General features: G+C 41.5%; 8 protein-coding genes, 1 long non-coding RNA gene and 2 other non-coding genes across 15 annotated transcripts; 8 read left to right on the top strand and 3 right to left on the bottom strand.

Moving 5' to 3' along the window:
- Window positions 1-18,873: 18,873 nt before the first annotated feature.
- Window positions 18,874-30,693, bottom strand: OOSP3 (oocyte secreted protein family member 3). Its single transcript, XM_060754939.2, has 9 exons — window positions 30,440-30,693; window positions 26,916-27,094; window positions 26,162-26,274; window positions 25,354-25,457; window positions 23,862-24,033; window positions 22,530-22,641; window positions 21,957-22,149; window positions 20,502-20,711; window positions 18,874-19,177 (listed from the first exon to the last, which is right to left on the bottom strand). Exons 1-9 carry the CDS (start codon window positions 30,507-30,509, stop codon window positions 18,921-18,923), a joined length of 1,410 nt encoding a protein of 469 aa, XP_060610922.2. The 5' UTR covers window positions 30,510-30,693; the 3' UTR covers window positions 18,874-18,920.
- Window positions 30,694-33,147: 2,454 nt separating this feature from the next.
- TCN1 (transcobalamin 1) lies at window positions 33,148-47,269 on the top strand. Its single transcript, XM_060754940.2, has 9 exons — window positions 33,148-33,329; window positions 35,673-35,864; window positions 38,566-38,715; window positions 39,431-39,583; window positions 41,227-41,408; window positions 42,968-43,154; window positions 45,041-45,233; window positions 46,050-46,168; window positions 47,018-47,269. The coding sequence occupies exons 1-9, from the start codon at window positions 33,272-33,274 to the stop codon at window positions 47,077-47,079; spliced, it is 1,296 nt and encodes a 431-aa protein (XP_060610923.2). The 5' UTR covers window positions 33,148-33,271; the 3' UTR covers window positions 47,080-47,269.
- A 3,564-nt stretch (window positions 47,270-50,833) lies between these two features.
- CBLIF (cobalamin binding intrinsic factor) lies at window positions 50,834-59,689 on the top strand. Its single transcript, XM_060754941.2, has 9 exons — window positions 50,834-50,912; window positions 52,364-52,540; window positions 53,388-53,531; window positions 54,739-54,894; window positions 55,572-55,753; window positions 55,869-56,055; window positions 57,094-57,238; window positions 57,572-57,690; window positions 59,616-59,689. Exons 1-9 carry the CDS (start codon window positions 50,834-50,836, stop codon window positions 59,675-59,677), a joined length of 1,251 nt encoding a protein of 416 aa, XP_060610924.2. The 3' UTR covers window positions 59,678-59,689.
- Window positions 59,690-61,945: 2,256 nt separating this feature from the next.
- On the top strand, window positions 61,946-66,505 carry MRPL16 (mitochondrial ribosomal protein L16). Its single transcript, XM_060771500.2, has 4 exons — window positions 61,946-62,132; window positions 64,103-64,168; window positions 65,487-65,635; window positions 65,816-66,505. Exons 1-4 carry the CDS (start codon window positions 62,081-62,083, stop codon window positions 66,299-66,301), a joined length of 753 nt encoding a protein of 250 aa, XP_060627483.2. The 5' UTR covers window positions 61,946-62,080; the 3' UTR covers window positions 66,302-66,505.
- Window positions 66,506-67,109: 604 nt separating this feature from the next.
- Window positions 67,110-118,580, bottom strand: STX3 (syntaxin 3). Of its 4 annotated transcripts, none has more exons than XM_060771483.2 (11): window positions 118,210-118,577; window positions 85,450-85,530; window positions 84,984-85,083; window positions 83,960-84,034; window positions 82,853-82,920; window positions 81,950-82,058; window positions 81,286-81,359; window positions 80,432-80,566; window positions 77,300-77,410; window positions 68,699-68,810; window positions 67,110-68,304 (listed from the first exon to the last, which is right to left on the bottom strand). In XM_060771483.2, exons 1-10 carry the CDS (start codon window positions 118,237-118,239, stop codon window positions 68,733-68,735), a joined length of 861 nt encoding a protein of 286 aa, XP_060627466.2. In that variant the 5' UTR covers window positions 118,240-118,577; the 3' UTR covers window positions 67,110-68,304; window positions 68,699-68,732. The 4 variants fall into 4 exon arrangements, with proteins under 4 accessions (XP_060627466.2, XP_060627452.2, XP_060627458.2 ...); XM_060771475.2 differs by lacking the exons at window positions 67,110-68,304; window positions 68,699-68,810; window positions 77,300-77,410 and adding exons at window positions 72,197-72,285; window positions 75,245-75,334; window positions 77,514-77,624 and having other exon boundaries at window positions 118,210-118,580; XM_060771469.2 differs by lacking the exons at window positions 67,110-68,304; window positions 68,699-68,810; window positions 77,300-77,410 and adding exons at window positions 71,115-72,285; window positions 77,514-77,624 and having other exon boundaries at window positions 118,210-118,570.
- Window positions 118,581-134,703: 16,123 nt separating this feature from the next.
- On the top strand, window positions 134,704-142,867 carry LOC137095380 (uncharacterized). The gene is made up of 2 exons (XR_010908832.1): window positions 134,704-135,615; window positions 140,192-142,867. It is a non-coding gene; the product is annotated as an uncharacterized lncRNA (long non-coding RNA).
- An 11,174-nt stretch (window positions 142,868-154,041) lies between these two features.
- PATL1 (PAT1 homolog 1, processing body mRNA decay factor) lies at window positions 154,042-178,923 on the top strand. Of its 2 annotated transcripts, XM_060771504.2 has the most exons (19): window positions 154,042-154,130; window positions 161,572-161,683; window positions 161,975-162,189; window positions 162,303-162,380; window positions 163,540-163,734; window positions 164,645-164,746; window positions 165,555-165,644; window positions 165,840-166,042; window positions 166,152-166,241; window positions 166,824-167,007; window positions 167,233-167,356; window positions 168,550-168,647; window positions 169,302-169,361; window positions 170,044-170,192; window positions 171,257-171,419; window positions 174,060-174,215; window positions 174,561-174,652; window positions 176,874-177,023; window positions 177,756-178,923. In XM_060771504.2, the coding sequence occupies exons 1-19, from the start codon at window positions 154,116-154,118 to the stop codon at window positions 177,775-177,777; spliced, it is 2,298 nt and encodes a 765-aa protein (XP_060627487.2). In that variant the 5' UTR covers window positions 154,042-154,115; the 3' UTR covers window positions 177,778-178,923. The 2 variants fall into 2 exon arrangements, with proteins under 2 accessions (XP_060627487.2, XP_060627492.2); XM_060771509.2 differs by lacking the exon at window positions 165,555-165,644.
- A 4,821-nt stretch (window positions 178,924-183,744) lies between these two features.
- OSBP (oxysterol binding protein) lies at window positions 183,745-220,262 on the top strand. Its single transcript, XM_060771517.2, has 14 exons — window positions 183,745-184,218; window positions 194,603-194,811; window positions 200,912-201,162; window positions 205,043-205,241; window positions 206,283-206,385; window positions 211,505-211,559; window positions 213,457-213,588; window positions 213,793-214,038; window positions 214,313-214,433; window positions 215,684-215,787; window positions 215,982-216,077; window positions 216,460-216,638; window positions 217,614-217,834; window positions 218,186-220,262. Exons 1-14 carry the CDS (start codon window positions 183,875-183,877, stop codon window positions 218,326-218,328), a joined length of 2,403 nt encoding a protein of 800 aa, XP_060627500.2. The 5' UTR covers window positions 183,745-183,874; the 3' UTR covers window positions 218,329-220,262.
- A 6,829-nt stretch (window positions 220,263-227,091) lies between these two features.
- Window positions 227,092-227,177, top strand: TRNAR-UCU (transfer RNA arginine (anticodon UCU)). The gene is given in 2 exon segments: window positions 227,092-227,128; window positions 227,142-227,177. It is a non-coding gene; the product is annotated as a tRNA-Arg (tRNA).
- Window positions 227,178-231,399: 4,222 nt separating this feature from the next.
- TRNAL-UAA (transfer RNA leucine (anticodon UAA)) lies at window positions 231,400-231,482 on the top strand. Its single transcript has one exon. It is a non-coding gene; the product is annotated as a tRNA-Leu (tRNA).
- Window positions 231,483-234,182: 2,700 nt separating this feature from the next.
- LOC132761898 (C-type lectin LmsL-like) lies at window positions 234,183-242,237 on the bottom strand. The gene is made up of 6 exons (XM_060754942.2): window positions 242,104-242,237; window positions 240,039-240,154; window positions 238,408-238,554; window positions 237,165-237,279; window positions 236,072-236,144; window positions 234,183-234,673 (listed from the first exon to the last, which is right to left on the bottom strand). Exons 1-6 carry the CDS (start codon window positions 242,150-242,152, stop codon window positions 234,649-234,651), a joined length of 525 nt encoding a protein of 174 aa, XP_060610925.1. The 5' UTR covers window positions 242,153-242,237; the 3' UTR covers window positions 234,183-234,648.
- Window positions 242,238-245,947: the final 3,710 nt, after the last annotated feature.

Raw genomic sequence — 245,947 nt, 5'->3', positions numbered from 1 at the left:
GAATGAATCCACTTTAAATCCGGTTGCTGTTAAAGGCTCCTTCCTAAACTACAAACCCCAGAATTCTGTAGGAGGCAGAAACCAGATTTAAAGGGGATTCATTCTCTCATGTGATGAAGTAGTAGGGTAATGTGTGGATTGTTTCTAAGAAGGGATTCTGAGAGTGAAGACAGATGTAATTAACAAGAGGATGAAGTTCTTGGCCTAATCTCAGTTAATGTCTTTGCTTTCTGAAAATACTGCTCAGTCTGAATTTTAGGAGGATAAGGAAATACCCTCCTAAAGTGGAGGGTATTGGCACAGCAGGTTCAGCCACTGAGCTGCTGAACTTGCTGATGAAAAGTTCAGTGGTTTGAATCTGGAGAGCAGAGTGAGCTCCTGCTGTTAGGCCCAGCTTCTGCCAACCTAGCAGTTCGAAAACATGCAAATGTGAGTAGATCAATAAGTACGGCTCCAGCGGGAAGGTAACGGCACTCCATGCAGACATGCTGGCCACATGGCCTTGGAGGCATCTACAGACAACGCCAACTTTTCAGTTTAGGAATGGAGATGAGCATAACCCTTAGAGTTGGACACAACTAGACTTAATGTCAAGGAGAAACCTTTACCTTTAAGGAAGTGAAAGGGAGAGGCAGAAAAGAGATTTTGTTCTAGGTAGAATTTCATTTCTAGTACAGGTTAATGTAATAGAAATGCAAAAGCTGGATAAAAATAAACATGATGATGATGATGATGATGATACAAACAATGACCACCTTTCCCCCTTTATTTGTAAGTCTGATAAGGATTACTTTCTAGCAACAGAAAACAAACACTGAAAAGTTGAGGTCAATATACCTTAATTCATAAAGAAAACCCACAATCTCATGAAAAGTTTGATTTTTGCATTTATTAAGGTGGGATTTGATTGCTTATTAAGACTTGAATGATGGGTCAGTCTTTCCCCAACTTTAAAATGCTCTAACAATTTTTCTGATTTCTTGGCCACGTTACCTATGGCTACCAGAGCTATGTAATGGAAGTTAATTCAACAGCCAAGCGCAAACATTGTCAAGCAAACAAAAGAAATCCCCAAGTGCTGGCATGCTACCAGATTTCCACTAGGTTCAAGGAAGGCCCCCTTACACACAGTAGCTATTGCCAAGGAGATGCTCAACCACTGCCAACCCACTCCCTGGTAATATATAGTTGGGAAATAAATGTGCTGTCAGTAGCATAGTAATATTTCACCTTCTCTGCTTTTTGTTCTCATGGAGTAGTAGATACTATTGCAGTGACATCCTATTTTGTGGTTCTTTCAGCTTTATATCTGCAGAAAAAAAATGACTTGTGACAAGCACCTCTATTTCCAGAACATGTTGAAACTGGATTGAATAGGTCAATCGCGTAACACATAGATTAAGGAAATCAATGCTCATGCTGTCTGATATGCACCATATTTATACCCATTGGCTACAATTATTTCTGTCTCCATAACTTGCCATGGACCATAACTTTGAATAGTACCAATGAAAATAGTGGTTGAGATTCTACATCAGGATATAAAGCTTTACTTGGAAAGTACTATGCTGTAATGCCTGCCTCTCTCACCTCCCTCAAAATCCTATTCTCTTATGACCATTTTCTGACGGATGGAGAGCTGGAAGTAATAGTGAAGTATCCAGTTTCTCTAGCTTAATGCATAATGACAATATCATATTGTTTTATCATTTTTAAAGGAACTGTTTTAAATGCATTTATTAAAGGGCATTTTATCTTTCTAAGTGCATTTTACCTTTTTCAAGATAGAGTTAAATTGTTTTAATATTGTGAATACAGTGAAATCCTCATATCTACAGGATATCTACAGGTGATACTTTCCTGGCCAGATCACAGTTAATGTGAAACCACTAGTACAACTTAAATTACCCCACTTCCAGTCTAATAATAATAATAATAATAATAATAATATACATAACAAGATTAGTACACAGCAAACAAGATCACTATGCTGGCTTTTGTATTCAATCACACGTCGGACACTTCCCAAGTGTGTAGGACTATGCAATGTATTGGCGAGTAATGTGTGCAGATCCCAGTAGGGTGGCCTTTTGCAGCTGACAGATGGTAATTTTGTCAGTGCCAATCAAAGGAACTCATGTCACTCAACTGATGTACAGAGACAGAGATTTTATTTTTATCGTGTCAGGAGCGACTTGAGAAACTGCAAGTCACTTCTGGGGTGAGAGAATTGTCCATCTGCAAGTATGTAGCCCAGGAGGACGCCCAGATGTTCAATCATCCTGTGGGAGGCTTCTCTCATGTCCCTGCATGAGAAGCTAGAGCTGACAAAAGGAGCTCAACCTGCTCTCCCCAGATTCGAATCGCTTCATCCTGAATACAGTTAAATCCCCATATTTACAGATGATACTTTCCTGGCCAGATTACAGCTACTCAAAACTCACAGAAACCCAGTGATTCCAGCCATGAAAGCCTTCGACAACACAATTAGATGGATGTCCCCATCCTACAATTATTTCCCCACCACTATTTCAACTTTTTCCATCCTCTACAAATCAAAGGAGCCCATGTCACTCAACTGATATACAGAGACAGAGATTTTATTTTTCCCGTGTCAGGAGTGACTTGAGAAACTGCAAGTCACTTCTGGGGTGAGAGAATTGGCCGTCTGCAAGGATGTAGCTCAGAGGACACCCAGATTTTCAACCATCCTGTGGGAGGCTTCTCTCATGTCCCTAAATGAGAAGCTGGAGCTGTCAGAAGGAACTCAACCCGCTCTCCCCAGATTTGAACCGCTGAGCTGTCGGTCTTCAGTCCTGCTGGCACAAGGATTTAACCCATTGTGCCACCAGGGATTCCTCGAAACAGAGATGAGTTTGCAATAAATTATATATTAAGGTTGGAAGACACAGGCTCACCTTCCACAGCATAGTTTAAGCATTAACTTTAACTGTAAAGTCATGATAGCTGCAATGACTCGGCTTGTAACTAAAATCCATAATTCTGATACCTAGAGGTACTAGGAAGAAATACCCTTCAGATCAGCCATGGTAGCATTAGGTACAGCTCAGATAAGCACTTCACAGTGTGCAGAAATAACGTTGAGCAAGTTGCTCATTTGTCTTGCCTCATAGCATTTTAAAGAGCTCTTGGGACACTTTACAATACTATCATATAAAAACAAGGCTTGTACTACACTGCCACAATTCAGTCGTTAATTAAAAGCCCATTTAAAACTAAAATGATACAGCAGTATGATAAAACTGGTTTGTAACATAATTAAAAACCCATTTATTCATCCCCATGAGGCTGCAAAACACATTCTGAGCACCTTTCAGAAATTAAGAGCGTAATACTCCTGTCAAGAATCCTTGCCGAGGGAATGCCAAACACAGGACCGGGCATCCCCAGAGAAGGGCTATGAGGTATATCTAGCATTTGCAAGACATCCCAACTGTTGTATATAACTGCACTCTGTGGAAACAAGTCACAGTTGGGCACCTAATAAGCTCAATGATCCTGATGTATCACAGTCCTAAGGCACAGATTGCTTTTCATTGCTTCTGGGGGTCAAATAGCAAACAGGTGAAAGCAGGCTCCAAACAAAACATCTTTGGTCTGTTGATCTCAGCACACCAAGAAGGCAGGAGAGAAACCTAACAGATATTTTAAAACTCACATGTGACCATATACAACTGTCTTTGCACTTCATCTTAAGTTGCTGGTGGGTTGTATGGAAGTGTTCCCTCTGAGCTGCTGTAACTTTTCATTCTGACAGACATGCCACCCCATGGGGTTCATCAAACATTTGACATGAATTCCTGAGCTTGGTGAGCTTTCTTGCTTTGCACGTCATTAATGGTACAGGACAAAACCGCAGCACAAAATCATAACTTCTTAAGAGTTGGAAGGGATCACAAGTGTCATCTAGTCCAGCCCTCTGCATTGCAAAAATATACAACTAAAACAATATACAACTTTTGTGCAACAAGGGGACTTGCTGAACCTTAAAGACTAATAGGAACATGGAAAGCTACCTTCTATTGGTCCATGCAAAAAGGTAAAAGTTTCCCCTGACACTAAGTCTAGTTGTGTCTGACTCTGTGGAGTGGTGCTCATCTCCATTTCTAAACTGAAAAGCAGGTGTTGTCCGTAGACACCTCCAAGTTCATGTGGCCAGCATGACTGCATGGAGTGCTGTTACCTTCCTGAAGAAGCAGTACCTCTTGATCTACTCACACTTGCATGTTTTCGAATGGCTAGGTTGGCAGAAGCTGGGCCTAACAGTGGGAGCTCATCTCACTCCCTGGAATCGAACCGCCAACCTTTCAATCATTAAGTTCAGCAGCTCAGTGGTTTAACCAGCTACGACACCAGGGGTCCATGCAAACAAGCTAGAAAAATGTGGGCTAGACACTACAACCTTTGGATGGATTTATAACGGGTTGAGTGACCAAACCTAAAGGATGCTCACCAATGAATCTTCTTCATCCTGGAGAGAAGTGATTTGGGGAATGCCACAGGGGACTGTCCTAGGCCCAGTTGTGTTCAATGATTTGGATGAAGGTTTAGAGGCCATGCTTATCTAGTTTGCAGATGACACAAAAATAGGAGGGATCGCTAATACTCCAGAGGACAGGATCAGAATCCAAAATGACCTTAACAGATTAGAGAGCTGAGCCAAGACTAACACAATGAATTTCAACAAAGACAAATGTAGGATACTACACTTAGACAGGAAAAAATGAAATGCAAAGATACCGAATTACCGGATGAGTGATGCCTGGATTGACAACAGTCCATGTGAGAAAGATCTTGGAGTCTTCATGGACAGCAAGTTGAACATGAGCCAACAGTGTGATGCAGCAGCTGAAAAAGCCAATGAGATTTTGAGCTACATCAAAAGCAGGATAGTGTCTAGGGAAGTAATGGTGCCCCTTATTCTGCTTTGGTCAGACATCTTCTCCTGGAATCACACTGTGTCCAATTGTGGGCACCACAATGTAAGAAGAATATTGACAAGCTGGAAGGTGTCCAGAAGAGGACAACTAAAATGATCAAAGGCCTGGAGATCATGCCCTATGAGGAGCAGCTTAAAGAGCTGGGCATGTTTAGCCTGCAGAAGAAAAGAGTGAGAGGAGACATGATAGCCATGTATAATATTTGAAAGGATGCCATAAGGAAGAGGGGGAAGGCTTTTTTTCTGCAATCCTGGAGACTAGGACCTGGAGCAAATTACAGAAAGGAGATCCACCTGAACTTTTGGAAGAACTTCCTGACTGTAAGAGCTGTTCAGCAGGGGAACTCTCTGTCTTGGAGTGTGATGGAAGCTCCTTTCTTGTAGGCTTTTAAACAGAGGCTGGATGGCCATCTGTCAGGGGTACTTTGATGGTGCTTTTTTGTATAGCAGGGGATTGGACTGGGTGACTTCTGTAGTCTCTTCCAACTCTAGGATTCTACGTATATAGCCTGGTTCTGGTAGCAATGACCTTCTGAAGTTCCATCCAGGATTCCTTCCTGGTTTTACTTGGAGATGTCTGGCATGACTTGGAGTCCATTCATATCATACAATTACATTGTTTCATTCCTATAGAATATTGGGATTTATAGTTTACTGAATCACCAAAGGAGCTCCCTAGCTAAGTATTCTAAATGTTCTCACCCCAAACAGACAATTGATGGAGTACTTAAGGCTACATGCATGTATTTCCTCATTTGCAAAAAGGACATATTCAATGCATCCTTCTTCATCGGCACATCCTGAGTGGTTCTCCAGCCAGGAGGAAAGAAGAGGCACCGCAATCGTGCTTCTCCAGTAAATTGCTTTATATAATACCCCTTATTTCCCTCCCTAATCTCTAACAAGATGTTTTGTATCAGTCAGTTACCAGGCCTTAATAGAGATACCAAATATTCTCATAATCATCCTCTGCAAGGTAGAAGGTGGCTTCCAATTTAAGATGCAAACAAATATATTAATGATGGTTAAGAACAACCGTCAGGCTTCAAATTCTCTGTTTGTGGAGTGAAACAAACATGCGGTTTCTATGGTGACCCATTCTAGACATACAGCCACTACTTTTGCTTACTATTTATCATATGGATTTGGCGGCTCCAGGAAAAGTGCCAAAGGGTTCTGCATGCGTAAACAATTCAGGAAAGGATGAAGGCGCTCAAAAATAGAAGGCAAACGCCTGGCTATGACACAGATAACAGAGCGAGGACTCCTCAGAAGAGAGAGAGAGAGAGAGAGAAGGTTCAAGGAATTAACCTCTGAGCCCTGTTATGTAACACATAACTATAAAAGTCAAGCAGCTCAGTGCTCCGGAGCCAGAGTATGTTGTCCTCTGCATCTAAGAGACTGCCTAAGATTTCTGTATTAAGAGAAGGCTGAATATCTTATAATTAAACCCAGGGAATAGGGTAAGCTACATGCTTAACTATTCCAGCACACTTATAGAATCTTTAAAATCAAACTAAAATTGGATTGCTGTGAATTTTCCAGGCTGTACGGCCATGTTCCAGAAGTATTCTCTTCTGACGTTTTGCCTGCATCTATGGCAGGCATCATCAGAGGTTGTGAATACTGTTGGAAACTAGGCAATCTGTGGATACAGGCATGTAGCCGTGGGGGGGGGGGGGCTTTAGGAGCTTCAGCCCCCCCCCCCCCCCCCCCAAATTCTGATGGTGGTCCACAAGAAGGCCTTACTGGTGCATTATTTAAATTCTTATGTTTATTCATATCGTGATCTGATCACCATGCTCAATATATCCCATATGCATGGGGGTATTGGGGTAACGATACAAAAGGTTTGCTAGGGTAGACCCTCTTTCACTCAAATTCAGTCCCCCCCCCCCAAAAAAAATCCTGGCTACGGGCCTGTGTGGATATACAAACCATATGGGAGAAAGAACTCTTGTCTGTTGGAGGCAGGTGTGAATGTTGCAATTGGCCACCTTGATTAGCATTTAATGGCCTTGCAGCCTCAAAGACTGTCTGATCGCTGCCTGGGGGGAATCCTTTGTAGGGAGGTGTTAGCTGGCCCGGATCGATTCTTGTCTGGAATTCCCATGCTTTTTGAGTGTTGCTCTTTATTTACTGTCCTAATTTTAGAGGTTTTTTAAAATATCGGTAGCCAGATTTTGTTCATTTTCATGGTTTCCTCCTTTCTGTTGAAATTGTCCACATGCTTGTGGATTTTGGTGGCTTCTCTGTGTAGTCTGACATATTAGTTGTTAGAGTAGCCCAGCATTTCTGTGTTCTCAAATAATATGCTGTGTCCAGGCTGGCTCATCAGGTGCTCTGCTATGGCTGACTTCTCTGGCTGAAGTAGTCTGCAGTGCCTTTCATGTTCCTTGATTTGTGTTTGGGCGCTGCGTTTGGTGGTCCCTATGTAGACTTGTCCACAGCTGCATGGTATACGGTAGACTCCTGCAGAGGTGAGAGGATCCCTCTTGTCCTTTGCTGAACATAGCATTTGTTGGATTTTATTAGTGGGTCTATAGATAGTTTGTATGTTGTTTCCTCATCAGCTTCCCTATGTGGACAGTGGTTCCCTTGATGTACGGCAAGAACACTTTTCCTCTGGGTGGATCTTTGTCTTGACTCTCGGGGCTTGTTCTCGGTCTTGCAACTCTTCTGATGTCTGAGGTGGAGTATCCATTGGCCTGAAGAGCCCAGTTGAGGTGGTTCAGTTCACCTTGGAGGAGGTGGGCTTCACAGATTCTTTTCGCATGATCTGCCAAGGCTTTCATTGGGTGTAAACAATTTTATTTTGGCAAGCAATTTGTTCGTAAAATGTTGCAAAATTATTTTTCCTGCAACAGATTGCTTGACATGTATAAATAAACTTGGGTTTTAATGGAACTCAGGCTTATTTAATAAATCAGCATGTATTAGTAAACAGCTCAAGCATAACATGAAGTGTTACTTCAGGTCCCATCTACACTGCCATTTACTGTAGATTGAAACTGCGTAATACCTCTTCACACTACCTCCCCCCATTTTGTTCTGTTTCAGATGGGGAAAGGGCGTCAACACACATTGCCATGTTGGACTTTTCCCCATCAGATGGGGGGGGGGGGGAAATGCACCAAAATGCGAGTACCTCTGTTGGAACTACTGAAAACACACTTACTTCACCATTGTAGGCAAGGAAGCATGTTACAATGCTTCCTCACCACTTTTAGATAAATAGAGGCATTGCCAATCCAGCGTTATCCGATGGCACTCGGCAGGCTCCGGCCCCAAAGTGGAGCCAGGGGCCCAAAACCCCCAGTGTGATGAGGTGGTAGGCTCATATAATGCAGTTTAAATGCACCAAACTGCAGGATATGGTTGTGTAGATAAGGCCTCAGTGTGGTAGATTTGCATACCCATGGCTGATGGGAGATGGGAGTGGGTATCACAGGATCAGAGGAAAATGAAATGCAGAAAGTACAGCCAGCGATAATTATTTTATTAATGGTGGACATCCAGAAAACAATTGTTGTATGACAAATACAAATGTCTTGGGATTAAGTGCTGATGAAAAAAAAAGTTTATTTATTTACTTATTGTATTTGTATGTTCACTCTTCTTCCCGAGTGAGAGAGTCCCAGGGTGGCCCCCAAAGACAATTAAAATGCTCAGAATACAGTTTTAAACAATTAAAACTACAGAAAACAGTGTAAAAACATTTAAAAATAAACATATATTTTAAAGGATGAATAAAATTCCCCATAAAAAGCTCCCCTGAGATAGCTTGAACAAAAGCGTTCTCAGGGGTGATGGAACTGAAAGTGTTGGTTTATTTTAATTCAGCAGTTCTGCCTTGCCACCTCCAATTGAAGTTGTTTTTAAAAAAGGTACAGGATATTTAAGCTTTCTGTTTAATGTCTCACAACCTCTCTTATATATGTAAGAGTGTAAGTGACACTCAGAGTAGTGGCTTCTGTTGTTACTGTCGTTTTGCTTCAGACATTTTCATTTCACAAACCTTTGAGCAAACAAGATGAGATAACAACAGACCCTAGCTTTGTTGGGGAAGAGTTATGTTTTGTTGGCCCCAATTTTAGGAGGCAGCTCCTGGTAGTGAGACCAGAAAGAAGCCTGTTGGCAGAAACCCAGACAAGTGATAAGTCTGAGCTGCCCAATTCTAGTGAGTCCCTCCTGTAAGCGAGTATTCAGATCAGCCCCAGTTAAAATCATCCAGCAAGGAGAGAAGGCGATTTTTCAGCCAAGGAAGATCTTTATTATCTGTAGATAAGATCCTAGCTTGTGATACATTCACAAAGAAGCTAGAATAACAAATATAGAAATGCAGTCTCGTTTCATACATTTTACAACCAGGAGCCCAGCCGTGCCTCTGCCCCTCGACCAATCACGGAGAGGGGGCTTGGCTAGGCAGCCGGCTTGCGGGGAGACAAAAGAGTTCAAGTGACAGATAATGAGTTTCTTATCAACAAGAAAAAATTAAAGAGGTGATTCAGGGCCATTACGCCTTTCCGGGAGAAGTCTTGTATGCAGATGTGGAAATGTCCTTGCTTCCTTGCCAGAAGCGACCCACCTGTCCCGAGTCCCAATAGTTTCGGTCAGCACAATATGACATGATTATGCAAAATGGCAGGGGAGAGGGCTTTGAGATAGGAAATTCTGAGTCCTTCCAATGTGGGTTCACCTTGGCTCATCAAAGGTGCGGTGTGGTGAGTCAAAACTTCCCCAAGGGCAAGGAGAGGCAGTTCTCCTTGCATGATCAATTTATTGTGTTACAAATGTTCAGATGTATTCCATGATATGGGTGAGGCTGGGCGAAATCCAGCACAATGATTCTATGTATCTTCCAATGGCCATCAGTTCAAGGGGATGCAGGACTTTAAACAGCAACACATTTTTGGGGAAGGGAAACATGGGGCTCCAAAAACATAGGGTTACTTACAGTATCATGGGGACACGGGAAGCATGCAGGAGAGACAACATGGGGAACCTTGAGAAGTATGATACACATTTAGGAGATGTGTATCCCAAGCACGTACAGATATCCAAGCCAGGCTCCCTTGTATGTTGATCGAGGCGTGAGGAACTGGTTGCTGAATCTCGCCAAAACATATTTTTATGAAACATAACTACAAAGACACGTTAATAATACACAAACACAAGGGAGAACATATACATCCCAAGTTCCAATAGTTATGAGGAAGGGAAAATACATAGAAATAATACAATTCTATGCTGGGGAAAGAGAAGCATGCAAAATGGTTTTTTGGGGGGACTTTGGAAGAGAAAGGCAGGAAGGTTACACAATGCAAGGATGGGAACAAATAAGGAAAACAACTTTGGAAGATATGATTATTCAGCAGGTAAATGTCATAAATAAATAAATAAAGAGTACTTTTTAACAGCAGTCCTGGGAGACATAGTTTCTCAGGCTTGGAAAACATAGTCTTCAGAATCCCTGGGTTGAGTTAGGTCCCAAAAGAGGCCAGAGTGTGTGCTCTGAGACAGGGAGGGTGGCAGGAGAGAAATATAATGAGCAGAGAGAGCTTAAGCTATCAAAGGCTTTTTAATGGGGGAACCAGCTATCTGGAAAGAGAAGAAAAGAGGAAAGGCTGAATTGCAGTGAGTCAAGATACCTGATGGCTGGGAAAGATACATTACAGCAAGGATGGGGCAAGAGGAGCACAGAGTTCAGGGTAACCAATTTATTAAAGGATCATAGGGAGTCTGTAGCTAGCTTCCTGGTTATCTGAGTGACACATTATTATACTGAAGGGTATATTTTGGTTCAGAAACTGTGGTAAAGCTTCTGTTTATTTACATTTACAACCTCCAACACATTGGACTAACCTGAGTTAGATTATTAAGATCATCATGGACCCATTACCTGGTATTGCACCACATTCCTTTCAGATTGTGCCTCTTGTCAAGGTTTATTCAGAGGGAATTTCCTTGTCTTCTTCTGGGGCTAAGAGTATGTGACCTGCCAAAGGTCACCCCGTGGGTTTCCATGGCTTAGCGGGGATTTGAACTCTGGTCGCCAGAATCATACTTCAATGTTTAGACCATTAATCCAAAGTCTAAATGCTGTGCTTAAACTGGAAATACCACATCTGATGATGTCATGGCTGTTAAACTGAATCACAGCACAATTAATGTGAAATGTGAAAAGGTCCCTTGTTTATCATGTGTCATCTGAGACATACCTTGGAATCAACCACTCACAGAGTTTGGTGAAATTAGGGGCTTGGTGTTCACAGCCAAGTTAATCTATTTCTAGATTGCTGTCTCTACTCCTGTCCATTTCCATCTCATTACTTCCAGATCTTGCTTTTTCCTTCATCTCTTGCCAATCCCTCCCTCTCAGAGAAAATATGAGGAAATTACCACCACATCATTGTCTGTACTTCAGTGACATATATCTTCACATCTAAAGGCCATAGAAATCCCAAGAATCCTAAAGAAGTTAAAACTAGGACAATGCCACATATGGCTGTACAACAGGTCTGAAAAACAGAATACTAGACAGAGTGAAATATGTTTTATATCACTCAGAAGAGACAAGATGCTCACCAATGACAAAATATATATACTCCACACCTCCAAGAATGTCAGCAGTGATACATAGAAGTAAAATTGTTGATGTTGTTGTTGTGCGCCTTTAAGTCATTTCCAACTACTGCAGTCCCAAGGCGATCCTATCAGGGGTTTTCCTTGTCAGAGAGGGTTGCCTTTGCTTGCCTTTGAGAAGGGGAGTGTGTGCCTTGCTCAAGGCCACCCAAAAGGTTTCCATGATCAAGCAGGAATTTGAACTCTGTCTCTATGGCTTTAGTCCAACACACAAGCCATTATACCACTGTCTCAAGAGAAATAAGTACTCATTGCAATTTGATGTGCCATTTGACAGAAATAATCGCTCCAAGAACATCCGATGTCCTAGTTTTGGAGACAGTATTGTATGTCCATCAGGTAAGAAAATGTTGCTCATAGCCACTACTGCTGTACTGACAATATTGATGGCAAATCAGGTTTTCACATGTAGGAAGACAAACACTGATGATATTACCATCATTTTATAATAATGATAATGATAATTTTAAAAAAATGTCCTTGGCTGCTGCAAGGAAATCGCACAGACATACTACAAACAGAGGTACAACTCTGTGGCCCTAATGATTCATTGGAATTTATGCCACAAGTATCACCTGCCAGTAGTAAAAAAAACAGGTGAGATCATAAACCTGCAAAGATAATGGAAAATGAACACTCAAAAAATACTGTGGGATTTTCGAATCCAGACTGACAGAATACACCAGACATCACAATTGTGGAAATGAAAAAAGTTTGGATTATTGATGTCACCATACCAGTCACAGCCACATTGAGGAAGAATAACAGGAAAAACTCAGGCGTTATCAGGACCTCAAAATTGAACTGCAAAGGCTCTGCCATAAACCAGTATAGGTGGTTCCAGTGGTAATTGGCTCACTGGGTGCCGTGACAAAAGATCTGTCGGCATTTGGAAACAATAAACATTGACAAAATCACCATCTGTCAACTGCAAAAAGCCACCTTACTTGGATCTGTGCGCATCATTCAAAAATACATCACACTGTCCTAGACATTTGAGAAGTGTTTGACTTGTGATTTTGTGATACAAAATCCAGCATATATATCTTGTTTACTGTGACATGTTGTGAGTTTGTGTCAGTAAAATTACAATACTTTATTTATATTCCACTGTATCTTGCCAAGGAGATATTTTTAATATATTTATTTTAATATGGGAGAGATCATCCGGAGTTTTGGAGTGCGATGTCATCTGTACATGGATGATGTCACTCCTTTCCACCTACTACTAAGGAGGCTGTCGAGGTCCTGAACTGGTGCTTGGCCGCTGTGACGGTCTGGATGAGGGCGAACAAATTGAAATTGAATCCAGACAAGACAGAGGTACTCCTGGTTAGTCGTAAGGCCGAACAGGGTATAGGGTTACAGCCTGTGTTGGATGGGGTCGCACTCCCCCTGAAGACGCAGGTTCGCAGTTTGCGTGTGATCCTGGACTCATCGCTGAGCCTGGAACCTCAGGTTTCGGCGGTGACCAGGGGAGCATTTGCACAGTTAAAACTTGTGCGCCAACTGCGCCCGTACCTTGGGAAGTCTGACTTGGCCACAGTAGTCCACACTCTGGTTACATCCCGTCTAGACTACTGCAACGCTCTCTACGTGGGGTTGCCTTTGAAGACAGCTCGGAAGCTCCAGCTAGTCCAACGCTCGGCAGCCATGATACTAACAGGAGCGGAGTGCAGGGAGCATACAACTCCTCTGCTGCACCAGCTCCACTGGCTGCCGATTTGCTACCGGGCTCAATTCAAAGTGCTGGCGTTGGCCTATAAAGCCCTAAACGGTTCTGGCCCAAGTTACCTATCCGAACGTATCTCTGCCTATCAGCCCGCCAGGACCCTAAGATCTTCTGGGGAGGCCCTGCTCTCTATCCTGCCTGCTTCACAGGTGCGGCTGGCGGGGACGAGAGACAGGGCCTTTTCTGTGGTGGCCCCCCGGCTGTGGAACGCCCTTCCTATGGAGGTAAGATCAGCCCCCTCGCTAATGGTGTTCCGAACAAGATTAAAAACTTGGATGTTTGAACGGGCATTCGGTTAAACAGTGCAATGAATGTGATGATTACAGGAATGGAAATTTGGACGACGGATTGGATCACGACTCTAGTTATGAGATGCTTTGTGTTGTCTATTGTTGTGTCAATATTGTATATTATGCTTTTATGGTTTTAAATTGTATATCGTTGATTGATTCTTATCCTTGTTGTAAACCGCGTTGAGTCACCTGTTGGGCTGAGAAACTGCGGTATACAAGTAAAGTAAATAAATAAATAAATAAATAATTCAGCAGACATGCATATCAGAGAGGTAAAGCATGCAATTATTGCCATGCTGTGCTGCTAAGTTCAAGGTCCAATGGCTGATTATACATTTCACCCATGTGTGTCTGATACGAGTTGTCTGAAAAAGATTTGTGTCTGTTGTTAAGATATCTCTCTTAAGTAAACGTTGTCCAAAAATATAATTTGGTCTGTTTACTTCTTGATGTTCATAAAATGACTGTGCCACTGACATTTAGTTACGGACGCGTGCAATGATTGATATCTGGTGGGAGTCCCCAATATTGTACATGATTGATATGTTTTGATACCTGTGACTGCAGAACATGAGTGAGGCACTACTGCCTCATAGTGGTCATGGTTGGATACAAAGAATGAATTCAAAACCAAAGGATGGGTGAGGAGTGCATTTGGTTCATTTTTTTAACCAAAATGTATAAATATCAGGATAAATGTAAGAGAAACAATTTAAAAATGAATGTATAAGAAAATGAAACTGACAAATTCATCTACACCCTTGAAAGCCTTAAATGGATAAAGTAAAAGTTGCCAAATTGGTCATAAATGGGTCGTTTTAATCATACAATACAATTCCTTTAATCATACAATACAATTCCTTTGAAGTCAAGAGAACTCCTTAAAGTGAAAAAACACCCAGAATACATTTGCTAAATTGAAAATTCAGCTTTCGCAGTACTAGCATAGCAAGTTTTCAATGAGTTGATATAATTTTAGGCACTTTACTTAAATTGGAATCTACATATAAAGACCAAACCATCTATGTTTACATCTTGCAAGGCTAATAAGAGAAAATATGGTGCTGAGGAAAGATGTGAGAATTTTTGCCATGCATGAAGAGGGTAAAATTTGATGGCAAAAGATGTTTGCTCATCATAGAATGTGCTTTTCCTCACATCTGCATCTTGCACATAGCATTGCTTTGTTTTGCGATGGACCACTGGGAAAGTAAACGCAGGTTTCTTTTTCAAGAGAAAGTTTCTGCGGGTTGTGAAGTTTGCTTCTAGCACTCTGCTATATTTTTGGTGGAATCACTCCAAGTGAGTGTTATTTTTGAGCCTAGCAGCTCTGATTCCCAACAACGACATACTGTTTGGACTAATGCAGTGCATTCTGCATAGGGTTAACTTTGGGAATAGTTTTAAAACTTCAGCAGGTCCAAAATGCTACAGTCGGAATGCAGACTGAGTCAGGTTATAAGAAGCATCTAACTTCCTTGTTGAAATAGCTCCACTGGCTGCCGAATCATTTCCAGGCACAGATCAAACTGCTGCTTATGGACTTTGTTGTTGTTCATTCGTTCAGTCGTTTCCGACTCTTTGTGATTCATGAACCAGTCCACGCCAGAGCTCCCTGTCAGTCATAACCACCCCCAGCTACCTATTTATCTACTCACATTTGCATGTTTTTGAACTGCTAAGTTGGCATAAGTTGGGACTAACAGCGGGAGCTCACCCTGCTTTCTGGATTTGAACCACCAACCTTTCAGTCAGCAAGTTCAGCAGCTCAGCAGTTTGAACCACTGCCCCACCAGATAAATTATATAAGAAAAAGCCCTTAATTTCCTGCTGTACAGTAAGCTAACCCAAGATTTACTGTATTATAGTAGGTGTACAGTTGCTTGGAAAATCCATCACCCAGCAGCTACTTTTAAAGAGAACAGAGAAATCTGAAGGGACTGGCACATTATGTAATAACTCTTGCCAACTAAAAATTCCAAGAACTACAAATGCTCAAGTCTCAATTCCACTGCACCTCCATTCATGACTTGAACTTGCAATATTTCCATATGTCTAGGCACTTGCATAGAGTTATATACGTAGCAGCACATGGAATATGAACCTCCATGTTTCTTTTATTATGTTAATAAACAGTGTATACTGAAATAGTCTGGGCCTTGAACAAATAATTTTCTATTGGGTTCACCACAAACCATTCGACCAGATTTTATGTCTTTAAAATAGTAGTAGTAGTAACCCACCTCAGAGGACTATTGCAAGGAAGGATGAACTGCGTTTTGAAGGTGTTTTACAAACAGATGTGCCACAGAAGTCTAGGCTGTTTGGATTCGTAAGAGAAAAAACAAAGCATTCTTATGCAAGGCCAAAGAGAAGCAAAGCAAAGATGAAGCAACGCAAGCGGAGACTTGCATTGGTTAAGTCAGGAAGGGGTTACTCAAGAGGTAAGATGTAGCTGAGTTATTTTCCATGCAACATTTTAAAATTTTGCATAGATGATAAGACATACAGATGAACAAATGGAACAAATACAGATTTATGTTTCTTCATGGGGGCACACAGATCTTAAGTCTTCCAAAGTTATTGAGTCTATTGAGCAGTTTCAATCTCCCTCAACATGGCACGCATATGTGTGGTACAATGGAGATAAACTAAATAAAGATTTTAATAAACATATAATTAGAGGGGGACTATTGGATATTTGGAAAAAATACAGTAAAGGTATGGAACCAAAAACCCCCCTTTGGCTGAGGCCACTAGAAGCAGTCTCAAGACCAACCTTAAGGGTAGAAACAAGAACATATAAAGAATACCTTATTAGAGAAAATGAAAAATGGAAATTAAAAGGTCGGGAAGAATTGGAGATTAATGATTGGTTTCGATATCACCAACTGCATGAAAGATACAAAAAAGATTTGAGGATTGGATTTGCAACCAAAGAATCAGAATTGGAAAGAATTTGGAAAAGGGGGGATAAAGGGTTAATCTCTAGATTATATAAATACATACTAAGTTATAACATGGAGGACAACAGAGTCAAGACAGTAATGATATCCTGGGCCAAGGACCTAGGCAGACCAATAGAATTGGACAAATGGGAATACCTATGGAATAAAGAATTTAAATTTACTTTATCGGGTTCAATCAGGGAGAATCAATACAAAATGTTTTACAGATGTTATATCACTCCAGCTACATTGGCTAAAATAGACAAATCACAACAAGGTATTTGCTGGAGGTGCAGGAAACAGAAAGGGACATTTCTCCACATGTGGTGGACCTGTGTGACCATACAGGAATTTTGGGATAAGGTAATTAAGGAGACAAATAAAATGTTACATAACAAGATTAAAAAAAGCCCAGGACTGTGTCTGCTAGGTCTACAGAGAGAAAATAATAATCAAAAGGACCAAGAAATATATCAATATAGCTTTGCAGCGGCAAGATTGACCATAGCCAAAGATTGGAAAGGGGAAAAAGGTCTAACCAAAAAGGATTGGAGGGAAAGAATGCGAGAATATATGCTAATGGCCAGATTAACTTATAACAGGAGGAATAAGAGTAATGAGGACTTTCTAGAAAAATGGAAGTTGGCCTTAGCATATCTGAATAGAGAGTCAGTAACATAGAGGTGCTCCATTAGGAATTTAGGTTTACCATGAATAAGGATAGATAAATAGGCTTAAAGGCTTCATAGTGTTTCGGTGCGGGAAGTCATGGTGAAGGGTGCACGGGTGTGGGGACGAGGGTTTAGTTCGTTCAGGATAGGGATTTGGGGTTGAGTGTAAGGTCTGGGGTATGTGTGTAAAATGCCATGTGCTGATTTCCTGTATGTTATGAAAAAAATTAATATTAAGCTCTGACTGTAAGCAGTGGAAAACAGCCAGAAATAGCAAGTTTATGTGTATTAAGATATGTAAATGATAATAATTTGTACATAACGTCAAAATTAACTGATTGATTGAATAAGGTAGATAGGCATGTACACGTCAAAAATATTGGTACCTGATTATATCTGTTTTGCCATGGTTTGCTTTTCTGTTATGTACCATAATCAAAATAAACAGTTTTAACAAAAAAAAAACAAAAAAAAAACATAACAACACTTTAGAACTAGAGCTTGTATCAGCCATCAAGCTACATCAGCCTGTGGGTCCCCAGATGTTTTGGCCTTTAACTCCCAGAAATCCCAATAGCTGGTAAACTGGCTGGGATTTCTGGGAGCTGTAGGTCAAAACACCTGGGGAGCCACAGGTTGAGAGCCATTGAGCAACATCTTCCCAAGTACCAGGATGAATAGATGAAGACTCAGTGTTTTCCCACACTTCCATTTCCATTTAAGGGGTTTCCACTGAGTTACCAAATCTCTTCTATGCACTGCACAGTGTAATGGGAGGGAATGTTCAAAATAAGTGTCGCAAAATCTCTTCCCGCTCTTTCCCTATAAAGTTCTAGATGGCTCCCTAGAGACCTATTAGGGAAGATAGCACATGATAGGTAGGTGTTAGTTGCTGTTGTATGCCTTCAGTTTGTTTCTGACTCATCCTTAACCTATCCCAGAGTTTTCTTGGCAAGATTTAATCTCAAACTAAGAGTGCGACTTGCTCAAACCCTGATCTCCAGAGATGTAGTCCAATGCTCAAACCACTACACTAATGTTGGAAGCCTTGATTTATGCTCAACTTTTGTTATTGTGTGCCTTCATTGTCTTTCTGATGTATGGCAATCCTAAAGTGAGCCTATTGAATATATGCAAATTAGGGGTCAGAATCCTTTGGGATCCTGTGCAACCCACACACCCCAGCACAACACCCCCTAGCACCCCATTACTTCTTTTTTTGTGTAAAAATGGTTCAGAGTATCATAAAATAGCAAAATATGTGGTCTTCTGGAACTCTAGCATTGGAAAACAGCACGTCAACCCCTTGTGCAAATTGCTATAAGCCCTTAGGGACCTTATTCCTAGGAAACAAAACCTGGTGCTATCTTTTGTCAGTGCATTTGGTGGAGCAGTTTTCCAGGTTTGAAAAAACTTTTGGGGGTTACAATGCCCAGAATCCTTCAAGCTGCTCTGGAGCTTCTGGGAGTTATACCCCTGAGTCTCCTTCAGGGTTGAGAAGGGTGGCATACAAATATTGCAAATAAATAAATAAATACACATTTCTCTGTTGTAATAACTTAGAAAACTAGTGTTCAAAAACATGATGATATACTATGGACACACCTTTTGTTTCTTGCACAGCTAAATCTTTATTTGCGTTAGTTGCAGTTTAGGCGGCAGGTTGTCCGCTCACTGCAAGGATGCCCCATCGGGTTTCTTGGAAGCAGTACTGGATTCCCCAGAAACTGCAGACCCAGAAGAGCCAACAGCTGCTGGTGCCATTGGAACAGCACCTGGCTGCCCCAGGGGGCCACGGGCAGCACCCATGTGGTATCCTCTGTGGGAGCGCTTGGTGGAGCAGTAACAGCCCAAGACAGAGACCAGGACAATGACCAAAGAGGCAACAATTATCACCAGGGTGGCAGTGGAAAAAGGCAGATGGATACCTGTTAGGGAAAGAAGACAAAGGATGAAGAGTGAACAGCTTATGCATAGGAAAGATCCAGGACTGTTGATTTATGCGTCAAAGCTGGAAGCACTTTTAGGCTATTGTCTGAGGTTTCTGGGGAACGTGGAGGATAATAACATCCAGAATTCCCCAACTAGCATGACTACTGGAACTCTGGAAATTGCAGTCTTTTTATTTTTATATATTTAGTTTCCCCAAGTTCTAACTTTTGCTGAAAAAGTGTACTTCAAGTAGTTTCATATTTTAAGATCAAAATAAAAAGCCACCTTTATTGTTCAATACCAGTCTCTATTGTTGCTGCCCAACAAGCACAAATGCTTGAAATTTAGTTTATTGGCACCTTAACAAAAACAGAGAGCCCCCGGTGGTGCAGTGGGTTAAACCGCTGAGCTGCTGAACTTATTGACCGAAAGGTCGCAGGTTCAAATCCGGGGAGCGGTGTGAGCTTCCGCTGTCAGCCCAAGCTTCTGCCAACCTAGCAGTTCGAAACCATGCAAATGTGAGTAGATCAATAAGTACCGCTCCGGTAGGAAGGTAATGCGCTCGATGCAGTCATGCCAGCTACATAACCTTGGAGGTATCTACGGACAAATACGCCTCTTTGGCTTAGAAAGGGAGATGAGCACCACACCCCAGAGTCGGACACAACTACACATAATGTCAGGGGAAAACCTTTACTTTTAGAATCATAGAATTGGAATAAACCTCATGGGCCATCCAGTCTAACCCCCTGCCAAGAAGCAGGAAGAAACAGTTCTATAAACAAGAAACAGTTTTGTCTACACTGAAGACTTTATTGGCTGCTCATAAAGGTAGAAGCTTGCAGCGCTAGCTTCAGTTTGTTTTCATGTATATCTGTGTGCTTAGGGCACCCCACATCACCATATTTTCCTATTAAGTTTCAGGAAACCAGCCATTACTTTTATGGTCTTTCACAGAGGAAAGAATACAGGGAACTACTGAGTAGTTTATAATTTCAGCTCTAGATATAAAGTCTCATTTGCATCACTTATTCCCAGACACAGAAGTATGGAGACGACCTAGAACTTTGTCCCTGGAGTTTCAAATTGGTTTAACCGCAAAGCAATAACCTGATTAAGGAAGTCTGTCACCTAGTAACTGAAGATAGCCCAGTAGACTTCATGGGCGCATTGGCTAAAATGCTGCACTTACTAGCACAGCATAGTAGGTGCAGACATACATTTTCTTACACTGTTATAGAAGATTATTTGAAACCACCTCGGAATGTTTTTGATCTTATAAATATTTTAGATAAACATAATGGATTCTGGGTTTCTCACCAGATGAGTCTTCCTTCACTCCTTCCCTCATGATAATATTCACTATTTGGTTAGCTGATATCCTGGCGTCACGAGGTGTCTTGGATGTCGCAGAAGTAACCACAACAGATGCAAGTTCAAAGTTACTGGAGGCATTCAGCATGGAGGAGTTCACCTGTTCTGATTTCAGTTCAATGGGACCAAGCTTGACATCCATTTCTCCAAACAGCCCTGCAAAAAGGCAGCACAGTGTCAAGCCAGAGTTGGCCCAGAACCGATGGCAGCTTGAAGTAAGAACAAGACGACGCAGTGTTTCCAACCCTTTCCCATTCCAGGTATACAGTTCAAGTAGACTCATAACTGAATATTTATTCAAGATTGGTGCTGTGATAGTCATCAGCCATACAAAATGTCCTATCAGCATTTCTGCCCTACACTTTTAAGCCAAACATCTGCGGTGCAGTGAAGAATTGAAAGGCATGGCTGTATTAGTGTGGAATACCAGTATGCCAAGATATTTTGTAGAGACCGATAGAATGAAGAAGGTAGTAAAAGCTTTCATATATTAAGTCTGAGGAAGTCTGTCACCTTAGTCTATGAAAGCTTATTCTATGAACTTCACACTTTAACCTCATCATATGTGCCACCAGAATTTCCACAGATTATGGTGAATTTGGTGGTGCCCGGCGTGGGGAACCCATCATCCCATGCTCTGCATCACCTGACTTACCCAAGGACCCATCCCACAGGGGGAGATGTCCGCTGGCCAGCTTCCCCCCACTGATCCCAATGCAACATGGGGAAGCTAAGGTAAGAGGAGCTAGCAATGCCAAGTAGGCTACAATTTAGTAGCTGCTTCTCTATGATTTTAAAATGAGGACCGTGCTGATGAATTGCATTATGTAACAAAATTTGAAAAGCATTCTGCCCCGGGTTTGAAAGTTCCTGTTTAATTGTGTGGTACTTACTTTGAAAGTAGTTGTTATACTCCAGAAACTTTATTTTTGGGGCTGCCACAAATCACTGTATTGAATTAGTTGAAACTCTATGAGATATTCACTGAAAAGCTTTAGCAAAATGTGCTGCAGAATATCCCTCAGAAACTAAATTTTTACAGTTCAATAAACTTTTTCATGTTTTTATGAGCAAATCAATTAGAAAATGACATTTATATCACAGGAACAAAAATCGTGTTACATAGTGTTATTTTCCTGAATCAGGAATGAAGTAAAATAGATGAGCGGAGGCAGCTCAATCTAACTGTTGTTCCTCCATAAGTCTGATAATTTCACCATGGGTATCATGATTAAATTATAGAAATTCCATTCTTATTAGCCTTCAAGGGAGAGGTACTTTAGGAGAGGAACCTGGCTGTAGACACTTGCAAGTCAGCAATTCTATCGTCCTGTGTTAACAGGCAAGTACCAAAGCCAAAGAATTATTCTGTCAGGTCCACTGTACGGAGAGCAAGTTCACCTTTCTTCTGGTGGTGCCCCCTTTTTCTCCTCCTCCTCCTTCTGCCATTACAGCCACTATGGGATGCACAACAGGAACAATCTGCTCCTTCATGAGAGCTCCAAGTTGCGGTTGCTTGATCGTAGGAACATGCCTTGTTGAGATGGTTTGTAGAGCTGGTGGACACAGCCTTCAAGTGACATATGAGGTAAATCTAAAGAATCCAAGTACATGTCACATTAGGCTGGCTGCCCAGAGTTTAAGTATTCAGAGCAGGACAGAAGTGCCAACAATCCACTGGCCAAGCACAGAGACCAACATCCAACCAAGACCAAAGCCATTTGCTATTGCTGCTGTATCATTAAAAGCCTTTTAGAGATGGATGTGAGGAAAAGAAATCCAATTTAAGTGAGCCCTAAACAAGCAACTTGAAAGCCTTAAACTCTTCAGGTGAGGTGCCACTACCTATTTGAATACTATTAAATTTTCCAACAGTTTACCATCACCAAACTGTAATTATCTGTAAATCAAGTTCATATAACTTTAGACCCATTTGTTTTGATTAGTTTAGCTTCCATTTCTGTCTTTTGTCACCTGGTTATTGGAGGCCCCAATGAAAGTGAAGGTGTCTAGCTGAAAGCGGAGGATCCCATCTACTCGTGTGGCAAGGAAGCGGGAATTACTTTGCTGTCCATCCACAAGGCACCTGCAGGATGGATAGAGGCAGACAGGAAGGACTTTTTGAATTAGGTATGTGGTTTAAGTCTCTTGTCCAGTTATGGTGAAGGCATGAATTTCATAGGGTTTTCTTAGGCAAGGAATATTCAAGCGGTAGTTTTGCCAGTTCCTTCCTCAGATATATAACCTATAGCACCTGGTATTCACTGGTGGCCCCTCTGTGTACTAACCGCAACTGATTCTGCTTCACTTCCAAGAGAAAACTTGTGCCTTTAGGGAGTTTAGGCAGGATCAAGGACATAGTTGCTACCCATCACTCTGCCTGGCATCTGGACAAGGGAGAGGAGTATGTAACATCCTAAATGTCATTAAACTTCGACTTGCAGCGTTCTTCACCACTGGTGATGCTAGGAATTGCAGCCCAACAATATCCAGAGGGCCACGAGATTTTCACTCTTGATTTGGACACCATTTATTTTATCAATTTGTTCCACTATCAAACAGCTGTTACCAAGTTCTTCCTATTGTTTAGGTGGAAAAGAACTCATGTGGGGAAAAGCACTAGCTCTCACTCTCACCTACTCAGTCCCTTTCCCAGAATGTCAGTTCATTGCCTCCTTTTCTCAGCAGGACCTTTTTTGGTTTGAACATATCTGGCAGGAAAATAACTCAGAGAAAGAGAGAGTTCATTCCAATCCTGCTCCATATCATCCTTCCTTACTCAGCCACCATTTCTCACAATAAATTCAGCACTTAGGACATCATTTTTTAAATTTAAATTAAAATGAAATGGGTTGTTGTAGGTTTTTCGGGCTGTATGGCCATGTTTTAGAAGCATTCTCTCCTGACATTTCACCTGCATCTGTGGTAAGCATCCTCACAACCTCTGAGGATGCTTACCACAGATACAGACAAAATATCAGGAGATAATGCTTCTAGCACATGGCTATACAGCCTGAAAAACTCACAACAACCCAGTGATTGCAGCCATGAAAGCCTTCAACAATATATTAAAATGAAATGGATACACCACATATTGATACGGAAGCCATCAACTGCCACTGAACTAGTTGTCATTTACCTCAACGGAAACAGGTTCATAAGCCCTTCACTCAAGTTTCCATTTTAATGATCTCACTTCTATGTAAACAGCTCTGGCTCTGTTCCTCAAGTTCTAGAGGTAAGCCTGCATCTCCAGGTTTCCTTCCCCATGACACCTACAGTTCTCTACCAGCCCAAGGGCCTCACCCATGGTTTGTGATGACTTCGTATTTCACAGAGGACTCTGAACTGGGACGAGCCACACATTCGTCTACATAGACTTTCAAAGGCACATGGCTCCCTTTTTTAACAGATGCTTGGATGTTGATTTGATCCCCAAGATAGTAAACAGGGTCAGGCAGGGGCAGTGACCAGGAACCTAAGAGGTAGAATAAAAAAAAGAATAGTATATACATATGTTAATGAGTAGAAACGATACAACATAGCAGTCACAAGGTTTTATTACTGTTTCTCAAGAACCCAAGATGGCTTTCTTGCCATTTTTTTGGAAGGGGTCAGGGAGGAAAGCTTAATAATGTTATCTTTAGTGATTGACTCTGGATAAAGCAATTTCCCCTTGCTTCTGTCTTTGTTGCCCTTTTAGTTAAGCAGCCCCTTTTGGCTCAATCCACCTGTCTAGAGGAAAAGAGGGCTGCCGTTTGCTGGTCCTCAGGAAGCTTACTTTCTTAGAAGAGACCCATAAATAGAAAAAAAGACAGCAAGGTTAGGTTGCTTCAGGCTTGTCAGTGGAACCCCAACTAGAATGTGGATCTTGCCAAGCACTCTATGTTGCCAGCCCCCATGGCCACCCTGTTTTCATCTATGATTAGGATTCAAACGAGAAGTTTAAAACTAGATTAGCTAGAACTAGATCACCCAAGCAATCACAGGATAAATAGCTTCTGACAGATTGTGTTCCCATAAATATGTGGACAGCATCATGGTATTTATACACTCTGACTCCCATTATGGACTTCTTTTTAAGGCGCTAGCCATTTATTTTCTTCATAGCCATTTTGATGCCCTCCTTACTTTTTGAGGCAGTAATGGGGAAACAGACAAGTCTGAAAGTAATTCCAGAACAGCATGTCTTCTTATGTCATCCACATATTTATGGGAACACAATCAGTTCCCACTAGTCTAATGCAGCAATTCCCAAGTTTTGCTTTTCCAAACCTTTTGGACTTCAACTTCTGAAATCCCCCGTCTGCTTGATCAACACTCAGGAATTCAGGGAGCTGAAGTCCAAAACATTTGGAAAAGCAAAATTTGAGAAACACTAGATTTAACAGTTTTTTTAAAAAAATGGATAGAATCTAATACCTTGATTGTGATTGTGCCTATTATAATTCTATATTGCTATGTTATCACATGTTTTATGTAATTATGTTTTTGTTATTATTATTTGCATTTTCCGTTTTAATTTATTGTAATTTGCTGTTTGGGCTTGGCCTCATGTAAGCCGCTCTGAGTCCCCTTCAGGGAGATGGTGGCAGGGTATAGATAAAGTTTATTTATTTATATATTTATATACCTAATAATGTGGATAAAATAATTAAATATTACAAGCAGATAATCACCTTTCAAAGCTAAAAATCATTTACTATCTACATAGACAAAGCTTCTTCAGGTTAGTCATCCCTGAAATGTATTTATTATAGCTTTCTATAAATGGGTTTCTACAGCTTATTAAACTCACTGTCATAGACTTCAAGGGCAAAGTCCAAACGTTGTCTGTCCACCACCGTGGAAGTGAAGGGGACCCAAGTGGGCTTAAGTCCAAGTGAAGAGACATTCCATAACCTAGAATAAAGACCAAAACACGCCTTTGATTTCCTCCCACACGAGAATCTCGTGGGATTGTATTATATGGTTACCATCATGAACTCATAGGATTACATTACATTTTATGCAATTGTCTAGTGTAATGAAAACCAGTTGTGCCAGCCTGTGAATGGGGCAACACATTTCATGACATATTTCATGACGAGTCGCCTTCGGGCTTGAGAGTGGCGGTTAACAAGTGCAAATAATAAATAAATAAATAAATAAATAAAATATTCCGCAGCAGAAAAAAATGAATTTTAATGGCAGAAATTGCAACAGTAGCAGGTGGGGAAGGGAAGCCCTTCATTCCCAGCAATTGCTAACCTACTATCCTGTCCCAGAAGACAGGCTTTTGGATTCTAAGCCAACACACTTTCTTTATCAGCTATTAATATTATCGATCTATTATAAGTCACATTACAGAGTTGGGAGTACTTCTAGAATAAAAGAGGCATTTGTGTGAAAGTAGTTTTTAAACTCCTGGACATCTGTGACCATTAATTCCATATTCAGCTCAGGAGAACACATTCATAGCTATAGTTTACTGGTTTAGCTAGTTCAGAAAGTTAATTGAATATTCCATATGTAAGGTTAGATTGCAAACAGTATTTATTTCCTTATGGAAACTGAAATTGTTCTCTCATGAGCAGGATTCTTCTCTTTTCAGAGTCAGGACTTACCTGGAGTAGAAACAGTCTATAGGTTGAGAGAAGCCACTGGACCGGATCACCCCATTTGCAGCTGAAGGTACATAGTGGAGAATATTTCTATAGTGAATGCTAGCTGGCAGAATCTAAGAACCAGATAAAAGTTCATTTCAGACTAGATTTAATGACTTTTGCTTTTGAAAATTGTTTCAATGGAAGAGTTATACGTATGTGCTTCTAGTATTTTGGCTCCAGGTGCTCAAAGTACACTTCAGAGATCAGTGAATCCTCCCCCTACCCTTTAATAGCAAACTTCTATAACTATTAGCCTTTCCATCGTTTACTCTATAGCTAGTCTATTGAGATGGTGATCTTTTGAAAAAAGCTTTACAACACGGTGAGGTGGGGTAACCAGAAATCAAAAGGGTTTTAGGATATATCTGCACTGTAGAAATAATGCAGCTTGTCACCACTTTAACTGCCATGCCTAGATGCTGTAGTTTGGCGAGTCACCAGCATTTAGCTTTTCTTTGACAGAAAAGCTAAATGCCTTCCCACAACCCCAGAGCATTGAGCCATGACACTTAAAGTGGTGTCAAACTGCATTATTTCTACAGTGTCGATGCACCCACAGACTTCCCCTCAATTTGCCATGTCCATAACTAGAGAAAAAGTTGTTTTCCCACTCTAGTTTCCAGTAGTTTTTGTACCTAGATTCAAACTCTCTTCTCAGCTACTACTCAGATGGTTCACAAAGAATGCTTTTAAGTACTGTTCATTTTCTTACTTTTCTTGTGGCCCCGCAGGCAAAGAGGGGGTATTCCAGCAGTAGTACATTTGTGTGCACAGCAGTCACCGCACAACCGGTTCCCAGGGTCAGTTCATGGGCATCAATCACCACACCAGAGCCAAAGAGAGCCACTGGCACAGCAATTGTTAGGTGTGAACTTCCACATGACACAGACACTGCAGGGGACACAAGAATGATTCAGCCAGGAATAGTATGTCAACATTTATAATCAACATTTGTTGTTTAGGGTGCCTTGAAGTCATTTCTGATTTATGGCACCCCAAGGGCAAACCTATAATGGGGCTGACTCAATCAAGCTCCCCCCCCCCCCCCAAATGGGTTTCCATGGTCAAGTGGGGAATCAGACCTGGACTTCAGAGTTATTGTCCAACACTCAAACCACTACACCATGCTGGCTCTAAGATCAGCATACATCTCTGCACTGCAGAGATAGTTCTTCACAATGTTACTGGAAATGTATAAGGATTAACAACAGTCCTGTTTCATGAGACTAATGAGGTCTAGTTGTTCCAGGATCCTATTTTTCACACTAGACCAGAACTTGCTGTTCAGAAGCAAACATGAAAACCACATACCTCTTTCTGACTCTTACCCCACTAGTGTACATTCGGACAGGTAAGCTGGACTGGAACCTTAAACAGTTCTGGTCCAGCTTACCTGTCCAAACATATTTCCTTTTATGATCCGGTGTGACTGCTAAGATCTTCCGGGGGGGGGGGGGGGGGCTTTCAGTCCCGCCCTCATTGTGGGTGCAGTTGGCAGGGACAAGAGACAGGGCCTTCTCGTTGGTGGTCCCACAGCTGTGGAACTCCCTCCCCAGTGACATCAGAACAGCCCCCTTGCTCTTAAGCTTCAGGAAGAATCTTAAGACCTGGCTATTTAAGCAAGCCTTTGGGGATTAATATGACCCATAATTATGACAGAAGAATGGTAAAGCATTGGTTCAGTTGGTGCTAGACTTTTGATATGTTTGATACGTTTTAGTTGTTTGAAAGACACACACACACACACACACACACATATATATATATAACCGTTTTATAATATTGTATATTACTGATATTATTATTGTCCGAATCAGACACTGAATTATTGCTATATTTTGTGAGCTACCCTGAGTCCCCCTCCAAAGGTTAGAAGGGCAGAGTGTAAGTACAGTAAATAATTAAATATATAGTGGGCAATAATGATTCAGAGTCATGTTTGTAATGATCTGAGTTGAATCAGGGTGGGGGACAACATGTCCTCCAGATGTTTTAGAACTAAACTATCAATTCCATTTCACATGATCAGTGATGAAATTTTGTAGGAATTACCATCCAAAACATTTGGCAGGTAAAGATTAACACAGCCCTGTCTTAATTCATAGCAGTAACTGTAAAACTCTGCTCAGATGGTTGTCTAGAATATCAAATTGGTGGGGGAATTGTGTGTGTGTGTGTACACACTGCTAAATACAGGGGGCATTGGGACACAAGAAGGGTGTGTGTGTGTGTGTGTGTGTGTGTGTGTATGTATGTTTACACACACTCCTCCTGTATCCCAATGTCCCCTGCATTTAGCAGTCCAGAAACCTTTGCACATTAAGGATAATAGTCTAACTGGAATCTCATAATCCTACCGCAACATTACATGTTTTTTAACCTTTCAAAATCATTTTTATTATCTACATTGCTTAAATTGTTCAGACTGATTATATTATACGCCATCTTTAAATATTTGAGCAATAGGGAAGGATATTAATATCATAACAAAAATAAAATCAAATAGTAAATATAGTAGTTGATCCCGGCGAGAAATTATTGCTTCATAGTGCCTTTTCTCCTGATTAATAGCTACCTAAAATGTGCGTCTTGCTTTGAAAAATACATGCTAGGCAGCAGAATAAAAAGGTAGTATAGTTTCCTACTAACTGAAGATGGGATTTGGAACAGCTGAAAATCATTTGCCCTCCAACTATTAGCAGTACTGTCCAATCTTACTCCAATGGCACCATCTATGGGAGAAACTTTGATAATACAGTACAGGGAATACAACATTTCTTGATTTCTGCCTCACAAGGGGTCCAGGAATTCAGCTTCATGTTGGAGCCACAGTCAAATAAAGGGCTGGCAGGAACCAGAATTATCATTGTTTGTCACGGGTACCTTTAGTCCTTGGAACAATTATCTGTCTTGCATTTAGTACAATCTAATTTCCCCAACTTGCCCTCTCCCCCAAAGTACTGAACTGCAACCTACATTGTCTGAGGGAGTTTTAATCCAAGATATCATGAGTATTCTGACATATTGCCTGGAGACTGTGGAAGTTGCAGTTCTACATATCTGGAGAGTGTTAAGACTGGGGAAAGAAGGATATACTCTAATTAATCCTATTTAATTTATTTGACATGTTTGGGTTGTCATGAGTTCTCCAAGCTGAATGGCCATGTTCCAGAAGCATTCTCTCCTTACGTTTCGCCTGCATCTGTGACAGGCATCCTCAGAGGTTGTGAGGTCTCACAACAACCCAGTGATTACAGCCATGAAAGCCTTCGACAATACATTTTTCATGTTTGTTTGACTTTGAGGTTTATTTATTTATTTGAGGTTTATTTATTTATTTATTTATTTATTATATTCTACCCTTCTCACCCCTCCTGTTTTCAGAGCTGTGAGAACAGTATTTTTGGACTACATCTTCCAGAATCTTGCAGTAGAAAGTAACCTTCCCAAATTCTGTCTCTTTTTTCTATTTTTACAATTGCACTCCCAGAAAGGGAGACAATTCATGTATTGCAAAAAAGGTGCTCCCTGCTTTCACATTTTATTTATTTCTAATTATTCTATGGCAGGTTCCCTCGATTATCTTTTTCCCAATGGACAAATCCAACTTCCCACATGAGGGAGATAAATTTAAAGAAGGAACTGACATATGACCCTGGATGTAAGTTAGGAAGTCAGAAGTAATTGCAAAGGTTTCCATTAATAAGTGCCTAAAATAGTTTGGTGGTGCAGTGGGTTAAACTGCTGAACTTGTTGACCGAAAGGTTGGAGGTTCAAATCCAGAGAGTGCGGTGAGCTCCCACTGTTAGCCCCGGCTTCTGCCAACCTAGCAGTTCAAAAACATGCAAATGTGAGTAGATGAATAGGTACCACTTTTGAGAGAAGGCAACAGTGCTCCATGCAGTCATTCTGGCCACATGACCTTGGAGGTGTCTAGAGACAACGCCTGCTCTTTAGCTTAGAAATGGAGATGAGCACCACCTCCAGCGTTGGACTCGACTACTTACTGTCAGGGGAAGCCTTAACTTAAAATAGTTTTGCAATAACCTTGTGCTTTGAATGGTTTCTTAACAGGGAGCATTTTCTTTCAAAACAGGAAACAACTGACAAAAAATTTAAAGTCAAAGCACATTATTAGGTTAGTACACCCACAAATTCTCAGAATTATTTAATAATTGCCAGCTAATCTTTCCACAACAGGGAAGTTTTGCTGAGCCTCTTCCTGCCTTTGCTTACCTGAGGTGTTTTGAGTAGAAACACCAGCGATGAGGAGGAATAAAGCCCATATCCTTGGATCTCTCTTCATCACTTGAAGCTCCTACTCAGTGATTTCATCAGGTGGGAACCAGCTCCCAAGGCTCCCATAGGCTTTATTTATAGCTCATTCATGCTGTGGCCAGGTGGCTCTGCTTTCTTCAATGAAAGAAACTCATTTCTGACTCCACTTCCATTCCTCAAGTGGGTAGACATTTCCTTAGCTATTTGTTGAGTACCTGTGGAAACTGAGCAGGGAACACTGAATTAATAAGTTATGTATCTAAAACTAGTGACTTCTCTATTGGGTTGTTGTAGGTTTTTCGGGCTGAATGGCCATATTCTAGAAGCATTCTCTCCTGATATTTCACCTGCATATATGGCAGGCATCCTCAGAGGTTGTGAGGTCTTCTCTATTGTCAGATTGAAGGGTGGAATACAAGCAGTTGCTTGTTACAACGCAATCACTGTATTCTTAGGTATTTTCCATTGGACTTACTCCTCTAGTAATAGCACAGCATAATATGTCTACTAAGAAATAAAACCCTACTTACTAAGTCAGCCAGGTAAATATGGGGTTGCCAGCTTAAATATCTCCCTACTTAGAAGTAAGCTTCACTTATGTTCAGGGTAGTTTAGTCCAGGTGAGCATGGAATGGCAAGGTTTGATCTGGAACACCTGTTGTGAGAACTCCAAACTATTGGCAAAATAACTGAGTTGCTTCTGATCTCTCGCTCTCAAATATTTAATCACCTTTGTTTTTTTAGTTTTCAAATATAGAATGTGGACAAATCACATGCTTTTTTCTGAATATATTCCCACTGCTTTGCTGAAATTACCTTATGTTCAAGACTTGTCTTTCTCTTAAACAATATGTGAAAATGCCGTCTCTCCGGTGCCTTATTTGTCCTAAATACTGTATAAAACAGATCTTCATTCTAATGGTTTTGCAGAGTTCTAGTCCAACACTCAACAACTGTGTTACATTGGCTCTCACTGAAACCAGAGAGAAGCAATTAGTTCTCAGTAACAAAGAAACACATTTTTTTTAGGACTACAGTTCTCGTAATTTCCTATACACCAGTGGTTTCCAGCCTGTGGTCTGTGGACCACCAGTGGTCCCCAAGAACTAAAATATAGTCCACATCCTCACCGTTACTACACTGTTGCAACAAGAGTGCCGAGGAAATGGGGATGTCAGGAGGAGCGGCTGACTACCCACGAAAACTGCGACAACAAGCCTCCTGACTGCTGCTTCTCCTCCTCCCTCCCCTTCAGCAGATCCATTCCATGTGGCGCCTGGAAGCAGGGGCCTGTTCCTGAACTTATTTGGGCTGCTGATTCAGAAAATTGCATTGGATAGACCACATCAGCTCTAGATTACTAAATATGGTTTTCTATGGGTGAGTAGATGGCATATGTTCTGTCTTAGAAACTAGAGCTGATGTGGTCTATCCAACTCAATTGTCTGAATCAGCACCCCTAATACCCAAACCGAATCTAAAGTTGACCAAAATCTGATTCGTAACCCTTTTGGTACTAATGTTGGAGAGTGGTCTCTGGTCAAAATGGTCCCTGGTCAAAACAAGGTTGGGAACCACTGCTATACACTATGGCTAGTGGTAAAGCTATATATGTGGAATTCTGGCAGTCACAGGTTGTTGTTTTGTCAAAGGTATGATAGCTGGGACCCTACGCTGGTTGTGCAACGTGGGTCTGAATTAATGAGGGGAACACGTGTGCAAGACAGTGCAGTGAGTGAGAGATGCAGCTACATCAGAGTCGTGGGAACATTGTTCGCCAGAAAGAGGGAGAGGAAACATTTCTATCCATCTTCGTAAGCCATTGTTATCATTTAACAGTAAATAACTCTAACATTGCTTCACTAGCCTTAAGCACTATGCTTGGCAGTTTCTTATCCCCCCCTTTCTGCCCCCCCCCACTTTCTGACCTGTCTTGCGCATGTCTTCCCTTCATTTATTCTGACCCGCATTGCGCAAGTAGCGTAGTGTAGAGTCCCAGCTATCATACTTTTGCTGTTGTTTTTCTATGTTCTGAATTTTTCCTTTTCTATAAGCCATGTTTTGTTGGCAACAGGAAGGGTGATTATTTGACTCAGCCAGTGCTATATTGATGCTTTGTTTATTTTAAGAACCGGATTTTCAAATTCTTTGAAACTGAACATGCAGAGAAAAATCAACATAAGATTTGGACAAATCTTTCAAAGGTGCTACACACCTGTCTTCAAGCCTCTCTTACAGACTGAAGGCTGGCCTCGTGAGGTTCAAAGAGGAACTCCTGCCCATTCCTCAAATCCCCATGCTTTACTCACAGACAGGCATGTAGCCTTGGGGGGCTTCAGCCCCCCCCCCCCCGAAATTCTCATGGTGGTCCGCGAGAAGGCCTTACTGGTACATTATTTAAACTGTTATGTTTATTCATATCATGATCTGATCACCATGCTCAATATATCCCATATGCATGGGGGTATTGGGGTAACGATACAATAGGTTTGATAGGGTAGACCCTCTTTCACTCAGACTCAGTCCCCCCCCCCCCCCCCCCGAAACAAAATCCTGGCTACAGGCCTGCTCACAGCCACTAGTTGAGTCAGTCTGTACTTTCCTGTAGGGTGGAGATGCAAACCCATGCCGTGGCATTGCTCAACTACTTGTAGCAACTATGAGGAAGAAACAGAGCGAGGGAGGAGTCGCTACCCTTTCTAACCTTGCCAAGAGCTTGGCACAGCTGCTCACATCCTCCTTGGACAGCGCCAGAGCTACTAAGGAGGCAAGAACAGCATCTGAGCAGCAATGAGGTCTCCCTTGGGATTCATATTCCTGCTTCTCATCCAAGGTTGTCTTCAGTGTGGTGAGTAGAAAAAGGCTGAAGTGGACTCACCAATTTCAGCCCTGTGAGTTTCATAATAAAAAGACACCTTTTCAAATGTCCTTTCTTTTAAGGGGTCCTCTTAGCTGTGCATTCCTTATTGGCTGGGAGTTGGACTAGATGGTTCTTGGGGTCTATTCTCAGTCTAAGAGTCCCATAATATCAGAAATCTACTGCGTGTTGACTTCACTGCTGTTTGTCTCCTTTGTGAGCTCCGTATCATGATTCACACCTGCTTCATCGCTCTTCTAATGCCTTCTTTCAATGTCCTTCTCTCTTCCTTTGTTTTGTACAGATTCATCTCCTGTTTGATCTGGTTGCCATCTTTTGAGCCTATCCTTTCATTGTATCTTTTAGTACCTGCAGTAACTGACAGGGAAAAACATTTATCTCCATGCCCTAAAAAGCTCTAGTTGTGAATATTTGCTGCAGATGAAGAATTATGAATGGCATCAGTTGCTTTCTAGCCTGCTTGTCAATCCCAGCTCTAACCTTTTAGTATCTTCATGGGCCCTTCCACACAGCCTTATGTCCCAGAATATCAAAGCAGAAAATCCTACATTATCTGAGTGTGGACTCAGATAACCCAGTTCAAAGCAGATATTGTGGGATTTTCTGCCTTGATATTCTGGGGTATAGGGCTGTGTGGAAGGACCTCATGTTTCCTACTCAGAGTTCCTCTTGCCTTTCCTTAAGCTGTCTCATAAAGAAGACATTCACAAATATTGAGGGTGGTTTTTTTAAAAAAAACAAAAAACTATAAGCCTACAGGACCACTAGAGTTCTTGTGAATTATACTCCAAAATAGTAACAAAACAAAGTTTTGATGTGTCCCAGTGCAGTGCTCTTTCATGCCTTCTTTCTGTCTGTATGGGGTGGATAGTTACTCTCTTCTGTTTCTGCCAGAGGCAAGGGCAGGTGAGCAGGCTTGCCAGAGGAAGAGAGACTAACTGAAGTAGCAACAGTCCTCTGGTGAGAGTGTGATTGATGGGTGGACAGCCTCTATTGTTATTAATCTTTTTGTGGCAGAAGCAACTTGAGAAACTGAAAGTCACTTCTGTGTGAGATAATTGGCTGTCTGCAGGGACGTTGCCCAGGAGACACCTGGATTTTTTACCATCCTGTGGGATGTCCCTGCATGGGAAGCTGGATCTGACTCACCCCATCTTGCAGATTTGAACTGCCAACCTTCATGTCAGTAGTTCAGCCATCACAAGGGCTTAACCCATTGTGCCACCGTGACCCCTATTATTATTAATTGCCCACAGAGAAATGCAAAAAAACACAGTAACATTGCTCTGGGTGGGTGCCACTGATGTCTCCTGGGATATAGTATGGTCCCCATATCAGCGGGTGATGCGCTCCTATACTTTGTATGAATACGTGAAATGGGGGACAATAGTGAAATTATTTCCAATGGGACAAATATGGAGGTATCCAGAAGAAGGTGTAGCTTGTACAGGAGGTCCTATGTGAATAAGTGAAGCTGAATAAATAAAACTGCATATATCTGTTCCCTAGATACTGGAATCATACTGTGATAACTGGTCTGGTGGCCTTTAGCATGCCAAAAATGGAGATTTATGCTACTGATGTTGTTACACTACAGTCCAGAAATGTTGAAATAAATTTTAGGTGAATTTAATTTAATAAATCAACATTATCTAATTTATCATGAAAAAAATGGATTAGAAAAAAACCAGCGTTTTTCTCCTGCAAGATGAAATGCTAGGTAGTTGGGATACTGTCCAAATCACGGGATGTTTCCATTTTGCCAGGACAAAATCTCGACTTTTGGGATGAAAACATGCCATTCAACTTTACATTTCTTTCTTAGTCTAGTATTTTTGTCAACAATTATAGTGGGCCCTTGGTATTCCCTAAAGGTGGTTTCAAGACCACTCATAGATACAAAATCCTAGATGCTCAAGTTCCATTATATTCACTTGGAGAGCAAAATTGTGTCCTTTATAGAAAAAGGCAAAATCAAGGTTTTCTTTGGGTTTTTTTTTTTTGGTAGGATAACTTTATATTTACAAAGTAATCCAATTATAGAATCATAGAGATGGAAGAGATCACAATGGACATTCAGTCCAACCTCCTGTGTCTCTTTGTGTGTACACATACACCCCCACATACATATACAAACATACACTTGGCAGAAAAAAGAAAAGGCTTGTATACTTAAAGTATAATTGACCAAGAGCAAAAGGAAATATGCATGTTTGGCTGATCTAATTGTAGGTGATGATGAGTCATAGATTTTCTCTCTAAATTGACAATATTCATAAAATCTCAGGGTGAATGTTGTTCTTTTTCATTTAGCTATAAATGAAGACCAGAAGCCACTGGAGACCTACCTCCTGAATAAAATGGCCCAATCTGCCATGGCTCCAGAAGCTCTCCCCAACCCCAATGTTTTGCTGGCTCTCCGTCTTGCTCAAGATCACAGCCTGAACATTGAGCGCAAGTTACTGAAGAGGCTATCTGATGATGCAATAGATAGGATGAAGAATGGTAAGAGTTAGGATCCTCTTGGAAAATTTGATATTTCATGTATTGAAAATGCATAGGGCAGGAGGACATAAAATATCTGTGTTTAGTCTGCAGAGTCATTAAAGATTGTGGGGATTATCATGGGGGCTACTGGGGGCTGTGTGTAAAATGTAACAGTTCTGTTGATATTTAAGACTGGTTTAGTCTTGACTTTTAATATTGTATTATTGTATTCTATTCTTTTGTAAGCTGTCTAGAATCCCAACTTAGGAGAAAGCAAGGATATCAATAAAAAAAACAAGTGGATAGATGGGTTATTGCTTTTATGACAGCATGCTATAAATGTTTACTGACAATATCCATCAACATATAGTTTGTTCATTATATTTGTCAATACCAAATTACTCTGTGTATTTTGGTTTAGGAAGAGTGTGGATAAAACCCTTGCAAATAAGATCATGGCAGCACATAGATAACACGTGGAAGAGTAAATGCTGTTGGCTAATCATCATTATCATCATCATCCTTATTTATATCCCGCCTTGGGGCAGCTTACAGAAAATATATGCAATATCAAAGCATGAATAAAAACATAATACATAATGTCAAAATCAAAAAACATAGCAAACTAAAAATAGCAATATCATAGTAAAATACACAGATTAAATTTTGCGGATTTGCCATGGAGTAGGTCCTAAGAGAGGCTCTAGCCCGTGCTCGGTCAGATTCGTCCTGAGTCTTCTGCCAGTGGGACTCTAGTCTCCACCTCATTTGCTTTATCACCATTAGGTCCCTGGTAAACGAGAGAGCCAATTTTATTTATTTATTTATTTATATCCCACCTTATCCCTACCCCAAGGGGGACTCAAGGCAGCTTATAATTAAGCGAGAGAGGATGTTCAGGGTGATCATGTCAACTGCTGTGGTTGTCTCCCTTTTCCAGAGGTCCGCCAGAGCATTGACAGGATTGTCTGCTACCATGACAGGAAAATCCCCAGGAGCCATCAGGAATCCATTAGAATCCTTAAGTCTCTTGGGGTGGAACATCTTAATGGGTCCCCCACCCCTGCAGAGGTTGGAAGTTGCAGTTAGTCTAAACCTGATCGGGTAGTGATTGGTCCATGACAACGGAACTAAAGAAAGTTCTTCCATATCCACACCATCATCCCATCCTGCATTGAAAACCAGATACAATGTGTGTCCAGCTACATGGTTGGGTCTAGATATAATTTGGGACAGCTCCAGGGTTGTCGTGGCAGCCATGAAGTCCTGACCCACTCCTGAAAGGGCAGTCTCAGTGTGGATGTTGAAGTCTCCCAGCACAATTAGCCATTGAGACTCCAACGCCAGGCTCAAGACCACCCCAGCTACCTAAGGTATGGAGACTTGTACAGCGGAGCTGGCAGTACACAAGCAGAATATCTAATCTGTTCTGGTTACCCTCTCTGAGATAGACACACTCGAACGTCGGAAATTGTGTGATGGGACACCAGATCAGGAGGATGGAATCTCAATAGACTATTGGGATTCCGCCTCCTCTCCCCCAAGGCCTAGTTTGTTGGTGCATTCCAAAACCTGGAGGACAGAGCTGGGTGAGGTTGACCCTCTTGGTTTGTCCAACCAGGTTTCAGTAATTGAAGCCAGATCTGCACACTCATCCAGGATCAAATCCAGGATGGCTGCAGTTTTACTATTCACGGATCTGGAGTTCAACAGCAAGACTTTAAGCCCAGGGGGCTATCATGTTGACTATCCAGACTATTTGTTATCGGTAGGTGCTTTGGGGTCACAAGGAGTCTCTCGCAATATTATAGTCCCACCCAGATTATTTTAAGAAATGGCAGATATATTGCAGTTAAAAAAGAGAGAGAGAAAAGAAGGGAAAGGAAAGGAGGATTGGTATGTTTTGATACTTAAAATTCCTATCAGGTTCTTAGGCCTTTTGTCTTCCTCCCTGCTGGGTGGGAGAACGAAAGCAAAGGTGATTCCTTATATCAAGTTAATAAGAACACTTATTATATGCCCCCAAGTCACTTGCAATATACAGCAGCTCCAATGTGATGTTATCACAAGGCTTTCTTCGCCTTTCTCAGACTGAGTGTGATTTGCTCAAGGTCACCCAATGAGTTTTAATGGCTGAGTTTAATTTGAACCCTAGTCTCTAGAGCAGTGGTTGTCAACCTGGGGTCCCCGGATGTTTTTGGCCTACAACACCCAGAAATCCCAGCCAGTTTACCAGCTGTTAGGATTTCTGGGAGTTGAAGACCAAAAACATCTGGGGACCCCAGGTTGACAACCACTGCTCTAGAGTCATAGTTTAATGCATGAACCATAACACAACGCTGGCTCATTCCTTTACAAGGCTTTAAAAACAAAGGCATTCTCATGTAGGTCTCATGACATCTGGAGCCAATAGTGAACAAAAGTACTGAAGAGATCTGAATCATGACTTGCCAAAATTCCCTTGGCCTAGTGTGATTTGTCCAAGGTCAGCCAGTGTCATGAGATCTGATGTCATACAGCTTCCTCTATCCTTCCATGGAGACTGAAGTATCCCAAGTGGATGCAAAAGCAAGCTCGAGATCCTCTGTTGTGAAAGCTCTCACTAATTTGCAGTAGTTTGGAAGAGCCCATAGACAACAAAGCCATGAGATCTTCCCTGGATTCAAATGAATAGGATCTTGCATAACTCATTCTTTTCCCTTCTTCCTTATTTTTACAGGGAAAGACTTCTCTTCAGGCCAAGTGGCCCTCTATGCCTTGGCTCACCAGGCTTCCTGCTCAAATCCTCGAAGAGTTTCGGATGAGTATTTCGTGCTTGATCTAGTGAGGCTCTTAGAACAGAAATTTGACATGGAGATGACAAACATCAGTGAGGATCATGACTTCAACAGTATTGGGAGAGGACTCATTATCCTTTCCCATGGTCATCTTTTTGCACATCCCTACTTGCTTCCCCTTCATTCCTCTAAGACTAAGGGCCCTGTCTCATATTTTATAGCACTATTGTTCCACTTTGAGCCTTCAGTGCTGCAGTGGGGTAAACTGCTGAGCTGTTGAACTTGCCAACTGAAATGTCGGCGATTTGAATCCAGGGAGGAGGGTGAGCTCCCACTGTTAGCCCCGGCTTCTGCCAACCTAGCAGTTCAAAAAATGCAAATGTGAGTAGATTAATAGATACCACTCCAGTGGGAAGGTAACAGTGCTTCATGCAGTTATGCTGGCCACACAACCTTGGAGGTATCTACGGACAATGATGGCTTAGAAATGGAGATGAGCACCATCACCCAGAGTTGGACATGACTAGACTTAATGTCAAGGGGAAACCTTTATCTTATTATTCCACTTTAATAGCTATGTCCCTATTTTTCTCTCTTATGATTCTATTTTTTCTCATGTTTCCTCTCTTGTATAACATTTTCCATATCTGTCCCTTGATCTTCCATATATCTTTATCCCTCAATTGTATTCAGAGTTCCCTCATTACATCCTTGTTCTATTTCCTCCCAAACAGTGTTTCTTTTTGACTTTCTTGTGCCTCATTCTACCCATTTTGATGGCTTTTCCATCTGTTTGTTTCTTCTCAGACAATAACAATAATCCTCTGACCAATTATTACCAGCTTGGCTTAAGTGTCCTTGCCCTCTGCCAGCTTCAAGGCACATTTTCACCCACACAGATAGCAGATCTGTTCAGCCCAGATGAGAAGAAATATTACCTTTCTGGCCAGTTCTCTGTAGGTGAGTTAAGATGAATTTGGAGCTTCCATTTTTATAAACAATTAGCCATCCCCTGGCAGGCGTTGCTGTGGCCCAGTCTGGTGATCTGGAAAATAAAGTAATGAGAAAGTGATGGTTTCTAATATATGTAATTTTTTATGCTAGTGGGTAAATAGTATTTCTTGTTTCTTTGTCAGTGTTGATGTGGAGATTGTCTACTCTGGGATATGCAACATATAACATATAAGGGGTCTTTTTCAAATCTATGATACAACATCTGTGTGTGCCTATATCTATATCTATGGCTGGATGGCTCTTTGTCAGGAGGGCTTTGATTACGTTTTCTTGCCCTGGTGAAGGGAGTTGGACTGGATGGCCTTAAGTATTTTCTATTGACCATAGGGGTTCTGTTTGGGAAGTTTGCTCCAATTCTGTCGTTCGTGGGGTTCAGAGTTCTCTTTGATTGTAGATGAACTATAAATTCCAGTAACTACAACTCCCAAATGTCAAGATCTATTTCCCCCAAGCTCCATCTGTGTTCCTAGTTGAGCATATGGAATATTTGTGCCACGTTTGGTCCAGATCCATCATTGTTTGAGTCCACAGTGCTCTCTGGATGTGGGTGTATTACAACTCCCAAACTCAACATCAATGCCCACCAAACCCTTCTAGTGTTTTCTGTTGGTCATGGGAGTCCTGTGTGCCACGTTTGGTTCAATTCCATTGTTGGTGGAGTTCAGAATGCTCTTTGATTGTACGTGAACTATAAATCCCAGCAATTATGACTCCCAAATGACAAAATAATTTTTTTTTAGTGATGGACACTCCTTGCGTTAGTAGGTGTCTTGTGGCCAAATTTGGTGTCTTTTCATCCAGTGGTTTTTGAGTTATGTTAATCCCACAAACAAACATTACATTTTTATTTATATATACAGGGTTAGTCAAAATGAATAGGCCAATTCGGGTACAATTAATTTTCTTATTGGCCTATTCATTTTGACTAACCCTGTATAACATTTTGTTTTTATGGGATTTATAGCAGGATAGAATAGTGCCATCCCACCTTGCTTGTGATACTGTCTGAAGTATTATTGTCATTCATAAACCAGAATGTGTTTTCTGTTTACCGTATATGGGATTTGGACTGTATATTTGTTGTTGGTGCTCCTTTAATTCATTTCAAATTACAGTAACTTCATGGGATTCCCTGAGGTGAAGTATATGAGTTGCCCAAGGTCACCCAGGCATTCATGGGTTTTCATGGCTGGGTGGAGATTTGAAACCTGTTCTCCAGAGTCACCTTACATACTAAATAAATTCCCAGACCCCCTCCCCCCCAAGCTAGTATAACCAACTGAAATCTCTGAAAGAGACTCCCATACACTAGAGTGTAGTTACCTTCAAATTGCATACCATTCTGAATTTTTGTCTACACTCTACAGCTTTAAAAATGCATGCAGATGCATACTTTAAGAGGGAATTCATAAGGTTAATAAATTCATGTTTTCTTTGATGGTAGAAATCAAGTGGGGATAAACTGGCATGGACTGGGAATTGATTGAGATATCTATTGAATTCTTCTGTTACTATCTTTATTCTGTGAGCATTGGATTGTATTTGAGAAAGCTGAGAACTTCACTTCCATTTTCTACTTTCCTACATAGACACCGCAGCATTAGCAATCTTGGCTCAGATCTGTGTACAGAACACCATGGATGATGCTACACTGGTAAAGGAGAACAGGACAATCTCAGCAAATGTACAGTGGCTGCTGAAGAAAATGTTGGAACACAAAAGTAACAGCGGCATAATTGGGAACATGTACAGCACTGGAGAGGCCATGCAGGTGAGTGCAAGGATCTGCCTAGAATGTATCATTTAAGCACATAAAATCATAGATTTGAAAGAGGCCTTATTGGTCATCATTGTGGCACAATGTAAAATAAACCACGTGTAGTTCATGTTTGATCAGCCCACCACTACCTTTTCAGAGAAATAAAATATGCTACTCAAGTGAACAATAAAGAACACATAGTTTACTCTTCTTAATTCAGAACAACATATGTACAATGTGATCAGTTGTATCAACTCACATAATGTCCTTATACGAGAGATTTAAAATGGCCTTTCTCTGCCCACGTGAATAACCTCTGTCAGCAGCTCATGAAGCAAGAGCACACTCCAAACTCTGTCTCTCTCTGCTTCTTTCTTCTTCTCTCTGAACATGCATAGCTCAAACCTGAACAAAATATTACAGTAACCAAAAGTCCCAGGCTCAGCCTGCTCCCCAGGCATTGCCTGACCAATCAGCTTCATGCATTTTATTTTACAGTTCACACACACACACACACACACACACACTCGCTGATTCCTTGCATGCTCCAACAATCATGTCCACTCAGTGCAGGAATTTCACATCCGATAGCTGCCCTGTCTCTTTCTGAAGACATACAGAGAAAGAGACCCCACCACCTTTCTAACTACTTGGTTTCATAGCCAAACCACTCTAAGCACCTAGAAGTTCCTTATAATTTTTAGTTGAAATCTGCTCTCTTGTAACCTTAAACTATGAAATCAAATTCTAGCCTTTGGAGTAGCAGAGAACAAACCTGCAATCTCATCTTTATGTCATCTCTTTAGAGAGCAATCATGTCACCTCCATATCTTCTTCTTCACCAGGCTGAACATGCCCTGCTCCTTCAACCTTTCCAAATATGTGTTCTTCATACCTCTTACCATCCTTTTGCCCTTTTCTGAACCTGCTCCAATTGGTTTATGTACTTTCTTGAAATGAGATAACCGAATCGAATGCAGTGCTCACATTGTGGTTCTATGGACCCATCTTCCTGTTTTATTTTATCAGAATAACAAAAATATATTAATGCTTTCAGGGAAATAGCCGATTTCCTATAAGTGCATCTTTCATAACTGGGGGTGATGGGAATTTTAGTCCAGCATATGGAAGGCAACTGGGGAAAGGGAGCCTATTCTTTCAGTGCTGACTCTTCTTAATTGACACCATTCAGCTTTCTTGAAAAAGCACAGTAAGGAATCTGTCTTACTGTTACGTATTTTCCAGTAAAAGCTGGCTGATTTTGAGGGCTGTGGTAAAAAAAAAAGGTAGCATCTCTATATTCTGAGTAAGAATACGTATTCTCCAAGAAGACATGTGGATTTTTCTGTATATTGGTATATAATTGCTGAAAGAACCCAGGTGGTATATAGCCTTCACCTATTGGGTCCCCAAATGTCTTTGACATTAACACTCAGCAGTTAATTTAATGGCTCTACAGTGTTACCCTTGTATTTGCAGGGGTTAGGTCTTAGCATTAACAGTGAACACTAACCCTTAGCCAACCAAGTTTGGGATTTTTCTTGCACAATGACATTTCTTTCTGTTTCCAGGCTTTAGTTGTAGCTGACAAATATCTTGCACCTGGATCCTGGAACTGTACCCAGACTTTGGCAACAGTCCTTAGCGAGATTCCCAAAGGCACTTTTGACAATCCTATGGCTGCTGCCCAACTTCTCCCATCTCTGGGGGGCCGGACTTATTTTGATATAAATAGTTTTAACTGCTCCAAAGATGAAGGTAAGCACTGCAGGGCATTCCAAGTGAAGCTTCAAGAAATGGATAGATTCAAAGAACTAATCCTTCACTGGGAGCATCAGAGGACTACCATCAGGAATTTGTGGTGGAATGAAAATCACGTGTAGTTCACATCTTTACCAATCCACACACTGACTTGCTAGAGAAAAGATATACCACACAGATTATCAGTAAAGAATAATGTGTTTACTTTTTGTTATGCAGAGCAACATATATACAGTCATGAGAACAGTTGCTTTGAGTCATGCAATGTCCTTTGAGAGAGATTCAAATGGCCCTTTGGTGTCCGTGTGAAGCATCTCCCTCCAGCAGCCAAGAAACAATAATAATAATAATACTGTATTGATAAACTCCTGCACAGGAAACTTAAACATGTAACTGTTGCCAAAACTCCCAGGCTCAGTTAGCTTCTGGGCATGGCCCAACCAGTCAGCTTTGTGCTTTGCATTTTTCAGTTAATACACTCACCAACTGATTTTTACATGCTCCAACAGGATTGTTCATTCTGAAACCTAAATGTGATATGTTTACACCACTTATATTCTCATCTGAACATGGAAAATGCAATCACTTTGGATGTAAGAGAGTGTTTTATGATGAAAGCTTTTCACATGCCAATCCCAGGGCCACCCAGTTGTATCTGATGTCTTCCATTCCAGTGGAACACTGAATCTGCTCTTGGTGTTACTCTAGTTTTTCAAGGAGCTACTCAGTGTTGAATTGTGGATTGTCCCTTTAAAAGTTCAGGTTAAAACAGTGGATTTGCCAGTCCACAGGTATAGATCCACCAGCTGTCACTGGTAGCAGCACTACAGCTTCTATTAGGTGCATGGGCAGGAAAGCTTTCAAGCTGTCTTGAAAAAGGCTTATGTAATCCTAAACATGTCAGTAACTTCATTCAAGCTCTGCTCATACACACACACACACACACAATGCCCTTTCTACCAGCAATAATTCTATGCCCTTTAGCTCTTTATGCATGTCAGATTACTATTTGGGCATCTGAACTGGCCCTTGTTTTTTCTCTAAGTACCTCCTTGAGAAAAGATGATCATATACAGTACACCTTCTAGTCAGGGGACAGAACCATTTATCTCGAGTCTTCTGTCATTTACCTGTATGATCTTGCTGTCAGTCTTTACTATACAACTAGAAACAAAAAGTAAATCCAAAAGAACACAAGTATTTCTGGTGTCGTGAAAATGAGGCATGTCTCCAAAGAGAAAAATTCAAGCTGATATATGAATAAATTTGGAAGACCTGGCAGCAGTTGGCTCCTCCACTTTCTCCATATCTGCATACATTCCTTGTTTAAAGGCAGGCAGTTCTCATATAGGTTGAGCATCCCATATATAGAATTCAAAAATCCCCCCAAAACCAAAATTCTCCACTTTCGCTTTTTGATGGTTCAATGTACACAGTTTGTTTCATCCTCAAAATTATTTAAAATGTTGTATAAAATTATTTTCATGCCATGTGTCTAAGGTGTATATGAAACATAAATGAATTTCATGTTTAGTCTTGGGTCCTATCTGATTGAAATGTTGTTAAAGTTTTAAATCCCAAACACTTTTGGTCCCAAGCATTTCAGATAAGGAAGACTCAGCATGTGATGTAAAGGCAGGGACTATTGATACTTTGCAAATGGGTAAAAAAAACAACAATCCCACAGCCATTAGCAAACACTGCATATAAAAATGTGCACATTGAGGAAACATGTATATAATAAATAAATTTTAGTGCATTTCAAAATACTGATGTGCAAATTGGATGGAAAGGACATGTGACTGATTGCATGTGCACTTAGAAGATCAGAAATAGACTGATGCATCCAACCCTAACTGCTTCTGTTCTGTCTTATTTCCAAGATGATCACTATATCCACTTTGCTTTCCAACAAACCACGCCACTTGTCTCTCAGCATTCAATTACGGTTATGTATATGGTCACCGACAGTTACAGCAACAGGTTCTCTGAATCTACCACAGTTACTGTCCCAGAGGGCTCAGTATTCTTCAGAGTCATGGAGGCTGCCCAGGAAAAAGACCCTAAGAGGTTCAGGTAACCAGCTTGTGCACCAAGGCCGGCACTCATTTATGATTTGACAGCAAACGCAGTTTAGTCCCCATCATCCACAGAGCCAGCCAGCTTGGATCACCCAACATCATGCTGGCTCCATGAGTGAAGGAGGACAGAACCATGAGTGAAGGAGGGCTGCTCTAGCATCCAAAGTGGTTGCTACTGAGAGCCACTGCCGAAAGTATGGTGTGGTTAATCATCCATTTATAAGAGGTACTACAATTGGTCTGAATAACAAATCTGCATAGGATTTGTGCCTTTTTGTAAGCCGCCCTGAGTCCCCCCTCGGGGGTTGAGAAGGGGGGGGGGTAAAAGTACCCGAAATAAATAATAAAATAAATTTAATCTTAGGGTTAAAGGGGAGGCTGTTGATGATCATTAGTAAAATATACTTTACTCAGTGTCTGCCCCGAGGAGGATAACCTGGTCCTCTAGAGCTAGACTTTTGCTCATTCAGCTTAATAGTGTCTTCTCAATATCTTGAAGAGTGATATGGATTCATATCTCATCCAGTGTTGGCATTCAGTCAACTCCGTGTTTTATGTTAGAAGTGAGAACTGGATGCCCCTCTTGCTCTACCTGGGCTGAATCCCCAGTTATCCCTCACCATTTCCTCCCTTCATCATCTATTCTTCCTTAGTAATAACTTTTGCCATTTTGACTACATTCTAATGTTATCTGAACACATATGTCCCAGTTTTCATCACCAATATGTTGGAAAACATGGGTAACGGGAGTTGTCCCTATTATTCAGGAGTAAAGTAATGGTGTTTCTCTTGAAAATCTCTTCTGCATCAGGTTCACCTATAAGCAGAGTAATTGGGGACCTTACATCACTTCTGTGCAAGACCTAAGAGAGGACAGCAACAAGCGTACCTACTGGCAGCTCCTCAGTGGGAAAATTCCCTTGAGCAAAGGTATGGACAAGTCAGGGCAAATGTGGATAAAAATGAGAAGATCTATAGGTAGTACTAGAGAACAGAGGAAGGAAAATTGAAAAACAAGGGGCATTATCCCACCATACTGTTATACCATCATAACAATTAATGAGTCCTGCATTTGCCTCAGCTTTATTGTATCACATCTCCAGGTATTGCCATGCAGGAACAGGTTTTTCCCTACACTGGAAATAATCTGTTAATGACTCCCTTTTCCAGAATCAATTCAGTAACAATTTCTGATGTAATTTTCTTTAAGCTCTTTTTTCCATTAACAATTTATTAGTGGTCATGGTTTGGGTGTGGTTGGCTAATTCCACCCTCATGGATTCCCAAAGAAATTTTTGGCAAGAGCCCCAGGCCACTTCTGGTGCTCAAATTGGTTAGATGACTTTTCTATTATGTTGAAACCCTCTCTTCTGATTTCTGATATTTACTTCTGGCGGTTCTTCATTTGTTTGCTGTTAAATTATCATATGCCATAGCCCTGTTTTGGCTACAATTTCTAAAAAGTAAATTAGACTCTTATGAAGCTAGGGGCAGGATACAGGAGTTGCCTTTGATGTAGACAAAAATATGCAACAGACAATCTGCTACCCTCACAAGACTGACTGGAGCAGATTTCATCTAAAATTAGTGTGGCATAAAGGAGTGGTGTGACAGGGCGCTTGACAGAACGTGGCAATGGGAATATGCCCCACCAGGCTCCAGGAACGGTATTTAGAGTACAGACTGGCCAGCATGCAAGATAAGCTTAGAGTATAGAAAAGGATTAAGTTGGAACTGTTACTTTTCAAGTTTGAAATCATTGTGTCTCTTTTCTCCTAGGTGCTGGGGAATATGTTGTGTCTGATGGAGAGAACTTGATGGTTAAATTCACAACTTACTGATCTTCGGGATTTAAGCAAGGACCACTGTTGTTGAGCCACAAGGATCTCCCTGGGAAAATCTATCTTCACCAAGGGCTCTATAATAAATATATTATTTTTAATTATTTTAAAAATATTTTTTGAACTTTTGTGAGTTTGAAGCATCGAAAATTGGGACCAGACTGGTGGCAGTTTCACCCCCCACAAAGACTTCATCATTTCTAATCCTTTAATAAATTGTTTCTGATTTCTTTGACTTTCTGTGTAACTTGTATCTTTCCATGTACTGTATCTAGTTATTATATCATAGAATCATAGAATCAAAGAGTTGGAAGAGACCTCATGGGCCATCCAGTCCAAACCCCTGCCAAGAAGCAGGAATATTGCTTTCAAATCACCCCTGACAGATAGCCATCCAACCTCTGTTTAAAAGCTTCCAAAGAAGGAGCCTCCACCATACTCCGGGGCAGAGAGTTCCACTGCTGAACGGCTCTCACAGTCAGAAAGTTCTTCCTCATGTTCAGATGGAATCTCCTTTCTTGTAGTTTGAAGCCATTGTTTCAGTTCCTAGTCTCCAGGGAAGCAGAAAACAAGCTTGCTCCCTCCTCCCTGTGGCTTCCTCTCACATATTTATACATGGCTATCATATCCCCTCTCAGCCTTCTCTTCTTCAGGCTAAACATGCCCAGCTCCTTAAGCCGCTCCTCATAGGGCTTGTTCTCCAGACCCTTGATCATTTTAGTCGCCCTCTTCTGGACACATTAGAGCTTGTCAATATCTCTCTTGAATTGTGGTGCCCAGAATTGGACACAATATTCCAGGTGTGGTCTAACTAAATCAGAATAGAGGGTTAGCATGACTTCCCTAGATCTAGACACTATGCTCCTATTGATGGAGGCCAGAATCTCATTGGCTTTTTTTGCCGCCACATCACATTGTTGGCTCATGTATAACTTGTTGTCCACGAGGACTCCAAGATCTTTTTCACACGTACTGCTCTTGAGCCAGGCATTGTCCCCCATTCTGTATCTTTGCATTTCGTTTTTCCTGCCAAAGTCACTGTTGAACTTCATTTTGTTAGTTTTGGCCCATCTCTCTAATCTGTCAAGATCGTTTTGAATCCTGCTCCTGTCCTCTGGAGTATTGGCTATCCCTCCCAATTTGGTGTCGTCTGCAAACTTGATGTTCCTGCCTTCTAGCCCTTCATCTAAGTCATTAATAAAGATGTTGAACAGGACCGGGCCCAAGACGGAACCCTGCGGCACTCCGCTCGTCACTTCTTTCCAGGATGAAGAGGAAGCATTAGTGAGCACTCTCTGTGTTCGTCCATTTAACCAATTACAGATCCACCTCACCGTAGTTTTGCCTAGCCCACATTGGACTAGTTTCCTTGCCAGAAGGTCATGGGGGACCTTGTCGAAGGCCTTACTGAAATCCAGGTACGCTACATCCACGGCATTCCCCGCATCTACCCAGCTTGTAGCTCTATTGAAAAAAGAGATCAGATTAGTCTGGCATGACTTGTTTTTGATAAATCCATGTTGACTATATATAAAATTCTTTATAAAATGCAACAAGATGTAGCCCAGAGATAGTCACCTTTGCATAACCTTGCTGAGGCAATTCTGTGAGAACCAATAGGTGGGCAAAAACCTCTGGCTGTTTCCCAAGCCAGGTAATCATCAAAATTCATTGTTCATATATATGCAGGTATAGTAAGTAGTTTCCTGTGTCAGGCCAGATGAGCCCAGAATTGTTTGTCTACTTTAATGGTCCACTTGAGGCTGAGAGATTGCTGACCATGGAAACAGAAGCTCAGAGTATGTACATCTGTTAAACCTCCTGATTGACAGCCCAGCAACTGACTGCCCAAGAGCATAACCTTTTGCTTTAGGAGCTGCACACCTTTGTATTCGGAAGCTCCTATCTTTGTCAAACATGGAACTGGACAGTTGAGTGAATCAGAAGCTCATTATCATTTCTTTAACAGTGTCTTTGTGGATTACATCTCCTCCCAGGAGGACATCCCACCAGCTGATTGGTTCCTCAGCTGACCAATCCCTCTTTCAGCCAATCAGGGGAGGGAGCAGGAGCTTTGTATAAGATGTTGTGCTTTCTCTATATGTGTATGCTTGTACAAATTGCTGTACTTGCATCATTTTTGGCCAAATCGTAATACACCTATGTGGCTTGTTTTCAACTTGGTGATTTGGTTCCTCTGTCCTGGCATACACTTGTCGGGCACGGATTCTCTTATCTGTGGTCCTAGCTAACCACTACACCATGAACCATACTTCTTCCCAGAATGAAAACCTTGTCCTGCATGAACCCTGGATTCAGAGCCTGATTCTATACCCTCCAAACTGGCAGCGGTAGTCCTATGTAATCTTCTGTTGTTCCAGTTTTTCAGCTGATTTTATAATGTTTCAGTTTCTATTTTCCCGCTTCTCCTTTTTGCTTCAAACTTACTTCAATTGCTGCAAACTGAATTCAACGTACAAATCTAATTTTCATCCATGTAAGTCAGCAGTGGGGAGAGGTGGAGGTAGAATCCTTTCCTTAAGGCTCAGGAAAAAGCAAATTTCTGCAGCCTCTCCTGGTTTCTCTGTTTCTTCATTAATAACATGACCACAGTCTGGTGCTGCTCAACCACATGTGTCTGGTCTTCATCTGTGAAATACTGGAGGGTGCGTCATTCTTAGAAACATCACTACAGTTAATTTGCTGTTTGAGTTAATTGTCTTCCTACTTCCAGAAAGTCTGGTTTATGAACATATGCTTTTAAAAGTTTGTTGTATTTATTTAGTATGTATTATACTGTTTGGCATGTATAACCTAATTTAATCAATATTAGAATCTCTATAGCAATACAGACAAACCTCAGTTAACAAGCTATAACAAAGAAGCTCCTCCTTACAAAGTCTTTTATGATCACTCAGCCACAATCACTTCTTTCTTCTCCTTTATCTAGCTGAAAGGTTTTTTTAGCAGCATTGTCCCAAAGAGGATGGTGAGGGAAAGCTGGAGAAACAGACTTTTGATGTCAGGTTGTATGTAGTAGCATATATGCAATACAGATGCTGTCTGGTGCTTCCGTATCAAGCATTTGGGGTGAAACTGCTGTACTTGATACAATCTTTTCATGGGGCGTCTGGTACCTTCATGACATTATTCAGTTGTAATCCCAATGTGCGGACCCCAACAATGCTCAGATTTTATTTCCATGAGCAGACAACCCATTTCCTTACAAAAGTATTTGGCAGTGGTATCATCTCTGCAAATATTATTCTTTATACCGTAATTTATTCTCGTTTTAGAAGCATGGTTTGCTATGTTCACCTATGTGCTTAATTGAAGTCACCTCTAAGATGTTTGCTTCCATTGAATGCCTGCTGCTAAAGCATGTCATGTTTACACAGCAAATACATTATTAGCAATGGGCTATTTTCCCACAGACTCTGCACAACTCTTACTTGAACCTCCCTCCCTTTCAGTAACGCTCACCCATCACCTTTACTGGAACTATTTGTCCCCTGGCATCACCTTGTAAAAACCTTTGAGGGCTAATGTTGTGGAAACTAAGATAAGTAAATTAAAGTCAATACTATCAATTGGCAACCTTGATTTTAAAAGTTGATAGGGAGGAAACCAGGGCTGTACTAATAGGTTATATAAAAGGAAGTCCAATCAGGCATTCTGGCCTCTGTAGACTGATATTCTCTGAGGTATCAAGGAAAGGCTTTCCCAACAAGAGAAAAAGGAACTGGAATTCAAAATGTTCCTCTCAACTCTTACTATTCTTTGCCTGTTCTGCACATGGACCAGTGCTGCTTCCATCTCCTCTGGGACTTGCGGTGAGTATTATAAAATCTTCCCTCGTAGTTATCTAGATATCTCCCCTGCTAGAACGGCCAGAAACTGATTAAATATGGATGGGATTTAGGAGCTAGGCCCACAATATTTACAGCAAAGGGTAGGGAACATGATATTCAACTGGCAAAGGCATTACCCCTGTGCCCCCTGCTATCACCTACCTTCTACCCCTGCCTTTTCAGATAAAATGGTGATCATAGTAGGATTGGAAAGAGGTCATTTTTATTTCTTGCTCCTGAGCAATAATAGTAGGGAACATTCACATTACAAGGTGTTGATGAACTATTACTCCCATTTTGCTTAACCGCTGGCCAGACTAATGAGGGCTAATGGAAACTGGGCTTCCATGATATTCAGAGGGCCACACATTTCCTAGCTCTGTCTTATGGTGATGTATAGTTATGTTCTGTTGAGCAGGGCAAAAATAATGAAATAACAACCACTCTGTTCTCACAGCCATCATGTGTAGAACAAAGAAATTTGGTTGCTGTTATTAACAGTAGTGCGATGGTGGCTTTTTAACCTTGTATATATGTGCTGTGCATGTGCATCAGAACTACACCCTGTTGAAATGCTTGAGTGTTGCAGGATATGGTGAACTCTCCTGTATGAAGAAAAATTTCTACAGAATATCAGCAGCTCACTTTGTGCCTTCCAACAGCGGTTCATCAACATTTGACACCATGATTTCTTTGTGTTTCTAAGGAGTCCCCGTCTTAAAATGCAGTTTTAAAAGACAATCACTCTAAGGACTGTCTCATGCATAGTGCACCTTTTTATTCACCTGAATATTTTAAAAAAATATATAGGTCATTAATAAATACAAAATTTACATTACGAGTGACTGGGATACACAAGAGTATCTGGGTCTTTTCCTCTGTTTCCTGATATGATCTGATTCAATCCTGGGAATGTTTCCTTCTCTGTCATCAAATTGGATTTCTACCTTGAGCTCCCATTGAATTCACCAACACCTTGAGCACCCTTTTTGTTTGGAGGTACTGTGAATTCCATTTTATGTTTGGTAATATAGTGATCTGAGTGTTGGGCTATGACTCTGGAGACCAGGGTTTGATTTCTTGCTCAGGCACTGAATCCCATTCAGTGATGCTAGGCAAGTCATATAAACCCCAGAAACTCCCATTATATGTTAGGATCACCTACTTTTAAATTAGAAACAACTTGAAGGCACACAGCAACATTTTATTGTATTGTTTTGGTACTATGAACAACTTCCTGGCCACTGGATTCTAGAACTCAAAGTGTTCTTCATTTACACCAGGCTCTGCAGATGTTGGTAATAAAACAGATCATGCATGTCTGAAAGTTACTACCCGCTACCTGATTTGAACGGAAGACCTACAAAAATTCCTGGGAAGAGATCCAGGTCTAATACTGCTGCTTGACAAACTTCTGCTTTCCTCCATTCCAGTTGTTCCTGAGAGCCAACAATCATTGGTCACAGGCCTTGAGAAGCAATTGGTGGACTATGCCAACCTGCTATGTTTCCCTGAGCCCAGTGTCCTGATTGCTTTGAACCTGGCAGAAAACCAGGACATCACTGCAAGAAAGTTACTCCTACAGCAGCTCAAGGACACAGCTGCAAAAGGTAGAACATCTAAAAGGAGATATGTCCTTCTTGGTATGCTGACTTGTTACAAATGACATGTGTATTAAAATAAATGGGTATTCAAGAGCCAGTCCTCTTCGTTTCCATTATTTATTTATTGGTGTGTGGAGGGGGGGGGGACCCTTGTAGGAATTAAAGCCTTTCTAAAGCCTGATCTTAAAGCTAAGCTAACCATGAGGGGTTTCTGTTTTTTCTGTTTGTTTCTTCTTTTCCTCAATATTCCCTCCCCACTCCCACTCCAACAAACAAATAGCAATTTGTTTCATACAGGTAGTCCCCGAGTTACAATCATCTACCTTACAAACGACTCCTAGTTAAAAATGGGGTGAGACAACAGGAAGTGAGAGAAAGCAACCCCTAGGAAGGGAAATTAGCTCCTGGAAGAGTTAACGAGGGGGGAAAGTGTCTTCACTTAAGCTTTCTCACCAACCCTTGTTTCTACAACAAGCCAATATTTTTTTAAAAATCCAATTATCATAGGGACAGTAAATGAAATGAAATATTCCACACAGGGACAAAGATAGCAAAACACAAGCCACAAGGGTGGTAACCCTTCCCTATGCTATCCAAAGATAGATAGATAGATAGATAGATAGATAGATAGATAGATAGATAGATGATTGATAGATAGGCTGGAGTTACACTTAGAAGATGTACTTGTTCCAACTTACATTCAAATTCAACTTAAAAACAAACCCATAGAACCTATCTTGTTCATAACTTGGGGCTGCCTGTATACAACTATTCCGTAATTTCTAATTATTCAAAATGTGCTCACTAGGGCCTTTTTTAATGTCTGTCCCCTCCATTTCATCTATTTCTGCAGAGATGACATCTGGTAAAGTAGCCCTTTATGTCCTGGCTCTCCGATCATCCTGTGAAAACCCTGCTGATGTCACCACACCAGAAAAGACAGTTAACTTGGTTCATGTCCTTGAGGAGAAAACAAAGGAAGAGATTGACTACTATTGTAAGTAGACATACAGGCATTGTATTCCTTCTCATAATTCAGTTAGAAGAGTCAAAGTTGACTCTTGACAGCTAACCACAAGTGGCTTGGTGACTCTATCCAGTGGATGTGGATTTTTTTTAATTCAGCTTTAAAGGAGCTATCCAATGTGCTGAACATATTGAAGGCACCCTAGTTCAGAACCTTAGTGAGTCTTTACAGTTCATATTGAAACTCAAAGCAGAATCACTGAATGACAGAAATAGAAGTCACTGGAGCAGCTAACACTACAACCAAGTGCTCGGTCTTCTGGTCCCATCCCTTGTGTTATGACTCCCATCTGTTTGGCTGCGAAATGTCTACATCCTTTGGGAATGCCTTCTACAGGATACATTAAACGTTTTCCCAACATTCTTGTTGCTCACAGAATGAGGCTGGCATCCATGTTGCCAGTTCAAAATATTTTAGGTGCAATACACCAACTGCTTTTAGTTTTCTGCTAATTCTTCAGCCATAATCATCGTCTGAATCAAAGTTGAATGTAGACATTCCTGTGGTTTTCAACCACTGTGGTTTGCAAAAGATGCCCCTTTGAACACATTCTGTCCTAATTTTCATTTGTGAAATATTAGGTTCTAAACAAAAACATCCTGCAAATTTGATAAATGGCACTTCAAGCTCTGTCTTTTAGAGATCAAACCTATCACATCATTCAGGAGGCCTCATGAAATAGTCACATGTGTGGGGGTGGGGGCTTCACATGTTGGTCCCACCCCCTTTTGTCCCACTCCCTTTTGGTCCCACCCCCTTTTTTTGCATCCGTGCTATGCAGATCTGTTGCCAACTATGCACTGAAGGAGTGTAAGGACTGAAGCAGTACCTGCTCTATATGTTTCCTCCCCATGTAATCAACCTAGAGTCTACACACTCCCTGCACCAGATCCCTGGCACTCACTTCCAAATGTCTGAATGGGGCTCATGATGTGTTTTTCTTTGTGTTCTGTTTGAGAATCATCCTTTGGTCTTCCAGGTATTTTTGGACTTCAGCTCCCAGAATTCTTGATTATTGACTAAGCTGGCTGGGGCTTTTGCGAACTGAAGCCCCAAACTCCTGGAGGACTAAAGCTTGAGAACCATTGCTCCAGGACTTGGCATTAGGTTGGAAATAGAAGCTCTGTGTTGATTATAAGAAGAAGCAAGGACCCAATAACTCCTGGTTGCTTTGCAGATAGCCATGATGCCCCCAAGACAACTTACTACCAGCTGGCACTGGATTGTCTGGCCCTGTGTGTAGAAAACAGCCCGGATGTCGAAATGGCAGCTATCATCCTTGCCAAGGCAGGACTGTCTAATGGCTTCCAGAGTTCAGGCCATTTCTCTGTCGGTAAGAGAATGGCACTTGAATTATACACCTTATTTTAAATTACAATTTAATTTCACCCTTCTTCCAAAGCACTAAAGACTGCATGCAGAGTTTACAAACACCTCCACACATCTATATCCTTGATACCATTTTGGGAGTGAAGGAGGATGTTCACTATCACTTTTTCATCTGCTTTTCAAATGTCCCAGTTTTGTTCTCCTACTTTCCCTCCTCAGGTTACTTCCATTGCTGCAAAGTGAGCTCAAAGTGCAAAAATAGTTGCACTCAATTAATACAGTAAGCTGATGAGAAGGGGACAGGCTTTTGCCCTTTCTGATAAACTCAGGCAAAAGCAAACTGCTGTAGCCTCTCCTAGCTTGATTGTACTTCTTCATTAATAAATTTTGCCATCTTGACTACACTCTTGTATAGCATAGCAACTTGTGTTCCAGTTCACACCTGGGAAATGTGGGGTACTATGGTGTGATTTCCCACATGCAGCACCAGATAGTGGCACTCTTCTTGCACTCCCTACCTATCTGGTGGTGGCTAAGGATTCAGTAAAGGGGGACAATTGTGACTCTCCCAAAGTTTTTTGGCATACAAATCCCATCGGATTATGGAAGCTGCTGTCCAAAAACCCTCTGAAGAGTATACTTGCCTATCTTTGAACTATGAAATGATGTTGCAATATGCAGATACTGCAGCCGTAGCAAGTTTGGCACTGGACTGTGTGTATGATGGAATGATCGCAACTCAGCAGAACAAGCTTGTGGGAACCATTCAGGATGCCTTGGCCCACCTCACAAAGCAAATCCTTGGTGAACAGAAGAGCAGTGGCATCATTGGTAACATCTATAGCACTGGCCTAGCAATGCAGGTATGTGCCTCCTTACACTGATCACTGAAGGGGACAACCCCAAGAGTCTCCTCCACCCTCTGCATCTTGTTCTCAATCTATATCATGCAAGTTTGCTTCCATTACTGCTTTATAGGCCCTCAGTGTTACTTCTGAGTTCTATCCCAGCGGAGCATGGAGCTGTAGTAAGACGCTAGACAAAATGTTGGACGAGGTCTACCTGGGAACCTTTAATACCCCTGGAGCTGCTTCTCAGATCCTACCTTCTCTGGTGGGCAAAACATACTTGGATGTAAAGGGCTTTGTTTGCTCCCCAGAAGATGGTAAGTCTTCATCCTCATGAGGTTCTCTCTTTCAAGGTGTATGGCATCGGGCAATTTCTCTGTTCTTTCAAGAAATACTAGAACAAGAAGTTTCTTGGTAAAGGTTCATCTTGCGGGAAACAGCCAGACCAAAAATCTGTATTCTGTCTTTCAACAGAGTTGCTGAAGCTGACATTAAAAGTTAAGCAGGGTTGTCATCTTTTTTACTTCCACCCGATTGATTTCCTACACTATGAGTGGGAAATCCTGCAGCCCACCAGATATTGTTTGACTACACTTCTCATCAGCCCTAGTTAACTTAGCCAATGGCAAAGAATGTTTGGAGTTGCAGCGCAACAATATCTGGAAGGCCACATAATAGCTACCTTTGTTCTACATTTTAGCTGATGCCTGACATATTTATCTCTTTCCACCAATGTCTCAGTTCAATGCCATGAAGGAAAACCGATCCTTCCCATAAACCTCATGAATTAGTCAACCAAATGTAAAAGGTAGCACTTTCTTGCTGGGGTTGAGCATGTGATAAACAATTTCCTAATGATATTTCTTCCACATGAATGTCTTTGGAGTTATTTCTAAGGAGACCCACAAGATTTAAAAAAACACCAAGAACTGGTCAGGAACAAGTGCTGTGCTGTATTTAGATCCATGGCAATGACTTGGGAATGCGATGGGATGATCACAATTCAGTGGAGTTTGAAAACGTTACTGTTTGAACTATAATACACAGAATCCGCCCCCACCCCCAGCTAGCACAGCCACTGTCTCCTATTGAAAGCATCATTCTCTGTGGAAGAAAGGGTGGGTGCAACGTACATGAAATGCAGTTAGAGACCATCTGTGGATATTCGTTGTGTAAGAAAAGCCAATGAAATTAATAGGGACAGTATAAATTGAGAGGCAACTAGAAAGTGCATACACAGACAACCATGTCAGTCTGTCTCAACATAGAGAGATGGGGCAAATACTGGATAGCCCTTAAAATATGAAGGGGAGGCATAATATGTCACATCACCTGGATTTTTTTCTTTTGCACAGTTTCCACCATTTCGGTTCAGTACACCATTAGCAATGACCGAGTAGGAACCTACTTCACATTTTCCATAACGGTGGAGGTGCCAAAGGGCTCCGTACTACTTGCTGTCTTGGAAGCGGCTCAAAGTGCAGAACCAAGTAAATTCAGGTAAATGAGGGAAGTTTAAAGCTTGGAATGCAAATTGTGATAATTTATTTATAGATTTTTTTTACAAAAAGCAAATAAAGAACCACTGAAATGTCCCTTCGCAAGTTGCATTAAACTTATATAGTTTAGAGAAACCTGGATATTCTATTTCAATTCTGCTAAGTTATTTTCACCTTTCTCTGTCACTTTTTCAATGTTGCATTTTTCTTTTTCCTTTTAGATTTTTGAGTGAGTCTTGCTGTATCTGTGTTTACATATCTTCTCCTTCATGGTCTATCTATATATTTTTTTTACCATCATTCTTACACATTTTGCATTCTTTGAATCTCACAGCTTTCAAACTGAGCAGACTTCCTGGGGTCCCATGGTTGTCTCTATCAATGGTGTTGAAGCCAACAACAATGAGAAGACCTACTGGGAGTTCTTCAGTGGCAAAACACCTCTTGATCAAGGTATAAAACCTTCAGATATGGAGTATTTGTAATCTAGGGAAGATGAACAATGGCTATTGGGAATTACAGAGGACTAAATTCACCAGAAAATATAGTTTCTTCTCTATTTATTGTGTTTGATTTGTTAAAAAAGGTATATCACAAGCGAATAAGAAGAGCAAAACAGTAGGGCTGTGTCTGCACATTCAGATACACCATTCCAAAACTGCAATTAAAGACATTATATATTTTTATCTATTAAACTGAGAGGTGAATAAGGAATAAGATAAGAAGTTCCAAAGAACTGCTTTTGACTGGTGGATTTAGGCCTTACTGAGAGTTTCCAAAAAACATGATTATCCAAAAGAAAGCAAGAGCCCAGCATTATGGTCAGATAGGAAATTCAAGATGATGTTATGGGTAAAACAGTGAGGCAAGAAATGAACATCAAATGCTGTGTAGCCAAAGTGGGATAATAAAATGTTCATCTAAGTGTAATGTAGTGGTAAGCTTTCTGTTTCTGATTTCAGTGAAATAAATCTGACACAGGACTTCCTCACACTAGAGCATCTATCCACTTTAAATTCGGTTGCTGCCTCTTGCAGAATTCTGGGATTTGTAGTTTAGGGAGGTGCAGGACGGAGCAGCTTAACGGTCCCTCCTTAAACTACAAATCCCAGAATTCTGCAGGAGGCGGCAACCAGATTTAAAGTGGATAGATGCTCTAGTACAGTGGTTCTCAACCCTCCTAATGCCACAACCCCTTAATACAGTTCCTCATGTTGTGGTCATCCCCAACTATAGAATGATTTTTGTTGCTACTTCATAACTGTAATTTTGCTACTGTTATGAATTGTAATGTAAATATCTGACATGCAGGATGTATCTTCATTCACTGGACCAAATTTGGCACAAATACCCAATACACTCAAATCTGAATACTGGTAGGGTTCGGGCGGGGGGGGGGGGGGTTGATTTTGAAGTTGTAGTTGCTGGGATTTGAAGTTCACCTACAATCAAAGAGCATTCTGAACTCCACCAATGATGGAAAACTGAACCAAACTTGACACACAGAATTCCCATGACAACAGAAAATACTGGAAGGGTTTGGTGGGCATTGACCTTGAGTTTCTGGAGTTGTAGTTCACATACATCCAGAGAGCATTGTGGACTCAAATAATGATGGATCTGGACCAAACTTGGCACACAGACCCAACGTGGCTAACTTTGAATACTGGCAGGCTTAGGGGAGGACTAACCCACGATTTTGGGAGTTGTAGTTCACCCACATCCTTATGCATTTTCTAATGAGAGCATTAATAAAAAATACAAAAGGAAAGATGGATTTACCTAAGCTGCTTCTGCTGCTGCTACTCCTCCTCCTGATGCTGTAGGGTTACTCTCAGTCTCACATGGTGCTTGAAGGGACTTGACCGCTGGCGCATGCTCTCCCTCACCCGTGCATGTGCACCACACTGCCATATGTAAAGCACGCCTGCTCTACCCTATCTACTTAAGAGTCTCAGAAACAGCCCTCCCCTTGGCTAAAAGGCCTGTTGAGAGCCCGGCAAATCACAGTGGAGGAGGGCTTTTGGTGGAAGGATTCTCCCCCAAAAATGAAGAGAAGAACAGACAAAGAGATCTTCAGCCTTCTCTGGCAAAGCAGTTCCTGTGTTTTCTGATGGTCTTAGGCCATTCAAACCCTCCAGGTGTAGCAACCACCAGGTTGAGAAATGCTGCTCTAGTGTGATGAGGTCGTAAGTCAATTGAGCAGTGGCACTCATTTAATATAAAAATGTTCCTCTCCTCTTGAGTCTATTTGGGGAGATTGGGTGGTCTACAAATAAAGTTTTGTTATTATAATTATTCACTTAGGTTGAGCTAAGATGAAATAATCATTCTGTGACATATCATTCAATTTCCAACATATATCTCATTTTTTCCAGGTGTTGGCAGCTACAAGCCTACAGATAATGAGCACATTCTGGCCATATTCAACACATACTGATAAACCAGTTCTCTAGAGGACAAAGGACAAATGTTCAAAGATGTATCTAGAAAATATACCAAAGTATATCTCCACTGTGTGTTACCTTGAAGATCCAGAAAGTTAATAATAAATGATTAATTGGAGTGATGTGTCAATTAGTGTCACTGTCAACAAAGTACTGCTTGTCTTTATATTCACACAATGGGGATGCTCCTCATTTTATACATGAGACAAGTGGACATCATGATGCCTTCCAGATGTTGTTACATTACAACTTCCATTAACCTCAGCCAATATTGCCATGAATAAAGAATGATGTAACAAGCATTCCAACAATGTCTGAAGGGCTACAAGATCTCCACCCCGATATATAGCAAAACAGTATAAAGCAATATTCCACATACCTCCGCCTCCACCTCTCATTTACACTAGCTCCTACTTGAGAGTAATTCCAAGATCTCTAGGGGCACTTCCATACAGCCCTATATCCCAGATTATCAAGGAGGGAAATCCCACATTATCTGAGTGTGGACTCAGATAACTCAATTCAAAGTTGATATTGTGGGATTTTCTGCCTTGATATTCTGGGATATAGGGCTGTGTAGATGGGCCTTAGGTTAATCTTTCACTTGGATTAGCAGGAAACTAGCATCTAACTCTACAGTTGCTGCTATGCAAGTTCAGCCTGTTTTCCCCTTACGTTCCTTTAATCCAGGGATGAGCAAAGTGTGGCCCTAAACATGCATCCGCTCCTCCAAAGCTGCTTCCACAGCCCCTGAGACCAAAGCATCAGATTGCCTTTGGGGGTGGGGGTGGGGTGCAGAGGAGGGTGGATGGACAGAAGGACGGAAGGAAGGGGTAAAAGAGTGAAAGGGAGGACGGAAGGGTGAACAAAAAATTTCTGAAAGATCTTAGAAATGGTGGTTCAATTTTGTTAACCTTTTAAAAATACTTGTTTTTCAAAACTGAATCAGACCTCCTGTCATGTCCATATTGTTTTTGGCCATCTGTGAAGCTCCCACACTTCCTGAAGTAAATACATAATCACACCAAATTTTGAATTGAGATGATTTAGGGATTGTGATATAAGGGAAAGCAGATAAATAACATGGATTTTTTTTTTTTGCAACGTGCACTCTGATACCATGTTTTTTGCCTGTCCAAATTTGACAAGGATAGCTCCATTTAATACTCTTATCATCTCTTTTTTTGAAATCCCTTTAAAATGTCTCAGCTTCACTCACCTCCTTCCCCTTCCCTGTAGGTTCAAGGAAAAGCAAACTTCTGCAACAGTTTGTCTCTATTTCCTTATTACTAACTTTCCCTGCCTTCACCATACTCTGATGCTGATTGACCTTACGTGTCCTGGGTTTAATCTGTGAACTGTTGATGGGCATGCAATACACATTGACCTAGAATTAAGACCTATTGAGTTCACATAATTATTGTGCAAAAACCTCATCTGCACCCACACACACCCTGATTATTTATTTATTTGTGACATTTATATGACACCTGTCGCAAATAAATAAATAATAAATAAATAAATGTCGCAAATAAATAAATAATCTCAGGGGACCCAGAGCGGCTTACAATATATAAATATATATTATCTTACAATATTTACAATATTATATATATATATACACACACACACATATACACATTATACCATTAGCACAGTACAATATCAGCGCTATACTTCACTATATTGTTTGTTGTTCATTCGTTCAGTCGTCTCCGACTCTTCGTGACCTCATGGACCAGCCCACGCCAGAGCTCCCTGTCGGCCGTCACCACCCCCAGCTCCTTCAAGGTCAGTCCAGTCACTTCAAGGATGCCATCCATCCATCTTGCCCTTGGTCGGCCCCTCTTCCTTTTACCTTCCACTTTCCCCAGCATAATTGTCTTCTCTAGGCTTTGCTGTCTCCTCATGATGTGGCCAAAGTACTTCAACTTTGTCTCTAGTATCCTTCCCTCCAGTGAGCAGTCGGGCTTTATTTCCTGGAGGATGGACTGGTTGGATCTTCTCGCAGTCCAAGACACCCTCACTATATTGTACTATTCCATTATATTGTAATATTATTAGTAATATTACATGTAATATAAAATATATAATTATAATATCATATTATTATTATATTGTATTACATTATAATATTATACATTATTGGCGTTCCTTTACTTCGTGGTGGTGGGGAGGGGGGTCATTTATTCTCCGGAACCAATCGTCCTGGCTATTGTTTCCTTGCACTCGCACACTCCCTCCTTCCCGGAAGTGCTGCCACCCGGGCGGAGGAAGGCGGTGCACCTCGCTGGGAAGGGCGCTCCAGGGCCTTCCGCTCTTCGGCCGCCTGTTCCACGCCTGGTGGGGCCTGCTGATCCCGGGGCCGACCGGGCATTGCCTGGCCCAGCTTCGCCATGTGGAGGCGGCTCGGTCTCCCTCGGCTCGCCTTCGCCGGGGCTCCAGCAGGTCGGTGAGGGGAGGGGGCATTTAAAGTGCCAGCGTACCATTTTAGGGCACCCCCTCTCTTTGCTTTCAAGCTTTTCTCTTTCTCCTGGAATAGGGTGAGTGTCCCTTACGCGAAATGCCTGGGACTATTTTGGAATTCCGTATAAGGGACGCCCAGCATTGCACCGCTTTGCTTCCTACTTCCCTCTCTGGAGCCTTCCTGGCTCGGGGTTTCAGGGAAGGCAGGCAGTCCCCGAGTTACATATACCCGACTTACATCCAATTTATACTTAAGAATGAGGGTGAGACAACAGGAAACGAGAGAAATCTACCCCTCAGGAGGAAAATCCACTCCTGGAAGAGTCATCATGGGGAAAAGGAGCCTCCACCGAAGCATTATCACCAATCCTTGTTTCCACAACAAACCTTTTTTTCAAAATCCAATTATTCTAGAGATAGAAAGTGCTGTGAAATCTTCTGAACAGGGGCACAGACAGCAAAACAAACACCACGGGAGTGTTCACCCCTATGTTCACCCCTATGCTATCCAACACACACATATGGAATGGAGTTACACTTAAAATGCATCACTTCCCACTTACATACAAATTCAACTTTAAGAACAAACCTACAGAACCTTTTTTGTCTGTAACCTGGGGACTGCCTGTAGTTATGTGCTAAAACAGGGGTCCTCAAACTACGGATACTGCCCTCCAAGGTCATTTATCCAGCCCTTGCTCAGGGTCAAACTAAGTCTGAAACGACTTGAAAGTACACAACAACAATCCTGTCTCATCAGCCAAAAGCAGGCCCACGCTTCCCATTGAAATACGAATAAGTTTATATTTGTTAACATTGTTCTTCATTTTAATTATTGGATTGTTTTTAAGTGTTTTTTTTTTTTGCACTGCAAATAAGATATGTGCAGTGTGCACAGGAATTCATTCATGCATTTTTCAAATTATAATCCGGCCCTCCAACTGTTTGAGGGACTGTGACCTGGCCCTCTGTTTAAAAGGTTTGAGGAACCCTGTGCTAAAGAGTGAGAAACATCATCTAATTCCATGCTTGATGTAAAGCATGCTTAAAGGTAAAGGTTTCCACTGACATTAAGTCTAGTCGTGTTTGACTCTGGGGGGTGGTGTTCATCTCCATTTCTTTTCCACCCCTGCCCCTCAATATGGCACTTAAGGAACCAAGTTGAAACACTGCACTTTGACCATAGGTAAAGGTTTTCCCCTGACATGAAATCCAATTGTGTCCGACTCTGGGGTGTGGTGCTCATCTCCATTTCTAAGCCGAAGAGCCGGCGCTGTCCGTAGACACCTCCAAGGTCACATGGCCAGCATGACTGCATTGAGCGCCATTACCTTCCCGCTGAAGCGGTACCCATTGATCTACTCACATTTGCATGTTTTCGAACTGCTAGGTTAGCAGAAGCTGGGCCTGACAGTGGGAGCTCACTCTGCTCCCCGGATTCAAACTGTCAATCTTTTGGTCAGTAAGTTCAGCAGCTCACCGGTTTAACCCACTACGCCACCAGGGGGCCTTACAACATGTTATTTCTACATATTAACAGCAGTGATGCAGAAATCCTTTATCTTCAGCAAGTTCCCCTGTGTAATTGGGCTGCAACAGTAAAATAGGTAATCTTCGTATCAATTCTTAATTTCTGTTAATTGCTGAAGCTAAACTTTCTTTGTTTTTGGAAAGAAAAGTTATTTTTTTATCCTGTGAGTACCCTTTTCCTTATCCTTTAGCTATTTCTTGGTAGTCTGCATTTCTCAGCATCTTTTTAGAGCAAAAATTGCCAAAGATATAAAAGCAGTATTCCTTCTTGCAGGCAGCTCCTCTTCCAAATGTAGAAAGCTATGATTTTATCATAAATTGGTACATTAGAGAGACAGTGTCCTTGTCAGTGATTTTGTGGTGGTTCACTTTTTGCTTAGCATCAACTTCAAGTATTTTATCTTCCTTATATTTCTCTTTAGATTCCAGTGGCAGCAAAATTCTCACTGCTGGTTTGAAGAAATTTGTCCTTCCTCCAGATTACAGTGGTATGTTGAGAAACAATGTTTATGTGGGCATAAAATGAGTTTTCTTTTAAAAAAAATGAGGATGGGGTGAATTATACAAGTTTTAACAGTATTCAGCTATAAGTTATATATATTGGAATTGTATGTTGCTCTGAGGCAGGGGTCCTCAAACTAAGGCCCGAGGGATGGATACAGCCCTCCAAGATCATTTACTCAGCCCTCACTCAGGGTCAATCTAAGTCTGAAACGACTTGAAAGCACAAAACAACAACAATCATATCTCATCAGCTAAAAGCAGGCCTGCAATTCCCATTGAAAGACTAATAAGTTTATATTTGTTAAAATTGTTCATCATTTTAATTATTGTATTGTTTTTAAAGAGTGCTAGATGTTTCAGTTCTATAAGATCTGGAGGGCTTCATAATCCCTTCTGCTAGGTTAAGAAGTGATGATTCATTGAAGTCTGAGAAATAAGCTTTCAAATTAGGGTCAGTTTATATTGCCTTAATCAGACGTGTAGACTTGTACATAGATGCACAAATCCTTAGTCTTTTTAGTTGCTCTAAGAAGGAAGCAAGGTCAAATATACATTTCTTGAACATACTTCAAGAGCTCTTTTCTCTGTGACATACTGGAAGAAGCTGTTTTTACCACTTGCTCTTAGATTCTAGTACCCTTTGCCATCAGCCTCTAGATCAGTGGTTCTCAACCTGTGGGTCCCCAGATGTTTTGGCCTTGCAACTCCCAAAAATCCTAACAGCTGGTTAACTGGCTGAGATTTCTGGGAGATGCAGGCCAAAACACCTAGGGACCCACAGGTTGAGAATCACAGCTCTAGATCATAAATAGGCAAGTTTGGCCTTGCAATATTTTTGTACTGCAACTCCTATGATCCCTCACTATTGGCTACATTAGCCAGGGTCATGGCTGCAGCCTGCAACCTCTGGAGAGCCACTTATTGAAATTAACATATTGATGATATCTGCTCCCTTCTCTAAAAGTTTTCTTCAGATAAGAAATCTCTACACAGAAACTGTGAAAGGATAGACACAAGATTCAAACAGGAACAAATCAGTGAAATATTCTGTAGCTAGAAATGTGATATTTTAAGTCATCCAGAGTTTTCCTTAAGTATTAAGCCAAATGTAAGTATTGAGTTGTCATAACCTAAGAAAATGATATGAAATTTATGGGTTCGCCAAAAGTCAACAGACAACTTGGAGGCACATACATACAACTTGAAGTGGTTTCAGAGCCAGTTCCTCCAGTAATGCTTCTCTATGTTTGCTATTAGACTTGCTATTCTGGGAAGAAGACTGTATGATTCTATTCCTCCTAGGTATCACCATTCCTGAGAAACCCAAACTGAAATTTGTTGATAAAGCCCCAGCTGTGCCCAAAGTCAGGCGAGAGCGCAAGAATTTAAATGATATCCGTGGTCCATCAACAGAAGCCACAGAATTCACTGAAGGGCAATATGGTATCCTGGTGAGTGTAAAGATCCATCTTGTAGCTTTTCAGTGATGTGGAATAAAATTATACTGTGGTGTTAGAAAAGGGTGTGGACAGATTAAAAGGTGTTTCCTTGTGGCTTCGGCAGGTTTGTTCAAGTGTAACATCTTTCCTTATGTTGACTACAAATAATATGTTTTCCTCTCCTGTCTGCAGGCTATGGGTGGTGGATACCTCCGTTGGGGTCACTTTGAAATGATGCGCCTGACTATCAACCGGCACCTAAATCCCAAGACAATGTTTGCTGTGTGGAGAGTCCCACCTCCTTATAAGCCCATCACCCGGAAAGGGCTAGGACAGAGGATGGGTGGTGGCAAAGGTGCAATAGATCACTATGTGACAGCAGTGAGAGCGGGCCGTCTCATAGTGGAAGTCGGAGGGCACTGCGAATTTGATGAGGTGAAGCGCTTTCTAACTCAGGTGGCGCAGAAATTGCCCTTCCCAGCCCAAGCTGTCAGCAAGCAATCCATACAAGAGATGCATGAGAAAGAGGAGGAGAGGCGACGCAACAACCAGAATCCATGGACTTTTGAACGCATTGCCATGGCCAACATGCTGGGGATAAGGAAATACCTCAGCCCCTATGACTTGCAGCAGAAGGGCCGTTACTGGGGGAAATTCTTTCTTCCTGATAGAGTATAAATGGGGTTGTGTGAACCTCACTTAATATACCACTGCAGAATGTTACTTTTTGCTTGGAAACTTTTTACATGTTCTGTATCTTCTCTCCCTGGTTCCTGTCAATAATGAGTGGCCTATAACACGGAGCTTGCAGATTTTGCCAATATGGAGTTGAAATTACATGGATCTGGGTTAAATAAACCGGGTGTACTTTTTAGTACTGCACTTGTGCATTCCAGTGATTGCCATTTAGATTGCTGTGCCTTAGATCAGAGCTGTGATTTTGTAGTGAATCAAGAATCTGGAAAACACAGAATTTAGTTGACAAGTTTAATGCCTAGATCCTATGATGTTGGCCTTTTTGGTTTTCTTTTTCTGTACTTTACTTTAAAGTATCAGTATTTAGAGTGGTTATTGCACAAAGTATACTATCTCACAAGGTATATGTAGCATTGATTTGTCTGCAGTGCTTAACTTCAGTGCATTAGTACTGAAATTCAATTATGTGCTTCTGGGCTAGCACAGAAGCAGAATGTAGAAAGAGTGGACCTACATTGGGGAGTAGTACAGATTTGCATCTGTTCTTGTAAAACTGCCTTGGGTGCCATCTTTTGGAAGAAGGCAGCAGTGTATATAATTATGTATCCTGATAGAAAAGGAGTAAGAAGGCTGTAACTAGAAAGGAGCTTAATTCATTTTTTTGTGCAGCACTGAGAACAAACCCTGAGCATCATGTGAATTCCTGCTAGAAATAAGGATTCATCATGTACTACAGTATTAGAACAGTTTCTTACTTACTTCTTACTTAATCTAACACTACGGATACCAATTCAATCAAGTGTATTCTTTATTCAGGAAAATTCCTTTAACACCCATGCCTTCTCGATACTAACAAAGTAGCTTACATGAGCCACAATTTAAAGCTTTGAATAAGCTCTTCTTCAACACAAAATACCATGTTCCCATTTCACACACTAGTGGCTGGGACTTTTGAATTTTTACAAGGAATGACAGGTCATCATGCAGTTGCAGAGATCTCCCTTCCTCTGCCAGGTGATAATTATTTTTACAGGGAAAACAACATGAGGGTTTTCCCAAGCTGGAGAAGGAGCTAATGGAAATACCACGGGGCAGGAAACACATACGCTTGAGTAAATACAGCTTAGGTTGTTAAAATAAGTGACAAGTTCCCTTGCCCAGAACACTGGTTATATACATAAAAATATATTGTGGGGCCTATATAATAAGTTATACATATTAATACAACTGTGAGAAATGGACAAAAAATATTGGTAGAATAGGCCCATGGATCCACTAGAGGTGCCTGCAGATAGAGCCTGAAGAATTCTTTGTAATAGATTGAAAAAAATAGATTTGGCATATATGTGTGTGTGTATGTATATGTATACACACAGAGAGAGACCAGAAGAGTGATGGGGCTTATGTAGCAACATTAGTCAACTGCTGAGGAAACTCTGTCTCTCCATACACAACTCCACACATAAACCTTTGGAGATATTAAGAAGAGCTATTAATTTTTTTCCTTTGACTTTTTTTGAGCAAGAAGAGAAAGCATGGCTAGGGAAAACACCTTAAAATCGTGGGAGAGCAAGTGATCCGTGATCTAACTATCTTTAGAGGAGTTACACAAAAAACTGTTAAGACCTCTCCCCAAATGTTTCCATTTCACTGCAGAGGTTACCACTGGGCAGAAGGATCCAGCACAATTGAAAGCCAAGGCCAATTGGATATTTCTAAAGAACCAATAAAAACTGAGTTTGGCTAAAGGAAGAAGCTAGGAACAAGGCCCCGGTGCTCCAGTAATCTTCACACTTGCTCTTGTATACTCCATGCCAGTATTCTAAGCTTGGGCCTTGTTCTGGCTTTTGCTTTTGATACCCCAGGTGCCAGGTATTTAGCTAAAACATTCTGAAAGGTGATGATATGTCCATAAAAAGAGGAAGCACTGCAGACTGTAGGACCTGGGGAGGCATGAAAGAAAAAAGCCATCTTGCAGATCCATTCTGAAAAGAAAAAGTAAATTAGTGAGAAGGTAACAGAAAAGGAAAGCAATAAACAATAGCAGACAACATTGATGAAACGTTGTCTTTAAACAATTGTTAATCTCTCAACTCATTCTCATCTTAATTTTCTGTAAATTTCAACTAGTGCTTCTTCTGTTCTCACCCCACTGGATTGCAAAGGCTTATTGCTAGGTTGACATCTTTTTTCCATTTAATGCTTTCCAGATCTGATGGCAGCATGATGTGTTTTTGTGTGGTCTGGTGAGACATTCTGCAGCAGCACTGTTAGATCTGTGCTAGTCCAGTTGGAAAATTGTACAACAAACGGCAATGTGCTGATAGATTGAAAATTACTCCAATTAACAATGAGATCCTGTTTCTATTGGCAACTCACCTGAGGCAAGTGGCGAGGGGCAAGGGATGGGTGCTCAGGTAAAGAAGCTCCCAATAGTAGAGGCCAGGATGATGACAAGAATGATGCAGCATATCATGATCATGATCTTCTTCTGCTCAGTGAAAGTAAAAATTAAAAGCAAATATACCCAGACTTATTCAAGCAAAATGAGGCTAGTGCAAAGAGGGAGGGAAAAGGGGGCAGGGCTTTTGCAGGTAATAGGAACACGTTGTGGACTAGAAGGCTGGGATCTCATCTACAAGAACGAGAGGAAATTATGGGTTCTTCTTTCACAGATGTAGATGACACCAGAATATTCTAGAAGGTACCTGTCTCCTCAGTTCTTTAGTTTCACATAGCAGCAAAGTACTATTTTGGTTCCTGAAGAGTTCTTGACAATTTATGAAGAAAGCATGCCAGAGATACTAGTATCAGAACAATGACATGTGCAGCTTGTTTCGAAAAGGTTGAAAATGTTTAGGTAGCAGCACATTGTTGGCTAGGAGTAGAATATGATGGACAGATCAAAACTATCAGAATGTATCAAATCACTTAAGGACAGGGCTTGAGAAATTGCATTTTCCAACAAAAGTATACACATGCTCAGTACATTTTTTTCGATTCTTGTAAAATTTCTTCAGATGAATTAGGTAGATTTTCAAAACAATCTCCACATATACAAGCCCCCATTAAAATAGAACCTTATCCAAAGAGCTGTGGGAGAAAGGATTCCAGTGCTGTTTGGTGCTCTAAATGTGCTTACACAGAACTCAATCCATTTAAGTTTGTACCAGTAATGTTCCCCTCCCCTCCACCACATAGGCTGCAAGGATATCACAAAAGTATACACAGAAGCATTATGTTTGGACTACAATGCTCTCAATTCTGAGTGTTGGACATCACCCAGAACTTGGGCATTGTCCAAAAATAATGTTTATCACACCAAGGAAATAAAGGAGCCCAAACAATAGAGGCACAGTTGCTTGTACTGCCAACACCCAGTCCAGAGGTTCACCATGCATGCCACATGTTTTATGTTTAAATAAATTCATTTATTTTTACATTTTAAAAATTAAAAAGCATTGACAGAACCTAATTTGCTGCTGTCCAGATAAATCAGATGGCTATTAAGGCTGGTCATTCCAAGCATTGCTTCAACCACCACCCTGCAAGTTTCAGACATCAAAGCCTAGAGGAAATGACATCCTCCTCCTAGCTCCGTCTGTGCGCTCACTTTTGGGGGCGATCCAAATGCTTCTTACAAAGGAACACATGAGGAATATTTAGAAAACGGCACAACAAGGGTGTGAATGGTGTATTGTGTGAAATAGGTGCTCCAAGAAGGATGTGCTAGTGACTAAGAAGGGGGTCATATTTCCCAGAAAATAAACCCTTAAATTCCACTCAAAGTGCTGTTACCTCACATAGATGAGATCAACTAAGGTTATCTTTCCAACCAATAATCTGAGTAAATCTAAAATAATTTTGAGTGCACCTGCCCTTAAAAATATCGGTATAAATATTACTACTACTAAGCCCTGAGTTAGACTTCCATGCAGTGAATTTACTGGACCCTCTTAACACTATACAATTATAAAGCTATGCTTCCACTTTAATTACCACGTTTGCATGCTGTGGAGTCATAGAATTTGTAGCTTGAGGAGGCATACCTTCTCCATCTGATAATTCTAAATAATCCTCCCTAAACTCCAAAGCTCAGCATGGAACCATGGCAGTCAAAGTGGAGTCATCATGCTATCATTGTATATATGACAAGACTGAAGAGAAAAATCTGGCACTTGCTCTTACACTACAGCTTGGCTTGGTCAAACTTGTTTCTTCACGCATGATATACTCCTAGCCAATTTTACATATCACAAATATGCAAACCAGCCCTCTAGCTATCATGAACAATGCCTGTGTAGGACAAGGTCCAGCTGAAAGCAAAGCAGCAACAGGACCAAAGCGTTTACAAGCTGTAGTAATAATAACTAAGTTACTCATAGAAATAAATTTAAAACTCATTATTTGGAAACAAAGCTCAAATGGAATTTTTTTATCATGTGAATAAAAAAATTGCAACTCTTAACATAGATAAAATTATTTTTCAACAAAACTTTTATCCAACAGGAGGGCTTGGAACTGAGATGTCAGGAAGGCATATTTCTTAGCTGTCCTTCCTTATCAAGTAGCTCCATGTTTTTCTCCAAACCAGCTTTTCCCTGTTCTGTAACCAAGTTGCCAGATTGCAAACAGCTATTATGGGCAGGGTGCATTCAACACTTCTTTTCATAGGAGGTAGAAACCCACAGTAAAAAACCAAAAAAAAAAAAAAACCAACATCTCAAAGCAAACAATGCCTTTGATTAATCACAATCCTTATGTCATCAGACAAACTCAAACAAATGTAATTACATAAGGAGGGAAAACATGGCATCATGTTTTTACTCACTCAAGTAAAATTAAATGTTCAATTAGGAAATAATTGCATCCACACAGAAATTGAATTGCATTCAAAACAAGTGAAGTGAGCTATCAAATTTACAGGCAACACATCACTCTAAAGAGTGTCTTCAGCTATGGGCATCTTGTGACAGCTTTCCCTTTCCTCACAGACCAGTTCTAAGTGCCCAAAGTATGGAAACTTTATTGTGAAGCACAAAGCTGAAACAAAAAAAAGGAACATAAAGAGCTCAGATCTGGAGGATTTTAATGCTAATGCTACATCCCTTCAGCAAAATGCAACTGTGACCATGATCTAGAAATCCTGGATATATTGGCATTTTCACATTGGGAGTGTATTAGATCCTAAAATAATCACTCTCCTTGAGATGGCGCGATTCAAACTTTGTGTAAAAATCTTGCTGTATTAGGTATTCAACATAGTTCTTTGCCCTAACCTCTTTTTAGGCACTTCGTGAGCAAAGTGTGCTGAAGGACTGCCAATGAGATAAGAGCTGCAACTTGCAAGCAATGTAGGGCTTGAAAAATCTGCTCCATCCTTCAAAGACTAGCCAAAGTATACAGCTGGATAGCTGTTTGGAATTATATGGTAGGAACCACTTTGACTCCTACCCAATAATATTAAACATTTTTATAAGTAACAATGTCTGGCATTTCTTAGACATCATGGTTCAAAATGAAAAAGGCACCACTGAAAACAAGGCAGTGAGGTAGGTTTGTAACTCCACAGTTCCCTTTAAGGTTCATTCAACTGTACAGTAGAACGTTTCAGAAGGCTGTAGACTTCAAACAGGAAATGCTTCATTTGGAGGCACCAAGTATAGTGGGAAAGATGGAAGGGATGGATAGGGAACAGATTTGATAGGAGATTCCTCTCTGGAGTGCTATGCCATCCCTAGACTTGGGGGATTCATCAAGGTAGATGGGATGTTCCAGCTACAGAGCTTTATCCAAGGAGTGAGCTTTCACAGGAAGCACTGGTGAAAGTAAACTCATTCTGCAGGGAACCATTCATACTTAATCCAAGAGGCCAGGCTGGAGGGTAGGCAAGGGAAGGTCACACCACGGTGGAGAGGATCAGGAGGGGAAGTCTTGCTATCAACGCAGGAGCAGCTTGGGAACATCTGGAGGAAAAGGAAAGCAACAAAGTGGGAAAGGTTATTTTTCACACACAAGGACGTACTAAATTACTATAGAATGATGGAGAACAAAGGGAATGTGTTTTGAGGGAAGACAATAAACTCACATTCTACTTTCTCTATTAAACTGAGTGTAGGCAAACTGTGCAGAGGCCAGATATAGAGAACCTGATGACATTCAAACTTTTTGAATCATTCTTATAGGCTAATAAAAGTTATGACCAGACGATGAGAGAACTATGGTCCAAGACATCTTAGTGGTGACCAGATTTTCTACCTCAACATAAGACAATAAAAGAGAGTAAAGGTAGGTGTTTGAGGTGCAGCAATGATTCACAATCTGAGGATGATGTTTAGAGCCAGAAGCCAAGAATACAAATATTTTACAGAGGGATGTTCAAAATCAACTGCCATTAACCTGTTCCAAGAGTGAGATTAAAGGAAAGGTTGGCACAATGGTTATTCTCAGTTGATAGCACTGTTCCTTTCTTATCTTCACAGATGGCCTTGTAGCACCACTAGAACTCAGATGGGATGTTAAGGCAATAAAGCCGTGCTGTTAGCATTACTCTACAAACACAGGGCAGACTTGTTTGTGCACTACAGATGGGGATGGAATAATGTGGTCCTTCAGAGGTTTTTGGACCAACTGAACTTGCCATCCAAAATCTGGAGGGGAACATAATTCTTATCCTTGTTATAGACACAGAATGGCAAGTGTGTGGAGAACTGACAAGCTGTATATGTGTATGTTTGAGGAAGGTGTCAACTCTTGGGACACTGCCAGCATTAGAGTTGTCTCTCTTTTTTAAAGGCACTGCCAGCAAAGTTGTTCTTGAAACTTCATAAACCACACCCCGAAGCCCTTGGCAAAACGTGGCCTCTTTCCAATTGGTCAAAAATGCTTTCCCACTCTAACCCAAATGCTACGAAATATTTAGAAGCAAAAACGAAAGAAGAAGAAAAATCCAGAAGGACAGGTTAATAGATCAGAAACCAAAAGAAGAATTTTAGCTTTCCACCCTCCCAAGTACAGACTGACTTATTCTTATTACTGTTGCTTTAAAAAAACAGAGTTGCCGACAGGCTGAGAAAAGCAGTATACAAGTACAGTAAATAAATAAATAAATAAGTCAATCTGGTTACATCTTTAGAGTTGCAGGAACCTTGGTTGCTTATATAATGTTATTAATCTCTGCATTGGCTAATTTTTCAGAGATATTTGAAGAAGAAAGAACAGAAGGTTAAAGAGTGACGTAAGAGCCAAGTTTAAATATTTGAAATGATATTACATTGAAAATGGAGCAAGCTTGTTTCCTCCTGCTCCAGAGACTAAGACATGGGACAATCGATTCAAATTACAGGGGGAAAAAAGATTCCATCTAAACATTAGGAAGAAAATCCGGATGGTAAGAGCTGTTTGATAGTGGAATATGCTGCTGCCTGGGAGTGTGGTGAAGTCTCCTTCTCTAGAGGCTTTTAAGCAGAGGCTGGATGGCCATCTGTTGGGAGTGCTTTGTGTATTCCTGCATGGCAGAATGGGGTTTGGATTGGATGGCCCTTGCTGTCTCTTCCAACTCTATAGTTTGATGTCCCTTTCTTCTTTTATTGGAAACAGCAACCTTCTATACTAGTTGTTATGTATATAATTGTGATTGCTTACTATATTGTATCCATGTAGTTTACTATGCAGTTTTCCTTTAAACTCTATGTTGTTTGAGGTTGTGGGGGGGACTGCAGACCATGTGACCAGATCTGGGACTATTCAGACTGAGACTCCATTTTAGAAGCCAGTTTGCATCAGAAGCAGTACACTTTACGAAGTCAGAAGTTAGTATGCCGTTGGTAATGTCAGTATGATGCAGTGCATAGTCAGTCTTTATTGAGTCAATGTTCAGTAATGTATTAGACTGAAAGGAGTATTAGTCTGTATGCAACAGAGAAGAGACTAAAACAGAATGCTTTAGAGAACAGATTGTTTTAACTACCAACCAATAAGAAATGTATTTGTATGCTGAATACATAAAATTTGTAAGTAAATCAACTATGTTACTTTTAATGAAGACTATTTTGGTCTCTTGAGAACATGACTTAAAAGCAATATATTTTAGGGGAGAGTAGATTTTTTTGGGCAACTGAAATAACACTTCTGAAGATCTGCTATATATTTTGTACATTGACCTATCTTTGTTCCTAACAGTTCAGAGAGATAACCAGGAATATCAGTCTGACAACTGAGAAACCTAGTTTGCCTTGAATGTATTCTAGTGGATATTTACCACTAAGGTAAAGATTCACTCAGATGAGAATTTAACTCTTCTCGGGGAGATCATACTTGACAAAAGGTTATGATTATTCCAAATAGTGTGAATGCCAATTAATCTCTAAAAGGGCCACACTTCCAAAAGGCTATGGAGATTCCTGGTTTTTCAAAAGGTTATGATCTCTAAAAGGTCATGCCTTTCCAAAATATTTCCCATTATTTGGCCCTCAACCAAGAGAGAGAAAAGTGGAGAGAGAATGAGAATAGATTTTTAATAATAATAATAATAATAATAATAATAATAATAGAACTTCAAAAATCCATTACATGGGGCTAATATGGATATGAAGCAGGTTACCTTAGAGTCCTTTTCTCTGAGTTATAATCTTTAAGAGGTTTAATAGAGATCTCTATCTGCCCCTATCATATCATTACTTTATCTGTGGATACTATGCAGTTTGGCTTAAAGGGGGGAAAAGTGAAGGATTAGGCAGATCCAGACTTTGCAAACAGACAGTTAACCCTGTTCCTGAAGTAGTAATATTTACCTGACAAAGACCGAAATATGCAGAAACCCTTCTGATAGATAAGTAGCAAAGGAGTCAGTGAGAGTGGAAAAGAGTCAGCAAAGAACCAGAAAGAGCCCTCCTGCTCCCTCACGTGACACCTCAGGCTACTTACGGTTCACTGTTTCAGACCTACTGAAAGTCCAATAATGAGAGCTACAATTCCCAGCAAGACAACCACTATCACAATGATAATTATTGTTTTCTAGAAGAGTAAAAGAAAAGGGAAGGTTTAGCATTATGTCATGGAGTAACAACAACTGACAGAAATCCAGGAAGGGTGGGGGACAGAAACAGGGGGCCCCTGATTATGCAAAAACACTCTGAATTATGCTGTTTAAAGGAAAATCAACACCTGCAAGTTCACCACTCAGTGTGTCTGCTATGCCAAGTGATGGCCTGTATATGTGAGCTACCTGAAGATGAACACCAGGTAACATAGCCACTTATACAACATTTAACTATGGCACACGGATCCTAGATGGGATTCCCAATCCAATTCTATGGACATGTACTGAGAAGCAAGTCTCATAGTATTTAGTAAGGCTTAGTTGAGGATCACATGAGGTGGGAATCCTATGGCCATCCAAATACTGTTTGACTGCAGCTCCCAGCATTCTTTCACATGTTGCTGGGCTGCAGCACAGATTATACTGCTTAGAGCTGCTGGGAGATTCAGCTCAACAGCATCTGGAAGGCTGCATCTTCCTTCACTTGCCCAAGCTAAATATTACTGTCATCTCAGATTCTTAAAAGTAAAACAATCATTTTTCAATACGCAAGTTGAAAAGATATGAAATTCAGTTTAAACATTTTATTCTAATTTGCCATAAAAGGCAGCAGTCAGAAGAATTATTTAAAAAGGTAAAGGTAAAGGTTTTCTTTGACATTAAGTCTAGTCATGTCTGACTCTGGAGGGTGGTCTTTATCTTCATTTCTATGCCGAAGAACTGGTGTTGTCCGTAGACACCTCCAAGATCATGTGCCTGGCATGATTGCATGGAGTGTAGTTACCTTCCCACAGAAGGGGTATCTATTGATCTACTCACATTTGGATGTTTTTGAACTGCTAGGTTGACAGAAGCTGGGCCTAACAGCGGGAGCTCACCCCACTCCCTGGATTTGAACCGCCGACTGTTCGGTCAGCAAGTTCAGCAGCTCAGCAGTTTAACCCGCTGTGCCACCAGGAGGGCCTAGAATGATTTAATTTCAGTCTTATTCAGGAATAACAATTCATTTATCAAAAACACCTCATTTCCCAATCGTATTGCCCGCATTGCTAGATAGAAATTTCCACCCTTTTTGAGCATTGGCTGCACTGGTTAGGACAGAGAAAAATTGCAGTCCCACAATATTTGGATGAATACAAGTTGCTTCCCACCATGTCTCCTGCAATATGAAAACAAATAATGCAAATGTATTGGGGATGAAGAAGGCTCTTGGTCTTGGCCACTCTTGGCATGAGGTGAACACAGGGAGTACTGGGAAGATACCCTCTTCCACCACTGAGTCACCTTTTTCTCCTTGCGGAACTCCTAAGACATTAAGCAGCTAAAGGAAATTCAACAGTGGAAACTTTCCGGCTTCCAGATCACTTTGCTGTTTAAATTTTTCTCTGTCAAACTGCGGTAAAACCAGTGGCAGGGAATCCCATGAGTGGATCAGAGCAGCATGAAAGGTCCCCACCCCCAACCAGAAGACCTTCCCCCTCCCCAAATCCCCTCCTGAAACAGAGATGAAAACACAATAATAAAATAAGGCAGCTCAAAGCAGAAGTAGTAGAGTTGCAGTCTAATACATTAAAAAAAGATATATCCTCAAGGCTCTAATGTGAGAACAAAACTGCTGTGAAAGAAGAGAACTTCCTCATGCTACAAAAAAAAGGGAAATAGGGTGCCTGAATGCTACTGGGAAAGAACAGGTAGGCGTATCTTTATTTGACAAGTGGGCTGGGTTTTGCACAGGTCACAGGGATGGCTCAAAATACTGCAAGTGGGTAGGATGGAAAAACATCTAAAAATAATCCACAGGGATGAAGGTGGTAGGAGTAGTGAGGGGCAAGAGGTGTTGGTTTGCAGAAAACATTTTGAGGGCTGCAACTCAGAAGACACGGGGACAAGGGGTGTGGAAGAGGGTGGGAGAAGGGTAGGCTCCAATGAGTTCTTCTCACCCTTCGGGCTTCACTCTGAAACTTTACAGCCTTTTTGGTGTCAGCAACGGCTCTTTCCACAAAGCCTACAGATTGGTCCATGTTGTTCTCTATGCGGTCAATCATGGCTCCCTTGCAGAGGGAAGAGGAGGAAAGCCAGGAGCAAAACAGAGAGGCAGAAGCAGAAAGTGTAAGCCAGATGACGAAGAGCTGGTAGTCAATGGGAGAGGCTCACCTTGCGCGCACTACTCTTATATTTCAAGGCCTTTTTGGTCTCTTCGCGAGCTTTCTCTACATGCTCTACAGTGTGGATCACATTGAGTTCTATGTTATCTATAATTTCTCCCTGTGAAAGTTTGGAGAAAGGAGAAGAGACACACAGAGAAAAATGCATGTTAGAAAATAGTTACTAGATATGGAGAAAGGTCACTGAGGAAATATCTTCAGCTTTCCTAATTCTGTAAAGCTCTTTCGTTCTGTTCAAAAGACACCCAATCATATATCTGATCTCTTTTATTAGTTTGCCTCCTCTCAAGTAAGCAAGAAGTTTGTGATGTAACCACCACCTATAGCATCCCCACTTTAGGCATTTCCTCGTCCCATCCCATGGCCTTCTCTTAGGGCAGTGGTTTTCAACCTGTGGGCTCCCAGTTGTTTTGGCCTTCAACTCCCAGAAATCCTAACAGCTGTTAAACTGGCTGGGTTTTTTGGGAGTTGTAGGCCAAAACACCTGGGGACTCACAGTTTGAGAACGACTGTCTTAAGAGCATTTCTGTCACCAGGATCCTAACAGATCCTCTTCCAGCTTGCTCTCTGTATAAAGCTGTTCTTCTACGATCTCAAATTGTATTTTATTATACTTCCAGATATAGTGACTGCACAAGAGATAAATAACAGATACTTTTATTTAATACAACTTAAAATATTACAGCACGACCTCCCACATCTGCTGGGGATATACAGTATTTTCATGCTTGCTGTGGATAATAGTAAACCTTATCGAATTAACAACTGCCAGAAGTCATGTAATGCTAGAAAAATTCCTTTGTTAACTTCCTATGGAAGTATACTATAGAATCACGATAAAGAGACACAAACCATTTGCATTATTTATATAAGATCAAAGTATTTATCCTTGCTGCCCTTGCTTTCTTTCTGAAGAATGACTCCTTTTCCAAAAATAGTTATTTCATCTCCACAGCCTTCCCCAACTCAAACTTTTCTGGATGTATTGGACTTTGGCTTCTACCATCCTCCAACCAAAATTCACATTAACCTACCAATGTACCCCACATTCCCGCCCTTCTTTAAATTCTCAAAAGAAGCACTCACCGTAATTTGACCTGTATGTCGCCTCCTCGGCATTGCATTGTGAGCAGAAAACAAGAAATGGGGCCTTAGAGACCAGTTTCAAAGCCTAAACACTATTAGACAGTTTGTTTCTGCCTCATAACTGAACGAGTCAAGTCGGGAAAATATTAGGGTTATCTTTCTTTCTTTTTAAGCTCAATAGTATAACAGCAATTATTGGAGAACATGGCAAATGACACAGCCCCTGAAATCTAAGAGACAGGAATCTATCTGGAGACAGAAACAGGCTATAAGCCACCCTCAGACTCATCAGCCATGAATCCAGTTCTCAAAAAATAGTGAGATCTCTACTTTGGGATGCAAGTCGGCTTAGTAATTGCCCATTTCTGTCTATAGCAGTCCACCATTATATTAAGTTGCTTGATGATGGGCCATTTCTGTCTACATTAGTCCTAATTAAATAGCTGCAGTCAGCTATGTTCCTCTACTATGCAACCAACCCAGTAAAATCAAAATTAGGCTGGATCCATGTTAACATCAGTTAAAAAAAGGGGGGGGGGATCATTTATATTAGTGGTTCTCAACCTGTAGGTCCCCAGGGGTTTTGGCCTACAAATCCCAGAAATGCCAGCCAGTTTACCAGATGTTAGGATTTCTGGGAGTTGAATACCAAAACATCTGGGGACTCACAGGTTGAGAACCACTGTTTTATATTTTCAGAATGTATTTGACAACTCCTTTTCTCTGCAATCAGCACCCTCTCTCTCAGCCAAACCCCACCTCTTCTCCCTTTGTTTCTGCACCCCACAGCACTCTCTGCATAATATCTAAACCCATGAACAAAAGAACTGCCTTATTTGGTCAGACAGAGAAGTCCATCCCAAGCACTTTTTTAGCAATGGTGCAGCAGCCCTTTTATCCCTTGGCAACCACAGCTATTTCAGGGCCTATCATTGCCAACATGCAGTGATGATTATTTTTTTCCAAAGCCATCCACAGTACAGTTACTTCCACTGAAGCTGATCCAATATTTTGTCACCAGAAGATCTTTCTGGGTTCTTAACTGCCTGTTCTGGAGCTCGCCATCCTAAAAGTGAGGGCCCCTTTCTAAAGTCTCCCTCCCACAGGGCAGAGGTAATGCAAGGAAGCACTGGCCACATCAGAGGCTCTGCTGCTGCTCTGTGTTACTTCATTTGGAAACCACTCTGGAAAAGCCACCTTTCTGAATACAATTTCTAGAATCCCACCCAAAAGTAATATTTCCAAGCTCCAGTAGAAACATGTGCAAAACATGTGCAGAGTGCAGTTGATGGATAGGCACTTCCTTTCAACAGCAGCACAGAATGAAATGGGCTGCTTTTTTCTGCCAGTGTACTATGGAAAAGAGGCCCATGTGAGGGCACAATGGTGACACAATAGAAAAGGAACTCAAATAAATTTATCAGTAAACATAGATTCCACCCTCTTAATCTTGGGAAATTTAGGTTGAACTCCTTACTTAGTGATGAAAGTTCAGTGCATAATGTTTGGCCAATTGCTCTCGCTCTCTCTCAGCTTGACCACCTCACAGGATTTGCGCAAGGACAAAGCAGGGAGGAAGAGTGCTTGAGTGTTTCCTTGAGCTTATGGGAGAAAAGGCAGGATATAGATGTAATATATAAGTAGGCTTTATAGGCTGGGATAGTCTCCATCAGTGCGGCTGTACTTCCAGATTATTAAATCTCTTCATGTAGTTTCAACAAAAAAAAAAGAGTTTGTGTGTGTGTGTTAAAAAAACCCTGTTTATCTCAGCCAGCAACTTCTCTCTCCACATTTCATCCCCACTTCACGCAGCTCTGTTACCTGGTTTTCCACCAGCATGGCAATGTCCACAAACATATCGTGAAGCTCCTTGATGCTACTTTCAAGCCGCACAATATCCTTATGCCGTCCCTCAATCTCACTCAGTGCTTGCTTTGAAATCTGAGAATCCATGATCTAAAAGAAGCACAGGGTTATTACTTATAAGCAAACTAGAGTGATCACATCTTCACCTAAGAAAACCATGAGAGGTATCCTGAAACTGTTCTCAGTATGCTCCATCTCTTCCTTTTCCACCACCAACACTTTGCCACAATCCTGCTTCCTTTCCCCTATACATGCCTTTTCATTTATCTTCCTAGACAAACTCTGCTGCCATTTTGTTGGTAATGACACCTGACATGCCAAAGAATAACTCCATAGATATAGCCTCATCTATTGGAAACATGCAGCCCTCGGGGCTCTCTTTTCATAGAATCATAGAGTTGGAAGAGACCTTGTGGGCTATCCAGTCCAACCTCCTGCCAAGAAGCAAGAAAACTGCATTCAAAGCACCCCTGACAGATTTTGAAATCTCTGAAGCCCCCAATCTCCAAAAAATATTTATTTATTTACTATATTTATATATCCCACCCTTATCAACCCCAAAGGGGACTCAAGGCAGTTTACCAGGATTGCCCCCACAACCTCTCAATCCCCTGATATACCATCAACCATATTGTCAAAAAATCATCTGAAAATGAAATGTGTTCACGTCAGGTGCAACTGACCAAGGTGGATGTTGGGTCAGCAAAAGGCCCCAGACTCCTTCCATCAATATTACCTTATGATTAGGATTTACTGCTTCTCCTCTCCCCTTTCTCTGAGGATTTAAATCAGTTGCTTGAGATACTCACCCCAGATGTGAATATTGAAGGATTCCCACTCTCTAACATTTCTTCCAGCTCCTCATCTGTTGTATTCTTCCCAGCTATAGATTGGTTGAAAAAAGAGGAGTGGGCATCAAACATGACAACAAGCACCTCCATCCCAGCCACAGGGAATCACTAAGATATGACTATTGCCTCCACGTCCCAATAATGTTCACTTTAGCACCTCCCTATTCTCCACAGGGTTTCATGTACTTTCTCGTCACAACATTTAAAAGCAGAAATTTTACTCTTTGTTTTCTTTATGAAATTCATATCTAGGCATTTCTGGAAAAACATGTCCAAGGCAGCTAATAACAAATAGCTACAAAAAGGCAACAATATAAAAGTGTTTGAAATCTTAGAAAGATGGTTGGAACAGTGACAGGTTTTGGAGGAAACTAAATGGCACTATTTTGGTTACGACTGGTACATTTATTTATTTTATTTACTCTATTACATTCAATCAAGGTGGCTCTTCTGAGTGTGACACATGCCTGAGGCACTCAAAATGATTTTCAGTTTAGCACAGGAAGTCACAAAAGCTATCTCCCAGATAGATACTATTCTAGAAGACTAAGAAAAACAAGTATCTCCTGTTTTCTCTATCTTGCCTGGAAAGCCAAGGCTACTCAGAAAATAGTATACATACTGATCTCAAGCTGCCGCTGGATTCTCCCTTTGCTCCGTTCCCGGAAGTCCACCTGTGCCTCATTGTATTTCGTCATCACATCGACAAATTTTCGGGAAAGGACTGAATGCTGACCACAAGAAAGGAAAAAAAACTTTCAGGATTGGTTTTTTTGAACTGTCTGTTCTACAGTTCTACTAGCTTTAGATGAAACCCATTTGCCTTTGATCACTTGGAAAGAAGGTTTTAAAAGCTCAAAATCAAGTTTATAAGAAACAAGACACAGTATGTTCAGTGGCATCTTGGGTGGAACCAAATCTCTAACCAAGCTGAAAAGCTAACAACAACAACAACTTATTTATTTATTTCCCCTCCCTCTCCCCACAGGGACTTGGAATGGATCACAATATAAAACTACAGAATACATAATAAAACAAATATATATTTCAAATTAAATATAGAACCAACAGTATGCAATTACAAAAATTAAACAAACCATGATAGACAAAAAGGATATAATACATAAATATACTCATCCCTGCCTCCATCTGCTCCACCTTCCTTAAGTGTCTTTCAGGGCTTAATCGAGGCAAAGAATTCAACCTGAAACCCGTTTTAAGTACTGGAGCTCAAAAGCATGTCAAAGAATTAAGTGCTTTTGAACATGTGCTTAGAGTTTCAGTATTAAGAATCCCTGCTAATTCTCACATATTTGGGATTAAGATGCAAACTTGAAGATATGGCTTCAAAGCGGACAAGAATTGCAGCATCCCTTTTCTTCTTCTCAAGATAAGGCACAAATATATTGAGGCTCCCATAAATATACTTGTGGATTATCCATTTTTTATTGTGTCACTCATTCATTATGGCTAGAAGGAGATAAAGGCACAGTACAATATGCTAGTGCAAAAGCGCTCCGCTTACCTGGGACTTCCGTATCCGCAGATCTGCTGATGATCGGACCTCATCCTGCTCAATGTTGCATTCCATACCTGTGAAAGCAAGGAAAAGAGTTGCACATCAGAGACGGAAGGCTGCTTTGCCTCTCTGTCTTCCTCCATTAAGAGACCTTAGCCCCTTATTTGGAAGATACGGAAGTCACAGCATTCCTAACTGTGTTCATATGTGCTGTTTGTGTCCCCCTCCACATATGTAAATGCATACCTAAAAATTTACTTCACTCAATTTGGAAATAGAAGGTTCCTGTGTTATGTTAACAGTGAATTTTCATTTTTGTGACACTTCTTTTTGGGAAAAAGGGAAAGCAAAGACAGGTTTTGCATTAAACTATCAGCCATACTTAGTTTAAGATATTCTGGGGATCTTTTGGGGAGGTCCTGCTCTCGGCCCCGCCTCTGGCGCAAACACACTTGGCAGGGACGAGGGACTGGGCCTTCTCAGTGGTGGCCCCCCGCCTGTGGAATTCACTCCCCAGTGAAATTAGATTATCGATGTCCCTCCTTTCCCTTAGAAAGAAGTTAAAAACGTGGATTTGGGACCAGGCCTTAGAGTAAGCTTGATGGAGTCTCTAACTACAGAATTCAGCTCAGATAAGGCCACCAGGCTGTTATTGAAACAGAAACCAATTTAAATTAATTAATGTGATCTAATGTTTTAAATGTATGTAATTATTGGATTTTATTATGTACTTTATTATGTGTACATTGGAGGCATCAATTTGTTGCCGGCTGGAAGCCACGCTGAGCCCTCGGGCATCAAATGTTTGCCTTTTATGTTTGGAATCTGACTTGAATTCCTCCAGGGAGATAGAGCGGAATATAAATAAAGTTGGTTCATCATCATCATCATCATTATTATTATTATTATTATTATTATTATTGTGTGCCACCACACACACCGGCATTTAAACTCAACAGTATGACACCTATAGTTCATGTATTTCTTACTGGTTACACCACAAGTGCCACAGAATTGTACCAGCTGTTCAAAATGCAGGCCTGCCCTAATTAAAAGACAAGCTACACAAATATGAACTCCCAAGACAAGTTAACCCAATGGACACTGTCTTACTCTTAAGTTTGTTTCGGACACTGTTAGCCATTTTTTTGATATCTGCCGTGAGCTGTTCCAGATCGTCCTTTGTCTCTGTAAAACACAAACAAGTATATTAGCACTGGATGCCATGTAAACAGCAATAAATTTGCCGCTTTGTGTCTCAAACATCCGTTTTGTGTCTTGATTAAGAGATAAAAGTGGAAGAATAATAATACAGACAGTCTCCAGACTATGGACAAGATAGATTCTATAGCTTTGTTAACTTGAATTTGTATGTAAGTTGGAACATATACATTTTAAGTGTTACTCCAGCCAAAAGAGAGAGACAGAGAGAGAATGAGTGAGTTTTGGATAGCATAGGGAAAAGTGAACACGCCTGTAATTTCTGTTTTGCAGTCTGTGCCCTGTTCAGAAGATGTCACCTCACTTTCTGTCCCTGTGACAATAGGATTTTGAAAATGTTGACTTGTGGTGGAAACAAGGATTGGTTAGGAAACTTCAGTGGAGGTATCTTTTCCCCATGATAACTCTTCCAGGAGTGAATTTCCTTTCCTAAGAGCAGATTTCCTCTAATTTTCTGTTGTCTCACCCTCATTATTAAGTATGAATTGGATGTAAGCTGGATGTCAATAACTTGGGGACTGCCTGTAATAATAATAATTTCCTTTTCCTTACTCTCACTAGTAAGTAAGAAAGACACCACTCTGGTACAAGAAGGAAAGATATGAAAAAAGCCTCAAAAAGCTCTCATTTTGAGGCTGTAAGAGAGCAGAGGCTACTTCTTGGGATCTAACCTCTTCAGGAAACTTACTCCATCCCTTCTTGAACCTCAGAGATACAAAGCTATCACACTCCCTTAACTTTCTGTTTGAGTGGCAATGAGATCCATATGTGTGGCAATGATACATCAAACGCAGCATGGTCCATTTTTATGCATTACCATCATCATTCCTTTGTCTTGGTAAGGCAAAGTCCGATCTAGAACCTCACAGAAAGAAGAGTTGGCAGATTTTCTAACCAAGGTTTGTATCCTACTCACTTTGTTCAGGGATGGGGGCAGACAGGATAATGCTGTACAGCTTTTTTGCCTCTTCTACATTCTCTGAGATTTTGTCGATATTCTGCCGGGTCTCCTCAATCTGCAAAGTTAAGGGAAGGAAGTTAAGAAATCCAATGAAGGGGGAAAAGAAATTATTTCCCTGACACTGATGCCAAGCTTCTTTGCTCATGACCCACTCTATGAAACAGGTATAATATTTCTTGCCTAGACTCCCAAGCATGGGCAGAAAGGGATTTCAACGTTTGCACAAAAACTGTGCAAGAGTGTAGCAACCTGGGGGGGGGGGGAGCTATATTTTTACAGATGCCTCTAAAAACAACAACTTTAATAATCCCACCTCTCATCAAACTTCATGAAAATCCAGCATATCTCTGTTCTTTGGCTCTATATTTTGAATTTAGGGCTACTATTTCAACCACCACCACCCCTTCCTAACATTCCTCACCTCTGCAAAGAATTCATCCATAAAGGCAGTGTTATCAATGGCAATTTCCAAGTCATCATCAGCATCATCTTGATCTTGTTTCTGTAAAGTGACAAGAAAACATCAATTAAAGAAGAACCACATGGGGGGAATCTTCTCGCAAGTTGAGTCAAATGCTATAGGCAATAATAGAGTGGCGTTGCAGAGAGGGGTGGCCATCAGAAACCTCAGACCTTGCACTAAACTGCCAGTCTGCCACATCTGATAGCCTGAGGAGCCCCAATCCATTCCATTACAGAGGGAGAGAGAAAGAGAAAAAGCAAGAGGAAGTGAAGGGGAGGGGGGGTCCGGACACAATTTGGACAGAAGCTCTGATGGTATACTTCCACCTGAGCCCCCTTCTACACTGCCATATAATCCAGATTATCTGCTTTGAACTGGATTATATGAGTCTATCCTGCTATATAATCCAGTTGAAATCAGATAATCTGGATTTTATATGGAAGTGGCAGTGTAGTGGTAGTGTCGTTTTCTTCAGGTCCATTGCCCAAAGGGACAGTCAGACTTAGCATGTTTCCCAAACGAACTTCCCCCTTCCTCCACCATCCTGTGTTCTTCGTATTTTGCATTCCAGATGCCCTTTTGGACTATGCATCATGATTCCACTGTAACTGCCATGGCAGCATCCTATGGAATCCTGGGATTTGTAGTTTGGTCAGAGGCACCAGAGGACCTCTAGCTAAGAACTCAAAATGGCCCTCCCCAGACGGCCAATCCCATAGGATGTCGCCATGGCAGTTAAAGTGGAATCACTGTACTATAACTATGTAGTGTGAATGGGTCCCCCCCAAAAAAGGGGTGGAAGGAGAGAACACAATGTTTGGCAAGGATGAAAGCTGGAGTGAGTACGTATGACAGCCGTTCCATTACTGGAAATGTTAGCACAATGTTAGATCGTCCCTTATCTGAAATTCTGAAATCCAAAATACTCTAAGATTGAAAATTGTCCACAGGCGTGGCTGAGATAGTGATACCTTTGCTTTCTAATGTTTCAGGTCCTCAAAAAACAACCCACATTTTTTTTTTTTACAAAAAGAGCCGCCGGTGGTGCAGTGGGCTAAACCTCTGAGCTGTTGGACTTGTTGACCGAAAGGTCACCAGTTTGAATCCAGGGAGCGGGGTGAGCTCCAGCTGTTAGCCCCAGCTTCTGCCAACCTAGCAGTTCAAAAACATGCAAATGTGAGTAGATCAACAGGTACCAATTGGCAGGAAAGTAACGGTGCTCCATGCAGTCATGCTGGCCACATGACCTTGGAGGTGCCTATGGACATGTTGACTCTTCGGCTTAGAAATGGAGATGAGCACCAACCTCCAGAGTCGGACTCGACTGGACTTAATGTCAGGGGAAAACCTTTACCTTTACTATTGTGGATAAAATTACCTTTGGGCTGTGTGTACAAGGTGTGTATGAAACTTCAATGAATTTCATGTTCAGACTTGGGTACCATCTCCATGATATCTCATTGTGTATGTGCGTGCGTGTATCCATACATATGCAAATTCAACAAAAAATCAATATCTCAAACACTTCTGGCCCCAAGCATTTCAGACAAACTTGTATTCCAGTCTCACAATAAATTGTATCTTCGTCTACTTTCTTAGTAATGTAACCACTAATGTAAGTTGTTCATCAGGAATGACTGGTGGGGGGGGGGGGGGAGTTACAGAGGCATGGCAGTATGTAAGGTGACACTAACCAGAAAGGGAATAGAGTAAGCTATTATAGATAGAAGAGGAACATGATATAACTCCCTGCTAGGCTTAATACCAAGAAAAGAACTGGCAACATTTTGTGAAGCCATAAAATTGCAGATGGGAAAAGAGACAAAAGCCCTTTGTCTCCTTCCCAAGAAGTTACTGTTTTCTCTATTTCCCAGTCTGCTTCATTTTTCCTGCAATACACCTAATGGTATGTGATTTTGCAGCTCTGGAGCACTGACTGGTTTTACTTAGTGTGTCATTTGTAGAGCAATGGCCGTAGAGGAACTCCTCCTGCCTTTGGTGGACAAGTGACAAAGGACAACAAGGCCCCAAGGTCAACAAACCAAGTACTAGAAAGTTGAGTGGTAAATGGCATTGCTTAGTCAGAGCCAAGACCTTCTAAGGACATTTCTTTTCCACTGATGTAGAATGACTCCAGTCTCACAGTTGGTTATTGAAGGAACAAAAGAAGGACAGAGGAGAATAAAAGGGCCATAAGAAAGGTGAGGAATCCTCTAGATCACGTGTCAAACTCAAGGCCTGTTGTGTCATTTTATGTGGCTTTCCAGATGTTGGGACTACAACCCTGGTATTCCTAATCATTAGACATGATTAGAGCTGATGGGAGTTGTGATACAGTAACATCTGGAGGACAACAGTTTGTTCTGTTCAGTCAGGACAGTGGGGTTTGGATTAAGATACAAGGCTTTTGGGTACAATGTCAAATTTTAAAACATCCTTTATTTTTTCTCCAATATCAGAACCACAAGTGTTTTTGGATTCCAATTTCCATCATCCCCAGTCCACATGCTGAATTATCAAAAGTTATGAGAGTTGTTGTTCAAAAACATCTAGGGACCCAAACTGGGCAAAGACTAAATAGCACTGATCACTATGTAAAAAAAAAAGATAGTTGGTCCTTTGTATCCACAAATTCTCTGACCCTTTGAAGGAAAGCCTAAGGCTGATGTAGGTAAAGGTAAAGGTTTTCCCCTGACATTAAGTTCAGTTGTGTCTGACTCTGGGGGTTGGTGCTCATCTCCACTTCTAAGCTGAAGAGCCGGCATTGCCCGTAGATACCTCGAAGGTCATGTGGCAGGCATGACTGCATGGAGCACCGTTACCTTCTGGCCAGAGCGGTACCTATTCATCTACTCACATTTGCATGTTTTTGAACTGCTAGGTTGACAGAAGCTGGGCCTAACAGCAGGAGCTTACCTTACTCCCTGGATTTGAACCGCCGGCCTTTCAGTCAGCAAGTTCAGCAGCTCAGCAGTTTAACCCGCTGCGCCACCAGGAAGGCCTAGAATGATTTAATTTCAGTCTTATTCGGGAATAACAATTCATTTATCAAAAACACCTCATTTCCCAATCGTATTGTCCACATTGCTAGACAGAAAGTTCTACCCTTTTTGAGCATTGGCTGCACTGGTTAGGACAGAGAAAAATGGCAGTCCCACAATATTTGGATGAATACAAGTTATTTCCCATCAAGTCTCCTGCAATATAAAAACAAATAATGCAAATGTATTGGGCATGAAGGATGCTCTTGGTCTTGGCCACTCTTGGCATGAGGTGAACACAGGGAGTACTGGGAAGATACCTTCTTCCACTACTGAGTTACCTTTTCCTCCTTGCGGAAAAATGGCAGCGGGAGCTCACACTGCTCCCTGGATTTGAACCTGCGACCATTTGGTTAGCCAGTTCAGCAGCTCAGCGCTTTAACCCACTGCGCCACCAGTTGATGTGGCCCTTGCTAAACGTGAGTTTGCTATCCCTGCTCTAGACATCCTATAAGCCCCAGCCAGAATAGGCAATGAATGGAATTTCAGACCAACATTTTGATAGCAACACTTTCCCAACTCCTGGACTACAAAAAGGAAAGAGAAAAGATGAACCAATAGATTTCTCCATTGTGAGTACACAGGTCACCACAAAGGCAGCCCTAGCTGACACAACCCTTCCTTGAAGATGTCAGAAAGATATGCATCTTCTTATTATGACATTACACTGGGATTTATTTATTTTTCAATTTCAGGAAGGCGGAAAAGACAACATGCCCTTTTCTGAGAGCGAGGTGAACGTTTCCTTTGTCACAACTTTTTGGCTGCTTCCCAAAATCATGGGGTGAGACTGAAAATAAATCATTCAAGGAAACAGAAGGTGAAGAAGCTGATACTGTTAAAAAAAAGAATCAGCATTGCACTGTAGAACTCAGAGTCAAAAGTACATCAAGACAAAACTGTTGTGGAACTTGGCAATCAGAAAGGACTCTACAGCATTGAAGAATCTGACAACTGATTACTGGTTTCTAACTGGTTGACCAGTTCTGTTATTAGCACTAGCAGCAGTCTATGGTCTGTTTGGAGCATGTGATACTATGCAAGCCAACTCTTCCAGGAATATCTGGTAGACCTGAAATCGATTAGACGTCACAAAAGGAACAAGGAGAGTGTTTATTTAGAATTGGAAGGAAATGCACAATAAAGCCTCAGAATGATTTATTAAAGAAGCTGTAGGACATCCTTCCTCTTAAGCAACAGGACACACGGGTCAGTTCTTATGCTAAAAATGTACCATGCTTGGTTTTTAAGGCCCTTTATATCTAGTTACTGAGGAGTCCCCGTGGCGCAATGGATCAAACCTTGTGCCGGCAGAACTAAAGACCGACAGGTCAAAGGTTCGAACCTGGGGAAGGCGCGGATGAGCTCACTCTGTCAGCTCCAACTCCCCATGCGGGGACATGAGAGAAGCCTCTTACAAGAATGTAAAACGTCAAAACATCTGGGCACCCCCTGGGCAATGTTCTTGCAGATGGCCAATTCTCTCACACCAGAAGTAACTTGCAGTTTCTCAAGTTGCTCCTGACACAGAAAAAAAAAATCCCTGGCCACTGCACTGCGACAGTTGGGCTGGTGAAAACTGGATTCCATCTAAAAGATACAGGTTGATATCAAAGGAGCACATCATGGTTCTTAGACAAAACCCATCATACTGTGAGTAATCAGATTCCATAACAATTGTGCTATGGAGATCAAAACAGAGTTAGCTTATTCATCTTTCAGTCCTGACTAGAAATCAGAGTTGGAGTAGCAAGGAAGAGGATCTCAGAACTAACCAAGAAATCCACATCTGCTTTAAAAGATTACCCAGAAGATACATCAGTCTAATTTGGGGCAATGCCTGCCCTTGTACTGCTGCCCCAAGACACAGTGTTCCATAGTTCAGAAGGGTTCCTTTGAACAGAGGACGATTTCAGGGACTCGGGAGGCTGCAGCAAGGAGGAGGCGAGAAAGATGAGCAGGCCAAGCTACTTTCTGCTATCTTCAATTGGATATGACTAATAGACAAAGAACATGTGCAAAGGCTATTAAGCGGAGTATTCCAAGTAGTAAGTAGTGGAAACAATATTAATGTGAGAGATGAAAAATTCTTCCTATCTCCTAAAAAACACAAAAAATCAATAGTTATCAATGACTACCCTCATTTGCATAGTTTTCCAATCAGTGGAAAATAGGCTGCACGTGGCCATGTTTTCTAACCAACCCTTCCACGGAGCCCAGAGCAATCTTTTTGCAATATTGCTCTTTGGAGGGGTTTTTCTGCATATCACTTTCCCAACAAACAATGCAGCTTCCTAAATACATTTGCAAAAGAGAGAGAGAGATGCATTCTTAATATATGATGATGGTGCAGATAGTTTCTTGCCTCTAATCGGAAAGTGTGTTACGCAGGAAGCAGCTTGAGCTCAGAGGTGTACAGAAGGTCCAAGCCCTGCAGAAAGGGACTGCTGTGAGTTAAGGATGAGAGGAAGCATTTCCCAGCTGTAATTTCATTTGATGCAAGCAATTTCTATTTGGAATCTGACACTGGATGGGAGCCAGTGACCTAGAATTAAAAGATTTCATCTTCTGTCTCGCCCCCCTCCCTGCATCACCCACTGCACCTGCTAGAACAAGATTTAAAGTAATAGTGTGCCTGGAGTTGCCAGCAAATAGCACTTCCTTGCTAAAGAGGAAAGGTCTTGATCAGGCAAATCATCAATAAGATTTCAGGGATGTTAGAAGTGCTTTGGTTTGAGTATAAGATTTTCCATGGGGTTTTTGATCTCCAGCCAGAAACACCATTATTACCACAGAATGATCACTGGTTGGGTGGCCAGAGGGAAAATTGTAGAGGGCTCCTATAGATGAGGGATTGGTCACAGATGTTGCTTGCTGGTTGTGTGACAAGCAGCTCCTGCTGAATTTCCCTCTTCTACACAGCCATTAGATGTAGAAACGATTCCCCACAGCTTCTACTGTCAACCATTATCAGTGCTGCAGTATTTAACAGAAAATAGAAATGGGGATAGGGAAAAGGTAAAGCAGCAATGACCTAAACTATTAGGGTTGCCCTTGCTATTAGGTAAATTACAGAGGCATATGATCTAGGGCAGTGGTTCTAATGCCGGTGACCCCCAACCATAAAATTATTTTTCTTACTACTTCATAACTGTAACTTTGCTACTGTTATTAATCATAAAGTAAATATCTGATATGCAGGATGTATTTTCATTCACTAGACCAAATTTGGCACAAATACCCCATTGAGTTGGGGGGGGGGGGATTGATTTTGTCTTTTGGAGTTGTAGTTGCTGAAATTTATAGTTCACCTACAATCATTCAGAACTCCATCAATGTTGGAATTTAACCAAACTTGGCACACAGAACTCCCATGATAAACAGAAAATACTGGAAGGGTTTGGTGGGTATTGACCTTGAGTTTTGGAGCTGTAGTTCACCTACATACAGAGAGCACTATGGACTCAAAACAATGATATATATGGACCAAACTTGACACGAATACTCAATATACCCAAATGTGAGCACTCGTGGAGTTTGGGAAAAAAAGAGCTTGACATTTGGGAGTTGCAGTTGCTGGGATTTACAGTTCATCTACAATCAAAGAACACTCTGAACTCCACCAACGATAGAATCTGGCCAAATTTCCCACACAGAACACCCATCCCAACAGAAAATACTGTGTTTTCTGATGGTTTTTGTGACCCCTCTGACACCCCCTTGCAACACCCCCAGGGGATTCACAAAAGGGCAGGACTTCATTGGCTAGTTGTTGTTGTAGCATGTTTCAACACACAGAAAAGGAGTGAGGTAGTTGTGGGATCTTCAGACTCATGAGACCAAATAACATGCCCAGCTTTGGGTCCTATGTATATGCACATGAGTATGAACGAGGAGGGGGGAATGACATCTATCACTCTATCTCCATCAGCAAAACATCTTGGTCTCACTCTGCTGAAGTGCAAATAAGGAAAGATAAGCACGCATTCCCTTTCTATAGCTTCTCTGATAAAGAAAAAGAAAAAAAGAGAAAGTGCAAGAGCCCAGAGACAAAAAGGAAAAAAAACATTTCAAGTTCCAAGCGTTAGAAAAGCTCCTTGCAGATGGAGTTTGTTGGCTTGGTAGTCAATGCTCCTGTTTCAGGAAAGCATTCTGGAGTTGATCAAAATGGAGGTCAGAGGTTATGTCAGTTGAAAGGTCACTGAGCCATCTGCATTCATAAGGAGAACAGCTAATCTCACATCTAGTCCTACACACACAGAGAGCAAGGAGTATTAAGGGATTGCTAGGACCAAGAGGGAGGGGGTTAGCCTACTCTCACACAAGGAGACAGGCACCATGCGCATATACACGTCCTACTGCTACAGACATTCCCTACTCAAGCCTTTATTACAATAACTCAATTGCTCCCTCAACAATACAAAATGGTGGAGACTTTTTCTGTTCCCTCCAGCTCTTTCATCCCAACATGTGGCTACAGAGGAACACTTGGTATCTGCTGGGGTTTGGTTCCAAGATCCCCTGTGGACAACAAAATCCATAGACCGGCTGTACTATGCTAAGCTTCCTGAGCAGAAAGATTTTCTGAATTCCTCGACATTTTCTCCTGCCATGCCTCCCTCCTTCTCACCCCAATTCACCTTCTCATAAATTAGATGCTAGCATGCTCTTTTTCTGTTCTAGATGTTGGCATTTTGTCTTGCCAAAGTACGGAGGGGAAGAGATGACTGCCTTCACTGGAGCAAACGATTCCTTCCTCCGCCTGATGAAAACTAGGACAGATGGCATGGCTAGTATCCTTGTTTAATTGCATTACACCCTCACAGTATGTTCTGCAAAAAGTCCTCTGTCCTTTCGTCCACTGCAATATGTTCTGAGGGGGCGTGGAAAGATGCAAACTGGGGGGCGCACTTTGAAAGAGGGGCAGCAAGAAGGGTAACTCTTAGGATGGGTGTCTATTGGGATTTTCAAAGGGGTAGCTGTCTTAAGTCTATTGCAGCAAAACCCATGAACAGCCACAAGGAATCTTTCAAGACAAACATATGATTCTGCTCTTTTATCTCACCCTGAGTTTTAAAATCATTTTATGTACATGCGGCCCACTCACTGTCATTATGTTTGGTTTACTGCTTTTTTTTTTAGATGTTCTGTGTTTTACTGCGATGTTGTTTATTTTATTGTAACTTGTATCTTTTTATTGTAATTTGTTGTTTGGGCTTGGCCTCATATAAGCTGCCCCGAGTCCCCGTTGAGGAGATGGTGGCAGGGTATAAATAAAATTATTATTATTATTATTATTATTATTATTATTATTAGTCTGAACTATGACGAACTATAATCCATTTCATCATGTGTGTGACATGCTATCCAGATTTTCAGGTATAAATACTGTATAATTGGTCTTTCATATCCACTGATTCCATTACCCCTGGTTTGAAAATATTTTTTTAAAAAATACAAAATGGAAACCTTAATGTTGTCATTTTATGCACCATAATTTACTATTTCATTGTATATAATGGTACTCAAGCCTCCACGGATTTGAGTGTCCATGTGGAGTCCTGGAATCAAACCCCAGCAGATACCAAGAGGCCATTGTACCTGCTGTTGGAGGTACAGGATTATTGACTGTGAACTCAGGGATAACTTAAAGGCAGAAAGCACTGACATTGACAAACAACGGGATGAATTTGAGTATTCAATGCCCCTCTTAAAAGTAAAGAGTTTCATAAGGGGAACAAAGGATTTTACAGTCCTGCGAAAATATCCAACAAATATAAACATGAACTAGACACAAGAATTCAGAGCACACTGCGTACACATATTTTCATAATGTCACCATTTCCATCTGCTGATTATTTACATCTTATTGTCAAATATGTATCTTAAGTCAAATTAGATTTGTTTAAATTTATACTGTTTACAGTTATACAGTCAAATTAGATTTGTTTACATTTATAATGTTTACAGTTATACAGTATTTGCAAAAACAACTGCACTACAGGCTGAGATCTACTAACAAATTCTCAGAACAAACATCTTTACTTTCTAGTGATGGGGGGCAGTTACTATTGTGCGAGGGTTGAATAAAAAGTAATGCCTCCACCTTCATAACTCCTCAACAGATGGCAGTACTAGTATGCGGCAGGTACTGACTTGTTCAGGAGACTCTTCTCTACAGTTCCATTTTGGAGGGAAGCCTTACCATTGAACGGTTGTGTTGTTAAAGTGCCAAGTATGGAACCCTGTGCATACGGTCAGGGGATGTGACTGCATGTAAGCAACATGCAGTCATTGAATTCTTGACAGGAGAAGGTGTCACCTCAACATCTTTAAACTTACTCACCCAACGACACACGGTACTCACATTAACACAATTACCATAAACAGCTTGCATTCTCTGATGAATCTCCTTTGGGGTGACACCTTCTGCTGTCAAGAATTCAATGACTGCATGTTGCTTAAGTCGCATCAACCGACCGTCAGCGCAGGGTTCCATACTTCGCACTTTAACAACACAACCATTCAATGCTAAGGCTTCCCACCAAAATGGAGCTGCAGAGGAGAGTCTACTGAATAAGCCAGTACCTGCCGCATGCCAGTACTGCCATCTGTTGAGGCGTTACGAAGGTGAAGGCATTACTTTTCATTCATCCCTCGTATATTTGAAAAAAAAATGGCTGCATTGAGACTTGTTTAGTGTTACATTAGCCATAATGCTGAAGTCAGAGCCCTAGGTTGTTCCCTTATCACACAATTGAAGCCCTACTCAGGATTACTAGGCTTTCGGCTTCCATAGCTGAAATCACTGGAATTGCTCTTTTTATCTGAGAGAAAACACCTCTAGGAATTTCTAGGTCTTCCAGCATGACACTATGGTAAATATCCACTGGAAGCTGCCCACAGAACTTCACTGGAAGGCCTAAGGATTCCTAGAGAGATGTTATCTCCAGAAATCTCTAGGTGCTCCAGCATGGCTGGAGGAAATAAACCTAGGAATTTCTAGAGCGAACGCTTTTAATCAAAGCTGTGAATAATCAAATCCACAAAAGCCAAAATCGCAAATGTGGAGAAATGACTGTACTTTGTTCTTTTACTTGTTTACAGCTTTGGTAACACCCAATGAAGTCAGTGGAACTACTTTGAATAAACATTTACTTCTTAAGATCAAGATCAATTATTCCTTCACTGTGACTTATCCTGAATGTTTTAAGCAGCCGTCCACACAGTGGTCACAACCTAAGAAAGGTCTATGTAATGACCGTTTGCAGAAACAGCCACAACGGAGGAAAACTGATCAAAGCAAACACTTTTCTGGTATTAAGGAAAGAATTAATTTAGCTTCAGCAAAATAGACTGGTTTTTAAAAAATCTCTTTCCCTATTTTTGATTAGGAAGGCACTATATTGTAAATTAGCTCTGAACAACTTCTATAAATTAATATGTAACAGAAGACTTAGACCTTTTTTTACACTGCCATATAAAATCCAGGATTATGGTAGTGTAGACTGATATAATCCATGGTAACAACCTCCTGTTTGTACTGATAGCTGAAGTGCCGCTTGTATGTGTGTGTGTATGTGAACATATGCCTTTGACTCACCTTTCTACCTATTATTATTATTATTATTATTATTATTATTATGTTTATTTATATCCTACTATTCTCTCCATAAGGAGACTCAAAATGGCTTTCTACCTATGGCAACCCCATGGACACTAAGGGGTTTTCTTAGGCAAGGAATATGCAGGGGGTTCTGCCTGTAACTTTCTCTGAAATATAGCACAGGAACTTCCTTGGGTTCCATCCATGTACTAACCTGGACTGACTACTTAGCTTCCAAGATCAGAAAGAATCTGGTGCCTTTAGAGCATTTAAACAGATGTATAGATTACCTGATTTTTAATGGCTAGCAAAGGAAATCAATGCTAAACCTTTGAGCAGTGTTAACAAAGAATTCTTAATTTATAGCAGATTATTGCCCTTACTGTTTGTTCAGTAATCCAGATGGAGAGCCATAGCACTGCACAAAACTAAGTGGGCACCTCCTTCTTTATTTATTATTTACTGTATTTATTTCATTTAAACACCACCTTTCTCACAAAAGAGAATCAATTACATATTTCTTTGATTCTAAGATGTCATCGGTTTTTAAGATGCACACCACAAACGAAAAGAGACTTGATTCTAAGAAAAAATAAATTTCTTAGAATATGTTTTAGAATTTCTTAGAAATGTATTAGACAAACTCACTCATATCAAAATGTCAGTTTCCAGCTCTATTTCCATGTTCTTACACAATAATTTTCAGTTTCAATGCAGCTTCGTAGTGCAATCTAGTAAACGTTTTGATGTGCCACAAGGGATCAAAATGAATAAAATACAGTAACTCAACTTTTTATGTAGGTGGTTTCAAAGATACAACTGAAACTTCCTAGGTTTTGCTGAGTAAGCCCCACTGTAATGAAATGATGATGCCTCCACACTTGCAAAGTGTGCCACTTTATTTGACAATGGAATAGCCAGAGCCAGGCAGAGCGACAACTTAAAAAATTGGAAGTGGGGTTTCTATGTAAAAACAAAATGTGTGGTGCTGTCTGCAAAGCTTAGAAAAATCTGGGGGGGGGGGGACCCTGCGATTCTAAGATGCCCCATATTTTTAGATATGTTTGCATGGGGAAAGTGCATCTTAGAACAAAAGAAATATGGTAATTAAATTTTAAAAACACTTTCAAAAACTTTTGAGACAGTATACAATCATTCAAAAGGCATGAAAAATAACAATAAGAATATAATGCACCATTGCAGTAAAAACTTCCCTGTGATAAATTACACATTAAAAGCTCATTTAAGCAAAACGGTCTGCCTGCTGAGCAAAGGAGTTCAGGGAAGGGGCCAGCCTAGCCTTCTCAAGGGAAGGGAGCAGCCACCTAGACCAAATTATCAAATATAAACTGCAAAGGAGTCAGCATGAGCACAACATAGTATGGATAGCTTTACTTTTCCCCAATTCATCCTCACAACAACCCAGAGAGGCAGGGCAGGTTTGAAAAACTGGACTCACCCTAGTTCACTGAATGAGTTCAATGGCCCAGCAGACACTAGAACTCAAACCTCCCAAATCCTAGTCCATCACTCAAGCCAGTCTTGTTTTACCTCTGAAAGATTAATTTTTCAAAACATGGATGTTATTTTACAAGATGACAACCATGTTGCAAGCAACTATCAATAGGAACAGAATATTCTCACACATTCATTCCCACCACAGGAAAATATGTTCTGCTGCATTGTTTCTTGATACTAGAGTGCAGAAGTTTTTGGCATCTCTCACTCCTACTCCTGGATCAGAAAGTGAGCAATTATCTCCAAGAATATCTGCCTAAAATAAAATCTGTGCTACTTTGTTACAGTGTATTATTATTTATATAGTCAATGTACATAACAACACAGCTCATGGATATTAGGTCAGTTTGTAAGTCCTTGTATTTCGTGATCTTTTCCCGCTCTTTCTCCTCTATTCTACCGTCTTCTGATGCTGTAATGTCTATAACAAAAACATGTTTCTTCTCCACAACCATTATTTCCAGTGTGTTATGTGGCAGGTGTTGTTATTGTTGTTGTTGTTATTATTATTAGAAACACAACAAGATTAGTACACAGCAAACAAGATCACTATGCTGGCAGTTGTATTGGATCACACGTTGGACACTTCCCAAGAGTCTTTGACTGTGTGATTTATTGGCGAATAATGCATGCAGATCCGAGTAGGGTGGCCTTTTGCAGCTAACCAATGGTAATTTTGTCAGTGCCAATCGTTTTTAAGTGCAGGACAAGGTCTTTAGGCACTGTACTCCATGTGCTGATCAACACTGGGACCACCTTGACTGGCTTGTGCCAGAGTCTTTGCAGTTCGATCTTTAAATCCACTTTAAATTATTATTATTTGAAATACAACAAGATTAGTACACAGCAAACAAGTTATTATTATATCATCACCATCACTACATTGCTTTTCAAAATGTGCAAAATCAATAGGCACTGTACAAAACCTGAAGAGAAAAAAAAATGAACAGAAAAAATTCAACAGTGTGTTCTACCAAATTGAGACCTTTCACTCAAGAATGCTCTTGAAGAAACATCTATTCCAAAACATGCTGGGCCCTAGTGTCTTTTAGATTTTGTTCTAGGAGATTTCTCGCCCTGCTTTTACAAAGCACAAGGAAAATTTGAAACAGCTGTTGCCTCCAGGCTTGCAATCATAGGGATGTTGTGGTCTTGTCAGATGTTCCTCAATTGCCTAGCTAGAACAACCAGAGAAGAGATTATGGAAATTGCAGTCCAAAAACATTTAGGTCACCTGTTCACCCCTGGTTTGGTTCAGTCTGTTGCAACAAAACATCAAGGGCAACTTCAACAGATTCAGAGAAGAACGTGGATAAATAATAACAATGCTATGTGTGACTAATGACTTAGCACTGGGGGGAGGGAGTCCTGGGCTCAATAAAAGTCAATGGTGGGGTATAAAAAGATGACCTTTTCACAGTGAAAAGTGGTTATAGTTGGCCTTCCTTATCCATGTGTTCTGAATCCATTTACTATGCCATTGTATTTGATGGGACTTGAGCATCAATTGATTTTTATTTCCACAGGGGAGCCTGGAACCAAATCCTGGTGGATACCAAGAGCCCCCTGTAGTTGGGTTCCATGACATTACTCAAAAGACCTCACCAGGGAGATAGACTGCCTGGAAGCTGCTTTGGATTCATTTTGTGCTTTGAGGCTTCTAGGTAACAACATGTTGAGTAGGGCTGAAATATTGGCCACCCTGTACTTTCCAAGTGGAACAGAGTTGGATCAGTGCTGTGAGTAAGCTGGACTGAAAGAAGTGCAAGTGATTGGCAGATCCTTTTGCCCAAGTTATTGTTTGTTGTCTATTTGCCTTCCTGCTCAGTTTCATTTTCCAGCTATAGTGCTCTAACCTATGTCGCCATTACGGAAGATCTCTGTCCTTCAATCTTGATCACAGTTTGTCTCTGTAAATGATCCACACATGACTATGTATCATCCCCAGCTTCCTGTAATGTGTTTAACACATTCTTAGCTATCTCTAGAATTTGACATTAGACTCCAGCTCTCACATTATACAAATTCTTCACCCATTCCATCACCATTGCCTCCTCTTTCCATCTTAGTGATTTTACTGTGAGATTCTATAGTTGATGTGGAGATCCATGGGTTGCCTAAGGGCTCAATTTATCCCCAGGAAATATTTCCAAGAAGGGCCGGATGGCCCCTTGAATGCAACATCCAGAGCTATCGAGATGTTTTTCTCTATGATATGACATCACATAGAGTTCAATGGCAAAGCCAGAGTTTCCTGTTCCTTAAGGCTCAGGGAGAGGTGAAGACTTTTCTGAGGTATGTGGATCAAATGTAGCTTGTGGAGCAGAAGTCCTCTATTGCTTTTTCTTGAAAACTAGCACATTTGGCTGCTGTGGAGTTTACTTTCCTATGTTTCCAATTCAATCTCATTACTAAATACTTCACCACTGCAACACTTTTTTCAGCCTTGCCTTAAACTTTAATAGATTTCTCAGATCCTAAAGATCTTCTGACAGCAAATATATAAATTTGTGCTTTTACACAAAGACTCCACAAAGTGGATAGTGGAATGATCAGGAGTATCAAATCAACTGTTATTTAAGAATAAGCTCTTCTCGCACTTGAGGTAGAAAACAAAGACTATCCCCGCTCCTCTCACATCAGCCACAGCAGCATTGTTTTGCCCCAGATGGAAAAAGACACCATGCTAGCAATGGCAATCACTGTGAAGCGCCTTTGCTTGGCCCTTAAGGGTATGTATTAAGTCACTCATGTGTGCAAAGCTCACAGTCATTAGTCAGATTTGAACTACATACACATAGAGCTAGCGTGGCCACCAAGAGCACATTCCATATGACATACAGCTCTGCTTTTCAAGGAGAAAGTCTGGGTAAATTAATCTCTAATTAGAAGCTTCTTTACAATTCTTCTTCCAGGACTTGTGACATTATTGATCTGGAAGGCAAGAGAGAGATTGATCCTAACTAATTCATCTTCAATGATATTTATATTAATACCTTCAAACAGATAATTTTGGAAAAAGCTTTCGGGTTACATTTCCCAGAATCATCTAGTCCAGTGGTTCTCAACTTGTGGGTCCCCAGATGTTTTGGCCTACAACTCCCAGAAATCCCAGCTAGTTTATTAGCTGTTAGGATTTCTGGGAGTTGAAGGCCAAAACATCCGGGGACCCACAGGTTGAGAACCACTGAAGTCACTATCCTTGCCTGCTGAGAATTCGGAGAGCTGTAGTCCAAAAACGTAATTTTGGCAGGCTCCACAACCAAGGCCCAAATAAGGTCTGCTCTAGTTGAAAGTGATGTCAACAGGAAGCAAAAATGCCCTAGAAAGGCAAAAGGTCAACAATGACCAGCAACAAACACACTGCTTCTCCTTGTGAATTTATGAATACCTTGACAACATAAATGGTTTCCCGCACGCCCTGCCCACAAGCACAGGGTCTAAGTGCTCTGGCCACATTTTTACAATGGCATTCTGTCCTCACAAGCAGTCAGCTGACCTTTGCTCTCCCTGCACTCTGCCAACCCTTACTGCAGAAGCAGCTGCCTCCCTTCTCCTCCCTTGAAGTACAAGGGTGGTGTGATCATGCATGCATGCGTCACTCCCTTCCTCCATTTCATACACATACACACACAGAGAGAGCAATAGATTTCATTCAAATACTGAACCTCATGTGCTTAGAAATCCAATTCAGCCTTTTATCTTTTTAGGGAAGTGCATTTTCAGTTTTTACTCAGGAAACCACTGAGAACAGGATGCCTGTTGGTCATCTGGTAGGAGCAGATGAGCCAAGCAAATAGGCCTATCTCCCACTCTTTCAACATTATGAATTATACACTCAAACTTACATCTTGGCAGAAGAGGCCCATGAACTTTGCATTCTATGTGGTTATATTTTAGCCTGTGTAGAATACTCAATAGGTTTTCTATGTTTGGATTTCTGACTGAAATACTGCAACTCATCAGATGGCTGGGACAAAAGTTTTTGAATGAGAGCTTGGGAAAAGTTACAACTCCAATTATCTCACAACACCCAGTAGATCAGTGGTTCTCAATCCCGGCCAGTTTACCAGCTGTTGGGATTTTTGGGAGTTGAAAGACCAAAACATCTGGAGGCCCACAGGTTGCAAACCACTGCAGTAGATCAAGCAGGCTGAGAATTACTATCGGGGGGGAAATAACTTTTCCGAACTACAATTATAATCTGGTTAAATCCAAAGCATCTCAAATATAAACCACCACCCTAATTTATTTACTTATTTTTTTTACTACATTTGTATACTGCCCTTCTCAACCCCATAAAAACATACATACAGTAAAATACAGTAAAATAACATATACATTAAAACGAGAGTTAAAAACATTAAAACACGTTATTTACAATATGCAAACACTCATACACAGAGAAAGAAAAAGCAGGATGTTCAGGAAATAAAGAACTGAGATACAGGGGAACTTTTCACACTGCACAATTATAGCAGTTTAATTGTCGTAGCAACATCCTATGGAATCCAAGGGTTTGTAGTTTGGCCAGAGGCATCAGAGAAGCTCTCTGGATTGAATGATCTTCTCTATAAACTACAGATTCCTGGATTCCATAGGGTAGACTATGGCAATTAAAGTAAAATCGAAGTACTATAATTGGGCAATATGAAAGGGCCCAGGAACATATTGCAGAATCATAGAATTATACATTTGGAAGAGGCCACATGGGGTATTTAGTCCAACCTCATGCCTTGCAGGAAAAGCACAATGTACATCTGACAGATGACTATCCAGCCTGTGTTTAAAAGCCTCTAAAGAAGGAGCCTCCACGATACTCGGAGGCAGAGAGTTCCACTGTTGAAAAGCTCTTATGGCCAGGAAGTTCAGGTGGAAACTCCTTTCCTGTAATTTGAACCCAATGCCCTGAATCCTCGTCTCCAGGGCAGCAGAAAACAAGCTTGCTCCCACTTCCTTATGACAGCCTTTCAAATTTATACACACCTATCATATCTCCTCTCAACCTTCTCTTATGCGGGCTAAAGAGACCCAGTTCTTTAAGCTGCTCCTCAAAGAGAAGCATGGGCAAACTTCAGCCCTCCAGGTGTTTTGGACTATAATTCCCACAATTCTTAACAGCCAGTAGGTCTCCAGACCTGTGATCATTTTAGTCATCCTTCTCTGGATACCTTACAGCTTAACAATATTTCTCTAAATTGGTGTGCCCAGAATTGGACACAGTATTCCAGGTGAGGTACGACCAAAGCAGAATAGAAAGGCACCATTACTTCTCTTGATCTAGACATTATACTTTTGATGCAGCCCAAAATCCCATTGACGTTTTTAGCTGCTGCCTCTCACTGTTGGCTCGTGCTCAACTTGTTGTCCATGAAGATTCCCAAAATGTTTCTCAGATGGACTGTTGTCAAGCCAGGTATCATCTACCTTGTATCTTTGCCTTTCATTTCATATCATATATTTTCTTTTTTGCCTAAGTGTAGTATCTCACATTTATCCTCCCTGAAATCCATGTTGTTAGTTTTGGCCCAAGTCTTTAATCTGTAAAGGTTGTTTTGAATTCTGATATCTGCAAACTTGATAAGCATGTCATCTAAACCTTCATCCCAGTCATTAATAAAGAATAGCAATGGGCCCAAGATTGAACCCTGCGGCATCCCTTTCTTCTTTCCAGGATGAAGAGGAACCATTGGTGAGCACACTTTGGGTTTGGATGCTTAACCAATTACAAATCTACCTAACAATAGTATTGTCTAGCCCACATTTTACTGTTATTGTTTGAAAGAAGATCATGGGGGACCTTGTCAAAGGCTTAACAGAAATCAAGACATGCTACATTCACAGCATTCCCTGCATCTACCAAGCTCGTAACTCTATCAAAAAAAAGAGATAAGATTAGTCTGGCATGTCTTGTTTTTGAGAAATCCATGTTGACTTTTAGTGATCACACTAAAAGTCAACATCAGTCTATGGCAACAGATAAAAGACATAATCCAAAAAGAAAAGGGGGTAGGTCTGGCAGAGAGGAAGGGTGGGAAAACCAAAGCTAATCGCAAACGTGTAAAGTTGAATATTTTGCTAATATATAACCATGTCACAACTAACTCCGTGAACAACACTGGGCTTAGGTGTCTGGAATCATAAATTTTGACAGTTCATTTTACAGACTCCTTTGTGTGTGTGGCTGATCTATTTTTAGGAATTGTGACATAATTAAATTAAATGACCGAATGAAAGGACACTCAGGAAAAACAGCAAGTACAGCTGTTTGACAGTGGAACACGCTTCTGCCTTGGAGCGTGGAAGAGACTCTTACTGTGTGGGATATTAAGCAGAGGCTGGATGGCCCAGTGTTAGGAGTGCTTTCACTGGGTATTCCTGCCTGGCAGAATGGGATTGGACTGGATGACCCTTGTGGTTTCTTCCAATTCAGCGATTCTATTATTATTCTACGGGTGAACCCTATTCATTCTTTGCCACTGTAGTAGATCCCATGCATTTTACTTTGTTCTGTTGATAACAACAAAAACATCAGGATATTCAGGAAGCAGCTGGAAAAGAGGAAAGATCAAAATATACTTTTTTTCAGCACTGGGCCCCTAGGTGGTGAAAAGCCTGGAGTCATTCTACTGTATTAAATAAACCACTGATAAATCAGCCCTTCCTCTCAGTGGAATCAGTCTTGGCTTTGCTAACGCAGAGCACCTTTCATTCTTTCTGTCTCCCCTCATGCTGCATGCCAAGTTTGGTTGAATTCCATTGCTGGGGAATTCAGAATGCTCTTTGATTGCAACTCCCACATGTCTGAGTGTATTTTAACCAAAACTCTCCAGTATTTTCTGTTGGTCATGGGAGTTCTGCATGCCAAGTTTGGTTGAATTCCATTGTTGGGACAGTTCAAAATGCTCTTTGACTGCAGGAGCTACTGCAACTCCCACATGTCTGAGTGTAGTTCTCCCAAGTATTTTCTGTTGGTGATGAAAAATAGAGCGCATCTACACTGCAGAATTAATGCAGTTTGACATCACTTTGACTGCCATGGCGTAGTGCTATGGAATCTTGGGATTTAACATTTTATAAGCGGTTTCACCTTTTCTGCCAAAAGATCAAACTGCAGCTCCAGGATTCCATAACATTGAGTTAAAGTGATTCTTCATTTTAAATATTGTATTTGTTCCCATTTTGTTTTTGTTTTTTTGTTTTTTAACTTCAAAATAAGATATATGCAATGTGCATAGAAATTGGATCATAGTTTTTGTTTTTTGTTTTTTGTTTTTTAAACTGTAATTCGGTCCTCCAGTGGTCTGAGGGACAGTGAACTGGCCCCTTTTTAAAGCAAAGTTTGAGGATCCCTGCCTTAAAGACACATCAATTTACTACAACATGGGCTTTTGTGGACTATGACCAGCTCCAAGCAACACATCCTGAAAGATCAGAACATATCTGGCTGACAGCCCATTTTGAAACACAAGTCAAAGTGCTGGGGCTAATGTTTAAATCTCCAAATACAGTTGATGTTTGTTGGACTGTCTGCTCCCTTGTTTTTATTCAATTGTGAAGCTGTTCTGGATTATTTTTTTTGGCAGAATGATGGGGTAAATAGTTATATACCACAAAACTTTGTCCTCATATATACATACACAGACACACAGTTCCTCAAAAGTGACATTTTGTCTTTTTGACACATTACAGTTGGCCATCCATATCCACATATTCTATATCCATGGATTCCACCACACATGGTTTTATTTTTTTTCCCTAATTCTAAAAAGCAAACCTTGATTTTACCATTTTATATAAGGGTCCCAATTCTACTATACCATTGTATACAATGGAATTTCAGCCACCACATATTTTGGTACTGATGGGAGGGGGGAATCAAGTCCCAGCTGATACTAAGGGCCCGTTGTACTTCCCTCTACAGTATAAATATAATTTTTAAATGACTAATTAGTCCAATAAAAGTATAACACCATCCATTATTCATTTTATTTAGTTCTTAGAGAAAACAAACTTCATATTATAAAACTTCAATATAATGTGATCAATAAATCAATAGGCCAATCAAATTTGGAATTCTGGAACAAGAAGGCAGAGAACTGAGATAAGTGCCTTCCTTTAAAATTGCACCCTCCATTTTTATACTTATGGGCTGAAATCCCAAGCAATTGGATCAATACAGGGTATTTCAGCATTTTCCTTTGAACTAAAAGTCAACCATGAAAAAGACATCTATGCATACAATAAAATCTATTATTGTTGCCAACAACATCTCTAATTCAATGTTTATGAAGCACACATTATACTTAAGAGAGAATAAGTCTCACTGAATGTACAGAAATATCTGTGGAAATACTATGCCGATTTACCAATGGGAATCTAAGTGACTGTGGGACTTTTGGATGCAAATCTGGGTACCAGATTGCTGGGAGGTAGATCAGAAAGTGGACAGACAACATTATGCCTAGAAAGAGGAGGAGGCGGCAGGAACTCCTAAGCAACATAGAAGAGAGCAGAGGAAATCTCTGAATCTCTCAGAAGGAAGTGTAATTAAGATAGGTGGGGCAGATGAGAATTGTTTACCAGAGGGCTTGTGTTTGTTTTTCCTTCCTTGACTGACTGTTTTAAAGATCTTCTATCCTTTTTAATTGCATTTTATCCTTTGATTCAGAGAGTAATTATTTAATTTTGCAATGAATTTCGTTCTATTTTATTATTTACTTCTTGCATATTTTCAACTGTATTGTTCCTTTAAGTTATGAGCCACTTTGAGTCCCAATCATAGGGGAAAGCATGAAATACATAAATATTATAATTAATTAATTAACTCTCTTGATAAAGTTGGCAAACCTATACAGCAGAGGAAAAGAGAGGGAGAATAGATCAGTGACGAATATGACTTTACACTGAATCTACACTGCACGATTAATGCAGTTTGTCACAACTTTAATTTTCATGCTCTGAATTAAGGGGGTTGTAATTTTACAAGGTCTTTAACTTCTCTGCCAAAGAATGGTTGTGCCTCACCAAACTATAGCTTTCATGACCCCATAGGACTGAGCAATGGATGTTAATGTGGTGTCAAACTGCATTAAGTGTACAGTGTAGATGCACTTTTGTACAAAGTCTGGTCAAATATCTGACTGAGCTTCCCACATTTGTACCTACTTCCTCTCTACAGAAATGAAGCCCCAAGGGCTATTAATTCCACGAATTTTAAGAAAATTACAAACTGTGGATGTAGCAATTAAACATCACTATAAAAATCAAACTAGTGGAGAACAGTTCTTAACTGACTGATGATTTGCAGTCTACTTTCTGTATTTATATAGACCTGTAAACCAGGGGTCCCCAAATGAGGGCCTACGGGCCTGATGCGGCCCTCCACAGTCACTGACCCAACCCCCACTCTAAATTTTAGACTTAGGGTTGCCTTAAGTCTGAAACAACTTAAAGACACACAACAACAATCCTAATTAACTTGACTAATCTCATCAACTAAAAGCAGGCCACACTTCCCATTGAAATACTGGTTTGTTTATGTTGGGTAAAATTGCTCTTAATTATAAATATTATGTTTTTTGGTTGTTTGCCCGGGGGGGGGGGGGGTACTATAAATAATATATTTCCAGTGTGCACTGGAATTTGTTCATTTTTTTCCAAACTATAGTGCGGACCCCCAACAATATGAGGATCCTGCTTTAAAAGTCTGAGGACACCTGCTGTAAACAATAAGATTTTTTTGTGTGTGTGTCAGGAACAACTTGAGAAACCAAAAGTTGCTTCTGTTGTGAGAGAATTGGCCATCTGCAAGGACGTTGCCCAGGGGACGCCGGATGTTTTGATGTTTTACCATCCCTGTGGGAGGCTTCTCTCATATTCCCAAATGGGGAGCTGGAGTTTACAGAGGGAGCTCATCCATGCTCTCCCTGGATTCGAACCTCCAACCTATCGGTCTTCAGTTCTGCTGGAACAAGGGTGAAATCCATTGAACCACTGGGGTCTCCTCAATAATAAGATTAGGATTACTTTATTTACGAACGGCAACTGAGAAACCTCATGAATTTCAGGAGTAAGACTTCCCCAGAATCACAAAAATAACAAGAATATGGTCAAGAGTTGTTGAGCTCATACATGGGGCACAAAAGAGAAGAGTTGTCTACTGTTTCAAGAGCCTAGTCTCAATATTAAGAGAGACTTTAGGGCTGATTCATCCCTTATGCAGTAAATATAACTGCTGCATATAGACCAGCACTTGAAATGTTAATTGTTTGTTTAGCAGGAACAGAGGGCTCTGGTTTTAGAGTGAGAAAAACGCTATGAAAAGAGTACTTGTGTTTTCACAGTGTCCAGAAGTCAGCAGACACATGAAATATATCACATGTTAATATAAACTGTCATATGGCATTGCGATTCAGGAAGGATATTAACAAGATAGAATGTGTCCAGAGAAGGGCAACCAAAATGATGAAAGGTGTGGAAACCAAGCCCAATGAGGAGTGGCTGAGCGAGTTCGGGACTGTTAACTTGGAGAAAAGAAGGCCGAGAGGTGACAAGATAACCATGTTCAAATATTTGAAAGGATGTCACATTGAGGAGGGGGGCCAAACTTGTTTTCTGGTGCTCTGAAAACTAGAACACAATGAAGCAGTGGATTGAAATTGCAGGAAAAAAAGATTCCACCTAAACCTTAGGATGAACTTCCTGATAGACCTGTTCAGCAATGGAATAAGCTGCCCTTAGAGTCTGGTGGAGTCTTCTTCTTTCGAGGTTTTTAAGCAGAGGCTAGATGGCCATCTTTTAAGGGTGATTGTGTTTACCTGCATGACAGGGACTTGGACTGGATGGCCCTATGTTAGATTCTATGTTAGATAGACTACACTATTGTAAGGCCAGGGATTTCTATTAGATTTAGAACTCTAAAATAAGTAAGATTAAGGAAAATAACAGGACTCTTTTTATTGGATGCATTTAAGTAAAGGATGGTTGGCTCACTCCAAGGGAGGATGGTTGTGCCACCCACTGTAGAGCCTACATTATGTAGTTGTTGTCCTTCCAAGGTTCCTTCCAACTTTATACTTTATCCAATATATATCCTTTATACTTTATCCATTGCCTAAAGCAGTGGTTCTCAACCTGTGGGTCCTCAACCTGTGGGTGCCTACAACTCCCAGAAATCCCAGCCAGTTTACCAGCTGTTAGGATTTCCGGGAGTTGAAGGCCAAAACATCTGGGAACCACAGGTTGAGAACCACTGGCCTAAGGGAAAACCTCATCTTACTGTACCATCTGTTCTGTACCTCCATTTTTTAACACGGGAAAACATGTCCAATTCTATCTCCAAATGCAATTTGAATTGGTATCACCCAAAAATACTGTTGTAATATAACCTGGGATGTGTACCGATGGGGTCACAACCAAAACCTGACACTAGAGTTCACAACCAAGCCGCAAATGGGCATCTGTTTCCTACCACAGTGACAGCATCCTGAACCAGCCATGCCAGAATGAAATGCAACTATGCCCAAGAGAGCAGAAATAAGCTACGTGCTGGAGTTGTTTATCCTTTGTCACTTCCTAGTGCGAGCCCTTCCTTCAGGAAAAGCATTCACGAACTATTGTCCAAAATCATAGCACCTCCAACAAGACCTCTTCCTGTGGCTTGCATGTCCTCTCACTGTCCATTTAGGACTTGAGTCTGCGGAGGAATAAAAATAAAATTAATCCCCTTCTCTCTCTCCCCCAAGCGTTTTATCTCCTCTTCCCCCAGCTGATGGCTTTATAATCCTGACTAAATCCCTGTCACTCTTTCCCTCCCTTTGCCCTGCACCCAGCTCTTCTGAATCATGAGCAGAGAAACAAACAGCTCTCCCATACATTGCTATGGTGGCCGTTCTCCTAAAATTGGTAAAGGGAGGAAATGGCTGCCTGAGTGACAACTCAAGTTTTTCCACCATCAAGGGGCTTTGCATGTGTCACTCCTCTGCTTTAGTAAAACAACATCTCAGAGCATGCAATTACGTGCCAGGAAATGCAACAAAAGGCTCTAGACATAAGACAATATGTGGTCTTGCAAGGATGATGTAGGCCTAAACAAAGGCCTTCCCTTCAAAACCAACCATAACAGGATGAATTTTTAAAAAGACAAACAATACCTCAGGCTGTATTCAAACTGTACTGGCCTACACTGAAATACAAAAGGCAGGCCATGACGACGGCTTGAGGAAATTACTTAGTTTAACTACAACTTCCAGTATCCTCACAGAAGCCTGGCCAGTAATCCAGTTGTTTTGGCTGTTTCTGGGCAGTGCAATCCCAACAATACAGTCTAAAGTCCTGGCTTAGGAACTGCCCATTGCACTCTAGGCCACATCCAGACTTCCAGATGGAGGCCTCCTTACACTCCAGTTAAAAGTTGTTACACAATTATCCCATCTTTGCCTTATTAATTGATTTTTAAAAGGAATAAAAAGAACAAAGTGTTGAGACAAGGTTTGCAAGTGACATCGAAATAAAAAAAAATCCCAGTAATATTCCATGAAATAAGCCATAAAAAAAAACACCAAAAAGTCATCTGGAATACCTCCCAACAAAACAAATATCTAGATGAGGAAGGATCTCCATAATTCACTTCTTCCTCCGCAAAGAAAGCATTGCATTATTTCAGAAGCTAGCTTTAGAACAGGTGGAAGAAATGAAGTATCAGTCTCTTGGGTCCTGTTTGGTTCGAAGTGAGAGTGTAAACAAGGCCACTTTTATTAGAAATGGACGTACTATACTCTAAGGAAAAACACGAAAGAGCTACAGTGGATTCTCTCATTTGTTCGGAGTAAAGGCAAAAAGGCTTTAATGTCCCATACCAGGGCAGAACAAGGCAGGATTAGGAAAGACAATCCTTGAAGCTGCAGCTGAAACTCTCCAGCTTTCAGGTAGGTACCTGTTACACAGCTCCTGAATCTGGTTACACATCCTTGCAAGGTACACCACTCCAGCCCTGCTGCTGGTTCTTACACTATTGACAAACGTCAAAATGATCTAAAGAGTAAATAGTTGCCTGATTCATTAAGCAGCCAAGACAAAGTTGCAGTGCTAGCCATTGAAACTGACACGACAGATAAGTGAAAATGCGCCTTAGGTGCTTCCAGGTGAAAACATTCACCTTGGCATCATCTTGCTCCAAACTCAGAATTTCACAAACCAGACAAAAATGACTTCCAGTTTTGTTAGCCCTCTGTCTTTTTAATTCATTCAGGAAGAAAAGACACAACACCTGTATAGTGCCCTTTGACTTATTTATAGGGCTAGGAGCTGGTCCTTGAACACATCCTTTGCTCAGCGTTTTTAATAAATACACTTCTATCTCCCAAAAGCTTAAGACATTTTCTAATTATGATTGTGTGTGTATATATACATGTGTGTGTGTATGTATGCAATATAGTGACCACAAAATTCTGAGTAGCTTTCGTCCCAAATACCCAGCCTACAGGAAATGAAATTTTATGACAAGTCTTCATATGGACAATTTTAAGAAAAGTTTAGTTTGAAAAATCTGATTTAACAGATCCTGATGAAGAAAGGCATTTCATATGTGCATATGTTTCGGAGAGAGAAGCATAAACGTGTCCGGAATAGTTTCAGAACTCATCCTGCAACCATAATGGTATCAGTTGATAAAAAGTTGCCCCTTAGGATCATCTCTCACCAGAGCAATCAATCTTCTTTAATAGACAAAGTACTCGATAACTAAATGCATCTTTAAAAGGTCAAGTTGTTTTCTCCATTTGCTTTTGTAGCAGCCAGTTTATTTTTTACCATTGGAACAAGAAGAATCCATAAAGTTTAACATTTCTCTTTTGAGTGGCTCGAAGGTCCACCTATGGAATGACACATAGTAAGTGGGCCCTTGATATCTACTAAGTTTTGGTTCCAAGGCCCTCTTTAAATACCAAAATGTGTGGATGCTGAAGTCTCTATATACAATGGAATAGTAGAATGGTGTCCTGGACATACATTGTCCAAAAGTTTGCCTTTCAAAATCTTGGAAGTGGTGAATATTTTCAACCCGTAAATGGTTGAATCCATGGATACAGAAGGTCAGCTGTATTTATCAGCTTTACTCTTTTTTTTAAGTTCACTATACTGCTGCTTTCCAACCTAACTCAATGAGTCATTTTATGAGGACAAACAAGGTATAAATTAAACAAATAACAATAATAACAATATTTTCAGTCTCCTTTCAGATTGAGAATATCAAGCTTACTTCGCCTGATATCAATATTCTGTCTGGTTTTATAGCAGGCATGGGCAAACTTGGGCCTTCCAGGTGTTTTGGACCTCTACTCCCACAATTCCTACTAACCTCAGGCCCTTTTTTTTCTCCCCACATTTACTCCTAGAAGGTCCAAATTTGCCCATGCCTGTTTTATAGTGTCCAAAATGCTATTCAAATTTCAACATCCTGAAAATTTCAGGGTTTTCTTTTTAAAGTTTCTAATCCTCGGATGTGTATGTCAACCAACTGGGAAGTTTTGCCAAGCCAGGGAAGGATTTAGTTGCAATTTCCACTAGCCTGGAGGTACAACTTTTCTGCAATACACGGCTCATTACACTTTCCCATGACATGAAGAAGCAGAAAAAAAAGTATGCCTATTGAAATAAGTAGGTGGAAGTTTGCATAACTTATGCCAGTGACATAATCTAGTTAGCCAAGTGAAAATTAGTTGAAAATTATCAGAAAGCCAGGACAATCTAGATTCTAGATAATATCCTATTCATTGCATGTTTTATCTTATAGCCAGGAAGCTATCACATGAACAAATTGTGGCACCAGGGGCAACAGATATATTCTAAAACAAGGTTTCATGGAGAACAGAAGGGCATTATTGGCATGTTATAGCATATTATGACCTAAATCCTATTGCAAATCCAATTCTGGAATTTATAACAGAAAAGGATAGCCTGCAGAACCTCCCATTCTTCTAGAATGCAGATTAATATTAGGTCCTAGTTTTATACACCAGTAGTTGCTGATTCAGTTTCAGCCTGACTCAAGAAAGTAATTTCAACAGAAGGTTGAAAGTGAGAAGGGGGAGACAAGACCTACCCATAAAATCTGAACTTTGATTCCATATATTTGACATGACCATTTGATCTGTACAAAGTAAACTGGGAAAATAAGGCAGGCAAGTGCTTTGTAGAAGGCCAGTGTGGTGTAGCAGTTGCGAGTATTGAACTATGTGACTCTGGAGAACATGCTGGAATCCCCGCTTAGCCATGGAAACCCACTGGATCTTGGGCAACTCACTCTCTCTCATCTCAAAGAAATACAAAGGCAAATCCCTTCTGGGCAAATCTTGCAAAGAAAATCCTGTGACATGGTCACTATAATTTGGAAATGACTTGAAGGCACACAACAACAACAACAACGCTTTGTGTTCTTTCTTGTTAGAGGTTTAACAGATGTTCTACACTAGGCCAGAAAACTATAGTTTCACCCCATGACCTTATATCATTGGGCTGTCAGCTTTTTCTCTTATCCAGTCTCATTCATGAAATGTTATTTGGGAGAGGAATACATAATGCCATCATCTATGTACAACATCTCCATTTTGCTACCTCTTCCTCCCTCCCTCCCTTCCTTTCTTCAAAACAATAGAAAGGGGAAAGGCAGTATAGCAGCACAATGTCTTTTGAACCTGCTACCTGGGAGCACTCTTTAGCTGAACTTGTCACTAGTTGATTCACATTATATCTCCATTTTAACTGAATTTGAAAAATGCTTTAGGTTATGCATCACCAAATTGCTATACAATTAAGATTTAAGAGTTCAGAAATAACTTTCCTAAGCTTTCTCTTTCCATATTTATTTCTTGCTAAACTTTACCATACCCTCCTTTGATCAGAAAGAACAAGAAGTGAGTTCTATGGCCACAATTTCCACACCATTCTTCCTTGACATTAGGCAACTATTTCGTCCCAGCCAACAAGGAGTCTTCCTTGTCCCATAAAACAAGAACCCATACAACAGAAATAGCTTCTGTATTTAAACAGCAACTAATCATTGTGCCAGTTTGCTTCCGGGCCCAATTCAAAGTGCTGGCTTTGGTCTATAAAGCCCTAAATGGTACTGATCCAACTTATCTGTCCAAACATATCTCCCTTTATGAGCTTTTATGAGCTTTAAGATCTACTGGGGAGGTCCTGCTCTTGGTTCCACCCCACTTCCCAAGTGCAACTGGTGGGGATGAGAAACAGGGCCTTTTCAGTGGTGGCCCCTCAGCTGTGGAACCCCCTCCCTAGTGACATTGTACCAGCTCCACTGGCTGCCGATTTGCTACCGGGCTCAATTCAAGGTGCTGGCGTTGGCCTATAAAGCCCTAAACGGTTCCGGCCCAAGATACCTTTACGACCGCATCTCAACCTACGAGCCCACCAGGACTTTGAGATCGTCCAGGGAGGCCCTGCTCTCGATCCCGCCTGCCTCACAGGCACGCCTGGTGGGGACGAGAGATAGGGCCTTCTTGGTGGTGGCTCCTCGGCTGTGGAACACCCTTCCCGTGGACATCAGACAGGCTCCGTCCCTGTTAATATTCCGCAGGAAATTAAAGACCTGGCTGTTCAAGAAGGCGTTCGAACAAGAAGTGCAATAATTGGTAATGACGACAGGAATGGAACAACGGAAAATGATACTGGATTGTGGTTTAGACGATGAGACGACGTGGAATGGCTTTTGTATTATTGATGATGTTTTTGATGACGATGTTTTTGGTTAATGCTAGATTGATTATTTTAGATTGTGTCTTGAATTTGAACCTGTTTCTATGTTGTACACCGCTGTGAGTCGCCCTCGGGCTGAGAACAGCGGTATATAAGCAAAGTAAATAAAATAAATAAATAAATAAATAAATAATTAGATTGGCCCCATTCTTCCTGGTCTTCAGGTAAAAAGCTAAAGACCTGGCTTTGTGCTCAAGCATTCAAAGAATAGGGTAACGTGGAATTTGACTTTAACCTTGCAGTCCAGATAATGACCATGGAAAACTGGATGTTTGGAAATAATGACTCAGAACTTTTTATGTTTTTTAACTATTTTACTGTGTTTTATAGGTTTTAACTGTTTATATGTTTTAATTGTTTTATAATTTAATGTGCTATGTTTTTGTTATGTGCAAAATGAGGCACTGAATTTTTGCCGTAGTTTGTAAAGCCGCACTGAATCCCCTTCAAGGTGAGAAGAGAGGGGTATAAATAAAGTAACACAAGTTATTTACACTGAGAAAAAGAAAAGAGCTAGACGTAGGAGTGTGAAACAGGTCATCACCTTGAAGTCAGCAAATATGAAAGAAGTAGCATGCCTAGGCCTTTGCCAAGTCTGGCACATGCTGAACTACTAACACTCTCTGGCAATAAAAACTGTGAGAAGCTGTGTTTATGCCATCTGCATATCACGTCACACCATGATGATGCACTCAATAAAGATGTACTTCAGGAGACGCATAAGCAAACTTGTCTTACAGGCCAGACACTTGTGTTTTTCCTCCTTTTAAAAATGACGGATTTCAGCTGAAAACTAAGGGCCCTTCCACACAGCCATATAACCCAGACTATCAAGGCAGAAAATCCCACAATATCAGCTTTGAACTGGGTTATCTGAGGACTCTTCCACACAGCTGAATAAAAGCCCACAATTTCTGCTTTGAACTGGAATATATGGCAGTGTGGACTCAGATAACCTAGTACAAAGAAGATATTCTGGGATATAGGGCTGTGTGGAAGGGCCCCCAGAATATCAAGGAAGAAAATCCCACAATATCTGCTTTGAACTGGTTTATCTTAGTCCACACTCAGATAATGTGGGATTTTCTGCCTTGACATTCTGGGATATAGGGTTGTGTGAAAGGGCCCTGAGTCCACAATGCCATAAATCGCTGTTCAAAGCAGATGTGGGATTTTATTTAGCTTTGTGGAAGGGGCCCAAGAAGCACTAAAGAGTTGATTTCAAGGTACATCTACACTGTAGAATTAATGCAGTTTGACACCACTTTAACTGCCAAGGCTCAATACTATGGAATTCTGGTCGTTCTACTTTAGATAGGAACTTTGACAGAGAAGGGGCCCTTCCACACAGCCCTATATCCCAGAATATCAAGGCAGAAAATCCCACAATATCTGCTTTGAACTGGAACAACCTCCACACAGCTGAATAAAATGCCACATTGTCTGCTTTGAACTGGAATATATGGCAGTGTGGACTCAGATTACCCAGTTCAAAGCAGATATTGTGGGATTTCTTGGCTTGATATTCTGGGTTATATGACAGTGCGGAAGGGCCCTGGGTCATCCGAGGGCCCTTCCACACAGCCCTATACCCCAGAATATAAGGCAGAAAATCCCACATTATCTGAGTCTGGACTCAGATAACCCAGTTCAAAGCAGGTATTGCGAGATTTTCTGTCTTGATATTCTGGGATATAGGGCTGTGTGGAAGGGCCCCGAGCCTACACTCAGATATTCACTCAATGATTCCTTAGCATTGAATTGTGTCATCTAAAAGTGGTGTGAAGCTGCATTAATTTCACAGTGTAGCTACATCTTCAGAAGTGAGTCGCCTAAGGGCTATGAAGGTCGGTATACAAATATCTATATAAATAAAAATGTAATGTTCATTTGTGGGATTAACATAGTTCAAAAACCACTGGATGAATTGACACCAAATTCGGACAGAATACACCTATCAGTCCAACGAGTGACCATCACTTATAAAAACACCGAAAAACACAGAAGAGACTTAAAAAACCAAAAAACAAAATTACTTTACAACGCATGTGCAAAACCACATATATACACAAATATATACACACACACACATATACACACAAAACACACATACAGGGCCACAGTAACACGTAGCAGGGGACAGCTAGGTATAAATAAAAAAATGTAATATTCATTTGTGGGATTAGCATAATTCAAAAATCACTGGACGAATTGACACCAAATTTGGACAGAATACATGTATCAGGCCAACAAGTGACCATCACTCATAAAAACACTGAAAAACACACCAGAAGAGACTTAAAAGCAAAAAACAAACAAAAAACATTACAATGAATTCACAAAACCGCACACACACATATATACACAAAAATATGCACCCACACACATGCACACACACAAAACACATATACACAGACTGGGCCACAGCAACGTGTGGCAGGGGACGGCTAGTAGTAAATAAATAAATTTCCTGCCTTGGTATTCTGGGATATAGGGGTGTATGGAAGGGCCCCGAGCTGACACTCAGATAATGTGGGATTTCCTGCCTTGATATTCTGGGATATAGGGCTGTATGAAAGGGCCCTGAGTCCACACTCAGATATTGTGGGATTTCATGCCTTCACATTCTGGGATATAGGACTGTGTGGAAGGGCCCAAGAGTAAAAGCATGCAAAGCTCCAACTCCCATGATTCCTTAGCACTGAATCATGTCAGTTAAAAGTGGTGTGAAGCTGCATTAATTCTACAGTGTAGCTGCACCTTCAGAAGTGACCACAAGCTGAGAGACTGAACATTATGTTCTGAACTGAGGATTGAAGAACAAGGGGAGGGGCAGCTCCAAGTCAACTGAGCCATAAATGTTATGTGAGAGAGGATATGAAACCAGCACTTCAGCCCTGGTTGGGCCTATAATGCTCTTGTGACATCTTATATAGATAATGTCCGCAGGCACATATCTGAGTGCACCAAGGAAGGAAAAAAAAATAAAAGTGACAGGAGGCGGGAAGCCAAAAAGAGGAAGTTGCCAACTCTACTGATCTTGGTGGGGGGAAAAGTGGCGGGAAACAGAGACTCCCTCCTAGCCATCTTCAAATGGTTTTATTATTTTGGTCACAGTGCCACATTGCAAGGTGTGCATGTGGTTCCCTAATGGACATATTCTCAGATCCATTATGGCAGGTGTGGGCCAACTTGGGTCCTGCAGGTGTTTTGGACCCCAACTACTTTTGGACTCCAACTTAAGCGGCGGAGGGGGAAAAGGAAAGGGCCTGAGGCTGTTAGGAATGGTGGGAGTTGGAGTCCAAAACACCTGCAGGACCCAAATTGGCCCATACCTGCATTAGAGCACTACTAAACAGTCCCACCCTCACTTTGCCAGCCACTATTGGCAGGTTTGGAAACTACAGAGCTGTGGAAGCCTATTCCAACCCCCCGCCCCATATTCTATATTATTATTTTCCAAATTTAGGGGTGACTTTTACCTTAAGGACCCAGTCTTTGGATTCCCACCAATAGCCACACTATTCCAAAGTGGGCCCTTTCCCTTTACAGTCCCTATGGTTGGGATTAATACAGCTTGACACCCCAATGCTATGAGGAATCCTGGGAGTTATAGTTTGGTGAGGCGCCCACACTCTTTGGCAGAGAAGGAGAAAGACTCTTAGGGTCCCAGAGTAGAGTTAGGGCAGTTAAAGCGGTGTCAAAGTGCATTAATTCCCCAGTTTAGAAGGAAGGAAAGAAGGGAAAGAGGGAAGTGGATGCAGGGGGCTTGCTCACCGCCTTCAGCTGCTCCAGCCGGTCCTTCATTTTGGACAGGTGTGTGCCTCCTCCTCCTCCTCCTCCTCCTCCTGTTTTTCTGCAGGTGGACCCGGGCGAAACTCCCCTCCAGGAAGTGGCCTCCCGGCCCCGACGGAAGGACGGCTTCCTCCTCCGCTTTCGCCCTCTTTGCCTTGGCTGGGAGGGGAACTCGCTCTGCCTGGCCGCGGCGGAGGGGAGAGACGCCCCCTCCCCACTTGCTCTCTTCTCTTCCTCTTCCTCCTCCTCCTCCTCTTCCTCCTCCCCCTCCTTCCCCGTCTGGGTCTGATCCTCGGGCGCTGAGCTCCCCGCCGCCGCCGCTAATCCATCATGACATACGCAGGGTGGGCGGGGTCAAAGCGGGAGGCCCCGCCCACTTACCTGAGCGCAAGTCGCTCTTAAAGGGGTAGGCCCCTCCCAAGCCAGAGAGAGCCAACCTGTTGCTGGAGGAGAGGACAACCTGTGTTAGGTGTCGCCTGGAGAGGCCCACGTGGGAGTGGGAGCTGCACCGGGGGACCCCCTCAGAGAGGGTGTTGCTAATCTACCTATCTATCTTTTCTATATAAATAAAAATGTAATGTTAGTTTGTGGGATTAACAGAACTCAAAAACCACTGGACGAATTGGCACCAAATTTGGACACAAGGCACCTCTCAGTAGGCCTGTAGCGGGGGGTGGGGGGGGGGGGGGTGGGGGGGTTAGGGGTTCAACCCCCCCCCGAAATGTTTCAGATTTTTTTTAAAAAAAACCCTGGTTTACTCATGAATTTTAACTGGTTAACCAAATCCCCATGCTAAATCTATGAGATGCAAAAAATTAAAGAGTCCCTCCAGAACTGCAAGCACTATCTCAAGCAAATATTGACAATTTATTCACACTGTCATTACTTGCAGCAATAGCCGATGTAGTGAAGCAACCAAGTTGGGTGTGTGTGTGTTGAATATTCTCATTAAGGAGGCCAGACTTGGTGGAGGTGGTTGACAGGGGCGGAGCTGCAGGCTACTGAAGGCTGCTCTGCCCCCTGCTGTGCTCTTTGCTTCAGCGTGAGCTAGGAGGCAGGTTTCAACACACACACACCCTGTAAAATTTTCAACCCCCCCCCCGAAAATTTCAACCCCTCCCGAAATTTTTTTCTGGATACAGCCCTGCCTCTCATGCCAACGAGTGACCATTATCCATAAAAACACTAAAATAAGACAAAGTGGATGAGACTTACAAAGCCAAAAAAATACATTACAGTGCCTGCGCAAAAGCACATATATACACAAACACACAGCCCCTCGGCTGTGGAACTCCCTGCCTAGGGATATTAGATCAGCCCCCTCCCTCCTGACCTTTCGTAAGAGAGTGAAAACCTGGCAGGCATTCAGAACCCCGGAATAGTCAAGCTTGAGATGGAGAATGACCCAGGAACGGCCAAGACGATGAAACGGATGAGGATTGGAATGAGAGGATATAGCTCTTTTTAAATTGTTATTGCACTGTCTTTCTTGTCTAAATGCACTTAATTGTTTTTGCTTTTGTATTGTATTGATGGCATCAAATTGTGCTGATATGTAGACCGCCCTGAGTCGCCTGCGGGCTGATATGGGCGGGATATAAGTGATGTAAATATACACACACACAAATATATAGACACACATATACGCATATATATACACACAAACATATACACAGACTGGGCCACAGCAAAGAGTGGCTAGTATATATATATTCTTTGTTGTTCATTCGTTCAGTCGTCTCCGACTCTTCGTGACCTCATGGACCAGCCTACGCCAGAGCTCCCTGTCGGCCGTTACCACCCCCAGCTCCCTCAAGGTCAGTCCAGTCACTTCAAGGATGCCATCCATCCATCTTGCCCTTGGTCGGCCCCTCTTCCTTTTGCCTTCCACTTTCCCCAGCATAATTGTCTTCTCTAGGCTTTCCTGTCTCCTCATGATGTGGCCGAAGTACTTCAACTTTGTCTCTAGTATCTTTCCCTCCAGTGAGCAGTCGGGCTTTATTTCCTGGAGGATGGACTGGTTGGATCTTCTCGCAGTCCAAGGCACTCTCAGCACTTTCCTCCAACACCACAGCTCAAAAGCATCGATCTTCCTTCGCTCAGCCTTCCCTAAGGTCCAGCTCTCACATCCGTAGGTGACTACAGGGAATACCATGGCTTTGACTAGGCGGATCTTTGTTGCCAGTCTGATGTCTCTACTCTTCACTATTTTATCGAGACTGGACATTGCTCTCCTCCCAAGAAGTAAGCGTCTTCTGATTTCCTGGCTACAGTCTGCATCTGCAGTAATCTTTGCACCTAGAAATACAAAGTCTGTCACGGCCTCCACGGTTTCTCCCTCTATTTTCCAGTTGTCAATCATTCTTGTTGCCATAATCTTGGTTTTTTTGACGTTTAGCTGCAACCCGGCTTTTGCGCTTTCTTCTTTCACCTTGATTAGAAGGCTCCTCAGCTCCTCCTCGCTTTCGGCCATCAGAGTGGTGTCATCTGCATATCTGAGGTTGTTAATGTTTCTTCCAGCAATTTTCACCCCAGCTTTGCATTCATCCAGCCCCGCACATCGCATGATGTGTTCTGCATACATGTTAAAAAGGTTGGGTGAGAGGATGCAGCCTTGCCGTACGCCTTTCCCAATCTTGAACCAGTCTGTTGTTCCGTGGTCAGTTCTGACTGTTGCTTCTTGGTTCTTGTACAGATTCCTCAGGAGAGAGACAAGGTGGCTTGGGATGCCCATCCCACCAAGAACTTGCCACAATTTATTATGATCCACACAGTCAAAGGCTTTAGAATAATCAATGAAGCAGAAGTAGATGTTTTTCTGAAACTCCCTGCCTTTCTCCATTGTTGTTGTTCATTCGTTCAGTCGTCTCCGACTCTTCGTGACCTCATGGACCAGCCCACGCCAGAGCTCCCTGTCGGCCGTTACCACCCCCAGCTCTCTCAAGGTCAGTCCAGTCACTTCAAGGATGCCATCCATCCATCTTGCCCTTGGTCGGCCCCTCTTCCTTTTGCCTTCCACTTTCCCCAGCATCATTGTCTTCTCTAGGCTTTCCTGTCTCATGATGTGGCCAAAGTACTTCAACTTTGTCTCTAGTATCTTTCCCTCCAGTGAGCAGTCGGGCTTTATTTCCTGGAGGATGGACTGGTTGGATCTTCTCGCAGTCCAAGGCACTCTCAGAACTTTCCTCCAGCACCACAGTTCAAAAGCATCGATCTTCCTTCGCTCAGCCTTCCCTAAGGTCCAGCTCTCACATCCGTAGGTGACTACAGGGAATACCATGGCTTTGACTAGGCGGATCTTTGTTGCCAGTCTGATGTCTCTACTCTTTACTATTTTATCGAGATTCTCCATTATCCAGCGGATATTGGCAATCTGGTCTCTCGTTCCTCTGCCTTTTCTAAACCCAGCTTGAACATCTGGCAACTCTCGCTCCATGTATTGATGGAGTCTTCCTTGCAGGATCTTGAGCATTACCTTACTGGCATGAGAAATAAGGGCCACTGTACGGAAGTTTGAGCAGTCTTTCGCATTTCCCTTTTTTGGTATGGGGATATAAGTTGATTTTTTCCAGTCTGATGGCCATTCTTGTGTTTTCCATATTTGTTGGCAAATGGCATGCATCACCTTGACAGCATCATCTTTTAAGATTTTAAACAGTTCAGCTGGGATCCCATCATCTCCTGCTGCCTTGTTGTTAGCAATGCTTCTTAAGGCCCATTCAACCTCACTCCTCAGGATGTCTGGTTCTAATTCATTCACCACACCGTCAAAGCTATCCTCGATATTGTTATCCTTCCTGTACAGATCTTCTGTATAGTCTCGCCACCTTCTCTTGATCTCTTCAGCTTCTGTTAGGTCCCTGCCATCTTTGTTTCTTATCATACCAATTTTTGCCTGAAATTTACCTCCAATGTTTCTAATTTTCTGGAAGAGGTCTCTTGTCCTTCCTATTCTGTTGTCTTCTTCCACTTCCATGCATTGCTTGTTTAAAAATAGTTCCTTATCTCTTCTGGCTAACCTCTGGAATTGCGCATTTAACTGGGCATATCTCCCCTTTTCACTGTTTCCTTTTGCTTTCCTCCTTTCTTGGGCTACTTCCAGTGTCTCAGCAGACAACCATTTTGCCTTCTTGGTTTTCTTTTTCTTTGGAACGTACTTTGTTGCCGTCTCCTGAACAATGTCTCGGACTTCTGTCCATAGTTCTTCTGGGACTCTGTTTACTAAATCTAGTCCTTCAAATCTGTTCTTCACTTCCACTGTATATTCGCTAGGAATGTTAGTGAGATCATATCTAACTGGTCTGTGTATTTTCCCTGATCTCTTTAGTTTTATTCTAAATTGGGCAATAAGAAGTTCGTGATCTGAGCTACAGTCAGCCCCAGGTCTTGTTTTCACCGACTGGATGGATGTCCGCCACCTTTGGCTGCAAAGGATGTAGTCAATCTGATTTCGGTGCTGACCATCTGGTGAGGTCCATGTATAAAGCCGTCTTTTAGGTTGTTGGAAGAGAGTGTTTGTTATACACAGCGAGTTTTCCTGGCAGAATTCTATCAGCCTGCGTCCCGCTTCATTTTGTTCTCCCAGACCATGCTTGCCTGTGATCCCAGTTGTCATTTGACTTCCCACCTTGGCATTCCAGTCTCCTGTAATGAAAATAATGTCTCTTTTTGGTGTATTATCCAGTAGGTCCTGCAGATCCTCATAGAACTGATCTACTTCTGCTTCTTCAGCAGCTGTGGTTGGGGCGTATATTTGGATCACTGTGATGTTGAAAGGCTTTCCTTGCACTCGAATTGAGATCATTCTGTCATTTTTTGGGTTGTATCCAAGCACCGCTTTAGCGAATTTCTTATTAATTATGAAGGCTACTCCATTTCTTCGATGTTCCTCTTGTCCGCAGTAGTAGATCTGGTGGTCATCTGATGTGAAGTGGCCCATTCCAGTCCATTTCAGTTCGCTGACCCCCAGAATGTCTATCTTTAGTCTTGACATCTCACCAATAACAACATCCAATTTGCCCTGGCTCATAGATCTTACATTCCAGGTTCCTATGGTGTGTTGATCTTTAGAGCATCGGATTCGTCGTTCACCTCCAGTACCGTCGGCCGCTAGCCTTCCTTTCGGCTTTGAGCTAGCTGCATCATCACATCTGGGGCTAGTTGAACTTATCCTCTGCTCCTCCCCAGTAGCATTTTGGCCATCTTCCGACCTGGGAGTCCCATCTTCCAATGGCATACCGACATATCTCTGGTTGTACTGGTCCATTTAGTTTTCTTGGCAAGGATACTGGAGTGGTTTGCCATTGCCTTCCCCAGGGATCACGCTTGGTCTGACCTCTCTGCCACAACCGTCCCGTCTTGGGTGGCCCTTCACGGTTTCGCTCATGACATCATTGAGGTGCTCAAGCTCCAGCGCCCCGACAAGGCGGTGATCCTTTGCTGGAGATATATATTCTTTATAAATAAAAATGGTTTTTTGAGTTCTGTTAATCCCACAAACGAACATTACATTTTTATTTATATAGAATATATATTCTATATAAATAAAAATGTAATGTTCGTTTGTGGGATTAACAGAACTCAAAAACCACTGGACAAATTGACACCAAATTTGGACACAAGACACCTTTCAGGCCAACAAGTGACCATCAGTCATAAAAACACTGAAAAACACAACAGAAGAAACTTAAAAAGCCAAAAAACAAAAAAAATACATTACAACACATGCACAAAACCACACACATATATATGCAAATACAAATATACACACACAAAACACATATACACTGACTGGGCCACAGCAACGCATGGCAGGGGACAGCTAGTCTTCTATATCAATAAAAAGGTAATGTTCGTTTGTGGGATTAACATAACTCAAAAACCACTGGACGAATTGATGCCAAATTTGGACACAATACACCTCTCAGGCCAACGAGTGACCATCACCCAATATAATGTTCGTGGACAGAAAAAGAGATTTAAAGATGGGCTTATAACCAACCTTAAAAAATGTGGCATAGACACCGAGAACTGGGAAGCCATAACCCTTGAGCACTCTAACTGGAGGTTAGCTGTGACCAGCAGTGCTGCAGAATTCGAAGAGGCACAAATGGAGAGCAAAAGGGAGAAACATGTTAAGAGGGAGGCGCATCAAGCCAACCCTGACCGGGACCACCTTCCATTGGGAAACCAATGTCCTCATGCAGGAGAACATGCAGATCAAGAAAAGGGCTCCACAGCCACCTACAGACCCACCAACAAGACGCCACATCAGAAGGACCATCATCCTCAAGCTACAAGGGATTGTCTAAGTAAATAAGTAAGAGGGGGTGACATCCCAGAGCGTGGGCAAACTTTCCAACATGCTAGTAGCACTCCCTGCTAGGACTGGCCACATGGTGATAGAAGGAAGGAAAGCGAAAGAAGGACAAAAGGGTGGAAGGGAATGGAGGGAGAGGGGAAGGATGGGGGAAAAGAGAGACAGAAGCAAAGACAAAAGGGAAGGAAGGAGGGAGGGAGGAAAGAGGGAAGGAAGGAGAATGGGTGGAAGGAAGGAAAAAGAAGGATGCAATGGAAGGAAGAAGCAAGGAAAGGGAATGAAGGACAAAAGGGTGGAAGGGAATGGAGGAAGGGGGGCAGAGAGAAGGAAGGAAAGACAAAAGAGAAGGAAGGAGAAAGAGGGAAGGAAGGAAGGATGAAAGGGTGGAAGGGAAGGGAAGATGGAAGGAGAAAGAGGGATAGGAGGGAGGAAGGTACGGAGGAAGAAAAGACAAAAAGGAAGGAAGAATGGGTGGAAGAGAAGGAAGGAAGGAAGGAAGGAAGGAAGGAGAAAGAGGGAGGAAAGGGGTAAGAAAGGGCGGGAAGGATGGAAGGAGAAAGAGGGAGTTAAGGATGAAGGAAAGAGAGAAGGATGGAAGGATAGAATGGTGAGAGAAAGAAGGGCCTGAAAAATGAGCCCAAGGGGCCGCATCCAGCCTCCTCCCCAATCCCGGGGCCTGGGTTTGCCCATACCTGCTCCAGAGGGTGAAAGAGGAAGTGACACACCCACAGAGGGGTTGGCACTCTCGGGGATAAGCATGTAGACAATTTCAACAGAAAGGAGGAAACCATGAAAATTAACAAAATCTGGCTACTAGTATTAAAACTCTAAAATCAAAACAGTAAATGAGACTGCCCTGATGGGATGCATAAAGATTTTCTTATCACACACAAAAACAGTGCTTCAGCGATGGAAGAATCTGTAGTATTAAAAAAAAACACCCTATCTGTCAACTGTGGGATTAACGAATTAATAGAATTTTGGCAAAAAGTACAAATGTGACTATATAATATCATTTAAAACAGTGGTTTCCAACCTTTTTTGACCAGGGGCCACTCTCCAACATTAGTACCAAAAGGGGTGGGGATAGTTAGCTCTGTGGAAATAAAATAAATTAAAAATAAATTAAAAATAAATAAAGAAGAAGGAGGTTCATGGACCAAATTTTTGTTCTCACAGCCCACTGCTGGGCTGCAGCCCACAGATTTAAAGGCAGTAGATCCCAGAAGGTGTTACTGGGAGACACCTGTTCAACCCCACAACCTTTGTCTTGTGGGGTTCCTCGGGGCTCAATATTGTCCCCCATGTTGTTTAACATCTACATGAAGCCGCTGGGAGAGATCATCCGGAGTTTCGGAGTACGGTGTCATCTGTACGCAGATGATGTCCAACTCTGTCACTCCTTTCCACCTGCTACTAAGGAGGCTGTCGAGGTCCTGAACTGGTGCCTGGCGGCTGTGACAGTCTGGATGAGGGCAAACAAATTGAAATTGTATCCAGACAAGACAGAGGTACTCCTGGTCAGTCGCAAGGCCGAACAGGGTATAGGGTTACAGCCTGTGCTGGATGGGGTCGCACTCCCCCTGAAGACGCAGGTTCGCAGCTTGGGTGTGACCTTGGACTCATCACTGAGCCTGGAACCCCAGGTTTCAGCGGTGACCAGGGGAGCATTTGCACAGCTAAAGCTTGTGCGCCAGCTGCGCCCGTACCTTGGGAAGTCTGACTTGGCCACGGTAGTCCACACTCTGGTTACATCCCAATTAGACTACTGCAATGCTCTCTACATGGGGTTGCCTTTGAAGACAGCTCGGAAGCTTCAACTAGTCCAACGTTCGGCAGCCATGATACTAACAGGAGCGGCGCGCAGGGAGCATACAACCCCTCTGTTGCGCGAGCTCCACTGGCTACCAATTTGCTACCGGGCTCAATTCAAAGTGCTGGCGTTGGCCTGTAAAGCCCTAAACGGTTCCGGCCCAAGTTACCTATCTGATCGCATCTCTGCCTATGAACCCAATAGGACTTTTAAATCTTCCGTGGAGGCCCTGCTCTCGATCCCGCCTGCAACACAGGCTCGGTTGGCGGGGACGAGAGACAGGGCCTTCTCGGTGGTGGCCCCTCGGCTGTGGAACGCCCTTCCCACGGACATTAGATTGGCCATCGCTAATGGTATTTCAGAGAAAGGTGAAAACCTGGTTATTTGAACAGACGTTTTAATAGGCAGTGCAATGAATATAGGAACGGAACAACGGATGACGAGTTTGGATCATGTTTTCAGTTATGAGACGCCAGTGAGTGGTTATTGTTGTTAATTGATTAGTCTGTCATTGTGTTAATTGTTTTTAAATATCTTGCTGTTGTTGGCATTGAATTTTTGCTGCTACTGTTGTTAACTGCTGTGAGTCGCCTAAGGGCTGAGAACAGTGGTAAACAAATAAAGTAAATAAATAAATAATAGGAGATAATAACCACCAGACAGAGAGGGGGATGTTTTAGATCCTTTTTGGTTTGTTTGTTTCTTGTCTCTCTGTGTGTGTATTTTGTTTTCTCCATTTCGTTATTCTCAATAGTTACTTAGTTGTAGCCCTATGTATGTATGCATGTATTTGTTTTGTTTTTGTCTTATATATCTAAAATACATTCATGTTTTATTATTTTCCTTTAATAAAATTGCCTTTAAAACATAACAATATATTTCTTTGATATTTAAATATCATGACACATTTAAATCTTTTGTTCAGTATTGTATAGGCCTTTTTTTTGCTAAGGATCTTTCTCCTATGTTGAATTATAATCCATTCTTTTTTTAAAAAAAAATGACATGTTTTTGAAAATAGCATCTTCTTTTTATGCTGTTCAAATTACGTTAAGCTTCTCAAGATATTATGCTCACTTTTCTTAGCATTTAAGCTCCTGTTTTTCCATTATTGTTGCATCTATGACATATAAATCCTCATGGCAGTACAGTTTATGCCTTTTCCTTAGGGAATGTTTAAATGATTAAAAGAAAGATCTGTTATGATTGATTAATGTGGTGATATAACTAGAGGTGATTATTTCATGTGACTAATAATAACGATAAAATAATGTTTTTGTGTATATCTTTTGAGTATTTTTAAATAAAAAGTTTCAACAAGCCCAGCCAAATAGACAAAAGTCCTGTCTAATCCAGACTTCTCTTCTCATTGCGATCCATGAACACCTTTGAGAAAACCACATGAAGGACATGGGGGCATTTATATTTTCAAACAACTTGTATTCAGAAACTCACTGCCTCTGATTGTTAAAGCAATAAATTACCATAACAACAACTAACAACCTTTGAATTTGTTGTTGTTTATTCATTCTGTCACTTCCAACTCCCTGTGACCTCATGGACCAGCCCACACCAGAGCTCCCTCTCAGCCGTGGCCACCCCCAGCTCCTTCAAGATCAAGCCAGTCACTTCAAGGATAACATCCATCTACTTTGCCCTTGGTCAGCCCCTCTTCCTTTTTCTTTCAGGCCCGTAGCTAGGATTTTGATTCTGTGGGGCTCAATATATCCCATGCATATGGGATATATTGAGCATGGTGATCAGATCATGATATAAATAAACGTAACAGTTTAAATAATGTACCAGTAAGGCCTTCTCGTGGACCACCCTGAGAATTTCGGGGGCAGAGGGAGGGGGCTGAAGCCCCTCAAGCCCCCTCCCCAGCTACATGCCTGCCCAGCATCATTATCTTCTCTAAGCTTTCCTGTCTTCTCATTATATGGCCAAAGTACTCCATCTTTGCCTCTAATGCCCTTCCCTCCAGTGAGCAATCGGCCTTTATTTCCTGGAGTATAGACTCATTGGATCTTCTTGCGGTCCAAGGCACTCTCAGAATTTTCCTCCAACACCACAGTTCAAAACAGTGTTTCTCAACCTGGGGGTCGGGACCCCTGAGGGGGTCGCGAGGGAGTGTCAGAGGGGTCGCCAAAGACCATAAGAAAACACAGTATTTTCTGATGGTCATGGGGATTCCATGTGGGAAGTCTGAGCCAATTCTATTGTTGGTGGAGTTCAGAATGTTCTTTGATTGTAATGAACTTTAAATCCCAGCAACTACAACTCCCAAATGTCAAGATCTATTTTCCCCAGACTGCACCAGTGTTCACATTTGGGCATATTGAGTATTAGTGCCAAGTTTGGTCCAGATCCACCACTGCATGGTCCACAGTGCTCTCTGGATATAGGTGAACTACAGCTCCCAAACTCAAGGTCAATGCCCATCAAACCCTTCCAGTGTTTTCCATTGGTCATGGGAGCCAAGTTTGGTTCAAATCCATTGCTGGTGGAGTTCAGAATGCTCTTTGATTATAAGTGAACTATAAATCCCAGCAACTACAACTCCCAAATTACAAAATCAATTCTCCCCCCCCCCCCCCCCAAACCCCACTAGCATTCACATTTGGGCGTATTGGGTATTTGTGCCCAGTTTGGTCCAGTGAATGTAAATGCATCCTGCATATCAGATATTTACATTATGTTATAAGAGTAGTATAATGACTGTTATGAAGTAGCAACAAAAACAATATTATGGTTGGGGGTCACCACAACATGAGGGACTGTATTAAGGGGTCACAGCATTAGAAAGGTTGAGAACCACTGGTTCAAAAGTTAGTTGCCATTAAAACTCTCCAAGCTAGTGCCCATCACTACATTATAGTAGTGTGTTCCACACTTTTAACTATGTTTCATCAAGAAAGACACCTTTGGACTTTCCTCAATTTCCCACCATTCACTTCAGTGGATGATCCCAAATTCTGGACAGAAAAAGACAAAATTTCATCAGAATTCCTTCCCACTCAGGTTTTCCCTCCTAAGACTCAGACATTCCTTATAAGGGAATTGTTCCAGCTCCTTGAACATGTTGGTTACCCTTTTCATATTAAACCATGTAAGATTTATGAGCTATATTTTGTTCTTCCCAGAACATCAGGATCCACTTACAGATCTCTGGGTGATTTCAGCAGAATTGGCAAGGGCTTCTGATTCCCAGCTGTCAAATAAAAGAAGGTATGGGAACTGACTAGATAACTGACTACCTAAAGTAATCAGTAACTTAATGTTCAGTGTTTACATCATCAAACTTTACATAGACCAACAAGCAAAACAGGGGTTAACTCCAAATCTTTTTTTCAGTAGGCTGGATGAACATGTGTTAATGTTGTAAAATGCTGAAATCAGCTTTCTTAGGCTGTTAGTGACATAGGCTATAATTACCCTTGATTATGGAAATGTATATTTTTTCTTTTTGATGTTGTGGTTAAAAAGGGGTATTCATTATCCTCTCCTGCAACATCCCCACCCTAAGTCCAGAACAACAACGAAAGTTGTGGATGCAGTTCTGCCTCTTGGAGCAGAAGTAAACCTGAGCGTTTTCAGCTACTCTGCACCAAATGGAGATGAAGGAGTAGCTTCCCTTTGGATTCAAATATATTCCATACTCTTTTACTACCTTTTCAGCAATACAACACAACCTCCGTATCTGTGAAGAATACATTCCCAAACTTTGTGAACACAAAACTATGGATAATATTGAACCCTATTAAAACCGAAGAACGTCTGTCCCAATAATACCACAGAGGCACTCTGGAGGATTTGAAAAATGCCTATACTTTGCTGAATGTAGATAAACAAAACTACTGATACCAGTCCTGTGAGTACAGGGGCTATACTGTAAAAGGAATCTGTAACATGAAATTTAGAACCATGTGCACTGCTCATTGTCCTACACCACTGTTTAGCCGGCATTGCACCACCTGACATCCGCCGGGAAGTAGCAACCAATAGTGAAAGGACCAAGGCAATGACATCTCCAGCTCATCCCCTGTTTGGGTATCAGCCAGCACGTCAATGACTTAAATCAAGAAATAGTTTTCTAAGATGTACAGAGACACTCGCTGGAACATCTCAGCAAGCGAGAGTCCAAAAGTGGCAGGCTCAAACCCAGAACCTCAATCCATGGCTGATACCAAATGAGAGACTCCCTCCTGGGCACACAGAAGACTGGGCGACTTGGAAGGCGCTGAACAGATTGTGCTCTGCATCACGAGATGCAGAGCCAATCTTAAGAAATGGGGCTACAAAGTGGAATCCACGACATGCGAGTGTGGAGAAGAGCAAACCATAGACCACCTGCTGCAATGCAACCTGAGCCCTGCCACATGCACAATGGAGGACCTTCTTGCAGCAACACCAGAGGCACTCCAAGTGGCCAGATACTGGTCAAAGGACATTTAATCAACTACCAAGCTCGCAAACTTTGTATTTTGTTTGCTTGCTTGTTTGTTTAAAAAAATAAAATACAACTGTCTGGTTTGCTCCTGACACGATAAAATAAATAAATAAATAAATAAATAAAAATTGAGGAAGAATCAGATAAAGTTTCAGTAAAATAAACATTTTTCTCTCCCCTGGATTGATCTTGGACAGTGTTGCCATACTTCCTTGAAAGGTAATAGTGTGAGGGGAAAGGAAGCAGGCCCACAAAACCAAGAAATATGTATCCAGATATCGAGCACTGTCTTTTCTCACTTAATACAGGGATTTATAGAATTATTCCTTACATATTAGGTGCCACCATTGTGTGTTTATTTTATTAATATTGCTGATTATTCAGAATCACTGCTTTCACAAGGATGAAAAAATACATCTCTAAGTTGAAGTCATACATTCTTCTTCAGGCCAGTGAGGACTTAACTGTAATTCTCTACAGAACTACGAGCCCTTTCCTCCAGAGATAATGGTCTTAGATTTCCCAGAATGACATGGAGATGAATGAACAGTCTCTGCTTCTTGCCCAGAGCTATTGACCCTAAACCTGTGTTTTGGTTGGAGTTTTGAGGTTACTTTTGGAAAGTACAAGTTCTACTAAATTTTGCTAACGTATGCATTTTCCTGCTTTTCTTTCCTTGTGCAGGGCACAGTTTTGAACCTGTTGCTGTAATGTGGCTTCAAATTGACTTTCACTTATGGCAGTTCTCTCCTAGGGCTTTTTGTTGTTGTTGAATTTAACTCAGAGGAAGCTTGCCATTTTCTTCTTCTGAGGCTGAGATAAAGTGTTTTGAGATGCTTTACTGATTTTTGTGCTATGTAATTTCTTTTGCTTTTAACTATTGTACACAGCTTTGAATCCCACCAATGGGAGAAAAGCGGGATAAAAATGAATAAATAATAATAGAAGCACCTTTGGCCTCAATTACAGCTTTGTGTCTTGGATAAGACATCATCAGCTTTGCACATCTGGATCCTTCCATTTTTGCCCATTCTTCCTGGCAAAATTGCTTAATCTGTGTCACATTGGATGAGATCGGTTGCTGATTAGCAGTTGGACTGAGGTCTGGGCTTTGATGGGGTAGTTTACATTATTATTTTTAAACAACCCAGTGTTGCTTGGATTCTGTTTAATGTCATTCTCCTGGAAAAAGGTCAGATTCCATCCAGCCACAGGTCCCTTGCAAACAAAACAATTTCCTCCAGAATCCCCTGTATTTTGACCCATTCATCCAGCTCCTAGCCCGGTCTATTTTTCAATCCCCACAACATGCCGTCACCATGCTCTGTTGTGGGAATGATCTGGCAATGGGCACTGCTGACTTTGTACCATGCATCACATATATGTAGCAAAACTGAAAAGTACAATATCGGTCTCCTGAGAGCAGATAAGTATCTCCTCCTACAAGTCTGTTGTGTTTGCCACACGTCTTTTTGCAATCTCCCATGGGGCTTTGATGTGGATTTGTTTAAGCAATGCCTTCTCACCACTCTTACGTATAGCTTGCTTTTGTGGAGCATCAATTTGTCTTCTGGATGTTTTTTCCCAGATCTGCCTCGGATTTCCACCTTGACCATCCCTGTGCCTTTAAGCAATTTTTGTCTACTACACAAGTAACCCCAAGTTAAGTAAAAGCCATTAAAATTTTTCAAGGAAAATATTGTCTAGCCATAGCTGTTGCTATGAGTGAGTAACATCATAGATTAAAGAAATGGTTACTTCAACTGTTAAATCTCTTGTTTAATATTGTGTCCCAGTGTTCTTTAAAGGTTTTCTGCATTAGAACACAATTCTCCTTGAAGACAGGTAAATTGTGTTCCATGTTCTCTGAGTAAATAATTTCCAGTGTGTCTTGTACAACTTCATCTTCTATTTTCAACCTTCCAATCCACAGAAGGCTAAAGAGGTTGTATAAAGAAGAGAGCCATTGTTTATAGACTATACTCCCTCTGACAGCCAAAAAAGATCCTAAGAATCTTGAAGCTCAGCATTCCATTAGTGGCTGTCAAATACCGTACTTTGTATACCTTTTGAGGAAAGATGACATTTTCTCTGCCTGTGATGCAAACTATTTTATTGCTGGCAGGTTTAGCAATCATATCTAACCCTCTGTATTACGAGATGGAGCTGGTTCTTAATATGGTTGGTTTTTAATATTATTTTATTATGTACTGTTGTTTTACTGTATATGAGGTGTCAAAATTTATGTGTGTTTGATTTATATGTATTTTGAGTTTGTATTGTCCTAGGTTTGAAAGGCATCGAATTGTTGCCGAGTGTTAGCCGCTCTGATTACTTCACCACACTAGAGAATGAATCCACTTTAAATCTGGTTTCTGCCTCCTGCAGAATTCCATGGTTTGTAATTTAGTGAGGCTGTTAAAGGCTCCTCCCTAAACTACAAACCCCAGAATTCTGCAGGAGGCAGAAACCAGATTTAAAGTGGATTCATTCTCTAGTGTGATGAGTCCCTCAATGAGGGAGAAAAAGAGTGGGGTATAAAACAAAGTGTAAATAAGTAAAATAAATAAATTACTGCCATCATTCCCTCCCTTTGTATTTTGAAATAATATTAATAATACAGCATCTTGGAAACTAAGTTTTACATCCCACGTCTAACAACTCCCTCTTTACAGGAAAAAAAGTACTTCTGAAAATACATTTAATTTCTCCTAGCTCTCTCCCTATCATTTTAAACTCAATTAACAGACTGTAAGCAGCACCATAAGATACTCCAGTAAAATTCTGGTGTTATTGTCTGGATTTCCATAAACTACTTTGAAATTACTGTCTTTTTGTGTTCACAATATCCTGTTATGTCTTTACATTATGATGTGCTGTTGCTGATGGTTTCTGTCTCTTTATGCTATTTTTAGTCTGCTGCTGGATTTATATTCCACTTAGCAAGGAATAGTTTTGCATCTTACAGATGGTTATAAGAGTTGGAATACAGCCTGTAATGTGCTAAAGCAATCTTTAACAGGGAAGCCCCATTTCTATCTTATTCCTGCACATCGTAGTTGTTCAGTGAAGTATCGTATATAAATTATTCTCTCTTTTGGGGGAAAGTTTCCTGGCAGAGGTCTCAAAAGCGTAGTCTGGCCTTTAAAATCTAAAACAGGTGTTGATCTTGTTGGAAAATTATATTTATTTGTGTAAAGTACCAGAATTGTACCAGGTCTTGATGGATTTTGGAAGCTAAGTAGGGTCAGCCCTGGTTAGTACTTGGATGCAACACCACCAATAGATGGGTGGGGGTTTTTGGTTTTTTTTGCCCCAAATCACTCCAAATCTCCCAGAACCACCTACAAAGATAACAGTGTGTTCAACTCACCGCCTCCCTGACATACAAATGTCTTCAAAAAGGCAAAAAAGAAAAAAATGACTGCTGTGGAATGACTGCTGCTGAGCTTTCCTCATCTTGCAAAGCTGATGTGCAGCCATCTTTCATGAGGCCTCAAGGTTTGTTGGTTTAATTTATATCCTGCCTTTCTCCCTAAGCAGGATCCAAAGTGACTCCCAGGCATTTTAAACCAGGGTGCAGTTTTAAAAAAATTTGAATACAGAGGTTAAAAGCTAATTAAAGGATAATTGAGGCATCTTTCCTTCACATCTTCTATTTGCGCAAGGGTATTTCCAGACAGATCTCCTGTCACTCAGAAATAGAAGGCACTGTGTCTTTTTTCTCCTCCCATCTCAGATTTTCCCCACTAGATAAAGATGGAAGAGATGGTAGAAAAATAATATAGGGTTACAAGTGAACACTTTGTGAAGCCCCCATTACATTCAGTGAAGGCAGCAAAGCAGTGACATGATGCAAGTGTCTTCTGGAATCACTCTAAGATGGAAGGGACGTGGTTTTAAAAAGGTAATTTTCAGATATATTCCCAATGCCCATATGTCATGATTTACTGCCATATTGGCCTATTTCTGCAGTAGGCCTTTGTTCACAGAAAATGCTGATTGTTTGAGAAATCAGTGCTCCAAAGAAGAAGTTACTATTCAAGGGTAACAACATATCCGGACAAAACCAGCTAGCTGTTTGCTAGATAGAACCCCCAAGTTTCCCAGTCGCTCTGAAGCCATGTTTGCAACAGACTAACAGATACGATACAGTCATGGTCAGAGAACAATGGACCATAGTTATATTATAGCTGTGCCATTGTTAGGATCCCACGTGTGCCATAATGTCAATCAAAATCACAAACAACTAATGAACAACTGCATAGCTAACTTAGACCAATGAAATGATTTATCTTTGGGAACCAATGAGATGATTGATTTCTATGTACCAATCAAACTGTTTTAATGAAAGTCATAAATAATCAATGCAACCAACTTTAGGTTGGACAAACCCCTTTATTGCATACCCATATGCATGTTTGTCACTATTGCTTCAGCTGCGCAATAAATAGCATTTTGCAGTTTTAAAGATTCAACTTTCGTGGTGTCCTTCCTCGCCCTCCTTGGGAAGGGGCAATCTGCTCTTGGATTTTGGATTTGTGGATTATCTTTTTGGTTTTTGCCCCTACATTTTCTGGAGGTTCCACCGAGATGTTGCATATTTGAGGGCGTTCTTTTTGGAAGGCACTAGCCGAGAGAGGCATTTGGGGCCTCCGGCTCAGGTGCTTATCTCTTGGCGGCAAGAGAAGGGAAGGAGTCATCTGCGTGTGTGCTTGGGCCCAGCCGCCGGATTCTCCATCTTTTGGCTTGCCGCCCAAGAGTGGGCCGAGCCTGGTTGAATTACTGCAAAAGCTTCGGGGAAGGGTAAGTATGAGATGAATTGAATTTGTTGAAGCTATGAGATGAAGTGAATTGTTGAGACCACACTCGTATAGTTAGCGGGAAGTTTCTATTAGCTGCAGTAAAAAAACATCCTTTGGACTAGAGTGTGGGGGAGAGTGGACTCGGATGCTCTGACTCCACTTCCCAAAGGAACTAACTTTCAGTACTGGCTGGAGAAAAAAAGAAAAAAAAGAAAAAATCCATCAAACATAACCCAGCCGAAATCCTATAGAAACGTGGGGTGATTGGCCACTTGTGTGTGCGTTTCCATGTGCACAAGGTCTAAATGTCTTGTTTCCACACTTATGTGGAGGATTTAAGATTGATGTGATGTCGAGTTAAAAAAAAAAATGAAATGACAAACTGCCTATGCTGATGTTTTTTTTTACTAATGTTGATGTCTTAAACTTTTGCGTTGAAATGTATTGCAATTGCTGAGATTTCAAATTCATCTGTACTGATTTCAACGTTATTGCAAACTGTTAAATTGTGTTGAGGTGCTGATTTAGTTGCAAAGGTTCTGTGTTGGATCTTGAGTGTGCATTCTGAGGCTGGAGAGGGCTTCGCCTCAGTGATTCTGGAAAGGAAAGAATGAAAGAAGCTGTTTTGATGTTGTGTTGTGTGATTTGAATTTTATGCAAAAACTTTGGATTCTAGCCACCTGTTTGAAAGGGAGAAATAGTATTTGTGTTTGCTTGAGTCAAAGGGTGACAGAAGCAGTGAGATGTTATAAAAGACATGAATCTTGCATTTTTAGGGGCCCTTCCTTGAATGGAACAGTTGTTTGCCTTTTTCTGTACTCCAAGAGATCCCCTGCATAGAGACACAAGCCTCCTTGCTGCTTTCCTATAACAGCTCAGCAGCCAGCCTTCAGTGGCTCCCAGCTCCCAGCCCAGCTCCCAGCTCCCACAAGCTCCAAAAAGCAGCTCCCACAAGCTCCAAAAAGCGGCCTCTGTCGCACAGTAGCACCGGCTTCCTTTTACCATCAAAACCCCAAGGAAGTCACCCACAGACGCAGCCAGTCAGGATGGGATCACAACAAAGCAAAACTCCTTTATGCAAGATGAGAGCAAGTCTAGCCTTTGAAAGTGATGGGACCATGGAGATGGGAGTTAGAGGAGACAACTACACCCTTACCTGCCAAATAAAAGAAATGCCAGTTTCCATCAAGCAATGTCCAATAAGAATCAATTCCCGATTTGAGAAAATTATGCAAGATACTCCCTGGGAATTGTCAATTGTGTGAAATTCCCTGGAAACTAGGTTCTATGAGACCTTGTGTTGTTGGAGGTATTTGTGATGTGCACATGTGATCCTGAGTGAGTGGCAGCAAAGATTATCTATGTGTTGCAACACTGGGTTGAGATTTGTGCAAGCACCGCTGTGTAAAAAGAATGAATACCTAATTTAGTTTTCCAAGAGTGCTGAATGAAAAGATTTTAAAGAGAAACTGAGAACTGTCTTGTGTAGATGGATTATTGTTGTTTCAAATGGGGGGACTCGTTCAAGTGCTTGGGAGAAGATAGGAATGTGGAATACAATGATGTGTAAAAAGAGAGCTTTGTGTCCTGAACTTTGGCATGGAAAAAATATATTAAAAGTAAGACTGCCTGTAAGACTGCCTGAAAAGTTGGCAGGTGATTTGGCTATTTTGACCTTGTATGTGTGCCTAAATGATACGGGACTGAGTTTGAAATTCTGCAGATTCCATTGATGAAATGAAGGCTGGGAACGAGAGACACTCAGACATGTTGAGTTGAAAAGTAAATATAGAATGTTAATAGTGGAAAATGAATTTATGTTCGAAATGTGTCTTTTTGATATTTAGCAACACACCCCTAATGCTGCAATTTGAAAAGCTGTGTTCTTAAAATGTAAGAAGAATGTGTATTATGACAAAATGGGTGATCTTTAAATGTTTGATGTTTTCAATAATTGTTTTGAATTTTTATGTTTATGCAGAAGCTGACCTCGGGAAGCTTGTTTGTGTGGGTGCGTGTGTGTGTGTGTGTGAACTAGGTTTCTCTCTGTGTGTGTGAATGTGTAAAAGGCCTAACCACTAACCACTAACCAGCCTATCCTTTGCAGATTGAATGTGTGTGAATTTGGAGAATGAATATTATGCGATGTGACATCTTCTGAAATGGTTAAAATCCTGATTTGTTCTGTGTCTATGGGGAAAAATGAGTCTTGCATTATGAATATGTATCTTTTGAAAACATGAAAATTTGCCTGCATGGGCTGTATAAATAACTGTGTGGGGAAAAAAAGAGAAAAAAAAACCTGATGTCAAGGGTTGTGTCAAGGGTTGTGACTGGCCAAAAGAGTTTTTCAAGCACTGAAAGAGGCCAGGGCACATCAAAATGAAAAATTTGAAGACTGATAGAAACTCATTGTCTGTGTTAAAAATGTTTAAAAGCAGGCTGTTTAAGAATTGTTAGAAACTGATATTTTACAATGCCCTGAATGTACAGTATGTTATAGAGATAAGAACTTAGATTGGTACCAGCTAGGATGAGATCAAATGGAATGGATTGACTGTGTTTTAAGAGTGCATTTTTAAAACTGAAGTTCTAACTTTATTTTTGCTCAAGAACATGGAAATAATTCTTATCTTTAAGGCAACTGCCTGTCATGAGAGGATAAAGTCATGTGCCGGAGTTTTAAAATGTTTTTTTAAGAGTCGTTTTAAAATGGATGCTATGTGGAGGGCTCCTGCTTTACAGAGCCAGAAGAGAGATAACTGGAAAAGAACATGGTGTTGTCTTGCCATTCTCTGGCAGAAGAGAGAACAATGGTTATGAATGGTACATTTTTAAAGTATCTAATACCGTTTTGGATTTTTTTGTGTTCAAATTTATGAATGTTTACCAGAGCTCCTTGTAGCTTTCTGGTTCAAAGGGGAAAATGCTTCATTTTGCCCTCCCTTCTCTATGGACTGCTGTTGGACATTAACTCCTTGCAGATTGGGACATTTTGAGGCTTGTGCCAAAAGGGGAAAGTTACATCTGTGTGTGGACAAAAAGTTCAAAGTTTGGGTTATTATAAGTTTTTCAGGCTGAATGGCCATGCTCCAGAAGCATTCTTTCCTGATGTTTTGCCTGCATCTATGGCAGGTATCCTCAAGGTGCCTCCTGGTGGAACAGTGGGTTAAGCCCCTGTGCCAGCAGGACTGAAGACCGACAGGTTGCAGGTTCGAGTCCCGGGAGAGGCGGATGGGCTCCCTCTGTCAACACCAGCTCCCCATTGCGGGGACGTGGGGGAGGCCTCCCACAGGGATGATAAAAACATCAAATCATCCGGCCATCCCCTGGGCAACGACCTTGCAGACAGCCAATTCTCTCACACCAGAAGCGACTTGCAGTTTCTCAAGTCGTTCCTGACACGACCAAAAAAAAATCCTCAAGGTTATGAGTTTAAAGTTTTTATTTTGTTTCCCAGCAACCTTTCTTGGAAAGAGGCACAGGATTTGTGTCTAAAATTGTTTTGTGCCAGAAAGTTTTTGATTAGAGAGTCTGATTTTGTCCCAGAACAACAGCTAAATAGAGGTTGTGGGATTTATAAATGCATTTTCTTTTGAAGGAGAATCCAACCCCTCCTTCCCTAACCTCTGTTGTCATTGGAGGATGGCCTTTTCTTCAGATGGCTATGGAATGACTATAGTGCTTTTATGTTAGAAATAAGTGAAAACTGCAACATGGTCACAGCAGAGAACATGTCTTAAGTTGAAAAAAAAAAACCTTGCCTTTTTAAAAGTCAAGCCGCAGCTTGCGTATAGATAGATTGAGGCATTGGTTGATGGACAGAACTCTTTACATTGTTTTTTGTTTGACATTTAGTTCAAAAGAAACCTTATAATTAGTTCAAAAGAAACCTTATAATTGATTTTAACAGCAGAATTGATTTTTTATGTGGATACAATAACGTTGGACATGAGTTATAGTTCTTAGCCCAAAGTGACTAACTTCACAGTTTTTCTTCAAACATAGGGCAAAGTACCTCTACAAATTTTGCTATTTTGGCCCAAATTCCTCTACAAAGTTACTGAAAGAGGTAATTCTGGAACGGGACATTACAACAGGTAGATAGGGCAGCTTGCCCAGAGATTTTTGCCAGATTTAAGAGACAATGCCTAGCAAAAGGCCCCAGAGATTTTTGCCAAATTTGAGAGACATTGCCAGTTAACAGCTCAAGAGACATTTTTACAGTTTACTGTTTAAGTTGGAAAAGCAGGTCGCAGATGGAATGGACAACCGAGAGTGCCAGTATACATTGCTAAAGGATTGCCTACAGCAGATGGATGGAGGAACTATGAGATAAATCGTGGAGAGGAACTGTGAGATGAATCGTGGGGAAAACCGTGGAGAATTGTTTAAAAAGGATGGAGATTGGTCGAGAGGACTTCAGAGTGGGAGATCGTAGAGGCCCGCCAATGGATGTAGAAGCGAAGGATGTTGATGGAGCTGACGACAGAACTGGCCAAAAAGACTTCAACAGATGGGTAATCAGTATCCCCCTCCCCCTTTCCTCTCATTATCTTTCTGCTTATCTCTTTCAGCTCCTGAGCTCCTGTATGGGACCCAATTCCTAAAATTGGATGAGACCCTGTTCCTAAATTGGATATCCGAAAGGCACCACTGCCAGCCTGGAAAGCCAAGCCTACCCGAACCACCACCAACTGGGTAGAGCGAGACTGCTAGCCTGGAAAGCCTAATGGGAGTCCAAAACACAGGAACCAAGCCCACCCAAATCAGGAGTGCAAAACGCAGGAGCCAAACCACCACCAACTGGGTAGGATGAGCTAAAGACTTGTGAGATATGAAGATTTTATTTTAAAGACTTTCCTGGATACAGACTTTCTTTACACAGAGACTGACTTTAGAGACTAGAGACTTTGCTAGATACAGAGACTTTTTGGACTTAGAGACTTTCTTCATTTTACCTGGAATTTAGTAGACTCATTTCTTCAATCAAGAAGGGGAACACACCCCCAGTTTGACTCAGATTGCTTTTGTATGCCAGAGACTGAAAGGACATGAAAGTTGGATACAGATGTGTGCAGCCACATTTGGGCCTGATGAGGACTGGATTTGATACATATGTGCATGGCCACATTTGGGCCGCTGACAGCAAGAACTGGACTTGATCAAAATTTTACTGAAGACTATATCCTTTCTCAAATTGATTGATTTATGTTGCTGAATTGTTAAAGTGGTGATTGATACCGTTTAGTTTTGATTGCTAGCTTGATAAGCTTTCATTTGTTTGTGCTATTTCAGCCAAGTGTTTAGAATTATGTTTTGGAAAGAGACAGAGATGATGTCATTTACAGCCTGATGCCACACCCTATTACAGCAGGATGGGAGAAGGACATGCTCCACCAGTTGGTAAATGCCATTGCAGAAAAATTGCAAGCACGGGACTGTTGGGTATGTTACTTACAATCAGCCCGCTTTCCAAACACCACACAACAGACAACTGATCATACAGATGACCCCAGTTAATTCATTTTGAAAAAGGGGAGGTCTTCATCCCCCTTGACTTTTTGTACACCTTTGTGCACCACTTAGCTCAGCCCAAACATCACTTACAAAGACATCTTATCATGCCCCATGTCCAAGTGGGACAATACCCTAGATGCGACACCACAGTACTCCTGTCAGATACACAGGACACAGACGTATACAACCAAACAGAATTTGACATGTGCAGACGATTCCGCATTACATTGCAACATGCATACAAAGTCGCTGGCAAGATTGGCCAGGACACTATTATATTTACAGAAGTTGGGCAGAAAGGAAAGATACTGCCCCAGTCTGGAATGGCACATGTGCAACTGAAATCCCTGATTCCTGCGAGATTGAGATTCTTTGATATACAACAGCCACTTGGGGCATGAGACAAAACAATATGGATGGGCCAGAGTTTAAAGGAGCACACAGTGACACATAACAATACAACACTGACAATACATACTTGACAGAATCACAAAGAATTGGTGCAATCTTGTTTCCATAGATTGGGATAGCACTAACTGGCGCATTTCTGCACAACTAGAGAAACTGGCAAACTACATAATAATAAAGATTGGAATCCCTCCAAATAAGACACCCGAATGCAACACAGATTGACAGTAGACCACCTGTTCAGAGAAGGAGGTCTATGCATTTCGTTGCAAAATGAGAATGTTTCCAAGATACACCAAATAGTCAACACAATCAGTTTCACATACACTGAAGACTCAGATTGGCAGGGGTGGCTCACATCATGGGTGCTTGACTTGCAATGGTTAAAAGATTTAGTTATGTCTGAAATTGCAATTATCATGATGCTGTTGATATTATTGTGCTGCTTCACTTTGATAACATGTGTTTATAGAGTTACGCTGCCCTCAGCCTTGGCCCCTAAAAAGACTGAACAGATAGAACTCTTGGATGTCAACCCAGTTAGGATGACAACAGAATATACATCCTTAGGGTAAAAGAAACATCCCAAGTGGACACAAATGATTGGTCAAAAATAAGGGGTCATTGTGCAACAATAAGATTAACTGCTTTTTTGCTCTGCTTTTGTAAAACCTGCTTGATTTGCTTCGCTGAAAAGATTTCATCTCAGCAAAAGAGAAAAAGTGTGGAATGGAAGGGACGTGGTTTTAAAAAGGTAATTTTCAGATATATTCCCAATGCCCATATGTCATGATTTACTGCCATATTGGCCTATTTCTGCAGTAGGCCTTTGTTCACAGAAAATGCTGATTGTTTGAGAAATCAGTGCTCCAAAGAAGAAGTTACTATTCAAGGGTAACAACATATCCGGACAAAACCAGCTAGCTGTTTGCTAGATAGAACCCCCAAGTTTCCCAGTCGCTCTGAAGCCATGTTTGCAACAGACTAACAGATACGATACAGTCATGGTCAGAGAACAATGGACCATAGTTATATTATAGCTGTGCCATTGTTAGGATCCCACGTGTGCCATAATGTCAATCAAAATCACAAACAACTAATGAACAACTGCATAGCTAACTTAGACCAATGAAATGATTTATCTTTGGGAACCAATGAGATGATTGATTTCTATGTACCAATCAAACTGTTTTAATGAAAGTCATAAATAATCAATGCAACCAACTTTAGGTTGGACAAACCCCTTTATTGCATACCCATATGCATGTTTGTCACTATTGCTTCAGCTGCGCAATAAATAGCATTTTGCAGTTTTAAAGATTCAACTTTCGTGGTGTCCTTCCTCGCCCTCCTTGGGAAGGGGCAATCTGCTCTTGGATTTTGGATTTGTGGATTATCTTTTTGGTTTTTGCCCCTACAAAGACAACGTGAAGGTATTGACCTGGTGACTCCTGGAGATCACTGGATGAGGGTTGTTTTGGAGAAGTTTGTGTTGGAAGAAAAAGAGGCATAAACACTCGTATAAAGTGATTAGTGAGCAGGGAGGTTATGAAGAGCTACAATCTAATATTGAGGCAGCAAGAATGGATATAAGTGAATTCTGAAAAATATCTCCTGGGGTCTAATAAGGCCCTGTATGCTTCCCCAGTTGCCAACACCTGCCCTGAAGCAAGACCCCAATGCCATTATGTGGTATACCTATATATTTTCAGAATTCATTATGTGCTATAGCATATGTACACACACACACGCACACACATATAATGGTGAATTCCGAAAATCTATAGATATACCACATAATGGCGAATTTAAAAAATAGGTGAATTATTTGTTGTTGTTGTTGTTCATTCGTTCAGTCGTCTCCGACTCTTCGTGACCTCATGGACCAGCCCACGCCAGAGCTCCCTGTCGGCCATCACCAGCCCCAGCTCCTTCAAGGTCAGTCCAGTCACTTCAAGGATGCCATCCATCCATCTTGCCCTTGGTCGGCCCCTCTCCCTTTTTCCTTCCACTTTGAATTGTGAATTATTTACTTGATAATAAAATTTACTTGATAATAAAAAATAACTTTTACAAATAGTAAGAAATTCCAAGGCCAATGTGACACTTACTTGAGTTTAATTGTCTTTTGAAGCTGATCACAGAAGCGTATGGTGGCTTTCTAATATTGGGTATATATTTAAAACACACAGGCTGAGCATAGAAGAGGACTAGACCTTGAAATTAACTGCCGTACATACTTGAGTATAAGCCAGCCCGAATGTAAGCCGAGGCACCTAATTTTATCACAAAAACTGGGAAAACATATTGACTTGAGTATAAGCCGAGGGTGGGAAATGCATCCACTTATGGGTCAATTTCAAAATAAAAATAGATACCAATAAAATTACATTAATTGAAGCATCAATAGACTAAATGTTTCTGAATATTTACATAAAACTGTAATTTAAGATATGACTGTCCAACTCTTATTAAATAATTATTCTAACCTCCTTCAATGTAAATGTACTTATTATTAAAATAATAAAAATAATAAAAATAATAGAGTTATTTATTTATTTGCTTTATTTCTATACCGCATTTTTCAGCCCAAACAGGTGAGTAAAATAATGAAAATGCAATAAAATAATGAAAATGCAATAAAAACAGTAATAATAGAGTAAAATAATAAATGTAGTAATAATAGGGTAAAATACTGTAAATGTAATAATAATAATAAATAGATTAAAATAATAACTGTAATAATAATAATAATTGGGTAAAATACTGTAAATGTAATAATAATAGAGCAAAATAATAAATAGAATAATAATAGAGCAAAATAATGTAAATATAATAATAATAGAGTAAAATAATAAATGTAATAAAATAATACTAATAGCAGAGTAAAAGAATAAATAACCTTGACTTGAGTATAAGCTGAGGGAAGCTTTCTCAGCCTAAAAAAGGGGCTGATAAACTAGGCTTATACTCGAGTATATACAGTAATTATAAGTAACATCTTTATTTGTAACAATCTGAGGCCCCATCTACACTGCTATGTAATGCAGTTTCAGAAGGCAGTTTGCAGCATAAGAGGTGGAAGGAAGGAGGTGGAAAGAAAAGGGAATGTTGCAGTACCTGTTATTTCTTTTCACATATGATTTTATGGATATTTAACCCAATTCTTCAGATGAAGTATGAACTGATAATAAATGTTCATATATAAATGAATTTAAGTAATAATATTGGCTTGGAAACTAAAACTTCCAAGCTGCTGACCTGCAGGGAGAGCACATTTTCCTTCTATTGCTCTTTGCTTCACCACCCATAAAATACAAGGGGACAGCACCTGAATAACATGGCATTTATTGCTCCACCCTTCCACTTCGTAACTAAATAAGGAACTAAATGTCACTGTTATATCACAAAAGAAGTGAGGCTATCTCTTGTTATTATTGCAACATAATGCAATTTATTATTTAGAGGTCATTTAGAGTACCTTGTTATTGGTAAGTGTTTCTAAGCTATAAGCAGGTAATCTCATGTATGTTTATTAAACAAAAAGGGTTCTTCACTGAACTGAAAGGGGTGGAAAGCATTTGACAACTGAATTATCCTTCTGTGTTCTTTGCTGCCATCTACTGGCAATTTTAGTATTGGGTTGCTGTCAATCAATTTTAGTACTGATTCCGCAACTAGCATTAAAGCATACAAAATTATCTGTTTTGGTGGTTTAAAATATTAATTACTCACCACAGCTTTTTGCCTGAAGTGGCTTGCAACTACATTTAAAACTGCAACATTTTGTCTTAGTTTTTTAAAAAAGCACATGCACTAAAAACTAAAAAACAAAAGATGCTGCCTTGGTCCATTTGTTACTGCGGTTCTTCAAGTCAGCTCTTCCTTAAAGTGATCCTATCCCATAACCTTCAATTGCTCTAATTTGTCAGAGACAATCCTGATTAATCCTCTGTCATTTCACTTTTTCAGTTGCTTTTTAAATGTCCCACTTTTACTTTCTTTCTCCCACTTTGTCTCTGGCTTACTTCAGTGGCTTCAAACTGAATTCAAAGTGTGAAACTAGCTTGCAGTTAATTAGGAGGAAGGAGAGGAGAGAGAGGGAAGAATATTGCCCTTTCCCAGGAGGCTCAGGCAAATGCAAACTATCACTCCTGGCTTGTGTATTCTTCCTCATTAATAACTTTAAAAACACTCTGAGGTTGTGTGTCTCCAAGTGTCCCAGTTTCCCTCCCTGAAGTGTTGGAAAGGAAACTTATCCTAGGCAAGACTTCGCAAGATTGAATGAGACTAGTCCAAAAGTCACCTATATAGGAGTTCTTAAACGTTTCTATTCACAACCCTTTTTGGTCTTTTAGAGATAAAAATCAAACATTTACTTATAACAAAACAGCATCTGTAAGGCTTGCTAAACAGTCTGATTTTGCTTTTTGTGAAGGACAGCTGAAGCCTCTTCTGCAGAGTCCACTGTAAACACTGCACAATAGGCACCAGTTGACATTAAAAAAACTTTTGCAGCCAAATTATTTGGGACACCAACCTTGAGCTAAGGGGACCCCATTTGGGGTTGGAACCAATAGTTTAAGAAGCAGTGACCCAGCCGTTTCCCATGGCTATGCAAGGATATGAATCCATGGGCCCTCCCACACAGCCCTATATCCCAGAATATCAAAGCAGAAAATCCCACAATATCTGCTTTGAACTGGATTATCTGAGTCCACACTCAGATAATGTGGGATTTTCTGCCTTGATATTCTGGGTTATAGGGCTGTGCGGAAGGGCCCTGGCTTTGTACCCTGAACTATAAAAAAGGGGATTGGAGAATAGTCAGGCACTATTTTATTAGGAACAAAATATGAAAATGCTTTCTTCTCTTCTGCTCTGAAGTGTTGCCTTCCCTTGCTGATTTTTGCAGATGTTGTTGGGGCTTTGATTTTCCAGGCAAATTGAGAGCTGCTCCAAGATTGAATGATAAACCAGCTGTTTGAGGATAGCTTTTGTTAGCTACACCCAACAGTAGGCGATTTAAGGTATAGAAGCTTTCATGTCTTCTTGGGTAGGGGAGTTTATTTCTTCTCCCCATGCCAGTTTGATCTCTACTTTACATTATTATTTTACAGTACTATCAGTAAGAGTGACAGTCTTCTCCACATAAACTCTGAGGGAGACTGCCACTAGCAGATCTGACATGGCAAGACTGTGTAAATACGAAATGTGATTTTGTTTTTTCACATAAGGGAACATCTTTCTAGGAAACTCTAGTTTCTCTATGGTGAACCTTCTGGGGTCCAGGGGTAGGGGTTGTTACACTGAAGGATCTAAAGAGAACATTTTAATTAAATTTATAAATAATCAGATCCGCAAAATTTAAACCTGCAAATACAGAGATCTGACTGTAATGTGTTCCTTCATCCAGCAAGAAAAGTATAATATTGTAGCCATAAATAGACAAAAACATTTTTAATCTTCTAGAGATATGTCTTCTAAAATGAATTTCAGGGTGATTTGTTATATAAAAAATGACTCCCTTCCCTAAAGTATGAATTAAAACATTATTAAATATATATTTCAGATCAATATAACTTCCACAGCTGCAGAGATACGATCTTGCACACTGACTAACCTCAGAGACTGCCTGGAGCCAGGAAATTCCTAAAGAATTAATCTAATCAATTGCTAAGCCCAGCAGCCCTGGGGAGGTGTGAGGGAAGTGTTCCTCAAACAATAAGATAACCCCACATTCCTCTTCTGTAGAGCTTTTGCACTAAAAAGACTTTGAAATGTCTCCTTTTGTCTGTATTCATGTTTATGATTAATTGATAATAAATGAACAAGGAGGGAAGCTCACATATGTATGTAATACAGATTGGGATGTTGGTAGATTGCAGCCACAGCTATGTTCCAGGACATTCAGAAGAACTTAAAACTATATAATGTATGTGCTTGTGAAACTGTTGGGGACTGTACATCTGGGAAGCAGGTCCAGGGTCCTGCTGGGAGGAAATCCCCTCAGGGAGGCAAAGCAAACTAAAAAGGATTCTTGTTAAAAGATTCATTGAGCATCATTGAGGTGTCTCAGAGATATCATATATGAACTTCACCCCAATAGGATTTGCAATGTTCTGCATTCTTTCTATTCAGTTGTCTATATTTACATAAGCCTTCTCATTGTATCAGAGATTTGCTCTTTTTGTGGACTCATATAATCCCTTCCTGGACTATTTACATTGCTTCAGGCCATTTCTCAAGTTTTGCCTTTTTCTCCTGGGAGGATCTCCTGGCTTCAAATAGACAAATAGCATTTCTTCATTTTTTTTTCTTGCCACAAAGGAGACTCCATCTACCTCTGACATCACAGGGAGTCCCCAGCCAACAAAAGCTTGGATCTTGACGCTGAGCCAATCAGGGGAGGAAGTGGGTTTTTGAATGGCTGTCGAAGTAGATAAAATGTCTTGCACCGTACCTGTATGGCTATGTTCTATTCTTTTTGAGCAGAAACTCTGTATCAGATATCCTTTCAGGCCTGAAATTCAATTAAACCTGTTACTGCCTTCAAATCTGATCTACATTTTTCCTGGCTGTGAAGTAGCACGGTGGGCTGGGCAATGGATCCACTCTGCTCCTTCACTGGCTCGCTGATTTTGGCCACAACTTTTTCTCTCTCTGTCTTCCCCTTTTATTGTGATTTCCATTTTGGTGGATAAATGTATAGGTATTTGTTTTGTTTTAACACATTGCTGGGAAAACAAGATTACCAGTAGGTGTTTTCTAATTTTCTGTTTTGTTATTCATGCATCCTCACTAAGGGAATATGCTGCTGTTTACCTTGATTGTTGTAGGCCTGCACATGTCACTGCAGTAAGATTGGCCATAGCACAACCCTATTCTTTCCCAGCTGAAGCATTATTGTGTTGCTTACTAGAGGCACACTGTTGAAATCTGGTGCTTGTGTTTCTTGTTCCATCCTCCTAGAGCCGATGCTGTCAACAAACCTTTCTAGTTAGGCAAAAGATATGGAGAAAAGGGAAGTACTGAGTGGGTGTAAAAAGACTTTGTAAAAAGGACCTTCACTGTCAGAAGTTGTATTAATGAAGGCTTGCCTGCATTTCTGATGGGCTTTATAGTTATGTTTCAATGGCAATAATAATTTTCTAATTTTGCATCTGTATGCATGCTATTTTATGCAAACTCACATATTTTTGTGATGGTGTGTATGTTTGTGCAATGTAAATGGACTAATAGCACCTTGTGGCATTCAAGCTTTTTCAAAACCCGACTAAAAGTAATACAGTGTTTTTTCAAAGCTAGGCAAAGTTCCTTTAAGGATTCCAGTTTCCACAATTCCCCAGATAGCATGGCCAAAAGAGTAACATACTAAAGCCTTGTTGTTTACCTAATTTTAAGTATTGTGTTATTTTGCAAAATGATACTTCCTAAATATTGTAACTATAAGGGAGCTGGAATTATGTAACCAACTGCTTTTTAAAAGCTGATTTTTGAACTTTGCCTTCTGGTTCCTAACCTGGGATATTTTACAACAGCTTTACCAACTGTATTGGGTCCTTCTAGGAGATCAATAGGAATAAAGAGGACAGTCTTGTCTCACAAGTAGATGATTTTACCTACATTTGTCAATGTTAATAGCTTGCTCTGCCCATCCAAATCAATCATATTTCAGGAATTTTACTTATCAGAACTTAGCAAAAGAAAGAGGTGGCCTGTAAGAATATTGCCACTGAATTTTTAAAAAATCTCAAGTTTTTAATTGTGATTATTTGCAATGTATTTGTATTAAAACTCTAAAATTAAAACAGCAAAACAGCAGAGGGAAAACAATCAGGGACATCTAATCACCTCTCAACAAAAGATTGTTCCAGGCACTGCCAGGCTATCAAATGCTAATCAAGGTGGTCAGTTGAAACATTCACACCTAGCTCCAGCAGACAAGAGTCCTTTGTCCCACCTTGGTCTTTCCACAGATATATAAACCAATTTTCCTAGTTTCAACAGACCTCACTACCTCTGAGGATGCTTGCCATAGATGCAGGCGAAACGTCAGGAGAGAATGCCTCTAGAACATGGCCATATAGCCCAAAAAACCTACAACAACCCACTATTTTTATAATCATTATTCACAAGCTATTGTACACATAGTCCTGAAATAATGTCCTGGGAGTTCAGTGGTGGTGTGGTTTGAATGTTGGACTATGATTTAGGGTTTGAATACCACGTAAAACCACTGGATGGTCTTTGGAGAGACAGTCTCTCAGAGGAAACTAAAGCAAACCACTGAAAAAGTATTGCAAAGAAAGCGCTAGGATAGGATCACACTAAGTCTGAGTCAGTTTGAAAACATAGAATAGCAACAACCTGGATTTGTCTTTAAAAAATTTCACCAGAGAGGTAGTGTGGAATATGGTTTGAACATATAACTACAACTCAGACCAGTGTTTGATTCCCTGTTCTTTTCTTGCTGTTAGTGATAAGCTACAGCAGGATCCAGTGTGGGGGTGGAACTAGGTAGCCCAAACAAAAATCAAAATCTAGATCTGAGTTCGAGGAGATGGTTTGTATAAGGAGAAGTGAAGATATCATTTCTCCTTATGAATTATATTTGTATGTTTTGTTCATCTTCATTCTAGTGATCAACACTGGTTGACATGTGTGCCACTTTGAGTCATAGCCCATGGACCAACACTGGTCTAGGAGCTATTTGATACTGTCAGCCACAGGTTTCCAAGGATGTCTCAAAGTGGGCTGTAATATTAGGGTTGGATAGTCTGAATGGCCCTGTTTATCCCAACTCTTCTGTGATGTAGGTTTCTCAGCCCTAGGGGTGAGAAAAATGGTATATAAATACTGTAAATAAATAAACAACTTATGGATGTTTTTCTTTTTCTCTTTTGCCAGTCTTCTCTCAGCTCCTCCTTAAAATGAAATTAGATTTAATCAGCAGCCTGATTAACTTTCTTATTTTAGGATGGAGTTCCTAGAATAAACCTTTTACTTTGTTTCTGCAAGCCATTAGTGTCTCCTCTTCTTCAGTAAGGATCTGTAACTGCGGCATGAACTCTCTATTAGTATAGGGATGGGAGGGAGATGCCAATCCCCAACATCAGATAGCCTGCAAAGCTTTCAACCCTTTATTGGCTCATACTGTCTGGCAGGGATGAAGCGAGGAGGAGGTCACCATTGCCTCCCCTATGGAATTTGGCTTCAACCTCTAAATTTCTAGCATTGCAGTCATTTAACCCTTCAGTTGGGCACTTAGAAATACAATTCAGTATCCAAAGAAAATAGGCACGCAAAGTTTTTATTAGGGAGAGTGATTTAATTTGTCCAAATGATAGCTACATTCCTGGGGAATTAATCAGAAAGGACAATTGCTTTTTTTCTTCTTCTTGGGGTGATTTCCTCATAGGAAACAAGCCTTAAAGGGTGTGATAAGCAACACCTGGAGCTTGTTAATTAAGAACAGAGAATGATGGAAGTTGTTCCAGATCTTCTTGAGAGGAGGGAAAATCCAGAGGCCAACATGGTCCAGAAAATGGGTCTTTATGAGAAGAGTGACCATTAAGTTGTTAAAAGGTGAGTAGAAGCAAAATAGTATATTATTTTATTAAGTCCCGATGTCTGGAGGTTTCATAGCCATGCAGCTAAATGGAGTTCAGAAGCTATAGGGGTTTCCTAGAGTTGCTGAAGGCTTTATGTAGCCTTTAGGTAGCACTTGACTTTTCCACCCCTGTCCTTCAATATGGCATCTAAGGAACCAACTAAAAACACTGTACTTTGACCATATGTGTTTGAAAACACAGAGTATGCATTAATAATAATAAAAAACTTTATTTATACTTTGCCGCCATCTCCCCAATGGGCACTCAGAGCGGCTTACATGAGGCCAAGCCCAAACACAAATTACAACAGCATAAAACTGAAAATGCAACCTGAAACCACAGACAGTAAACAATACCATCATAATTACATAAAGCATGTAAAAACACAACAGTATAAAATTACAATAAACACAATCACAGTGGCAATGGGTGGGCTACATGGAAAATTTAAAAGAAAAAAAAACTGATTAAAACTTGAGTGAGATAAAGAAGCCGGTTATTAATATGCAGATTGCTATTGAAGAGTAGGTAAGGGATGTTTTCATGACTGTTGGTACCTCTGCAACACCACAAGGTTTTTCTGGCCAAAAAAGGTGAATTTTTGTGCCCCGGAAGCCTCTAGCAGCAATAATATACCTTTCAAATAGACTGCAAGGCCTCCTTGCACTGTTTAGAACTGAAAATACCCAGAAGTGGAATTCCAATGTTTGGAGGGTTTTAGAGCATTAAAGTGGCCCTTCACATTGCCACAGTTACCCACCACTTAGGGTCCTTCAACATTGCCATATAAACCGGAATATCAATGCAGATAACCTACATTATTTACTTTGAACTAGATTAGCCAAGTCTACATTGCCATATAATCCACTTCAAAGCAGATAACATGGATTTTATACAGCTGTGTAGAAGAGGCCTTAATTTCTGCCCTCCAACTATCCTGGTTTTGCAGGGATTGTCCTGCTCAATCCTCTGTCCACCCACTGCTGCTTTTAAAACATTCCAGTTCTTCTCTATCTTCGATGTTCCCATTTTGTACTCAATTGCTAAGTTACAACAAACCGTGAAGTACGTACTTTAATTCAATTCAGTAGAGAGAGGAAAATGTGTGATCTTGTTTTTCTTAATAGGCAAAAGCAAACTGCTGCATCCTTTCCTTGCTTGCGTGGTCTTCCTCATTAGTAACGTTTTCTCTCATGGACAACTCTTGATGACATTTCCTCAAGAAAGGCCACACATTTCCCAATTTTCATGCGTGGAATGCTGTAAGAGTGATATTACATTCAAACATAATGCTGCAAGACGTGTGCCTCGACTTGCATCATAACTGTGGGTTCTAGAGTTACTGTGGGTTTCACAGGGTTCCAAACCTATGAAATGGGCCACCTATGGAGCAGTATATAAAATAATATACATTTTGGGTTGCTGTGAGTTTTCTGGGATGTGTGGCCATGTTCCTGAAGCATTCTCTCTTTACATTTAGCCCACATCTATGGCAGACATCTTCAGAGGTTGTGAGGTCTGTTGGAAACTAGGCCAGTGAGGTTTATATCTCTCTGGAATGTCCAGGGTCGGAGAAAGAACTCTTGCCTGCTTGAGGCAAGTGTGAATGTTGCAATTGATCATCTTGATGAGCATTTAATGTTCTTGTAGCTTCAAAGCCTGGCTGATTGCTGCTTGGGGGCATCCTTTGTTGGGAGGAATAACTTTTTCTGTGCAAAAGTCACAATTCTTCAAATCCTAAATAAAAATACATACTGAGATATTTGAATTGCAGGCAGTCCCCGAGCAACAAACATCCAACTTACAAACTATTCATATTTATAAAAACAGGGGTGAGGCAACAGGAAGTGAGAGAAATCTACCCCTCAAAAGCAAAATTCATTCCTGAAAGAATTTCCATGGGGGGAAAGTGTTCTAACTGAAGTTTTCTTGCCATTCCTTGTTTCCACAACAAGCCACATTTTTCAAAATCCAATTATCACAGCAACAGAAACTGAAGTGAAATCTTCATAACAGTGGCAGAGACAGCAAAACAAACACCACGGGGCTGTTAGCCCTTCCCTGTGCTAAAAAAAGAGCTAAATGCAGTATATTAGCTGGAATTACACTTACAAATGTATCTGTTCCAACTTACAAACAATTCAATTTAAGAGCAAACCTACTGAATCTATCGTTTGCAACTTGGGGACTGCCTGTATATGACTTCGAGGCATTTTTGGAAAAGTTGCCTTTTCTGGAATTAACTGGGGGCCCTTCCACACAGCCCTATATCACAGAATATCAAGGCAGAAAATACCACATTATCTGAGTGTGGACTCAGATAACCCAGTTCAAAGCAGATATTGTGCGTTATTCTGCCTTGATATTCTGGGATATTGGGCTGTGTGGAAGGGCCCTGGGTTATACGAGTCCAAACTGTGGGCCCTTCCACACAGCCCTATATCACAAAATATCTTTGAACTGGGTTATCTGAGTCCACACTCAGATAATGTGGGATTTCCTGCCTTGATATCCTGGGATATAGGGCTGTGTGGAAGGGCCCTGAGTCCACACTCACATAATGTGGGATTTTCTACCTTGATATTCTGGGATACAGGGCTGTGTGGAAGGGCCCTTGGATGTATTTTCCAGTGCTGTAATTTCTGTGTGATTTCAAGGCTTGTCGAGGAACTCAAACTAAAGCGCAGTAGATCGCCCCGCCCTAGAGGAAGAAAAACTAAGCGGTGTCCCTTTAAGACAGGACTCCTCCCTTAGAGGGGAAAAAGAAGCGCTTGCCCTTTAAATAGCGGGACTTGGGCGCCGGATGCGGGTGCTGGTGCGCATGCGCGCCGAAAGTAGCTACGCAAGAGGAATCCTTGCGTCCGCCCGGAGACGTCAAGACGCAGCACAGCGCAGCGGAGGGGGCGGGGGCCCGGGACTGAAGCGAGGGTCCGCGCGGAGCCTCCGCGCCCCGCCAGCCATGTTCCGCTACCAGGTGAGGAGAGGCCCCGGGAATCTCGTGGGCTGCCGGGCTTCCGGGGCCATTGGAGGCGGCGGCTCTATGGCTGCTTCTCCCTCAGCCTTGGGCCGAGGGAGGAGGTGGCGGCGGAGCGAAAGAGGTGACCTTTGACCCTCGGGGGGGGGGTTCCTGCCTAAGGAGGGCCGTAGCGGACAAAAGAGTTCCTTTCGCGCCCGCTCATGGTGTGATTTGGGCGCGAGCCCGTCTAGGCTTGGTGAAGGCGCGGAAAAGAGGGAGTCTGGGGTCTCTACGTTTGTGGCTTTTCTCTTCCTCCCGGTTCACATGCATCTCCTTTAGACATAACAGCAACCGAGAGGACGAGGTGCCATAGCAACGCCCCCCTCAAACTTTGTCGTCTCATCCTTAAACAAGCGGATAAACTAACAGTTGCCTTTAGGAAAGGGATCGTTTTGTTGCTAGGTCGGCTGAGGGGGGAAAGGAAGGGGCCTGAGGCTGTTAGGAATTCTGGGAGTTGAAGTCCAAAACACCTGGAGGGCCCAAGTTTGCCCAGGCCTGATATGCACTCTAGAATTGATCCTGTTTGATACTACTTGAACTGCCATGGCCCAATACTATGGAGTCATGGGAGTTGTAGTTTTGCAAGATCTTGGCCTTTTCTGCTAAAGAGCACCAAGGCCTTAGCAAACAACAATTCCCACTACTGCAGATATTTGCGCCAACAAAATACTTTTTGCAAAAAAAAAAAAAAGGTAAAAAGTAAGATTTTAAAAATATAGAGATAGGAAGTAAGCGATAATAATTTCTGTTTATAAGTGTATGCTATGCTTGATCTGTCTTGCTACCCTTTTGTTTTGAGAAGTGAAACCTCAAGCTTTGGAGAACATAGAAGGGAGAGAACTTTCTACAGTGGAGTAGATTGGATTCTGATGAAGCAGCAACTTGTGATGCTTGTGTTGTGAGCTAGTATGTATTGTAATCTGGGCATGCTAATACAAGGTGCTAGATCACCACTGGGACCACCTTTACTGGCTTGTGCAAGAGTCTTTGCAGGTTGATCTTTAAATCCTCATATGGTGTCAGCTTTTCCAGTTTCTCGACCCATACTTTGTTTTTTAACACGATCGTGAGGTCAGGAGTATTGTGCTCCAAACCTCTGGCTGTCTGAATTCGGAAGTCCCAGAGGAGTTTGACGTGTTCATTTTCTGGCTTGTGATCCCACCAGTTCTTTGTCGCAGGCAGATGGTATTTGTGGCACAAGTTCCAATGAATCATCTGAGCAACGATGTTATGCCTCTGCTTGTAGTCTGTTTGCATGATCTTCTTGCAGGAGCTGAGGATGTGATCTAGTGTTTCATCTGCTTCCTTGCAGAGTCTATACTTGGGATTATTATTATTAAGCAGTTTCCAACATAATAATGGCAAAATTCAATGCCATACATACACGTGAGACCAAAACATAATATCTAGACATTACATATAACTATAAAGTAAAAACATTAATCATATTAAAACATAAAGCACAAACAACATTCAGACATTAAAGCATCTTAGTATAAACATTAAAATCACATACAAAATTGGAATCCGAAGCCATTCCAGTTATCAATTGCACATATTCCCTATTCAATTCTTGCACTGCTCGCTGACCAAAGGCTTGGTCCCACAGCCAAGTCTTTTCTCTCTGAAGGCCAAGAGGGAGAGCGCTAATCTAATTTCACTGGGGAGGGAGTTCTACAGCTGAGAGGCTACCACTGAGAAGGCCCTGTCTCTCGTCCCCACCAACTGCAGCTGTGAAGAAGGTGAGATCGAAAGGAGGACCTTCCCAGAAGATCTTAAGCTCTCCATAAGATCTTAGCTTTAGGAATCATAGAGTTAGAGGAGACCTCAACGACCATCCAGTCCAACCCCATTCTGTCAGGCAGGAACACACGATCAAAAGAATCCCGATAGATAGCTTAAAAACCTCCAAAGAAGGAATCTCCACCACACACCAAGGCAGCATATTCTACTGCCAGACAGCTTTTGCCGTCAGGAAGTTCTTCCTAATGTGGAGTCTCTTTTCCTGTAATTTGAATCTGTTGCTCTGTGGCCTAGTCTCCAAAGAGCAGAAAACAATCTTAGTTTTCTCTTAGCTAAATTGTATGCCTACCAGCAATGCAAGAATCTAGGAGACTGTTTTATTATTTTTATTACTTCATTATTGTGATGGAAAAGCTTTTCCTACATATAATATATCTTGATTATGCAGTAAATTCTCACATGATAAGTTGTTGAAGCAATTCATCTTTCTCCCTGAGTACTGTGCCTGTGGCATGAATGGCATAAAGACCCCACACCAAGGCCCACCCTCCAGAATATTAGGTTCATGGCTGGTCTCCTGACTGCAAAAGTGATAACTAACAAAACTAATCTTTGCCCTAAGGCTTTAGATGAGATGGAGAGGAGTCTGAATTGATTAAATGCCTTTTGAATTCCCTTATTCCATTCTATCAAATGATAGTCCCTTTTATATTAGTTTTCCTCATCTGCCGGAACCTTCTGCCAGCAAGACTGTCTCTTCTATAATAGAACTCTGCGAAAATATTCAAAGACACAGCCAAATTAGTCTGGATTTTCAGTATGCAAAGGGATCTTTATAAATTGAAACAATTAAGGTAGTATAAGGTTTTGTAGACTGGATGTTCATCTACACTGTAGAGGTAATGCAGTTTGAAACCCCTTCACCTGCCATGACTATGAAATCATGAGAGTCATCATTTGGTGAGGCACCAGCACTCTTTGGCAGAGAAGGTTAAAGACCCTATAAAACTCCAATTGCCATGATTCTGTTGCATTGAGTGATGGCAATTAAACTGGTGTCAAACTGCATTACCTTTGCAGTGTAGATGTATTAGTCTACGTCCTCAGATCTGAAGATGTACCTGAGGAATTAGACATAGTATATGAAAGCCTGTACTACCAGCTTCATTCTCTCCATTATGTCTAAGCTGCTACAAAATCCCTTTGAATACAAGGAAAATGTGATAATGCTACACTAAGTCCAGAGATATGGGTATGTTCTGGTAAATGGTTTAGAGTTGGTCAGCTACTCAATGAAATATTTTCACTGTTGTTTTTAAAACATTTGTTATTCAACAAAAAAGAACCATATATAAAACACTAGATAAAAGACATAGTCACAGAACTTGACCCCCCAACCACAAAAACAAAACCATACAAACACTTATTCTTAATGAAAAAAACAAACAACTACATCTAACACAACGTAGTCTACAACAATCATCCTCACTGCAACTATCACAGCTCCTACCATTAAACATATACAATACTACAGATAGAATAACAGAGCTTACTCTATGAGCTTCACATTCTTTGCCTGTTGGTTTTAATTTCTTCACTTTTCTACACCCATAAGATATCACTAATGCCACAATTCAGCTATTAGTAACACTCTTCTAATTAAAAAAAACAACCAAACATAACCAATAGTAAAAGTTGGTCTCCATCTCTGGTATAAAAAGGCAATAAATAAGTCCCAAACCTTCTTAAGTTGGTCGAGGATTTCTCCTTGATCTTCAACTTGTCCATTTCAGCTAGTTCACACATCTTCATAAGCCAATCTTCTTGCATTGGAGTTTTTGGGTTGTTTTGAAAAATGATTTGTACCCAAGAAAGTAAATGTTTAGGTGGCAGCTTATCTTTACATCAGCCTGTAAAAATTACATTTTATTTTAAATTATGGCTGTTATTTTAATTCATTTTAAAAATATTATTTATAAAATACTTAATCAGCTGATCTAGTGTTTAGGATAAAAGCTAAGAGAAAAAAATACTCAGTGAAATACTTGTTTTTGTAAAAAAAAGTATTCAGTTCTTCTTTAAACCATTTTCCATGTTTAACACTGACAGTTAACCAACTTGTTTTATCAAGTAGACTCTCCTAAGTGAACTATCTCCTTTGTTTTTAATGAAGTCATAACTTTCAAAATGCTTAACCATTATTTGATCATTTGTATGAGTCAGTTGACCAAATTGATCAATTGATTAAATAGCTTCTGATTAGTCAAAAGCCCCACCTGAGAGTACACGGAAAACACTATTATTCTGTGATTGATGTACTTGTTTTCGAAAATATTTTCACACCACCTTCTACTCATTGCCTGAGTGTCTGTGCCCTTAAAAAATAGTCACATGAGGCATGGTTCATTTAGCAAAATGACATTGGATTGGCTTTTGTTTCTTGTTTTTACTTTCAGTTTCTGCTCATCAGTATTCTATTCTTGTTTTCTTTATGTATGCAACACAATGAAAATGGTATTGTTGGAATTCAGGGGTATAAAAAATAGAAATTGAATCCAGACAACACAGAAGTACTCAACCACCAACAACCACCATGTCAGACTACACAGAGAAGCCATTGAAATCCACAAGCATGTGGACAATTTCAACAGAAAGGAAGAGCCCATGAAAATGAACAAAATCTGGCTACCAGTATTTAAAAAACTCTAAAATTACAACAGCAAAACAGCAGAGAGGAAACAACCAGGCACATCTTAACACATCTCAACAAAAGATTTTCCCAGGCTCAGCCAGGCCTTCAAATGCTAATGAAGGTGGTCAGTTGAAACATTCACACCTAGCTCCAGCAGAGAAGAGCTCTTTGCCCCACCCCAGCCATTCCACAGATATATAAACCCATTGTCCTAATTCCAACAGACCTCACTACCTCTGAGGATGCTTGCCATAGATGCAGGCGAAACGTCAGGAGAAATGTCTCTAGAACATGGCCCTATAGCCCGAAAAAACCCACAAGAACCTAGTGATTCCAGCCATGAAAGCCTTCGAGAATACACAGAAGTACTCCTGGTCAGTCGAAAGGCAGAACAGGGTATAGGGTTACAGGTTGTGCTGGATGGGGGTTGCACTCTCCCCAAAGACTCAGGTTTGCAGCTTGGGAGTCCTCCTAGACTCATTGCTGAGCCTGGAACCCCAGGTTTCAGTGGTGGCCAGGGGAGCTTTCACACAATTAAAACTTTTACTCCAGCTGCGCCCGTACCTTGGGGAGTCAGACTTGGCCACAGTAGTCCATGCTTTCGTTACATGTCGAATAGACTACTGCAATGCACTCTACGTGGGGCTGCCTTTGAAGACTATTTGGAAGCTCTAAGTCAGGCATCCTCAAACTGCAGCCCTCCAACTGTTTGGGCCTCCCAACTCCCAGAAGCCCTAATGAGCTTGTTCGGATGTCAGGAATTCTGGGAGTTGAAGACCCAAACAGCCAAAGAGTCGCCGTTTGAGGATGCCTGCTCTAAGTAGTCCAACAGGCGGCAGCCAGGTTTCTCACCAGAGCAACGTACAATCCCCCTGTTACGTCAGCTCTGCTGGCTGCCAGTCTGCTACCGAGCACAATTCAAAGTGCTGGCTTTGGCCTACAAAGCTTTAAACAGCTCTGGTACAACTTACCTGTCCGAATATACCCCTCCTTATGAACCTGTTAGAGAATTAAAATCTGTGGGGGAGGCCCTGCTCTTGTTCCAACCCCCATCACAAGCGTGACTGGTGAGGACAAGAGGCGGCCTTCTCTGTGGTGGCCTCTCAGTTATGGAACCCTCTCCCTCCTGGTGTTCAGAAAAAATTGAAGACCTGGCTTTGCAATCAGGTGTTTGGGTAGTGCAATATAGAATCAGCACAATGTAGCACGCAAATGATGACCTCAGGACTGGGGACTATGTTTTAATGGTTTTATGATATTTATATATTTTAATTGTCTATTACATTGATGTATTTTATGTTGTTGGATGTGTGGCATTGAATATTACCATTTGTACACTGCTCTGAGCCCCCTGCAAGGGTGAGAAGAGCAGGATAGAAATAAATAAATAGATAACTAGCCCTCCTCATGTTCTTGGCCTATATCTCCCAGCAGCCCTGACCACCATAACTAAGGATCGTAAATTATGGGAACTACAGTCCGAAGCACATCTTCAGGGCTGCAGGTGCTTACCTAGCTAATAAATATTGGTGCATGGTTGTGACTTAAAATTCAAACGTTGCAACTTAAACTGATTCATGAGTGAAACCCTTTATGAAACATATGCTGGCATAGGAAAACGAAAGTGACATGATGACAGTATTAAACGATTATTTAATCAATTATTGGAATATATTTTTAGGCTTCCGTTCATGTGTTACTTTCATAAAAATTGACAACTCATGCAGAATCAGTAGTTTGTTGATTGCAGCCTTATATAGCAGATAATATTCTATAGTTTTCTGGAATACAGGTGGTAAGAAAAAAGTATAGTGCTGACTGCTTCAGCTGTTCTGCTTATATGGTCTTTCACATGTTCAGAAACCTATGTCAAATATTTTTATTGTTTTTTTGTGGAGAATATCCACAGTTCAGCTTTCAAACATGGGCTTTGCATACAGAATGTCCCAGGTTCAATCTCAGGGAGAGCTGGAAAACTTCTTGCCTACAACTGTGAAAAGCTGCCAGTCAATGTTGAAAGCACTGAGCTCAGATACCCAGTGGAATGACTTGATATAGGGAACGTATAGCTCCATTTGAATGACATGGCTCCCAGAGAACTTCCTCCACATATTTAAGGGAGCTGAAGTAGTAGTACCATATTGCAGTATGCGAAGAAGGAGGTGCAATGAGTTAAGATTATTTGGGTGTTGAGAAATTAAAAGTGGTGGGTAAGACTTCTGGCTTGACTTGAGAAAATAGGATGATTGGAAAACAAGGTTTAGTCACAGTTTTTTTCCTCCCTGAGGCATCCTAACTTGAGACTAAACTTCAACCCTACATCTCTAGCTTTGCCAAAAAGTACATCATCCTGATTCATAACACAAGCAGCTTTCAACTGTGAAGAAAAAAGTATAAACAGTGTAGGTTTGTGCGAGGGTGCTATACTCCCATGATTTTGATCCCTAAGTGTGATTTCAGCTGTGAAACAAAACTGTAAACACTGTTGGTTTGTTTAGGGGTGTTGTACTTCCATTGATTTAACCCACAGTATAATGTAGTCATTTGAATGTTGGACTACAACTCTGGAAACAAGTGTATGAATCCCTGCTCAGCCATGAAATCCACTGAATGACCTTCAGCAAGTCACACTATCTCAGACTTTGAGAAAAGCAATGACAAAGAAAACACTGTTATAGATTCACCTTAGGGCTTGAAAGCACACAATGACAACAACAAAACCCAAAGTAATGACACAATGACAACAACAAAACCCAAAGTAACTGCGGACTGAGTGGCAGTTCTAAGGCAGATTATTGGAAAGGTGAATGTGATGCTACACCAACTAAAACATGACCTTTGATGTTTTATTTCTAATAAGTTTTCAGACCCCATGCTTGTGGAATATTCTTTTAGGGTACAGTGGGAGATGGTCAGAACTTTTCAGTTTTTATAATCGGTTCTGTGGTTTTCTTTTATTTCAAGTCTCTGGAGGACTGCCCTTTAGATGAGGATGATGAAGCCTATCATAACTTGGCTGAGGAAGATGAAGATATTGACCAGTTCAATGATGACACATTTGGAGCTGGTGCAGTTGGTGAGTTTGTGTCACAGAAGTACCCTGGCTTTTCCAATCTTAACCCTGGTATTATGTGGATATTATTTCTGCATAATATCATAATTGTATTGAAACATTCATTTTTTCCCTGTGGAAGATCTTGTTCTCTAGACCTGAGTTGCCCTGCTGTTACTCATATTGCCAAGGCTGCCCTTTTGCTATTTTTGTCTTTTGCCTGTGAGGAGTAGGCAGATGATGCTGTCACAGAACAAGGAGTGAGGGAAAGGCCAAGAGTACAAGGCAGACATCCTTTCTGTCCTTCCTCTGTAGATGATGACTGGCAGGAAGCCCATGAGAGGCTGGCAGAGCTGGAAGAAAAGCCTGCATCTGCAGGGGAACAAGTGGACCAGGGAGTCACCGATGAGATGGACCTGCTGGGGGACCATGAAGAGAACCTGGCAGAGAGGTTGAGCAAAATGGTGATTGATAATGAGCTGGAAGACCCAGCCATCATGCAGGCTGTGCAAACTCGACCTCTGGTACAGGTGTGTAACAAGTCATGGTAGTGGAAGAGAAGGAATAAAATTACCTCCTAGATATTAATGTGAATTGTAGACATTTTTCTGTGGTTTTCATTCTCATCTTACCTCCTTTCCAGCACTCAACTGGCCTTAATTCAAGCATCTGGGATGGGCCTTCAGTACTCAGGCGAATTAGAGGGCCACTTCTCAATCAGGTACTCAGTTTATTTTATCTCTCTTCCTTAAAAAAAAAAACTTTTTATTTTCCAGGAAATCAAATATTTTTCTTGCTTAGAGAAACAGAGATGGAAAAGATTGCAAGGGCCATCTAGTTCAACATCCTACCATATAGGAACACACAGTGAATACGGCCATGTTGGTTTATCACAAGCAATAATCACATTTTCACCATAAATTGATGAATGCTGCAGGAAGAGAACAGAGAAGAACCTAGAAAAGGCTACTTTTTTTGCTTTGCAATTATTATGATCCCATATGTGCCATGACTGCCACACCTCTTCCAAATGGAGGGAGAGAGAGCAAATGGATAAACATTTCCTTAAGTTGGTTATGAGAGCCAAGTACCCTAGTGTGGAAAAGAAGATTTCTACAATAGCACAAACTACTCTGTGGAATACATCTTCACCTATAGTGACTGTAGGTCATCATGCTGGTGACTTGGTATTTTACAGTTTGAGTTCTCCTTTTAAAGCAGTATTTTGAATTTGCTTGAATGATGGCTTGGTGATTCAGTCTCCCTTCTTGGATATGAGAAACAAAGGTGGGATTTTTTTCTGCTTGTTGACTCTTCTAAAGTAGAATGCATTGACACCAGACATTTACAAGGAGAATTAGATCCATTCATAGATGATAGGCTTAGGGCAGGGTGAAATAATAATGGAGCTGTTGGCTTCTTAAACTGTGTTCATTTTCAGGAAACCATCAGAGAAATTGCGAAGCTCCATTTTGCAGCTTTTGCTCTTTCTGCTGTTTCACACTAATTGGAAAAACAATTGCTCTATGGGGCAGGCTCTATTCATTTATTAAGTATATTCATTTATTAGGCTTACCTGGGGCTTGCTTTTTAAAAATTTGGAGCTCTTATCATTAAAACGCAGTAGAAGTTAATAGCTAGGATGGGGACCAAAAATATTTTAAGCAGGTAACTCACTAGTCAGCAGAGTTGTGTCTACTTGCTCTTTACAGTCATCACAGGTATTTTTCAAGCTTTCTCATTCTTCATACCTGACTCATAAGCTCCACTTTTGTGTGCCAGTTAAATGTGCCAGGAGCCCTCTCACTTGAGAATGGGGATCTCTCTCTTCTGAAATGTGTCTTTAATCACTTGTGATTTTCTCCCTTCCTTCTTTACAGGAGGTTCCTTCTGTGTCAGTACTAGAATATGCCCTCCCACAGAGACCTCCCCAAGCTCAAGAAGAGGAGCAGGATGTTTCGGAGCGAGCGCTGCCTAGGCGGTCATCCTCACCAGTCATTGGCAGTCCTCCTGTGAGGGCTGTTCCCATTGGGACCCCACCTAAGCAGCCCACCATGCCCAGCTTTAACCAGCAGGTACTACTCCCCCCCCACTTGGAATAAGAGTGGGTGATCTAGGGTGATGATCTCATGACTGAATGGCTTAGTGTTTGTACTATTTTGCAAAATAGGGGTTGATACTAAATTTTCTGTTCAGCATCTGCAAAGGCAAGTGTTTTCTCTTTGCTCATGTCTCTTTGCTTTCTTTGAAATGCTTTTTAGTTGTCTGCTCTTTGAGTGTGACATTACACCTGCTCTGAGGATCTCATCACAGTAGAGAATGAATCCACTTTAAATCTGGTTTCTGCCTCCTGCAGAATTCTGGGGTTTGTAATTTAGTGAACCTGTTAAAGGCTCTTTCCTAAACTAAAAACTCCAGCATTCTGCAAAGGGCAACAACCAGATTGAAAGTGGATAAATTATCTAGTGTGATGAAGATCCTGTGTTGTCTTCCACATGACCTGTCTGCCAGAATAGAAAGTTAATACCAACAACAAGGTTTTTTTGTTGATGGTTGTCTCATGAAAGACAATCTGAAAAGGATGTATTCTCTGCCCTGTAGTGTTCAGGATATTAGGTAAAATAAAAGTCCACCTCAGAAGAAAAAAAATGCCATTTTGGCTGTTCTTTGTTGTTTCATGTCCTTTCTGTGTCATTGATAGTTTATGTCTTGAAAGCCATGACAATGATGACACTAGGCTGTAATCCTTGTATTACCACCATTGCAAAACCGAGGTTGGCAATCTGCACATCACCATGCCTTCCTTAATTGTAATATAACTCCAGCATGGCTTCAGAAAGGAACTTAATTAGCTTCGACCGGTATAATTCCCTCAGTCCTGTCCATTTTGAAGAAACAGGACAGGGTATGAGCACTGGATGGAGCCATTAATGGCTAGAGCTTAAAATAACTGGTGGTGATCATTTTGTTTTTCTTATTCCACAGATCTTATGTCCAAAGCCTGTTCACATCAGAGTCCCAATTCAGCAGCGTTATACAAATCCCTTCAGTGAAAGGATGTCTCCAAACCAACTCTGCAATGTGACGGTAGTTCTGGCTGTGTCACACTTCTGGCTTGCATTCTGAAATCCTTTTCTGCTTTATCTGCTTTATCCTTCCCCTGATACTGTTTGTTCTTGAAGGCCATTCCTAACAAACGTAACCTTGAGTCTCTTCAGTATCACTATATTTTGACAAATCCTTCTGGCTTTGAATGCACTGGGTTCTGTGGACAACGTAGTCTGTCAACAGGAGGAGACCCTAGGGGTATCTTTGTGCATTGTTAAGTCTCTGTTTAGTACTGTAATCATTTATTGTTAGGAAGAGAGCATTATTTTCATATTTTTCTGTCATAATCAACTATTTAAAACTGAGATCCTTCTCTTCATGTAATTTTTATGACAATACATTCTTGTATATGCTCTCAGGTTGTTCTTGGTGAAGCGGTTACTGTCAAATATAATTACAGACTACGAGTAGCGTGTCCAGCAGTTGGCACTTAGTGCCTTTGGGTAGTCATGATCTACTGTTACTCTTCCAATCAACTGAGTAGACTGTGAATACAGTTTGCGAAGAGACCTTCAACATGACTCTTCAGTGTTGGTTGGCCTTTTTTCTACTTCTGTGTTGAATTATTTGTTCTTTCTCCTCTTCTTCTCATCCTCTTTCATGTCCCATGTCATAGGGGATCACCAATCCTCTGGACTTTTGTCTGCCTCCCCTTCCATGCTGCCTACTTCAGAGACAGTTCTAGCTTACTTTCTGCCTTATCTCATCTGAAGATGGAATCCTAGAATGTTTCCCCTGGGTCAAACTTTGCTGTTAGAACTGGTGTTTTCTATTTCTCTCTTCCCAGAATTCCTCCCTCCTGGGACACCCATTTCCTCCCAGTGTTACTCCTGTTCTCACCCACCTCCAAAGAGCACAGCTGCTAGGAGGAGCACAGGTAGACATCTGGATAATCATCTTGCTTTTCTCATTTTTGTTGCTGTTGCACACAGCACCATCCAAGTCTTTCTGTTTTTCTGTACCAATTCACCCCCTTTGTACGCAATGCTCTGTGTCTGTGTCCTCTCTCTTGCATTTTCAAATGGACAAAGTTTTTTGTACCAATGGCATCATCTCCTCTTCCCTCCTACAGGCTGGTAGGATGTCTCCCAGCCAGTTTGCACGGGTGTCTGGCCTTGTTAGCAGCCCACTTGCATCCATGAACCCCAAACTCCTCCAAGGCAGAGTTGGGCAGATTATGCCCCCAGCCAGCGGATTCCGTGCCTTCTTTGGGGCACCACCTGCACCAACACAACATCACTCCCCATGTCCTGGAGCTCACTTGCAGAACCTAAGGTATCCCTTTCCTTTCTCTTCTGCATTTCTCCCATTGAGCATGTTAAAACTGAATTGTGTTTGAAGATCCTCCATTGTACTCTTCTGAGAGAGAAATTTTATTCCTTAGGCCTCAGCCACAGATGTTCAGGCCAGATACAACTCACCTTCACCCACAGCACCGACGACTCTTACATCAGAGGCAGCAGCAAAACAGGAGGTGAATGTTGAATGCATCTGTGTGCTTCTGTTGAAGGAGAGAGGGAGGGAAAGAATAAATGCTTTCAAAGTGCAAGCAGTGAGGTCTTGCAAGGGACTGAGCACAATTTGTCTCATGAATTCTGTGCCTGGAGATATCTGCGCAGATTCCATGCCTCTGAAAAAAATATCTGCCTTTAAATCTGCATATGTCCAGATTTTAGAGAAATGGGGGAAATAGCCAGTGCTGATGAGAATGGAAATGGATGGATGTATTTTAAAATTTCAGACTATACTTCCAAACATTTGTTGAGATCCTGTGTTTTCCAGCTTAGCATAGCATTAAAATGTTCTTAACAATTGTTTTAATGCATATGTTCATTTGATGGATATGTATTGTATAGCATCGAATTGTGTCTTTATGTGCACTGCTCCGAGTCCCCATCAAAGTGAGAAGGGCAGGATATAAATATGGCTAGTAAATAAAATGAGTAAGAGTCTTTCAGATGGAACTCCACTACAGCTTCCTAGGAAACACCTCCAGGACTCGTGGAACAAAACTGTTTGGTAATGTTTTTCCCGATTTCTGGGTCATTCCTTTCAGTCAGCACCGGAATCTAAATGGATCCGTTGGGGACCGAGGGAATCATCGAAATAACCACCAGGAACAAATCAGAAAGGATCCATATGCCAATCTCATGCTTCAGCGGGAGAAGGACTGGGTATCCAAGATCCAGATGATGCAACTTCAAAGCACTGATCCCTACTTGGATGACTTCTATTATCAGGTTGGTATTCCGGTGGCCTCTTGAAGGCTGCATTGATGTTCTGCTCATGCCAAGGGGCAAACCAAGAGACCACGGACACTCCTTTAACTGTGACTCTGACTCTTTTTGTTTTTGAACTCTATATTCAAAGCTGAAAGCAGCTCTTTGCACTTTGACTTGCTTGTAGTTTTGGGTCAAGGTGCCAGGCCGATGTTCTGAGCTTCCAACTGTCTTTCTCTGTTTTAGAACTACTTTCAGAAGCTGGAAAAATTGTCTGCAGCTGAGGATATGCATGGTGATGGTCCTAAGAAAGAGCGCACTAAGCTGATCACCCCACAAGTTGCAAAGTTAGAGCATGCCTATAAGCCAGGTATGTACCTTTTGTTTAGCCAAATTCTGGCCTATCCATAGAGCAGGTTGAGGAAATAGAATTTCGAGCTGAGACCTGCCTGCTTCAGATTGAGGTGGGATTGAGGATATCACTACAGAATTGTACCCAGTATTAACATTGCCCTATAACTACAGAAGCACTTTAGGTTGAAATGATATGCATGCTCTTTGCTAGGTTAATTTCCTCTTTATTTCTCCATGTTCATAATTTACTATAGGAAAAGATTATTTTTCCCTTGCAGTCGAAAATGAAACAGTTCATTCACCCCCTCAGAGCTCTACTGTTCTGCTGCATGTGTAAGTTAGACACCTCCACAGTGGAGGAAGCAGAGGCAGAGTTAGGCATCTGCATAGCTAGGAAAAGTGGGACTGCATATTTATGAGCACCTTGTGTGGGCAAAATACAGGGTTAGTCAAAATGCATAGGCCAATAAGCCATTCAATTGAATGGCTTATTGGCCTATGCATTTTGACTAACCCTGTACATTATTTCTTTGAGTCGAATGCTCACCTTTTTTGGCTAATTAAATTGCCAAAATTAGGGTGTGCATTAGATTTGCGTAATACAATAATCTTAGTGTTTCCCCTTAGTAAAAGGGAAAGGTGCTTCAGGAGCTGCCTCCGGAGCTCCTTTTTGAAGGATGTCACCCCCAATTTAATGCTGTGTGATCCTGAATTTGTAGTTTGGTGAAGTATCTGCATTCTTTGGCAGAGAAGGTTCAAGACCTTTTCAAGCTACAGCCCCTATGATTCCATAGCATTGAACCAAGGCAGTTAAAGTGGGTTCATTCCACATCATAGATGCACCCCAAGATTTTCTTTTCCATCATTGGAAGCTTTGGTGCTCTAACACTTTTGTTTTTAAAGAAGGAAATCTAAGCAGGAAGCAACTATAATTGTCCAATTACACATTTTGCCACTGCACATCATATTTGGCAGCAAATACTTTTTTTTGGTGTCAGGGTTTTGAAAATTGAGGTGCGCATTAGATTCGATAGCACATTCAACTCAAGTAGATACGGGTATTAGTGCCATTATCCACGATGTTCATACAAAGGCACACTTTATGGGTGAGGAGGAAAAAAACAGCTCTTTATGGAGATGACAAGCTATTTAGGCAGATAGGTTTGCTTATGCATTTCCACCTACATTGCTTTTTCTTCATGCTTTCAGTGCAGTTTGAAGGCTCACTGGGGAAGCTGACAGTCTCCAGTGTGAACAATCCTCGGAAAATGATTGATGCTGTTGTGACACTACGAGGTGAAGAAGACGTAAGTTTCCTTTACTATGCTGACTAGGCTCCTCAAGCGGTTATCTTATAGTCCCTTATTCTTCACTTTTTCTTCCCAATTATGGTGTCTTGTAATGAATAAACTTCCTTGTTTCCTGTTCTACTCAGGTTGCAGATATATATGTGTGTGTGTGTGTGTGTGTGTGTGTGTGTGTGTGTGTTTAACAGGACTTTGGTATTTTATGATGTTTTTAGTTGTTATTTTGTTCATTAGGTTAAATTAGGCTGTGTTATATTGTCGAATGTGTTTATTTTGATGTAATTGTCTGTATGGATTTCTTTCTGGTAATTGAATTTTTGCCTTATATGTTGGGAACCGCCCTGAGTCCTTCGGGGAGATAGGATGGTGTACAAATAAATTATTATTACTATTATTATTATTATTATTATTATTATTTGAATCACAACAAGATGCAGATCCCAGTAAGGTGGCCTTCTGCAGCTGGCAGATGGTAGTTTTGTCAACGCCGATTGTGTTTAAGTGCGGGCCAAGGTCTTTAGGCACTGCACCCAGTGTGCCAATCACCACTGGGACCACATTATTATTATTATTATTATTATTATTATTATTATTATTATTATTTGAAGAAATGCAATTGGGCAGTCCTTCAGATATTTTTGTTGTGTTCCTTAGGAGACAAAAGAGAAACAGGTTCGAGATAAAAGGCGTCAGACTCTCTTCACGATTGAGAAGGTAAGTTTTAATGCCAGCATGACTTATAAGGGGAGTTTCTGATCCTTTGCCTGGTGAAGAGCTGCAGAAAACCAGAGGGGTAAACCATACCCCTCTCCTTGGATTTAGATTAGAGTTGCTACCACTGAAATTTCAATGTCCTGTAGATGGTTTCTTGATTATTGCTCACTTCTTGAAATAACCTTACTTACAGTGCAGTTTCCTCTAAAATGAATGTAGTTTAAATGAATGGCAGGCAGAAGTGCATTTCTGTCTAAAGTACTGCTTTAACTCTGAGTTCCGACCCTAAATGGGGTCCCCTTAGTTCAGTGTTGGGGTCCCAAAAAATTCAGCAACAGTAAAAGTCCACCCTTTCACACCGTTTACAGTAGACTCTACAGAAAATGTGTCAGCTGTATTTCATAAAGGGGACTATCAGTCTGTTTAGCCAGCCTTGCCATTCCTATATAGATGGGGTCACCAAAAATATATTAGGCAAAATGTTGTCATTAGTGGAAAAATATTTAGAATACTTGATCTAATGCACCAGTCTGCTCCTTAAGAATTGTGAGTGCAGAAAAAAGTGTTTGAGCAAACTTTCCAATTAAGCCATTTCCCAATCAAGGCAGAAGAATTGCAGTCCTGTCTGAATCACCCCTCCATTTTCTATGTATGTGTCTGAACATTTTTTCATGATAACTAGACATACAGCCTACTCCTGGATGTAGAAGACTATGAGAGGCGCTACCTCTTGAGCCTGGAAGGGGATAGGCTAGCCTTGATGGAGGAGAGGAAGCAGAAGATCTGTGATATGTATGACAATCTAAGGGGGAAAACATCCAACCAGGAAAGGTAAGAGTCTGCCCAGTGGGATAGGCATTCCTATACTGTTCAGAGACAGTTCTTTGAGAAGAATGGAATATTCGTTTTGAATGGACTCCTTGTACCAGAGGTGGGCAACATGTGACTTGCAGGATGCATGCACCATTCTGGCCATTTTTGCATACCCACCCATTCCAACTGCCCCATCACAGTCCCCACCACCAAATTTGCTAACTAGCCTTATAGCATAGGATGCGGTTGGAGAAAATGTGACCTACTACCTCCAAAGTGTCTCTAGTCCATCCTGATACCGAGTAAGCTACCATAGCAGGATTTTGACTGAATGGTAGCAAATCATTATATACAGTATCTGTTGCCTGAGTTGTGAAGAGGAAGTAGTGGTGACATAGTATGCATAGCATTGCTGAAGAGCCTCTACCACCATGACAACTTAATGGAGAACTCTGGCTTACTAGAGAATGAAGAAGGAAAAGATGGTGATAAAACAGACAAAACTCCCTCCTGTTGAGGGGCCATTCTTGACACAGAATTATCTTCCTGATTCAGGATAAAATGAAGTCTAATTGATCCTTCTTCACATTTTCCTGAAATTGGGGGAAAACAATTCTTGGTATCAAGAAAGCCCTTGTGACAGGAGAGTGTCTCCTTGATAAGGTGGAGGTAGGGTAGGGGCCTTTGATTTCCTTGCACTTCTATGTTGTTAGTGTTACTCACATTTCCGATTTCTATAATTTCTAGAATTATAGGAATCGGAACAACGGATGACGAACTTGGATTATGATTTTAGTTATGAGACGCTATTGAACTGTTATTGATGTTATTGATGGTCACTGATGTTATTTGCTTAGTGTGTTAGTGTGTTGGTTGTTTTTTAAATGGCTGTATGATGTTGCATTGAATTTTTGCCGCTTCTTATTGTTAACCGCTCCGAGTCGCCTAATTGGCTGAGAAGAGCAGTATACAAGTAAAGTAAATAAATAAATAAATTTCTATGTGGGCCTCCACACAGAAGGAGTTGCCTGTGATGTTGTAGAGGTGTTCTTTCTAACAAGAATGTGTGTGTTGTCTTCCAGCAAGCTGAGCGATGACCCTTTTGTGCAGATTATGTGCATCCGGAAAGGAAAGCGTATGGTTGGCCGGATCCTGCCTTTCTTGTCCACTGAACAAGCTGCCAACGTTCTCATGGCAACAGCCAGGAACCTGCCCTTCCTAATCAAGAAGGATGCCCAGGACGAGGTAGATACACCCACAGAGACCGATGGTGTCACAGAAGGTTCATCTTAAGTGTGAACAGTAATCCATCTGTAATAACTTTTGATTTTTGTTAATAAAAGAAGTAATGTTCCACAGTCAAGATGAATTGGTTGTCAGGAATTAAATCCGTTCACAGAAGCTGCCATCCTAAAACACTTGTCTGGGAGTAAATCCCAGTTTAGGGAGACCTACTTTAGAACTATTTTCAGAAGCTAGAAAAGTTGTCTTGCGGCTGAGGGGACTTTCTCAGTGTGCATTATGGCTTCACATACAGCTTTTTCTTGTAGATCGATCATGTTGGTGCTCTGGAAAGAGCAAAGCCACAGCCAGAATGTGTACTTATTTCTACCCTCCCTCCCACTTTGCTTCATTAAAATATTTTGAGGATGATAATGTTATTTTAATTTGTTATCCCAAAAGCTACTAGAATATTCTATGTTGTATAGGATACTACTGTTATTGTTGAGTAAATTCCAGAGCAACCGATAAGGAGGTGCTTGCTGCTTCTCTCTTTTTGCACTCTCTCTTTTGCCCTTTTGATGTGCGTGAATCAGCCTAATTATATTACCATTTTGCAATATGTTACATAACATTCTTCAAATGGTGGGAAGGAATAAGTCAGAAAAGACAATATGTGAGACAGAAACTGGAAAAAAATCCAAGGAAAACTGAATAGTACTTGTCTTCAAAGGGTAGAAGAGTTACTATTGGCTGTTGCATAGATAATAGGCTTGTGCATGGATTCCGTTTGTTCGGTTCCCTTTGGCCAGTCTGGCTTGTTCGGCTGACCGTAATGGTAAGGGTTCAGCCACCAGGTTTTTTTCGGCCAAAACAGGCCATGCATCAGCCAGTCATGGCCCTTCTCCTATTCAGCATTACACAGTGCGCAAAGGGGCTGTTACATGCTCACATGGAGTTTGTCTGTGAGCCCTGCCTGTTGGGCCAATCAGAATAGAAGAACACTGTGACGTGTCTTATGCAAGTTGTGTCTATTTAATGGGGCGAGCACCTCAATTGCTCTCAGTTGCGTCCTGGCTCTAGAGATGCTTCAGTCCGATTGCCTTGCCGCTCACTCTCAGCTTTATTTTTTGGCTTGGCCTCTCTCTAGCATTTAATCTTTTCAATTTTCCTTTATTTTCTTGATTCTTTTTATTTAGTGGACTGATAGTTGGGAAAGTGTGGGATGGGTGGGTGGGGTGCAGGTGTGTGTTTGGGAACTTGGGAGAAAGAAAGAGCATCTTTGCTCTTGGTGTGCTTTTCTTTAAAAAATATTTGGGTGGCCCTGAGAGCCTTGAGTCACTTTTAAACTCCTTTTTCTCCTCCCCTCCTGCTAGCAAACAAACAGAATAGCCTGATTCTCAGAAAACTACTACCTAGTTACCTACCTACCTACCTACCTATAATTTCATTCCTTGGCAAAGAAATTCTCTCTGTGCTCTCTGCCTTCTGAATTTCAAGTATTAATAATAATAATAACAATAATAATAATAAGTATTAGTAATAATCCTTTGACCGTTGCCAGTAGTAAAAATAATTACAAAACTTAGTTTTGGGCTTCAATCTGTGGAGAAACTTTGACAGAACCCATCGTTTTTTGTGAGAACAAGAAAAGCAAATGCTTTGGAAGAAGTTGCTTGCTGTTATTTCTTTTTATTAGTAAAGAAGAAAGTGTAATAGTGGGGCACTGAGCTGTGTGATGTGGAAGTGCATCTTTGACATTTGGCAGGAAGGAATGGTGCTCTGCTGCTGCTGCTCCTGGAGTAGTTACAGGCGGGGCAGCAGGAGGGTACCTTTTTGGGAATTTTTTAAATTTCTAAAAAAAAAAAATAATCCTAAAAATCGGGATGAGTCAAACGTTATGAAAATTGGCAGGCAAACAGTGGTTGATATGTTCTCCAAGTGGTCATTTTCATCCCAGTATCCCTAAAAATGACAGGAAGGGGAGCCTGAGAAGCTCCCTCTCCCAATGCTGCCAATGGGCCAGATCTAGCCGCATTTCTCGACTGCGGACCAAAAACAGCTATTCATTAACCCACCCATTTTCAGGACACGCATGAAAATGGATCTGGGAGGTCTCCCAAAATTCAGTCAGCAAAAACAGATTGAGGTTCAGACAAAATGCACAAGCCTAATAGGTTTTTTTGTGTGTGTCAGGAGCGACTTGAGAAACTGCAATTTGCTTCTGGTGTGAGAGAATTGGCCGTCTGCAAGGACATTGCCCAGGGGACACCCGGATGTTTTACCATCCTTGTGGGAGGCTTCTCTCATGTCCCCGCATAGGGAGCTGGAGCTGACAGAGGGAGCTCATCCATGCTCTCCCCGGATTCTAACCTGCAACCTGTCGGTCTTCATTCCTGCCGGCACATGGGTTTAACCCATTGCACCACTGGTGGCTCCAGCCTAATAGATAATATAGTAATATTAATTTCACCCTTCATCATTCTTTCTACTGAAACAGTATCCCTTCATACTTCTCAATTAATTAAAAATGTTTGCACCTGATTTCTGTTCAGATATCATTGAGTTGGTATCTAGATTTGCTCTGGTCCCCTTTCTAGCATGTGGCATGTTTCTAGTCTTGTGTGTACTCTAGTGGCTCTTAAAACTTTTCTCCTCCCTCAGGTGCTCCCCTGTTTGCTGAGGCCCTTCTCCCTTGTTCTCTACCACCTATCCCTGGGAACTGTGGCCTGCATCCTGCAGCAGCTCATGAACCTACCTCAGAGCACAACAGCAGCTCCATCTGCCAATCAACACCTCACAGCTGTGCTCCAGAACAAGGTGTAGGCTTTTATCTCTGTCTCATCCAATCTACCATTAAGCTCTGGTTTATGGTTTTTGTTGTTGTTCTGGGCATATGGGGTCTTACACGTGGGTTTTAAAGGTTAGTATTCTTTAATCTCCTTTTGCTAATGACAGTGTAGAAAGTGCTGATTGTAGATTTTCCCTTGCTCTTTATCATTTCATTTAGTTGACTGTTTATTTTGCATATTCATAAGCGAGGCTTTTTTTGATCCCAAATAAGAAATGCCTAGTCTTTGAAAATAAAGTGGACTTAATGAAGAAATCATTGCTTACTAAAAGAAAGCAATTGCTAACCTTATTTATTTTCTCCCACCCTTGCAGTTTGGCCTCTCTTTTCTGTATTTGGTCTTGAGCCGAGGAGAAGAACTGCAAAATTCAGACTCTAATACAGAGCACATGCAAGACAACCAGTGGTGAGTTTGTGCAGCCCATCTCCAGCCATTAAAATTTATTTCTTTTAAAAATCATATGTTTTAAGTATGGCATTTGAACAGATCCAGATAATCTACACTAAATAAGTGAAGGCTAGTTCCTGGGGTGGGAATTTTGCAGCTCTATGGGTTATTGGACTGCCATACTAGACAATCACAGGCAGTGGTGAAAAATGCTGGAGTTCAAGAACATCTGAAGTGCTTTCCGACTACTTTAATCTCTTAGGATTCATACAATTCCAAGCTTCATTGATTCCAGTATTACACATTGGGGATTATTTGTTGTCATATAGATCAGAAATTGATAGTTGTCAATGCTAAATTGGTGCTCTAGGACTCCTTGGAAGGTCAAACCCCTGAAAAGCATTGAAAAGGTGTTTTAGCCTTGCTAATACTACCTGCGGCGCATCAAAGAGTGCTTTTTTAAAAAAAAAAACTCATGAGCCATTTTAATCGAAAGTGACTTGGAAGTTGAATTCTTGGGTCACATCCTGCTGAAAAAGAGTCTTCTCTTGGGACCAAAGTGGGCCAGGAAGGAGCAAAACTATCCCAAAATCAGCTTCCATGCTCTCAAGGGATCACTTGGGATAGAAAATGATTTGGGGTGGGGGTTGAGAGCTGTTTGTTGCTCTAGGGGTTTGATTTCCCTACTTGGGCTCAAGCATGGCTCAGCACTCTTTCTGAAATACTACAACAAGTAATTGCAGCAATAAAATAGGAAGCTGCAAGGTAGATGAGGTTGAGTTCCAAGTCAGTTCTTTACCCGTGGACCTCTTCAATTGTGCCTGAAAGCAGAGTGGTGAGATGTATTCCCTTTGTTCATGTGAGCAAGCCTAGCTGCAGTTTCCTCCCCCACTGTAGCTTCCAAATAGTCTTCAAATGCACCCCAGTCTTTACTTGCTGTGCAGTAATTTAGTCTAGATGTTTTCAAGAATTGTGTAATCTATTAGCTAAGATTGTTCCCTTCTTAGGAGAAACAATAGCCACAAAATGGGAAATTCTGCTATCTCCTGTAGTATTGTGAAAGCTTGAAGTATTGTGAAAGTTCCTGGATGAGAGAAAAGTACACAAAATACCCTTAGAGGCACTGAGTCCTAGCATTCAAAGAAGGTTCTGCCTGGTTAAGGTTTTCTATGATAGATGTGCTGGTTTACTTATCAAATCCTGTCACACCACAAGGTTTGGGTGTCAAAGGGTATTACTTCAGCAAGCTTAAAGTTTTGTAAACTCTCATTTTAAATTTAAATTCAAACTGCAATTGGCACTGCTGTTCTCTTCATCCTGACAATCCAGAATGCAGCACCATGTCCTGTAAAGCTGCCCCTGCACCCATTTGCAGTGACTTATCCAAGTGGGTTTCAACCAAACTTGATTCTCGGTTCATGGTTAAACCTGAATTCCTCCTCTGAGGGGGAAGTGACCAGAGTGGTGGCCTTTGTCAGTTCTTCTTCAGAGCCACTTCCTATTAAAGTCAAGAAGACCTCCTAACCTTCCTAGCAGGTGTAGCTTTTTGGAAGGGTTCAAGGGAAGGGCAAATTTGGCAAATTTTTCCCCAGTATTAGAGAAACTCCAATGAGTACAGCTCTAGAGACATCCCATAAGATTCTGTCTGCAAATAAGTTTTACCAAGATCTTTCTTTGGCATACATGCTTTCTCTCCCTTTCTCCCTCTGTTTATGACATTTGCAAAATTAGTAGATGAAACATTATGTGCATCTGCAGTGTAGAATTAATGAAGTTTGACACCTCTTCAGCTGTCATGGCTCAATGCTATTGAATCATGGGATTTGTAGTTTGGTGTGGCACTAGCACTCTTTGACTGAGCACCTTGAAAAACTGCAACTCTCATTATTCTACCGCAGGTATCCTCAGACTGGCCCTCCAGCTGTTTGGACCTCCAACTCCCAGAAGCCCTAACAAGCTTGTTCAATGGTCAGGAATTCTGGGAGTTGAAGGCCCAAACAGCTGGAGGGCCGCAGTGTGAGGATGCCTGTTCTACAGCATTGAGCCATGGCAGTTAAAATGCCAGATGAAGCATATTGTACCCACCTTATTTATCTTCATTACCTGGCAATATATCATAGGATGCAATAGACCTGAAATGTAAGTGTAGTTACTTCCATGGAATACTCTAGCTTCTGTGCCGTGAACCAACCAAGCTCTAACCCTTTTCCCCTGCCTGCTGTTCCTTTGATTTCTGCAGGGCGGATCTGATGTTCATGGCAACCCGGGAGCTTCTCCGGATCCCGCAGGCAGCCTTGGCAAAGCCAGTGACTCCACCTTCTAATCTCTTATCACTCTTCTCTCGCTATGTTGATCGGCAGAAGCTGAATGTGCTAGAAACAAAGTTGCAGTAAGTATGTCATCTTGTCCATATATTAATAGTAGAGACAACTGCTAGCAAGAAGGAAGGAGGGTATTGATCTCCAAATGTTGAGTTTACTCTTTGAGTGGGAGGGTGGGAAAACTTGTTTTTGTCTAATGGCATAAAAATAAGTTGAGGAAATACTCACAGTAATTCCTACAGAATAAGATGGTGGCACATACCCACAATTTGTATTGGTAGACGCTTATCAGTGTGGTGATACACTTAACACTGTTTGGCTGAGTATAGAATTAAGCTTGGATTCACCAAATATGAAAACTTTGGAGATAATTAATTTTTGAAGATTTTGAAGAATTAAATAAAATATTTACCATAATTAAGAAGTCTTTAGACTTAACCTTTGTTTCTGGTTCACAGCAGAGATAAAGCCTAAGAACATGTAACTGAATCAGTTTGCATTCATTACTATTGTATTTACCTTCCCCTCTGTTGGGAGGTTTCACTATAGAGATTAGATTGCAAGCTCTTTGGGGCAGAAAGTTGCCATTTTGCTTACATTATGCTGTATGTTTATGGTATAATGCATAAACCTTCACTAAGATACAGTTTTCTTTAGATGTTGGCCTATTACTGTTTCATTATTTTAAATGTTATTTCCTTAATTGAAAGATGACTTGTTTGAAAAGGATGTCTCTTCAACTTCCTAGCTAGTACTACAGTCAGTCTGACAGCTCTTCTTATTGCCCTCTGCCATTTCAGGTTGATTCAAGGAATACGATAGAAGGCCTCAAAGTTCTGCCATGCTGGTGTCCTTCGTTGCTGCCACCTCCAGAGTGTTTTAGTGGGCAAAGAGGAGGCAGTGCCTTCTCGAAATAAATCCTTGTGGGATTATGCCTCTCTGTCCTAGCACGGAAAATTGCTCTCTTGCTCTGAGCTTGGCTAGGGACATGCTTCCCTTTCCCACCCATCAGTTTGCAGTTGTGCATGTCCTTGCTGCATCAAATCCACCCCAAGCCTTCCTTTCCCTTCCCAATTTCACAATGGCTTTTCTCCCTAAACAAACCCTATTCTCCCCACCACACTACTGACTGATTGGTAGGGGGATTAGCTTTGCTTTCTGTCTCCTTGCTTGAAAACACTGGGTGTTGGGCAGGAGAGGGGGGACACAAACTTACCTGTATCCCTGCACTGTGGAAATGGTGAAACCAGCGGCCTCTGTGTTGGAAATATTAAATGATTGGAAGTGTTTCTGTCTATCCCACTGGTGAGCCTATTATTCTTCTCTTCCAGTGTCAGATGCCGTACTATAGTATTGCTTCAGTCCTTACAAAGTGATCACCTTTCTAAACCTTGTGATGAAGCAGCATCATTTTTGCACATTTGTCTAGTCTTCCTGAACTCATTTTCTAGCTGAGCTTTCTGTCTCTGACGTACACTTTGCTTCAGCTGGCCGAGATCCTCATAGACTTTAACCCATAAGGTACCAGGAATTAATTCACCTGGGACAAATTAATTTAGTGAATTACAATAGTATACACTGCTAGGTCCTGCTGGTTTGTGCTCTTTTTATTTGAATGTGGTGGGGTTTTAAATTTTTACTCTGCTTTTAAAAAGAATTTGCACACTTAGGTATTCTCCAACAAGTAAACCCGTGTTACTAATGCTGCCTTTCCTCTGCATTCTCCTTCTGTCTCCCTTTCAATCCAAATTTCTAACTTTTCCACCACTTCCTTTCCTTTGCAGCCTCTTAGCCTCTCATGATCCCTTCCTCTAGCCCCACTCCCTTCAGTACATATGACCAGGTGGTCCATTATTATTATTGTGCTTTTACTTTTTGGTTTGGTTATGATTAATGAAAAATTTCTAAATTTACATTTTTATAGGGTATTGTAAATAAAAAATGTATACTTGTGGGGAGTGTCTGTAATGGTGTTGCCTATGGGTCTTGTTTTTCAGTAACATGGGCCTCTGTCACATTGACAGTGTTTTTCATTAAGCAGACATTCAAGAGGCTTAATGTAGGGATTTAATGTGTAAATTAGGAATTTAGCCTCAAACAGAAAATATTGAATGTATTGAGAACAGTACTGTAGCTCAGAGCTAAAAAAAGAGCCATAAAATGGATATTTAAATCATGAAATAACTCAGTTGCAGAAGCTGGATCACAACCTAGGCAAGAACCATGTATAATTGTAATATATACCTCTTGGCTGCCATCATAATTAATCCACCCAACCCTTAAAGCTGCTAGTGTTTACTGGAAATTTGAGATTCTTAAAGACTGGCTTTCTTGAACTCTAGTTATTCTCCCCTATTTCTGTTGCGTAGGGGCCAGTTCTGTACAGAATATAATTGGCATATGGACAGTGTTTGTGCTTCTTTTATTATCAATCAGCTTTAACACAAGTGTTTAGCTTAGAAAACAGATGGGGGCAGAAGAGCTCCATGAATGCAGCTAATAGTGTAAATGAAAAACATAATGCTAATTTTTATTTGCCATTGAATTACTGATATTATGCTGAGCTGCTTGCAAATCCAGGAAACTGGAGGGGATACAATCTCAGCAGAAAAGACAGCTGTTCCCTACGCTTGACAAAAATAGACCTTTCAAAGGGAATAATGAAAAACAAGGAATTTGGCTACTGGGACACATTTCCTTATAGTGATGCCTCTATGTGATGTCACTCAGGTCTCTTTTATCTATAGAGTAATAACTGGTTTAAAATGTTTGTTTTTTTTCTGCTGTGAATTTGCAACAAGCCAAAATGTTCAGTAGGTCAAACACTGAAGTAGGAAGGCAACTTAAAAATAAAAAATACTATAGAATGCTTTGCTATCACTACCTTTCTACAAGCATTTGGGGTGATTCGCCATTTAAGATACCAAAATAAAGATGAAGATATTTGCAAGGGCTCTTCAAAAACAGATGTTGTATAGGGTTCTTCTCATGCATGGTGGAAGTCTTTTATAAATCGCAGTCTCAGGTTTGACAGTCACTGGTTGGAACAACTCTTATTTGCATTTTCCTCCACTGAGGGTGCAGAAGCATGTTTGCTATACTGTACTTGTGGGCTGTCTGCTATAATAAGTGTATTCTCAGGCTATGAGGAAAACACAAGAAGTTGTTTGTCCCTGTGGGTAAAACATTATATGTTTCCTCTCACTTCCACAGGGAGAGCATATATCATGGAGCAACAACAGAAATACAGAAGGGGATTCCTTCTTGCAGATTATAGAGTGGGAAGAAACATGTGTATGTGATTACTAGTTCAGAACTACGTACATCTGTTCTGTCTGCTGGCAGCCAGGAAAAATGGGCAACATTGTTATGGAGACATATGAGTTGATCTCCTTATTCCAAAAGGCAGCATCTCTTACACATCCCACCCTGATAATGGCTTCATGTTTCTAGGATAACGAGGGGTAAGGAGAATAAAAGAACTCTGTGAATCAGAGTTGTAATCTTGCAAGATAAATGTTCTCATGAGCATTTGGTTAGAATGCCAAGAGCTGAAAAAGAGCATAATAGTTGTTCATCTGAACTAGGGCTTTTGTTGAGTGGGAGGAAAGATTGATGATAAAATGCAGTCAGCCAAATAAAGACCTGACTTCTCATATGGATCCTTTTTTAGCCAAAGGAGAACATTTGGAGAAACTTTTGGCATATGTGATAACGTGTTGTTGAACCCCTTTTCCACCATCAATTTGGCAGAACAGATGTTATCAGTGGGGAGGATCCACCTCAAAACCCATTCCTGTATGTCATCTACTTCTGTCCTCTCCCACTTATGTCCATTTCTAGTTTCTCCCAGCCAAGAGAGGCACATAGAAAAGACCCTTTGGATCAACAGATTAAGGTTAAAGATTTGCCACTTACATGATATTTGGAGTCAGTGGAAGGGAAAATTCTCATGCTAGTTCTAGGGCTAGTGTAAACCTGAGGCACTGAGAGAGAGAGTGGGAGCAATGTATGCATGGTAAAGGTATTCCTATGCATCCTGTTCTGGTGCTTGCCTATGTTCATGATACAGAAAGTCTTCTAGCTCGATATGGACTCAGTAGCAAGTGGTCCAGATTCTTTTTTATGCTCTCCATGATTATTTTGAAAGCTTCACTGGATGGCACTGGTAGGTTTCCAAACTCTTAACTGCTGCATGAGGGCAAGAATTCATTGGGTGTTCTGGCTGAAAAAAAATATCCTGCCCTCCTCAATCAGCCTGCACACTGCACTGAGAAACTCCCACTGCTATCAGTTGCATTTTCCCTGCTGACAGCCTTATTGCTTTTATCTCTGGCCTTGGCCTCATTTGGGCACTCCTTTCCACGCCGACAGTAGCCAGGGGAGCGAGGTGAAAGTCTCTACTCCTGCTGTGCTACTTAAGCTTGAGGATCTTGAGTCTAAGGGTATATTTTATATTCCTAAAACACAGTTTCCAAATATCCAAATTCCAGTAGTGTCTGCAAAGATGTAGAGTGTGTTTACAGGTAAGACAGACAGCATTGTGTAAGGGACATACAAAATCCAGGATAAGGAAGCCAGAGTCCATGTTCAGTAAACAACAAATTCTTCCTGACTTTTAAGAAATATTTATCTTTCTAGTACATTTATTAATCTTTACAGTAATTGGCTATATCCTGATTGAGACATTCCTAGAGCAGCAAAAAAAATGGTTGGGAATAGAAATGCTTTGTTTTGTACAAAGGTTATTTAATATTTATAATTAACGAGATCGTCTTTTCCAGTGTTAGGGAGCCACTCCAACATGATATTGTCTATATATAGGTTCAATGTTTTGGAATTGTGGTTCCTTACTAGTTAGTATCTGGCATCTGATCCAGATCTCATCTATGAAAGCTTATACTACAAACTACAAGTTAGTCTCAAAACATTACAAGATACAGCCTATGAGTGATACAGCCTATGAGTGCGTTTACACAATGGAATTTATGGAGTTTGACCCCACTTTAACTGGCATGGCTCCATGCAATGGAATGCTAGGATTTATAGTTTGGTGAGGCATCAGAGAAGGCAGAAGACCTTGTAAAATTGAAACTTCCATTTTCCACAGTATCATGCCAAAGCGGTTAAAACGAGATCAAGCAGCATTCATCCTACAGTGTAGGCACACCTTATGTCTTTAATGCCATTACCAGTGAGGTCAGAGGTGAATGCAGCTGGATACCGATTCTAATCAGTCCCCACCAGTACAGCCAGGGATCAAGAAATGTGGCAGCTGCAGCCCCACAACTTCAAAGAGTCCAGGAGTTTACAGTAAACACCAATATATGGGCTACATGCGGAGCACTTCAATACTGGCGGCATCCCTCATGCCACCTCATTCCTACCAAATTCCTCCAACAATTGGAGCCTCCATGAAGGTGAAAACTGGGACATGTCACAAAGCGAGGTCAAGAGAAGATGGCCAGGCAATAAGAGGACCCCTGGAATGTATGTGTGTTACAACACGTTAGTGTGTTGCCTGCAGTGTGTAGGTGTGTCATGCAAATGTAACAAGAAACCTCTGAATCTGAAATAATAAATCATATATATATATATATATATATATATATATATATGGTTTTCATGAGATATGTTGTGCACACAAAAAAGGTAAAGGTTTTCTCCTGACATTAGAGATTCAGAGGTTTCTGGTGTCCAGCTCTCTGGTATGGTGTTCATTTTTGTTTCTAAGGCAAAGAGCTGGAGTTGTCCATAGATGCCTTCAAGGTCATGTGGCGGGCATGACTGCATAGATTTGTTATAATCTATGTATGTGTATCTCTTATAAGGAGATGGTTTAACCTGTTGTTTGTGAGTGGAACTGAATGACTGTGTTGCAGAATGATGCATATCTGAAAAGGTGCGTCTCCAACGCAAAATGTTTGGAAAGCTCTGGGGTAATGATGGAATTGATTTGCCTTCTCTGCTTTTAAGCAGAGACTGATGGCCATCTGTTGGGACCGTTTTGATTTTGTGTTCCTACATGGCAGAAGGGGGCTAGACTGGAGGGACCTTTGGATGTCTTCCTGCTTAGGTAAAAGGTAAAGGTTTCCCCCTGACATTATGTCCTGTCGTGTCTGACTCGGGGTGGTGCTCATCTCCATTTCTAAGCCGAAGAGCCAGCGTTGTCTGTAGACACCTCCTATTGATCTACTCACATTTGCATGTTTTCCTGCTGCTAGGTTCCTGCTCAACAATTCCATACATTTCCCTCATAGGGTCAACTCTAAGTCAGTGGTTCCCAACCTTTGGTCTTCCAGGTGTTTTGGACTTCAACTCCCAGAAATCCCAGCAAGCTTACCAGCTGTTAGGAACTGTGGGAGCTGAAGTCCAAAACACCTGGAGGACTATAAGTTAGGAACCACTGCAGTGGTAAAGGGCTTGAAGGGTAGAATGTCATTGGGCCTCCTTCCTCGCCCTCCTTCCCTCGCTCACACTCCGAATGTCATTCATGCCTCACCAGCTGAGCCCCCATTCCAGAATGACGTCAGAGGCCCCGCCCCGCCTCTGAGCCTTTCTGCCAGTCACCACAGATGACGGAAGGAAAGGCCAGTAAGAGGAAGAGTTGAAGGAGGAGGAGCCGGCGATAGGAATGACAGCGCACGACCAACCAATCAAGGAGCAGGTCCCACCCCTTGTGGCTTTCCTGAGCCAATAGCAGCGCCAGGGCCGGTGCCAGTCGGGGCCGCGGCGCCCGCATTGGTGGTAGCCGCCGAGGGGGCGGGGCCGGGTGACGGCGCTACGCGTACCGTTGCGGGGGCAGGGAGGGAGGGAGGTGCTCAGCCTCCGGCGGCTCCTCGTCTCCCGTTGGCAGAGCGGGCTCGGGCTTGCCGCGGCGCCGCTGCCCTTGTTGCTGCTGCTGCTGCTTGGCGGCGCCATGTCGGAGCTGCGGGCGGCCGGACCGAGCCCGGGGACGGCGGCGGCGCCTGGCGGCCCCATCGCCTCCGGACAAGGCCCAGCCACGCCGCTGCCCTCGCCTGGGCCTGGAGGCGGAAGAAGCAGCAGCGACGGAGGAGGCGGAGGAGGCGGCGGCGGAGGAGGGACGCTGGGCCCTGGGGGGGTGGCCGCAGCTCCAGGGGGCACCTCGGCTTCCGTTTCCGGGGCAGGCGGCTCCACTTCCGGAGCGGCGCGCGAGGGGTGGCTTTTCAAATGGACCAATTACATCAAAGGCTATCAGCGGCGCTGGTTCGTGCTGAGCAACGGGCTCCTGAGTTACTACAGGTGAGGCCACGCCCTCTCGGGGTGGGAGGCAGGGAGGGGCGAGGCCTGGGAACGCCCCCTCTTATAAGCCCCGCCCACAGACCCCTCAGAGAAGTCTCTCAGCCCCCCCCTCCCCCCGCGCCATGACCTCAAAAGTTTTGCCCTTTCTCCTCGGGTCAGGAATTCCTGGCTGGGGTTTTTTGGGAACGACAACCTCGCCAAGGGAGCTCTGTGCCTGCCATTGCCTTGCCACGTGGCACCAGGCAGGCAAGATGAATGCATCTTGACCCCACTTTAAGACTATGGAATCATGGGAACTGTAGTTTTACAAGTGCTTTAGCTTTCTCTGGATTGCAGTAAACTGCAAACCTCAGGAATCCATAGCAATCGAAAGGCTGTCAAACTGCGTTAATTCTGCAGTGTAGATGCCCCCCCCCCCCCCTCGAGTGAAATTTGCAGTCCCTGGACCAGTGGTTCTCAGTTTGGCCATCAACTCTTTTGGCTGAGCAACAACTATAATGACTCGTGAGAATTGTCAATTAAGAGACCTTGGACTGGATCTTTGGACTATGATTTGGATTTGCGGACTCAGACTTGGTTGTGTTAATATTTAAGGGCCAATATTTTAAATGTATTTTTATTGTTTACTAGCCATCCCCTGCCATGCGTTGCTGTGACCCAGTCTGTGTCTATGTGTTTTGTGTGTATATGTGTGTGTGTGTATATATATGTGTGTATATATATGTGTGTTTATGTTTATATGTGGTTTTGTGCATAAGTTGTAATGTATTTTGGGATGGGGTTTTTTTTTTCTTTTTAAGTCCTTTCCTCTGTGTTTTCAGTGTTTTTATGAGTGATGGTCACTCGTTGGCCTGAGAGGTGCATTGTGCCCAAATTTGGTGTCAATTCGCCCAGTGGTTTGTGAGTTATGTTAATCCCACAAATGAACATTACATTTTTATTTGTATAGATGTGAATTGTGTTCTAACTGTTTCTTTGTCAGCAGCTAATGACAACAAAAACATAATACTTTGTATATCTTAGTAATAGATATCTGTGTTCTATATACGTATGGCATCCAATTGTAAGCTGTCCTGAGTCCCCCTCCGGGGTTTGAGAAGTATGGGATACAAATACCCTTGATAAATAAATAACTCCCAGGAACCCTAACAGCTGGTAAACTGGCTGGGATTTCTGGGATTTGTTGACCAAAACACCTGGGGACCTGCAGGTTGAGAACCACTACCCTGGACCCATGCATCTCCTTATTGTCTGCACCGTGTGCTCCTCCAAGACACTTGCAGGCGACCTCTGGCGAGTCTCCAAGGTGGAAAGAAACAATTGCAGGTACTGGGCACAAATACAGTTCTGCTGATCCTTGGCACATGTGGAAACAGTGTGCTGCTCCTCCACATCAGGAAGCTTCAGAACCACCACCATCCCTCATGTGTGATTTTCCTTTTCTTCTGCACATAGAATTATAATGTTGGGAAGATCTCATGGGCCATCCAATCCAACCTCATTCTGTTATGTATGAGTACACAATCAAAGTGCTCATGGGAGATATCCATCCAGCCACTGTTTAAAAACCTCCTGAGAGGGTGACTCCATCACCATCAGCAGTTACTGTAAGGAAGTTCTTCCAGATGTTTAGGTGGAATCTTTTCCCCTGTACTTTCAATCCATTGTGTCCTCGTCTCTAGAGCAGTTTTTCTCAACCTGTGGGTCTCCAGATGTTTTGGCCTTCAACTTCCAGAAATACTAACAGCTGGTAAACTGCCTGGGATTTCTGGGAGTTGTAGGCCAAAGAACCAGTGGTTTAGAGCAACAGGAAAAAAGCTCGCCCCCTCCTTAGCGTGACATCCTTTCAGATATTTAAACATGGCTATGATGTCCTTTCGCAACCTTCTCTTCCCCGAGTTGAACATACCTAGCTCCCTCATATTTGTGTCCACTTGTTCTCTCACATACTCTCTTCCTTTCCATTCAGCTGCTTGTAACCTTTGATTGTTTCTTCACTTTGTTCTTTTTAGCTAGCTCTGGGACAGCTTTTTTTCTGGCTAGTCAGCCTCAGCATTTTTTCCAACACAGCTGGAATGCCCCTTTGTGTTTACATTCTGTAGCCAATGCCAGTAGTAATGCACAGTTGGGAAGGAACATCATCTCGGAGGTTTTTTGGCTAATTCTGAGATTTGTGAGCTTTATTTGACATCTTGTGTGTAATGAGAAGATGGTGACCCTGCAGATATGATCCCTGAGATAGGGCTCACAAGTCATTTGGAAATGTGTCCCCACCCCATAAAACAGGCTATCACACACAGTGCTGGTACTGGGAAAGTAATTGTTTAGACCTTGAGAATACATACCTTTTCTGGTACTGCTGCTATCTTTGTCTATTTTGCAGATGTTACAAAATAAGTTTTTCCTGTGTGTGTGTATTAACCTAAGATCTTTTTTAAAAGGTTAGACTACCATCTTTTAAAAATATTTAACTAGTATTACTTCTTCCTGTGGTTCTCCAAGTCATTGTGTTTAGGTGACTGAAAAACCTTTTGTAGCATTTTTGCTAATCCAAGAACAAATATTTATTGGCATTCAGAATCTGTTTCTTTCAGGAGCCTTACATAACATTCAGTGCTGTGTGGCCTGTTTGATTCGTATTCTTATACATAAATATTAGTTTTTATCCCATGCAATTTTTTTCCTCCCTTATTCCAAATCCTATGTTCATTCAGCCTGTATTTTAATGTGTTTATGGGCCCTTCCTCATAGACCTATATCCCAGATTATCAAGGCAGAAAATCCCACATTATCTGAGTGTGGACTCAGATAACCCAGTTCAAAGCAGATATTGTGGATTTTTTGCCTTGATATTCTGGGTTATATGGCTGTGTGGAAGGGTCCTGTAACCTTTCCAGACAGACCCTATATCCCAGGATCTGATGCCAGGTTTTCGGTTTATCCCAGATTATCTAGCAGTGCAGATTTATATAATCCAGTTTAAAGCAGCAAACCTGGAATCAGGTCCTAGGATATAGGGCCTGTCTGGAAGGGCCCCAGTCATAAAACTGGAGGACTGCCAAGCAACAGACCAAATAGGGAAAAGATATTATTCCAGGAATGTTACTTTATTGATGTAAATTACTTCTGTTTACTTTTAATCATTTGGTGTTATCAGTCAGGGTGGCATACTGAATCAGAAAAAAGCAGAATTATGAAATCAAATAGAATGATTCTCTAGGTTGCTGTGCGTTTTCTAGACTTTATGAACATGTTCCAGAACCATTTTTTCCTGACGTCTATGACAGGCATCCTCAGAGGTAGTGAGGTCTGTTGGAAACTGGGCAAGTGGGATTTATATATCTGTGGAATGTCCAGGGTAGGAGAAAGAACTCTTGTCTGTTTGATGCAATTGTGAATATTGTAATAGGCCAGTTTGATTGCCATTGAATGGTCTTGCAACTTCAAAGTCTGACTGCTTCCTGCCTGGGGGAATCCTTTGTTTGTAGAAAGCAGCCGGGCTTTGAAGTTTCAAAGTCATTCAATGCTAATCAAGCTGGAAAATTACAACATTCACACTTGCCTCAAACAGACAAGAGTTCTTTCTTCCACCCTGGACATTCCAGAGATATATAAACTCCACCTGCCTAGTTTCCAACAGACCTCACAACTTCTGAGGATGCCTTTTATAGATGTGGGTGAAACATCAGGAGAGAATGCTTGTGGAACAGGGCCATACAGCCTGGAGAACTCAGCAACACATTGATTCCAGCTATGAAAGCCTTCAACAACAGAATGATTCTTATTCTTTTAAAGAGAGACTAGGTTCACTCTTTTCCCTAGACTTTGCTTATATATCTTTTTTTCTTCATCACAAAGAGACAGGGAACAGAAATGGTATGTGGATGAATGACTATCACTTTCCATTTTGAAGACAGGGAGTGTAAAGTATACTTATAGAAACTGTTCTCTCCTCTTCATAGATATATATGGCCCACTTCCAGCTCAGTGTTCACTACATCTTTACTGTAGTCAACAAAGGTTTTTGTCATAATAAATAGACATTGTAAATAATCCTACCAAATATGCCAGGCTGCCAAAAAAAAAAAAAGGCTGCTGCCAGGTTGAGCCTTTCCTCCATGACCAACATCATAAGAAAAGCTAATAAAAAATTTCTGCAAAGCAGACTGATGGAGGAGAAGCGGAAATCTTTTTCTCCACAGTTAGAGTAATGAGATGGACTAGCAATAGAGTAACTGTCCACCTGCTACTAGCCTTCACCTTCTCTGGGCCCTTACCCAGTAAGTTGTTGTATTTGAAATTTGAGAGACCGGGATTTGAATCTACATTCATGGAGACCCTTGGGCAAGTCACACCATTTCAACATTAGAGGAAGGCAGTGGTAAATCTCTACACAAATCTTATTAAGAAAACCATTGGTCAAAGTTTTTATAAGTCAAAGTCAACTTGAAAGTACATCACAACATCAGATATATCTGTTGATCCTGAGGTGTACATGACTTTTTGTTGTTTTTCACACCAGACAGATATGGCTACCCTTCTGAAAGTAAAAATAAAAATTAAAAGGACTGCTCTTCACTCCCTATCAAGTTCCAGATTTCAAGAAAGATGTTTCATTAAGCTTATGAGAAAGCTTGCTTTTCACTTAACCATCAAAAGTACTCCTGCCATTCTCTTGTATGATCTTTTCCCCCCTCCTCCGACTCTCCTTAATCGGCATCTTTCTCTCTTGTGCTTGGCTAATCAGCTCTGATATCTCAGATATAAAAAATGAAGATATATCTGTCAAAGGTTAGGCATAAATAGAAGGCTCTTGTGTGCTGGATGAAACGGCCTCCTGGCAGATCATAGAGGCCAGTCAGTAGAGAGATCTACCAGCTGAAATCAGCTAGCAGAAATGCTAGAGATCAGTGGACTGAGGGAGGGAACCATTTATGGCAGAATCAAGTTTATCCCAATCCAAAGACACATGCACCATGATAAGCCATCATTGCTCCATGACCAGGATAGTCCTAAGTAATTTCCAGCATCCTTCAACCAGGAGAGGTATGGGATCAACACAGCTTTAGAGGAGTGTTGACTCAGCTGACTCTTGGCCATCTTTGTGAATAAGGTTCGCCTTCTTAGGGCCTTCCAGCGAACATGAGGTAGTGTTTTTTCCCTGTGCATATGATGGTGTGGCACCTTTTTTGGACTATATTTCTTTATATCTGCCAGGTTGGGTTGTCCTTTATGGACTATATTCTATTACAGCTATTACAATTTTGGAAATACGTTTGCATAATGCATTTGATATATGTTGAGGTATCCTCTTAGATGACCAGGTTTGTTGTCCTTTCCTCCCAAAATTAAGGGGTTTCCTAGAAATGGAGGATAGTTAGTTAACATTTTACTGGCTTAGCTAACATGGTTTTCCTGCAAAGGATCTTGGGAACTGTACTTTCTGAGAAAGCTGAAAGTACAGGGTTAGTACAGGGTTAGTGAAAATGCATTTTGACTAACCCTGTATTCCAATGAGCTCTTAGTTCCTGAATATCCTTGTTTGGGAGCTGACATGTGAGCCAATTGTAATGTTGCTATGCCTGTACTTACCTGTTACTACACCATTGGTATTCTGGTCTGCTTTAAATATCAGTTCTCTGACATGCTTGGAAATACTGGTCTATTTACATATTGGCTGAATGTGTGTTCTGCTCTGTCTTGTAACATTGTGTGAGGGCTTTTGAGTGAAAATTGGCAATTCCATTAAAAGAGGTTTTAGCAGTCTCCAGCTTCATTTGTACATTTGATAATAAAAATAAATTTGGTGAGGTAAAATGCTATAATAGTAACAACAACAACAACAACAACAATAAAACTTTATTTGTACCCCACTACCATCTCCCCAAGGGACTCTGTGTGGCTTACATGAGGCCAAGGCAAAGCACATCAATAAACAAAAGCAATAACAATAATCAATCCAAAACAGTTAAAATAAACTCAAAAACAGAAAATACACAATAAGCAATAAACAATAACAATATCAAAACATAAAGCATTTAAAAACCTATGGCCGGGCCAAATGAAATAATTCAAATTTTAAATTAAAAAGTGCTGAGCATGAACAAGGTAAGACAAATTAGGATAGGGTTTTCAGAGAAAGATGAGGGCGCGCAGACAATTCTAAGTCAATATTAAAGTGCACTTGAGGACATATTGTTAAAAGTTTTCCTTATTCTGGGAAGGCACACTGGAACAACCATGTGCCAAAACCTTTACCTCCTGATGTGTATGTATATTGGGGAAAATCTGTGAGCGTTAGTGACTTTATAGTAGTGTAAACATCCAAGGAGAACTAAAATAGCAACCTTCCCATAGCACCAGTTGTCCTCAGGAGTCCTTGAACTACATGGAAATCACTGCTGTGACACAACTGAATCCCGCTGATAATACATAAACCATGGATGCCTATCTGCAGCCCTTTATTAAGCACTGCTGTGAGTAAGTTATATTTTTGTAATATGTATTCATCTCCTACTGTACCCACCTGAGAATATATTATTGGCATCAGCCATTTATGACTCTTCCTTTTCTCTAACAAAATCTCCCTGTTGGTGCAGTTTCCTAGTGAAGATCCCTAAAGTGTATCAGAAACTGGGCACAGTTACTTGGGAAATTTTCACCACATAGGTGCCCTGGGCTTGTATCAACGATGGATTTGTAAAGAACTATCCCTAAACCAGGCAGAAGAGGTTTGCTTGTTAGCCACACTCTTGTAACTTGGTCTGTATTATTCATAAAGTAACTAGACTCGGGAGGACAAGAATAGCTGGCAGCAGAGGCTCATATTTCCCCATGGACTCAGCCTGCCAGGAGGAGGAAATGACCAGTTTCTTTTTGTCCAGACCCAGGAGGGCAGTGGGGAGAAACAAAAACACAGCAACCTCTACAAAATGACACATGCCTTGTGTGCCAGCTCTTACCTAGGTGTTGCTCAGCTTTACAGCAGAAAGGAGATAGCTCTGCCTTGTACCAGATCAATAAACAGGGAACTCTGTTCTTATCTCAAGCTGGGAGCAGCACAGGGTTGGGTGAACATTAGTCTGAAGGCACTGCTAGTTATTTCGGTAAACCTGGCAGGGCAACAATGCAGCCTTGGTCATGGGGTTTTTTGAGAACGGCAGGAACTGAGATGAATGGTGACCTAGTTGAATATGAAGGTATTCTTCAAATTCCAAGTGCCTTACCAACATAAGCTCATGAAACAAAAAGCTCTGGAAATTTCTACTTAGACAAGCATATTTATGCTACGATGAAGGATATATAGATACAAAAATACAAATATGTTATTGGTTGCCGTTGGAGAGGATCCCCAATTCAAGGACAGTTGAAATGTGTGATCCGTTTTTAAACTTTGTATCCATGGACGGTGCACCAAATTCTGTCTTTCATCTTCAGAGGCTGTGAATCCCACATTTCATTTCATTCATTGTAAGAGAAAGTAAAAATGCTCAATTTTGGAATTTTTAATGGAACCTTGAATGGAACAAATATTTGTTGTAATACTACTTAGCATTCAACAAAGACTTTTAAATGCTTCATAAACCAACACATTCTTTCATTCCATAGAATGCAGCCATTATATTTAAAATGGTACCAAAGTGCTATATTTGTGAAGTATGAAAGAGACCTTGAGCTATGCATGCATCAAACCTAGATTTGGCTCAGCATAGTACTCTGTTTATTATTATTATTACATGTATTGTTTTACTCTATGTATTAATGTTATTATTACAGTTGTTATTAACTCTACTTATTATTATTTTTACATTTATTATTTTACTCTATTCATTATTATTATTACATTTATTATTTTACTGCTGTTGTTATTACATTTATTTTTTACTCTATTATTATAATTGCATTTATTATTTTACTCTATCATAATTTATATTATTTCATATATTATTTTACTCTATTTATTATTATTGGAAGGATACATAAGCACATTTACCTTGAAGAAGATTAGAATAATTGATCAGAGTTGGACAGTCTTATCTTAAATTATAATTTTATGTAAATAGTCAAAAACATTAAAACTACTGATGCCTCAATTAATGTAATTTTATTGGTATCTATTTTTATTTTGAAATTTACCAGTAGCTGCTGCATTTCCCACCCCAGGCTTATACTCGAGTCAATATGTTTTCCCAGTTTTTGCAGTAAAATTAGGTGCCTTGGCTTAAATTCGGGTTGGCTTATACTCAAGTATATACGGTACCTTGAGGCTCATGCAAACCCCCTTAGTGAAGAAAACCCAGACATAAATGGGCAAATAGACAAGTGTCACAGCTCTCTAGAAACTATGTATACAAGTGCCTGAATGTGCACACATCTCTGTCAGTCCTTTTCTTGGAAGCCTAGCACTTTCGCTGTGCATATTATGAGCATTAATCTGTCTGATTCTGGGTTTAACGCCCTCAAACATAACCCTGGCTGTGTCTCAATATTGAATGTAAAATCCCCTGCCATCTGGTCTGTCCACTCTGCGTGTGTGGCTAGGACAACAGGCTTGCTGAAATTATCAGGCAGTTCTATGAAGTTCAAGAGATTGCCCTATTAATAGAAATGCCTTCTGGTACTGATCACAGTCAGTGAGGGGAGGCTGCACCCTCTCCATGGGCCAGCTCAGCCTGGGAAATCCTATTTTGAATGGTAAAGAAAGTGGCCTCCCCCTGGCCCATCCTGCCCCCAAAGCGTTGTTATTATGTTCGTTATCATTTTAGTATAAGGCAGCATTGGAAAGGTTACTGGCAAGTTACTTGCTCACTGACTGTTCAGTTTCGTTTAATAATTTACCAAAAGAAGGGTCAGAGTACCTATGACTGTATGCAAAATATATGTGTGATTCCCATACATTGATTCAACAAACAAAATTATTTACTCTGAGGATATGGGGTTGGGAGGAGTGTTTGGAGTGGAAAATTATGATGCCCTGTAGTGTAATCCAAAACAGTGTGATTCAAAGGGGTTGTTGGTCTCAAAGCCATTGGTTGCCGATCTCTAAGACATTTCTGGGTAAGAAACAAATAGATTTTGTTAATGAAAAGAAATATGGTGCTTGCCCTTGGTACGCTGGGGGGAAAAAACAGTAGCTGGTCACCCACATCAGCTAACCTGAGAAGCACTGATCCAAGGGGCAAAGAGGCGCTTCAGAAATTTGTGTCATCCTGGACTGTGCTATTTCAGACTTTGAAGGGAGTGTCCCATATAATTAAGTGTTCTCCATAGGAGAGAGGGGATTTCTATACGAGGACAGGGAAACATGACCCTCTAGTTGTTGTTGCACTCTAGTTCAAATCAATTGTAGCCAAAGTGATCAGTGCAAAAGGGTGATGGAAGTAGTTATTTGTTGTCATGTGGCAGGGCACAATTGTCTGGTACAAAAAAAGCAATCATGTTGGGGGGGGGGGGGGGGGATTAAGATAGAACCCACCTTGAGGCTTGGTTTTCTGTGTACCAAGTGATTCTGCAGGGCAAGTTCAGGGTTAAAGGCGAGGTTGTTGAGAAGACTAAGAGAGAGAAAAAAGGAAATAATAAATTTGGTAATCCAAATAGCACCATGCAAACATTACTGGAAATAGGATGCTAGAAAGAGATTTGAAAATATTAGAAAATCAGAGCTGTGTGCAAGAGAGAAAAAACAACACTTAGTGGGTTAAACAAGTAGTGCTACCATCATTATTCACATTAACTGGAAATTAATCCCTGACTCATCCTTTTCTAGTTTTGAAGCATTCATTTGGGAAAAAAATCCTGCACCTTGCCTGCTTCAAGACCTAGTTTCAAGAACTAGACGCCTGTCTTTTTAGCTTTCATCTGATACTTTTTATTCTTTGCACGTCTCCATATCAAGTGGTCTGCATCCAGGAAAATATTTGGATTGTGACCTTCATATGAGAATAATAACAAACTATGTCCCCATTATGTGAGTACAGTTAGGCTATGTCCAAATTATCAGTCCACTAATGAAATATTCTTTCATGAATTACAGTTTTTCATCAGTAGAATAGGAGGGATGTGGTTTCTCTTTTCTGCAGTACTCTGATCCCATGTTCTGGAGGCTGAAGAACTATTCTAAATAGTATTGGATGTGGGGAACATGAGGAGGAGGCACTAGTGAAAATCCCTTTTCTCTGTTTTGCTGACAAAACTCTACACTGAATCAAAGCAGGATGAGACTAGTTGTATATGAGCCACTAGTTTGTCTCACTTACCTCTTACCTAGGAAAGAGGGGACACAGCAAGCAAAGAGATTGGACCTTTTCCCCTCTTTATTCTTTCTTAGATTAAACCTCTGACATTGGCTTGTTCATATCCTTGTGTATTTTCCTGTTGCCTACAGGTCAAAAGCAGAGATGCGACATACTTGCCGTGGAACTATCAACCTGGCCACGGCTAACATCACTGTGGAGGACTCCTGCAACTTCATCATTTCCAATGGAGGGGCACAGACGTACCACCTAAAGGCCAGCTCTGAGGTTGAGAGGCAGCGTTGGGTCACAGCCCTGGAGTTGGCGAAGGCTAAAGCTGTCAAGATGCTGGCAGAATCAGGTAAGCGGCAAGACACATATGGAGTGAGGGGAAAATGGGCAGGGAACTTATTCTGAAAGAGGACTCTTAAGTGAATGGGGAAGTCAGAGGACAGGTGATAATTTCATGATGCTGCGGAAAACACCCAATAGTTCTCTCAGAGAGCCAGTGTGGTGTAGTTCTTTAGTGTTGAATCAGGATGCTGGTAGACTAGGATTTGAATCCACACTCAGGCATGGAAACCTTGAAGAAGTCACATTCTCCCAGCCTAAGAGGAAGGCTGGAAGAATGTGACTTAGAGGGTGGCAAACCTCTAAGCAAAATTGGCCACAAAAACCCTATGATGAATTTCTGTAAGTTGGAGTTAATGTGAAAGCCCAAAGCAACAATATAGAGATGTCGGTAGATCAGCAGGAGCCCCTGATGGCGCAGTGGCTTAAACCCTTGTGCTGACAGGTTAGCAGTTTGAATCCAGGGAGCGGGGTGAGCTCCTGTCTCGGCTCTAGCTTCGCATGCAGCGACATGAGAGAAGCCTCCCACAGGATGGTAAAACATCAAAACACACAGGCATCCCCTGGGCAACATCCTTGCAGATGTCTAATTCTCTCACAACAGAAGCGACTTGCAGTTTCTCAAGTCACTCCTGGCACGAAAAAAGTGGGCCAGCAAGAGTGGGTGTTCTTCTCTTCTCTTGTCACATTTCTTGTATATTTGTCATATTGGGCCTTCCTTTGGTAGGTAGGTTGAAACTTCACGATGCTATACATATTTTTGTATTACTTACCTTTTAAATAAGTACAGCCAAAATGTATCTATGTGTATTATTAATTGTACTAATTTTGAAAATTCATACAAATATTTATAGTGTACTTATAAAAGAGTTGAAACCCCACACCTAATATATATATATAGAGGTATTCTGGAAGACCTACAGAAACCCAGTCTGTTCTAAGCCTGCTGTGAATATGACTGACCCTCTTTTCCAGTTGCCCTGCTCATCCTATTTAGAGTTCCAGTTCCTTGCAGCAAGGTTTACTTCCAAACACCAACTGTTTGTTACTCAGACAAACGCTTCACTGTCCTTTGACTCATCTACGTGACATACCAAGGCAAGAGGCCACCTGGGGCTTCTGAAAAATGGGGAGTCTATGTTTATGTATCAGACTTCTCAGTTCCTATTTTCCAGGACAAAATCATGTTTCAGTAGTCAGTTCTGCTTAATACCTGGAAGATTAATCCATCCAGTGTAAATCAATGACTCCTGAACTAAAAAAATCTGTGAATATTTTCTATCCCTGATCGGGTAAAATAAAAGAACTATTTCAGCATATAATAAAACTGCTTTGGGTCAGTTCTGAGAAAAAGGTGGGGGTACAAATACATTTATTATTAGTAGTGTACTATCATTTCACTGAAGAAATTGTGATCCTTCAGCCCCTGTGACAATTGGATTGTAAATGCTGGTATCTCAAACAAGCTTTTGGTTCTTGTCTGGAATATTTAGGGCACAGACCTCCCCAAGTTCTCTCTAGCTTTTGATAGTAAATGCTTGCTCTTTGTTGAAGGGAAAATGAGTGAGAAATGTGCCGCTAGTTATTGCTGGATGGTTTATTTCATTTTCATGGAATTCTAAAGACTCAGAATCTAAAAATTAATGAGGTATTTTGGCAGCTTGACTGGAAAGAAGTTCTTCAGTACTTTGAAACAAAATGCAATCTGCCCAGTGGCGTTAATTGCATTTGAGACCTGGGTCAAGGTTTCAAACATAGAGCTAAATGCAGTTTTCAATGTGCTTGGAATAGGCTCACTGAAATCATTAGAACTTTGCTTAATTGTGACCAAGAAATCCCATTCATTTCAATGGACCTTCTATAAGCTAATAGTAAATTTAACCCACTAATTTTGCCCTTGGATGTCAGTCTACTTTTGTTGGCATTTTTCCTCCTCTCCCTGAAAAGGAGGAAACAATGAGAGAGGGGAATATTTTAAAATGTAGATATAGATTGGGTGTCCCTTATCTGAAATATTTGGGACCAGAAATGTTTTGGATTTTGGAATACCTGTATTTACACATATGCATATAAGAAGATGTCTTGGAGATGGGACCCAAGTCTCAATATAAAATACATTTATGTTTATTTTACACATTGCCTATAGGTAACTTAATATAACAAGTTGATAAATTTTGTTCAAGCAACAAAGCTTGTGTACACTGAAACATCAGGAAGCAAAGGTGCCACTATCGCAGCCACCCACAGGGACAGTTTTACGTTTTGCAGCATTTTGGATTTCAGAATTGCAGATAAGGGATTCTTAACCTGTAGATGTTCCTGTTTTAGAAATGTTAGACATCAGAAGTCTGATCTTGAAACTTACCATATTTCTAAACCTTTGTGACAGCTTGGTGGGGGGATATTAAATGTTTTTGCCATGTTGACACCAAGCATTTTGCAGTTTAGAAACTATGCTCTCTCTTCCCCTCAAATGACTGTACAATTCATTGTTGCGTATTAGTTCTGTCGCTTGCTTGCAGCAAACTTCTCCCCCACTGCTGAGGATGAGAGTTCTCTGTAAGCACTTCTTTACCATTCTGCTTATTGACTCATTGTTTGTGGGTAGTGAAACATGCAAGAGTAAGGTAAAAACTGTAATCGGTGGGTTTTCTTCTTTTTCTTTTTTTAAAAAAGGAGGAACTTGAGAGATGTCTTGCTGAATCAGACTAAAAGTCAATTTCATCAAGTAATCTGTAGAACAGGATTCCCCTGGAAGTTCCCATCCAGAGCATGAAGGCGATCATCCTCTATTTCTCCACAGCATCTCATATTCAGAGATATACTCTGTATGCATGGAGGAGATCTGACTTGAATTGTATTGCTGATATCTTTTGTTAGTACTTTTTGAACTCACAGAATCACTCAGCTGGCAGAGATCATGGTGATAAGTCTATATACATTTTAAGGGCTTTTCTTAACTGGTGTCAATCTTTGTTTCTTGCCCTGTGTATTACATGTGTTAATTATGCTTTAGATGAGTATTTTCTTGTGTAATGTAAAACTACCACTGATCTCTCTTGCTGTGTGTCAAGTTATATTTGATGGCTGGGTTGTCAGTTGAGGCGATTCAAAAGAAGTGTTCTGGTAGCTTAGAAAAGGGAACCCCCAAACTCTGTTCAGGTATGGCTCAGTTAATGAAGTACCTATGTTCCTGGGCATTACCTCCTTAACAGAAAATGTGACAACAGAGCCAGAAATAACATGGAAAGGAATAGAGACCTCACTACCTCTGAGGATGCTTGCCATAGCTGCAGGCGAAACGTCAGGAGAGAATGCCTCTAGACCATGGCCATACAGCCCGAAAAAACCTACAACAACCCAGAATAGAGATCCGTTTCTACATCTCAAAAAAAGAAGAGCAATTCAACATGGTTTTGGTGTTCAAAACAATGTGCACATATGAAATGAAATGACCAGCACCAATGGTTGTTGCGTAACCTTCTAGAGCAGTGTTTCTCAACCTGGGTGTCGGGACCCCTAAGGGGGTCGCGAAGGGGTGTCAGAGGGGTCGCTAAAGACCATCAGAAAACACTGTATTTTCTGTTGGTCATGGGGGTTCTGTGTGGGAAGTTTGGCCAATTCTATCATTGGTGGGGTTCAGAATGCTCTTTGATTGTAGGTGAACTATAAATCCCAGTATCTACAAGTCCCAAATGTCAAAGTCTATTTTCCCCAAACCCCATCAGTGTTCACATTTGGGCATATTGAGTATCTGTAACAAGTTTGATCCAGATCCATCATTGATTGTGCCCACAGTGGCATGTAGGCGAACTACAACTCCCAAACTCAAGGTCAATGCCCACCAATCCTTTCCAGTATTTTCTGGTGATCATGGGAGTTCTCTGTGCCAACTTTGGTTCAATTCCATTGTTGGTGGAACTACAACTACAACTCCCAAATGACAAAATCAATCCCCCTGCCAACCCCACCATTATTCATATTTGGCATACTGGGTATTTGTGCCAAATTGGGTCCAGTGAATGAAAATACATCCTGCAGATCATTATTTACATAGTGATTCATAATGTTAGAGTTATGGTTGGGGGTCACAACAAAATGAGGAACTGTATTAAGGGGTCGTGGCATTGGGAAGGTTGAGAACCACTGTTCTAGAGATCTTATTCCAAAATGCATTCAAGAATAACAATTTCTTTCACCAGCCTCCATTTTTTATCCTTTTTATTTTGGTGGCCAGACTTTGAGACCCATTTTTTATAATATGCTTGGGATTGGCTGCTTAAGCATGCTTATATGCTTTTCATTTTCCTCTCTGTTCACACATGTTCAGTAAGGGATTCTGGACGCAGCTGCTCTTTGCTTAGACTGTTGCAGGAAGACACACACAGTGACAGTATTTATTATTTATTTATTTAAAGCAATTATATTCTGCGGAGCACAACATAAATATGGCAAACATTCAATGCTGGAATAAAAATGAACTATAACTTTAAAATCAGTTGTATCCACTTTAAAACCGAATTGTTAAAAACTAGTAGGGCTGGCTAGTGAAGAATCCTACTCTGCTCCAGCTTTATTTCATTGTTTACTGCAGGCACACTGTTGCTACCTGGCTTTGAAAGTATGTGATTCTCCAGCCCTCCTTCACCACCCTCTGCTTAAAACAATCTAACTAGACAGGATAAGCATAAAAAGGAGGATGGGTAGGCCTTAAAATCATTTGCAAAAAGCAACTTTGCTCTCAGAGATTTTGTTAACTATATCCCTGTCTATGTAAGTGAGACTCACAGCTTGCAACAGAAACTTGCTGTGTACCAGTAGTTTAGGGCTGGTTCATTTAATTTATGTCCTGGTTTTTTTAGGCAATTCTGACAGTGAAATTGGGTCTCAGATACTGCTGCTTTCTGCATAATTTAGAGTTTCCCAATGATCTACCCATTAAAAATGTCTGCTCTTTTATTGTTGCTAATTAGCTTTTAGATTGTTCTTTTACTGGTGTGTGATGAATTCTGTCCTCTTTGTTGGACTTTGAATCTCTGTGAGCCTCATTGTATACCAAGGAGGACAACATGATAAAACTAAGTTGGACAAATAAGGACTGGCATTATACTTTATGACTAACACTGCTTCCTAATTACAGATGGAAGAAAGTGATTGAAGCAGCATGCATAAATATTACTTGCCTATTCATCAACTTCACTAGTTTGTACTTCGGTTATATTTAGGCCATAGTACCCTATTGCAGGAAAAGAAATTCCACCATTTTCTTACTTTAAATCACTGAACTAAGAAGGCAGGGGCGTTTTTAATTAATGCCGGTAGTGGCTACTGACATCTGAACCACATGTGAGACTCCAGTCATATTTGGCACCCCACCTGTCTGCAAAATCAAGGTTTTTCCCCTTTGTAAATGGACTATGCATGGTATAGCTGCCTCATTTTGAAGTAGAATGACCATCCTGATTCCAGAAAGCATAATTCCTTTAAAAACAAGGCATGTGCTCTCCATAATTATTATTTTAATTTTACTGTATTTACGTCCTATCTTTCTTCAACTCTGGGGCTCAAGGTGGCTTAAAATAGAGAAAAGCTAATATTGTACACAGGTTAAAATATATTTATTAATCATTAAGCTGCAGAACTTGCTGACCAGAAAGTTGGAGGTTCAATCTACAGGATGGGGTGAGCTCCTGTTGTTAGCCCCAGCTTCTGCCAACCTAGCAATTTGATGGGAAGGTAACTGTGCTCCATGCAGTCATGCCGGCCAGATGACCTAGGAGGTGTCTACAGACAGATCATTTAAAAAGGGAAACAACTATAAACAGCTCTTCTAATATACGTCAACTATGGCAAGTGACTGCAAATACAATGCCACAGAATAAATGGCATGCAGCCCCAGTGTGGTATGTAAGTGGTATAACCCCTAGAAATTGCCCTCTCCAATTTAGATGACTCAGAGATGGCCCCTCATTTTTGTAATGCTCCTCCATTAGCAGCTTGTGAACAGCATGTTGGGAAGGTGGGGAGAGTATGTTTCTGCTTTGTGCCTGTTTCCATGATGGGCTCCTTTCTTGGCTTGAAGGTGTTAAGGTGCAGCTTCTTTTTCACAGATGAGTCAGGCGATGAAGAATCTGTGTCGCAGACAGACAAGACAGAACTGCAGAACACCCTGCGCACCCTCTCCAGCAAAGTGGAGGACCTCAGCACCTGTAACGACCTGATTGCTAAGCATGGGACAGCTTTGCAGCGCTCCCTCAGTGAGCTGGAGACCCTCAAGCTGCCCGCTGAGAGCAATGAGAAGATCAAGCAGGTCAACGAGCGAGCCACGCTCTTCCGCATCACGTCCAACGCCATGATAAATGTAAGCCTGCTTCCAGGCATTGGCTGTGAGCCTGTCTGGTTGGGAGAGGGCCTCTGCCCAAAAGAAACCATCAGGAATGCTCTGTATCAGTGGCTCTGGGAGTGTTAATAATAGATGGTTTAAAGCTGGATCCCAGAACTCTCCCTTCCTCTCAGGAGAAGGAAGAAGTGATTTGATGTGTTACATCATTAAGCTTTTGGATTCCTAAGCTGCCTGTGACATCATATAAGTTAACAAAATATAAGCCTCTGGTTAAAAACAAAAAAATCCCACAAGCAAAATTCCTCCTTATCCCAAATCTCCGATAGATGCCAAAAATTTTCAGCTCACGGTGGCCACACTGTGGCTAGTGAGATGAATGGCATCCAAAACATAACTAGGCTGAATGATATTAAAAGGGCATGCTAGAACTGCAAATCCGTAGAGCAGCGCTTTGAATCATTTTTTAAAATAGTGATCAGCAGAAGAAAGGTCAACTAAAATGGCAGCATAGAGAAAAGAGATTTTTAGAAGAATTAACGAAGGCTGGAAAACATTACAGTTGGGTCACCTTGATTGCTACCCTCAACAGTGGCACAATTGCAGCTTTGTTTTCCTATCTGCTGATTCCGCCACCAGGCCAGGGTTTGAGGACTAGGGAGCAGCATAGTGCATTTCTTTGAGAAATCTCAATCCCAGAAGGACAATGAGCTATGATTAGTTGGCTACATACGGCTGCACGTCCTGTAGCCATTCCTTTATCCCTAAGCCAACTATCAGCACCAGTTCAGTTGAAGAAAATAGCTGATAATGTCTCAGAGACAGCTTTTATGGCCTAGTGAATCCTACTGGATTATCCAAAACTGCTATTGTTTTGGGAAGACTCAAGCAGAAGTCACCTAGATTTCTGTTCAAAGCTTGTTTTTTTATCAGTTGGCAGAATTGCATACTTTCTGTTATTCTCAGATGAGTTGGGGAGCCTGTGATTTGCAAAGAAGTGGGAATTTAACATTCAGGAATTTAAATCTGATGCTGTTCTAACATCCCTCCCATCCTTGTTTAAGTAAAGGAAATTATTATTATTATTTAAAGCATTTATATTCTTCCCTTCTCATCCCAAAGGGCGGAGCACAACATTTATACGGCAAACATTCAGTGCCAGAACTTAAAACGAACTGTAAAAATACACAAACATTAAAATTAATAGTATCACTTTAAAATCCATTGTTAAAAACCATCTCCAAACAGCTGTACCGGAACTGGTCAGTGGGGTAGGGTTTTCTGTTATTACCTTATTGCACTGTCCCAAGTGCTTGGTCCCCATTTTTTCCCCATTTTTCTAAAGGACAAGGGGTCTTCTTGACAGGGGGTTGGACTGGATGGCCCATGAGGTCTCTTCCAACTCTGTGATTCTAGGGGGCTGATCTAATTTTGCGAGGGGAGGAGTTCCATAGCCGAGGGGCAGTCACTGAGAAGGCCATCTCTCTCGTCTCCGTCAATTGCGCCTGTGATGGTTCCATTTTCTGGAACAGCTCACCTGATGCAAGAACAAACAAATGTGAACAAAGTGACTAATTTTAAAGTGTCAGAAATATTTTCAAAAGATCTATGCAAATGTATTCCAACACGCTAATCTGGCATATATGTTGAATGCATTTGTCAAAGTGTTATAACTTGAACAACTATCTATAGACCACTTTAGTCATGTGTAGAGACCTAAATCCTGTCAGTCAAATGGCCACAATCAAAAGTGTGTTTTATTTAAACCACTGGAGAATGGCAGCTGCTGCAGTGAAGCTGCATTCCTAAGCCAAGACTTCCCTCAAAGAAGGAATATTGCAAATTTATCAGAAAATCTATAGAGGTTGCTAACTTTCAGCATTATTTTCTAGATTCCATTGAGACAATTGGTTTGTGTTTCCATGTAGGCCACAAAAAGAAAAAAAACAGTGTTGCTTAAAAAGAAATAAAGAAAGAAAGAAAGAAAGAAAGCCCCCCCCCCCCAAAAAAAAAACCCTTACAAAATATAAATGGACAATCCACCCTTCTTTTGCTAGCCCTCACTGCTCTTGCCATCCGCCTTTACAGAATTTCTGGTTGTCGCTGGCTACCTGATGAATTGTTAAACAAAGACCTGGAATACTGTTCTTTGAAAATGAAATGACATCACAATGTCCTTTTTATAAAAAAAAAAAATCCCTGCTTATCTGACAGTGGGCAGTTTACTCTGCAAAGGACTTCAAACACTAAGGATTGCTGAAGGCATGAAATGGGGACAACGGTTTAGAAAACCCAGTGGTTTACCATGCTTGCCTCCCTGATATGCTGAAATCATCAGGGTGGGTTTAAAAGTTGAAAAGTAATATTTGAGATTTGTTATGTATATTTTTAGACACAAATATATAGTGTAGACTGAAACTTAACTTTCTTTTGACAGAATTTATGTGTGCGTTCATTTTGCTCCTCCATGACAATGTGGGAAGTCCAGTCCTGTTTGCCCTATTTAATTTGGCATCCTGATTCCTACAGTGGTGAAGCAAAATCCACCAAAAAGTCCATGGGTGGGATGGGAAGACAGTAGACCTCTCAAACTTTTATTCTCTGAGCTAGTAGTATTTGGAGACATGGTGATCCCAAAGGTAGCACGTCACCATAACTGGCAGCCACTGGTAGTCTCTTCCTCATCAAGCCTTCCTTTAAAGTCTTGTAAGTTAGTGGTCATCAGCACATCTTCAGGAAGTAAATAGGGACTGCTTCTGTCTTTCTGTCTGGCAGTTCCTGTCATTCAATTTCAAAACAGGTTGTAATGCGAAAAGAAGAGTCGCTTCTCTCTGGTCACTTTTCCCATATCCCCTGCTCTTGGTTAACTTTCTGTTTAGATTTCTAGAGTTGCAATTGCAAATCCAGATACCCAGATCATCTTTTCAGAGTGACAGGCATCTATTTTCTTTTTTCCTTTGCTATCTTGGTGAAATGGAACTGTTCTTTTTCCTGTATGGTCTATATGCAAGTGTTAAAGTATATAACTTCTCAGAAAAACATGTTTACAGACATTCTTAATCAGCTCAGTGTAGTTTTAAAATAAGTTTCTATTTTCTGGGGCAACTCGCAAAATTACAGTACAACCCCCTTAGCCATGGATTTGACATCCACAATTTCATTTACTCACACTCTAAAAAAGTGTTCCCCTCTGGAAATGTTTGCAAGCTTTTCCAGGTCCTTCAGTGCTATTTTATGGTATGGTTGTGGCCCAAGTATAGTCAAAATATAGGGTTCACTATTATCCATGGTTTCATGGTTTCTGCAGATATAGGGGTCATACTGTGATTACATTTACTTTTATTTCACTTTTTATGTGACATGCATATACTTATCTGCTAGTGATATTCTCACAGCATTTGGCTAGATGGCTTGTAAAGTTCCTGACAGGGATTTTACCAGATGAATACTCCTTGCCTAGGGACATTTGAGCATCATTCTTCAAGTAAGTGCCTTCTGTGGCCTTTCCGAAGTTGCTAGGGGGCTAGTGCTGTATGCGCATCAGTCTGGAAATGGGGAAAAATAATACAGTATTCAAGTAGATTCTGAAGGATGTCATCCTCTGTCATCCTCTGCATTTCCTGTTACTCAACAGGAGAACATTGTTTACCACTTGAACAGCAAGCAGTAGCAACAGGTTGTGCAATTTGATTTGGGTTGTACCTGCTGTGGGAGAGAGAGAGGTGACCTATTTTACATGGCACTGTAGGGGTGGGGTTAAAAATAGAGGAAGGCCACAATTGGTGTTTTAGTAGTAGCAAGAGTTAAAATGCCGGCCTTAGTGGAGTTGTGTGGGTGGATTAGCAAAGTATCTTGGGGCAGTACTGGCTGTGGTTGTAAGTGCTACCTGTCTCTTATACAGGCTTGCCGAGATTTTCTGATGCTCGCTCAGACACACAGCAAGAAATGGCAGAAGTCTCTTCAGTATGAGCGAGACCAACGCATCCGCTTGGAGGAGACGCTAGAGCAGCTGGCTAAGCAGCACAACCACCTGGAAAGAGCCTTCCGTGGAGTCACAGTCCTGCCATCCAATGCCCCTGGCAGCATGGATTCCTCTAAAGGTAGGAGGAGTCCAAGGGTTAACCACCCATCACTTCCACAAACAAGCTCCACTAAGTGGTGACACACCTGACATTCCCCTGTTCCCTTTAGTCAAAATAACTCTTCATGGGAAGCATTACTTGGACTGCTTTGGATGACAATTTGAATTCCGGTGATTTTAATCTGGCAAGCAAGTTCTTAATATATATTTAGAATTATTTTAATTTGTGGATGTATTTATTATGTGTTTTATATTATATTTGGCATCAAATTGTTGCCTATTTGGAATCCGTTCTGAGTCCCACTATGGAGGTCGAGAAGGATGGGGTATAAATGTTTTAAATAAATAAATAAATAAATACTAGGGTTATCAGATTAGGTCTGGGAAGGGGCTCCTGTAACTTTAATTCCCAAGAGATTTTGAAGTAGGATGAGGAACCATAAAGCACCATCAACCCTGTCCTCCTTCCAAATCCTGACCCCTACCGCCATCCCCTCCCAACATGGCTGTTTCTTCATCAGTGGAGATTAGAAGTGTGTTGCTCCCCGGTTCCAACATGACTGTTGCTTTTATGTCCCTCCCCCTGCTGTACAGTAGCCATGTTGGGAGAAAATGGCTGTGTCTGAAAGTTGGGAGTTAGAAGGTGATGGAAGATAGGTCCCTCAGTCCCACAGGGTGGAACTTTGCAATGTTTCATTCTGCTCCAGGATCTGTTAAAGATTAATGTTACAGGACCTGGGTCCCATATACATGATCATGACTCAGCATTTTATATGGTTTTTAATCTGTTTGATTGATTAATACGTGTTTTAATTGCTTATATGTATAGATTGTTTTATATTTTGATGAGATGTGTTTTATTGTTTGCCTGTGCGGCATTGAATTTTTGCCTGATTTGTAAGCCACCTTCGGTTCCCTTGAGGGTCGAGAAAGGCAGGTTAGAAATGAAGTAAATAAAATAAATAAATATCCAGGCTGTGATTTTTAATCACAGTTTGCTTACCAAAATACTACATAATCAAAAACAGGGACATTACTTCAGCACACGTTATTCTTGCAGATCGATGTTGCTCCTCAAAGGGAGATATGAGTGATGAAGATGATGATAATGAATTCTTTGATGCTCCTGAGATCATCACGATGCCTGAAAGCTTGGGCCATAAGTAAGTTCACCTGGGAACTTTGCTTCCCTCACTCCTTGACATTTTGAATACCCAGCCCACAGAGGGATCTCCTCTTGGCCTTTGATACCTTTTCCCTTCCACATCGTATGCCACTTGGAAACCAGCATGCCTTAAGTGAAATTAAACAGATAGAAGGAGATTCCATGTGCTTTGTCCTACATATGCATTGTGTGTGTACATGGGACGGAACTGGAAAACACTTTGAATCTTCCTATGGGAATCACCAAAAAGTAAACCCTTCAACTTCAGTCTGCAGAGGACTCCTGAAGAATCGCTTGGTTTAATAGGATTGAATGATATTGAGGAGTGGATCATAAATGGGATCATGCACTGAGAGTATTTTTCCTGGCATTGAGGATTGCCCACAATTGCCAAGACAACAGGGTTCACTGTGAGAACAAGGGTGGTTGGGGGGGGGGGGTTAATTGCTCTATCTTTCTATAAAGCTATAGCACCAATTCCTGGAGCATGGTGTGCAGGAGTGAGGCCCCTTCAACACAGCTGTATAAAATCCCACATAATCGCCTTTTAACTGGAATATAATGCAGTGTGGACTCAGATAACCTAGTTCAAAGCAGATATTGTGGATTATCTGCCTTGATGTTCTGGGAAATAGGACTGTGTGGAAGGGCCCTGAGGCAAACGGGTGAGGCAAGCAGGGGTGCCTGGCATGAAAGTTTAGCGGGGGAGTTTGATGGGAAGGTGAGGAAACTCATGTTGTCATCTGTAACAGCTGTGGTATGTTTGTGTTCTTGACCAAGAATGAGGTAATTCTACTTACAGCAGGTGCAAGTTAGTGGCCGTCTTGGACGGAAAGGTCAGGCACCTTGAGGCCCATGTATCCACACTCCCAACATATTAGGAAGGTTTGCTTTGGGCCCAGTAGACTGTCTTTCAGGAGAAATCACACAGGAGATTTCTCTGAAGAGTTCACTCCCCAAACACAGAAGGTAGACACTTGAATGTTAAACAAAGAAGTAGATACACCAGGAATCATTTTGTAACTTTGGAGCTACAGAATCAGTTTCTAGCTCTCTCCAGCATCAGAATGATGCAGAACAAGAAGAGGTGCAACAGAACTTGTCCTTTGCCTCTGGAAGAGTCAGCACATAGAAAGGCCCCTGCCAAACCTCCAAAGAGACAGGTGGTGGTGGTAGGGGACTTTCTGTTAGGATAGAGTAACAACAACACTGCTAGGTGTAGCCTTTATGAGACCACACAGGATTCTGAGGCTATGGGTGGGGAGCTGAAGGGCCCTGATGCCCAGGTCATTATTTTGTCTCTTCTCCCAGTTCAAGGACACAGCCCAGGAAGGGAGAGAAGGATAATAGAAGTGAATAACTGGCTTCACAGAGGGTGCTGTGAGGAACAGTTTGGCTTCCTCGACCATGATCTGAGATTTAATGAAGTTGGGCTTCTGGAAAGATTGGCAGGAACATTATTACTAAGAGGCTCACAAACCTGATTGTGGGGGGCTGGGGTGGTAAACTAAGATATGGGGAAGGGAGATACATTTAGGACAGGCAAGGGTGTACTATGAGAAAATACCCCAACTGTTATAAAGCAAGTAGTATAGGAACTCAACAGTAAGAAGCAAATTTAAATAAGCAGCTAGAAGGGACAGCCCATAGTTTTTGGTGCCTCTACAATGTACATCTGGCACGTGTAAACTTCGGCTCTCCAGGTGCTTTGGACTTGTGGGAGTTGAAGTCCAAAAGATCTGGAGGGCTGAAGTTTTCCTATGCCTGGTCTACACTAATGCACAGAGCATGGGAAACAAACAAGAAGAACTAAAACTAATACATCAAAGCAATATATAACTGGCATCATTGAAAGTGGGAGAAGTCTCAAGATTGGAATGTAATAATACTGTCCTTATTTTAGAAAAATAGAAAAATCAACCAAACATCAAAGAAAGAAGTGTAGCATTGTATATCAAGGATGATTACACCTGTGAGGATCCATGACAAAACCTGGTAGCCAGGTTTGGAGTATCTGGGGAAAAATTAAGGGAGGAAGAAACAACAGGAGTGTCATTGTGGGGGACCTAGATAATGTCTTCCTAGAACAGATGACAACACATTCCGAATGGAGATATGTGATAGGAATGGGAGATTTTAACTATCCTGATATTTCTTGGAAGACAAACTGCCAAGAATATCAGGTCCAACAAATTCTTTACTTGTCTTGCAGACAATTTAGTGGTTCAGAAGGTGGCAGAGGCAACAAGGGGATCAGGAATGGATGTCTAAAGAACTGTCAACTGAGCTAAGATTGGAAAGGAACATGTACAAGAAAAGGGAAAAGTCACCAAAGAATAATTCAAATGTGCAGGGATAAAATTAGAAAACCCAAAGCACAGAATGACTTTAAGCTTGCTGAAGAGGTTAAAAATAGAATAAAAGAGCTCTCTTTTTTGTTATGTCTGTAGTAAAAGGAAGAACAAGAAAATGGTAGAGCCGCTGTGTACAGGTACAAGCAAAATGATGGAGTAGAACATGGCACAGTGGATTCAAATTGCAGGAAAAGAGATTTCACCTAAGCATTAGGAAGAACTTCCTGATGGTCAGAACTATTTGGCAGTGGAATATGCTGATTCAGGCTCTGGTGCAGTCTCCTTTTCTGAAGAAATTTAAGCAGAGGCTGGATGGCCATCTGTGGCATTGGCTGGACTGTTGATGGCTCTTGTGGTCTCTTCCAACTCTATGATTCTATGAAATCTGGACTGAAGTAGATCAACTTTATCCAAAAACATGGCGTGGCCCATTAGCTGACTCTAAGAACATCAGCATCCAAAGTAGACACTCTGCCAGGCCCAAAAAAAATCTGTTAGTGGAGACTGTAGTGGATAGGTCAGGCATTATAAACATATGCTCCAATGTTTTCTTCTCCTTCGTTGACTTCCAGTCTGTGTCCAGACAGATTGAAGATGCTCTCTCAATTGGAAACTGAGAGTCAAATGCAAGGGAGGATCTTCTCTGTTAGACCCCACTCTTGTATTATAAAGTGGTCTTCCTAAAAAAGGTTGCCTAGCACTGTCAAATGCAATTTTTTGTTCTGCTAAGCTTTTAAAGACATATTGATTGAATGTTCGTAATGTTTTAATTTAGCTGATATTTCTGAACTTTTTTTAAAAAAAAAATTATAAATACAAAATTAAAAACAACTCTGAACATTGCCTCCGTAATCCAGAGGCATCAAATAACCAGCGAGTTATCTGAACACATTCATAAACAGTGCAATAGTTTGTTTTTTTTAACAACCTTTGGACTCCACAGTGAGGTATTGGCCTTGGGCGAACTGGTCTCAGTTGTTGTATCAACTGATATGAGTATAGTTGTTTGGGTTTTTCCTTGTTGATTTTCATATTTCAGTGTAGGCGTTCACTCTATGCCTATTGTGTGATCCGAGAACATTCTGTTTACAGAGAAACTCAACTGATAGTAAATAATAAATAAAGGAGTAGAGTGGGAGACTTGGCAAGTTGCCATACCATACTGGCTCTTAAAATGGTCGGCTAGAACTTCAGGGTAGTTATCATGCCTTTTAATGTTGTCATCAATTCCATTGCATCTTTGTAGAGCAGCACATGATAAGCACCTGCCTTGCACAGTTACCAATAAGCCACAGACCCTCTATTGCACTGCTCATGTTGTTTACTGATGCAGTTAAGGAGTGAAAGCCTACTGTCCTAGGAGTGGACTAGAGCTCCATGAGCCTATCCAGGCTCAAGCAGGAGGTTGGGAAGTCCAGGATCGGGTTCACAAGGGGAGAAAGTCCATACAGGGTTTTTGGGATGCCAGGTCTGTTCCAAGTCCATCCTGATGGAGTAATTAAGTATAGGATTTGACCTGTCAATGTAATTTAGTGTGCAGGGAATAGACTGTGAAATGGCCAGGCACAGGGAGGTGTGGCTTAGCTTAGGGGTGGATACAGCAAGTGTGAAGGAGCCCCTTTCCTTCTCTGGCACCAGTGAACAGTATCCATGCCCCTCCTGCTGTCTGTGTTGCCCAATTGCCACTTCAAACTTCCCTCAGCAAAGTCAGCAATTAGCTGGCAAAGAATTTGAAACCCCGTTCAGTAAGTCCTCTTGATGATGTTGAGAGAGATCCAAAGGAAGAGCTTCTAAAGTTCCTCTGTGAGCACACTTACCATATCTTCCCGAAGCCATTTGGGCTCAAGCCATCTCTCATCACCTTATGATTCTTTCACTTTCTTGCAGCCTTACATTTTTCTTTGACTCAGATCTCTCTATCATTATCTACCTCATAGAATCATACAGACGCCAAAGATTACTTGGCCCATCCAGTCCAACCCCTTTCTGGCATGCATGAACACACTGTCAAAGCACTCTCAAAAGATGGTCATCCAGCCTCTATTTAAAACCACCAAAGGAGACTTCACTACTTTGTGAGGCAACATATTCTACTATCGAACAGCCCTTACTGTCAGGAAGTTCTTCCTAATGTTTAGGTGTAATCTCTTTTCCTGTAATTCATTGATCTGTGTCCTAGAGAAACAGAAAACAAGCTTGCTTCCTCCTCAATATGATAACTTTTCAAATATTTCATCATGGCTATCATGTCCTCTCTTAACCTTCTCCAATTTCAGTATAGAAGGTTCACTAAACTGGTCACCATGGGGCTTGGCTTCCAGTCCTTTTACTATTTTGGTCGCCCTTCTGTGGACACATTCCAAATTGTTAGTATCCTTGAATCATGATGAATTGTCCTTGGCATCACCCATATGCCCCAAAGAATTTATCTGTCAGAGCCAGCAGCCATTTATCCTGTATCCATGGATGACATTGGGGCAGATGCTGCTGAAGCTGGTTGCTCCTGCTGGCTCCAGGCTTCTCTGCAGAGATGGGTAAATGCCTCCCACAAAATAGAGACCAGTGGCCCTAGTTGCCTAGAAGGGAATATGTCTTTAATATTTGATTCTGTACCTAGTGACTTCAAGTTCTGCCATAGCAGGTGCTTGAATCTTTTTCTGTCAACTTTATGCAGCTCTGTGTTGCTAACTGTCTTTGTGGTCTCATCTCCATTAGAGCATGTGGTGCTCCCTTTTTCATGGCACGTACTTCTGCTTCCTCTAGGCGAACGGGCAGCAACATTAGCGGCGCTAGCAGTGACATCAGTCTCGACGAGCAGGTAATCTGTCTTGGAGCAGAGGGGAGGGAGAGGGATAAGCTAAGAGCCATTTTGTCAGATGCTAGTGGGACTCTGCAAAGCAAGATATTATAATACATGAGTCATTCCCAAATCTCTGAATTCAGCCAGCAGTTCGTCACGCCAGACCATGCCTGCTATAAATTAAGCGGAGGGCTTGAAAGGAAAATAGGATATGAAGTATAACCAATATTGCAGTGTTTTATCAAGAGGACTATTTAAATTGTTACTCCTTGTCTAAACCTACCATGATACATACGAGGAGTGTTCATTAAAGATTTTCCTTGATCCACTTTTGTTTATCACAGGATCCTGAAATGGCACATATGTAATGATATAAGTCTCTAGATGTTATGTGCCAATTTACAACTCAGAACTGATAATGATCTTGATTTTACACGTGCTGAATTGATGTCAGGTTTAATAATGGACCCAGTGGGGTACAGAGCAGTCATCAAGTTCCTTTACTTGAAAAGCCAAACACCGAAGAAGATGCTCGATGAGATGAAAGTGATGATTCCCCATCATATAGTGTAGTCAAGAACTGACATCATCAGTTCAAATGTGGTTGGACTTCAGTGCAAACAGCTCCAATTCCAGAGTGACCCCATTCTGCTACTGATAAACACACCATCCAGCAAGTAGCGGCTGCCATTTTGAAAATCACTGCATAACCGTTTGCCACCTAGGCCAAAATGTCAAGATTAGTGTGGGGTCTGTGGAAAGAACAACTTCACGTGCATAAAGTATTTGCTCACTGAGTCCCCCAGGTGCTCACACCTTTCCAGAGGCAGGAACGAGTCGAATGCTCTCAGGCTCTATTGCAGTGGTTCTCAACCTGGGGTCCCCAGATGTTTTTGGCCTACAACTCCCAGAAATGCCAGCCAGTTTACCATCTGGGGACCCCAGGTTGAGAACCACTGCTCTATTGACAATGATGTGCCATAGAAACCAGGAGGACTTTTTCAACAGACTGATCACACAGAGTGAAAGCTGGGTCCATCACTATGAGTCTGAGACTAAAGTTCAGTCGATGTAATGGAAGCATCATGACTCACCATCTCCAAAGAAGGCACGTGCCCAACTTTCTGCAGACAAGGTCATGATCACAGTATTTTGGGACCAGCACGGAGTAGTATTGATGGATTTTCTAGCAAAGGGTACCATGATCACTGGGGCATACTATGCTTCACTGCTGCAGAAATTGCGGGAGGCCATTAAAACCAAGAGACGTGGCATGTTCCCCAAAGGTGTCCGCCTTCTACAAGGCAATGCACCAGTTCACAACTCACCTGTTGCCCAAATGGAAACATACTCCTGTGTCTTTGAAATTCTACTGCATCCTGCTTATTCACCCGATCTTGCACCATTTGATTTCCACCTCTTTCCAACAATGATGATAGTTTTGAAGGGAAAGCATTTTTCAGATGATGAGACTCTAATTTCCAAAGGCACAACGTGGCTTTTGGAACAACCTGTTGACTTCTACCAGCGAGGTGTTTACAGTTGCTTAAAAAGATGGGAGAAGTGTGTGTCCCTGGATGGCACCTTTGTAGAGAAGGACCAAGTTTCATTCAATGTGCCCAGTTTCATTGCCCTCAGTCCACAGGAAGTGGGTTGGGGAAATCTTTAATGAATGCTCCTCGTACTTTGACATTGAATTTAGGAAAGATTGGAGCTAGGAAAACCAGAGGAGATATTGGTTACAGCATCAGTCTTGTTCCATTATTATTGTTACTGTTATTTTATTTTTCCCCTGTTTGAAAGCTTAAGAACAACTGCTTAAGAACAACTAAGGATAAATGGTTGTGGATATAGTACATGAATGAGGGTTGTCAAGAGCAGAGTAGCTTTGACTAATCTTTTGTTTCTCCCAAAGTATAAGCATCAGTTGGAAGACACCAAAAAGGAAAAAAGGACAAGAATTCCCCACAAACCAAATTACAGCCTGAACTTGTGGAGCATCATGAAGAACTGCATTGGCAAGGAACTCTCAAAGATCCCCATGCCAGTGAGTCCCCCTGTGCCCTGGTTGGGAGAGCAAGAAAGAAAGCATTACTGCTCCCACGTCATGTGGAGGGAGTGGGACAAAGATAGGAAATCACCTCCTATATGCCCCCTTTGTCCTGGTTGATGGGAATAACTCTATACAGAGGGTGCTTTGCTTTTCTTAGAAGGGCTTTTCCACTAATACACCTGCTTCTTCTACTTCTAGGTTAACTTCAACGAGCCCTTATCCATGCTGCAGCGCCTGACAGAGGACCTGGAATACCATGACCTGTTAGACCGAGCAGCCAGGTGTGAGAGTTCCCTGGAGCAACTCTGCTATGTAGCTGCCTTTACTGTATCGTCTTACTCCACCACTGTCTTCCGCACTAGCAAGCCATTCAACCCTCTCTTAGGGGAAACCTTTGAGCTAGACCGGCTGGAAGAGAACGGCTACCGCTCCATCTGTGAGCAGGTATGGAAGAGGGTGATTTCTTGAATGAACATAAGCTAGAATATTTGATTCCAGAAGAGTTCTCTGGATATTTTTAGTCTCAAGAATGTCAAATTCCATTGATGATACTGGAACATACCTCCAAGTGGGTTTGTCAAGTTTCTAGCCAAAGATGCCTTTCAGATCTGATTATTACCCGCCCGCCCCCGCTCCCCGCTCCCCTGTGTCTGGAGGTCCCTGGAAACTCAGAGATGGAAATTTACCTTACTTTATGTCTGTTCCTTGTTTCTCATAGGTGAGCCACCATCCTCCCGCAGCTGCTCATCATGCTGACTCCAAGCATGGCTGGACCCTTCGACAGGAGATCAAAATCACCAGCAAGTTCCGTGGCAAATACCTTTCAATCATGCCACTTGGTAAGCCTTTGTGATAGAACAATCAGTACTATAATCTGCTCTTTTAGGGAATGTGTGGCCAAACATGGACCTGTGCTACCAATATTTTACCACAGTCTGGAGCAGCCTTATGGTTGCCTTCATAGGGCCATTCAATCCATGGATGGAGAATCCATGGATACAGAGGGTCATTTCAAAAACTACTATATTCAGCCAATTTTCCATTTATTTTAATTGTTTTTATCATTTGAGATGTTTTAATTTTGAGTATGTAATTAGTGTAACTTATTTCTATGAGATTATTTATATCTTGTTTTTCATTTTGATATACATTTTATACAGTAAGTTCACTGTCATTATTATGTTTATTATATTGCATTACTATAAAAAATTGCATTTGTTTGGGCATTTGTGTTGTAATCCGTCTTGAGTTCCCTCGGAGAGAGAAAGCGGTCTATAAATAAAGATTAATAATAATAATAATAATAATAATAATAATAATAATAATAATTTTTTTACACATTGGTTGGTACTCTTTCGTTTTTACCCAGTGTGCATCCCTAAATGTTATTGAAAGACAACTCCCATCACTTTCAATTATCCACCATATGGACTGAGGGTAATGGGAATTGCAGTGCAACAGCATTTGTGGCTCTGATGTTGGGGAAAGGATAAAGGACATTTTAAAAAGAAACATCATATCCACAAGCCTTGTATCTAAATTCAAACCCCACTAAACCATCCTAGCTAAACAGAACAAACTGTAGCCTTCCAGATATTACTGTATCAGAACTATCAGCTCTGAAAATGACATCTAATTCCTCTGGTAATGAGGAATTCAGGAATTGTAGTCCAGCATCTGGAGCGCCATGTAAAATAACTTATAGGACCAAATTCAGCCCACAGGCCTTGAGTTTCACACACATGATCTAGGGCCTGCACCCCTTTTGTAGGTGGAATTAGACTGTCTGGGAACATAGCAAGAGCCTACAGTGGATACTTGTCAGATGTACAGTGTTCATTAATGCATTCATTAATGACCCCCTTGGAGATATTTAGAACACATTCATACTTCAAGAGCTGATAAAATGGACATTTGTGGAAAACAAAGAGAATAGGCATCAAAGGAAAAACCAGTTCATCCACAGCAGAGCAGGGGTTAGAACCTCCATATATAAGGCAAAGAGTCCTGTCTAGTGGACTTTGTGTGTTTTTCACTGGACTCTTCATCAATAGCAATTAAGCTGAAGCACCCTTTTTCTATTTTCTAGGTACCATCCACTGTATCTTTCACGCAACTGGCAATCATTATACATGGAAGAAGGTCACAACTACAGTACACAACATCATAGTGGGCAAATTATGGATAGATCAGGTGAGTTAAAGATGGGATGGATGAAGAGAATATAATTAAGTATTAAACTGACTGTGTTCATATGGTAATGCTGGAATCAAGGAGCTCAGAAATCCATTTTCCAGATCTCTCATCATGTTGCCCAGCCATTTTAGCATGTTGCCTCAGTACTATTGTTCCTTTTTGACTTTGTGCCTCACTTTTCTTCTTTCCAGTCTGGCGAAATTGAGATTCTGAACCATAAAACCAGTGAGAAGTGTATTCTGAAGTTTGTTCCTTATAGCTACTTCTCTAGAGATGTGGCCAGGAAGGTAAGATGTATTTTAACATTCTGGTCTAGGCTGGTAAAATAAATGAAGACTTCTTTATGGAGAGGAGGGAAAAGGAAAGAAAGGGATCTGCTTGATAGCAAGAGGAACCATACATAAAAGGATGTGCCGTGCTTGCGGCAGCAATTGTTCAAGCTAGTCCTGTTGATGTTGCAGCTGTTGAAACGCTGGTGGTATAGCACTGTGGAGAGCAATCTGTTACCCAAGCAAAAGAGAGAAAAGTGATTTTCATTCTCTCTCTTATCCAGGAGAAAGTTATAAAGCAGCCTGTCTTCTGTAACCATTCCTTTTAAATTTTGCTGGAAAGGTAAAATTTCGCTAGTGTACCTTGCTCCATCACCTTCCTGAAATATTTTTATAACAGGTCACTGGAGAGGTGTTGGACTCATCAGGGAAAGTGCATTTCATGTTATTGGGGACATGGGACGAGAAAATGGACTGCTTCAAGGTGATTTCTACAGTGGAGAACGGTGGTGATGGCCGGCAAAGAGCACATGAAGCTGAGGACAGCAGAGTCATATTGTGGAAGAGGAACCCACTCCCGTGAGTGAGCGTGGATGGCTGTGCTCTCTTTTGAGTAATGAAAAGATTGACTAACCTGAGTGCTATTCAGTTGGCTTGAGTTCAGTGGAAGTGGCTTTTTTAGATATGAAGTTTATGTCCTCTGCAACAAATGCACCAAAAAGAGTAATAGTAGATGAATTCCTCTGTCTCTGTGTGTATTTACATACATACTTACATGCATGTTCATTCTGCTAGTTATGGAATGAACCAAAGAATATAAGCCCTACTGTCTTGCTCCACAGCTGCTGGAAATTTAGCTTCAGTCTTAGTCTTTCTTCTCTTGAACTTCATAACTTATTTACCAAACAAAGCCTTCACCTTCAAACTTTTGTCATAAGAGGTGCAAACATTTACTTTTGAGGGATAATAAAAGGGAAAGGGAAAGGTTTTCCCCTGACATTTAAATCTAATCATGTCCAACTCTGAGGGGGGGGGGGGGGGGTTCATCTCCATTTCTAAGTCGAAGAGCCAGCGTATTCTGTAGACACCTCCAAGGTCATGTGGCCAGCATGACTTCATGGAATGCCGTTACCTTCCCATAGAAGAAGTACCTATTGATCTACTTACATTTGCATATATTCAGACTGCTAGATTGGCAGAAGCTGGGACTAACAGCAGGAGCTCACCCCGCTCCCCAGATTCAAACCACCAATATTTCAGTCATCAAGTTCAGCAGCTCAGTGGTTTTACCCGCTGTGCCACCAAGGGATACAGACTCTTAAATGGAAAATATTATGCATTAATGGTGTCATCATGGGATATATGTGTCTTTAATTTAAAATATTTTGACCAGTGAAGGTGCTGGTGATCTCAGAGGCTTAGAGTATGTTTATAGCTCATTTCGGACACACTAAGAACAAGGTTATGCCAACCTTTCTGGTGGAATCTGGGAGGAATGGGCCGAAGTCAGAATCTTCCTGCCACCTGAATTATTTTTGCTCTCCCTCATTGCAGGAAGAATGCTGAGAACATGTACTATTTCTCGGAGCTGGCTTTGACACTCAATGCCCCAGAAAGTGGCACTGCTCCCACAGACAGTAGACTTCGGCCTGACCAGCGACTCATGGAGAATGGGCGCTGGGATGAAGCCAACGCAGAGAAGCAACGCCTAGAAGAGAAGCAGCGCATCTCTCGGAAAAAACGTGAAGCTGAAGCCATGAAGGCAACTGAGGATGGTAAGAGGAGTTGTCCCAATCACCCCTGTTGGGCCAAAGGTAACAGGACAGAGATGGCAAACCTTTGGCCTTGTATATAGTTTAGACTGTGGTTCCCAGGATAGAGCCTTCATTGTAAGGGGTTTCCCCTCAGCTGGAAGTTCCTACGTAGCTTGTCAAAAAGTAGGGTTTTCTAGTTCTGCTGAGATGTTTTTTTGGTTGGAGGTCCCAGCAATCAGTCCTCTGACTTATGTGCAGAGCATGGATTCTTCTACAGAGGTATGGTTCTTGCTAAATGTGAAAACCTAGACACTGTATTTCAAGGAGAAATGCCCATTCGTCCTTCTGAGAGTGTTTCCCCTCTCTTTGCAGGAACTCCTTATGATCCATACAAAGCATTATGGTTTGAACGGAAAAAAGATCCTGACACCAAGGAAGTGGCCCACGTGTACAGGGGAGGCTACTGGGAGAGCAAAGAGAAACAGGACTGGAGCATGTGCCCTGACATCTTCTGAGAGCTGGAAGAAACAGCAGGACTACTATAAGGAAGGGGGAATGAAGAGAGTAGTGGAAGAAGGATGGAGGGGAGCAGCTGATCATGTGACTTCCTGCTTAGTGCTTTCCTCACCGAATCTGTCTGTCTTAACCAATCACTCGTTTTGAATCAATCACCCAATGCAGAATCCAGCAGTGGTGATTGGCTGGGTTGCCTTAGCTGATTGAACCTGACGTTGGTGTCTGGATTCCTGAATGGCTGGGGACAAGTAGGAGTAGAGGACGGCACCCCCTATTTCCCCACCTCAAGAGTCTTGCTCTGTCATGGCCCTTCACTTTCAGGGAGGAAGAGGGGAACTGTGCTCTCCCCCATCCCAACCTCTTTTTCCTGCTTTCAGATTGACAAGTGGTATGTAGTCAAGATCATGAATGTTGCCCCAAGAAAGATGGTTGGGGAAGAGACATGGACCTTCCCGTGGCATTTACCGTAGGAGTTGCAGTCTTGTACCTTCTCCCCAATCCTAAATACAAGTGAATCTTCCAAAGGATGGGGGAGGAAAGGATAGGAGAGGTGAAGGGAAGGACCCCGTTCTTTCCCAGAGTTATTATGTCTCTGTCTTCCTGCAGGTAGCAAAGCAAAACAATTAGTGTCCTGGTGAGGAAGGAGGGAATAACTCTTGTCTTGGTGGATCCTCCACTAGGGCATTACCAACTGTTCAAAGGTGGCAGGAAACCGAACCTGCTGTTTCCCCTTGTCTGAGCCACTCTTCACGCCAGGCACCAGCACCTTCCCCATTTGCACTTCGATGGGAAGTGATGGTGGCGCAGGATAGGACCTCCCACTCCCTGAAGCCCCTGGCCTAAAGTAACTTCTGGCTTAATGCACACCTGTTTATATGTATATTATATATATGTAGCGAGAGAGAATGAGAGAGAGAGAGAGATCTAATTTTTGTTCTGACACTTTCCCCCTCTTCCTCCTATCCTGCAGACCCTATTTTATAACACTTGCCCTTACTGTTTCCCTCCACCGTCCTCAGATTCTGGGAGATATTCTGCAGAAAGTGTGACAGTAAACATTGGTTTGTCTTGCCTTTCATAATAATGACGACGATGATGATTATGATCATAATAAATCCTATCTGAGGCAGAGCCAGAAGTCGGTGGCATCCATCTTAAGGCTCCTCACTTTGTGCAGGCACAAGCCACGTATCCATTGTTTCTTTGGTTGAATAAGAAGGCTGTGGGGACTCCCAGAGTGCTCTAATAACAGCTGCCAATGCCGAGTCCTAAGGTTGAAAAAGGTGCTACTGCTGTGTAAAGAAGTGGGCAAGGGCACAGGGGCTGGCCAATCCGGGCCCACGCTCATGGGGCAAGTGGTGTTGGGGGACTCGAAGGCAGCCCCTTGCTCTTGGCTAAGGATCACACAATGAGGTGCCTTCCTTCTGTGTTTTCTCTCCTTCTTTTTGTTTAGTTCCTTGACTTCCAAACTTTAACTGCTGAAAGGATAAGCAGCGGAGGGAAGCTAGGCAGGGTGAGATGAGCCATGAGTCCTGTCTTCCCACCATCAAAGGACAGCAAAGGAAGAAAGTGGGTTTTGGATGGAGACGCCATACTATTTGCTGCTCAGTATTTTGTTCAAAACTTGTTTTCTGCAGCTGGTGGAGGATGATTGCTTCCTTGTACTGCAGTGGTGGTGAAAGGTGGCCCTCCAGATGTTTTGGACCATCTCCCAGAAGCTCCTCCCAGCACAGCCAATGGTTAGAGAATATGGGGGCTGTAGTCCATAACATCTGGCAGACCAAAGTTTCTCCTCCCCTGTTTGTAGGGAAATGGCAGGTGTTGAAAGAAAGAGAGAATATCCCTGCAATTCTATTTTTGGGATTTTTTTGCCTTACTATCTTTTTTCCAAGAAAACTAAATTAAATAATAAAATCTGAAATATTCAAGAGTGTGTACGTGTGTGTGTGCATCACTTTACTGTCAGAGATGATGAATTAACAATGTAGACCTTAAGCTCTCTGCTTGGGGCTGTATAACCTAACTGAGATGACCTACACATATCCTTTCCCTGTCATGTCTTGGCTTGTCACTTTCTATAGGCATGTGAGATCCAGAGATTGGGAGTATCCATGTCTCTGTGTCTCTGGTCTCCTTATGATACCCTTGTTGGCTTTCCTGTATGCCTGAAGCAATCTGGCTTCACATTTGGCACCTTGCAGCATTCTTAAGGCTCACTTCAGGACTGCCCTGACCTTTCAGGGCTGGGGTGGGAACTCTACAGCTTTCCAGATGCTAGACTGGAATTCTAATCTAACCTAATTCTAAGACAGTTCAGCCACATTTGCAGAACTCTTATGGGCTCGTGAAAAGCTTTGTTTGCTCTAAAGATTGAACCAAACAATATAGAATCAGGGCTGGAAGAGACCTTGTGGGCAATCCAGTCCAAACCCCTGCCAAGAAGCAGGAAGGTCGCATTCAAAGTACCCCTGACAAGTGGCCATCCAGCCTCTTCTTAAAAGCCTCCAAAAAAGGAGCCTCCACCACACTCCAGGGCAGAAAGTTCCACTGCTGAACAGTTCTCACAGTTAGGAATTTCTTCATGTTCAGGTGGAATCTCCTTTCCTGTAGTTTGAAGCCATTGTTCCACATCCTGGTCTCCAGAGCAGCAGAAAACAAGCTTGCTCCCTCCTCCCTGACTTACCCTGACATATTTATACATGGTCCTTATCATAACTCCTCTCAGCCTTCTCTTCTGCAGGCTAAATATGCTCTTTAAGAAACTCCTCAAAGGGCTTGTTCTCCAGATCCTTGATCATTTTAGTCGCCCTCCTCTGGACACATTCCAGCTTGTCAACATCTCTCTTCAGTTGCAGTGCCCAGAATTGGCCACAGTATAACAGGTGTGACCAAGGCAGAATAAAGGGGTAGCATGGCTCCCCTGGATCTAGACACTAGACTCCTATTTATGCAGGCCAAAATCCCATTGGCTTTTTTTGCTGCTGCATGACATTGTTGGCTTGTGTTTAACTTACTGTCCACAAGGACTCCACGATCTTTTTCACACATTTTTGAGCAAGGCATCCCCCATTCTGTATCTGCATTTTATGTTTTCTGCCTAAGTGGAGTATCTTGCATTTCTCCCTGCTGAACTTTTGTTATGCTATTTTGTTATGTTTATTTATTTGTTTATTTATTTACTTTATTTCTACCCCGTCTTTCTCCACGCTGAGGGGGACTCATGGCAGCTTTGGCAAAATATAACCACAAAGGTTATTTCGGTCTGTCATGTGCCAATATTAAATTAAGGAAGTAATAATAATAATAATCATCATCATCATCATCATCATCTATATAAATAAAAATGTAATGTTCGTTTGTAGGATTAACAGAACTCAAAAACCACTGGACAAATTGACACCAAATTTGGACACCAGGCACCTAACAACCCAATGTATGTCCTTCACTCCAAAAAAATATTTTTGCCATTTGGGAGTTGTAGTTGCTGGGAATTATAGTTCACCTACAATCAAAGAGCATTCTGAACCCCACCAACAATGGAATTGAACCAAACTTAGCACACAGTTCTCCCATGACCAACGGAAAATACTGGAAGGGTTTAGTGGCAGTGTCCTTTGGTTTTGGAGTTGTAGTTCACCTACATCCAGGGATCACTATGGACTCAAACGATGATGGATCTGGACCAAACTCTACACAAATACTCAATATGCCCAAATGTGAACACTGGTGGAGTTTGGGGAAAACAGAATCTTGACTTTTGGGAGTTGTAGTTGCTGGGATTTATAGTAGTTCACCTACAATCACAGAGCATTCTGAACCCCAACAACAATAGAATTGGGCCAAACCTCCCACACTGAACCCCCATGTGGGCCACAGCAACGTATGGCAGGAGATGGCTAGTAATAATAATAAAAAACAACTTTATTTATGCCCTGCCACCATCTCCCTGAAGGGGACTCAGGGCAGTTAACATGAGGCCAAGCCCAAAGATACAATACAGCAAAATAAATTACAGAATGCAGACAACAAAAAATATATCAGAATAAAATACATACAGTAGCAAAATAAATTAAGCACATTAACACAATATAAAATTGAACAGAATGGGCAGGCCAAATGGATGAGGTAAAATGATAAAACCCTGGATGGGGTAGGAATAGAAAAAGTGTAATTGAGAGGAGCCCAAAAAGGATAAACAGTGGAGTAAGGCTTTCAATTTTGAATGGGAGAAAGTGCATCATAGGTGCAACACTATAGATGGAACAAACAGAAATGGGATAAATGGTCACTCTCCAAAGGCACATTAGAAAAGCCAAGTTTTCAGGTTTTTCTTGAAGGCTGCTAAGGTGGGGGCTTGCCTAATCTCACCAGGTAGTGAGTTCCAAAGTCAGGGAGCCACAGCAGAGAAGGCTTTCTCCCTCATTCCCACAAGTCTTGCCTGTGATAGAGGAAGAGACAAAAGGGTGGCCTCCCCAGAGGATCAGAGGGATCGTACAGGTTGGTGGTAGGAGATGCAGTCATGAAGGTATAGTATATCAATGGGGAATACATTCCTGGACTTAGAGTGGAAACATGAAACCACAGGTAATTGAGAACTCTATAAATGAAGAACCTCTGGCAGAAGCACACCATACAATCACAGCAGAAGTCCTAGTAAATATCTAGAGGGAATGCCTCTGGGTATTTTCTAGGTACTCCAGTGCAGCTCTGTGTGGAAATATATCACTGAGTTGCACTGAAGGACACAGAAAATGCCCGGAGAGATGTGTGTAAATTGCAGGTACTGGTCCTGCTGATAAGGGTTTATTCTGTAACCTTCAAGCTAGGATCGTAGCTTGGAAACTACAAGGGGAGAGAAGCCACAGTTCCCAGCCTCCTTAGAAGCTGGAAGGGAACAATACAATAAAAATAAGTGTGTGTGGTTTTTTAAAAGAAAATAATCACAAAACTTACCACAAGTTTGTCAGTACATTTAAGGTTATGGAAGGGCAACACATTGTTAGTTGTTTAACTTAAAGAGGTGGTCCTCTTTCCTACCTTTGGATAAATTGACACCCTCATTTGGATAAGGCAGGAAACCTTTTGCTAGTTTGTCTCAAACAGGAAAATGTCTTGGGCCATCCTGATCAATAGAGTAACATTAGAAACCAGAAAGGAACTGTTCTTAAAAGCCCACTTTCACCACCACAACCTGTCCCCCGTCCCCGTCCCCCCTTTGAATACTGATCAGGAAAACTCAACTATTAAATGGATTCCATGGTGTGCTGAAAATAGCAGAAAATTTGGGCAACTTGTCAGGGAATAGTTTTGAAAGACAAAAATAGCAATGCCTAACTTTCTGTGTCACGCTCTGCCTTTAGCATGCCTTGTAGGTCTCGCTGAAAAGTTGAGACGCATGGGAAATTGCTCCAATGTTTTGGTTCTACTATTCCAAGTTGGTGACATTCAAATCATTGTTTTGTGCCTCACCTCTGTGAAGTGTAATATGTACACCCAAGTTCTTCGCCTGCCCAGTCGAACATGGCATCAAAGCATGATGTAGGAGTGTCAATTTGGTTACTTAAGGAAAGGAGGAGGGAGCCCAAACCAGGGTGAGCAGTGATAAATATAGCCGCAAACTAACACACTGTATGGGAGAAAAATATTATGCAACAGCAAACCAACTACAGGAAATTTCTCCTTGTCTAGTCAAAGCAGATGGGAAGTATCCTTGTTCTAAAATGCAAAAATTGATCATAACAATCCATGTAAGTAAAGCAGTAACAGCCACAAAAGCTGCTGTGGTCTGCCCATTATCAACAATATACTTTATTTATATTCCGCTCTATCTCCCCAAGGGGACTCCGAGTGGATTACAGAACACCTATACAGCATACATTCAATGCCGTTATACAGTTTCCCCATCTTTTCCATTTCCACCATTGGGAAGTGCTGCCTGACTCCAGCCACAGGTGTTGAGGGGTTCTGTTGCTCTGTCTTCCATGCCAAGGAGCTTTGTTGTCCTTAGATGTCTTTCCAAATTGCCGGCATGTCCTTATGGGTGCCTTTTATTACCTCCTTGCTTACAGCAGTACCTACCTACTCAAATTTCTGTTTCCAATCTGCTAGGTGGGCAGGGAGCCGGGACTGATCGTGGGTGCTCACCCCGACCTGGGCTTTAACTGCCAGCCTTTTGATTGGCAGGATTTTCTGCAGCTTAGTGGTTTAACCCACTGTGCTAAGCCCAGCCCTGTGCTAAATCAGCAAGACCTTTCTTTCTGTTTAACTTGGACTTCAAGTTTCACAAACTTAGGTGTCAAAAACTGTGAGCAAATTTTGAACCAAAAGTCACAAAGGGGTTTCAATATTTAACGTATTTTTTAAAAAATTACAATACAGTATATATAGGAAATAAAATGACATTACATTGTGTAAAATCTTTTCCAAAAGTTATTAAAACATCAGATGCCTTTGGCCCACCTTGTATATAATAAACCAAACTAAAATTCATTCTAGATGAAATTGTACTTCTCATTATAATAGCTTGTGCTGCAAATTCCTCTGCCTAAAGGAAAAATATAGCCCATTAATTTAAATCTAGAATAACAACTCCCCTGGGCAGGTGCATTACCACCAATAAGTATGCACTGCCACTGGTACCGTCTCATAGCATTTTTAGCAGTGGTTTGCTAGTGCCAACAAGGCCAACAAGAATTATGGTGCTACTATGATGTTGCTACTGTTATACCTGGCCTGGTTGTACCCTCTTAACAATGCTTGGGAATGTGGACAATTTCAACAGAAAGGAGGAAACCATGAAAATGAACAAAATCTGGCTACCAGTATTTTAAAAAATCTCTAAAATCAGGACAGTAGGAACACTCAGAAAATAGGGGAATTCCAGACAGCAAACAACCAGGGCCAGCTAACACCTTCTAACAAAGGATTCCCTCAGGCAGCAACCAGCCAAGCTTTGAAGCTCCAAGGCCATTCAATGCTAATCAAGGTAGCCAACTGCAACATTCACACTCGCCTCCAACAGATAAGAGTTTTTTCTCCAACCCTGGGCATGCCAGAGATATATAAACTTCCCTTGCCTAGTTTCCAACAGATCCCTCAACCTCTGAGGATGCCTGCCATAGATGTGGATGAAACATCAGGGGATAATGCTTCCAGAAAACTCATGCAACCTAGTGATTCCAGCCACAAAAGCTTTTGACAACACATTAATAAAGCACCTGAAAGAGTGCTCAGCAGAGGATTGTTTGGGACTGTCCCTACCAAATTGGGGCAGTGGAAGGGCATGAAATACTGTCTGAGGAGGAAGGAAGCACTTCTGCCTTGGGCAAAATCCAAGCCCTTTAATCAAAAGAGCAGAAGTGTCTCCTTTGATTGGGAGTAGACATCAGGTTTCTGTTTTGTGCTAAAAAGGCAAAAGAAGGCCATCATGAATTTTTGGCTGGAAAGGACAAATCCTCCAGCTCTACTGGTGGAAGGGTTCCTCCAGGTACCCATTAGAGATCCTCTGGGAGCTGGAAGCAGATTCAGTGTGCATTTTACACCAAGCACGGGCAAACTTGGGCCCTCCAGGTGTTTTGGACTTCAACTCTCACCATTCCTAACAGCCTCAGGCCCCTTTCTTTTCTTTTCCTTTCACTTAAGTGGCTGTGGGGGAAAAGGAAGAGGCCTGAGGCTTTTAGGAATTCTGGGAATTGACATCCAAAACACCTGGAGGGCCCAAGTTTGCCCAGGCCTGGTCTACACTGTTGAGCAAGCTGGAAAAAGCAAAGACCACTAGCATTGCAATGCTCCAATGCCATCATCTCTGCTGGACCAGCCACATTGTCTGAATGCTCGATCACTGTCTCCCAAAGCAGTTACTCTACTCTGAACTCAAGAACAGGAAACGTAATGTTGGTGGACAAGAAAAGAGATTTAAAGATGGGCTTAAACTCTGGCATAGACACGGAGAACTGGGAAGCACTGGCCCTTGAGCACTCTAACTGGAGGTCAGCTGTGACCAGCAGTGCTGTGGAATTTGAAGAGGCATGAATGAAGGGTGAAAGGGAGAAACGTACCAAGAGGAAGACCGCTTTCCACCTAGAAACCAATGTCCTCACTGTGGGAGAACACGTGGATCAAGAATAGAGCTCCGTAGCCACTTATGGATCCACCGCCAAGATACTACACTTGGAGGACCATCATCCCCGGGCTATGAGGGATTGCCGAAGAAGAAGAAGAAGAAAAAGAAGAAGAAGAAGAAGAAGAAGAGAAGAGGAGGAGGAAGAGGAAGAAGAGGAAGAGGAAGAGGAAGAAGAGGAGGAGGAGGAGGAGGAAGAGGAAGAGGAAGAGGAAGAGGAAGAGGAAGAAGAAGAAGAAGAAGAGGAAGAGGAAGAGGAAGAGGAAGAAGAGGAAGAAGAGGAGAAGGAACTGTTGAGTAAATACAGTTTGACACTATTTGAACTGCCATGGCTGAATGCTGTGGAACCCTGAGAGTTGTAGTTTTGCAAGGTCTTTTGCCTTCCCTGCCAATGAGTGCTGGTGTCTCACCAAATTACAACTCCATAGCATTGAGCCAAGGGCAGTTCAAGTGGTGTCAAGCTTCATCCATTCTACAGCTTTCCCTTCTCTCTATTAGCCCACTCTTCCCCTTTCTAGTCTTGAGCCCCAGATGACGTGCAAGTTTTGCCTTCCAGGAAGTGACATGCGAAATTCTGGCTCTACCTGTTGCTGCCGGCGGGGAAACTCCTGTATGAAGAGCCGGAGGAGGCTGGCGACAGCGCGGCTCTGTGGCGCAATGGATAGCGCATTGGACTTCTAGTAGAGTGAAGCGATTCAAAGGTTGTGGGTTCGAGTCCCACCAGAGTCAGTCCTTTTGAAGAGGCTCCAAAGAGTTCGCGAACTCCAGAAATCGCAGATTGCTTTCGCTGGCTGACCTAAGTAATAAAGTCAGCGAAATCCTAAACTCAAACTACTGTATGTGAGCTAGGCAGAGAAAAAGGAAACTTTGGAACTTGGTTACTTAAAAAAAAAAACTCTGAAATTGTCATTTTTTCTTAACTCCCCCCCCCCCCCCCGAAAACACAAATGGATATATTGTCTGTTCAGCAGTGGAACTCTCTGCCCCGGAGTGTGGTAGAGGCTCCTTCTTTGGAAGCTTTTAAACAGAAGCTGGATGGCCATCTGTCGGGGGTGCTTTTAATACAATTTTCCTGTTTCTTGGCAGGGGGTTGGACTGGATGGCCCAAGAGGTCTCTTCCAACTCTATGATTCTCAATGAATCACTCACTAGGTTGCTGTAAGTTTTCCAGGCTGCATGGCCATGTTCCAGAAGCATTATCTCCTGACATTTCACCTACATCTATGGCAGGCATCCTCAGAGTGGTGGAGCCCCTGGTGGTGCAGTGGGATAAACCCCTGTTCTGGCAGGACTGAAGACCGATAGGTTCGAATCCGGGTACAGCGTGGATGAGCTCCCTCTATCAGCTCCAGCTCCTCATGTGGGGATATGAGAGAAGCCTCCCACAAGGATGGTAAAAACATCAAAACATCCGGGTGTACCCTGAGCAACATCTTTGCAGACGGCCAATTCTCTCACACCAGAATCGACTTGCAGTTTCTCAAGTCACTCCTGACACGACAAAAAATGTCCTGGGTGGGAGAAAAAACTCTTGTCTGTATGAAGCAAGTGCAAATATTGTAATTGGCCACCTTGATTAGCATCGAATGGCCTTGCAGTTTCAAGGTCTGGCTTCTTACTGCCTGGGGGAATCCTTTCTTGGCAGGTGATTAGCTGGCCCTGACTGTTTCTTGTCTGGAGTTCACCTGTGTTTGAGTGTTGTTTTTTATTTACTGTTTTAATTTTAGAGTTTTTTTTTTTAGTATCGGTAGCCAAATTTTGTTCATTTTCAATGTTTTAAGGCTTTGTACGTTTTTTATATTTTTTTATATCATATGCTATTGTTTTTAACAGAATTTCATGATTGTTTTTACTTGTTATCATTGTTGAGGCATCGAATTGTTGCCAAATTGTGAACCACTCCGAGTTGCCTCTGGGCTGAGAGGGGCGGTATATATAAATATAGTAAACAAACAAATAAATGCTTCCTTTCTGTTGAAACTGTCCACATTGCTTGTGGATTCCAATGGCTTCTCTGTGTAGTCTGACATGGTGGTTGTTAAGAGTGGTTGTTATTGCTCTCCACATTATTCGGTGTGTGTGCCGGGGGGAGATGCCTTTCCACTCTTGAATTAATGCCGTGCGACACCATTTTTGACAGCCATGGCTCAAGGCTATGGAATAATGGGAGTTGTAGTTTTGCAAGGCCTTGAGCATTCTCTCCCATAGAAGGCTGGCAAAATACAACTCCCATGACCCCATGGCATTGAGCCAGAGTAGTTAAAGTGCGGTTGAACTGCAGTAATTCTACCAGTGTAGATGCATTTCTTCCCTCACCTTCACCCTCTCCAACTCCAGCGAGGTTTCAGTCTCAGCCGCTTAAGCGGCTGAGGGGGAAAAGGAAAGGGCCTGAGGCTGTTAGGAATGGTGGGAGTTGGAGTCCAAAACACCTAGAAGACCCAAGTTTGCCCATACCTGGTCTAGAATGACTCAACCCTTCTGTCCAACTTGTTCAATATTTTAAGAGGATCTCAGTCAGGAAGGAACAACAAGTTATTTCCCTGCTGCCTCATAAAATGTGTGCCATTTCCTCCTATCTATCTCATGGGGTCCATTCAAGTGTTTCCAGACAGGATCTCTCCATCCTAAAGCCAAAAATTATTTAGCTGATTGTGCTCCCTTTATTTTATTAGTTTCATACTTATTGATGCTTTTGACACCAAATAAATGAACCCCAAAGGCTCAAAACCTTCAGCAGCTCCTGAAGATGAGTCAAGAGCCCCTCCTGCAGGCAGAACATACATTCTACAGCTGGGCAGACTTTGCCTATTAAGACACTCAAATGTATTTATCATGTCAGAAGGAAATTGAGAATACAGTAATAATGTCTAACCCCCCCCCCAACAAACAAAGTTAAAAACTTGGCATTATACTAATTTTTCTTTGACCAGAAGCTAACCACCTGGAGTGCCTCTGGTGTTGTTATAAGAAGCTTCTCCATTGTGCATGTGGCAGGGCTCAAATTGCATTGCAATAGGTGGTCTGTGGTTTGCTCTTCCCCACACTCGTATGCCGTGGACTTCACTTTGTGGGCCCATTTCTGAAGATTGGCTCTGCATCTTGTGCTGCCAGAGAGCAGTCTGTTCAGTACCATCCAAGTCACCCAGCCTTTTGTGTGCCCAGGAGGGTGTTTCTCATCCAGTATCAGCCATGGATTGAGGTTCCATGTTTTAGCCTGCCACTTTTGGACTCTTGCTTGCTGAGGTGTTTCTGCAAGTGTCTCTGTAGATCTTAGAAAGCAGTTTCTTAATTTAAAGTGTTGGTATGGCGCTGAGCTGCTGAGCTTGCAGACCGAAAGGTTGCAGATTCGATTCCAGGGAGCGATGTGAGCTTCCACTGTCAGCCCCAGCTTCTGCCAACCTAGCAGTTCGAAAACATGCAAAGTAGGTACTACTCTGGTGGGAAGGTAATAGCGCTCCATGCAGTCATGCCAGCCACATGACATTGGAGGTGTCCACGGACGATGCCGGCTCTTCAGCTTAGAAATTGAGATGAGCACCACACCCCAGAGTCGAACATGACTGGACTTAATGTCAGGGGACAACCTTTACCTTTACCTTATGCTAGCTGGTATACAAACAGAGATGGGCTGGAGATGTCACTGCCTTGGTCCTTTTATTGCTGGCTGCTGCTACCTGGCAAATATCAGGTGGTGCGATACTGGCTAAACAGTGTAATTTCTCCAGTGGTCTGGGGCATAGACATCCAGTGATAATGTGGCACGTCTCATTAAGAGCCACATCCACTGTTTTAATGTGGTGATATGTGTTCCACACTGGGCCTGGAATTCTGGGGGTGCATCTACACTGTAAAATTAATGCAGTTTGACCCCACTTTAACTGTTGTGGCTCTATGCTAAGCTTGTTTTCTGCTGCTTTGGAGACTAGGATGCACAATAACGGCTTCAAACTACAGGAAAGGAGAGTCCATCTGAACATTAGGAAGAACTTCCTGAGAGCGGTTCGGCAGTAGAACTCTCTGTTCCTAAGTGTGGTGGAAGCTCCTTTTTTGGAGGCTTTTAAACAGAGGCTGGATGGCCATCTGTTGGAGGTGCTTTGAATGCAATTTTCCTGCTTCTTGGCAGGGGTTGGACTGGATGGCCCACGAGGTCTCTTCCAACTCTGAGGATGCTTGCCATTGATGCAGGCGAAATGTCAGGAGAGAATGCCTCTAGCACATGGCCATATAGCCCGAAAAACCCAGACTCAGGTTAGCTTTCTCTTCTGGCGGGATTCGAACCTGAGTCCTGGGGAACTCTATTGCGTCAAAGGTACTAGTCGTAGCCTTAACCACTGAGCCACGACTGCTCTCATGCATTCCTCTTCAGACCCTCAAAGAGACATTAACACGGGCATGACCCTTTCTTTCTCCACCAGCTCCTAAGGGAGGGAGAATGAGCCAGAAGCTCCCACACAAAACAAGAAGCCTGAGCTGGGATGGTTCAAGACTGAAGACACACTCTCCCTGAGTCCCAGCCCTTTAAGGATTTGAAGTCTATGCCAAGCTAGGCTGCATTTAGGAAATGCAAAGGCACCCAAAGGGGGAGCTCACAGGTTTCCCTTATTTGAAAGGCTAATTTGGAACCGCAATCCCGAGTATCAGTTGTGGGATTTCTACGTGGCTGCAGAATTAATGCAGTTTGACACCACTTTGTCTGCCCTGACTCAAGGCTATGGAATCCTTAGAGCTGTAGTTTGGTGAGGCACCAGCCCTCTCTGGCAGAGAAGGCGAACTAAAGACCTTACAAAACTACAGCTCTCATGGTTCCATCTCATTGAGTGCTGTCAAAGTGCATTAGTTCTACAGTATAGATGCATCCTTGCTTGTCCTAATAGAGAGGACGAATATTCAAAGCTTTGAAACTCTGAACTTCCAAGCAATATGGTTGATATTTAAGGCCTTGTGGGCGAATACCAGAATGGCCGAGTGGTTAAGGCGTTGGACTTAAGTTCCAATGGACGTATGTCTTCATGGGTTCAAACCCCACTTCTGGTAAGGATGGCTTTTTAAATCCATTTGCGTCCCCTTCTAATTAACTGAGCTCTGTCCTCTGCTCCGCAGTTAAGTTCTACTTTCTGGGAAAGGTTTTAAGGGACCTCTCAACCTCTGAGGATGCCTGCTATCGATGCAGGTGAAACGTCAGGAGAGAATGCTTCTGGGAGAAGCCCAGAAAACTTAAAGCAACCCAGTGATTCTGGCCACAAAAGCCTTTGACAACACATTTTTAAGGGGCACAATCTACACCAGGGGTCCCCAAACTAAGGTCCAGGGGCCGGATATGGCCCTCCAAGATCATTTACCTGGCCCTCACTCAGGGTCAACCTAAGTCTGAAATGACTTGAAAGCACACAACAACAACAACAACAACAATCCTATCTCATCATCCAAAAGCAGGCCCACACTTCCAACTGAAACACTAATAAGTTTATATTTGTTAAAGTTGTTCTTCATTTTAATTGTTTAATTGTTTTAAAGTGTTTTTTGCACTACAAATAAGATATGTGCAATGTGCATAGGAATTAATTCATGTTTTTTAAAAAAAATTATAATCCGGCCCTCCAATAGTTTGAGGGACTTTGACCAGGCCCTCTGTTTAAAAAGTTTGAAGACCCCTGATCTACACTATCTAACGGTGCTCCATGCAGTCATGCCGGCCACGTGACCTTGGAGGTGTTTATGAACAATGCCGGCTCTTCAGCTTAGAAATTGAGATGAGCACCACACCCCAGAGTCAAACTTGACTGGACTTAATGTCAGGGGACAACCTTTACCTAACCTATCTACATTGTGGTATTAATGCAGTTTGACAGCACTTGAATTGTAATGGCTCAGTCCTATGGAATCCTAGGATTTGTCGTTTCCCAGGTAGTTCATGGAGAATGCTTTTTAAAAGAAAAATTATAGTACTTCTGGAGTGAATCTATACTGTCGAATCAATGCAGTTTGATATCACTTTTAGCTTTCTCTGCCTCACCAGAACACAACTCCCATGATTCCACAGCATTGAGTTCAAGCGGTATCAATTGTTTATTGATACCTTCAACAGAAGTTTTGTTTACAAAGCTGGGATCAAGTGTCAGTGTAATCCCGGATTCTCTAAGTCAAGATGGGAAAATATGGGGTCTTCCAGATGCTGTTTGACTGTGAGTCATAGGTTGCATCTACACTATTTTAATCACCACGGCTCATTGCTATGAAATCCTGGAAGTTTTGGCAAGGAACTAGCACTCTTTGGCAGAGAAGGCTTAGGTAGATTTTAGGTAGATAAAGGTTTTCCCCTGCCCAGGGTCGTAGCCAGAAAAATTTGGGGGGGGGGGTTTGAAAATTTAGGGGTTTTAATTTTTATTTTCAGGGGGGCGGGGTTGAAACCCGCCTCCTAGCTCACGCTGAAGCAAGAGCACAGCAGGAGGCAGAGCAGCCTTCAATAGCCTGCAGCTCCGCCCCTGTCAACCACCTCCACCAAGTCTGGCCTCCTTAATGAGAGCATTCAACACACACACACACAACTTGGTTGCTTCACTACATCGGCTATTGCTGCAAGTAATGACAGTGTGAATAAATTGTCAATATTTGCTTGAGATAGTGCTTGCAGTTCTGGAGGGACTCTTAATTTTTTGCGTCTCATAGACTTAGCATGGGGATTTGGTTAACCAGTTAAAATTCATGAGTAAACCAGGGGGTTTTTTTAACCTGAAAAATTTTGTACTTAAAATTGGTCATGTTGGGCATCAGCGGCAAGTTTGCTGCAAACACATCATCAGTGGGTTTTATTGTGTTCTCTAGCTGCAGGATGAACTACAACTCCTACATGATGGGTCAGTTCCCTCAAACATCTCCAGTAGATTCAGTTGGTCATGCGTGTTCTGTATGCCAAGTTTGATCCAGGTCCATTGTCTGTGAGGAGTCACAGTTTCTCTGGATGTAGTTGAACTACAATTTCCAAAAATCAACGTCAATCCCTCCCAAACCCTTCCAGTATTAAAATTGGGCATATCAGATATGCATACCACATTTGGTCCAGATCCATCATAATTTGGGTTCACAGTGCTCTCTGGATGTAGATGAACTACAATACACCCAAATCAAGGTGAATCCCCCTCAAAGCTCTCCAGCACTTTTTGTTGGTCATGGGGGTTCTGTATGCAAAATTAGATCCAGGTCCATCATTGATGGGGTTCAGAATGCTCTTTGCTACAGCTCAAAAATGTCAAGGTCAATTTCCACCAAACTCCACCAGTATTCAAATTTGGGCATATTGGGTATGTGTGTTAAGTTTGGTCTAGATCCATCGTTGTTTGGTTTCATAGTGCTCTCTGGATATAGGTGAACAACACCTCCTATAAATCAAGATCAATCCCCCCCCCCCAAACATGTCCAGTATTATTTTTTTGTTGATCATGATGGTTCTGTGTGCCAAATTTCATCCAGGTCCATTGTTAGTGGGGGTCAGAGTGCTCTGTCTTGATGCAGGGTGCTCTACAACTTCTATTATGTTGAGTCAGTCCCCCAAATCCCTCCAGTATGTTCAGTTGCTGATCAGTTCCATTCTGTTTGCTGTGCGCCATATAAAAGAGTAGAAAAGGGTTAAGGGAGAAGCAGTGGGTAGGATCATGCAAATGCCACATCAATGGAGACAGTAAGAAACACTGAGATGTCTGTGGTGGAGGAAACACATAAAATCAAGGTTGAAATTGTCTCTGTATTAATTCACTTGGGTGATGGGCAGTATTGTGTTTGTGGAGGACAATGGTAGGGGTTGCCAGCTCTTGAACATATTGACAGTGCTGTCTATAACCTTCAGTGTCATTGGAAGGAGGGTCTTTGGTGGCTCCTCACTGGGGGAGGTCATAGTTGTTTATGGGAGTGGGAGCCCCAGCCACATACATACTTTTACTTTTGTTATGGATCGAGACCTAGACTAGATAAGGCTCACTAGCAATTAGGGAAAAGGAGTTTAATTTTCACACATTTTAGCTTTAGATTCAGTACATGGGGTTGTATTTGAAAAATCATTCTTCACAATCTTGTCATGTTTTCAGAAATGATCCACAGAGAAGCACAAGTCAATGTGGCTGTTAGAGAAAGAAGAAAGATTTCAACCCAATCTATGGAGCCGGAGTGAAGTTATCTCTGTCCCTTTTTCCTTGAGAGGGACTCTGTATCAGGCGTAGGAGGCACAGCACCTACTGTTAAAAGAAGAAGAAAAGAGAGACAGCTGTAGATCGGATTGAAAATAGTATAGCAAATCCATTTGCATAAGTATTCTTATTTAATTAAAGGTGGCAGTGTAGACTCATATAGTACATGAAATTGCGTTAATTGACAGGGCCCTTCCAAACATGGCTCAAAACCTAGAAGTAACCAGAATAAAAGTGGGAGTGGCTAAATGATGTTTAACCAAAGTGCGGGTGGAATCAGGTTAACAGCTGAAAAGCATGTGTTAAAAAGGTGCACTTAAAACCTGATTTTGCTCCAAAAATGCACACCTTCACATAACTGTATACCCCTGTAATCATGCAAAACATGTGCTTTCCTTCCCTTCTCCCTGCTCAAGCACACATGCACATTTTAAAATCTCAAAACAGCTGAGCCGTGAAAAAATTGAGCCATGAAGACACAGGTAGCTCAAGAAACACAAGTGAAAGCAGTTAGAACTCTCTGAAACTATTCCTTTCTTTCAATCTTTATAACAAGGCTTGAATTCAGAGTGGGGTGAGGAAAGAGAATAAGATATCAGCTTGTGAGTACATTAATATATTTGCATGTACACATATGAGGTCCAGTGCATCTTTCAGAGATTTCTTTTTTTTAAAACTTCAAATGGATGTCCCCCGTCTGCCCTCCATCCTGATCTGCTTCAAAGCAAGATGTGAGGACGCCAGGGGAACATTTCCCAGGACTGACAGGTCTGTGTATGGACCTGCTGTCAGGTCCCAAGTTTTTTTTTTCACCCCAGTTTCAAAACCTGTATTTGGTGCTGTCTGGAAGTGCTCTCAGTTAACATTTGATACTGGAAGCAGAAATAACATGGAAAGAATATGCCTAGGTCTCTATACCACAAAAAAGACCAGTCCAATATCTTTCAGCAATCTTCTACCTCCAAAGCTATTGTTATGCATATGTAGAATGAAATGACCAGGCCAAGAAAGATTTTCATAAGTAAACAGGACATTTCAAACATTCTAGAAATCAGTTAACCACATTCAAAATGCATCTGAGAATGAAGTTTTTTGGGCGTTTTTTAGCTTCTGTTTAACTTACTGGTTGCAGACAGGCCCAAACAACTACAGTAGGATTGGCTAGAGGAGAGTCCAAGACTCTTGGAAGGAAAGCGTATTGCTTTGTTTATGGAATACATGCTGCTGCTGCAACACAACACACAAAACCTGTGCTTCTGCATCATTGCTCTAGCATCCTCCTTAGTGCTGATGCTGCTAAAAAAAACTAACAGATCAGAGGACGAGGAAAGGGAGGATGCTAGATGAGGGTAAAATCACTTAGTTAAAGAAAAAAGTTTCTTTGTCAGAGGGTTTGTTAACTGAGGTGTGGTGTATAGTTCTGAAGGGAGCAAATGCAGTTCCTACCCATTTCTCAAGTAGTACTTGCAAACAGATGGGAATTTCCATGAGACAACATAGTCATTCCAGGTGACATGTCCTGAAAGAGATAGAGAAAGTGCAAATTGATAGTTGTTTGGAATAAATAAAGACCAGACTACCTTCCAAATGTGTTGGAATACAAGTTAGTTGCTCAGTGAATTGGGTGGAACTTAAGATACACACAGTGACAGCTTGGAAGTACTGCTCTAGGAAGCATCCAGCAGTGAAATGGCTGGTTCCATTTAAAACTAACTTGTTGATGTTGCCACCAATATACAGCTTTCCCAATTTTAGCTGCTGCTTCCTTTCTTCTGGGTCACCCTCAGTTTTGTCTCCCCCTCCCTTTACCCTGTGAAGAGTGAGATCCCCCTGCCATCTCCCATGGCTGGAGACTATAGAATCATTGCGTTGGAAGAGACCTCGTGGGCCATCCACTTAAACCCCCTGCTGCTGAACAGCTCCCACAGTCAGGAAGTTCTTCCTCATGTTCAAGTGGAATCTCCTTTCCTGTAGTTTGAAACCATTGTTCCTCATCCTAGTCTCCAGGGCAGCAGAAGGCAAACCTGCTCTCTCCCTCCCTATGATTTCCCCCTCACATATTTGTATATGACCCTCATCATGCCCCCTCTCAGCCTTCTCTTCTTCAGGCTAAACATGCTTGGCTCTTTAAGCTGCTCCTCATAGGGCTTGTTTCCAGACCCTTGATAATTTTTGTCACCCTCCTTTGGACGTATTCCGGCTTGTCAACATTTCCCTTCAATGGCGATGCCCAGAATTGGACACAGTGTGCTTCCAGGTGTGGTCTGAACAAGGCAGAATAGAGGGATAGCATGACTTCCCTGGATCTAGACACTAGTCTCCTATTTATGCAGTGGTGCTCCTAGTCTAACATGGCACAGTGGGGCAGGGAGGTTAGCAAGTTGGCTGCCTCAATCCACACATGAGTAACATGAAGTGGAGGGGCTGTGACCCCCATATGATGAAGTGGGTTTCCACCTTAAGCACCAGGAGAGCTTGAGCCAACCTTGGGTTTGAGCACATTGAGATCAGAGAAGTTTATTAAATGCTATTTTCTTACCATTTTCCAAATGCCAGGAACCCAGGTAGTGTTCTCCAGCCAGTCCATCAGGCTGATTAGGAGGAAATGTCTGGAAATCAAAACTGGAACCATCTGTCCACACAAAGTTTCCCTCCTGTGGAAAGATCCAAAAGGTATTGTTGTGGGTCTTCAAGTCATTTCTTATTTGTAAGTGTAAAGCCCTGTCATGGGTGCTCTTGGACAGAATTTGTTCAGAAAGGGCCTGCTCTTGCCTTCCTCTGAGGATGAGGGAGTGGGACTTGTCCCAGGTTAACCAATGGGTTTCCATGGTGGAGCAGGGAATTGGACCCTGGGCTGTAATGCTAGTCTTTTCACTAACAATCCACTATTGGCAAAGGAAGATTACCTTTACACCTAAGGTTATAGGAAAACATATATTTAATTTGGAAGTAAAAAAGGGGTGAATGGAAAAAGAAAAAAAAAGACTATAACAACTATTTTACTACTAGATACAGAAGGCACACGCTGAGTTACAACACTTAATGGATTTTCTTTTAGCACGGCTTGCCACATATATAAACTCTCTTCTTCAACTGCAGTACAGGGCAATGTGACTATTTCATTGAAAACTCAGCGGTAAGTCACAATTAACTTGGCAAGACATGTCTGACTCCTTAAAACACACACAAAGCCTCAGCTTCTGTACATTTCAACATATCAGTTGAAATGTACAGAAACTACAGTTGGCCCCAAAGTAGAAGTTTTGCAAGTAATTTCCCCCTCTGCAATATTTTTTGAGCAAGACAAGCATTTTGTGCAACGTTTCTCCTAATTTAGGCATTATTCTATGCATTTTTGGCTGGGGAATAGAATCATAGAGTTGGAAGAGACCTCACGGGCCATCCAGTCCAACCCCCTGCCAAGAAGCAGGAAAATTGCATTCAAAGTACCCCCGACAGATGGCCATCCAGCCTCTGTTTAAAAGCTTCCAAAGAAGGAGCCTCTACCACAAAGTGTAAATTTCAGAATTGTTTTGCCTACTAACTAGTTTGGAGAAGTAACAGTATTAGTTCACTATTACTGCACATTAATTCACATGAAAATCTGGACTGAATATTTACTTCCCGATCGTAGGTAAGAGGACAAAACCTCATTTACATTTACTCAAGGTCTTGTGAACCTCATAAGACAGAGGTGAAATCTTAATACCATAAAACTTGGTATACTATTTTTAAAGTTTAAGCTTTGGTAATTCTGAATAATTGCTTTGGTATACGTATACCTTGAAAGTGTCATGAGCACCAATCCAGTAAGCCTTTCCTTTGGTGTAATCCAGTGGCTGTCCCATCAGATGAAAAATGAAGTCATTTTCTTCTCCGCTGTGGATGGAGGCGAGGTGGGCATTTGTGCCATAACTCTGACAAGCCATCTGGAGAGAATTCACAGAGAAACTGACCTTCATGTTTATCCCCAAGAGCCCGTATCAATTTCACCATAATAGCCGTTACTAGAATTTTCAGCATTATACATCTAGGTAGTTTGGAAATAATACATATTGGGCGGCGGTGTGGGGGGGAGGGAAGAGTACAGTAGAGTCTCATTTATCTGACACAAATGGGCCGTCAGAACGTCAGATAAAACAAAAATGGTTGGATAAGCGAGACTCTTCTGTATTTGTTTTATTACTATAAAACTGGACCCAACACTAGATATAATCAAAAGGCTTTGGGTGTCACTTGTTTGTGCATAAAAGGTAAGTGGTCCCAGGATAGAGTTTGCAAGTATAAAAGAGAGTAGGCGGGTTGTGTATGTATATGTTGGCCCATCAGGGTGAGCAGAGACACCAGGTGACATATTGAAGATACTTTTCTATTATTACTGTAAGTGAATGGTTAGTGGGATTTGCAACTGAGCACAATTCAAAGTGCTAGCTTTAGCCTATAAAACCCTAAACTGTCCGAACGTATTTCCTCCTATGGACCATCTAGGAGCTTAAGATCATCTGGGGGGGCCCTGCTCTTGATTCCGGCTGCCTCACAAATACAATTGGCAGAGACGAAGAACAGGGCCTTCTTAGTGGTGGCCCCCCGGCTATGGAACTCCCTCCCTAGGGATATTAGATCAGCCCCCTCCATCCTGACTTTCCGAAAAAAAGTAAAGACCTGGCTCTTCGAGCAAGCTTTTGAGAATGCAGCGGAATAGATAACATGGAACAATGAATGATGAAAATGGAATGGCCAGACGATATTACTGGATAACGTTTTAAAGATGATGATATGCTTTAACGTTTTTTATTTATGTTTTATATTGTAAAGTTGATTGTTTTAATGGCACTTTTATGAATGCCTGACATTGAATTGTGCCAATCTGTAACCCACCTTGAGTCGCCGTATGGCTGAGAAAGGCGGGCTATAAATATCATAAATAAATAAATAATGGGACATTTTATTTGGAAGTCCAGTTGCATATTCTGTTTTTGGGGATTCCAGGGGATGGGAGCAACCACTAAAAAGGCTCTCCCTTTTCTTTTAACAAATTGGGCCTTTGATGGCAATGGGACCAAGAGGAAGCCACCTCCTCTAGATATTCTGTTTTCAGGGATTCCAGAGGATGGGAGCAACCACTAAAACGGCTCCTCACTTTCTCCTCACAAAGTAGGCCTTGCTTGGCGGTGGGATCAAGAGGAAGCCACCTCCTCTAGATCTTAAGATTCTGGAATGTTGATATAGGAAGATAATAGTCTTTCAATTAGTCTGGACCTAAGATATATAGGGCTTTATAGGTCATGACCAGCTCTTTGAAATGTGCCCAAAGAAAAACCGGTGATACTGTTTTTACAAGCAAGTTGCATGCTCCCTTGTTGAAAATGTGGGTGCTCCATTTCTCATTTCTCCCTTGAAATCTCTCACTTGCCTCAGCATCATTCCAGTTCTTTGGTTGCTTCTCATTTTTATAACAGGCGTCCATATACTGCACCCAGCCAGGCTCACAAAAGCCACTGGCACAAAGGCACGTTTGGCAAGAGATACCTAGTGCAGAAAGAAGATGGAGCAAAGAGGTTAAGAAGAAATACCAGTTTTAGATAGCATTGCAATTCTGTGTATTACACTCTCATCACTTGTATATGTCCTGTTCCCCACCCACCCATTTACAAGAAGTTCCAGGGACTAACAGGGTAATTATCAATGAAAGAATACTACCCCATTCCTTCTTTGGAAGTATATTTCCCCCAATTCCCCCTTTATGGCTGAGACAGACCTTAATCTTTAGTATGTCTTAAATGCTTAGTTCAGTGTGTTACCTTCAGTATTGAAAATCTCTCTTTAGAGGCTCTTCCTTCCTTGGAAAATGTCAACATACAAAAGCAAGATTTGTCCAATGCCAGGTATGAACAAAAAGAAACCCCCAGTGGCGCAATGGGCCAAAGCCTTGTCCCAGCAGGACTGAAGACCAACAGGACAGAGGTTCAAATCCAGGGAGAGCACAGATGAGCTCCCTCTATCAGCTCCAGCTCCCCATGCGGGAACATGAGAGAAGCCTCCCACAAGGATGATAAAACATCAAAACACCTGGGTGTCCCCTGGACAACGTCCTTGCAGAGAGCCAATTCTCTCACACCAGAAGCAACTTGCAGTTTCTCAAGTCACTCCTGACACGAAAAAAGAAAACTTTCAAAAAGGGCCCAGGTCTAACAGAAAAAATATATAATGGGTTAGGCATTTGTACAGAGACTGCTTCCATGATCAAGAAGGAATTTTAGGATGTTTTTATGGCTGTAATACCAAGGTTATTTCCTAGGAAGTTGTTTTCACAAGTGAATTGTGTCCATCTCACTTCTTAATTGACTGGGAAAATGGGCATTTAAAGACTCTTCAGAGTCCCTAATGTTATCTTCTTTTGTCCCCAATTTGTTTCTGCATTTCACTCATATTGCAAAGGGTTTATATAAAAAGCAATTAGTTACTGTAAAAATAGTCACTGTTACAATTTTATGTTAAAAAAATCTTTAGTTTTTCATTGCTCAAAGGTAACTAAAATCATAAATTTTAAGTCACATTATAATCCAGATGGCAACACAAGTGAGTACTTAAAGTGACAATGTTATCTCTGCCTATTTATGGAGTCCACACACTTTTACATATGAAACTAATTACATGTTCTGTTACACCAGAAAAGGATTGATATTATCAATTACTGAGGGTGCATCTGCACTGTAAAATTAATGTAGTTTTCACCACTTTAACCACCAGTGGCCAGTTCTGGGCACTGCAGTTGAAGGGAGATGTCGACAAGCTGGAATGTGTTTAGAAGAGGGAAACTAAAATGATCAAGAGTCTGGAAAACAAGCCCTATGAGGAGTGACATAAAGAGCTGGGCATGTTTAGCCTGCAGAAGAGAAGGCTGAGAGAAGACATGATGGCCACGTATAAATATGTGAGGGGAAGTGACAGGGAGGAGGGAGCTGCCCTGGAGACTAGGACACAGAACAATGGTTTCAAACTATAGGAAAGGAGATTCCACCTGAACATTAGAAAGAACTTCCTAACTGCGAGAGTTGTTCAGCAGTGGAACTCTCTGCCCCAGAGCAGGCAGAGAGTTGAAGGCTTTTAAACAGAGGCTGGATGGCTATCTGTTGAGGGTGCTTGTGCTTTGAATGCGATTTTCCTGCTTCTTGGAAGGGGGTTGGATTGGATGGCCCATGAGGCCTCTTCCAACTCTGATTCTATGATTCTAATGCTACAGTGTAGATATATCCTTACTTACAATCATTAGGTAATTTAACTATAAGGTCATTTATTGGGAGCAGAAATATATTATAAACTGTTTATCGGTAGCAAGTTCCTACCGTACTCTGATTTCCCATTTCAGTGGCTGCTCCATAATATTGTGAACCAGATAAATTCACTTGTCTGTTAATTTATGAGAAGCCTTCACGCTCTTTTTCTCCCTGTTCAGAACGGACCCACTTTGAACTCACCATGAATGAAGGTCAGAAGAAAGGCACTAAGCAATGCCCAGGACCCCATTTCTGGAGATGCAACAAAGAAGCGAGGAAGCCACAAATGAAACTGTTCTCTGGTTGAGGCTGGGCAGGAATGGGGAGGAATGGAGATGGGCAGCAGTTTTTGAAGGAGATGTAAGTACAGGAAGTAAAGGTTATGCAAACTAGGGAGATTCTACTATTTCACACAGATTGCTGTTCCTTATTGGGTTTCTTAAATAAATAGGCATGAGCAGAGTCAGTAGACCTTAGGTACTGTCAATTCCAGCACCCGATTGATATAAGCTTCCCTTCCGTATTGCTCAATGTTTGCCTATTTCTTTTCATTTATCATTCATCTGTCGCTGCCCTGAAATGCTGAGTAAACAGGATTATATTTTTAGTGGGGGTGAGTTTGGGGGGATTCTAAGCCACCAATACACAGAGAAAAGTGAACAAAAAACAATAGCCAGGTTATCTGTCACTGACATTGTGTATGTATGGCTGTGTGTACCGTAAAGTTGCCTGTTGATTTATTATGACCCCATGAATTTCACCTCTGCAACATTTCACAGATGCAGACTGGGATATGGTTGGCCAAGGAACACCAGAGTGTAGTCAAGAGAGAAATGTTATTAATGATGAAGAACAGAAGAAAAGGCTGCAGCAGTTTGCTTTTGCTTGATCCTGCTGAAATGGGTAAGAGTCTGCCTTCCCTCTAGTTCCTTCGGGGTTCATTAAGTGAAAACTACTCTTGCATATTGAACTCAAGATGGATTTACACTGTCCTATAACCCAGGATCTTATCCCAGATCTGCTTATCCTAAATTATCTGGCAGTATAGACTCAGGCCACTTCTACACTGCCATTTAATCCAGATTATCAAAGCAGATAATCCACATTATTTGCTTTGAACTGGATTATATGAGTCTACACCGCTGATGTGTTTGTGGTATATGAAAGGGATCTACTGGGGTGATTTTTTTAAAAATTGTACATCTTTAACAGAGCTTCTACAATAAGATTAATAAAGGATATTTCCAATTTTCTTTTGCTTGATGAGAAATAGTGTCTCATTGTAAAATCACAAAGATTTCTTGAAGTAAGCCCCAAAGGCACAAAATGTGCAAAAAATTGCAGTTATTCATTCTTGCATGCAAGAAAGGAATAAGGAAGTATTTTGTGCCTTTATCTCCAGTGTGCCTAAACCATAATCACAGGTTGAGGTTGTGAGTGCAATTTGATAGCTAGTGGCTTCTGAGATTACAGGGACAACCACTTGTAGCTCAGTCTTTCTGGCTAAGTAAAAAGTTCAGCAATTGGCGAACAAGGTTATGTGGTTCTTCCAGTAATCCTCTTCCTCTGCCTAACAAACATAGTATTATAAAGTTTTTCTCTAGTTTAAATTGTGATCTGAGTGAGTAGTTTCCTGCAGGGTGGATGTGACACTCAAATGAATCACTGCAAAACTAACAAAAAGTTAAGGCATGGGTGGAGGGAGGATAGTAGTCTGCATGTCAAAACGGCCCCCTCCATTTTGGGACAGTGTAGTATTTGGGCTGGTTTGCAAGCACACAATATTCGGTCCAGGTGGCTGTATATATCTTATCCTATTGCAATGAGATTTGGGACTGGATGATCCACTAGAGGTGCCTGACTAGAGTTGAGATTCCAACAAGGATCAGGCAAATTGATTGACATTATTGAAACCGCCTACATAGGTCTAGCTCAGTCATTTCTATTTTGTTAAATAACTATTGGAATGGGAAGGCTCAGGTGTGCAGTTGTGGCAGATCTTGTCCAGACATTACTTCCAGCCATGAGTTTTATCATGAAATCAACTGCCCCGAGCTTGGGTTTGCCCATACCTGATCTAGAGGAATAGTCTAAAGCACAAACCACTACACCAGACTGGCTTCAATATCAGGTATCTTTGCAACATTCACAAACTGAAAGTATATCCCTTAGCTATCATTTACTTCATTTTTCATTTATATTATTTTGTGTCCTGCCTTTCTCTTTGTTCAGGACCCAAGGTGGCTCAGGCATTGATCTGTCTGCTCCAATAACATACTATTTATTGCTGGTAAAAACTGCATGTACATGGTGTCCTCCAAAAAGATATCACTTTTGCTTCTGATAGTAGCTATGGTGATTGTTTGAAGGTTGGGTATATTGAAGAATAAATGTAATAATGTTGGCCAGAGTTACAAATTCCACCTTTAATTAAAATTTTAATTTGTCGTCCCTGCACAGCACTTTTCACATTGTTGAAGCACAGCATTGCAGACAGCAAGTTGCGGGTTTTAATCAGGGGCAAAACATCACGAGACTTCAGAAGAGGTCCACATACAGATCTGTTGGTCCCAGGATTTCTGCCTCTGTCGTCCACACTTGCTGCTTCATTGTGGGATTTAGAGGCTCCCAAGATGGTTACCATGGGACTTTCACAGGAAATTTCAGCAGGTTTTAAAAAAAAATTAAGATGCAAACATGCAAACATGTTAATCATTGTATAAGTTCTGTTCCTGGGTTATAAAGGCTGCAGGGCTATCTGTGCAGACAGGGTGTTGTTCCTGGGTTATACATGTCTGTACCTGATAGCTCTTCTTGTGAAAAGGTGTACAACGCTGACTAGGGAACCACAACAATGTCCTGGCTAGAGAAAATGTGTCATCCATACATTTCATGAAGTTTCTGGCACCCAAACAAAGTTTTCATGTTTTACTCAACTGTCACTTTTTTGGAACCAATCAATCAGGAGCAAACATCTAAAACCCAGGAACAAACCTAGATTTAAAAAAAATCCTGTGATTTCCAATTGCAGGGACATACAGACATTTGGAGATGCGGATTTTCGGCTCAGAACTGGGATATTCTCGCATCTGAAAATCTCGTGTTTTTTGCTGCTTGTAATGCTTCTTCCCGTGTTTTGAGAAAATGGCATCTGGTCACCCTTCTGTTTGCTGTGGCTCAAGGTACTGTATGGACAGGCCCCAAGACACTTGGAAGGGAAACTTGTTGCTTTGTTTATGGAATACATGCTGCTGCAGCCCAACACACAAAACCTTCTGGCATCCCCCTAATGCTGATGCTGTTAAAAGAAAACCCTAACAGATCAGAGGACAAAGAGGAAAGGGAGTGTGCTAGATGAGGATAAAATTACTTGCTTAAAAAAGCTTCTCTGTCAGAGGGTTTGTATATAGTTGTGGGGTATATAGTTCTGAAGGGAGCAAATCCTGTTCCTACCCATTTCTCAAGTAGTACTTGCAAACGGAAAGGAATTTCTGTGAGACAACATAGTCATTCCAGGTGACATGTCCTGAAAGAAACAGAGAAAGTGCTAAATGATAGTTGTTTGGAATAAACAAATAAATAAAGACCACAGACTATCTTTCAAATATGCTGAAATACAATTTAGTTACTAGGTCAATTGGGTGGAACTTAGATATACACAATGACAGCTTGGAAGTGCTGCCCTAGGAAGCATCCAGCACTGAAATGACTGGTTCCATGTAAAGCTAACTTGTAGATGTGGCCACCCAATATGCAGCTACCCGCATCTCAGCTGCTGCTTCCCTTCTTCTGGGTCACCCTCAGTTTTGCCTCACCCACAACCTCTTTACCTTGTGAAGAGTAAGGTCCCCCTGCCATCTCACATGGCTGGAGACGTAGAATCATAGGATCATTGAATTGGAAGAGATCTCGCGGGACATCCAGTCCAACCCCATTCTGTCAAAAAGGAGGAAAATCACATCCAAAGCACCCCTGACAGATGGCCATGCAGCCCGTTTAAATGTCTCCAAAGATGGAGTCTCCACCACACTTTGTGACAGAGAGT

This window comes from Anolis sagrei, chromosome 1 (assembly GCF_037176765.1).
Source record: "Anolis sagrei isolate rAnoSag1 chromosome 1, rAnoSag1.mat, whole genome shotgun sequence".
Taxonomy (NCBI): domain Eukaryota; kingdom Metazoa; phylum Chordata; class Lepidosauria; order Squamata; family Dactyloidae; genus Anolis; species Anolis sagrei.
This window is presented reverse-complemented; position numbering and strand designations above follow the sequence as displayed.

Excerpts from the sequence above, each read along its gene's own strand:
- MRPL16 (XM_060771500.2), top strand. The coding sequence starts at position 62,081 with ATGTGGAGGCGGCTCGGTCTCCCTCGGCTCGCCTTCGCCGGGGCTCCA. Across the intron at positions 62,133-64,102 it reads CTTCGCCGGGGCTCCAGCAG|ATTCCAGTGGCAGCAAAATT; the intron begins GTCGGTGAGGGG and ends ATTTCTCTTTAG. Across the intron at positions 65,636-65,815 it reads AAGGGCAATATGGTATCCTG|GCTATGGGTGGTGGATACCT; the intron begins GTGAGTGTAAAG and ends TCCTGTCTGCAG.
- CBLIF (XM_060754941.2), top strand. The coding sequence starts at position 50,834 with ATGTTCCTCTCAACTCTTACTATTCTTTGCCTGTTCTGCACATGGACC. Across the intron at positions 54,895-55,571 it reads TTCAGGCCATTTCTCTGTCG|ATACTGCAGCCGTAGCAAGT; the intron begins GTAAGAGAATGG and ends TGCAATATGCAG. Across the intron at positions 57,239-57,571 it reads GCAGAACCAAGTAAATTCAG|CTTTCAAACTGAGCAGACTT; the intron begins GTAAATGAGGGA and ends TGAATCTCACAG.
- TCN1 (XM_060754940.2), top strand. The coding sequence starts at position 33,272 with ATGAGGTCTCCCTTGGGATTCATATTCCTGCTTCTCATCCAAGGTTGT. Across the intron at positions 45,234-46,049 it reads AAAGACCCTAAGAGGTTCAG|GTTCACCTATAAGCAGAGTA; the intron begins GTAACCAGCTTG and ends CTTCTGCATCAG. Across the intron at positions 46,169-47,017 it reads GAAAATTCCCTTGAGCAAAG|GTGCTGGGGAATATGTTGTG; the intron begins GTATGGACAAGT and ends CTTTTCTCCTAG.
- STX3 (XM_060771469.2), bottom strand. The coding sequence starts at position 118,239 with ATGAAGGACCGGCTGGAGCAGCTGAAGGCG. Across the intron at positions 85,531-118,209 it reads GGCTGGAGCAGCTGAAGGCG|AAACAAGATCAAGATGATGC; the intron begins GTGAGCAAGCCC and ends GTCACTTTACAG. Across the intron at positions 85,084-85,449 it reads TGGATGAATTCTTTGCAGAG|ATTGAGGAGACCCGGCAGAA; the intron begins GTGAGGAATGTT and ends TTAACTTTGCAG.
- OSBP (XM_060771517.2), top strand. The coding sequence starts at position 183,875 with ATGTCGGAGCTGCGGGCGGCCGGACCGAGCCCGGGGACGGCGGCGGCG. Across the intron at positions 213,589-213,792 it reads TCTCAAAGATCCCCATGCCA|GTTAACTTCAACGAGCCCTT; the intron begins GTGAGTCCCCCT and ends TTCTACTTCTAG. Across the intron at positions 216,639-217,613 it reads TGGAAGAGGAACCCACTCCC|GAAGAATGCTGAGAACATGT; the intron begins GTGAGTGAGCGT and ends CCCTCATTGCAG.
- OOSP3 (XM_060754939.2), bottom strand. The coding sequence starts at position 30,509 with ATGAAGAGAGATCCAAGGATATGGGCTTTATTCCTCCTCATCGCTGGT. Across the intron at positions 26,275-26,915 it reads CCTGCGGGGCCACAAGAAAA|ATTCTGCCAGCTAGCATTCA; the intron begins GTAAGAAAATGA and ends TCTGGTTCTTAG. Across the intron at positions 24,034-25,353 it reads TGCCCTTGAAGTCTATGACA|GTTCCTGGTCACTGCCCCTG; the intron begins GTGAGTTTAATA and ends TCTACCTCTTAG.
- LOC132761898 (XM_060754942.2), bottom strand. The coding sequence starts at position 242,152 with ATGGGGTCCTGGGCATTGCTTAGTGCCTTTCTTCTGACCTTCATTCAT. Across the intron at positions 238,555-240,038 it reads AGAACTGGAATGATGCTGAG|ATGGCTTGTCAGAGTTATGG; the intron begins GCAAGTGAGAGA and ends AATTCTCTCCAG. Across the intron at positions 237,280-238,407 it reads GTGCTCATGACACTTTCAAG|GAGGGAAACTTTGTGTGGAC; the intron begins GTATACGTATAC and ends ATCTTTCCACAG.
- PATL1 (XM_060771504.2), top strand. Across the intron at positions 162,381-163,539 it reads GAGGGCCACTTCTCAATCAG|GAGGTTCCTTCTGTGTCAGT; the intron begins GTACTCAGTTTA and ends CCTTCTTTACAG. Across the intron at positions 163,735-164,644 it reads TGCCCAGCTTTAACCAGCAG|ATCTTATGTCCAAAGCCTGT; the intron begins GTACTACTCCCC and ends CTTATTCCACAG.